Source organism: Schistocerca cancellata, chromosome 1 (genome assembly GCF_023864275.1).
Source record: "Schistocerca cancellata isolate TAMUIC-IGC-003103 chromosome 1, iqSchCanc2.1, whole genome shotgun sequence".
NCBI lineage: Eukaryota > Metazoa > Arthropoda > Insecta > Orthoptera > Acrididae > Schistocerca > Schistocerca cancellata.
Window position 1 is genome coordinate 349,570,627 of NC_064626.1, and position 226,875 is coordinate 349,797,501.

The window sequence follows — 226,875 nt, forward strand, 5'->3', positions numbered from 1 at the left end:
GAATGCAAGTTTTTCCATTTTTGTCATTGCTCATTTGCCAGTCTTGGTCCTAAGGAAAGAAGGGCGATTGTCAAATCACTGCGTAAGCTTGCTGATGTCACTTGTGTGGCATCTTTGGTGAGCTTCTCCAAAATTCTTATGCTCCTTCTTGATGAGAGTAGAACACCACAGTATTCTCCAAGTGAAGCACCTATGTCTTCAGTTGGGGCCATTCCAATTACTCATTTACTGAGAGCATTCTCTGAAATACCTCTGTCACAGGTCATGTCACTTCAGGTTGAGAATGACCACATCAATGTCGTCTCAAGTATCATGTCTGCCAACACACCAGACCAGAACTTATTATTCCTTCTCATAGTGAAATAGCCTTTGTCCATGAACTTCCCATACTCCTTTGGCGTCAACAGAGTAGAGAAGTTTTCTAAATCCTGTATGTATAAGTGGCAACACATGGCAAATGGGAAGTGTCCAGCAGCATTAAAATTGGGAATGATTCAATTACAGCAGTTCAGGTGACAAGGAAGTCACCAGAGATGTACTCCTTTATCAAATTCATCATGTTGAAGTATTAGGCGCATAACATTGCAGTGGGTCCCTCATCACTGATCCTGTCCATCACTTCTCCAAATTCAATAGCCATTCATTTGAGTAATTTGGTTTGGCTCAGAGCATTCAATGAGGTAGGCTCAGAAACAAAATCTGATGTAAGGGGCCTGATGCATGTCTGCTCCTCCTCTGGGAGATTGACATTGTTTAATAACATGTTTGACTAGGTATTTTCAGCAAGAAAATGACCCCATGTTGCTCTGGCAAAGATGTGCCCATTCAGCATTTTGTTCACTGATAATGGAGTGCATACAGTAGATAAAACTTCTTCCAAACCAGCTCCCATCATGAGATAAACTACACACACCAAAAAACGAAGATTGCAGATGAAATCTGCCAAGGTATAGAACAAAGCACAACATTTCACAATGTGATGTATTTGTGGTGGCTTCAACAATGTCCCTGGCTTTCCAATATAGGGGTTGATTGAAAGTTACAAATACAAGCCTTTGATCTATTTCACCACACAACTTACATGCATTGTTATAAAAGGAGAGGCAATCACTTGAGTCTGTCCACTTGGTGTTCCTATTGTTAAACAATGCATGATCGCATTCCATTCTGGAAGTATAATACCTTGCTTTTCTTCATTTTTTTATTTTTTTATTGTATTCCTCTTGTTATACAATGCATGATTGCATTCCATTCTGGGAGTATTGTACCTTGCTTTTCTTCATTTTTATATTTACTATCAGTCTACATAAATAATTTAAACATATGATTCATAATAATGTAATAAAAATATAATTATAAAAAGTGTTGTGTTTGAATTGCAATTACCTTATTTACATTGTTAGAGTGTTGTTATTCATCATAATTGCAAGTTATAGCAGTCAAAATGCAACACACACTCAACATACTCATTTTTAGAAGAACATGAAAATTGAATGAACATGTTAGAAAATCTATAACTTCTGACTGGTTGAAAACAAAGTGGAAAAGTGTATACCATAATGAAGCAAATTTAATGCTCTATGACTTCATGTTTCTGAGAAATAATCATGGGAGGCACTAGAAGCAAACTTTGACAAAAAGAGTGACGTAAAAATGATTTTTCAAAAATTATCAATTTTCAGTAATGTATATCTCAACATCCATTGAGAATTTGCCAAATATTATGGAGACATTTTACAGTAAACTTAAATGACTTTCATTTTTATTTACTCACCAATCGTTAACAAAACACACACATAAAAGGCTGTCGAGATAGGCAAGCTTTTGGAGCCGGTGGCTCCTTCTTCAGGCAGAAGGGTAGAAGGGAAAGGAATAAGGGTGAAGAAAAAGGACTGGAGGGGTCTAGGAAAAGGGGTAGATATTGGAAAGTCACCCACAACCACAAGTCAGGGGAGATTTACCATACGGGATGAGAGGGAAAGACAATCAATCTGACCTGCAGTTCTAGGTGACTTTCCCAAAATCTACCCCTTCTCCTAGACCTCTCCAGTCCTTTCCCTTCAACCTTCTACCTTTCCCTTCAACCCTTCTGCCTGAAGAAGGAGCCACTGCCTCAAAGCTTGCCTATCACAACAGTCTTTTATGTGTATCTTCTGCCGCTGCTTGGTGAGTAGATTTTTTATCTATCAATGGAATAATTTCATTAACAATTGATTGTTTTAGTTGTTATTTCATTTTTATTTGCATCATTTTTTCTAAAGAACACCATTTCAGAGATCTATGCAAAAAAATAAAGAATGAGAACTTTCACTCCCCTCCTACCTTTAGCTAACATCCCAGGGTTGGGGACTTTTAGTATGTTTACATCTGAATTATTCTTAACAAAGTCCTAAAGTCAAAATTTGTTGCTTATTCCATGCACTATATACCCCTCTTTTGAACACTCACTTACTGGACCATATTTGATACTTAATTTCTGAATTGGTATTACAAAGCATTTATTAAGTGCGATTTTATTAACCTGTCTCTATGGGAAGTTTTTCCAAGTGCAATGCTCTTTGCATTCATACCATTACCTTGTGACTTTTGCTTGTACTGATGTAATTCCTACTTCCAATCTTTAAAAATGTGGACTGACTATTTTGGGGTGGGTTGGACTATTTATGGTCTGGCAACATATATTTGTTGATCTCAGAAACTACATAATGTTTTAAAAATTGACTGTGTTAGATTTTTCTGTTCTAAATAGTCTATAAATTGCAGTATTTGTTTGGTTCATAGAATATGCAGAAGGTTAGTAAATTATAAAACTATGTAGGACTATCTTAAATTGGTGCTTTGGGTATACCCCACTTATGTTTATGGCATCCACCTTTAAAATTATTTTCTATTGTGATAAATTATTCAGAATCTTAGTGAATGGTTTAATTAATTTCAGAATCTAACACTCCCAGAGGCAAAATAAGCAGTGAAATATTGTGGATATCTTAACTTTCAATGTCAGTTGCATTATAAGTTAATTATTTTCAGGTAATTTAAAGTACTTTATTAAAGAGTTGGATTGTCAGCATTTTCAATGGTATATAACATTTGCCCAGCTATGCTGATTAACTCACAAGATTTTGCTCATGACAAACTGTAGTTCATACTACAATTAGTTGTATCTTTTAATTAATTAAGATCATAGTAAAACTAATTGTGTCACTGAAATCAACATGTTTAACATTACAAAATGGATAATAAATTTAAATGGAACTTAGCCTAAATAGCACTTAGAAATATTTATGTACAACACCAGGAAATTTTTTTTATTGATGGGAGCATAAGACAAAACAGATAGATAATTTCCAAATATACCTCATGGTGATTGAACTTAAGTAGGAAACTGGAATTTGGTTGGAATAATTAAATGTCTTTTGTTTGAAATTCTTAAAGAATATATTATTTAAAACAGTCCCCATTGCTGTTTATATATTTCTCCCACCTCTCTGGTAGGCTTTGAAAGACACGCCAACTAAATGCCTCGATCGTTTCCCTAACCTGTTATGCTGTGTGTGATGAGGCGTTATCATGGAGCAATATGACTTTGTGTAGCCTTTTTCTATATTCTGGTCTTTTTTCATAATGCTTGATGGAAATTGATCATTTGCTGTTGGTAGCAATCAGTGTTAACAGTTTCACCAGCTTTTAGCAGCTCATAATAGATGACACCCTTCTGATCCCACCACACACAGAGAATTGTCTCATTCCCAAAACAAATTTGTTCCTGCAGTGGATGTCAGTGGTTTGCATGGGTTCACCCATGATTTATGATGCTTAGGAGTCTCAAAATATATCCATTTTTCATCACTTGTCACTATTCAGTGGAGAAATTACTTTCTTTTGTATCTGGCAAGCAGCATTTCACAAGTGGTCTTTTGATTTGCTAGCTGTCTTTCATTCAGTTCATGTTCAAACCATTTTTCCACTTTCTGCACCCTTCCCACAGCTTTCAATGGAAACAAATGACTTTCTATGTCTCATTAAATTGTTCTGTGAGTTCCTGTGGAGTTTGAGTATCATCTTCATGTAATAAAGCCTGCAATTCATTGCCTTCAAACTTTTTTGGTGGTTTCCTGAACTCATTGTTTCTCATGTCAAAATCACCACTTTTGAATTTTTTGAACCACTCGAAACACTGTGTTTTACCAAGAGCATCTTTGCTGAAAGCTTCAACAAGCATTCAATGCAGTTCTGTAGCAGTTTTCTTCAAATGTTAAAAATGTTAACAGAAAGCCAATTCTGTCCACAACTTGTAGTCCCTAGTCAAACAACTCAACATGTTTATGGGTTTGAAATGGATATTGATGTATATAACTTGGGTTACTGTGTGTTGACATTTATTGTCAGCCATTACAAGAAGCAGATGTCACTGTAGCTGCAATCTCATGGGCACTACACTGACATTTAGCACCATCTATAGGGAAATTCTGATTTCATACTTCTACACATGCTAATTCAAAGACTGAATAGAGGAGAGACTGGAGTTTCATTACCTGTGTTATCAGAGTGATGTATACCCAAACTGGTCATTGCCACACTTAATGTGGTAATACAATCTGGAAAGGACCATTTTAAAACATAAACACAGTCATGTTTATGAATCAAACAGCCCTTGAGAACTGTTTTCAACTAGATCAATGCTAAGAGGAAAACCAAGTGTTCCAAAAGTCGGGTGGGCTGAAGCAAGTAGGGAAATGTCATAATCTATGCTTGTAATATTTTGATGGCTCTTGGGTTAGTGTGTGACTTGGCTATGTGGATCTGTTTGGAATGCCATTCATTTCAAGATGAAGGAAAATACCTTTTATAGTATACAAGAATTTCAGAGTAGTTGTAAAGATGACCTAATTTACTGATAAATTAAGGCTTACAGTGATGTATAGACATGTGTGTAGAGGCAGATAAATGCTAATAGGGTACAACACTGCTATATTTTTTACCATGTAATATTTTGTTATATGAAACATAATGTGCAAATAGCTATAATTCTTCTGACGACATCGACTGCATGTTAATGCTGAGAAATTAAGGCTTACTGTTATGTATAGATATGGATGTAGAGGCAGTTATAAGCTAATAGGGCACAACACTGCTATATTTTTACCATGTAATATTTTGTTGTGTAAAACATAATGTATAAACAGCTATATTTCTTCTGATGACATTGATTGTATGTTAGTGCTGGAAGATGGATTAAAAATAAATATACAAATAAATATTTATAATTTTAATTTTTATACCTACTTTTGCATTATATCTGTTTAATTTTGTGTTGAAAACTCTGTACTCCCCTTCACTAATACCAGCTATACCTAACTTCAACCAAACTACCTTTCTTTTCAAATTTTCTAATCTACCTACCCAAATAAAGGATTCAACAATCCATAATCCAACTCATAGAGTGCCAATTTTGTTTCCCTTGATGAGAACATCCTCCTGAGCAGTCCTTGTCCAAAGATCTCATTGGGGAAGTGAAACATTGTACTAAAGAGCACACAATTTTCGTGAAGTCAAATGCTACTGCTGCATACCTTCATGAATAATAATGGCTGTAATTTCCCCTTATTTTTGGCCTTCACTCTACCAACACAGCGTAGCCATATAAGCCAAAGTTACAAGGGCAGATCAGTCACTCATTCACATTGTGGCCTTTGCAATAATTAAAATCTTCAGGAACCGCAGGTTAGTTTGGCCTCTCCAAAAATTATTTCATCATTGTTATTGCATCTAAAGTACAGCCATCTCTATTGTTGTGACATGCAACCCACTTCAGTAAAGTCCAGTTTTCAGTGGTAGGCACAATTTATATATGCATGATGTATCAGTACTGCATGTCTTAATAAAGAACAAATAAATGAAAAACTCCAATAATAAATGTTATTTATAATCAGTACAAGGTGCAGTTCACATAATTTAACATGATTTGCGATTGCTATTTTGAGTGTTTCTCATCTCCTTCAGGCAGAATTCTCATAAACAAATATTCATACATGCATGAATACAGTCGCTAGTTCAAATATCAAATGAGAAGGAATGGTGCCCTAGTCATAAGGTACACAAATTATCACAAAACCTTATACAAATCATGGCAGTAATACATTTCTTATGTTATGCAGCCTCACTTGACAGATGGCGGCTAGTGTAAAAATTCGTTGTGCGTGTACGAGAAAAAGTGTGAATTTTGCCATGAAAAAGAAAAATTGTGGCAGTTGTAAGGATGAAATTACAAAGCTCAGCGAACGGGTGTCTAGTTTACAATTTATTATCAGTTCCTTGAAGATGGATATCAAGAAACTTAACGAAGAAAAAAGTGAACGGAACATGAAAAACTCGCGCCATGAAAATACGAATATGTCGGAGAATTGGATGGAAGTGAAGTACAAAAGACGCAAACAGATAATACAAGATACAGAAAACGGCAAAAGAAACATAAATATAGTGAACGAAAATTACTTTCAAGCTCTTTCGACTACGGATTGTGAAAGTGAAGTTAACAGTGCGAGTGTACCATGTGGAAAACCAAACGACTTTGTGAATAAGGTAAAACATGGAATATTTCAGCAGCAGTTAAGTAAAAGATCATATGCGAAAGTGCTCACGAAAAATCTTCCACCTCTAAGCTGCTCTACTGAGACAATATCACATGTGTTAGCAAAAAAGACATAATAAATAGTGTCAAACAAGACTTTGCTTACTGCAAAGATAGGCAGAAAACAGGTAATCTCGGAACAGCAAGTACCGGTAAAATTGAACTGTATGCCGACAGCCAAGGACGAAATACAGCCACTGAATTTCAGCGTACAAGTAGTCAGAATTTTAGTTTTAACTGTACAATAAAACCAGGAGCAAAATTCAGTGCAGCTACATCAATGAGTCAAGAAAAAATTTCCTCATTGAGCAAAAAGGACTTTTCCATCTTCCTGGCGGGATCAAATGATATAGCTAGGAACGAAAAAAACGATCTCTTAATCTTGCTAAAAAGAAAACTGTATGATCTGAGAGGAACAAATGTTATTGTTTTTTCAGTGCCACACCGTTACGACTTGATAGAATGGTCCTGTGTAAATAAAGAAATTGAAACTGCAAATAAAGAGATGCAAAATATTTGCAAGCGGTTTGAAAATGTAACATTTGTGAACATCAGCAATTTAGGGAAAATATTTCACACAACACATGGTTCCCATCTAAATGTACTTGGAAAAAACGTAATAGTAACAAAAATTTTAGAACTTGTAAATAAAATCTCAAATGTGCAGTGTGAGGATAGAAAAGTCATACCTCTCATGGACAGGAAGTGTGTGTATCCTGTAGACTCCAATGTGAAATCAGCTGTCAGTGAAGCTACACCTCTCCAAGACAAATGTGAAATTTTATTAATGCAAGTGAACACTCCAAATGTTAATAATTCACAGAAAGGCACAGCAGTTATGGAACAACAAACACCAGAAATAAGTGAAACAGCAGCAGCACCATCATTATCAGCAGAAGCAGCAACAGCAGCAGAACCAACAACGACTGGAGCAGCAACACATCAACGCTTAAGGAGGAGCCAAAGGAAAAATACATCTGTGTCATTCAGTGATAATTTTTTATGGTTTCAAGCCAAGAAGAAAATAAAAATGTGAAAAACCAGCCTGCTAACTCACAGATAAGTCACAACAACATCCTATTTTTAAACATTCAGGGTCTTGAAAATAAAGTTGAAATTCTGGAGGAGTCATTGCCACAGTATAAGTATTCTTTCTTATGTGTATCAGAACATTGGCTTAAACCAGAACAAATACAATACTATGTACCAGAAGGTTATAAATATGGAAACAGTTTTTGCAGATCTCAGTACCGTAATGGTGGTACTGTTATCTATGTTTCAAATGAAATAGAGTGTAGAGAACTAGATCTTAGTTGGGCATGTGTAGAGAAACACTTTGAAACTACCGGGATCATATGTGATATAATGAAACTTATCATAGTATGTATCTACCATTCCCCTGACTCAGATGATAAAACTTTTTTAGATAATTTAGACAGTGTACTCTGCTACATAACGAAATGGGAACAGTATGTAACTGTAATTGGGGGAGACTTTAATTCAAGCTTTGATGTAACATGTAACAAACCCATTGTAAATAAGTTACTGAATATGCTAAGGCAGCACAACTTCCATCATGTAAATTCAGAACCAACAAGACTACAAGCATGCTTGGATAATGCTTTTGTCAACTGTGCACGTGATATGTACTCCACCAAGGTAAAGGAATTTGTTTTCTCAGACCACTCCATGTTAACAGTAGAGTTAAGACATTTTATAAAAGGGGATGAGAGTAAGGCTGCACAAAAGTCAACAAAATCTAATACCTTGATATTAACAAAACACAATCTGATAAAACTAACACACCAGCTGAGCATAACAAACTGGGACAAATTATTTCAAAACTGTGATTCCAGTGCCCAAACAGTTTATGAAACATTCCACAATTACTTAACAGGTATTTTAAAAGCCCATCTTGTTCAAAAGAAATGTCATAAAACAAAAAAAGGGTAAATTTTGGTACACCAAAGAACTGGAGAATCTAAAAAATAAGCTACTGCTGTTGAAGCGCCTTGCCAAAGTAAACAATTCTAATGAAATTAAGGATCTCGAAAAAATCACTAAGAAACTGTATAAGAAAGAGTTGCAATTGGCGAAACTAAGATACAACGCAAATTTCATAAAAAATAGTAGAAACCAATGCAAAACAGCCTGGTCAGTAATTAATACTGTTAAAGGTGAAGTCAGAAACTTTGACAAGACAGTCCCAATACTAGCAGATACATTCAATAAATATTTTGTAAGCTGTGATGATGATATCAAAAAGCTGATCAGTAAACCCAATGTAACATGTATAGATTATCTGAAGAGAGCAAACCTAAATCATAATAGGGCTAGATCATCATTGAAACACTTCAAAGAGGTATGCCAACATGAAGTTCTTAAAATAGCCAAAGAAATGAAAAACTCATACAGTACAGATATTTTTAATATGTCAAACAATCTATTGAAAGAAATCATACATTACATTGCAGCACCATTAACATATTCTATAAACCTGTGTCTCATAGAAGGGTTTTTTCCTGATCCTCTCAAACTATCCAAGGTAACTCCAGTCTTTAAGAAGGGTGTCAAATCAGATCCTGCAAACTACAGACCAATTTCACTAATTCCAGTACTAGGAAAAGTCTTTGAAGGCATAATATATAAGCAGATGTATGAGTACCTAGAACTAAATGGTATGTTAAGTGCATCACAGTTTGGTTACAGAAAAGGAAGGTCAGCTATACTTGCAATAGAGCTCTTAGTCAGAGACATTCTAGCAGCATTTGAGGGCCAAGCTCACGCACAGGTAACCTTATGTGATCTGAGCAAAGCTTTTGACTGTGTTGACCACTCACTTCTGCTCTCTAAACTTGAGTACTATGGAATATGTGATAAAAGTTTAAAACTCATCAAATCATACCTCAATAAAAGGAAGCAGGTGGTGAGTTCAGGAAGTCATCTGTCAAACATACTCGAGGTTCATCACGGTGTGCCACAGGGATCTAAATTGGGACCACTTCTTTTCCTTGTACACATAAATGACTTACCAGGAAATATAGATGTAAAGACATATATGTATGCAGATGACACAACTTTTCTATCTGTAAACCATGTACTTGATAACCTTGTAAGTGATATGAAATTGGCAAAAGAAAATGCAACATCATGGTTTAATGCCAATGGTCTGCTATTAAATGAGGAAAAGACCCAGAATGTGTGGTTCAGTCTATCAAAGACTACAAAAATAGAAAAACAAAAGGCAAAGTTTTTAGGTATTGTATTTGACAACAGTCTAACATGGAACTCTCATGTTGATCACACAGTGGTTAGGTTGTCAAGAGTTATATATTTGTTGAAGAGACTGATGTGTTGTGTGACATTTGAGTATGTAAGGACAGCGTACTTTGCCTTTTTTCAATCTGTTTTAAGGTATGGGTTAATACTCTGGGGAAACAGCAGAAAAATAAATGAAATTATGGTGATCCAAAAGAAAGCAATCAGAGTAATGGCTAAGGTAGATAATAGAACACATTGTAAACCATTGTTCATTAAATATAGAATTTTAACAGTAATTAATTTATATATTCTTGACAGTGTTAACTACATACTTGCTGAACTACCTAATTTAAGTGTAACAAATGAAAGGCATGGCTACTATACAAGAACGTGTACTTCTCTGCTGTTGCCACAAAATAGATTAGCTAAAACTAACAATAGTCATAAGTATATGGCAATTAAAATATATAACAAGTTGTCTAAAAATGGGTCAATCAAGCCTGACAAATTATTTAAAGACAATGTTCATAACTTCTTGTTAACTAATCCATTCTATTCATTAGAAGAATTTTTAGAAATGCCCAATATCAACTTAAATATGTAAAAATTTATTTTATAAAATTAATAGGTTAAGTGAACTGACAAAGTCTATTGCATGACATAATGCTGAATGACTAATAAAGAATCTGAATCTGAATCGGAAGTCTGGATGAGTGATTGACCTGTCCTGCTCTTGTGTCATTACACAAGGCTCAAACACGACCATGCAAACATAAGAAATATGTTGCTGTTAGGGTTTTTACTTGCTTTTGTGGTTATTTGTAAACTTTATGACTTGGACACATGTTATACTACTTGATGATTGGACTAGCAGCTGTATTTGTTCCTGTGTGGATATTTGTATTCAAGATTTCTGCCTGAAGATGAGAAGTAATAGTCAAAATTACAATTACAATAAATAAAAAGATATGTGACTGCTGTAAGTGGAAATAATTATTTTTAATACTCAACATAGGCAAATACAGGGTTATTACAAATAATTGAAGCGATTTCACAGCTCTACAATAATTTTATTATTTGAGATATTTTCACAATGCTTTGCACACACATACAAAAACTCAAAAAGTTTTTTTTAGGCATTCACAAATGTTCGATATGTGCCCCTTTAGTGATTCGGCAGACATCAAGCCGATAATCAAGTTCCTCCCACACTCGGCGCAGCATGTCCCCATCAATGAGTTCGAAAGCATCGTTGATGCGAGCTCGCAGTTCTGGCACGTTTCTTGGTAGAGGAGGTTTAAACACTGAATCTTTCACATAACCCCACAGAAAGAAATCGCATGGGGTTAAGTCGGGAGAGCGTGGAGGCCATGACATGAATTGCTGATCATGATCTCCACCACAACCGATCCATCGGTTTTCCAATCTCCTGTTTAAGAAACACCGAACATCATGATGGAAGTGCGGTAAGGCTTCTGCTTTAGCCTTTTCCGTAAGATTTTCCAAATCGTTGTCTGTGGTACGTTTAGCTCCCTGCTTGCTTTATTCGTCGACTTCCGCGGGCTACACGTGAAATTTGCCCACACACGTTCAACCGTTTCTTCACTCACTGCAGGCCGACCCATTGATTTCCCCTTACAGAGGCATCCAGAAGCTTTAAACTGCGCATACCATCACCGAATGGAGTTAGCAGTCGGTGGATCTTTGTTGAACTTCGTCCTGAAGTGTCGTTGCACTGTTATGACTGACTGATGTGAGTGCATTTCAAGCACGACATAAGTTTTCTCAGCTCCTGTCGCCATTTTGTCTCACTGCACTCTCGAGCGCTCTGGCAGCAGAAACCTGAAGAGCGGCTTCAGCCTAACAAAACTTTGTGAGTTTTTCTACGTATCTGTAGTGTGTCGTGACCATATGTCAATGAATGGAACTACAGTGAATTTATGAAATCGTTTCAATCATTTGTAATAGCCCTGTATAAGTCATTGCATGTACGAGGAAAAAAGATAATTGTGTAAATGGCCAATGCCATGTAATATTTTTCACTAGCAAAGATTACTAAGTTTTAAAACTGACTTGTTCCACATCATAGTGGGTGATCACAATTATCATCCATGGAACATACAAATAACTTCACTAAACCAAAGTTGGATACTGTAAATGAGAAATCTTAACTACAAAGAGATATGATTCAGTAAGCTCAATATCAAACAAGGTGACATAGCTGCTTTGAGTCAAGATTCATAAAAATGTTGCCTCATAGAGTTTTTGTAAGTGAACTATTAGTTTACATTTACGTTCTGTAAGATCAATTATGATCACACACTTATTACAATATATCTCATTTTAAGGCTCTAGAAGCATATGCAAAAAATTAATAAGGTATGATTTATTTTTTACTCTTTTTCTGTCTTTCCTCTTACTTGCTTTCTTCCTGTTACTCTTTTTTTTCTCACAAAACCAACAGACTTTATACTGCTAATGCAAAGGCAACAAGATTTTAAGTTTAAGCTTTTAAGAGTAAAATAGTGATACATGATAAAGAAGGAAACAAGTGTATTTTTTTATTTCCTATTAAAATCCATAAGCAATTTGTGCAGTGCTCAATACTTATTCCATTTATTTTCAACCTATAATTTTTATCAACTGCATCACATGTCATTGTTGTTTGTATGGGTGCAATGTTTTAGCTATTTCATTGCACATCAAACTGGCAAATTAGTTCCATCCATCCTAATCTATAATGTTCATTGCAGTAGCCACCAGTAAGATCGCGGGAGGCGCACATTGGCACGGCGCATCATGGACGGTAGTTGCCGCAAGTAGAGTCCCGTCCACCAGAGGGCACGCGAGAATTCGGACACAACCTCTGCCGGCATAACAACAACAACAACAACAACTCCAGCAGCACGGGCCAGGTCCAGTCAGTTAACATCGGGCATGCCTAGGACTCAGTCCCAGTCTACGCTAAGTGAAGTGCGACGTAAACGTGAACAGTGTTACTACACAATTGGCGACGAGTAGGGTCGTTCTTTCGCGTGTTGCGTCGTTGTTCCGGTTTCGCAGCTTCTCCATGGCATGGAGTATTTGGTGCGGGTTTTGGTTGCGCAGCAGACGGAGCTCATGGCCACCATGAAACAAGTGCTTCCGGCGTTGCTCTCCACGCCGTCTGCTCTGGCGCAGTTCCCTCCTCCCTTTCCCCCGTATGACGAGACGGCGGAGGATTGGGACACATATGAACATCGCCTTCAGCAGCATTTCCAGGCGTTTCATGTTGCCGATGCGGAGGTATGACGTGCTCTCTTCTTGTCTTGGATATCTCCCTCGCTGCATCAAGTTTTGCGGCAGCTAGCGCCGTTGCAGGAACCCTCGTCCTTGTCTTTTGATGCATTGTGTTCATTGCTGCCTTCCTATTATCGCCGCCGCACGCATGTTGTGGCGGCTAGGGACGAGTTCTATCAATGCAAGAAACAGCCCCATCAGTCTTACCGGGCGTGGGCCGTTAACCTGCACGGTCTTAGTCGCAAGTGTCATTTTGTCACGGAGCAGTCACGAGAGTCGTATGCCCACGTTATGGTATGCGACATCATTGTTCGTTCGGCCCCTGATAGGGAGGTCCGGCAACGGGCCCTGCAGTTAGAAGACCCTTCCCTCGAGGAAGTCCTGTCCATTGCTCAATCGTATGAAGTCTCTCACGCAGCAGGTCAACAGTTGGAAGCGTGGTGTGACGTTGCGGAGGTTCAGGGCGGCGCGGCCGCGTCCACTGGGTCCGGGGTGGACGACGTGCGAGCGGTACAATCCGGCTGTTATGGTCGCTCCCGCACGGCGCGTAAAAAGAATTCCGCCCGCCGGCCCCTGTTGCCATCCTGTGCGTCGTGCTATATACATCATGATCGGTCAGAGTGCCCCCAGCGTTGGGCCATTTGTCGCAAATGTCATAAAAAAGGTCACATTGCTAAAGTTTGCCGCTCAGCCTCAAAAGAATCGAAGGAAGCAGGCACGGAGGACATGGACATTGACATTCAGGAAGTTTCATCGGGCCAGGCTCCCGACGCATCGGCACGCAAAGTCTTTATTGAGGTGTTGGTTCGGTCGTGCCAGTTACAACTGCAAGTAGATACGGGCGCGGCAGTTTCGTTGTTGAATGCACAAACTTATTCCGACCTTGGATCGCCTCCGTTGGTGCCAGTTTACCAGCGTCTACGCGGTTATGGTAAACAGTTCATTCCCCTACTGGGTCAATTCACTACCAACATGACTTACAAATCAGTCACCCGGCCTATTACTTTTATTGTTGTCAGTGATGCGAGCTCCGCTAACCTTTTTGGCCTGGATGCCTTTCAAGCTTTCGGTTTTTCTATCGCTGACACCATACAGTTGGTTTCCAAAGACGTTCCCTATCAATCATTGGAATCTTTGATCTCAGACTTTCCAGATATTTTTGAGGAGGGCCTGGGGCGTGTTTCAGATTTTGAAGCTCACTTAACGTTGAAGGTGTCGGCTCGCCCGCGTTTTCTACACGCGAGGCAGATCCCCTTGGCTCTTCGCCCTCGGGTAAAGGAAGAGCTAGACTGGCTGACTGCCCTAGGGGTTGTTCTTCCCATTTCTTCCAGTGAGTGGGCTTCGCCCCTCGTTATTGTAAGGAAGCCCTCGGGAAAATTATGTCTTTGTGGTGATTTCAAGGCCACCATTAATTCCCAATTGGTGGTGGACACCTATCCTTTGCCTCGTGCTGATGAATTGTTCTCCGCCATGGCGGGAGGCCAATATTTTTCGAAAATCGATCTGTCGGAGGCTTATCATCAGATACCACTTGATGAGGACTCCAAAAGGCTGGCGGTCGTCAATACCCCGTTCGGCCTTTACCAATACCAGCGGTTGGCCTTTGGAATATCCAGTGCCCCGGCGATATTCCAGCGTTATCTTGAGCATGTCACGTTGACAATCCCTCATTGTATTAATTACCTGGATGACATAATTGCCACAGGCTGCAGCATGAAGGAACACTTGCACAACCTTCGCACCCTCTTTCTCAAATTCAGGTCTGTGGGCTTGTGTTGCAACCTGCATAAGTCAACCTTCTTCCAACCGTCCATTGAGTATGTGGGCTACACCATCTCTCGGCACGGCATCCAGCCACTAGGAAGTTTGGTCCAAGGTATCGTCAACCTTCTTCAGCCCGCTTTGCTGAAAGAGTTACAAGCTTTTTTAGGCAAGATAGCCTATTACCACCGGTTCATTCCCAGGGCTTCCACTATAGCCCACCCACTGTACTGCTTTCTGCACAAGGGTGTTCCTTTTGATTGGTCACCTGCATGCGAGTGAGCGTTCACCTCATTGAAGGGCCTCCTCACGTCAGCCCCTTGTTTGGCTACTTTTGATCCCCATAAGCCGTTGGTCCTGGCTACAGATGCTTTGCAGCATGGGGTGGGGGCAGTCCTGGCCCATCGCAACGCAGATGGTTCCGAGCAACCACTGGCATTTGCGTCTAAAACGCTTAGTCCCGCGCAGGCTCATTACTCCCAGGTGGAAAAAGAGGCTTTGGCCATTGTCTACGCTGTTACCAAGTTTCACCCTTTCTTGTATGGCACGAAGTTTCAGTTAATCACTGACCATAAGCCGTTAATATCGTTATTTGGCCCCACCTCTCAGATTCCAGATAGGGTGGCCCACAGACTACAGCGCTGGGCCTTGTTCCTCTCTAAGTACCATTATGACATTCATTTTTGCCCTACAGGACAGCATGCCGACGCCGAGGCTCTTTCCCATCTTCCGGTGGGCCCGGATCCAACATTCGATCGAGAGGAGATTATGTGTTTTCATTTGGATGTGGCGTCCTGCCAAGCGGTTGATGGCTTTCCGATCACTAGTTCTCGAGTCGCCAGGAAAACGGCAGCTGACCCGGTTCTCCGACAAGTAGTTCGCCTCATTCAGCAGGGGTGGTCATCCCGCTCTCCGGGCCGGGCCTCGGACCCTCTTCATAATTATTTTCTTCTACGAGACCGCCTCTCGGTCTTGGAAGGAGTTCTCCTTCTGGCTACCGATGATACAGCTCCTCGCGTAGTTGTTCGTGCAAGTTTACGAAGGGAGGTCCTCACATTATTACATGCGGGGCACTGGGGTGTTTCCCGTACTAAAACCTTGGCTCGCAGACATGTGTACTGGCCCGGTATTGACAGAGAAATTGAGCACTTGGTGGCCGCCTGTTCCCAGTGTGCGAGCCAACAAGCATCTCCCAGGGCAGCGTTTTCTTCATGGCCACCGGCAACCCAAGCATGGGAACGTGTTCACATCGATTTTGCGGGCCCATTTCTCAATGGCTTTTGGCTCATTGTCATTTATGCTTATTCCCGATTCCCATATGTGGTTCACTACTCCTCAACCACTTCAGAAGTTGCAATCCAGGTACTAGCAAAAATATTTTCTGTGGAAGGTCTGCCAATCACCCTGGTCTCGGATAATGGACCACAGTTTATTTCGCAGACCTTCCAGGATTTTTGTAGGCGCTTCGGTATTCGGCACGTTTGCTCTCCCCCCTTCCATCCACAATCGAATGGGGAAGCCGAGCGCATGGTGCGCACATTTAAGACGCAGATGAAAAAGTATGTGCACGAATTTCCTGCGGAGGAAGCATTGACGTTTTTCTTGACGACATACCAGACCACACCAATGGGAGAATGCAGCCCCGCTGAGCTCCTCCATGGGTGTCAACCTAGGACTCTGCTGCACCTCCTCCGGCCTGGTCCTCGCCAGTCTTCAAAAAACGGAGTGCCTGGCTTTTTACTGGGTATGTCGGTCTGGGCCCATGGGTTTGGTCGCAATCCACGTTGGATACTGGCGGTGGTCCTGCGCCGAAATGGCCGCCAGCTCTATACCTTGCAGGCGGGGGACCGGGTGGTACGTTGTCACCAAAATCAGCTACGTCCACGTTCGGGCACCCAACCTCCAACCTCTCGGACAGCAGCTTCCCCATTGCCGGCACCTGTGTTGGTTTCACAGGGGACTTTACCTCCTCTCCCCGCTGTGACTCTGCCGCACTGCGATGGTTCTCAGCCTTGGCAGCCTCCAGTAGCTCCAGCACTGGCATCGCCATCGTTCGAGATGCCCCAGCGAGAGCCGGCCCCCCTAGCAGGCCCGGTTTCTCAGGAGGCTGGTTCACCTGTGGTCGTCCCTTCCCCTTCATCCCCGCAGCTGGGTCTTGCCCCTCCCGAGGTGGAACAGGATCCAGAGTTAGACAGCATGTTGCCCGTTCTGTCCCGGGCTCCGGTTGTGGGACGACGCGGGCCTCTTTGTGTGGGTCACTTCCAGCCGTATTCAAAGGTTCCGGCTTGAGGGTTGGCAGATCCCCTCGACTCCGGCCATCCAATGGATGTGGAGGTCATCACTCCTGCCCGACGCTCCACCTTCTGATGCAGTGGATCACAGTGGCTTCACCCCCCGAAGGAGGAGGAGTGCAGTAGCCACCAGAAAGATCGTGGGAGGCACACATTGGCACGGCGCGTCACGGACGGTAGTTGCCGCAAGTAGAGTCCTGTCCACCAGAGGGCACATGAGAATTCGGACGTGACCTCTGCCGGCATAACAACAACAACAACAACTACTACTACTCCAGCAGCACGGGCCAGGCCCAGTCAGTTAACATTGGGCATGCCTAGGACACAGTCCCGGTCTACGCTAAGTGAAGTGCGACGTAAACGTGAACAGTGTTACTACATTTATAATTTGTTTGAAGGTGTATCACAATTCCTCAAATAGAAGGCACACATAAAATACTTTGGACAAAGGTTTTTCATAAGAACTCTCTGAATGCTTAGCAAATAACAATTCTTTCAAATGTGCCATCTTTTACTCAGTGCTCGTTTCACTGGTGATTAGTGATCCTTCCCCCTGTACATACTACAATTTTTGTTATTCTACAGTCTTACACAAAACATGATACCTTCAGAAATCTGTGGAGAACTTCTATTAGTTCTATCCCTGCTAACTTCATTCTTGTTTGATCATTTACACATAAAGCACGTAAAATCTGTATGAGTATCACCAAAATTTCATGTGGTACTTCACCATCTGGCTGTTGTAGAATGCTGAGAACTACATCCTAAAACATAAAAAAATAAATAAATAAAAAATTAACACACAGCATACAGATAATACAAATGCAAAAAGATTTCTGTCAAAATCTGTGAAATAGTGCTAATTTTGAGTTTTTTTTATTTTTTTTATTTATTTTTTTTATTTTTTTATACTGCTTCAACCATATGTCTTTGGAGATGGTGCATTAGATCAATCTCATATGGATAAAGAAGAGTCCTACTCAAAGAAATTACCTCAACACCCATCGTAATTAAGTTAGGGAAACCACAGAAAACATAAAGCTAGAGGGACAAGGATTTAGTGTCATTCCTCCTAAAAGAAAATCCATAGTTTTAACCACTGCAGAACTTCACTCAGTACAGTGTACTGAAAAAAAAATCCATATCTTGTACCAGGATTTGCCTTAACCAATTAGGAAAACCAGAGAGGTCCTAACCTGGATTATGATATGAGGATTTGAACCCTGTTCCTCCTCAATGCAAGTCAATTGTCTTAACTGCTGTGGCCTCTCACTTAATAATATTGAATGTGGATAGCATAGTTTCTGTAACTATTGCCTACCCTTCCTGAACCATACATGCTTATTTTTCACAAGTTTTAACACTGCACTCTTTAGTACCTCATCCATCTGTCTATCCATTAGACATACTACTGTTTTCACTATTCTACTATCCTATCAAATTATTTCTTCCTGCTGCTTCTAACTTACACTCATTTAACCTTATGTTATCCTCTCCCTTCAATTACCCTTTTTTCCTCATTCTTTTTTCATATATCTGTCTGTTATATTTTATATCTATTCTTTTAATCCTTTTAGTTAATAAGAACGCTCATTAATTTGTCTGACTAGCAGTTTTTCCTCTGTCTATGCTACAGCTGGGAATGATACTCTCTGCCCAAGCAATTGATTTTTTCCTAAAAAAGAAAAAAAATTGTCCTCTGTGTTTTTATTTCAGTTTTATATGATGTACACTATGTGATCAAAAGTATCTGGACACCTTGCTGAAAATGACTTACAAGTTCAAGGCACCCTCCATAGGTAATGCTGGAATTCAATAGGGTGTTGGCCCACCCTTAGGCTTGATGACAGCTTCCTCTCACAAGCATGCCTTCAGTCAGGTGCTGGAAGGTTTCTTGGGGAATGGCTGCCCATTCTTCATGGAGTGCTGCACTGGGGAGACGGATCGATATCAGTCAGTGAGGCATGGCATGAAGTTGGTGCTCCAATACATCCCAAAGATGTTCTATAGGATCCGGTCAGGGTTTTGTGCAGGCCAGTCCATTACAGGGATGTTATTGTCATGTAACCACTCTGCCACAGGCCGTGCATTATGAACAGATGCTCAATCATGTTGAAAGATGCAGTCACCATCCCCTAATTAATCTTCAATAAGGTTCATAAAACATCAATGTAGGCCTTTGCTCTGATAATGCCATGCAAAACAACAAGGGGTGCAAGCCCCCTCCATGAAAAACATGACCACACCATAACACCACCGCCTCCGAATTTCACTGTTGGCAGTACACACACTGGCATATTACGTTCACGGGGTATTCGCCATACCCACACCCTGCCATCAGATTGCCACATTTTGTACTGTGATTTGTCACTCCACACACTGTTTTTGCACTGTTTAATCATCCAATATTTATGCTCCTTACACCAAGCAAGGCATCATTTGGTATTTACCAGAATGATGTGTGGCTTATGAGCAGCCACTTGACCATGAAATCCAAGTTTTCTCACCTCTCACCTAACAATCGTAGTACTTGCAGTGGATCCTGATGTGGTTTGGAATTCCTGTGTGATGGTCTGGATAGATGTCTGTCTATTACACATTATGACCCTCTTCAACTGTTGGCGGTCTCTGTCAGTCAACAGATGAGGTCGGCCTGTATGCTTTTGTGCTGTACATGTCCCTTCACATTTTGACTTGACTATCACATCAGAAACAGTGGACCTAGGGATATTTAGGAGTTTGGAAATCCCATCTACAGATGTATGACACAAGTGACACCCAATCATCTGCCCACATTTGAAGTCCATGAGTTCTGCGGCGTGCTCCATTCTGCTGTCTTATAATGTCTAATGACTACTGAGGTCGCTGATATGGAGTACCTGGCAGTAGGTGGCAGCACAATGCACCTAATATGAAAAACACGTGTTTTTTGGGGAGTCCAGATACTTTTGATCACATTGTGTAAATTAATACTCTCATCATGGATTGTGGTCCTCTTTTCACATAATATTAATCCTTCAAAAGTGGATAATAAGTTAACATGCCAGTCTCTATCACTCCCATGTTGCTTCTCACGAGTTTAAAAATGGCCTCTGAGATATTCTTCAGAACTAATGACAAATTACCTTGAGCTTACTTGCTGACTTCTGAATGCTTATGATGAGCATTGATGTGCCACCCCTTAGGTAACTGAAAATTTTTCTTGAGTTTAAGTGTACGTCAGAATTTCTACACTACAGCTCAATACCTTTTCACAGTTCTTTTGTGCTACTTTGTGTTTATTTATTTAGATTTTTTTGCATGGAGTCATCAATATGATGGCTTTTGGAGACATCAATTACAGTAACAAACATAAAACACATTTAGATCTTAATTTTATAGGTAGTAATTAAACAGTAGATTGATGCTTGTCAAAATACATTACATTTTACACATATTAATACAGCCAATTATTTTTATACATTATTTTACAGCTCTTAAACTTAACCATTTAAAATTCGTTGAGTGAATAGAGACACTTGTAAACAAAGAATTCTTTTAGTTTTGAATTGAATTGCTTTTTATTACTGTTTTTCATGGACTCTGGCAGTTTATTGTGCCATATCAGTCCATTAGTATATGGACTCTGGTCAGCCATTTTAATCTTGTTCTTTGTCGGTAGTTGTGGTCATGTGGCCATCTATATCACTACATTTAGTTGTGCAACTTTGTCTGTTGTGACCTCATTTTTCTGTATTTGACTTTGCTTTATCTTGTTGTTCTTTGGGATTGGCATTAGAGTTTCTTTTTTTATTTTTATTTTATTTATTTACTTTTTCATACTCTACCCTGCAAAGAAAATCATAAGACACTGTGGTTTCACTGAGGAGTAGATCATTGACATATTCACAAAGAGCACCAATGTCAACACAAGTGATAACTTCTCCACAGAGTCTGAAAGTGACAGTCCTGAGCTATCTAGGTCAGCAGGTGCAACATTACAGTCTTATGTCTCAATGTTGCTGACAGTTCTTGTGAATCAGAAGAATCTGAAACTGATGGTAACTTTTAGAATGAGTTACCAAAACCAGATGAGAAACTGTTGAAGTTAAAGCAACTCTTACATTCCTGTGTATTTGTAACGTTCATAAATTTTCAAAGCTGCTTCACAGTCAGACACTAATTTTTACAGCTTCATTAATGTTCATCTGTTCAGTGTTAAATTTTGGAGTGACAGAACGAGACATTATAGAAAGCACTCCAGAAACATTCAGCACAGGTGAGAGGTCAATAAGATAACCTAATTCTAGTAGAAGCCCAAACACAGACTACTCATCACAGGTAGCTGCATTAGATGGTAATGATCAGTAAGGATGCAGTGCATGTCACAAGCACACCTATGACAGACAAATCATTAAATGATGAGTTTTTTTCCTTAGGAACATCTTCATCTCTTACTATTGTGCATTTTATACTGCTTCATTTATGAACACTGTAGAAAGATGACATACTATTTCAATTTCTGTTAAAAATGCTTACATCTACTTTTACATAAATTTGCAATTATGTTTAAAGTTAAAATTAAGAGACATGAATCAAATACAGATAAATATTATAAATAGTAAATCAATTCTGATAATGTAATATATTGATAAATCAAAATGCTTATACAAGGGTTGGAACTTAAATAGTGGCAACTATTTATTCACAACTGATGCAAAAGCATTACATGTTTGCCCCTGTTACTGTCCTTCAAAGTAATCACCAGCGTTGTGTAGAACCCATTGCCAGCAATGACGAAGGCATTGTATCCAGTTAGCAGAGCCTGTTTTGTTGATGGTGTGAATGGAGCAGCCTACTGCCTGTTGAATCCCTGGAACAGTTCTGAAGCAAATGCCACGAAGTGGTTCCTTCATCTTTGGAATCAAATCAAAGTCACAAGGTCTTAAGTCTGGGGACTATGGTGGATGGTACAGTACTTATCAGTCCCATCGACTGAACAGAGTAGCCACAGCTTGCGATGTATGCACCTGAACATTGTCATGCAAAATGATGAGTGGATTGTGCAGGAAGTGTCACTGCTTCTTTTGCAGAGCTGGTCACAGGTGATGCTCCAAAAATGAACAGTAATACTGTGCATTGGTGGTCTACTGTGGAGGAACATAATGCATTAGGATAACACCATCACAGTCGTACATCAGAATCACCATAACTTTCACCATACTGGGGCTCTGACACACTTTCAACTTTCGCAGTGACCCATAATGATGCCATTCATTGGATTTGTGTTTCAGTTTTGGCTCATACAATCTGGCCCATGTCTCATCCAGTGTTATGATATGGCATAAGAAAACCTCTCCTTCCACACTCATAGTGCTCCAAGTGCATCTGAGCAGTGTCGTAATGCATCAGTTTCTGCATTTCCGTCAAGTCATGTGGAACCCACTGTGATGCAGTTTTTTCCATGGTCAGGCATTCCTTCAGGATGCAAAGCACAGTCGTATGTGCTAATTTGGTTTTGTGGTCAAACTCACAAATTGCATAGCGTCGATCACTGTCGACTAACGCGGCAACAGGATGCACTTCTTCTTCAGAGACGCTAGGACAACCTGCCCAATGCAGGTTGCCACAGTTTGCTGACCTCCATTGAAGGCTTTTACACAATGTGCCACTGTTCTGTATGGCAATGCCAATTTCCTGCTTGCCTCTTGAAGACCTCGATGACACTGTTGTGCTGTACGACCTCTAGCACATTCGATTTTGGTCCAACTCCGTTGTGCCTGTTTCAAAAACTAGAGTGACACCATAACATTAGACCACTCACTCACAAGTGACTATGTTTCCCTTGATTGTGCACATGCTGGTGATGTGGGATGGTCGAGTTCATTTGCTCGGAGGTAAGGTAGGTACATCAACAAGGTGTGCTATCAGCAACAATAGTAGATTCCATTGCATAGTGTCTCCACAGCAGTGTTGCCACTATTTAAGTTCCAACCTATATACAAGGGTCTTGCCAATAATACCTATTAGTATTGCAAACAAACCCCTTAGAATCTTTGCATTGTTTCTTGCACTTTCTTTTACACCGGCACACAATATAGCAATAAAAGAGTATATCTTATCCAATCACTTCTGTAGATCTAACCATAAAGTTAGCATTTTTTCTATAAAATAAGAAAGCTCCTAAAGACTGCATACAGTAAAGATCTAAGATGATGCATAGTTACTTAAAAAGACAGTATACAGTAAAAATCTCACATTACCCATAGATAAAGAAAAATTACAGATGACTAATGAGACTTTTGTGTGTCCAGATCACAGTACCACTATGTGATAAGATCAAGATCTTTCTGAAAAAACTGCTAACTTACAGTGAATGAATATGAAGAGAAATGGATTTCACTACTGATGGGGAAAATGAATTTTAAAAAAAAGACGTGATTTTGAGGAACTGTTAATACATTATAACATGTAGGCAACAATAGTGACTTCACTAAATGAAACAGTTACTGGCTATATCATTACTAATATTAGCACAGGTAAACTACCAGTCACATTGTAATGTAGCTGATTATTCTGAATCTCAATTCTTTGCAGTAAAATGTGGTCTTATCATGTCTTGCTATGTAGCTGAAGAGAGAGAGCAGTTGTTTTGTTCTTACATCAGCACAGCTGTCAGTGGTTGCTGGGGCAGTGTAAGTGGGCTGCTGTGCATTCGGTTTCAGTGTGCATGCTCCCTACAAATCTAAAGCAATACTATCCAACTTTATTCAGTCTTTCTCATATTCCATAAACAAACTTTTATTGATAGTACAAATGCACTGTAAAAATCTCAGTTCATTATCTTCCAGAGACAGCCCATAGGAGTTAAGATTTTTCCCGCATGAGTAGTGCTTTCTGCTACAGTTAAGCATTTTCCAAAGACAAAAAAATTCTACCTAAAATGTGTAATAACTTTTCTGGTGTTATAAAACTGAACTAGGTGTTATAGTGTATTCATTCATATCATAATATCAGTTGAAACTATAATTAAAAATGTTCAGTTCACATAAATTGTTTTTCTAGAATTTTCTTTGATTTCTTTGCAGTAGCTTGCTGACAAAATAGTAACCATTCAGAATTATTATTTACTGTAATTGTGATTTGTTGTGTGAACAATGTGGAGAGAGTCAGAGGATGCATTGGGGATATATATAAAGTCTGGATATTTTATTTTTTTTTTAAACTATGCAAAATATATGTGTGGGGACTTGTGAAATCACAAAACGTGACTTATACCATACAGTGCATGCTTTCTTTTTTTTATTATTTTTTATATAAACATAGCCAGAAGGAAGATTAGGAGTTAAATCAATTAGTATTCCATTTTTGGGGATAACTCATGCTTTCTTTTATTAAAATTAACTTTGGTTTCATATATTCAAACTTTATTTTATAAATTTCTTCTGTAATTTTATTGGATGTGTTAGGGATTACCATGAGTATTTAAGGGCTGCCTAAATCATCAACCAATAGGAATTAAGCATTTCTGGCATGAATAGTACTTTCTGCTACAGTTAAGCATCTCTAGGAGTCACCTAGAAACCATCTTGTGGTGTCATCGCCAGACACCACACTTGCTAGGTGGTAGCCTTTAAATTGGCCACGGTCCGCTAGTATACGTCAGACCCGCGTGTCACCACTTTCAGTGATTGCAGACCGAGCGCCGCCACACGGCAGGTCTAGAGACACGTCCTAGCACTCGCCTCAGTTGTACGGACGACTTTGCTAGCGAAGCTACACTGACAAATACGCTCTCATTTGCCGAGACAATAGTTAGCATAGCCTTCAGCTATGTCATTTGCTACGACCTAGCAAGGCGCCATGACCAGTTTATATTGAGATTATATAATGTATCAACAAGAGCGATGTTCTCCAATTATGGATTAAAGTTAAGTATTACATCAACTACGTACTTTATTTATTAGACTCAACTCCTTTAATTGTTCCAGACCTCACGCCAGTCTGCATGAGCTTAAACGCGTGCATTTCGGCCTCCTCTAGCAACACGGTGTTCGCTCTTCTGCCAACTCATCACATGGCGACGAGTGTAAAAACGGTCTTGTGTTTTCTCTAATTTACTTGTCATGGCTTCGCCACCATCTCCAGATGTACTGTCCAAATTTTATCGCTTGCAGAATCAGCAGACGCAGGCCATATTGGATACCCTTGGACAGCTCGTCCAGGGTCAACTTGCGATGCACAATGATGCGGCCAACGCCACTCCACCGCTACCGCAGCCAAAACACGCAGTTGCACCACCTTTTTGTCCTTTTGATGCGGCACTGGAAAGCTGGACGGAGTGGTCATGCCAATTTGGATTCCATCTCGCCGCCTACAGAATTCAAGGTATTGAGCGGCAGCCTTTTTTGCTTTCTTATGTAGGGGTGCAGACGTACCATGTGATAGTGAAATTATTTCCCCGACGCGACGTAGCAACTCTGTCCTACGAAGAACTTTTGTCTGCATTAGATGCATATTTCAAAGAATCAGTTAATGTAGTTGCCAAGTGGTATACCTTTTTTCGTACAAAATGTATGGCAGGTCAAACTAATCGGGAGTGGGTTGCAACTTTGCAAGGCCTTGCTAGGGATTGTGCTTTTGAGTGTGACTCCCTTATTCAGATACAATGGTATGTGATGCAATTGCACAGAACGTTTCTGATGTTCGTATAAGAGAACAGATTTTGAAACTAGTCAATCCCTCCCTTCAACAAGTGATGGACATATTGGATAGGCAGGACACACTTGACTTTGCTCGGGAATCATTTGAAACTTCGCCAGCCGTGTGTCACGGTATCCGGCCCGCCGGGCGAGCTGCACGGAACAGTAAACTGCCCTTGCGCCCGGCCGTGCCAATGGCACCTAGCTCTCATCCACGTGTCCTGCACCAGCATGCATATGCAGTGAAATCATGCCCGTGGTGTGCTACTAGTCATTCGCGTGAGAATTGCCCGTCACGCCAGGCTATTTGCTTTTTCTGTAATAAGAAAGGTCATGTTCAAAGTGTTTGCCAGAAAAAGCTCCGATCGGACACTCACAACCATTCCAGGCCCTTTGCTTCGCGCCGGAATCGAACCAAGAATACTTGGGCTCGTGAACCTTCACCCATGGACATTCATGTAGTTAATTCCACTCCGCCCAGTGCCACTATCTCTAACAGTGACAGTGTTCGTCCCACACAAAGTGTGCGTCGACGTCGACGGAAATCCCGTCAAGTCGCAAGTGATTCTGTACCAGTGTCAGTTCACATTGCACGAGACAGTCGCTCTTGTCGTCAGCAGGACAATAAACTTTTTGTTGATTTGGACATTCAGGGCAAAGTGATCCCATTCCAACTCAATACCGGAGCTGCAGTTTCATTGATCAATAAAGACACGTACAAACAACTGGGCGCACCTCCGTTGCGTGCCGCAAATGTTAAGTTAAATAGTTATTCAGGACAAGCTATCCCTGTGTTAGGACAGTGCAGCCTTCTTGCAACATACAAGGGACAAACAGAACTTGTGTCATTTTATGTCCTTCGTTCTTCTTCTGCAGTGAACTTGTTTGGTTTAGATTTATTTCAGTTGTTTAACTTGTCTATCGTAAATCGGGTCCTATCAGTGAACCAGACTGTGCCTTCAGCCAGTGTTTCTCATCTATGTGAAGAATTTGCAGACATTTTTGCACCAGACCTTGGTTGCGCTAAGAACTATGAAACACATTTGGAAATGAAAGTAAACGCGCAACCGAAATTTTTCAGAGCGCGCAATGTTCCCCACGCATTGCGTGATGAGGTCACAAGAACATTACACGATTTAGAATCACAAGGTGTAATTGAACGTGTGCAGGCTTCTCTCTGGGCTTCACCCTTAGTCATTTTGCAGAAACCTTCCGGAAAGTTGAGACTTTGCGTGGACTTCAAGGCAACAGTGAATCCACAACTAGTGACTGCAACTTTTCCTTTACCCCGCCCAGAAGATCTTTTTGACAAACTGTGCCCGGGTAAATATTTTTCGAAGTTGGACCTAGCAGATGCGTACTTGCAAATACCAGTGGACGAAGAATCCCAGTGCGTATTGGTGGTTAACACGCATCTTGGTTTGTACCGATTCGAAAGACTGCCATTCGGGTGTGCATCCGCCCCTGCATTATTTCAGCAATATTTACAAACTGTTTGTGCATCGGTCCCTACTGCAGCAAACTATCTGGACGATATTGTGATCTCCGGAAAGACGGAAGAAGAACATTTAGCCAACCTCCGAACATTATTTCAGGTCTTGCGACAAAATGGTCTTCGCTTGCGGAAGGACAAATGTGTGTTTTTTGCTCGTAAATTGTCATATCTGTGACATGTACTCAATGCCCAAGGCATACATCCCAGTCCAGAGCACCTCTGTGCCATACAAGACTTGCCTTCGCCGCAGAATTTGAAGCAGCTACAGAGTGTGCTGGGAAAAATTAATTATTATCATAAGTATGTGCACCACGCCTCTTCCATTTCAGCTCCGCTTCATCGCTTACACCGTAAAGGTGTTCCGTTCGTCTGGACGACAGAATGCGAACACGCCTTTCGCCAGTTGAAATCGGCGTTGCTTTCCAATACTTGCCTTACGCCATTCGATCCCCAGAAACCCCTTTTGTTGATGGTAGATGCATCGGATTTCGGGATCGGTGCTGTGCTTGCGCACAAAGATTGTTCGCATGATCGCCCTATTGCCTTTGCGTCCAAATTGCTCTCGTCTGTGCAAAGAAATTATTCACAGATCAAGAAAGAAGCTTTGGCTCTCGTATTTGGTGTTACAAAGTTTCATGATTTCTCGTATGGTCGTCACTTTACCATCATCACAGACCACAAACCTTTGACGTCACTTTTTCATCCGAACAAGCCTATACCTCCACGTACAGCACAGAAATTCATTCGCTGGTCTATTTTCCTCTCGCAGTACCACTACGATATCTTGTATCGGTCCACTGCAAAGCATGGAAATGCTGATGCGTTGTCCCATTTGCCTGTTGCTGAGGATAGAGCATTCAATTCCTCCGAACTTGCTTGCATGTTCATTGATGCGGAAACCGATGACGTGGTCAAATTGTTTCCGATTGATTTCGTCGTATGGCTACAGCCACAGCTGCTGACCCTGTCCTTGCTACCGTTTTGCGTTTTGTTGCTACGCAATGGCCCTTGTCAAAGTCACGGATCGAGGATCCATTGGTTCGCCGATTTTTTGCTCACAAGGAGAGACTTTTTGTACGACGTGGTGTTTTGCTGTTGCATTCTGATAATGATCAGTCCAAAGTCGTGGTCCCACGTTCGTTACAGTCCTCTGTCTTAAAGCTTCTCCACCAAGGACATTGGGGTATAGTGTGAACGAAACAACTTGATCGTCGGCACTGTACTTGGTTCGGAATCGATGCTGCGATTACGAATATGTGCTCTTCTTGCCTGGCATGTGCCGAACAACAATCCGCACCACCACGGAAATTCTTTGCATGGCCGAAAGCCACTTCCCCTTGGCAACGCTTAAACATCAATTTTGTTGGTCCATTCTGGAATGCTCGTTGGTTGGTTGTTATCGATTCATTTAGTAATTTTCCTTTTGTTGTCCGGATGTCTTCCATGACGTCATCTGCCACCGTCCAAGTGTTATCCGCTATCTTTTGCATTGAAGGTCTTCCACAGACTATTGTTTCCGACAATGGCCCACAATTCATGTCCACAGAATTTCAGTCATTCTGCAAGGCCAATGGTATTCAACATCTGACGTCCGCGCCGTTTTTGCCACAGTCAAACGGTGCCGCTGAACGATTGGTCCGGACTTTCAAGTCCCAGATGTTGAAGTTGAAAGAGTCGCATTCTCGGGAGGACGCATTATTGCTCTTTCTGTCCTCGTATCACTCTCAGCCCCGAGATGGTCGCTCGCCGGCTGAGCTGCTTCATGGTCGCCCTCATCGAACCTTGATGTCTTTGCTATATCCGCCACATCAGGTTCCTGTGCAGCGGCAGACACTTGCTTTTGCTCCCGGCGATGTTGTATACTATCGCAACTATCGCGGTTCACGGCGTTGGCTCACAGGGCGCATTCTTCGCTGCCTCGGCCGCGCTATGTATCTGATTTTGGGGGCCTCTGGTGAGGTGCGTCGGCATCTCAATCAGCTGTGCCTCTGTCATCGCACGGGTTCTGCTGCTCCCCGTCTGCTTTCAGCAATGGTGCCATCCGGTCAGTGCCCTGGGGACCATCTACTGGCTCGCCTCATCCCCAGGTGTTACCGACGCTGCCTTCCATTTTGCCCCATGGTGGCGCGCCGCCTCTGCCGCTGCCGCCTGTTCTCCCGCCGGCGACGCCCGCAATGGACGCATCGGTGCAACCGTCGGGCGCCTCCCTGGGTCATGCGCCGCCGATCACTTCCCGTGAACAGTTGTCCTCCGCCATGGAACTCTTGCCCGCTCCGGACCATCTGTCATCTTCGCTCGTCGGGTGCTCCGACTCGATGGAGGTCGACCCTTCGGCCCCTCCTGACTATCTACGGGCGCATACACTGCATGTTGGTGTGCACCCTGGACTAGGTTTTCAGGCGTTTCCTAGCTCCCCTCAGACCGAATGGCCGGGTGCGGGTGGCACAGCCTTGCCTGTTGTTAGGCTCCCCACCTCGTCGCATACGTCAACATGGGGTCCTCCCCACGGCGGGCGGAAGCCTTATAACACAAACGTTCGCCGATTTGCGGGGGAGGAATGTGGTGTCATCGCCAGACACCACACTTGCTAGGTGGTAGCCTTTAAATCAGCCGCGGCGTTGGCGTGCACCCTGGACTAGGTTTTCAGGCGTTTCCTAGCTCCTCTCGGACCGAATGGCCGGGTGCGGGTGGCACAGCCTTGCCTGTTGTTAGGCTCCCCACCTCGTCGCATACGTCAACATGGGGTCCTCCCCACAGCGGGCGGAAGCCTTATAACACAACCGTTCGCCAATTTGCGGGGGAGGAATGTGGTGTCATCACCAGACACCACACTTGCTAGGTGGTAGCCTTTAAATCAGCCGTGGTCCGCTAGTATACGTCAGACCCGCGTGTCGCCACTGTCAGTTATTGCAGACCGAGCGCCGCCACACGGCAGGTCTAGAGACACGTCCTAGCACTTGCCCCAGTTGTACAGACAACTTTGCTAGCGAAGCTACACTGACAAATACGCTCTCATTTGCCGAAACGATAGTTAGCATAGCCTTCAGCTACGTCATTTGCTACGACCTAGCAAGGTGCCATGACCAGTTTATATTGAGATTATATAATGTATCAACAAGAGTGATGTTCTCCAATTATGGATTAAAGTTAAGTATTACATCAACTACATACTTTATTTATTAGACTCAACTCCTTTAATTGTTCCAGACCTCACGCCAGTCTGCGTGAGCTTAAACGCGTGCATTTCGGCCTCCTCTAGCAACACGGTGTTGGCTCTTCTGCCAACACATCACATCTTACAGTAACTATCAATTTTAGTGAGACACTCTTTTCTAAGACTATCTGTTTATTATATAAATAACTGATACCATTTATTCTATCGATTCTTGTATAGGTGAACATTATCACTCCTGTGAATCTTCAGGTTTTGGCGGCGCAAAGACTGTTCCATCAAGTTTCGGGTGTGCAGCCACAAGAAATCTCCTTCTTCTTCTAATATTTCGGCTGTATAACGTTCAGCCATCTTCAGAGTGAGCTGCAAGACTGCCGCTCCAGTGCTCACTTCTTCCCTTTATACTGTTGTACCGCGCGACTGCGCATGTGGCCACAGATGCAAATGTGCCAGAGACGTTGGTCGGCGGCAGAGACGTGCATAATGTGCGAGTTGTATCTATGACTCCACAGTTGATCTGTGTTAGCATATCGATATATCATTGTGAGCTGCACTGTGACGATGTCTTCGTGAGTTTATTACAGCAAGTGCCGGATTCCATGATTTATCAAGATTGAAACCACTATCTCTATTAATTAAATTCATCGTCAAGCGAATTTCAATTGCCTCCTTCACTATCGAGTCCCAAAAGGATGATGTAGTTGCCAAAATTTCGACATTGTCATACAACATACTGTGACCATTATCAATACAGTGCTCTGCCACTGCCGACTTGTTAGGTTGTAAAAGTCGTGTGTACCTCCAGTGTTCTGTACATCTTTCTTGGACAGTATGAGTTGTTTGTCTGATGTAAGAAAGGCCACATTCACACGGAATTTTGTAAACTACAGATTTTCAGAGCAGCAAATCATCTTTGATGGAGCCCATGAGTGCAGCTGTCTTGGGTGGAGGACGAAAAATCACTTTTACTTTGTGTCTGCCGAGAATGCGTCCTATTCTTGATGAGTGGCTACCCACATATGGCAGGAGGGCTATCGATTTAAAGGTTTCTTCATCTTCTTCTGCTTTCCTTGTGGCCTCTTTCGGTTTCATATTCAGTGTCCTCTGTATTTGTTGTGGAGAGTACCCATTGTCTTCAAACACTCTTTGTAAGTGGGAAAGTTCATCTTACAGACTGCTTTCGTCAGAAATAATATGCACTCTGTGAGTCAAAGTTCGGAGAACACTCATTTTCTGGGCAGGATGGTGGCAGCTATTTGCACGTAAATACAGATCGGTGTGCGTCAGCTTCCTATACACTTCATGTCCCAAAGTGCCATCCTGTCTGTGCCGAAACATCCAAGAATGGAAGGCATCCCTCCTTTTCAATTTCCATTGTGAACTTTATTTGATAATGGAGGGAGTTCAGATGTCTTAAGAAGTCTTGCAAGTTGTCTTCACCATGGGGCCTAACTACAAAGGTGTCATCAACATACCTCCAGAATACTGTGGGTTTCAAGTCAGCAGCAGACAACTTGCAAGTCACAGATACAACTCATGCATTTTGCACATCTCTGCTGATGACCAACGTCTCTGGCACATTTCCATCTGTGGCCACATGCGCAGTCGCATGGTACAACAGTATAAAGGGAAGAAGTGAGCACTGGAGTGGCAGTCTTGCAGCTCACTCTGAAGATGGCTGAACTTTATACAGCCGAAATATTAGAAGAAGAAGGAGATTTCTTGCGGCTGCACACCTGAAACTTAACGGAGCATTATTGCTCCTTTCTAACACTATCTCTTTATTATAGAAATAACTGATACCATTTATACTATCAAATCTTGTATAACTGAACATTATCACTCTATCCTACCACTATTCCTTTATTATAGAAATAACCAATACCTTTTATACTATCGATTCGTGTATAGGTGAACATTATCTCAGCTGTTTAACTAAAAGAATTTCATACGTTTTTGTATACGACATAGTATATTTCAGACTAAAATGTATAAAAAGGAATTAAGTTGTTACAATCAATACAGCTAAAATTATTGTTCTTTTAGAAATATCTGAAACTACCAAATGTCTGGCATACTTAAAATTCATATTGTTAATTGCACAATCTGGCACTAATTATTAAATTTATTTCTGGACTCATTTACAAAATAATAATATATTTTAGCAAATATTCTACTTTTGTCAAGAACATTTGTAAACTCTTTTGCTTTATAAAGTCTTTGGAATATGGTGAGTACTGCAGAATGTAAGGGGTAGTGGGCACACCTTTGATGGAGAAAGACAGATTTATATGATCAACACTAACAATGTAACTTGTAATATTAAGTGGAAATTGTAAAAACAGTGTAATATTTAATAATGTGACAAAGAATAAAATCATAGCAACACATAGTACTTCATCAGTTATTTAGTCTTCTGAAACCCACTAAGTCAAAAGTTCAGCCTCAAGAATGTACCCGTAGATTCAAGAACTAGAGATGACCACAATGAAAAAATAAAGATAAGCAAAAAGTTTTTCTTTTATATATATTATGCCTCTCGAAGTTTTTGAAAATAATGAAGAGAGTAAGAGAAATTTAATGGTGATGTGTGGGAGGGTAAAATTACAAACAATATCACATAAATTTTTGTTAAGCTGATGCAAATCATGTATTTTGTAGGTTCTTTAATCATGACTGTAAATTGAGTACAGTTTTGAACATTTCAGTGAACATCTGAGAATTCTGAATAATGTTGTTTGGAAGTTTTTTGCATGTGAACTTTCTTATCTATGTGTCGTGTTTCATGAACATCTCAAGACATTATGGTGAGCACTTCTTTATAAGAAGCCCATTGAATGACTTGATGCAGCAACTTGTGAATTGCTGTAGGTGATTGACTGTATAGAGCATGAAAATCGTTTGGGTCAGACTGTTGAACTGCTGCTTTCATGTGACAAACTTCTTGCAAAAGCCTGTAATCGTCTTGCATCAGTAATAGTTTAACAGCAAATATGAACTTGATAGCGATTTACCACTTATTTTGGAGGCAATAAAGCCTAGTTCATTGAACATAAAACATTTGCTGCTGCCAAGCTTGAGTTATGTGTCATTTGATTGGTAGATATTTAGTAATTTTCATCAACACTACTTCTGTTGGCTAAACCAGTGTCTACCAATGCAGAGTGAAGAGGCACACAACAAGAAGCCTATAGGTGGACCAAAGTTTTAGACGTGGTGACAAGATAACCTGACCCACTGCAGTGAGTAGTTCAAACAGAAATATCTGATCATCATGCACAGCTGATCTACTTTTGCAGCTGTAATGGTACAGTATCAAAATCAAACCAAACAACCAAAGAAATCAGGATTATCAGTGAACAAAATGTTAACATTGTAACAACAGTATTATGTGGGGAAACCTGGACTGAAACCCTACAGCCACAGAGTGTAAATGAAATATATGATGCATTTATTACAACAATTAAATATCATTTTAATGTTGTTGATGTTGTGGCCTTCAGTCCTGAGACAGGTTTGATGCAGCTCCCCATGCTACTCTATCCTGTGCAAGCTGCTTCATCTCCCAGTATGTACTGCAGCCTACATCCTTCTGAATCTGCATAGTGTATTCATCTGTTGGTCTCCCTCTATGATTTTTACCCTCCACGCTGCCCTTGAATACTAAATTCGTGATCCCTCAATGCCTCAGAACATGTCCTACCACCAATCCCTTCTTCTAGTCAAGTTGTGCCACAAACTCCTCTTCTCCCCAATTCTATTCAATACCTCCTCATTAGTTATGTGATCTACCCATCTAATCTTCAGCATTCTTCTGTAGCACCACATTTCGAAAGCTTCTATTCTCTTCTTGTCCAAACTATTTATTATCCAAGTTTCACTTCCATACATGGCTACACTCCATACAAATACTTTCAGAAACAGCTTCCTGACACTTAAATCTATACTCGATGTTAACATATTTCTCTTCTTCAGAAATACTTTCCTTGCCATTGCCAGTCTACATTTTATATCCTCTCTACTTCAACCATCATCAGTTAATTTGCTCCGCAAGTAGCAAAACTCCTTCACTACTTTAAGTGTCTCATTTCCTAATCTAATTCCCTCAGCATCACCTGATTTAATTGACTACATTCCATTATCCTCGTTATGCTTTTGTTGATGTTCATCTTATATCCTCCTTTCAAGACACTGTCCATTCCGTTCAACTGCTCTTCCAAGTCCTTTGCTGTCTCTGACAGAATTACAATTTCATCGGAGAACCTTAAAGTTTTAATTTCTTCTCCATGGATTTTAATAACTACTCCAAATTTTTCTTTTGTTTCCTTTACTGCTTGCTCAATATACAGATTGAATAACATCAGGGAGAGGCTACAATCCTGTCTCACTCCCTTCCCAACCATTGCTTCCCTTTCATGCCCCTCGACTCTTATAATTGCCATCTGGTTTCTGTACAAATTGTATATAGCCCTTCGCTCCCTGTATTTTACCCCTGCCACCTTCAGATTTTGAAAGAGGGTATTCCAGTCAACATTGTCAAAAGCTTTATCTAAGTCTACAAATGCTAGAAATGTAGGTTTGCCTTTTCTTAATCTACCTTCTAAGATAAGTTGTAAGGTCAGTATTGCCTCACATGTTCCAATATTTCTACGGAATCCAAAGTGACCTTCCTCGAGGTCGGCTTCTACCAGTAGCATTCACAAAAGTTAAGAGACAAGAAAAGCTGCAGGACCAAACACAGTGGATTAACAATGAAGTACTGGAACAGCATAATAATATTCAGGAAGTGAGCAGTTTGGTAAAGCTGAAAAATATAAAATACAAGCTGAGAAACTTAGTATTGCATGGATATTTGTTTATTCCAATCTTCTATTAATCCACCTGCTCATCCCTCCTCTCTCTGTCTGTCTATACCTCTGACACTCTGTATCCTCCTCCTCCTCCTCCTCCTCCTCCTCTGGCTATTCTTTACAGCTGTGGCTGTCCATTTTCTCCTCCCCTCCCTGTCTCTATTGATCTCCTCCTCCATCCTCCCTCTGTCCATCTCCTCTTCCTTGCCCTCACTATCCACCTCCTCCTCCCCCTTTATCTGCCTATCTCCCCCTCCCTCTTTCCTCTGTCCATTTCCCCCTCAATCCTCTCTGTGTCCATCTTCTCCCCATCCTTCTGTCTGTCCATCTCCTCCTTCTCACTTTCACTATTCATCTTCTCCTACCTCTACCTCTGCTCACTCTTGGCCATCCATACACACATACTTCTTGGAACACATTCCAAAACCAGCCCTTTCCACCCCACCCCCATACCTATAGAAGCTAGTTGGTTCTTATCTCCATAGCACTTGCTTCCAAAAAATAAGTAGTATGTGTATCAGGTTTGGTTGAAATTGATCCAGTGGTTTAGCAGAAGTTGTGAAACATACAAACATCAATACATTTTTATAATATTTATGGATGCATGGATTACAAAAGAAATACAGCTAAATAATAAAAAAGGGAAAAGCAACAGTAAGAAATGCCACCAAAATGAATTCAAAAAACTATATAAATTTCTTTGTCAAAGATTTGATTAAAGATGTGATCAAATATTCCATCAAATATATTTGACAAAGATCTTTGACGTAGCACTAGAAGGGGTATTACACTGTCATCAAATTTTAGTTCAAGATGGCTGGCAACAACTTGTTATTAACCGCAGCAGTTGTACGTACCCCAATTGCATTGTGTGCACATGCGGAAAAGAAGTGGGGGAAAAAATGGAACCATACATACGAGGTTGACAGTCCTAAAAGTCCTGGGATTACAACTTCATAATAAATTCAGTTGGGAGGAGCACATCCCAGAACTGCAGAAACGCCTTAACAAATCTGTTTGCAATTCGAGTGTTAGCAGATATAGGCAACATAAAAATGAAAAAGCTTGCATACTTTCATTCCATAATGTCAAATGGTATAATATTTTGGGGTAAATCTTCAAGTCAAACAATTTCAGAGTCCAAAAGCGTGTAATACGTATTATTTGTGGAGTAAATTCATGGACGTCCTGTAGAAACCTCTTCAAAGAACTGGGTATACTAACTACCACCTCTCAGTATATTTACTCCTTAATGATATTTGTCATAAATAATATATCTCTTTTTCCAACAAACAACTCAGTTCATACATACAATATCAGGAACAAAAATGATCTACACAAGGACTTAAAAGCACTTACTTTAGTTCAAAAAGAGGTCCACTAATCAGGAACACTCATCTTCAATAATTTTCCAGCAAACATAAAAAATTTAGTTACAAATAAAGATCAGTTTAAAAGGAGCCTGAAAGACTTACTAGTGGCCAACTCCTACTCCATTGACGAAATTTTTAATAGAAACAAATGATGTATTGTATTTATTCATACTATTAATATTGTTATTTCAGCTTAAAAAAATTGACATGTTCCACATCCATGAGGATCTCCTCAGCACAGATCTATGGAATGAAAAACTAATCTAATCTGGGTGAAGCTGTGGGTTTTACGATGACACGATAAAAGCATTCAACAAAACTTCTTACGTGAGCTTACAGTGGAAGACGTCAAGTGGTACATCAATTACTTAAGAATGGATGAGCATACATTCCTGTATGTGCTCAGTGAAGTGTATCCTCATATCACAAAGCACAATATTCACTTAAGAACTGCTACATCTTCAGAAGACACGCTCACTGTAACACTCCGATTCCTTGCTACAGGAGAGGGTTATGTTATGTTATGTTATGCTACGTTAGGTTGGGTTAGGTTAGGTCAGGACAGGTCAGGTCTCGTCTCCAATCTTCTTATTTTATTTTATTTTTGTATTCAGGGTGCCTCACGTAGTAAAGCGACTCATCAGCTTCATACATCTCTATTAATTTTGTAGTTGTCGGCACACACCAATTGTATTTACTGACAATGTTTATAAAAACACTACAGACGACAGAACGCTGCAGCAATGCTAGCGCTCCATGTGGTAACATGTTGTAGTGGACTGACAAGACAGCCAGTCCACAGTGACAGGTAACCGAAAGGCACGCGTTTACACACGCCGGCTGGTGTTAGGTCTGAAACAGGATACGTAATGAATGCTATTAAGAAAAGTACGTAGCTGCTGGAATACTTAACTTTAATCCATCATTTGTATACAGCATTCTTGATGATACAAGTGAGACTCTCTCTACAAATGGTTAATGGCGCCTTGCTAGGTCGTAGCCATGGACTTAGCTGAAGGCTATTCTAACTATCTCTCGGCAAATGAGAGAAAGGCTTCGTCAGTGTAGTCGCTAGCAAAGTCGTCATACAACTGGGGCGAGTGCTCGTACATCTCTCTAGACCTGCCGTGTGGTGGCGCTCGGTCTGCAATTATTGACAGTGGCGACACGCGGGTCCGACATGTACTAATGGACCACGGCCAATTTAAAGCTACCACCTAGCAAGTGTGGTGTCTGGCGGTGACACCACACATGTCACATTGCAGTGGACAGAAGACAAGTGATTTCTTTGATCAAATCTACAGCGAGGCCCTAGATTTGATCAAATATTGGACGACATTTGACCAAGTTCCTATTACACCATCAAATATCTTTGACAAAGATTTTGGACAAAGATATTTGACAAAGAAATTTGATAGTGTAATACCGGCCTTAAGGCACCCTGGAATGTTGAGTAATGTTGAAAGAAAAAAAAAAATGGTACAAACAAAGAAAGAAAGATCAGCTCAAAGAAATTTGACAGTGCAATGATTACAGATGGGGGAGAAATAATAAACATACCCAATGATAATTATATAAATGTGGTCCAGAATTTAAAGTGGAAACAAAAAGCCCAAAAAAGAAGGTGATAAGTTATCAAAAAATTGTACAGCACCATCTTCTTGAAACCATTCATAAAAGGTGAATTGAAAACACTATACAGAAAGTAAAGTTCAAGAAATCAGCTGGCGGTGATGAAAAACTGAATCAGATAACACTGCAAGTAGGTGAACTAATAATCTCACCATTGCTGGGCATAGAGAACAACTCTTTCAGAGATGGAATGTTTCTAGAAAAAATAAGTTTGTGGCTGTGTAAAAGAAGGGTGATAAGGAGGATACCAAAACTGGAGACTGTTTTCACAGACATCAGCTTTCTCTAAATTTCTGAAAAATCTTATGTGCACTATATTAGTTGTTTATCTGGACAAACAACATTCTTGTGCCATCACAGCAAGTTTTTAGAAACAGTATATCTACAGAATTACCAACTGCCAGTCTGATAGAATATATTATACAGTTGTTCAATGAGGAAATAGATCCACAATGTTCTTGGAGCTTACCAACATATTAGACACAATTGCCCATGAAATATTGATGCAAAAATTGGAAAACATGGCACTGAAGAGCCAGCAGAGGACTGGATACAATTGTACTTATGTGCCAGGGAATGGTTAGTATCAATTTGAGAATTTATACCAGTCAGAAACCAAAGACATCAGTTATGAACTGCCACAGAATTTGGTAATGGGGATGTTTGGTGTTTAATCTCTTTGGAAATGGAAATGATAGAGAGAGAGAAGAAAATATTGCATGCAAATGAGAGGAGAACACTGAACGGAGACCAAAATGTGGAAGAAGTTGAGAGAAGAGCATGTATCACTGATAATGTGGCAACTCAACTGTTTGTGGGAAATGGACTGGTTATAAACCTGAAGAAGACTATGTGTCCAGTGTTCATCAACAAAGAGAAGTCTGTGCATATGGATTTAGAGGTGGAAGATACAAAGCTGGAAGAAGTAGAAGCTTCTAGATGCCAAACTACAGTATGGAGTGACAGTATGGACAAAATTCAAACATTCATGAAACAAAAAGAGTGCTCTCATTACAAAATAAAAGCAATTATGATCATTCTAAGAAGATGGACTTCTGAAACATGTAAAAACTGCTTAAAAAATCTAAGAACTTTAAATTTTATGTCTTGGTACATGTGGTCAGAAAAAAAATCTGAAAACCTTGTATGCATGATGCAGGGTTGATTGTCATGAGAAATAACCGTTAAGAGAAAAATACGATATGTTGCAACATTTCCAAATTAATTTGCATTGAGGTTAGCCTATTAGACAATTATGCACAAAAATCCAATTAGCACACCAGAGATGGTGTCACCAAATACATTTCCAGAATGAGATTTTCACTCTGCAGCGGAGTGTGCACTGATATGAAACTTCCTGGCAGATTAAAACTGTGTGCCCGACCGAGACTCAAACTCGGGACCTTTGCGTTTCGCGGGCAAGTGCTCTACCATCTGAGCTACCGAAGCACGACTCACGCCCGGTACTCACAGCTTTACTTCTGCCAGTATCTCGTCTCCTACCTTCCAAACTGTACAGAAGCTCTCCTGTGAACCTTGCACAACTAGCACTCCTGAAAGAAAGGATATAGCGGAGAGCTTCTGTAAAGTTTGGAAGGTAGGAGACAAGATACTGGCAGAAGTAAAGCTGTGAGTACCGGGCGTGAGTCGTGCTTCGGTAGCTCAGATGGTAGAGCACTTGCCCGTGAAAGGCAAAGGTCCCGAGTTTGAGTCTCGGTCGGGCACACAGTTTTAATCTGCCAGGAAGTTTCATATCAGCGCACACTCCGCTGCAGAGTGAAAATCTCATTCTGGAAACATCCCCCAGGCTGTGGCTAAGCCATGTCTCCGCTATATCCTTTCTTTCAGGAGTGCTAGTTGTGCAAGGTTCGCAGGAGAGCTTCTGTAAAGTTTGGAAGGTAGGAGACGAGATACTGGCAGAAGTAAAGCTGTGAGTACTGGGCGTGAGTCGTGCTTCAGTAGCTCAGATGGTAGAGCACTTGCCCGTGAAAGGCAAAGGTCCGAGTTCGAGTCTCGGTCGGGCACACAGTTTTAATCTGCCAGGAAGTTACACCAAATATATTCTTTGCATACTTTTCTAAAACTGTACAAGAGAATGATACAAAAATTGGATATGGAACAGTAGTAAGGAACAATCTGAGCCAAAGGCTGAGCAGTTTTGTGTACTGTCAGCTACACTATTAGAGCAACTGACACTAATTACTTCTGGTGGGCCACTCGAATATGCTTGGCCAACAACCTGTTTGGCTAACCTCAATGGGTATTAGGTTGGAAACAGCACAATGTATTAAATTTTTTCCTTAACATTATTTCTCAGCACGACCTACCCTGTAACACAGCTACAAGCTTTTTGAACTGTTTCTGACCACCCTGTGAAAACAATAATATGCATAAGAAAAGATAATTCAGAGTGGACTACAAATGCCAGTGAACATCCACAATACACAGAGGAAAAATGAGTTAGGAAGCATACCCTACTAACTGACAATCATTGAAAAAGGACCTCAGTACTCAGGTATCAAGTTAATAAGAAGTCTAACTAAAAACCTGAATGATAGTTTACTAACATTCCAAAGAAACTCAAAGTATATCTGGAGGATAAGGAGTTATACTGTGTTAATGAGTACCTATTAAATTAAATTGGTATAATTTCTTTTTTTTTATTTTATTATTTTTTTTATTTTTTTATAACAGTTCTTCCTCAGCACATAAATGATAATGAATGCTTTCTGTAGTTAATGTGTCCTATGTTACGTACATTTAATGTACACAATGTAATCCTAGAGGATCAAATAAAATTCAGTTCAATATGATACTGTGTAGACAGAGAATAGCACCTGTCCACACCAAATTCGTTACTGTACTTTCATGAAAATTGAGCTAATAGCGTCCAGCTTTTTATACTGGTGTCACATGTGGATTAGTAGATAAAATAGAAAAAGAGGATGGAAATATAACATAAGACAAAAACTTATCACAACATGAAATACACTTGGCTTTTAGCAGCTTTGTCATTCCACTAACTAATGCCATTTTGGAGACTTGATCATTTTTCATGTGATCTAACTGATAATTATGACTTTGAAAATTGGTGCCTATCTTGTTTACAATGTCTTCTGTTCTACATAGAGTATTTCTTAGGCAGTTAATAATTTTATAAATATAGTTCTATCTCTGTAGTGAACAACTGATAAGGAGTGAATAATGCAAGGACAGGATGAACGTTTCTCATCCTGACACATGATGTCATTGAATTCAATGAGGTTATATATTTGTTCCTTTTTTTCATACAAGCAAAATGGTAATACAAGTCAACTAGATCTGCAAAATACCTTTGTTTATATGACTGTTTACTAACTTTATATGTCTGTACTGTTCAAGTTGATAAATTTAGATATGATGCTTTTGAAAGGTTCTTTTTTTTTCAGTTTATTACCAACAGAAAATTATCCAAACTTGGTAGTTTATGAGCAGAGTGCTTCTTCTTTCAGAAAGTTCACAAGTACATGGCTAAATTTGATTAAAGAAGTCATATCCCTATTGTCTCCTGCAGATAGACAAACTGCCGTGAACACTACAAACACTACATTAAGGGGACTGCGTTTACCTAAAAATCACAATCTCATACTGCAAGCTTGACTTTGTGCTTGTCTTGAACTAGACATTAAATCCATTCTGCTATTAATTCACAACATTTATGGGAGAAATATTTCTAAGCACAGTTACTACATAGTTAGATAATTCAAAACAAACCTGTTTCTTCTGCTCCACAAAACTTGTGCAAAATTTAATATCACACCACAAGAGTTCATGAATGGCATGTGCTGCATTGTGTCTCAAATTCCATGGCTGTTTATCACTTCTCAGCAGAGCTGTTATTGGTTGTATTGGGTTTCCATCAAATATGTAGTCAATAGCTTGGCGTAACTTGCACATAAATGAAATGCACAAGCTAGCTGCTGCAATTACTGCAACACTTTCATCCTGAAGAAGACTTATAAGTTTGCTAGTTATGTCATTCTCATGCAGTACCTAGAGAAACATTATGTACAATTCATTAGAGTATAATAATCTAGCAATTTTATATTGTTCAATGCATTAGATTGTAATGATAGTAAATAATCTACAGCATCTTTACTCATTACAGTATCTAAATCCAGACATTGTAACACACTTTCTGCATAACTGCAATTACAAAAACTGATGTTACCATATTTTGAAACTATATTTCATGATTCATTCCACAGGGCAATATAGCTTGCTCCCCACCTTCCCACTCATAGCACATATTATCCTCTCCTTTCTCATTCTAAACATCTGTTACTTATCTGCTTTAATCACTCTGGACTGTCCCACATCCTCTAACAGCTTTACATTCACAGTAGTGCCTGTTCTATAGCATCTTCCTTCACCGCAATACTATTATAGAGATTAAGATTTTTGAATATCAAGAGCTTTGATGGAAACCCAGTTCTAAGCAAAGAAGGGAAAGCAGAAAGGTGGAAGGAGTATATAGAGGGCCTATACAAGGGCATTGTACTTGAGGACAATATTATGGAAATGGAAGAGGATGTAGATGAAGATGAAATGGGAGATATGATATTGCGTGAGGAGTTTGACAGAGCACTGAAAGACCTGAGTCGAAACAAGGCCCCCGGAGTAGACAACATTCCATTAGAACTACTGACAACCTTGGGACAGTCAGTCCTGACAAAACTCTACCATCTGGTGAGCAAGATGTATGAGACAGGCAAAATACCCTCAGACTTCAAGAAGAATATAATAATCCCAATCCCAAAGAAAGCAGGTGTTGACAGATGTGAAAATTACTGAACTATCAGTTTAATAAGTCACAGCTGCAAAATACTAACGCAAATTCTTTACAGACGAATGGAAAAACTGATAGAAGCCGATCTCGGGGAAGATCAGTTTGGATTCCGTAGAAATGTTAGAACACATGAGGCTATACTGACCCTACAACTTATCATAGAAGAAAGATTAAGGAAAGGCAAACCTATGTTTCTAGCATTTGTAGACTTAGATAAAGCTTTTGACAATGTTGATTGGAATACTCTCTTTCAAATTCTGAAGGTGACAGGGGTAAAATACAGAGAGCGAAAGGCTATTTACAATTTGTACAGAAAGCAGATGGCAGTTATAAGAGTCAAGGGGTATGAAAGAGAAGCAGTGGTTCGGAAGGGAGTGAGACAGGTTGTAGCCTATCCCCAATGTTATTCAATCTGTATATTGAGCAAGCAATAAAGGAAACAAAAGAAAAGTTCGGAGTAGGTATTAAAATCCACGGAGAAGAAATAAAAACTTTGAGGTTCGCCGATGACATTGTGTTTCTGTCAGAGACAGCAAAGGACTTGGAAGGGCAGTTGAACAAAATGGACAGTGTCTTGGAAGGAGGGTATAAGATGAACATCAACAAAAGCAAAACGAGGATAATGGACTGTAGTCAAATTAAGTCGGGTGATGCTGAGGGAATTAGATTAGAAAATGAGACACTTAAAGTAGTGAAGGAGTTTTGCTATTTGGGGACCAAAATAACAGATGATGGTCAAAGTAGAGAGGATATAAAATGTAGACTGGCAATGGCAACGAAAGCGTTTCTGAAGAAGAGAAATTTGTTAACATCGAGTATAGATTTAAATGTCAGGAAGTCGTTTCTGAAAGTATTTGTATGGAGTGTAGCCATGTATGGAAGTGAAACGTGGACGATAAATAGCTTAGACAAGAAGAGAATAGAAGATTTTGAAATGTGGTGCTACAAAAGAATGCTGAAGATTAGATGGGTTGATCACATAACTAATGAGGAGGTATTGAATAGAATTGGGGAGAAGAGGAGCTTGTGGCACAATTTGACTAGAAGAAGGGATTGGTTGGTAGGACATGTTCTGAGGCATCAAGGGATCACCAATTTAGTATTGGATGGCAGCGTGGAGGGTAAAAATCGTAGAGGGAGACCAAGAGATGAATACACTAAACAGATGCAGAAGGATGTAGGTTGCAGTAGGTACTGGGAGACAAAGAAGCTTGCACAGTATAGAGTAGCATGGAGAGCTGCATCAAACCAGTCTCAGGACTGAAGTCCACAACAACAACAACAACAACAACAACAACAAGATTTTACATATATTAACTACACAAACATGTAATATTTGTGAAACTGACAACACAAAGGTGGATACATGAGACTGAAATTAACTTTCGAATACTACAAATTATACACGTGAGAACAAAAATTTTAAGATTACAGAACTTTTCATGAGATCTTACAATGTGATGAATAAGTTTAGAATCAATGACTTCCAAAATATATCAGTCTTTCCTTTTGATCCTGCCTGGTATCCCATACTTAGATTTCTGGGTGACATTTCCAAACTCTCCCATTCTTAAACCTTGCAAGTTCTTTTTCTTCAGTCCTCTTCCATCCTCTTCATTCCTTTTACTAGAATAAGGAAACACTGGCTCTGAAAGCTTGACAATTTCCTTAGCCATTATATGTGTACAGGGTGTTTCAAAAATGACCGGTATATTTGAAACGGCAATAAAAACTAAACGAGCAGCGATAGAAATACATCGTTTGTTGCAATATGCTTGGGACAACAGTACATTTTCAGGCAGACAAACTTTCGAAATTACAGTAGTTACAATTTTCAACAACAGATGGCGCTGCGGTCTGGGAAACTCTATAGTACGCTATTTTCCACATATCCACCATGCGTAGCAATAATATGGCGTAGTCTCTGAATGAAATTACCCGAAACCTTTGACAACGTGTCTGGCGGAATGGCTTCACATGCAGATGAGATGTACTGCTTCAGCTGTTCAATTGTTTCTGGATTCTGGCGGTACACCTGGTCTTTCAAGTGTCCCCACAGAAAGAAGTCACAGGGGTTCATGTCTGGTGAATAGGGAGGCCAATCCACGCCGCCTCCTGTATGTTTCGGATAGCCCAAAGCAATCACACAATCATCGAAATATTCATTCAGGAAATTAAAGACATCGGGCGTGCGATGTGGCCGGGCACCATCTTGCATAAACCACAAGGTGTTCGCAGTGTCATCTAAGGCAATTTGTACCGCCACAAATTCACGAAGAATGTCCAGATAGCATGATGCAGTAATTGTTTCTGATCTGAAAAATGGGCCAATGATTCCTTTGGAAGAAATGGCGGCCCAGACCAGTACTTTTTGAGGATGCAGGGACGATGGGACTGCAACATGGGGCTTTTTGGTTCCCCATATGCGCCAGTTCTGTTTATTGACGAAGCCATCCAGGTAAAAATAAGCTCCGTCAGTAAACCAAATGCTGCCCACATGCATATCGCCGTCATCAATCCTGTGCACTATATCGTTAGCGAATGTCTCTCGTGCAGCAATGGTAGCGGCGCTGAGGGGCTGCCGCGTTTGAATTTTGTATGGATAGAGGTGTAAACTCTGGTGCATGAGACGATACGTGGACGTTGGCGTCATTTGGACCGCAGCTGCAACACGGCGAACGGAAACCCGAGGTCGCTGTTGGATCACCTGCTGCACTAGCTGTGCATTGCCCTCTGTGGTTGCCGTACGTGGTCGCCCTACCTTTCCAGCACGTTCATCCGTCACGTTCCCAGTCCATTGAAATTTTTCAAACAGATCCTTTGTTGTTTTGCTTTTCGGTCCTTTGGTTACATTAAACCTCTGTTGAAAACTTCATCTTGTTGCAACAACACTGTGTTCTAGGCGGTGGAATTCCAACACCAGAAAAATCCTCTGTTCTAAGGAATAAACCATGTTGTCTACAGCACACTTGCACGTTGTGAACAGCACACGCTTACAGCAGAAAGACGACGTACATAACGGCGCACCCACAGACTGCGTTGTCTTCTATATCTTTCACATCTCTTGCAGCGCCATCTGTTGTTGAAAATTGTAACTACTGTAATTTCGAAAGTTTGTCCGCCTGAAAATGTACTGTTGTCCCAAGCATATTGCAACAAACGGTGTATTTCTATCGCTGCTCGTTTAGTTTTTATTGCCGTTTCAGATATACTGGTCATTTTTGAAACACCCTGTATGTTCTCTTGCTGTTGATAATGAGTAGGCTTTTTATATATCCAGTTACATTATATCTTTAAAAACTGGACATTTATCATTTCCATCCAAATACAGGGTTATTACAAATGATTGAAGCGATTTCACAGCTCTACAATAACTTTATTATTTGAGATATTTTCACAATGCTTTGCACACACATACAAAAACTCAAAAAGTTTTTTTAGGCATTCACAAATGTTCGATATGTGCCCCTTTAGTGATTCGGCAGACATCAAGCCGATAATCAAGTTCCTCTCACACTCGGCGCAGCATGTCCCCATCAATGAGTTCGATAGCATTGTTGATGCGAGCTCGCAGTTCTGGCACGTTTCTTGGTAGAGGAGGTTTAAAGACTGAATCTTTCACATCACTATGCGTGAAACTTGCCCGCACGCGTTCAACCGTTTCTTCGCTCACTGCAGACCGACCCGTTGATTTCCCGTTACAGAGGCATCCAGAAGCTTTAAACTGCGTATACCATCGCCGAATGGAGTTAGCAGTTGGTGGACCTTTGTTGAACTTCGTCCTGAAGTGTCATTGCACTGTTATGACTGACTTATGAGAGTGCATAGGCTTTCTCGGCTCCTGTCGCCATTTTGTCTCACTGCGCTCTCGAGCGCTCTGGCGGCAGAAACCTGAAGTGCGGCTTCAGTCGAACAAAACTTTATGAGTTTTTCTACGTATCTGTAGTGTGTCATGACCATATGTCATTGAATGGAGCTACAGTGAATTTATGAAATCGCTTCAATCATTTGTAATAGCCCCGTGTATTGAAACGATGATAAGTCAGGATAAACTATTTGGCAGGCAGTAGTGGTAATCATTATTCTTTGAAAGATGCTTGCACAGTAGTAGACAGAAATTCACCGTAAGAAACTTATCACTTATGTAAATAGAAAGTATGATGCTTAACAGTATATTAATTTTATATTAAAATGATTGGTGAAACACCTTCCTTCCAGTATCTGTTTTAGCAATGCCAACAATAACATTAAGGGTTCTCCAAACTAAATTTTCTTCATGAATTTTGTCCATGTACTGTAAAAGTCTGTTCAGATATCCTTTATTTTGCAAGTAGTATGCAGTTTCAGATAATGCAGCACAATTTGAGAGTAGAGTTAGTATACTGGGATGAATATCCTTCCAGTCAAATATCTGAAAATCAGAAATTTAAACAATATCAAAGAATGATAAAAAATCTGAGATTGAATATCATATTTATATGCGATAGACAGGCATGCAGAAAACACAGGACACTTTTTAATGTTACTGAACAAAAATAGCTCGTACATACATATTCAATATATATACACACACACACACACATCCACCTAATAGGCATGAGTAGTGATATTTGGTTGGATAGGTGGTGGGCCGTTTTCCTCAGTGTCTTCAGATAAAATAGTTGGCCACTATGGGAGACAGGGGACTTTACAAAAAAGCAGTGTGATGGCAACTCTCCAACCTTCCTCCTTTTGGCAGTGTGCAGTGTGGTGATGATACATTAGTGATGTGGCCCCACAGAACAGAGACACTACCTATGATCATACAGCATCTGAACTCTCTCCTTATGAATATTCATTTCATTAAGGAAGTGGAAAAAGGTGGAACATTACCATTCCTGGTTGTCACAGTTACTAGAAAAGCTGATGGAATGCTGGGACATAGCATCTGCTGCAAACTGACACACACAGAATTCATAGAAATTGTCATTTATCTAAAGGTCCTCATTGAAACATATCTTCTTCAAACAATGGAAAATCTGGGATGGAATGTAACAATATTATGAAAAGGAAAGCTGCTACTCATCATATAGCAGAGAGGTTGAGTCGCAGATAGGCACAACAAAAAGACTGTCACAAATAAAGCTTTTGGCCAGTGAGGCCTTCATCAACAATATATGACACACACACACACACACACACACACACACACACACACTCATGCAAACGTAACTCACACACAGATGACTGCAGTCTCAGGCAACTGAAGCCACACTGCGAGCAGCAGCACCAGTGCACTGTTGCGCTTATTTGCAACTCACCATCTCTGCTATATGGTGAGTAGAAACATATCTTCTTGAACTATTCAGGTACTCAATAATGCGGGAAAAGACAGATTACTACTTACCACAAAGAAGACACATTAAGTTGCAGACAGGCGCAATTAAAAGACACTTACATATAGCTATTGGTTACAGACTTTATCAGTGAAATATAGAGATACACGTCATTCATACCCACAGCAAGCATGTGTCATGCACAAATGGCCACCAACTCTAGCATTTTGGGCTAGAATGCCCTTTTTAATTCCTTTAGATAAAACTGAAACTTCTGTGGAGTGATGGTTTTGGTGGGAAGATAACAGCAGTGTTACAAGAAAGGTTTGGCTCTGGATTTGTTGGAGAGTTGGTAGGGACTTTTGGAAAATGTGATAACTTGGAAAGATCTGCTAGGCAGAGTTTAGCTACTATGAGGGATGGACAAGGAGAACACTATGGGTATGATAGGAACTGGATAGAGGTGCCCCAGGATGGCAGTAGGATGTCAGCAGGTTGCATAAGTTACAGACATCATGTCTGGAATGCTCCTCCAGGTGCTAGAGAGCAAGGGATCCCATTTCAGAGATGTGATTTACAGAGTAGGAATTGCAGAGTAACAATATCTTGTAGAGGGAGCAGATGAGGTTCTGGGCTGCCTGTGCCATGGAGATGTGCTTTTGCAGTATCTGGTTTGTGAGGGCCAGGGGTTGGCAGAATCTGTAAAGGTGTAGGTCACTGTGAAAGGAGGGGTGGAATCCAGAGAAAGGAATCTTTATGGTTAATCCATTTGGGGGTTCAATGGTTTAGGTAGCATTTGAGAAAGAGGATGTGGGACTGTCTTTTAGCCAGAGAAAAGAATATTTTCCTGAGCTGGTCCAGAAACATGGAACACGGGTCAATTGTGGCAGAAATGATGCAAAGGAAATGATACAGAAATTGGAAAATAAGGTGTTGATAGTTGTGACAGGAGCTGGATAAGCAAAAACACATGTAAAAAATATGTAAAGACATGCAGACACACACACACACACACACACACACACACACACACACACACAATACGCACAGGTATATAAAAATATCCACAAATACCAAAAAATCCGTAATTTAGGTATTAAGAAATGTAAATCTTTAACCATAATTTATGAAAATCCAGCAAACAGCAACAGCTTAATTCAGTTCTAATTATTGTAATTTTATAAAAGAGACTTGTTGGAAACTATTTTAGGCCAGTCTGCAGTTAGTTTGACCAGAGCAATATCTGTGTCCAAAAACAGACAAATTAATACTAATTACAACTCAGAAAATATACCACATTTTATCTGGGTTTTGTGTCTGTGAGTTTGTTCCATAATTAAGTGATTGTTTTAAATGGTTAATTGAAATGTGAATGCATGATTAGTATCATGGAATCTGCTAAGCTTCAATAATGCTCACTATGAAGACACAGTCAAACTGTAAACTGTGTTGTTTTCAGTACTTACTAACTGTGCATATTGTTTTCAGATGGATATGACTCTTACATTTCGAGGACAGTGATATGAGAAATTTATATGGATATTGTGTTAATGATTTACTTGCCACACATTAATAATTGCATTTAATTATGTCATAGTTAGGTTACTGCACTTGAACAGTATTGCAGGATATCAGTGTAGTATGTGGCTAGCTGTTTATCTGTCATAATTTAAGTAGATGACACTCAAACTTGCCATGAGCAGTAACACAGTCAACATCTCAGTGCAAGTATTTGAACAGCAAATCTGGTGTAGACAACATTATGAGTTGTATATTGCCCTTATTGCCAAATTTTCAGCAAGTTTTGATGTAAGCACAGTTACTGAGGCAATGCTACAGGTGGGAGACTGACACAGAGATTCTGATGAAACTGAATGGCAAACTCTTGAAATATAGGTATAAACTATCACAAGAAAGTCTACTTACAAAGTTTCAAGAACTGGCTTCAAGTTATGATTCTAGATATACACTACAACCCCATAGAAATAACTCCCATATGAATCATGAGGACATGATTAAATTAATTACATAATGCATGGAGGCATTCAAGCAATCATTCTTCCCATGCTTCATACATGAATGGAATGAGGAAAAATGGTAGTAACTAGTATCCTGCCATGCACTTCACAGAGGTTCGCAGAGTATAGATGTAGATGTCATCGTAACTGCTGTCTGTGTCACGTCTGCTGTGCAGCAAGCTACGTTAATTTAAGTATTAACTGTATTTTTCTTACTTATCACTTCTTCTTCCATGTGTTTTTGCTTTTAGGAAGCTTTAATTGTCGAGTGGTAGTAACAATGTTCCATAGATCTCATGTTTGTTTTGAATACAGTCAGGGAGAGTCCCTTTAGTTAGCCACAGTGCCAGTAGTGCTAGTGTTTGTTTTGAATACAGTCCAGAGACAGGTAGTGCTATTTTCATTGTTTTCTACAAGAAGTGTCTAGTAACCACAGTTTAGTCAACTATCAGCCATCTTTAGTGAATTAGCAGTCTCGTTAAAGGTTGATTAACTCTCTGCAGTAAATTGATTTCTTAGGAGGGATAGGATGTGTGACTGCTGTGTAAGGACGCAGGAGGAGCTGGCCACTGTTCGTGAACAGCTCAACGTGTTGATGGCCGTGGTCAGCCACCCTCAGGCTACTGCCTCAGAGTGTAGCGGCATTGGGGAGTCTGGTGCATCGCATGGTACACCCCAGGTGTTATATGCTTCATCCACTGTCCCTGCTGTTGAGACATCTTCGCGGGTACGGGGCGTGGTTGGACCACCCTCTCCCCAAGGGGAGTGGCGGGTTCAGCGGCATTCGCAGCACATGAGGCGGAGGGTCAATGTGGAGGCTGGCTGTGTGGCATCGCCCGCTCTGCCTGTGAGTGGACATGTGGCCGCCCCTTCAGCAAGGTCCGAGCAGGCACACGGGAGGGGGGGGGGCGGGGGGGGTTAGCAGTGATTGGAAGCGTTAGGCGGGTGATGGAGCCACTTAGGGAAATAGCGGAAAGATCAGGGAAGAAGGCCAGTGTTCACTCTGTCTGCTTGCCAGGGGGTCTCATCCGAGATGTGGAGGAGGCCATGCCGGCAGTGATAGAGAGCACTGGGTGCACCCGACTGCAAATTGTTGCTCATGTCAGCACCAATGACTCCTGCCGTTTGGGTTCAGAGGTCATCCTCAATTCATACAGGCGGTTGGCGGAGTTGGTGAAGGCAGAAAGCCTTGCTCATGGGGTGGAATCTGAGCTAACTATTTGTAGTATCGTTCCCAGAACCGATCACGGTCCTCTGGTTTGGAGCCAAGTGGAAGGCTTAAACCAGAGGCTCAGACGATTCTGCAGAAATCTGGGGTGCAAATTTCTCGACCTCTGCTATCGGGTGGAGAAATGTAGGGTCCCCCTGAATAGGTCAGGCATGCACTACATGCAGGAAGTGGCTACAAGGGTAGCAGAGTACATGTGGAGTGCACATGTGGGTTTTTTAGGTTAGAGAATTCCCTCCCTAGGCCCGATAAGACGCCTCCTGAGACACAGCAAGGTAGGAGTAGGCAAAATGCAACAGGGAATAACAATATTAATCTGCTAATAGTAAACTGCAGGAGCGTCTATAGAAAGGTCCCAGAACTGCTCGCATTAATAAATGGTCACAATGCCCACATAGCACGAGGGACAGGAAGTTGGCTGAAACCAGATTAAACAGTAATGAAATTCTAAACTCAGATTGGAATGTATACCGCAGAGACAGGCTGGACAGTGAAGGGGGAGGCATGTTTATAGTGATAAGAAGTGCAATAGTATTGAAGGAAATTGATGGAGTTCCGAAATGTGAAATAATTTGGGTGAAGGTCATGGTTAAAGCAGGCTCAGACATGGTAATTGGATGTCTCTATAGGCCCCCTGGCTCAGCAGCTGTTGTGGATGAGCACCTGAAGGATAATTTGGAAAATATTTCGAGTAGATTTCCCCACCTTGATATAGTTCTGAATGGAGATTTTAATTTGCCGGATATAGACTGGGAGACTCAAACGTTCATAACGGGTGGCAAGGACAAAGAATCCAGTGAAATTTTTTTAATGCTTTATCTGAAACTCGTGGCGATAACATATTAGACCTTATGGTGACAAACAGACCTGAACTATTTGAAACAGTTAACGCAGAACAGGGAATCGGCGATCATAAAGCGGTTACTGCATCGATGATTTCAGCCATAAATAGAAATATTAAAAAAGGTAGGAAGATTTTTCTGTTTAGCAAAAGTGACAAAAAGCAGATTTCAGAGTACCTGATGGCTCAACACAAAAGTTTTGTCTCAAGTACAGATAGTGTTGGGGATCAGTGGACAAACTTCAAAACCATCGTACAATATGTGTTAGATGAGTATGTGCCAAGCAAGATCGTAAGAGATGGAAAAGACTCACCGTTGCACAACAACCGAGTTAGAAAACTGCTGCGGAAGCAAAGGGAACTTCACAGCAAACGTAAACATAGCCAAAGCCTTGCAGACAAACAAAAATTATGTGAAGCGAAATGTAGTGTGAGGAGGGCTATGCAAGAGACGTTCATTGAATTCGAAAGTAAAGTTCTATGTACTGACTTGGCAGAAAATCCTAAGAAATTTTGGTCTTATGTCAAAGCAGTAGGTGTATCAAAACAAAATGTCCAGACACTCTGTGACCAAAATGGTACTGAAACAGAGGATGACAGACTGAAGGGCGAAATACTAAATGTCTTTTTCCAAAGCTGTTTCACAGAGGAAGATTGCACTGTAGTTCCTTCTCTAGATTGTCACACAGATGACAAAATGGTAGATATCGAAATAGACAACAGAGGGATAGAGAAACAATTAAAATCGCTCAAAAGAGGAAAGTCCGCTGGACCTGATGGGATACCAGTTCGATTTTACACAGAGTACGCGAAGGAACTTGTCCCCCTTCTTGAAGCGCGTAGTGTGCCAAAAGATTGGAAAATGGCACAGGTCATCCCCGTTTCCAAGAATGGACGTCGAACAGATGTGCAGGACTATAGACCTTTATCTCTAACGTCTATCACTTGTAGAATTTTGGAACACGTATTATGTTCGAGTATAATGACTTTTCTGGAGACTAGACATCTACTCTGTAGGTATCAGCATGGGTTTCAAAAAAGGCGATCGTGTGAAACCCAGTTCGCACTATTCGTCCACGAGACTCAGAGGGCCATAGACACCGGTTCCCAGGTAGATGCCATGTTTCTTGACTTCCGCAAGGCGTTCGATACAGTTCCCCACAGTCGTTTAATGAACAAAGTAAGAGCATATGGACTATCAGACCAAATGTGTGATTGGATTGAAGAGTTCCTAGATAACAGAATGCAGCATGTCATTCTCAATGGAGAGAAGTCTTCCGAAGTAAGAGTGAGTTCAGGTGTGCCGCAGGGGAGTGTCGTAGGACCATTGCTATTCACATTATACATAAATGACCTTGTGGAGGATGACATCGGAAGTTCACTGAGGCTTTTTGTAGATGATGCTGTGGTATATCGAGAGGTTGTAACAATGGAAAATTGTACTGAAATGCAGGAGGATCTGCAGCGAATTGACGTGTGGTGCAGGGAATGGCAATTGAACCTCAATGTAGACAAGTGTAATGTGCTGCGAATACACAGAAAGAAAGATCCCTTATCATTTAGCTACAATATAGCAGGTCAGCATCTGGAAGCAGTTAATTCCATAAATTATCTGGGAGTACGCATTAGGAGTGATTTAAAATGGAATGATCATATAAGGTTGATTGTCGGTAGAGTAGATGCCAGACTGAGATTCATTGGAAGAATCCTAAGGAAGTGCAATCCGAAAACAAAGGAAGTATGTTACAGTATGCTTGTTCGCCCACTGCTTGAATACTGCTCAGCAGTGTGGGATCCATACGAGATAGGGTTGATAGAAGAGATAGAGAAGATCCAACGGAGAGCAGCGCGCTTCGTTACAGGATCATTTAGTAATCGCGAAAGCATTACAGAGATGATAGATAAACTCCAGTGGAAGACTCTGCAGTCGCTCAGTACAGGCTTTTGTTGAAGTTTCGAGAACATACCTTCACCGAGGAGTCATGCAGTATATTGCTCCCTCCTATGTATATCTCACGAAGAGATCATGAGGATAAAATTAGAGAGATTAGAGCCCACACAGAGGCATACCAACAATCCTTCTTTCCACGAACAATACGAGACTGGAATAGAAGGGAGAACCGATAGAGGTACTCAAGGTACCCTCCGCCACACACCATCAGGTGGCTTGCGGAGTATGGGTGTAGATGTAGATGTAGACAAGCAATGCATTCTGAGCAAAGCAAGTCCAATGAAGGAATGTAAATGAAGATGCTGAGGCATCTACCGCAATAGCTTTCTTGATGTACTTTGGTAGCATGTCTTCAAGATTAACAGAATGCTCAAGAGGCAAAGTCAAAGTCATTTTCTTGCCCACTGACAAACTGAGGAATTTGTTGTCTTCAGTTAAAGATGATCTTCACATTAGAAAACGTGCCATATATAATAGCCCATGCCAGTCTGGGAAATCTTTTATTGGGCAGACAAGACACATGATGCAACAAGTTGGTGTTGAACATCAATGACATACATGCCTGAGCCAACCTGATAAATCAGTGGCAGTGCAGTATTGCCTGACTACAGAACATTGCGTGTCTCATGAGATAACCCTCAGTATCATCATTCTGGGACTTTCTTGCCCAACTTGTCCCCAGTACATGCACAGAAGGGATATTTTTGGCTCCTAGTAGGGGCATCCAACTGTGAGCACCTCTTCATGTGTCCATAATTCATGATTCTGACCTGATAAATTTTGGTGGCACTATGCAATCATCACATCACATCTTGCAGCATTGATGACAATAACTGTCAGCACCTGAAGATTTCAAGCAAGTGTGTTGATGAAAAATTGTGGGACTTGCATAGTGTTATCTGGTGCAAACCCAAAAAGTGTATTTGTAATATATGTATTGGGAAAGCCTGAACAGTCACATTTGCTACACAACATGCTATGCAATTAATAGGGACAGTCAGTGGTTTTTAACAAAATAAAGTAAAATCTGTAACTTTTAAAGACATAACATAAAACCAGCACTTTTAATGAAATTTTGCAAAAGCATCTCCATTATATAGTGAGAGGCAACCTATCCTTTTCATAATATTAGATTTGGTAATGAATTCTAATGGTTTATGTTTGATGAATATGCTCATTTTATGTTTAATGCCTGTAACTGATGGAATCAATAATGTTAATTTAGTATATAATGGTTGATATCAGGAATTCCCTTTACTTAAGTATTAGTAAGTAAGTAAGTATTAGTATCAAGTTCAACAACACATATGTAGTATACCTTTGTGGCAATAGAGTCAGGTCAGTAGATGTGCTGGCAGAAGGATGTGAAGCCATGCAACAAACTTAGGCAATGGCAGTTGTGAGAAAATAGAGGTGATCAGATTAACAAGGGGACCATATGGCAATCAAGTTTTTGTAATTTTCTTATATTTATGGTATGTAAAGTTCAGAACTCAAATATCAGTCTCTAAAAGTAGTTCACTGGAATTTTCAAAAATTCTTGAGAAAATCAACTTTGAAGTTCTCTGAGAAACTTTAATTCACTAATGCTAGAATGATTTTTATAGAGCTGTGGGGCCTTATTTTTAGTGATTCTTGCAGGATCACTGGTTTAGTCTCACTTTGGTCATCACTGATGTTTTTCAATTTTTTCACTTAATTCAAATCTTTATAGTATTTAAATCTTCATTTTTAATCTAATGAGACTCTGGGGATATGTAGCTACGTGATCCAATGCATCCATTTATGGTTAATTAAGTAGATTTAGTTGGTGTCAAAGATATATGTTTTACTTAACTGAGAATTGATCATTACCATTTCGAAGATGTTTTCATCTCATTCTTGAAAAACAAAAAATTAGAGTAATTACTGTAAATTTATAACTTCTCTATTACAACTAAACAGCTAAAAGTTCACACAAGTGAATATAGTGCAAGTTCTTAACCATCAAGTTCTATATCCTTCCCTACAAGATGATAATGTAGAATTTCCTCTATTATTATACACATGCGAGTCACACAAGTTCAGCTCATCTTCAGTTAACCACAAGTTCCAGTCTGGCAGCTATTGCGTCCTGGCTACTGCCTTCATCACATCACCAGGCCACAACCATTGCTTATGAAAAAGCCAGTTACATAAATGATATTGTTGTCATGTTCTCAAATTGGGTATTGTATCTGAATGCAATACAATCGAAATTTTTCTTTTTCCTTTTATCTTTCCTCCACTAGTTGTAAGCCCCCAATCAGATCAAAATTACCACATCGTGTGTACTTTGGGAAGAGAAAGGTATGTGCAATGTATAATCATTAATAACATAATTGTAACAGTCACAGTACATTATGATCCTTCCACCCAAGCTGTGGCAGGGAAGAGGGGTCCATGTGCCATACCACCAGTGGTGAAGCTGTGGTGTCAACAATGATGGTGTGATGGTACATAAGTGATCATTCAGCTCCCCCCAGTCATACCATGTGAAGTTTACCCTGTAATATAACAACTCTATGTAGGACTCGGTACTTATGTTTGATGAACAACTTGATCCAAGGCTGTGAGCATGGAAATGTTTTTTAACATTTTGTCATTCATTATCTATGTTGTAAGGAAATACAAATGCCATCAACTCAAAAGTATAACATTATTTTAAATTCATGATATGTATTATTATTTCAGGAAAAATGATATAATAGTATTTCTGTTTAATACTCAGTAGGAAGGGACTTACTGAAAAGCTCAAAATCCAGGAGAGAGAGATAGTGAGGAAGATACCGGGGCCAGTCAAGGAGGCTGACAATTATAAAAGGCGACCCAAACGAGAGCTCTATGGGTACTGTGAAAGAATCACAGATGTAGCTAGGAAAAGACATCTAGAATTTTATGGACACATTTACAGGATGTATTGTGACAGATTGACCAACCAGATTCTCTGTTACTGGCAAAAGAGGAAGACCTAGTCATCGTGGTTGATGGAAGTGGGGAAACATCTTCAGAAACTGGGAATAACAGAAGGAAACTTGAAGGATCAGACCATACTCAGGAAGAATCTTAGACAAAGGAGGTTCCAGGACAGACTACCAAGAATGAAGACTGATGCCTTCTGGACACAGGAAATGAGGGAACAACACAGCCAGAGGAAGCATAACAACTGGACAAACTGTGAAAAATCTAAACAAGAGTCTGCAAAAACGTTAGTAACTATTGTCACTGTGTAAGTAAATTGTAATTCAAGATTAATCAAATGCAACTGATAACAGAACATAATTTATAAATTTATTGAAAATGTACATCAGCCAAAATGATGAAAATGAGTTTCTTCTGGTGTATAAAAATGTTCAAACTACTTACAGGAATGTATCTGGAGATGTCTTTGACAACCACCAATATTTTGTCAAGTTCACATTCAGTCATTTTCAGGGCACGAATGCAATGAGAGAGCACTTTTCAAGGAAATAGGTGTCAATCAATGGATGAAGGAGCATTAACTCTACCCTCAAGGAAGTGGTTCTTTTTAGCCTATTGTTAGTAACATCAGTGCTCCAACATACAGTGCAGCAAAATACCTTTTTACTCTGTTGAGCCAACTAGTAGGTCAGTGTGTACATCACATTTTATTTATATATTTTGTCTGCATAAATCTCTTTTCTGAACATACATTGTATGGAGGATATTGAACAGAAAACCTTTTTAGTTACGACTCTGATATTTTAATAAGTTTTGAAGTGATCTCTCTCTTCAGTCATGTTCCTTTATCTGATTCATTACAGTTAATTGACTTAGGTATGCATTGAATAAATGAACCTATTTCAACATGTGTTGACTTCCACTTAGTCTTTCTTCAGTGACTAGTTCTATTAACAGACAGATGGAGTTGTAGTTGGGAGCCCTTTATCACCTATGATTACCAATCTGTTTATGATAAATTTTGAAGAACATACACTGGAGTTACCAGCTCTGAACCTGCATGTTTTATTCAAATATGTGGATGATACACTTGTTGTTTATCATAATGAAACTGAAAATTTAAATGGCTTTTAAGAACACCTGAATTAAACCCACCAAAAAATTTTTGCTTCAGAATGGTAGAAGAAAAGAATGACTACTTTCCCTTGCTTTATATGTTGATCAGGAGGAAAACTGATGGTACATTGGGACATGCCATTTATAAGAAGTCAACTCACATCGATTTGTACCTAGGAGTCCTTCATACCTTGGTTAATAGAACCCATCTCAACCCAGACCCTGAAAGTTTGGCAGCTAAGTTAGCCCAACTTGAATACCCCTTTCACCTGAATGGTTACAGTGGAAGACAGTTCAGACGTGCATTGTGCAGGATTGGCCATTTTCTGTGGAAAAATGATATGAACTGTGCTTTTTACCACCATCTAAGATGAAGTTCCTTTTAGGGTCTGTAAAGGCTGATCTTGGTTTGTGAAAGATGTGTGTCTACCATATCCCTTTCAGTTGTGGCATTTCATATACTGGTAAGACCATAAGGATTATGTAGGATCTGTGTATTGCGCAGAAGTGTCATGCACACTTACAAAAACTGAGCAAATCTGCTATTGCAAATCATTGTCTTGGCACAGGTCATCCAGTGGAATAAAACAACATGAATGTCCTGACTTGCACTTCCACCTATTGGTATAGTGCTATTAGGCACCAATTGAAATTAAATTAGCAAGTGCCCTTACGAATAGACATGGAGGTTTTTCCTCAAATTCTGCTTAAAAACCTGGTCTCAGCCTGGTCAAGCAACAGAGGGACAGAATTAATGCTACCTAATCTGATGGTAATTAATATTCACTATTGAAAACTTCTGATTCTGGTTATCTTTAGCTGTGTTTCAAGATGGCAGCGTTGTGTGTCCAAATGAACAGTGTTCCAGCGAAAAACAAAAAAAATGTAGTTAAAAGTAAAGTGTGTGCAAACTGTAGGACCAAAATCATGAAGTTAAATGAGCATATTTCTAGCCTTAAGTCAATTATTAGTGCACTGAGTTGTGATGTATCTGAACTTCGTAAGGAAGTGAGGGAGCTGCTAGGAAAACAAAGGTCCACTTTTTTCTGCTTAAAAATTCAAACAAGTAACTAGAATACCGTATAAAAACAAAAGTTTGAGCACAAAAAGAGTCACCAGAAAGTGAAAACAGTGAACAACTAGTGCTTAAAAACAAATTTTAAGCTCTTTCTATGAGTGAAGAAACTGAACCTATACCGGTAAGTGAAAACAAACATTCAAAACAATCGTGTCAACAGAATGGTGAAACATCATCTAAATTTAGCATTAGCAGAAACAATGGCAGTGAGAACTTGTGCATTGCGCATAATAACGAAATGAATGTAAAAAACACATGTTCTTGCAGATAGCCATGGTAAAGGAATTACCAAAATTTTATGTAATGCTCACCAAATAATATATGTAACTGACATTGCCATACCAGGAGGACCTTTACCTGAAATTCTAAAAAACTGTGACTGCTCCTTACAGTCTGGAAGCAAGCGTATTGTGATAGGAGGTGCAAACAACATCCACTGTAATGAAAGTAGGTGTGCAATGTGTGGTATCGATAGCTACGATGCCACGGCGTAAGTTAAGTTGGCACTAATATGAGACACCAACGCCAGCGACCTCTAGCAGGCACTGTTAAGATCTATGAACTCCGGTGTAGATTCAGCCATTTGATCAAGAGCAGACGGCTGGGACACTTCGCTTCAGCTTCGCACCTCAGGGCAAAGTTATGTATTACTCTTGTTGCTAAAGTAAAGGTGATTTTAATTCATACTGCAGTACGGAGAGATTTTCACCTTTTCCTGCTCCTACCAACGTGCTGCCTTCCAGGCGGGATACAAAGTGATTGAGTGACTGTATCTGCATGCTCCCACCTTTCACTGTATAGACTTTAATTTGTGTCAACCATGGCTTCGCCACAGGAACAGGCTTCGCTGTCCGATCTTGTACGTTTTCAGGCTCAGCATATGATGCAGCTGCTTGCTGCCATAAATGGACTGGTCACGCTACAAACTGCAGCTACTTTGGCACCTCCGATGCCACTGCCTGTACCAATGCCGCTGTTTTGTGCCTTCAATCCTGACATTGAATGCTGGCCAGAATACATCACACAGCTTGAGGCACACTTCACAGCATACAACATACCAGGTACAGAGCAGCTTACCTTTTTCATTGCCAACGCGGATGTTGTGTTGTATCGTGTGCTCGTGAAGTTGTTTCCCACCACGTGCCCAGAAATTAAAACTTACGACAAAGTGATTGATGCTTTGAACTCCCACTTTCATGACAGTGTAAATGTGGTAGCTGCATGCTACAAGTTCTTTCCCCTCTGGTGTGGCCCTACTCAGTCCAATAAATCTCGGTTAGATGATCTTCAGGGACTAACTTCTGATTGTGACTTTAATTGCTCATGTGGACGCTCATATGTGGATATAATGATTAGAGACGCTATTGCACAGAATGGGGCTGATCACCGCATCTGCGAACAAATCTTCAGATTTTAAAACCCGTCTTTGCAGGAAGTAGTAGACTTGCTAGACAGACAATATACATTAGACATGGTTACTACCACATTTGGTGGGACCCCGGGTGTGTGTACTGTTAGCGCGGCACATCACGTGCGCTTCCGCCCTCCAGCACGGCCAGCCACACCACGCTGCTCACACACAAGTAAACACCTGACAAACCAGGCACCCACTAAGAAACTGAAATCATGTCCGAACTGCTTTCATGCCCCGCAGGACAGTTGCCCATCCCATCAAACAAAGTGTTACTTCTGTAATAAGGAAGGACACGTGCAAGCTGTGTGTAGTAAGAGAAACTCTAATTCACAACTTGCCCCCCCCCCCCCCCCCCATTCACATGACTCGCGTGGGTGTCACTGCAATGGCAACCACCATGATTATGATTCACATCAGCCTATGGGCATTAATGCCATTTATTCCAAGCCTTCTGCTTCATGTGCTTCGACAGCTCATTGTGTGAATCAAGTTTTGCCAGACACTTCCTCTCGCATTCAGCCAGATGCGAGGAAACTTTTTGTGACTTTGAACATTTGTGGATGTTCTGTTTGCTTGCAGCTGGACACTGGTGCATCAGTTTCTTTACTGAACAAATCTACATATGAATTGCTTGTTTCACCCCCACTATGTTGTTCACATTCCACACTGACTGCATTTACTAGACAGGAAATCTCAGTGCTTGGCATGTGTAGTTAGCAAGCCACGTATGGTGCGATGACCTGCACAGTGTCTTTCCATGTGCTCCACTCTAGTGATGCTACAAACATTTTTGGCAAGGATGCATTTGAACTTTTTGGCCTCGCAATTCAGGACAATGCACTTTGCATCAATGCTAGTGACCATGCAGACAGTGTTTCCACACTACGCGATGTTTTTGCTGAACTCTTTTCTGATGGCCTTGGTTGCGCCACAGACTTTGCAGCACATGTTGTAGTTAAAGACAATGCCATGCATATTTTCTGGTGAGCATACCCGGTACCGTACACACTGTGCGACGGCATAGCTGCTAAACTTATGCATTTGCAAGACAGTGGTGTCATTGAACCTGTTTCTGCTTCACCATGGGCTTCGAATATAGTGCGTGTGAAGAAACCAAACAGTCATCTCCATATTTGTGCTGACTTTAAGTCTACAGTAAATCCTCAGACAGTGGTAGCTATGTTTCCCTTACCATGCCCTGAAGACATTTTTGATAAGCTTGGTGCAGGAAAATCCTTTTCCACGATTGACTTGCAGGACACATACTTTCAGATTCCACCCGACGAACAGTCGCTGTGCTATTTTGTGATCAACACCCACCTTGGATTGTTCAAATTTCATCACCTTCCGTTAGGTTGTGCTTCAGCTCCTGCTATTTTTCAGTCTTACTTGCAGCAGTTGTGTGCTACTGTCCCTGGTTTGTTCCAATTATCTGTGCAATATAGTTGTATCAGGTCGCACCCTTGATAAACATTTGCAGAATTTGTGTGCCTTATTTACTGTACTTTTGCAGGCAGGACTAAAGTGTAACAAAGATAAGTGCAAATTTTTTCAAACTGAGATTCAGTATTTAGGATGTGTGATTAATGGACAGGGTATCCACCATTCGCCATCACATCTCAATGCGATTAGAGACTTGCCACCACCCAGGAACTTGAAAGAACTTCAGTCTATGTTGGGCAAAATTACATATTATATTCAGTTTATACCAAATGCAGCACAGACTGCAGCACCTTTGCATCGCATTCGGCGTAAGGATGTTTCTTTTGGTTGATCTTCAGAATGTGACACTGCTTTCCACAAGCTCAAATCTGCTTTGTTGAGTGATCGTGGTTTGATTCCTTTTTATACCTCCAAACCAGTTGTTTTGGCTGTCAATGCATCTTCACATGGTATCGGCGCGGTTCTCTCCCACTGCATTAATTCTGTCAATCGCCCGATCGCTTTTGTGTCTAAGTTGCTCAATTGTGCCCAGCAAAACTCTTCTCAAATCGAGAAAGAAGCTTTGGCTATTGTCTATGGAGTGACAAAGTTTCATGATTTTTTGTACGGTCATAAGTTCTATTTGGTCACCGACCATAAGCCTTTGAAATCATTGTTCCACCTGTCAAAAGCCAGTTCCAGTCTGTACTGCACAAAAGTTGCAACATTGGTCATTGTTTTTGTCTAACTACAATTACGAAATATTGTTTCGGCCTATGGCCCAGCATGGCAATGCTGATGCTTTATCTCGTATGCCTATCAGTCCTGACAAAGTGTTTGTTTCTTCCGAACTGTCCTGCATGTTTATTGATTCGCAAGATAAGGAATTAGCTGATGGTTTTCTGGTGGATTTTTGTCGCATAGCCTCCGTGACAGCCGCCGATGCTTCTTTGCAGATTATTTTGCAGTATATTCTTACTCAATGGCCTCCATCTGCTATGCAGATTCATGATCCACTTGTTCGACGTTACTTTGACCAACGTCACAACTTGTCTGTACATCATGGTGTAATCTTGTTATGAACTGACAATGATCAGTCTCATGTGGTTGTACCTCATTTGTTGCAGTTGGAAATCCTCAATTTGCTGCTTGCTGGTCATTTGGGTATAGTGTGGATGAAGCAATTAGTGCACCATCACTTCACTTGGTTGGCATTGATAAACAAATTGAGAATTTGCTTGCAAACTGCATGAAGCATCAATCTGCTCCCCACCAGCGCTTCTTTGCAAGGCTGACTCCTACTGTGCCTTGGCAGCGTGTTCATATTGATTTTGCGGGTCCTTTCTGGGACACCAACTGGTTGATAGTTATTGATGCGTACAGTAACTTTCCTTTTGTTGTACCTATGTCCTCTACCACATCTGCCAGTATTATTTGGGCTTTGATGTCTATTTTTTGCATTGAGGGCCTTCATGAAGTTATTGTCTCTGACGATGGCCCACAATTCATGTCCTAAAGAGTTTAAAGCATTCTGTGCTGCTAATGGCATTCACCATCTGGCCTCTGACCTGTTCCACCCCCAGTCGAACAGCGAGGCTGAATGCTTTGTGCATACGTTTCAGTCGCAGATGAGCAAGTTGCATGCCACACACTCTCGCAAGCACGTGGTCTGGACTTTCCTTGCTTCATATCGCTCTCAGCTGCACTACAACCATTCCCCAGCAGAATTGCTACATGGCCGCACCCATCGGTTGCTCCTGCAGTTATTGCATCTGCCACCATGTACTCCCGCTGCTTGGCCTCGTTCTGGCTTGGTGCTGCATGATTTGGTGCTCTATTGCGTTTACTCTGGCAGGCAGTGCTGGGAGCAGGGGCGCATTCTTCGCCAGCTTGGTCGCACCTTATTTGTCATTTCCAGTCCCTCCAGCACTGTCAAGTGACACCGGAACCAGATCCGTTTCTTCCCCACGGATTTTAATTCCTACCCCAAATTTTTCTTTTGTCTCCTTTATTGCTTGCTCAATATACAGATTGAATAACATCGGGGATAAGTTACAAACCTGTCTCACTCCCTTCCCAACCACTGCTTCACTTTCATGCCCCTCAACTCTTATAACTGCCACCTGGTTTCTGTACAAATTGTATATAGCCTTTTCTCCTTGTATTTTACCCCTGTCACCTTCAGAATTTGAAAGAGAGTATTCCAGTCAACATTGTCAAAAGCCTTCTCTAAGTCTACAAATGCTAGAAATGTTGGTTTGTCTTTTCTTAATCTATCTTCTAAGATAAGTCATAAGGTCAGTATTGCCACATGTGTTCCAATATATCTAAGGAATCCAAACTGATCTTCCCGAAGGTCTGCTTCTACCAGTTTTCCACTTGTCTGTAAAGAATTCTTGTTAGTATTTTGCAGCTATGACTTATTAAACTGATAGTTCAGTAATTTTCACATCTGTCAACACCTGCTTTCTTTGGGATTGGGATTATTATATTCTTCTTGAAGTCTGAGGGTATTTTGCCTGTCTCATACATCTTGCTCACCAGATGGTAGAGTTTTGTCAGGGCTGGCTCATCCAAGGCTATCAGTAGTTCTAATGGAATATTATCCATTCCTGGGGCCTTGTTTTGACTCACGTCTTTCAGTGCTCTGTCAAACTCATCACACAGTATTGTATCTCCCATTTCATCTTCATCTATGCCCTCTTCCATTTCCATAATATTGCCCTCCAGTACATTGCCCTTGTATAGGCCCTCTATGTACTCCTTCCTCCTTTCTGCTTTCCCTTCTTTGCTTAGATATTGCTTTCTATCTGAGCTCTTTATATTCATACAAGTGGTTCTCTTTTCTCTGAAGGTCTCTTTAATTTGCTGTAGGCAGCATCTATCCTATCCCTAGTGATATATGCCCCTGCATCCTTACATTTGTCCTCTAGCCATCCCTGTTTAGCCATTTTGCACTTCCTGTCAGTCTCATTTTTTTGACATTTGTTTTCCTTTTTCCTTGCTTCGTTTATTGCATTTTTAATATTTTCTCCTTTCATCAGTTAAATTCAGTACTTCTTCTATACCCAAGGATTTCTACTAGCCCTCATCGTTTTACTTATTTGATCCTCTGCTGCCTTCACTATTTCATCTCTCAAAGCTACCCATTCTTCTTCTGCTGTATTTCTTTCCCTGTTCTTGTCAATTGTTCCCTAATGCTCTCCCTGAAACTCTGTACAACCTCTGGAAATGTCTTACAATTTAAGACCTGATTCCTAAATTTCTGTCTTGCCATTATATAATCTATCTGAAACCTTCGAGTATCTCCAGGCCTCTTCCATGTATACAACCTTCTTTTATGATTCTTGAACCAAGTGTTAGCTATGGTTAAGTTATGCACTGTGCAAAATTCTACCAGGCGGCTTCCTCTTTCATTTCTTACCCCCATTCCATATTCACCTACTATGTTTCCTTCTCTTCCTTTTACTACTACCGAATTCCAGTCACCCATGACTATTAAATTTTCATCTCCCTTCACTATCTGAATAATTTCTTTTATCTCATCATACATTTCATCTATCTCTTCGTCATCTGTGGAGCTAGTTGGCATATAAACTTGTACTACTGTGGTAGTCATGGGATTTGTGTCTATCTTGGCCACAATAATGCATTAACTATGCTGTTTTTAGTAGCTTACCCACACTACTATTTTTTTTTTTTTTTTTCATTCATTATTATAGCTACTCCTGCATTACCCCTATTTGATTTTGTATTTATAACACTGTATTCACCTGACCAAAAGTCTTGTTCCACCTGTCACTGAACTTCACTAATTCCCACTATATCTAACTCTAACCTATCCATTTCCCTTTTCAAATTTTCTAACCTATCTGCCCAATTAAGGGATCTGACATTCCACACTCCGATCCATAGAATTCCAGTTTTGTCTCTCCTTTTAACAATGTCCTTGTGAGTAGTACCCACCCAGAGATTCAAATGAGGTACTATTTTACCTCTAGAATATTTTACCCAAGAGGACGCCATCATCATTTAACCATACAGTAAAGTTGGATGCCCTTGGGAAAAATTTAGGCTGTAGTTTCCCCTTGCTTTCAGCCATTCACATTACCAGCACAGCAAGGCCAATTTGGTTAATGTTACAAGGCCAGATCAGTCAATCATCCAGACTGTTGCCCCAGCAACTACTGAAAAGGCTGCTGCCCCTCTTCGGGAACCACACATCTGTCTGGCCTCTCAACAGATACCCCTCCGTTGTGGTTGCACATACGGTACGGCTATCTGCATTTCTGAGGCACGCAAGCCTCCCCACCAATGGCAAGATCCATGTTTCATGGGGGGCAGGTTTGACTGTGTAGATCACAAAATTCTACTTATGGAGACTGAGCACTATGGATCAATTGGTAAAGTAAGGATGTAGCTTGAGTCATATCTAGATGGCAGAAGGCAGAAAGTAGTATTGAACAATTCTGCATTGGAATCTGTCTGCTCTGAGTGGGGCACAGTAAAATGTGGAGTGTCACAGGACTCAGTGCTGGTTCCCTTACTATTCCTTATCTTTATGAATGATCTGCCATGATGTATGACACAAAAAGCACACTTCACCCTCTTTGCTGATGACACAACCACTATGACTGACAAAATACCCAATTGCAGTCTAGGGGATGCTGCGACCACTGTATTCAAAGAGGCTCCAGACTGGTTAACTTCAAATGGCCTGTCACTCAATGGGAACAAGACTCAGTTCATTCAGTTTCAAACAGCAAATAAAAAACAGGAAAATATTGAAATAAAATGTGGTGACAAAGAAATATTGGGAGTTGAGTCTTCCAAATTCCTGGAATTACACATCTGTTTGTTACTTGGAAACAATTTAAGCTGCATACCTAGAATAATTCCATTCACTTATGACATTTTTGGATAACCAGTCATGAGCAAACAATGTTTTTATTGCTCAGAAAAGAGCCATCAGAATCATGGTTTAGAGCACACCCAGATGCTCTTGCAGGAACTTATTCTAACAGCTCGGGATCCTCACTATGTCATCTCAGTACGTTTTTTCACTAATGTGCTTTGTGAACAGTAGTCATGCAATTTACAAACCAAACAGTGGAATATCACGATCCTGATACAAGAAATAAACATGATCTTCACAAAGATATAGAAAATCTCAGCATCGTACAGAAAGAAGTACATTATTCAAGACTAAAAGTATACAATAAACTTCCATTTCATATTAAATCAATCATTGGGGCTATGACAAAATTCAAAAAACAACTGAAACTTTATCTTTTGAATAGTTCTTTCTATTCTTTACACTAATTTTTTGACAGTGTGTAACAATTAGTGCAATGTACTTAATTGTAAGCATTCCTATAGGAACTCCACATGTAGCATTGGCTTATCTAGCTTATCAATTGATGACAGAATGCATTTTATATGTATTAGAATGTAAGACATAATTTGTTTATGTAATTATTATTACTACTATAATCTGTGTTGCTGTTTAAACACTTGAACCTCATGTATCTCTTTATATATGATTTAATTTGTAAGCCACATGACTATTTAGATATGGTTATTACTGTAATAATCTGACACATTCTACTTCCTAGCAATACACTCACATCGTTGATCTATGGAACACAAAAATAAATAAAATAAATGTGTGGTGGTGCTAGCATTGAAGGTATATATGTGTGTTGTCTTTCGGCATATGACCTGCATAGTAAGGTTTCAATTTCCCTTGCACACCGTTCTCTCATTGCATTTGTACATTGGAAATGAAAAAGTGATTTTTCTTTCATGCATGAGTAAAATTGTTTGAATGTCATTTCATAGCCATGATTCTGTATCTCTTCTTTCTTGACTTTGCTGCCTAGAATTTGAAGTAATGAACTGTTCTCTGCAGCAATGTTTAATGATAAGGACCAAAATTACTTTTCTTTCATTTGAAACTGTATTCTTGCTAAAAGTACAGCTGCAGTAATTACAGTTGTCTTTATCGTTTCCATAATACGATAACAATGTTATGAAAAGGAAAGTTGTTACTCACCATATAGTGAAGATGTTGAGTCGCGGATGTGTACAACAAAAAGACTGTCACAAATAAAGCTTTTGGCCAGTGGACAACAAACACACACACACACACACACACACACACACACACAAGACTGCAGTCTCAGGCAGCTGAAACCACACTGTGAGCAGCAGCACCAGTGCATGATGGGAGTGGCAACTGGGTGGGGGTAAGGAGCAGGCTGGGATGAGAAGGGGGGCGGGGGGTAGTAGCATAGGGGTGGCAGACAGTGAAGTGCTGCAGGAAGGAGAACAGCAGAGAGGTGGAGAGGGGGTGGGGGGTATCAGAAAAGGAGATAAGTAAAATGACTGCATGCGATGGTGGAATGAGAGCTGTGTAGTTCTGGAAAGGGGCTGTATGGGTGAGGAAAGTGACTAACAAAGGTTGAGAGGCCAGGAGGGTTACGGGAACATAGGATGTATTGCAGGGAATGTTCCCACATGTGTCCACTTGTTTCGTGGCCACATTTTGTTGGTGGCCATTCATGCAGACAGACCACTTGTTGGTTGGCATGCCCACATAGAATGCAGCACAGTGGTTGAGGTTTATCTTGTATATCATATGATTGGTTTCACAGGTAGTCTTGCCTTTGATGGTATAGGTGATGTTTGTGACCAGACTGGAGTAGTTGGTGGTGATAGGATGTATGAGACAGGTCTTTCATCTAGCTCTATTACAGAGCTATGAGCCATGGGGTAAGGTGTTGGGAGCAGGGATTGTGTAGGGATGGACAAGTATATTGTGTAGTTTCGTTGGACAGCAGAGTACCACTGTGGGAGGGGTAGGATGGATAGTGGGGAGGACATTTCTCATTTGAGGGCATGATGAGAGATAGTTGAAACCCTGGCAGAGAATGTAATTCAGCTGTTCCAGTCCTGGGTGGTACTGAGTTATGAGGGGAATGCTCCTCAGTGGGCCAGACAGTGGGTCTTTGGGAGGTGGTAGGAGCCTGGAAAGATAAGGCATGGGAGATTTGTTTCTGTAGAGGTTTGGGAGGATAATTATGATCTGTGAAGGCTTCAGTGAGACCCTTGGTATATTTCAAGAGGGACTACTCATCACTGCAGATGTGAAGACCACAGGTGACTAGGCTGTATGGAACGAACTTCTTGGTATGAAATGGGTAGCAGCTGTCAAAGTGGAGGTATTTCTGGTTGTTAGTAGGTCTGATATGCACGGAGGTACTGACGTAGCCATGTTTGAGGTGGAAGTCAACATGTAGGGAGGTGGCTTGTTGGGTTGAGTGGGCTCAGGTGAAGCAAACCAGGAAGAAGTTATTGAGGTTCTCACAGAATGTGGATAGGGTGTCCTCAACCCCGATCCATATTGCAAAGATGTCATCAATGAATCTGAACCAGTTGAGGGGTTTAGGATTCTGGGTGTTTAGGAAGGATTCCCCTACATGGCCCATGAATAGGGTAGCATAGGATGGTGCCAGGAGGGTGGCCACAGCCACACCCCTGATTTGTTTGTAGATAATCCCTTCAAAGGAGAAGTAACTGTGGGTGAGGATATAGTTGCTCATGGTGACTAGGAAGGAGGTTGTTAGTTTGCAATCAGTTGGGCATTGGGAAAAGTAGTGTTCAATAGTAGTGAGGCCATGGGAAATAGGGGTATTAGTGTAAAGGGAGGTGGCTTCAATAGTGATGAGCAGGGCACCATGTGGTAAAGGGACAGGAAATGTGGCAAGATTTGTAGGTGGAAGTATCTGACAGCTGGCAGAGTCCTTCTGCCAGTTTATCCTGGCAGTACAAAACAGCAGTGGTGAAGCCTTTATCCATAGGGAGGATTATGAGGTTGGTATAAGATTTTAGATGGTGGACTGCAGTTCTTTCTGCATATGTGGGGTATGATGGTGAGGCAAGGTTCGAGGGCAAGAAATTCTGGGAAGTTAACAGGGGGCAGTGGCAGTGGACCACGGTTAGATGGAGGAGTGAACTGAGTTAGGCAAGGTTCAACATTGAGCTTTGGCTGAGTCTGATTGGTAGGGTTGGTGGAAAAAAGCATTTCCACTATAGGGACAGGGTGAAGGAGAGAAGGTCTGATTGAATTTGGAAGTGGGGCAAAAGGTGAGGCCTTTGGAAGGGACTGATATTTCTGTGGGGCTAAGGCTTCTGGAGGAAATGTACATGACTGTGTTATGGGTCTGTTTAGGTTCTAGATTCTGTGTGGTGGTGGGATGGAGTTTTGAAAGGGGGGGGGGGGGATAAGTGTAGTAGATCTGCAAGACAGGGTTTGTCACCTATGAGGGGACATGAGGGATGTTTGGAGGTTGTTGTAGAGGTGGTGGACAGTGGTACTCCAAGGTGGGAGTAGGAAGGGAGCAGGATGGAGAGATTTTTGAGCTGGTGTTGTGTGTGTTGCTCTAGTTCCTGGAGGGCAAAAGTTTCAGTGTGTGTTAAGGGTTCCAGGAATTTGGGACTGCATAGGAGGACAATTTTGTGGATGGAGAGAAGGTACTGCCAAGAGGTTTGGGCTTGGTTGATATGGTTTTGCTGGACTGTGTTGGTGAGGGCTAAGGATTGGCTGAATCTGAACAAGTGAAGGTCATTGTGGAAAGAGGGGTGGCAGCTGGAGATGGGTAATTTGATGATAAGGCCCTTTTGGGGGATTCCATGAGCCAAGCATCAATGCAGGAATAGTTTGTGGGACTGGGTTTTTGCTAGAGATAAGAAAACTTTTCTGTATTGATGTATATGGAAGGGGTAAGGGTCCACAGTGGTGAAAAAAATACAAAAAGTTACATAAATAAAGTAGAATGATACCTGAAAAAATTCGCAAAAATACACCCAAATATGTGTGAAAAATCATGAGAAGGATGAACTGGATGCAAAAGGGAGAAACAAGATGAAATCAGAGGGATCTGATGAGAGCAAAAGGCGAAAATGAACTAAAATTGGCATGAAACCAGAGATCAAAGAATACACATAAAAAAAACACTAGAAAATAAGGGAGAGTGATGCAGGGGGAATGATCAATATGAGGTATAGGATTAATGAAATTGGTGGGAGTAATATGGGACATAAGATACTGTACCGACAATCAGCACGGTCTTGTAGCCATCTGTTGTGCATGGCCGAGATGCTTGATATAGGGTGGCTCAAAGTGGAGTACGCAGTGTGGTTTGTGAGGCGACATGTGAAACATAGGCAAAAATCAAACAATGGAAAAATCCAGGATGGAATGTAACAATATTATGAAAAGGAAAGTTGCTACTCACCATATAGCGGAGATGCTGAGTTGTAGATAAGTACAACAAAAAGACTGTCACAAATAAAGCTTTCAGCCAGTAAGGTGTTTGTCAAAAATAGATCTCTCTCTCTGTCTCTCTCTCTCTCTCTCTCTCTCTCTCTCTCTCTCTCTCTCTCTCTCTCTCACACACACACACACACACACACACACACACACACACACACACACACACACACACACACACACACACACACATTAATGCAACTCATTCACGTGACTGCAGTCTCAGACAAGAAACCACACTGCAAGCAGCTCCGCTATATGCTGAGTGGCAACTTTCTTTTTCATAATATTGTTACATTGCATTGTGGATTTTCCATAACGCAATAACTTTTGTTTACTATTCAGAAATGACTTTTGGTGTAGCAACTTCTCTAACACCAATGAAAATAGAAAACAGCTCAAATACTATAATACAAAATTCATAAGCCTTCGTCTAAGAACTCGTCTTAATGAGTAAGTCCCTACAATGTAGTATAAAGTAAAGTATTGTCTCTATAACTATTCTTAGACATGGAACATTTGTGTTCAAGGCACAGCAAATTGTATGTTCTATGAAAGCAAAAGTTGAAATATTCTTATTTTGTTTTGTTTCTCATTTGGTGTTTTTTATCATTTGTTTGGACAAATTCCATAATTTTAGACATCAGCCTATAATAGGCATTGTATATTTAAATGACACATTATATTCATCCCCTGTCCGCCATAACAAATACTAGGTTCTTATGGATTGCATCAGACAGTAGATATGTTTGTTATATTCGTAAACTTTACATAGATTTTGAAGTTACATTTATTAGCTTACTTTCAATATTTTACAGTTTTACTTGTATCTAAAATTTCCCTTTATCATCTGGTCCAGGGATAGGAAAATCCTCAATTAGGGACTATTTCTTTTAGGGTACGTGTATGTTCAAAAATTCCTTATTACTAACCTACATACTAGAAACAAAGTAAAAAAATAAATGTAGAAAAATACAATAGTAAGTCTTCCATGTTTAGAAACTCATGTAACACAAGTTACACAATGCGTTCAATAAAATGTTTTTTTGCTAGAAGTCTCTTTACTTTTGTTCTCAAAATCACTTTTTGCAATATTGTTATTCACATGATTTCCCAACTCTCACTTCTGCATGAGGTCTCTTGGCTCTCTGTGTTAGTTGCCTTAGTGATTTAAGCAGTCAGTAACCATGAACAGTTTATATGGTTTGATGCCTTGTCAGCATTGGGTGGAAATAGTCCATCCTATGAAGCATGATGGCTTGTCTGGAATAACAAAGCCAAAAAGTACCCAATGCACAACATGCCAGACACAGAATTCTGTCTGGTAAGTTTCTAGACCATCTTTTTCTTTTGTTACTCCTTATCTTCTGTGTTCTGGAATTTCCTTATAATGTGCATTCACTCATTGTTGATGTGTTGATCAGCATTTTTTTTTAATTACATCTCACTTTTCACTTGACATAAAACTACATTTACTATCTATCATTACAGCATTTACCTGTATGCCTGTTGATGTAGCCTTTGTTTATACCTTTTGACCACTCACATTTGTCTTGATTCTTGAACACTGATTTCCCATGAGTACATTACAATATGTCATGTACAGTACAACAATTGCAATCAAAATATTATTTTCAACACAATTACATATAGGTTTACATGTAAGTACAGATACCTAAAAATAATACTATGATTCAACATTTCTACCGGGCAATGACAGATTTCCCCAAACTGAAGGTCCCGTTTGAGTGTCGTTTTAAGATTCTGTACCTCAAAGAAAAATTAACCAACTCATTTTCATCCAGTGTATTTAACTATGGAGCATATAACTTTCTACGAAGTTCAGCATAAGAGACTATATACTAAAGAGATTAAAAAGAATAGTAAGAATTACTACTCACAACAGAGAATAAAACCATTTCAACCTGAAGTTACTTCATATCATTAACCAGGGCTTACCTGATTGTCAACACTTCACTCATGTAGGCTATAAAGCAACTCACTGCACCTGTGTTGCTATTTAATAGTACATTTTGTTTTTATGTATTCTTGTGTGTTGCATTATAATGTGTGATGTAAGTATTTTATTACATCTTTCAACAAAGGTGTATGTTAGTACATGAAAAGTTCTCATGCATGAATGTATTTTCCTTGTACAACTAACAATTTCTCTTTTATGTAATGATACGTTTAGCACAAGGTCCAAAATAGCACTGATCCATATAACTGTTGATGCGTTCAGTGTTACCAGCAATTGCAGCTAAGACAACTAGGTATACTCACTTCACTTTATAGCTTCTTGTCATGACATTGTATAAGATTCACATGTATGGGCACACTTGCACTTGTGCATGTGTGGAGGTATATAAAGTTTAAAGTACATTAGTAACTGGCATGGCATTTTGTCTTCCTTCAAAGCTAAAGTGAAATACTTCCTCTGCCCCTACTATCAGTCATATTTATTTTTCCATCGACATATAAATATACCAATATACTAGGGTTCCTAATCATCATTTTCCCACTCATAAACCATCCTCACACAAAATACTTATAACTACATTACAAGCAAGGCTCACCACCAGTACCTCTGCTTTAATCATATACTACCTTCCTAGAAAATGGAATGTGCAAAGCATCATTTCTATCATCTTCATCAAAAGCACACTTATTTAACTAGTTAGATTCTGGTTTCCTGGAGGTCAACAAAATGTTCAATCATACATACTGATTCATACTTAGGGCCCCTAGACAAAGAATATCTTCCAACAAAATAATGTGTTTATATTTGTATCCCTTTAGATTATAAGTATTTAAATTTAGTTTATACTTCTTGCCTGTTGTCAGTTGTGTATGCCTTTGCTCTCTGATATATTTAATAATTCATACAGTTTTTCCTGTTTTGATTACTATGAAAAGTTGGTTCCATTTCCCTAAAGTTATTACTTGAGACAGGGTATTTGCATTTCCGTGATAACCATTGCCATTGTTTTTACTCCCATTAAAGAGTTCACCATTCTGGTCATTACCATTACCTTGTATGTTGGGATAGCCTGTCTGTCTGTCGTATAGCAGCAAGAAGTTAATAGTCTGTGGTGACTTCAATGTGGATACAAAATTCATCAGCTTCATAGCCTACATGCAAAAAGTGTAAATAAATAAATAAATAAAGGATTCTGATAGACAAAATGATATGGAAACATTTGGATCCTACAATTTGATCCCAGTAATTAATTTTCCAACATGGCTGGATAAAGACATTAGCGTGCTAATTGATAATGTTTTCTCTCATGAAGCTTTAAGCAACATAACAATTGTTTGCCCAGTAACAAAGGCTCTATCTGCTCATGCTGCACAGTTAGGATAAATAACAAAGTGCCTTATTGTATGGATCCTCCTCAGTGGAAATCAGTTGGAATAATTCCTGACTCCAGTTCAAATGATTTTAAGAATAGTTTACAGGATATGATGTGGGATGTAATTTATAATGATGCAAATGCTAACATAAAATTAAATGTATTCCATGATAAATTCATACCATTACTTGAAAATAGCTTTCCACATAAGCTAATCAAAAAGGCCACTAAACAGCCATGTACAAAAACCTGTTTCACCAGGGAATTAAAGCATCTTGTGAAAGGAAAAGGGAAATGTAACTTTTGGAAAGAACAACTATGGATCCTTCAGCAACTGCACACTACAAAAACTACTCAAAATTACTAAGAAAGATTATTAAAAGTCAAGGAATGTGCACATACTGTCAGAAATCAGTACTTCCATCAACCGACTTAAGGCTCTATGGAAGGTAGTGAAATGAGAGACAGGACAACCATCCACAGAATAAGACAACATCACTACTGAACTGAATGGAAGGGCTATAAATAATAAGTCAGAGGTAGCAAATACATTTAATAATCATTTCTTAAATATAGTAGAAAGAATAGGGACAAACACTTCAAGAGCAAAATCACAGCAGTATGTTCAAAATGTAACTCTCATAAAATTCAGTTGTATGAATGTGTCACCAAATTCCCCTTTTGAAATTAAGTAAATTATATATTCTCTCAAAAATACGACCTCATTTGGTTTTGATGGCATTTCCAATAGAGTACTTCGGATTTGTTCCATGTAATAAGGTCAGTCTTACCTGAAATATGTAAAGCATCACTAACTCAAGTCATTTTTCCAGAGAGACTGAAATATTCTTTTGTTATTTTTCCAGAGATACTGAAATATGCCTTTGTTAAACCTCTCTTTAACAAAGTTGATAAGAGAAATGTGAATAACTACTAACCTATTTCACTGCTGACGTCATTGTCCAAAGTTTTTGGTAGGTGATGTGTTCTAGGAGAGTACCTCACCTTAAAAACTTTAGCATCCTTATTAACTCACAGTTTGAGTGGCAGAAGGGTTGTTCTTATGAGAATGCCATTCACATGTTCACTCACAAAATTTTACAAACATTAAGTAATAAAACACCACTGTTGGTATTTCCTGTGACCTCTCTAAGGCATTTGATTGTATGAGTCACAGTATTTTCCTAGATAAATTGATGTTTTATGGGACTGATGGTATAGCCAAGCAATGGATAATGTCACATCTAACCAAAAGAATGCAGAAAGTTGTAGTTAGTAGTTCAGGCAATATAGTCCAGGGACATAATTCTGACTGGGGAGTAATCATGTAAAGGTTTCCCCAAGGTTCAATCTTAGATATTCTGCTGTCACTCATGTAGGGCCTATATAAATGACCTACCATCTAATACAAGCAAAATTAGTTATTTTTGCAGATGACACTAGTATTGTAAACAATCCAAGCATTTGTACAGAAACATAAAAACGGTAAACAAAGTTCTTAAAAGTATTACTGACCAGTTTTCTGTGAATGGTCTCACTCTCAATTTTTAAAAGGCACAACATATTCAGTTCTGCACATCTTGGAGTACTATACCAATGATAAATGTAGCACATGGTGAGGAAACAATAAATAGGGTGGAAACTTCAGAATTCTTATGGGTCCAAATAGAAGAGAATTTAAACTGGGGAAACAGTTTTGGAATTACTAAAACAATTTAGTTCAGCCACATTTATGCTTACTATCACTGCAAGTCAGTAAGTTGATATATTTTGCATATTTTCATTCAACAATGTCATAAGTGAGTTGTGTTTGTGTGTGTGTGTGTGTGTGTGTGTGTGTGTGTGTGTGTGTGTGTGTGTGTGTGTGATGATGATGAAGGCTTTTATGGCCGAAATCTTACTTGTTTGGCAGTCTTTTTCTGCGACTCAGTATCTCCACTGTCTGGTGAGTAGCAATAATCTTTAAGGAAGAAAGTCTTCATTGCACAAAAACATGCTGTAAGAATAATATGTGATACTCAGCCACGAAGTTGTAGACATCTATCTAAGGGGTTTAGCATATTGCTTCAAAGCATATTTATTCCCTCATGAAATTTGCTCAAAATGAACAATGACATGCACAGTTATTCCACATTAAGATTGTTTTTAGCACAAAAATGGTTGCACAATGCTGCAAACAAAAAAAAATGTGACCACTTATCCAGTGACACAAAATGTATGGCAGACAGCAAAGAAAAATTTGAAAACAAACTGAGGAAGTTCATCCTTAACAACTCCTTCACCTCTATAGAATGATTTCTATTAGTGTAATGTTTAAAAGCTGGTGGCTAGGAATTACTAACTCACATATGTATGTCTTCTTCTTTTTGGAATAAAAAATAGAAAATTAAAATAAATAAAAAGTTATAAATGTTCAAAATGTAGCCATATATACAAATTTTAGTTTGTGATGTGAATGTAAAATGACCCATTCCACATCATATATGATCTATTGTGCAAATTGATCCATGGAATGTGTAACCAACTAACTGACTATTGTCCTTTCCTGCTCCCACTCCAGCTTCACACTAGCCTGATCTGAAGTAACAATTTTCTTTAACAACATCACATTTCACCAAAGTAATGATTCCTGCTATCCCATACGACATTTCTGGAGTGGAAAATCTTTTCTAACACACCTTCTTCTCTCTTTATAATTAAAAACACATTCTGGCCACCAGTGTGTGCTGTTACTAGTTTCCTGTCTCATTAAAGTTGGAGTGTGTTCAGTTGACTGAGCTAATGACATATATTATGGATTGCATGCCAGTATCACACAATGGCCCACCTGAATTTCTGGGAGTGTTTTTATTTGATGCAACAGGGATCCATGGAGGCCGTATGGTCAGCTATGGATATGTAAGTTGATTCAGGCAGAGTTCTACGTAACTGAACAAGCATAAGGCAATTGTGTCCAAAGCCCAGCTAGCCATTCAAATGCATCATCATTAACAAAAGTGAGTATTTGTTCTGCAAAACCATGACTCTGTACAAAAACTACTCTTGCTGACATTTTTGTATCTGCATAAGTAGTTGGAGCTTGGCAGTACATTTATTAACAAACAAAGATGGTGATGCTAGAATCAGTACACCAAGTAGAAAGTAATTCAGATCAATGAAATTACCTCCAAAATTTCTATTGCAGCCAGCAAACCACCTTCATTCCTAAACAACTCATGTATTAATGAATCTGTTTCATCTTTTGTCATAAGAATTGCCACTGAAATCGCAAGCTGCTGAATAACAGGATAATCACTTCTGAAAAGATTTATTAATGGCTTGAAGGAGAATGTTTCTATTTCTGTAAATCTTGCAACAGCTGATGGTTCTTTTGTAATGTTTTTTATAACCTGAAAAAAAAGAATGCAAACTCTCCTCAAATTGTTGGCATACTGATGAATCCTTTATGGCTGTCAATGTTCACTGGCTGCTTAATACAACTATTTCAATTTTTTCTCTTTGTTTGGAATAAAGTTACTAAATACACTAGTTAGTCAAAGATTCAAATTATGTTTCTAAAAATTAAGCTCTCTTTTGCTACAGCCCATGTATTGTCTTGGCCAGTTGATTGAGTACTTCTTCATGCATGATGCCTTCAATGACTACTGTAGCAAAATACTACCAAGTGGTCTTTTACAGAACCCAAAGAAATTCTGGTCAAATGTAAAGACTGTTAGTGGCACCAAAGTTAATGTCCAGTCCTAACAAATGTGATAGGAACTGAAATTGAGGGTAGCAAAGGAATAGATGAAATACTTAACTCTATGTTCAAATGTTTGTTTACAAGAGAAAACCCAGCAGAACTGCCCCAATTTAATCCTCATACCACTGAAAAGATGAATAAAATAAGTATTACCATCAGTGGTGTTGAGAAATAGCTGCAATCTTTAAAACTGAACAAAGTGCCAGGCCCCAATGGAATTCCTGTCAGATTCTATACTGAATTTGTGGCTGAGTTAGTCCCTCTTTTAACAATAGTCTATCATAGATCCCTTGAACAAAAAAACCATGCCCAATTTTTGGTAAAAAGCACAGGTCACATCTGTCTACAAGAAGAACTGATTTACAAAACTACTGTCCAATATCCTTGACATCAATTTGTTGTTGAATCTTAGAACATATTCTAAGCCCAAACATAACAGAATGACCTCCTCAATGCCAACCAGCATGAATTTTGAAAACATCAATCATATGAAACCCATCTCGCTCTTTTCTCACATGACATTGGATCAAGGCAATCAGGTAGATGCAGTGTTTTTTTATTTCTGAAAAGCATTTGATTTAGTAGTACACCTATGCTTATTCTCACAAGTATGATCATAAGGGGTATCAAGTGAAATTTGTGACTGGACTGAGGACTTTCTTGTAGGGAGGACCAGCATGTTATCTTCGATAGCGTCATTCTCAGATGTAGAAGTAACTTCAGGTGTGCCACAGGGAAGTGTGATGGAACCTTTGCTGTTCATGTTGTATATTAATGACTTTGTAAATGATATTAATAGTAACCTCAAATGGTTTGCAGATGATGCAGTTATCTATAATGAAGTACTGTCTGAAAGAAGCAGCATAAATATTAAGCCAGATCTTGATTAGATTTCAAGGTGCTGCAGAGATGGCCAGTGTGCTCTAAATGTTCAAAAATGTGACTATGATATCAAGAGTCACAGATGAAATTGGCCAACTTATATAAATACCTGGGTGGAACTCTTTGTAGGGGTATAAAATGGAATGATCACATAGGCTCAGTCGTGGGTAAGGCAGGTGGTAGACTTTGACTTATTGATAGAATACTGGGGAAGTGAAATCAGCCTACAAAGGATATTGCTTAAAAATCACTCATGTGATGGGCTCCAGAATATTGCTCAAGTCTGTGGGACCTGTACTAGATAGGACCAACAGGAGTATTCAACATATACAGAGAAGGGTCACAGGATAATTTAATCCATGGGAGAGTGTCACAGAGATACTGAAGGAACTGAACTGGAAGGCTCTTGAAGACTGAAGGAACTGAACTGGGAGACTCTTCAAGAAACACATAAACAACAAGTATCCAAGAAAGTCTATAAACAAAGCTTCAAGAACCGGCTTTCAAAGATTGCTCTAGGAATATACTACAATGCTGTATATATCACTCACATAGGGATCAAAATGATTAATGGAAAATCTCATATAAAGATGTGAAACAAATAGTAACAAAGAGATAGAGGGGCTGGCCAGTACTTACCTCAGCTCAGTACAGCTGATAGATACACAAAAAACAGAACCGAAAATTTACGTTCCTAGCTTTCGGAACAAATGTTCCTTCACCTTTCCTCCCTCCCTGATGAAGGAACATTTGTTCTGGAGGCTAGGAATGTAAATTCTAGGTTCTGTTTTTTGTGTATCTATCGGCTGTACTGAGCTGAGGTAAGTACTGGCCAGCCCCTCTATCTCTTTGTTAGTATTTGTTTCACATAGGGACCACGAGGATAAGATTAGTGTAATTACTGCACACACACGCAGAGGCATTTGAACAATCATTCTTCCTGAACTCTATATGTGAATGGAACAGAAGAAACCCTAATAAGTGGTGCAATGGAATGTACGATTTATCTCATGGTGGTTTGCAGAGTATAGGTGTAAATGTGGATGTAGATCATCTTCATTAACACACTGCCTGCCAAGTAAATGCAGCTGCCCACAACAGTCTCACAAAGAACAAGTGATGGGTGGCGATCGCATTCTTCATTCTGTCCTGATTTTGTATGACAATTTTCTTATATGACCACACATCACATCATGATTCTTAGTGAAATATTCAAAATATAAACCATGCCCGATATTGTAAGTTGAGCCCTAGTTGCAATTGTGGTTTCTAACTGCTCTACTTGTTATTTGTTTCTTGCTACTCTCATTGTTACTGATGCTAACATCTACATCACTCATATTTATGAGAGTTGAGCTAAAGCAGTTTTTCTGTATTTTATCTTTGTAAAGGGATACTGGAAAATGGAATTCGGCATCTCTGTTGTTTCTTTACTATCATCAATTTTATTTCCTGTGGCATCGATGAGTCTCTGGACACTAACTGTGGGGATGCTGACAGCGTATACATGTGACCAGAATTTCTTGTGGCCTTATAACAGACATTTTGAGGATATTCTGCTGTAGTATTCATTGAAGATTTCATGCATTGCCCTCTTAATTTCAACATATGTTTTATTTTGTCTTTATCTTCAGCCCTATGTTTTGTTTTTTAAATCTATTATGCAGTATCCCCTGTTTCTTTAGAAGTTTCCTTACAGTGTCTGTTGACCTTGGAGAGTCCCACCCATCATATGTTGTTCTACTAAAAACATTCACTATCAGATCAAAAGTATCTGGACACCTATTAGTGGACATTAACAAGGGGTGTATGAACTGTTCACCTTTACGACAGCTTGAACTCTGCTGGAGATACTTTCAGTGAGGTGTCTGAGTGTCTGTGGAGAATTGGCAGCCCATAGTTCCCCAAAAGCTGAGACCAAAGGAGGTAGCTATATTGTACACTGAGGTCTGGAGTTAAGTCAACATTCTAACTCATCCCAAAGATGTTCCATTGGATACAGGTTGGGACTGTGGGCAGGCCAGTTCACTTCAAGGATGTTACTGTCCACAAACAATTGTCTCACAGCTGCTGCTTTGTAACAGGAAGCATTGTCATGCTCATACAATCAATCATCATATTTGAAATGTCGCTCTACTGTACACAGAACACAATGCTGTAAAATGAACACAAAATGAACACAATGGTGTAAAATGAATTCATATCCTTCCACAATTAGCATTTTCTTAGGGGTAATAAGAGGCCACACCCTAGCCACAAAAGAAGTTGACATTCTGAAACATCATCTCCTCCATTCTTCACTGTTGGTACTGCATGCACATCATGACAAGCAACATTCTCCAGACATTCACTGAATGCAAACTCCTCCATCAGATTGCCATGTGGTATTATGTGGTTCATTATTCCTTATCACTCATTTCCAATCATTGACTGTCCACTGGTGTCACTCTCAACACTTCCTCAGGCACTGCTTAGAATTGACTATAGAAATGTGAGGTTTATGAAGGGCTGCTTGACCATTGTCTCCAACCTTTTTAACATCCTATGCACAGTCGTTGTATTATCCGGTATGCTGGTAGCGCTTTGGAATTCATGAGTGATCCCTTCTATTGCTTTCATGCAATCTTTTTACAACCACCATCTGCAATGCTTTATTTATTTATTTATTTAGCATCCAATAGATCACACATGTGATATAGGATTTGTCATTTGATTACACATAACACATAACAACACATACACATAATAGATTGACAAACATATACAAACAGCAAACAAATTACATATACATAGTACATAAGTAGTGTACAAGAACTTATTACCCAAAAAACAAAAGTACGTGCTCATGATAAACAATTTTAGATCATGAACTATGCCTTATACACAAAACGTATTACTATTACGGATATACACAGAACGTATTATGGATATTTAATAGATTTTCCCTAAGTATCATAATTACAAAGTTGAAAACATCATTAAATTAGTTTGAATTTTTAAAAAATAAGTACAGGTTTCAATCCACAGTCTGAGACAGGTATTCATTTACACTGTAGTAGCACTGTTCCATCAAGTATTTTTTTTTTACTTCATGCTTGAAATTATTTTTGCCTTTCAATTCTTTAATTTGAGATGGAAGTGCATTTAAAAGCTTTATTCCTAAGTGGCTAACATGTTTCTGACTTCTAGTTTTTGCTACATAGGGAATGTGGAAGTCTTTACAATGCCTTGTATTGTGATCATGGTAGCTTCAGTTGGTTTGGAGATCACAGTTATTTTTACTTATCATTTCCAGACATTTAAATATATATGTTGATGGTATTTTAAGTATCTTTAGTTGTCTGAATAAGGGTCTACAGTGAGTTTGTGGTGGGCTGTGTGTCATGATACGAATAGCTCTTTTTTGCATAATAAAAATGTCATTTAGTCTTGACCTGGTTTTTCCCCAAAAACTCATGCCATAGCTTGCAACTGATTGGAAATAACTAAAATACACTGCTCTAATACATTCTTTGCTGCATACCTTGGATATTATTCTTAAGGCAAAACATGCTGAGCTAAGTTTCTGAGTAAGATATACACTGTGTTAATTCCAGTTTAAATCTTGGTCAATTCGCATTCCCAGAAACTTTGTGGTGCACACTTTTTCTATTTGTTTGCTATCCAGCATAAAGCACACATTTTCCCTTTGACACTTGCTTCCATACTGTATAAAGTTTGTTTTATTTGTATTTAATGTCAGCTTATTTGAATAAAACCATGACTGTATGTATGAGAGCTTTTTCTCTGCTGTAGTACACAATGATTCTTTTATATAACTAATTATGATACTCGTGTCATCTGCAAATAGTAAAATTTTGGCTGAGCTGTCTGGAGCATGTATATCATTGATATAAATTTGAAATAACAATGGGCCCAGAATGCTGCCCTGTGGAACGCCTATTTCAATTTGTTTTGGTTCAGATATGAGTTTAAAATTGTGAAGATTGTTGGATGACCTCAGCTCAACAACTTGTGACCTGTTTTGCAGATAAGATTCAAACCATTTTTTAACAATACCCCTGATGCCGATTGCTTCAAGTTTCTCTAGTAATATTACATGGTTCACAGCATCGAAGGCTTTGGATAAATCTAGATTAATTCCAACAACCTGTTTATTTGACTCCAAATTTCTTACTATTTCTGTTGTGTAGTCCAATATGGCTGTTTCTGTACTGTGCCCTGCTCAAAAGCCATGTTGACTGTTATTTATTAGTTTATGTTATTCTAGATATTTTGTAAGCCTGATTTTCATTAATTCCTCAAGTATTTTGAAGAAGGCTGGGAGGAGAGATATAGGTTGGTAATTTTCTATTTTATGTCTGTCACCATTTTTGTATAGAGGTATCACTTTAGAGATTTTAAGTTTGTCCGGAAATATCCCTCCACTAACAGACAAATTTGCTATGTGCACTATAGGTTTGACAACACATGGAGCAATTTTCTAAATTATTGGTACAGGTACATCATCCAACCCAGAGGACATTTTGGATTTCAAGCATTTAATGGCTTTTAGAACTTCATGCTCATCTGTTGGGATTGCCATCATGCTAGTATTTACCATTGGAGTCATCACAGTTGGTTGTTGCTTAAATTTACTACTTAAAGTAAGGGGAATATTTACAAAATAACTGTTTACATAGTTTGCCATGGCATCTTTTTCTATGGGAATATTTTCATTATTTTTAAGATTGATTTCCTGTTCTTTAGTTTGGCCCCCAGTTTCTTTTTTTACCATTTTCCACATCATTCTGGACTTGTTACTAGCCTGCCTTATTAATCTATCATGACTTAATAATTTTGCTTTTGCTATTACTTTGCGGTAAGTCTTTTTGTATGTCCTCACATACTCAACAAACTGCTGATCATGACATGTTTTTAACTTTAAACTTAGTAATTTCATAGTTTCCCTTGACTTTTTAATTCCGGGTGTAATCCAGGTCCCTTTGGATCCAGATGATCTATAACTCAAAAGCTTTTTTGGGAAACACATTTCAAAGTATGTCATAAAAGTGGAAGCAAATATATTGTAAGCATCATTTGTGTTTGTTTGTGCCAGGACCTCTGACCAAACTGCATTTTTTAAAATTATTTTTGAACTGATTACAATTTTCAGGAGAGAAAAATTGTTTGTACAACTTTTTATTTTCCTCCTCCTTGGGTGTTGCAGTGAGATTAAAGGTTAGTGCATTATGATCTGATAATCCTATATTCACATTTGTAACTGCAACTTCATGTGTGTCCACATTTGAGAAGATGTTATCTATTAGGCTTTCACTGGAATCTGTTGTTCTAGTGGGAGCTGATATGTGGGGTAACATGTTGAAGCTTTTTAGTATGTCTAAAAACTTGTTTTTTACTGGACTCCAGACCAATAGATTAATATTAAAGTCACCACAAAGAATTATGGTGTGTGAGTGTCAGTACATGGGGCTTGCCTGGTCTTTGTTTAGTTGTGGTTGATTCTTCACTTTTCCACTTCACAGTCACATCAGCAACGGTTGACTTGGGAAGCTTTAATGGGCTGACTTGCTCCCAAAGAATCTGTTACTCAGGTGACATCCAATAACTAGTCTACATTCGAAGTCACTCAGCTCTTCTGATGAAACCATTCTGCTGTTACTGCTCCTCTGACAAGAACACAATACTCGCTGCCTCCTTTTGTACTAGCATGTCCACGTATCATGACGTCTAGTGGTCAATTCCACAGTATATATGGATTTTGGGATCCTTTTTATCTGATAGTAAGCCATCCTTTTAAGAATGAGCCAAAACTTGTTCATTCATTCAGTCTTCATTAACTCATCACGTAATGTAGGTCCCATCAAGAAGGAGAATCTTCTTGTATGTGCTTCTGGCCAGAGAAAATGGTTTCAAGTTCCTACTTCTGACATGACATTAATGCCTCTTCATCTACGCTCATGCTCATAAATTAAGGATAATGCTGATACACGGTGAAACAATGCTCTGGTGGGCAGTTTGTGGGTTTAAATCACCTCGGGTATGACCATGCAGTGCATTTGACCTGTGGTCGTCACACTGTGGCACTGGGAGCAGTACACACATTCAGAGGTGAGTTGGTGCGTGTCAGAGTACGGTGCAGCAAGTAAGTGTTCAGATGTTTTCAGACATGCTAATGGTGACTGTGTGTTGAAAATGGCTCAAAGAACACATATTGATGACGTTATGAGGGTTAGAAAACTAGAGCCACTGGAGGCTGGTCAAACACAGCAGATTGTAGCACGAGCTCTCCGTGTGCCACCAAGTGTGATCTCAAGATTATGGCAATGATTCCAGCAAACAGGAAACATTTCCAGTTGCTTCAGTACGGGACATCCACAGTGTACAACACCACAAAAAGACCAATATCTCACCATCAGTGCCCGCAGACGGCCACGGAGTACTGCAGGTAGGCTTGCTCAGGATCTTACTGCAGCCACTGGAACAGTTGTCTCCAGACACACAGTCTACAGATGACTGAACAGACATGGTTTATTCACCCTGAGACCTGTAAGGTGCATTCCACTGACCCCTGGTCACAGCAGAGCCCGTAAAGCTGGTGTCAAGAACACAGTACATGGTTGTTGGAACAGTGGTCCCAAGATATGTTCACGGACGAGTCCAGATATAGTCTGAACAGTGATTCACACTGAGTTTTCATCTGGGGAGAACCAGTAACCAAATACCAACCCCTTAATGTCCATGAATGGGACCTGTATGGAGGTCCTGGTTTGAGGTGTGGGTTGGGATTATGATTGGTGCACGTACACCCCTACATGTCTTTGACAGAGGAACTGTAACAGGTCAGGTGTATTGGGATGTCATTTTGCACCAGTATGTCCACCTTTTCAGGGGTGCAGTGGGTCCCACCTTCCTCCTGATGGATGATTACACACGGCCCCACCAAGCTGCCATCATGGAGGAGTACCTTGAAACAGAAGGTATCAGGTGAATGGAGTACCCTGCCTGTTCTCCAGACCTAAACCCCATCGAGCACATCCGGGATGCTCTCAGTCAATGTATCGCTGCACGTCTTCAAACCCCGAGGGCACTTTAGGAACTCAGACAGGCACTGGTGCAAGGATGGGAGGCTATACCCCAGCAGCTGCTCGACCACCTGATCCAGAGTATGCCACACCTTGTGCGGCCTGTGTACTTGTGCATGGTGATCATATCCCATATTGATGTCGCGTTACATGCACAGGAAAGAGTGGTGTTTTGTAGCACACGTGTTTCAGGACGGTTTTCTCAACTTATCACCAATACTGCGGATTTACAGATCTGTGTCGTGTGTGTTCCCTATGTGCCTATGCTATTAGTGCCAGTTTTGTGTAGTGCCATGTTGTGTGGCACAACATTCTGCAATTATCCTTAATTTATGAGCATGGGTGTAATTTGATGAACATATAAATCTTTCTCTAACCTTAGTGGTCCTTCTACTGTGGTAACCATTGTCTCTGTAACTGATACTACTTCAGTGTGGGTATCCTCAAAGAGGTTAGGTCTATTTGTTGGTATTAGATTCTGTATATACCTGGGGAGTAGCCTGAGGGTCAATAAAAAGATCCATTTATAATTTTATGCTCAGTCTTGATACTGACTCTGGCCTAAACATCTTGCATGCAAGTAGAGGTTCTATCTCAGTGGATTTGAGTATCTTGCATGCAGTGACAAATGCATCACCTCCACTCCCCACTGACCTATGATATACACTTAAATTTTCTGCAAAAAATCTCACTGCTGTCAGTTTTGGGTTTTAATCAGTTTTGTGGCATAGTATTATGTGAGCTCTGCTACCTTGTAGAAGTGCTCCAGATTCTATAATTCTGTTGCAAACCCTAGCCAGCTCATTAATAGGATTTTAATACTGTCTCCTGTGGTGATCATATGTTTAGATCTTACACCATCACTTCAGGTTCTCCTCCGGTTTTCATTAACTGGAATGGATAGAGTCACCTAAACTAAAACACCTGAGTAGTTTTCCAAGTGCAACCATTTCCACAAGTTTCCAATCACATGGCATTAGCATGAATTCCAGCTGCTTACAAATAAAAACTAACTCCTCCCATGTCCAAGAACAGCATTCACAATAGAGCTGCATTGTGGCTGGTTCTGTGTTCCATAGAAGAATAACAAATAACTTTTAACTAAGCTTGTTGATTCTCTTTTAATTTATCGATCTGTTATGCCACACATATTACAAGTTCCCTTTAAGAAATGAAGCATTTAATGCCCAACAAAGAGATTACAGGACAAAAAAATGAATCACCCAGAAGGGGAGGAGGAAACAAAATGAAAGTTCGCGGGTTGAGAGGGTATGTGAAGTTAGTTAAGTGATTACAATATTGAGTCAAATTTACAAACAATTTGGCAAATGAGACCACTTACCAGTTGGATGTTGCAACCTGTCTGGCCTAAATGCAAACACTAATTTGGTTGGGAAGTGTGTCACAGAGCTGTTGTATCCTCTTCTAGTAGGCTTACCATATTTTTTGTGGTGCCACAAAGGGAACATTTTTGAAATTATTTTAAAATGTTAACAGTGTACTGAAACATTGAACATCATTTACTCAGTTGTATTTTGTACCTCTTATATTTGGTGAAGCACTAGTATTAATAGCACTCCTACATTTTGCTGATTTCATGTGGTGTTTAATATTACCCTTTACTTTATGTGCAACAAAATTCTCCAAAATGTGGTGTGTAATAAACATATTGCTATCGTCATTAGAGTGTTTCAAAAATATGTATTCCTGTTGTAGCTTAACATTAACATACTTTTTGTTTTGCCCATTGCTGAATGATGAGACAATGAACAGAGATAAAATGATCAAAATTTTGTAGGCAAATTACTTCACATAGAAAAACAACATGAACACATTGTTCCTGGTGTGTTGTCAAATGACTAAGTGAAAAGTTGTGGTGGATCCAGAAACCATGCCTCGCCATCCATGCTTGTTCTAAGGCTGGCTGAGAGAGATATGGCTGTAAGAGAATGTTTAAAAACATGAGTAAAATATAGATCTAAAATTTAAAATAATCCTCAACAGTCATAAAATTATCAAACACCAGATATTTTTTCAACCCCAGACAGTAATAAAAAACCAAGACTGACTGGCCTAATCCCAAATGTATGATAATCCTACTCTTGAGGCAAGGTGGTCCACAGCTGTTGTAACTGGCACTGAATATTCTGAATATGGCACTGATATGGGATTGGCATCCAAGCTGGTCCCACAGATGCTCTATCAAGGACAGATCTGGAGATTTTGCTGCCCACAGCAGAATCTCAACATATCACACAAATAGTTCATAGACACGTATCACATGCAAGCAAGCATTGTCCTGTTAAAAATGACAAAACAGTACTGTTGCCTTGGAGGTCATACATCAAGACATAGGATGTCTATGACAAACCTTTGTAACATCAGAGTTTCCTCAATCATTCGTGGCCGGCCGCTGTGGCCAAGCAGTTCTAGGCGCTTCAGTCTGGAATCGCGTGACTGTTACAGTCGCAGATTCGAATCCTGCCTCAGGCATGGATGTGTATGATGTCCTTAGGTTAGTTAGGTTTAAGTAGTTCTAAGTTCTAGGGGACTGGTGACCTCATATGTTAAGTCCCATAGTGATCAGAGCCATTTTAAGCATTTGAATCATTCATAACACCACCAACTATGCTCTGAAGTCATAACCTGATGGCTCCTAACTATGCTGTGCCTCTGCAAACCACTGAAAGAATGGACATGTCCCCCTGATCACCATCATACTCACTGACAATAGTCATTCAGGTAGTGCATAACTGAAATTTGTCAATTGAACACAATTCCATGCCATTCATCAGCAGTCCAAACTTCCTGCTATGCACCAGTTCATATGTAATCAATTCTGTTATGATGTTAAAGACAGTCTAAACATGGGATGGTAATTCCCTAGTTCAGTCACTGATGCAGAATGGCACAGAATGTTGCACACAGACCATTACTTGTTCTCAGATGGCAGGTGCAGATGTGAAGGGTTTCTGATCCAGGTGGTGCACTATATGGCAATCCTCCTTTGTGATGGTCAGAAACGTTCAGCCAGAAGCTTGATGATAAGTATGCCTCTCATCACAGTAGCATGTAGTCCAATATCAAGTCATTGTCACCTCCCACTGCCCCACAAACATGGACATTGCACAATTTGACCAGCATTAAAAATGGAAACCCACAATGGGGTGCCCTTCAGCCCCTGTCAGGTTCTGATAAAACTGTATCACATGAGTGCACAGCATCTCCATGTCCTTCACAGTGATAACTCAACACCTGATGCTGTTCATGCCCCTTAAATACACCCCACCAGGTCTAATAACAACACTAATTCACAATGGTGGCAGTTCTACCTTTCACAGAGATTTCTGCATCTCTAATTATTTCTGTAACCACTGTTGGTGTGTACTGTGTTTGAAGTTACACTGTCATCTGACTGTGTCTTCTGGGTGTTTCACTTTTTTGTTTGGCTGTGTATTATGACAACAGAAAAACCTAGGATAAAATTTTATTGATTTCCAGAAGTTACTTGGAGCTGTTCTTTTTCCTAGAGTTTATGCTGACTGAGAAATTGTAACATGCCCAAAAGAGACCATACATTATACACTTAATGTTACTGGAATACTCAATACTCATGTAACATATTGTATTAACTCATTATGAATAAAAACAAAATATATTTGCACATCTAATTATTACTGCATTAATTGTACTTCACTTGATATATCATATTTGGATAATTCTGTATGATTCAGCAAGTTTATTATGAAGTTAACTGACAACAAACACAGTTTCTTAATTATCAGTACACATATATTTCTAGAATCAATACAACGTGATCTCATTATATAAAAGCCATTAGTTCAATGAACAGTAGTTTGGACAAGTATACTGATGACATGGTAGCCTCTTCTGACTTGCCATCATTTTGCAGTAATTTATATTTTAAAATGTAACATTGTAAGTGAGATTAATTTAATGTAAGGCCACATAACATCATCAGTGTGTTAGTGAAAGTATTATTTGGGCCTAAACTTTACAACATACCATTACCATACTTTTTCATTTCAAAACTCATTAAATCTGCAAAGTTCTAAATGTAATTTCATAAAATTCATGTATACAGCAATGCAAAAATATGTTACACATTACTGTAAAATTAGATAAGGAATGGTGAGGATAGTTCTCATAATACTCTTGTGATGTTAACACAGTACAGTTTTAATGTGGAAAGTTCCAGTTTTTGCATATATGGAACACTTCAGCAAAAATTGTGTTTCTGCTACATTTCTTCGAGTTTGAATGTTATAAATGTTGTGACATGCAAGAATCTATGGGTGACAAAGTTTTAATGTATGGACTTACAATTAGATTAATACAGAGTTACACCTGCCAATAGTGAACAGCATTTTAAAAGATAGTGAAATATATTCTCCCAAAGTTATATTTCAACTGAAGATTAGAGCTGGAATCCAGCTGAAAACATTAGAACCAATATTCTGTTTTTCATTTTCAGTTCCAAACTTACTGCAAGTAAACTGGAATGTAATTTTTTTCCAAAGACTGAATGTAGTTATTACCAAGATCAGAAGCTGTACCAAGGACTGAGGGGTCGAACATATGGAGACTGCAAAATAGGACAAAGTGTTTAACTAGAATAATAACAATAATAATAATAATAATAATAATTGTAATGGACCTTATCATCATAGCAACAATTATTCATATACTTAGAAAAACATACATATGGAAAATTGTGATGATGCTTAATCAAGGATCAATTTTGGACAATGAAACAGGAAATAATTCAGAGTTTGGCCAAAGCTTCAGCAAATCGCCACTAGGTGAGGATGTGAGTAGTATTTGTAGCCTATTCCTAGGATAGAACAACAGTATATCTGAATAGTTTATGAAATTTATGGACTAAAAATTCAGCAGACGGAGTAGAGATTTGGGTAAAATTGAAAGTCAAGTAGATGAAGCAAATAAAAAATCAAGCAGTCAAAAGGTGGACTAAGTAACAGTTTTGGACAATCTAAATGTGAACAAAATAATAGTTTGAAAAAGATGAAAAGCAATGAAATAATGATTTGGTCATTAAAAGTGTATTTTCTAACAGTTTAGGACAGAGGATACTAAAATTTTTGAAGTCAAATGAAACATAACAAATAAAGCTGCAAAAACTATATAAATCATTGGAATTCTAGATAATGTAGTAAAACTAAAACATTAGAATTTAAGGTGACAAACACAACAAAACAAGCCACATCTAGAAGAAAAACTTGTAAATTTTAAACCCAAACTGATAATGAGATTTCTGCAGTTAGTACAAAAGCTGTACATATAAAAAGAGTTGTCACCAGAAATGCAGGTGTATATAAGAGTAATCTGCCTAACATCATCAGAAATCTTATTAAATTGCAAGAAAGTTTCATTACAAAAAGCTTTGCTAGCAGTTGTAGTGAACACAGGCCAACAAATCAATCAAAACATTTCCTGGAGATAATGAAGTTCATCCAGTTGATATTAAACAATAGGTTGTGATAACTTTGTTTCTTGTGTGACTTACATGCTTAAGATTTATTTGTAAAAAACTTTTTGCTGAGGAGCCACTATCTTGGGCAAGTCAGTACTCTAACTCAGTTCTGGCATACAGTGATTCTGAATAAGTTTTTCTAATAAATTCTGGTTAGAGACAGAAAAAAGATAGGATAAAAGGTGAGTTTTTAAATGCACCAAACTCTTGAGAAAGGAATGGGAGCATGACAGAATTTTATGAAAATCAGTTAAGAAGATTAATTCACCTAGACAGGCCTTTAGATTAACTTACACAATTAGGCACTTAAAAAGAAGATTAGCAGGGAAGATACAGTGGGGTTTACTTTATGGGCATGATGATTCATAGACAGTCTAGACAGGGGGACTAGACAAGAATGACAGGTATGATTTCAATCAATATCTATACAGTGGTTGTGAGTGGGGGGGGGTTGGATCAAAATTAAAATGGATGAAATCATGGGAGAAGAGATGTAGGTAATTTTAGAAGCAATTAGCGATAATCAGGTGCAAAGTAACAAGAGAGATTTTCAGTGGAATGACATAAATGAAAATGAGAATAGAGTGATTGGCAATAGAAACAGGTCATGGGAAAGAAACAAGGGACCACATTAAAACAGAAGATAAGATAACAGGGGCAATGTTCAGGGAAATTGGGAGTTATCACATTGGGAGCCCGTCAGTCTGGGACAAGAAGCATAATCAAAATAAGCTAATGACCATGGAAAGAGATTTCAGGGGAGAGGAAAGCAGAATTCCACAGACAGCATAATAACAAAGCAACCCAGGTGAATAAATTATACACACATCAAAAAAAAGTTTTGCATCATCTCAGTTCCAAGAGTTCTGGAACCTGTACAGAAAATTGGAATATAGATCCACATAAACATCATTTCCACTCCTTTTATTGCTCATGAAAACCACACATTGCATATTGTACCACCATACAGCGAGACCTTCAGAGGTGGTGGTTCAGATTGCTGTACACACCAGCACCTCTAACACCCACTAGTATGACCTCTTGCATTGACGCATGCCTGTATTTGTCGTGGTGTACTATCCACAAGTTCATCATGGCACTGTTGGTCCAGATTGTCCCACTCTTCAATGGCGATTCGGCATAGATCCCTCAGAGTGGTTGGTGGGTCACTTCATTCATAAAGACCCCTTTTCAATCTAACTCAGGCATGTTCAATAGGGTTCATGTTGGAAGAACATGCAGGCCACTCTAGTCAAGCGATGTTGTTATCCTGAAAGAAGTCATTCACAAGATGTGCATGATGGGGGCGCAAATTGTCGTCCATGAAGACAAATGCCTCGCCAATATACTGCCAATATTGTTGCACTATCAGTCAGAGGATGGCATTCACATATTGTACAACCGTTACGGCACCTTCCATGACCACCAGTGGTGTATGTCTGCCCCATATGATACCATCCCACAACATCAGGGAACCTCCACCTTGCTGCACTCACTGGATAGTGCATCTAAAGCATTCAGCCTGACTGAGTTGCCTCCAAACACGTATCTGATGATTGCCTGGTTGAAGGCATATGCAACACTCATTGGTGAAGAAAATACACTCCTGGAAATTGAAATAAGAACACCGTGAATTCATTGTCCCAGGAAGGGGAAACTTTATTGACACATTCCTGGGGTCAGATACATCACATGATCACACTGACAGAACCACAGGCACATAGACACAGGCAACAGAGCATGCACAATGTCGGCACTAGTACAGTGTATATCCACCTTTCGCAGCAATGCAGGCTGCTATTCTCCCATGGAGACGATCGTAGAGATGCTGGATGTAGTCCTGTGGAACGGCTTGCCATGCCATTTCCACCTGGCGCCTCAGTTGGACCAGCGTTCGTGCTGGACGTGCAGACCGCGTGAGACGACGCTTCATCCAGTCCCAAACATGCTCAATGGGGGACAGATCCGGAGATCTTGCTGGCCAGGGTAGTTGACTTACACCTTCTAGAGCACGTTGGGTGGCACGGGATACATGCGGATGTGCATTGTCCTGTTGGAACAGCAAGTTCCCTTGCCGGTCTAGGAATGGTAGAACGATGGGTTTGATGACGGTTTGGATGTACCACGCACTATTCAGTGTCCCCTCAACGATCACCAGTGGTGTACGGCCAGTGTAGGAGATCGCTCCCCACACCATGATGCCGGGTGTTGGCCCTGTGTGCCTCGGTCGTATGCAGTCCTGATTGTGGCGCTCACCTGCACGGCGCCAAACACGCATACGACCATCATTGGCACCAAGGCAGAAGCAACTCTCATCGCTGAAGACGACACGTCTCCATTCATCCCTCCATTCACGCCTGTCGCGACACCACTGGAGGCGGGCTGCACGATGTTGGGGCGTGAGCGGAAGACGGCCTAACGGTGTGCAGGACCGTAGCCCAGCTTCATGGAGACGGTTGTGAATGGTCCTCGCCGATACCCCAGGAGCAACAGTGTCCCTAATTTGCTGGGAAGTGGCGGTGCGGTCCCCTACGGCACTGCGTAGGATCCTACGGTCTTGGTGTGCATCCGTGCGTCGCTGCGGTCCGGTCCCAGGTCGACGGGCACGTGCACCTTGCGCCGACCACTGGCGACAACATCGATGTACTGTGGAGACCTCACGCCCCACGTGTTGAGCAATTCGGCGGTACGTCCACCTGGCCTCCCGCGTGCCCACTATATGCCCTCACTCAAAGTCCGTCAACTGCACATACGGTTCACGTCCATGCTGTCGCGGCATGCTACCAGTGTTAAAGACTGCGATGGAGCTCCGTACGCCACGGCAAACTGGCTGACACTGACGGCGCCGGTGCACAAATGCTGCGCAGCTAGCGCCATTCGACAGCCAACACCGCGGTTCCTGGTGTGTCCGCTGTGACGTGCATGTGATCATTGCTTGTACACCCTCTCGCAGTGTCCGGAGCAAGTATGGTGGGTCTGACACACCAGTGTCAATGTGTTCTTTTTTCCATTTCCAGGAGTGTATGATGCCAATCCTGAGCGGTCCATTTGGCATGTTGTAGGGCCCATTTGTACTGCGCTGCATGGTGTCATGGTTGCGAAGGTAGACTTTGCCATGGATCTCGAGAGTGAAGTTGCTCATTGTGCACCATTTGAGTCGTAACATGACATCCTGTGGCTGCATGAAAAGCATTATTCAATGTGGTGGCATTGCTGTCATGGTTCCTCTGAGCCATAATCCATAGGTAGCCATCATTCACTGCCGTAGTAACACTAGGGCTGCCTGAACCAGTCATGTCATCGGCAGTTCCTGTCTCTCTATATCTCCTCCATGCCCAAACAACATCACTTTGGTTCACTCTGAGACACCTGGACATTTCCCCTGTTGAGAGCCCATCCTGGCACAAGGTAACAATGTGGACATCATCAAACTGTGGTATTGGCTGTCTAGGCATGGCTGAACTACAGACAACACAAGCAGTGTACCTCCTACCTGGTGGAATGATTGGAACTGATTGGCTGTTGGACCCCCTCCATCTGATAGGCACTGCTCATTCATGTTTGTTTACATCTTGGGTTGGGTTTAGTGACACCTCTGAACAGTCAAAGGGACTGTGTCTGTGATACAATATCCACAGTCAACGTTTATCTTCAGGAGTTCTGGGAACTGGGGTGATGCAAAACTTTTTTTGATGTGTATATTTTGAGAGGGACATGAATGATGTTTTGAATGGGAAAGGGGTATTTGAAAGCAACTTTATTGTTAATAATAATAATTGTCATGTAATTCAATAACCTAGAGCAAGTCTTTCAACTGGATGTTCTCCAGCAAATTGCATGTACCTAAGCCACCTCAGTTATCCAACTGGGGAAAGGAAACCTACGTTGCATGTAGTATCTGAACCATGTGTCATTTCTGTGACTCCTCACATCGTTGAGATGTGAAGGCTGGGATAAAATGCAAAGTGAAAAATCCAGTGTCCAACCAGAATTCGATCCCACAATCTATTTGTTTCCATTCAAGCACTGTATTTTTTCTGTCACCTTGGGTTGGGGTGAATGTCACACAACTTTCTTTCAAGCTGATCATTGATTCCTTTACTCAGTTTATTACAGAGGGCAACCAGTCCTCTGACTAAACATGCTGTGCTACAGTGCCAGCACCACTAAACCACCAGGCCTGATGTATACATAGCTTGCTGAATAATGGGTAAGTGGTAATAAGAAGAGAATCTTCTATTTCTGATGTTGATGCTGATGGATCTGATAATAATGCACTTTGAGGGAAAGAGTTTTTACAGCCAGTTGCAATGAAAAAAGTGAAGAGAGTATTTCAGTCGACTGTGATGAGAACAGTGAAATAGGTGTTTCAGTTAGTTGTAATAAGTGTGATATAGATATTGTTGAAGAATGAGTAGGAGCTACCATTGGTTTAGGTAAAGAATTAGATGGCATAATTTATGTGGAAGTTACAGAGGAAGCATTAGAGGATTGTGTTTCTATTGATAGAAATAAAAGTAATTAGAGAAGCTAGAATTCTAATAGATACTTACATGAGAACCAGATTTTGCTGTTTGATATCAGTAAAGCAGTGAACACTAGTCACAATAAGAAATAAAATGCAAAATATATAATGGATGAAATGTTGATAGTAATTTGGGATACCTACAGTATTTGTGACAGCAAAAAGAATGAAATTCCAAGAAGTTTGTGAAAGTATACATCCAAATTAATAGGCAGAATGCTAAAAAGAATGTAGCTAATATGGGAGGATCTGGTATTAGAGTGAGTGCCATGCAATCAGAAAAAAGGCACTTACAGATTAAGGTGAAGTGAAAAATACGCGTTTCAGTGAAGTTGAAGAGCTTTTACATGAAGCACATAACAAAAATGAGTGTGAGATACTGGGGAGTCCTCACATTTTTGTTCAGACTGGTAACTGGGAAGGCGACTTGTGATGAATCAAGCTGGGATAATTTTTACTTCCCTTCTTGTTTTACCATCTGCCACCTTAAAATTCATTTTTTCACTGTTAACTAATTTTCACAAAAGGAAATGGCTGACCCTCAGTTTTAAAGAATATAGCACCAGATCAAATTTTGTGCTTAGTTTTATGTATGAAATTGATTTTCTAATTTAATTTGACTATTACTAGTTAGTCACTTTTGAAGTAAGGTGAGTGTTTCATAACTTAAATTCCGTTGTTGATGTATAAACAAATATAAATTCTGTACTAATTATAAACATTTGGAGGAACAACTAATAGTATTCTTAAAGGATTTATTTGGTTCTATTTGAAAATATGTTAGCAAAGCCAGCCCTTAATTAATTCCAAAGTAATTAACAGTTTTGTCTAAAGTATTTTTTGCATAACGATATTTGTTATTTTCATGATTTAAACAAATAATTCAGCCTAATCCTCGTAGTAGAAGAAACTGTTAAAAGGAACTAACTTTTCGATGTATTCAGTTAATTTAATGAGTTAATTTTTAATGGTAATTTCTGTATATTTAACTGTGAACAATGTGTAGTTTCAGGGCCTATTATTGTGATGATATTATAAGGGCCCGATTTTTGGTCACCAGACAGTCAGTCCATGGCCGAGTTTCAGACAAGAAACCTGTGCTGGTTAGAACAACAACAGTGCTTCAACTTAACTGTGAAATAAGTGTTATACAATTAGGTCGTGTGTTAAAACAATGACAGTGTCTGCTCTATATGTACCTTTCTATTTTTAAAGAACTGTGAACTTTGTGGTTAGGTTTTTACTGCTCGTAGATGTTCAATAGTAGCAGTAAGGGTAGGTTTGCTTGTAAACTATTAATGAGACTTATTGAAAGTTAAACAACAGTGCACAGGCCATATAACTGTGTAATATTGGGGCGTTGTGAACTGTGAAAGTAAAGACTGTGAAACGCAACTGTGCATCTGTCAGCTACATTATTTAAAGTAGTCTGTGCAGTATTTCCACAACCCATTTCCCAGCCAGTGTAGCAACACTGAGGACAAGAAATGAAGAACCAAAAGAAGACGAACCTCTACAGATAAGGTTAGTGGTGTATTCTGATGAAATGAGTTTCTTAGATGAGGGTGTAGATTAAATAGAAGCACAGTAGATTGATGAGCAATACCACAGTTACATAGAATACAAGTCAGAAAATAAATCAGGAACAGAAAGAATTAAGTGAATTTTTGTGGGAATATTGTGATGTTTTTGATGGAAAACCTTGGAAAATCAAAAATTATGACTGCTAACTACAATTAAAATCACATGAACTAATCTTTATTAAACCTTGTAGTATACAACTATCAAATATACAGAATTCAGAAAGTAAAATACAGAAAATGGGAAGTTGGGGTATCATTGAAAGAAGTTGTAGTCAATATAATAACCCACTTGTTACTGTGTCCAAGAAATCTGGAGGGTGAAGACTCATTCTTGATTCCAGGTATTTAAATAAATTTTTGGAAAGTGGAATTGACCATCCTGAGAATATAGATGAATTGCTAAATCTGAACACATTCTATTAATGACCAGACTTGACCTAGCCTCTGGGTCTCATCAGATACCACTTGGGCCTGAGACAACAAGATACACTGCTTCCCTGTACGGTGGCAATCATTTGTTGTACCTCTTGGTTTAAGTGTTTCTGTTGTGGACATGTGCACTATATTCTGTATTTCAAAAGGAATTATTAATAACACTGACCATTTGTTGATGACGTTCTTATTACTGGTGAAATCTGGGAAGAATATTTGGAATTGTTAAGAGAAGTAGGTAGAAAGGGGAGGGGGTATGTCATTAAAACTGGAAAAATGAAAGTCTGCTGGGAGACAATTAAAATTTCCTGCCTACCATATTACAGAGGAGGAAATAAAACAAGGGTCATTTTTGGGTTACTGAAAATACATCAGGACACAAGTATTAAATGTACCTTGTTTAAACAATCTGTTATTGGTATGCGGCAATGCATATCAACAAGTTTTCAATGAAATAAAGAAACAACTATGTGACAGCTAAATTTTACATAGGCCAGAGCTATAATTACCATTTTGCCTCATGACAGATAGTAGTGAAACAGTACATTGACAAATCCAGCAATAAAGTAAAAGCAATGTGGAATATCATAAAAAGGGAAAGAGGGGAAATGAAAGCTTCACACACAAACATAGAAATCAAACTCAACAATGAATCTATATCTAATCCCGAAGTTGTGGTGAACTCTTTCAACAATTTCTTTGCAAGCATAGCTGAAAAATTGGTCCAAAATATTCCTAATACAAATTACCAACCAGCAAACCAAAAATATCACACATGAGCAGAGTCAATTTTCATTATCAAAGTCACTGAAAATGATGTTACAAAAGCCCTCAGAGAGTTAAAAAATTCATATTCAGCTGGAATTGATGGTATCCCAGCAGCTTTAATCAAAAATTGTGAACACACAATTGCTGAACCATTAACTCACCTCTGCGACTGTTCTTTCCAGGCAAGTATCTTCCCTGAAGCTCTGAAACTTTCTAAAGTAATTCCTGTCTTCAAAAATGGTGATAATAAAGATATGAATAACTACAGGCCTATCTCAATCTCATCCTGCTTTTCTAAAGCTTTTGAAAAAATAATGTACAAAAAAATGATGTACTTCATTGAAAAAAAAGATTTACTAAGTTTAGCTCAACATGGGGTCAGAAGCAACAAATCTACTGAAACTGCAGTATATGATTGCATAAATATGCTATTAGAACTGCTAAATAGAAAACAACCCATAACAGGCATATTTCTGGATCTGTCAAAGGCTTTTGACACTGTTGACCACAAAATATTACTGGAAAAATTAAAACACTATGGTATCAGAGGAATTGCAAACAACTGGATTGCTACATTCCTAACCAATCGGATGCAGAGAGTCAGCATGAAATATACTAATAGACACAGCAACTCAATAACCGAAATACTATCAAGTAATAAAACTGTAAAGCAAGGTGTTCCACAGGGCTCAGTATTGGGAACCCTACTTTTCCTCCTGTATATTAATGACTTGAGCCTGAATGTTGGTGCACACAAAACAATAATATTTGCTGATGACACAGCTGTACTCCTCAAAGGGGAGAATACAGAGGCTGCGCAAAAAGCTGTGGACTTGACCACTGAACAGTTCAGCAACTGGGCTAAAATCAACAGATTAACTATCAACACCAAAAAGACAGCTTCCATGAACTTTCACACAACACAAAATGCAAATTCCTCTCTGCCATTTGTCACTGTAAATAACCAGTCAATACATACCAACACTGTTTTCAAATCCCTGGGTCTGTGGGTTCAAGATAACCTGAAATGGAATACACATACAGGAAAGGTAAATGCCAGGATTTATACTGGCTGTTATGCATTGAGTGTACTGAAAACATGTGCTAGCCTGAAAACATTAACCAGTGCATACTACGCTTACATACAAGCCCATCTAAAATATGGTGTAATATTCTGGGGAAATTCTCCAACTGCTCTCAGCACAATCAGAATCCAGAAGAGAGCAATGAGGATTATTATGGGAGCAAACCCAGAGACTCCTGCAAACCCATCTTCAGAAAGTTGGAAATCCTTACACTGCCTTTCCTCTACATTCTTGAGACTCTAAAATTTTTCAGAAACCACATAGTGCCAACTGACCCCAGAGTCATAAAAAATAATGAAATACATGAACACAACACCAGGAAAAATGCAAGCCTGCATGTTATACATACAAACACCCAACTGTGTAAAAAGGGAGCTTTCCACATGGGCCTCCAACTGTTTAACAATTTCCCGCTAGTATTAAGTCCATTGAAGACAACATTTAATTTATCAAAGCCGTGAAGTCATATTTATTGTGTCACTGTTTTTACTCTGTAAATGAATACTTAGAACAGTAATCTTGCTGTTTGTGTTAAATTGAAAACACTGAGCAATATAATACATTAGGATACTATAGGCCTATGTTAATATATGTTAACAATGTTAAATGATATTTTCCAACATCTGCAACATACTGTGTACCATCAGATCACATGGAATAAATAAATAAATGTATGTTTAATTTATTTGAAAAACAGTTTTACATGTATCATGTTATTCTGCAGCAACTGTGAACCATATGGTTAGGTTTTTACTGCTCATAGATGTTCAACAGCAAACTATTGTAGCAGTATGCTGATGTTACCTGCAACCTATTAATGAGGCTTGTCAACATTTACAAATAGTAAATTTGCCATATATAATTGTGTAATATTGGGGGGTTGTGAACAGTGAAAGTAAAGAACTGTGAAACGGAAATCTGCAACTGTCAGCTGCATCATTTACAGTATTCAGTGCTGAACTTCAACCCCCCATTTTTCAGTCAGTATAACAATAAAGTACATCAACACTGAGGACTATCAATGAAAAAATAAAGCAGGTGAATGTCACAAGCTGTTGGGCAAAGTCTTGGATATGTGAAATGGGATAATAGTCAATTAGTGTGTGCACATTCAGTTTGTGGTAGTCTCCGCACAACCTGTAGGTAGTGTCTCTCTTAGGGACAAGGTGGATAGGTGAAGATCATTTACTAGAAGAAATGACTATGGTTACTGCATGTGATAGTTACTGTAAAGTGGCATGCACGTTTTCAGTTTATGGGAGTCTTCACACTAGCTGTAGGTAACATCTTCCTTAGGATCCAGGTGGATAGGCAAAGACCAACTACTAGAAGTGTGGTGGACAATACTCACACATAACAGTTCCTGCAAAGCAACCTTAGGCTGGTGCAGTTTGTTAGCTTTCAGGAGCCTTTCCATGTAAAAGACAGGGGGGCCTTCTGCTGTCATTAACCTATGATAGATATCATTTGAAATAGCCATGTGGCATGAAGAGGTGGTGGAAGTGTCACATTCAACATTAATACAACAAGTCACTGACTGATGAGTCTGTGGCACGGCAGTGTATGTGTTATCAGATGAAGTTGCAGCAGGAGACATTGTAGCAGGAAGAATCGACAACGCAACAAGTTTATCTCAGGTTGTTGGAAGTATCCACAGCCAGCTGACAGAATGTGTTGTTGCTGGCAAGAAGGGTGCCAATGTTATTACATTGGTGTAAGAACTCAGTGTGGGAGTTGGCAAGTTGAGCTTTCAGAAGTATACACTCAGATGATGGATGAACGAGCATGTCACAGCAAGACGTGGGGGCTGTAGGCAATGGAGCAAAGGAACATGGTATGCATGTGCCACAAGTACAAAGCAACAGTGCAACAGATTGGGTATCTAGTGAGAGGCTGAGTGTAAGGAAGTCAATTCTGAAGACAGGACTCTCAATAACCACCATGTGGAACATCCATGAAAACTGTGGATCATGGGTGAGCTGAAGCTGTGGTATGGCTGTGTTGTGCACTTTGATATCTGAATTCTTAGCTGTGTGGAGTGTACCAGATGAGGCAGGATACTTGAGAGAGCAAGAGCTGGTGGAACAACACCTGCATCCACACTGGTGTCAATCAGAAAGTGCATGTTAGTTAAACTGTCAAACACTTAGACACATCCAGACAGGAGTTGATTACTGTGTGATGACTGATTTTGAAGGCAGCACCCTGGAGAAGAAGTGTGGGTCAGGGCACCTACTGCAGCCTGCATGGTGAGTTTTCATATGCACACGGAGAGCAGCAATTACAAGCTGCATCACCAAACTTCATGTGGAACCACCACAGTGGGAAGGCAGAGTGGGGAGCAAGATGTAAAGTTCTGATGTCTGCCACTGCACTGCACTGGGAGACATCAAGGGTAGAAGGTGAGGAGTGAGGGACAGAGAGTGCAGTAGTCTAAATGGTCTCCTAGGTAGCTGCACTGCTCCATCTCATGATGCGTGAGATCTCATGCGACCTCCTCCAGGTGGGTGAGGAGGAGGGGCAACCATATCCACAGCAGTACTGCCGATGTACGAGGCAGAATCTGTTCTTGCAGAAGTGACAAGCTGGTGATGTCGCACAACTTAATACACACAATCTGCATGTTGAAATCTACATTCCAACAGTTCTGTAGACAATGATAAGAGCTGCAGTTGGATGTTGTATGGAAGCTTGACAATCCAAATAGCTTAAAACTCAGTGTACTGCAGAATGTTAAGTTTGACAAGAGTTCACGGGTGATGCCAGCACTGCAGGGGGATCCTGTTGCTGATTTGTTCCATATGAATTATGTGATGAAGCCCTCCTACCACTGAACTAGAAGGACATTCAAAATGATCTGCCACATGTTGAAATATCTGGGGGGAGGAACTGGGTCAGGATGATGTCACTGATGTTCCAGGTTAGCATGTGTTCAATGAGGCATTCAAAGTGTGTATTGTCACTGGTGATGCCGCTAACATCCAGAATAGAGTCCAGCAGGATGCACCATGTGAGAGGGCTATCCTTGTTGAGAGGACACAACTTATTCAGTAGCTAAGAGGGGAGGGGAAGGGGTGACCTGAGTCATCACCAGTGCACAAAACTGTGTACTAGACAAGGGCAGATGGAGAGACGGTGCCATGTGACTATGGCACAGTGCCCAACATTTAGGCAGTAGTGAGGGGTACTTCGCGATGTCACACATTGCAGCAGATGCAGTAGGCATGAACAACACAGGTGCAAATGGAAATGGTGGGGAAGACATGACCAGCATTGTGAGATTGACTATGGTCATTGTTTCATGAAAGATTCTGGAATATTCAGACTGAACAGATGGAGCAGCACTGTCCAAAGGCTGAGAAAATCACACAGATTGGAAGGAGTAGATGCTCACCTACTGTGAAGTCTGGTGTGAACATAAGACAAGTCAACACAATGCACAATAATGGGGTCACCACTGTGAGTGCTCCAATGCTACACCATAGTTGGAATTACTAGAGACACACTATTGAATAATAAACACTTGATTAACAGTGTCTTTCACACAAAAGACATGGCAGATAACACAATCACGCACAGAATAGCTGAACAAGAGCACTCACAGAGGTGGTGGTCAACATGTCCTGAGTTGACTGCCCCCATACATATAAAATTCAAGCTAGATTATTCTGATTATTGACTTATGAGGCATTACTAACATTATGCCTGGTCATCAAATGTTTAATAGACATTTCTTCCAGTTTTTATATGTGCAATGAGTGTACATTCTTGTAATGAAGGACATTTGTGGCACTTCAGGGATTTCCTAATAACATGATACATAAATTACTTATTGGGGTCAGTGTAAAGTGAGACATTTTGTGACAGTCACTTCAGTATACACACTTTGATCATGCTTTTGAGATTGCATGAAGCTTATAGGACTTCCTAGAAGAAATAAAAATATTCTATTTGTAAAAAAGAAATGTTTCTGACTTTATTTAAATTGGTGTTATTTATTTGTCTTTGTTTTTTAAATGCAGCTTAAACAAATTCATGAGTTGTTTCTTTCATAGTAAATCCATGCAATCTATAAGTACTTCCGCTTCTTCAACATGTCATTATGCATTTTCATATTTTACAGATCCATACACTTCCTATTTTGCTCCCTACATGTTCTGGCAGAGTTTTGTACATATGCTTTATGCACAACACTCTGGATACATATCTAACATGGCAGAATGGGAACACACTCTGTATCCATAAATACCAGAATACTCAGAACTGCTATACTCAATACTCATATAACACATTGTACTTACTCAGTAGGGATATCAGACAACTGAATTTACATGGTTGATTATGACTACATTAACTGAACTTTACTTGATACGTCACATTTGGACATATGGTGAGTGTCAACCATGGCAAAAGATTAATCACTGGTTTTGTATTCTCCTCTATGCTGACCTCTTTGACTCATCTACATTCTTGGACATTTTTCATAGCACACATTGTAAGTCTTCATATTCTGCTGTGTTCTCATGTTGAATAAACCTGCTCACATCATTACATGGTTGATAATTACTGATATAGTCTAGAACACTACCATGTGTAATATCCACATTGGTAGCGTGGATGGTGTTCATTGTTCATTTCATCTCCTTGAAAACTTTTTGATCAGCAGTGCTTTTTACTATGCACTAATGGATCTTCTGCTATTACCAATGCATTTCCAAGTCCATCCACAAGACATTTGACATGAATATTGTGAGAACCCAGTGCTACATAGAGTGTAAACAATGTTAAAACAGAACATGAATGTGCAGCATCATTTTGCCATATTCCTATGGCCTAACCTGTACAACTTCTCAACAGCATGGTTTTGGTATCTTACATTCCATATCTCCAGCTGGACTGGATTCATGTGTACCTGCTCAGATGCCTTAGCCTCCACCTCGTGTGTTTTGGACCAGACCTTAGTGTGGCTCCAGTGTGTGTTTCTCCCCAGGAATCATTTTCATCATTCACAGCCACACCTGTGCTTGCTGTGCCAGGTGACTACATTCTGTGCACACCACCTTCCATCCCCCCTACCCCACCCAGCCCCCTCAACACTAGGGCTTTGTGCATCACACCACATTTACCGCTCTCAAGCTTTCAGCCCACTTGCACCCAGCAATATCAATTGCCTGAGCCACACTGGTTGATTGCACTGGTTCCACACCTGTTCTGTGGCCTGCACATTGTTACCACCACACCAAGACCTTGGGTGATGCATCTTGTGATGTATTCACATGCTTCCCATTGCCGCATCTGACAACTGTGCCACCTTCTACAATGCAAGTCGACCTTGTCTCCATAGCTGTTACTCCCTTCAGTGAGCACTACACCGTGATGGTCCAGGTCGATAACTCCACTGGACAACCTGCAATACTTGATCAAGATTTCGCCTCTCAACATTAACCTAGCTACCTCTGACACTGGCCTGTTTACTCACACCACTTGCTCAGGAGCAAACTGCTGAAATTGCCTCCACTTTCAATGGACAACCTACACACTTGGTTTGCTCTGTTTGTTCTTGTCAAGAACTTATTCAGCTAGCATGGTATACTGGATGACAATTCTCACTTTGTGTACCTAATCACCACATCTCCATGACCACATGGACCTAATTAGTGACTTGGTCCTTTGTCCTTCCTCTCATCATAAATACTGTGTCACAAAGAACAATTATTGAGCACCTTTCCTTTGGTTTATCAAATTATACATGAAGAGTCTCTGGCGGATAGCACTCTTACACAGCTGTGGCACCATTTTTGCACCCTCATTGATGTTGACTTCATGCCAGATCTGTCCTAAGGACTTTCAGGCTCGTTAAACTTCCATCTGAACTGCAGCATCATCTTCTGTCACAAGTGCCGGAACATCAAGGCTCCAGAATGTGCCTCACTGCCCAAGCTTACTTCTTACTTTGACACCATCAGCTGGTCCATACCACCATCCATGTCAAGAAACAAGAGGTGAACATCTCTGCTACCCCTCCCCTACCCCTGCTGGAAGACAACATGGAAAAGTGTGCATGCAGCCCACATGTGAAATGCAGCCACCTGCCAGTAACCTATGTGCAGTGCCTGCACCCAGCACATGATACCCTCCAAAAGCTACTAAACTACATCTGGCAGTATGCCTATCCCACCAGTCTACCAACAAATGGCACATGCATAGCAGCCAACAACACTTACCCATTGTACCCACTTTGCTGGTTCCACTCCATGTCAGCAATGCTGCACGTAATTGTCATCAAACTTGCACCTCCAAAAACTCTACACATGGTCCAGTTTAGGTGTGCTGGACTGCGTGACTTCCTCTTGACACCTACAGATTCAACAGTCAGCGTCTGCCATGACAACCAGTGGCAGTCACCTCTGTGTACCGGACAGTTTCCTTGGCTATAGTTGCTTGATTGACACAGGTGTTGAGACTGGTGTGATAACCCTTGTACTGGTTCCATCAAAAATAGCACCTACTAAACTGCCATTATGTGCTATGAATAACTCTGTTATTAATGTCCTTGGCACTGTTGAACTTACGGTACAACTTGGTCCTGGATGCATTTTTATGTGGACTTTCCATGTGGTGGACATTGGCAAACCCTTTTTAGGTATATACTTTCTACATCATTTTGTCTTTTTGCTGAATGTTCATGAAGCTTCCTTATTGTATCACACTTGAGAAACATGAATTCCAGGCTCATTTGGCCCTTCCTCCCACCTTCCCTCTGTCAAGGATCCACCCACACACTCTTTGGTTGAGTGCTCATTTTTGACAGCTCACCTTACAACGGTGCTCACTCAATTCACCAGTGAGCACACTGCAACTGATGCTTTCTGCGAGCACAACAATGCCCTCTGACAATAGATCCACGTTGCATCTGAGGAATTAGTGCTGGCACATTGGCTGCTGCAACAGCTCTAATCTACACAACGATTCATCACATATTTGTGCCAGTATTGAGTGTGGACCTCACAACAGCTACCTTAACTACTCTGTTCAGTAACACTATGCCTTCTGGAAGCAGCTTACAGTGTTTTCCCCAGTGCTTGTTGATCATAAAGTTCCATTTGCAATACTTGATGACTCTCACCTATCATGCATTACTAATGGTACTGACCATAAAATCAGTATCATTGAAGGATTTCCTGTCTGTCACAAAGCCCATCAGCTCAACCCAAAATAACTCTGTCAGTCCAAATCCATCATTAGTGAGCTTCTTAGTTCATACATCGTTTGCCAGTCAGATAGAAATAGGTCTTCTCCCACACACCTGATGCACAAGAAAGACAGTTCAGCCAGGCTCTGTGGTGATTATAGGGCTCTTAACACTCACAATATTATAGACAACTATCCGATACCATACCTACAAGACTTAGCACAGCTGCTTAGTGGTGCATGAGTGTTCAGTGTTTTGGATTGCTGCAAAGCCTATCATCAAATTCCATTGGTCCCAGAGGACATTCTGAAGATTGTCATGATTACATCCTTTGGCCTCTTTGAATACTGTTATATGCCATATGGACTAAAAAATGCCGCCCAGGCCTGGCAATATTTTACTGACTCCTTATTTTTTAATATACCACACATGTACAGTTCCCTAGAAAGATACTCATTTTCTCCTCATCTGAGGCTGATCACAAATTACACCTTGCTCATGTTCTGAACATACTGCATAGGAAATGGGTTGAGATAAACCATAAGAAATCTCAACTGTGCAAAGAAGAGGTCACCTTCCTCAGCCATGCAGCTTCAATGGATGGCATCCATCCTACCTCTGACCAGGTTGATTTCATGAACACTTTCCTCTTCCTGGTGACTACAGTGAGTTGCACTGGTTTCTCAGCATTATCAACTTTTACAGATGACACATTCCTCCTGCTGCATCCCTTCATGTCCCCGTTACTGATGGTCTTAAAGGCAAAAATACTTCTGGTGCTAGGAAGGTTCCCTGGACAGAAGACATGCATTGGGCTTTCAATGCACTGAAGTCAGCTCTTTCCCACAATGTCACTTTGGTCCATCCTATCCCAGATGCTCATATTTCGATTATGACCAATGTGAGTATTTCTCAATAGGTGCAGTGTTAACAGCAATGTGTGGGTAATACAATAGAGCCCCTGAAACTCTTTTCAAGAAACTGATAGCCTCTCGACACAAAAAGTCCACATTTGACTGCGGATTACTGGCAGTCTATGGAGTGGTATAATTCTTTTTTGATGACATTGAGAGCCACCAGTTCACCATCAACACAGATCACCATCCCCTAGCAGATGCAATACAAAACCTGAGCAAGAATGTACATGCATCATGCCTATGCCACAGGGATCTTATCTGTCAACATTCCACTGATGAGCAATATATATGGAGTGCAGACAAAATTGTTGTGGATTATCTCTCCTGTGTGAACTCTATAATTTCCCTCATCAACATGGTCGAGCTTGCCAAGGTTATGACATGTCCTCATCGACATCATCAGTCCTCTACCCCTGTGTGACTGCTTCCATTACATCACATCTATTGTTAATAGTATGAGGTGACGGGTTGAAGTCATCCCACTCTCTGATATCATGGCTGAGACTGTAGCTCTTGCCTTCATCAATGCCTGTATTGCTGGATTCAGTTGCCCTCCCACTACTTGAACAAACCAGGGCCATCAACCTGAGTCATAATTGTTCTCCCACCTGTGCAAGCTCTGTGGGTGGAAAAATTCCACATGAGAACATACCAGCCCCAGAGTAATGGCCTAGTGGAGAGATGGAATCATGCTCTGAAGGTGGCTCTAATGTGTCAAGGCAGCACTTGGTCCTCCATACTCCCATAGGTTCTACTCAATGTGGACACAGCTCATGAAGAAGATCTCCAAGTCCCATTAGCAGGTCTCATACGGTGAAACCCTTGTCCTACCTGCTCAATTCATTGAGCCAGTGCTCCTTCTGTCCACAGATGAACTTAAAGAACTGGTTAAATGAGTGTGCAAATGCAATTCTAAAACAAACACCCCCTCCAAGGGTTTGTGCCACTCCTCCCGTATTCCTGCAGAAAGACTTTGAACATTGCAACTACATTATGCTATGTGATGACTCAGTCAGAGCTGCATTCCAGCCCCCTCTACTCTGGCCCACACAGATTGCTTGGTAGAGGACGAAAACATTCAACATTCTATTTAACGGGAAGAAGCAAACAACGTCCGTTAAGTGTCTCAAACCAGCATGGTGTTTAGCTGATGCCACCACAAGTATGGATGACAGTTCTGATTCTACAGTTGTCAGTCTCCAAGGTGTGATTACAGTTTCTCTTCCAAGTGATTCCTCTAGGAATCCTTCAGTTCCTGAGTGAAATGTCTCTTCCTTTGCATGTGATTCTGTTCCTCTTCATACATCAGTGTTCCATGTTAATGTCTACGATCTTATCATCAATAAACTAACTATCATGGTGTGTGACAGCACCACCTTCATCCTCAATGTTCCTCCAACCCCACCACAGGACAAATCGCTGCACTTTGATATCACCCCTCTTGCCACGTTCAGTGTCTCTGATGATGCCGACATCGACTCTCTAACAGTATCTATTTCAGATGATGGCATCCTTCTAATTTATGTGCATTGCCACCTGCTGATGACCACTGTCCCCTCGATCGCTGGAAAATAATGGGACACTGTATTCTCCTCTACACTGACTTCTTTGACTTTTTTATTTTATTGGATATTTTTCACACCATGTATTGTAAAATTTCATATTGTATTGTGTTCTCATGTTGAATAAATCTACTCAGATCATTGTGTGGTTGACTATTCCTAGTCTAGTCTACATCACTACCATATATAATATCCACAGACAATTCTGTATCACTCAGCCAGCTTCATTATGAAGTTAACTAAGTACAAAAACAATTTGGTAATTGTCAATATGCATATATTTCTAGAATCAAGACAACAAAATCTCACTTATAAAAGTGAACAGTAATTTAGACAAGTATATCAAAACATGCTGGCATCTTCTGACTCGTCATAATTTTGCAGTAATTTGTATTCTAATACATCACATTGTTAGTGAGATTAACTTAGTGTAAATCCACATATCATTATCCTTGTGTTAGTGAAAATATTATTTGAGCATGAACTTTACAACATATCAGTACCATAGTTTTGTCATTCCCAAATTCATTAAATCTGTAAAGTTTAAATTGTAATTTCATAAAATTCATGTATACAACATTGCAAATATGTGTTACACATTATTGTAAAATTACATAAGGAAAGTGGCAGAAGTCAGATGAAGACAGTTCTTGGCCTACTCTTGTTATGTAAACTCTGTACAGTTCGAATGTGTAAAATATAATTTTTGACTATGTGGAACATTTTACTAAAACTATCTGCCTAAGGCATTATTTAATTCTGAACATCATAACTTGTCAGATATGCATGAAGTTTTAAAATATGTACTTAGATTAATACATAGCTACACCCACCAACATATAAAACATATATAATATATAAGTGAAACGTACACTCCTCAAGTTAAATTTCAAAATTTGCATGACTACCTCAGAAGAAGCAGAAATGCAAAATATATACATTGCTGTTGGAAGAGAAAACTGAATAGAGCACAATATGATACACATAATATTTTGATACAGAAACTATAACTGGGAAACAGCACAACATTCATAACTTTTGTACCTAGTGACATGATTTTGAGGAATATGCATTTATTCATGCAGACATACAAGTTTTTTGTATGAGGCCGTACTTCCAAAAATTGTATGAAGCACAAATGTAGATTACAATTAGTGCTGTAGCATGAAATACATTTTCCATGTGACTCAGCAGTTGAAAATAGAAAATATATCACAACACATGCATGAGTTTTGATATAATTACTACAAAAAAAATTGTTTGAATTTTATGTGGAATTTTCAATAGGGTTTCAAATCAAATTTATATTACTCATAATTCTACTAAGAGACAGAAGAAATACTGAAAGTCAGCTTATATACATAAATATATGTAAATAAATGTGCAAAACTCACTGATTTTGCACTTAGGTGCTTTCATGATACGTCCTACACTAGTGTGCCAAAGATGAACACTATAGTGTCAATATATCTCACTAAAACCAAAAAAGAGAATGGTTGTACACTGGCAGGTCATTAAACACCTCCATAGATGAATGAGAGACACCAACAGGGAATTTTATAAAAGAAAACAAAATGCAGATTGAACATTTTATCTTTTGCATTGTGTTTGTGTGTATTGCAATTCATCTGCAATACATTTCTATTGTTAGCCAGAAATGCCCTTGAGAAGTAGATACACAGCAAAGTAACAGTGAAAATTCTTCGATTTCTGATGATACTTCTGCAGGATGTTTGATGTTCTTCATACAGTTGTTACAGTTTACTGCAACATTTAATTGCATATGTGCACTTACACCACAAATCGAGAAATCAGTAATGAAGGAATCCATAACAGAAAAATTATGAAAAGGTAAAGAGCAGAGCAATGTCAGCGATATTACTGCTAAGTGCAAACATTTTATATGTTGTACACTTCTACACATTGATGCAAAATCACTACATTCATTCCCCCCAAGAACTAATGATATGTGGCATCATAGACGCACGATGACAGCTCGCTGCTGTGGAGCCATCAGGCGTAGCACACAATGTCCATTGTCAACGATGGGTGTCGGGGCGGCAGGTAATTCTGTCATGTCCATAGGTACCGTGGCAGTTGATCTGTATGTATCAGTTTAGGCAGCAATGAAGGCACATTTCAGATGTAAAATGTAGATGTTTGTGGGGGTACCCACGACATTGATCTTAAATGTTTTGCAATCTCTGCTGAGTACTGGTTATGGTCCACCGTATATGGTGGCTGCAGAGTCTTGTAGATAGGGTTGTGCCAAACAAATACTTGACTGCACTTTGACAGGGCAGCTAAAATGAAGGAGTAGTGTGTCTCTTGATGTAATAGGATGGAGCCAATATATCTGTGAGAGCAGCTTTCTAACAAAGTCAGACACACCATGGAAAGTGTCTGGCATATCACAAAGTAAATCACTGGGCAGTCTAATTCGTTGCTCACAGACAAGGTCAGTGACAGTTCATTTCAGATTGTCCTTGCTGGCATGCAGAGGCACAATAGCACGATCAGTGGTACATCAGTTCAATGTTGGGACTCATGGCACCGAAGGGATACCTTAAGTTGACAATGTAAGCATTCCACCAAATCATTCATTGCTGGGTGATAAGCCATTGTCTGGATACATTTCATGCCTAACAGGGCAGCGAGTTCCTTGAATAGGTAGGATTTGAACTGCCTGCCTCCCAGTGGTTATGCACAATAGTACACCATGGTATACCAAAACATGCAATCCATCCCCAAAAGATCATAGTTGTGACTGTCTCAGTGGTGATGTCAGATGTAGGAAGCATCAGACCAGTGAGTGAATTGGTCAATGGCAGTGAGACAGTAGGTGCATCCCTCAGATACAAGCAATGGTCCAGTGATGTCTATATGGAAATGATCAAATTGTTGGTTAGATGGAATGAATGTCCCAAGGGGTGCACTAACATAGCAATTGATTTTATTTTGCTGACAGACCATGCATTGCTTAACAAATGCCTTACAGTCTATGTCAATAGTAGGCCACACATAAGTTCATTTCATACTGCAGCATGAGACAGGTCATGCAGAGATGTGATTGTCTGCTGTCATAAACTGTGAGTCACAAATGGTTGTGGCTTTCATGTGGAGATGCCACAGTACAACAGCTTGTTCATTGGTGGCACTTGGATACGACAAAGCTGCAGACTGAATGGCCACACCAATAAGTCTTGGAGCTTTTTGACAGATTCTTGTGCTAGGACTAGAGCCTCATAGTTGACTGTGCTTTAAATAATTTCAGTGTGAGAGAGAATAGCTGTTGAGATATTAAGTTCTCCCATAATGTGATCAATATGGGTTGTGAACTGTCCTATGAAATCCAAGTGACTAAGGTGGTGTGGTGATGCATTGTCTGTACATTGATAATGGTTTTTGGTTCATGATGAGAGTTAAGTGCTGATTTCTGAGCATGTGCCTGAATTTCCTAATTGAAACATACACCACGTACAGCTCACAATCATACATAGACCCACTCTGTTGTGATAGAGATAGCTCGTTGCTGTGGAACACCAAGGGTTTCTGCTGTTGATCTATTTGTCATTGTAGCATGGGACCTATTGCTGTCATCATCATGTCAACCATCAAAATGAGTGGCACTTGCGGGCAGGGTGTGATAAAAGATCAGCATTGGTGATAGTAGTTTTCACTTTGTTGAATGCTGTCTCAGTTTGATTACTCCACAGCACTCTGTCACTAGGTCTAAGTGAGATGAACAGAAGGTCATTCATTCAGCGGAGCAGTCAACAATGTATGATTATGCATGCAATAATGTAGAAGTTAGTGATACCTAAAAATCATCCTTGATGTGTACAGGTCATCTAGATAGAACAGCTCACACATAATAATGTGTTAGGTTTAGATGCTCCAAAGCAGATGAAGGAACTGTGGCAGTGCAAACATATTAGTGATGTACACATATACACTTTACTGCAATGTGATACTTAACTGAAGTTGTACAGCAACTCGTTGGATGTGCTTGCAGGCAGATACAAGTAAGCAGTGGCCTATCAGGGCATACATTACCAAATATAATGTCTACAAGAATATGTCTGTCCTTGGTGCCACACTGTCAAATCACTGTAGTAAACACTTCTCCCTATGTGAAGGCAATAGGCAACTCCACTTACAGGATAAGTCTCCGCTTTGAACTGTAGTTACAAACAGCAACCCTGGAACTCAGTGCTAGAACTGTCTGTTGCTGCCGATTTTGACAATGTTCACCTTCTTTATTTCTTTGTTTGTTGTACATGGCGTTGACATACTAGCTGAAAAAATAGGGGGTGGAAGTGCAGTACTGCCTACTGTAAATAATGTAGCCAACAGGTGCACATTTGCATTACACAGTCATTTACTTTCACTTTTCACAACCCCCCCATATACACATTTTATATGGCCACTGCACTATTGTTTAACTTTCAATAAGTCTCTTTAATAGTTTTCATGCAAACATCCACATACTGCTACAATATTTTACTGTTGAATAGCTACAAGCAGTAAAAACTTAACCACAAAGTTCACAGTACTTGAAGAATAGAAAGGTACATATGGAACAGACACTCTCATTGTTTTTACACATGTCCTAATTGTGTAACACTTATTCCACAGTTACACTGAAGCATTGTTGTTGTTCTAACCAACACAGGTTTCTCATCTGAAACTCAGCTGTGGACTGAATATCCCCTGACCAAAAATCGGGCCATTATATATCATCACAATAATAGGCCCTGAAACTACACATTATTCAATGTTTAATTTACAGAAATTACAATTAAAACTTAACTCATTAAATTAACAGAATACATCAAAAAATTTGTTCCTTTTAACAGTTTCTTCTACTTCAATGGTTAGGCCAAATTATTTGTTTAAATCATGATATTAACATATATAGTTATGCAAGCAATACTTTTGAGAAAACTGTTAATTACTTTGGAATTAATTCAGAGCCAGCTTTGCTGACATGTTTTCGAATAGAGCCAAATAGATTATTTACGAATTCTATTAGTTGTTCCTCCCAATGTTTATAATTAGTACAGAATTTATACTTGTTTTATATGTCAACAGTAGAATTTAAGTTACGAAACAATTTCTGATTTCACACTATAGCAAAAAGCACAAAATTCGATCTGGTGTTATATTCTTTAAAACTGAGGGTGAAACTTTCTCTTTTATGAAAATGCAGATTACACTCACATATGTTAATGCTAATTAATTCAAAAATGGAAAAAAAATGAATTTTAAGAAGGCAGATGGGAAACAAGAGGGGAAGTAAAAATATCCCAGCTTGCTCTGTCACATGCTTACCAAAATGCAGAACTCCATCTCATGGTGGCAGCATGGAGGTTGCTGACTGGGCCATGGTTGTGGTTAGTGGTGCACTCCAAAGTGCCTCCTGTGGGACCAGTTTGGAGCTGTCTTAGTATGCCAGCTCAGGTTGCATCCATTGGCAAGGATACAACAATCATAACTCATGAACAGTCACAGGCATTCGATAAATCACTTTGGCCCCTGTCTTCTATTTTGGGCCAAATTCCATGGACATTGATTGTTTTGCCCAAGAAGCATACTTCTGAAGCTCTGAAGACACATTTTGAGGATTAATAAGTAGTCCACATGAGCAAATGTGTTTAAATATATGGTGCAGATATTCCAAATGTTCAGCTTTGGAACTGGACATAACCAGTAGTCATCAATGTATACAAAGCAAAAATCTTTATCTTCTGTCACCTCATCCATAAAACATTGAAATATCTGTACAGCATTGCATAACCTGAATGGCATTCCTGTAAATTCAAAGAGGCCAAACGGAGTCATGACAGCTGTTTAAGCTTTGCCTGCTGGTACTACAGGTACCTGACACAATGCGCAAACCAAGTCTACGTTGAAGAAGACATGATTGCCACAGATGTTGTAAGTGAAGTCTTCTATATGCGAAAGTAGCGATCAGTGATTGTCCCAGCATTGAGCTGCAGTAGTCACTGCATGGACACCATACACAACATGTAGTGATGACACCCAGCTGCTGCTTAGTTGTCAGCAGTTTCCATGTGAAAGAATGAAAGAAAATTCTTGTTTGGCTACTTTCAGCTTCCCTGGTGTCAAGCAGTGTGGCTGAGTGTAGATTGTTGGTCCTGGCATTGTTAGGATCTAATGTACTACTGAATGGCATACTGGTGCTAGCATAGGTAGTAGTAGGGTTATCTCTGGGAACTGCTTAAGAAGTTCTACATAATGAGAGTCACCAGCAATCATCTGAATAGTGATATTGTCCACACAACATACACATTCATGACACGTCAGACTGGTGAATTACATGGTGCAGCTGGGAGAGGGAGACATCCCAGTCCCATGGCAATTGTTGATGAAGTTAATGTGGCTGTAGCCAACATTGCAGTGCATGCTTAAAATTCTACAGCCAGGGCTCGAACTGTGGCATGGAAATTGTCTCTTGCCTGGTCAACAATTCAAAAGACATTGCATTGCACTGAATTTTATACTGGTATCACTACAAGATTCAGAATGTGTTTAAATGAAGCCCCAAGACAGGCTACAATGTCATGATTTTTTCCTTCATTGTTTAGCAAGCATTGGAATGGATGACATGTGACTGGGGAATACTCTTTGGGTGGATGAGGCACATTTTAATCTGCACAGTGTAATGAATACACAGACCTGTTGCATATGGGGTTCTACTCCACCACATGTTGTGCAGGAATATCCACTGCAGTCAGCTTATGTGACTGTGTGGTGTGTCTTCACAAGCTTCTTCCTTCTTGCTCTGTTTTCTCCATGAGATGACACCTCACAGGCCTGTTAGCTGTACAGTTACATCTGCACATTATAAGGGCCTCCTTGTAGAACATGTGATCTCAGCTTTGCAAGAATGCAATATGTCCAGATCAATATTGTCATGCAAGATAGGGTGACACTACATGTCACTTGCCAGGTGAAGAAAATGCTTTGAAAAATCTTTTGTAATGAGCACATCATCTCTCAGCAATTTCAAAATGTGTCTCCTTCCAGATCCTCTTACTTACATCCATATGACTTCAGATTAGGGGGATATCTGGAAGACTGTGTTTATCAGGGATGTACCCAAACTCATCCTGATCGAAAGGGGCGGCATACGATGACATATCACCCTGATTACCTCAAATATGCTGCAAGCTACTGGCAACCATGCTGTGTTATGGATTAGTATATTGCTGAGTCATGAGATCATACTGAACACACATTCTCACTTGTGACTGTATCCTAATAAATTTGCCAGAGTCACTGCTGTCAAGCGTTTGATTATTCCTCCTCTTGTCCTACACCCACACCACATTCTGACTGTTTACAGTGCAATATTTTCACTGTTGGTGGAAAGTCGGACTACTATTTTTTTCAGCATTCTCCATGAGCACACCGATTAATGAAGATACCAACAATGTTTCAGCATCCTGAAATGTATACAACCTGCACTGCAGTAACATACAGAATCAATCACTGCTGGCTAGCTACTTCTGTGAGGTATACCAAAACAAATTGTGATTGACCCTAAAATACTGAAACTGAAAATTATGGTAATTACTTGAGGGTTACTTTATATAAATATATTAGGAGAAAAACAGCTACTTTGAAAAACCCTTTGCTCCTCCTCAAATACTATTCACCTGGTGTTTTAATAAAGTACTTCAAACAAAGCATTTATGTAACATTACACAGACCACTATCAGCTGTCTACCCATTGGCAAATTAGGATCTATTGAATACAAATATTAGAGGTATACAGAATTTACATTCTTATCACACACCACTAATTTCCCTATAACAGATTGAACTCCATGCATTTCAGTCTTATGAGCTTAATTTCTGATCACCCCTTATATCAGAAACTATTTCATTTCTGGATTTACTGAAAAAGTGATCAAAATGTATAAGAAAGTTTCAAATGACACCTAAAGTAAGCCTGTCAATTTTTATATTTGGCAAACTCATTTTACTTATTAAAGAATTCCTTCATATACTTAGTAAGACCATAAATATGTGATAATGTACTTATGTAAAAATTACATTAGGAAATATAATACCATAGATTAAATATACTGACAAAGTGCAAAAGAAGGAACCCTGTTTTCATATCACTACTGTATTTACAATACGTCAACAGGTATATGATGTCCAAAGTGGTTTAAGATAAGTTTATATTTCCACCTACAACTGAAGTAATGTTCTGTGATAGTAGCCCAATCATCAGATCATTAAATACAGTAATTCTATAAGTAACTGCAATATGTTGGACTTTACCTCCAATGAATTTTTCTGAACATCAGGATCTGGTGATGTTATCCTGATAAGAAGCACATGTGGTATTTCACTATCTAATAAGGTTGCACAAACAGCATGCACAGTTGACAGTTCTGCAAGTACTAAGGAACAAAATTCCTGCACTACAACATCAGTGTCCTGAAGAGAAAAAATATACATCTTTCAGTACACTGTTTTATTGCACTAATGACTTATTTGCAAATTAGGAAAAGTTCATGTCACAATACTGTATTTTCCAAACAAATTTCTAATTTGTATCATATATTACAATGAAACTCTATTTACAATTTCTTTAGCTGATTTATAAGCTGTCCATTTCTCAAATTAAGTTTAATGAATGCTTTAAATCAGATTGCATCTTTTCTTAGATTACTTCCAATTCAACAAGGAAATATCTTCACACTTTTTCAGCATTTTGGAGTCCATACTAGCAATGTCTGAGTTTCACAGTTTTTATCTGCAAGTAAGTGTTTTTGAAACCTATGTGGCTTTCTCAAGCAATTTTGTTCAGACTTTGATGTCAAACCCATTACTTCTTCAAATCCAACACCTACACTACATATTTTATACACCAACAGATTCTCAATATCTTACATACCAGAATGTACAAGATCCTCATTGAAGCGCTATGTCAATCTAAGTTTTGTGATGAACTTCTATTTGGAGAGCTCATCATCTATGAATGAATTTTTTTTATTACTTCTCACCAGAAAAGCAAGTTTCATGCTAGAAAAGACATCTCATGTCACAACTAGAAAAACTGTCTGTTACTTACCTAGTCTTCACTCTGTATTGTTGTCAGTATCAGCACATTTCCTCAGCTTCCAATCCCCTTACCTTTAATCAAAGCTCACATTATGAATTCTTCATTTCTGGACACTTACTGGCTCATTCTTTGAATGTCCATTTTCAAGACAAAAATTATCTTTTGAAACACTAATCTCATGCATCAGTAAGAATGTAGAAAAAGGTCTCATTATCATGGAAGGAAGATATGTCTTAGATAATAAAAAAAAGTTAAGAAAAGTAACATCATATAAATGTAGTGACAGTTGTTTTTTTCTGTGTAACATTTGTTACCCTTGGATGGATTAGGAAAAGGAAAAAGGAATTGTATTGGTGAACTATGTACCCTTCAGCATACATCATACAATGCCTCGTGGAGAACAAAACTGAATGAAACTGTAAAATGGGACACACACATAGTATGGATACCAATTTTAATATTGATTTATTTCGAGAAACCACTCTTCCAGTAGTTATATGGTCCCTACTATGACAACTGTTTTCAAGAAATCACCAAATTTATTTGTATTAGCATTCCATCGTTGGAAACATTGTGATCCAGTCATTATATGCTCTCATTCTACCCATCAACTACAGACCTTGCTGAGGTGACATTGGCTGCTTGTCTCAAATGCAGTATCCACTGATACTGAAATTGATACAGGTGATTGGGTTTTTGTAGCCTCGCCATCAGCACCACACAAATCATTGCATTTACACTGTGAGTGGTACTACAAGCCAAAATCAAGCCTCCCAGTGCCATGTAGGATCACATGATACCAGTCAGCTTTTTCTGATTCACAATAAAGGTGCCAACATGCCTGTCTCTGCTGCAGGAAATACAATCCCCAACGTTACTTGTCAATTTGACTGTGAGTGGTATGTCAATTTTTGGTCTTGTGTCATGCACAAAGTAGACAGGAGACCAAGAGGACTCAGGGTGCTATCCCATTCCCTCTAACAAACAAGTTTGAGGATTTGTATTTGACTGAAACTGAAACTGAGCTAGTGAGACTCATTTCACTTGTTTTGGGGAAATTTACTTTGTCCTGTAACAAGAGGAGGCAAATGCAAAAGGATAATGGTATATTAATTGTCAGCAGTTCAAAAATATGTTGAATAATGGGAAATGGTAGCAATGGATAGGAAGTAATGCCAGGTACACTCAGTATGTATAGCTGGAGGCCTCATTCGTCACATGATAGAATAGGATGAAACCAACTACATATTGTGGCAACTTTTGGACAAATGATGCCTGGTATCTGGATACTGAGGTTATACTTGGACCATTCCAGTAACTAGCAGAGAGCATTAAATATACCAGCATGCTCATGGAGTTTCAACAAAGCTCACAATCTGCAGCATTGTTACCAGGACAGATAGTGGCCCCCTGGTACTTAGTCGAGTGGAAGGCCTGAACCAGAGACCCTGAGGGTTCTGTGACAAGCTATACTCTGACTTCCTAGTGTCATATGGTTGAGAGTTGTGGGGTTCCCCCTAAATAGGTCAGGCATGCGCTTCAAGTCAGAGGCAACTACCCAAGTAGCTGTCTGTGTATGGAGTGCAAACAAGGATTTTTTTAGGTTAGGCAGTTGTCCATCCAATCCAGACAATGACAGCTGTTGCAAACCCAGGTGTAACAACGTAAGATTCAAAGAAATGATTCCCACAGATTATAGTATCAAAATATTAGTGGTTCACTGCTGAAATTTCATGACAAAGTGCCACAGTTTGAAACACTCCAACAAAAAAATACTAAAGCTCACATAATATTAGGCAGAGAAAACTGGTTAAAACCTGAAGTTGACAGTAGTGAGATCTTTTGGGAAAATTTATATGTACAGGAAATGAAGGGAGGTATTTGTCGCAGTAGACAAAAAAATCAAATCCACCCAAGATAGAAGTCAAAGTTGCATGTGAGAGCATTTGGGCAAGACTCAGTATCACTGATAGGCAAAAAACTGTACTAGGGTGCTTCTGCCAACCATCAGAGAGTCTCCTCCTGACATAACCAAAAACTTTAGAGAAAACCTCAGTTCACTTGTATGTAAGGTCCCTAATGATACGGAAATCATTGGAGAAAACAATAATCATCCAGTAATCAGTTAGGATAATTATAGTTTTGTTAGTGGTGAGCTTGACAAGACATCCTGTAAAATGTTGCTAAATGCTTTCTATGGGAACTATCTAGAACAGATAGTTTGGGACCCCACTCATGATGGAAATCTAACAGCAACACACAGACTTGGTCTCTTTGAGGAAGTCCACACTGAAACTGGTATCTGTGATTATGAAACAGTTATAGTGACAACAACTATGAAAACACAAAGGGTAACTAAAATGAGCATAAATATTCATACATTCAGCAAATTAGATAGAGAAACTATAGTATCATATCTCAATGAGGAACTTGAAACTTTTAGCTTAGGACAGAAGCATTTAGAGGAGCTATGTCTCAAGTTTAAAAGAATAGTTGACAATGCACTGGATAGATATGTATCCAGGAGGATACTTAATAATGGGAGAGATCCCCCATAATATACAGTTACTGTAAAGAAACTTCTAAAGAAACAGAGACTACTTCATAATAGGTATAAAATAAAGTGTGAATCTATAGATAAAGAAATGCTGAATAAAATATGTTTAGCAGTCAAGAGAGAAATGTGTGAAGCCTTCAATAACTACTGTAGCACAATGTTGTCAAATGATCTTCTACAAAACCCAAAAAAATTCTGGTCATATGTAAAGGCTGTTAGTGTCACTAAAGTACATGTCCTGTCATTCATGGATGAGACTACAACTGAAGATGATAGTAGCAAACCAGAAGCAGAAATGCTTACGTCTGCTTTTAAATGTTCCATTACAAAGTAAAACATGTGAGCATTTCCCCAGTTTAATTTTCATACCACTGGAAAGATGAGTGAAATAGATATTGAGAAATAGCTAAAATCATTAAAATTTAACAAAGCCCCAGGCTCGATGGAATCTCAATGAGATTCTATAGACAATTCAAAGATGAGCCTTTCTGTTAACTGTAATCTACTGTTGATCTTTTGAACAAAAAACTCTGCACAGTAGTTGGAAGAAATTTCAGGGCATACCTGTCTACAATAAGGGTAACAGAAGTGATCCACAAAACTGCCATCCAATATCCTTGATTTCTATTTGTTGTAGAATCTTAGAACATATTCTGAGCTCAAACACAATGAAGTATCTTGAACAGAATGATCTCCATGGCAACCTGCATGGATTTCAAAAACACAGGTCATGTGAAACCCAACTCACACTTTTCTCACATGACATCCTGAGAGCCATTGATCAAAGCAGTCAGGTATATGCAGTATTTCTTGGTTTCTGAAAAGTGTTTGACTTAGTACCTCACAAATGCTTACTATCAAAAGTATGATGAGATAAAATATGTGACCAGATTGAGGATTTCATGGTAGCAAGGGCACATCATGTCATCTTGGATGCAGAGTCATCAATGGATGTAGAAGTAACTTCGGTTGTGCACCAGGGGGTCTCTTGTTGTTCATGTTGTATATTAATGATCTTGTGAACAATATAAATAGTAACCTCAGACTTCCCACAGATGATGCAGTTATCTACAATGAAATACTATCTGAATAAAGCTGTACAAGTATTCAGTCAGACATTGATAAGTTTTAAAAATGGTGCAATGACTGGCAACTCAAAAACGTAAAATTGTGAACTTCACAAAATCAAAAAAATAATATCCTGTGACTATAATATTAGTGAGTCATAGTTGGAATCTATAAACCCATACAAATACTTGGATGTACATTTACTTGGTAAATGAAGAGGAACAATTACACAGGCTCAGTCCCAGGTAAAGCATCTTAATTCATCTGTATTTGTCATTGACCATTAACATTATGGAATAGGCTTGACGCCTTATACGTAATATTGATATGTTCAGTTCTATACATAATTACAGATGTTAACTGTACACTCTAAGTATTAACATACATTTCATATATGTTACATGCTCAATCACAGAAGACAAAAGACTATTTTGAACTCAGTTATTTCATCATAAAGTGTGCTGCAAAGGAAATTAAAATCCTACTTCTTTCGTTATGAAATAGAGTACTAGATGAAGAAATTTTCACAGAATGTCTTAGGCTCACAGTCACATTACATATGCATAAAAAAGGTGATAAAAACCAGTCAAATAACTACAGACCCATTTCAACAGTACCAATCATATCCAAGATAACAGAAAATTATATGCATACACAGGTATACATATATTTTGAAAGCAACAAAGTTTTAAATGATCAACAGTTCATTAGGTCTCATCTATCAACTGTAAAAGCAGTTGAAGCTTTAGTGAATAATGTTTATGAAGGGTATGAAAAAAAGGCTATGTCTGGAAAAATATTGGTTTATGCAAATCAGACTCTGTGTCACATAAATAATTGTCAATAAGTTATAATATTATGGCTTAGAATGTAAATCATCCACTTTGTTCAAATCTTATTCAAATAATAGGTTATGGCTTGTGTATTCAAATAAACACCGATCAGCAATACTTCCAATAAAAAGATTAATACCCCAAGACTCTATACTTGGGCTTTATTGAAGATGTTGAATGGAATGACAAAACATATTCAGGCTTGTGATCCTGAGGTAAATTTTGCGTCAAAGGACTCTCTGAAAATTTGGTATGAATGCTTGGGTCATCAAAAGAAATGTCATGTCGAACAATTCTTGAAACAGCATAGTGTTGAAGTTGAAGACTTTGGCGAAGAATTTTGTGAGGCATTTGTTAAGGGCAAGCAGCATCGCAGCAGCTTTCAGTTATGACAGCAGCATGTCACACAACCTAGAGAAGTGATTCATGCTGATCTGTGTAGACCTATGGAGTGTAAATCACTGGGAGGAGCAGAATATTTTCTTTGCGTCACTTGTGACTTTTCAAGGTTACACATGATATATTTTTTCAAGCAGAAGTCTGAGTCTGCAGAGAAGATTGCAGAAAGGGTGAGCATTGTGAAGAATTTTTGTGGTCAACTACCAAAAGCATTTCAATGTGATGGTGGATGAGAATTTGATAATCCTGAATTTAAAGAGTTGATGAAAATTAAATGGCGTACAACTCCTCATAACAAATCTCTATACTCCAGAGCAGAATTGACGTGCTGAGCGCACTAACAGAACAATTGTGGAACTAGCCCGAACCATGTTGCTAGCTCAGGGCCTGCCTAAGTTTTTGTGGGCAGAAGTAGTAAACACAGCTGTTTATGTGTTAAACAGAACTGGTACAAATTGTGTGGATGGCAAAACAACTTATGAGGTACTGGTATTCACTGGAAAGATGATACAGCTAAATACACTTCATGTTTTTGGGGTGAAGTGTTCTGTTCATATTCTGAAGGAAAAGCAAAAGAAATGGGGTCCAAAAGGAAATCCAGGAACCTTTGTTGGTTATTCTGATGGCATTGATGGTTTTCGAGTGTGGATTGAATCAGAAAACAGATTATTCAGAGTAAGGATGCTGGTTTTGAACATGGGAAAACTGGTAGGACAATGGTGTTACTTCCAAGTGAAACAGGCAATGAAGAATTGAAGAATCATGAAGATGCAAGTGTGTTTAAGGAACCTACAAAAGAAAATTCTAGTGTAAGAGAATTGAGAAATAGGCAGCAACTGAAGAAACCAGAGTGCCTTATTGAAATTATGCTGGCTGAAATAAATGATCCAAAGAATTATACAGTGGCTATTAATTCTGTAGAACATGAACAATGGAGAAGAGCAAAGGAGGAAGAAATGACTTCATTGAAAGAAAATGCTACATGGACTTTGGAACCCATGCCACCAGACTGTAAGCCCATTACCAGCCATTGGGTTTATAGAATTAAGTGTAAGGCTGATGGTAAAATTGATCGCTATAAAGCAAGACTAGTGGTTTGTGAATTTTGTCAACAAAAAGATACTGACTATAATGAAACATTTAGTCCTGTTGCTAGATACGATACAATTAGAGCAATTTTGAGTGTTTGTGCTAGTGATCAACTTTAGTTGGCACATTTCGATGTAAAATCTGCTTTTTTTAATGGGTACTTAAAAGAAGACATATATATATGGAGCAGCCTGAGGGATTTAGTGATGGAACTGATTGGGTATGCAAACTTCATAAAAGTTTATATGGACTAAAACAATCTCCAAGGTGCTGGAACGAATGGTTCAAGGACTGCCTAATAAATCTCGGGCTTGTGGAAAGTAAGGCAGATCCATGTTTGTTCTATCAAGAAAACTGCAATGACAAGTTGATAGTAGTTCTGTATGTTGCTGATGGATTAATATCTGCAAGTAAGAAGGAAGATATTGAAGTTTTCCTAAAGGAAATTCAAAATGAGTTTAAAATTACTGTTGAGCCAGTAGGATATTTCTTAAATATTAATATTGTATGTCATGATAATGGATCAATAGAGGTTAATCATGCAAAAGATATTCTTCAACAGTTTAACATAACAGAGGCAAATCCTGTGTCAATTCCAATTGAGCAGTATCAGCCAAATGAGTTAACCAGTGATAAACCAACTCATGCACCATGTCAAGAAGAAGTTGGCTGTCTTATGTATTTAGCTGTTGGTACAAGGCCTGATATAGCATTTGCACTGAGCTATGTGTCAAAATTTTTAGAGAATCCTCAAGAAAACCACTGGTCTATGGTATTCTCACCAAACCATTGCCACATGTCTGGCTTAAATATTTAAGATCATTAATTGGAATGTGTTAAGTACTGCATTTAGCAAGATAAACATTTAGGGGAAGTGTTGAAGTGAAATGTTTATATTAATCTCTTTGCTGTGTACTATATCTATGTCTTTGGTTGGTGTCATAAAAATAAAATACATGTGTCTTGTTATAGCAACTATGTCATGCGTATGCTTTATGTTGTGCCCTTTAGTTCTTACTTGAAGTTTCTGCAATAATAGGAACAATAGGTATATCAGTAATGAGAAATCAGGATAAATGTAGGATTTAAGATGATAGCTGAGCCAGGGATATTAGGAGACATAATATGGAAAGTGTGACGCCCAGGAAAATAGCTAACAGATACTTCTTACCACAGTAAGATCAGTTTCAACCATGGTACAATGCCAATGAATTAGAATTAGAATAAAAAATCATAATGATATTGTTTTGTTATGTTTTACTGTCTTCAGTTATGTAGCATTTTCTTAAAATAACAAAAGTGCTGAAACACTTCTTGGATGTGAGGCACATCATTGGTTGTCACATTGTCAATTAAACCATTCCAGATGCCTTAAGAAGCAATGTTCACAATAGAAGTAAAGCCATTAGCAATATCTAACCAAGAAAAACATGTGATGTAGTTGGAAAGTCAGTCTGATATGTGGAAGTAAAGGAATCAAATAATTTTTTTCTTACTGTATGATGCAATTAGGCTGATATAACACCTGAAATTAGAGAATGATAGGATTATTGCACAGCACAGGTGGAGCTTGTATAGTGCCTGTAGCTGAGTCAGTGTATTAGAAAGCTCTTGAAACAGGTCCATAGGATAAATCTCTCAAAGTGAGAAGAATTACTAAACCATTAATGAAGAGTTAAAAAACAAATATGTTACAAAAGTTTAAATAGATTCTCATGTCAGAACATCTTGATGCTGCAACCAAAACAAAACTACCATGGATCTACTACTGTTGTAAACAAACTCTTCCCAGTGATATGATATAATAATCTGGAGCAAAAAGAATATGGAGTGCACCAACCATTCTGTTTGCAAAGGTCAGTTCTGTTCCACATAGGTTGAGACAGCACGTAGCACACAGTACATGTATTATCATTATTAGTTGATAACAAATAGTTGTAAGATATTAGCATAAACTTGCAGATAGTGTTCAACAGTTGCTAGGTCATAGGGATAACATAACAAGATAGTATGCACATACGTTAATGAGAAGAGAGATGTACAGATCAAGAAGTGTCTGTTCTTTTTTATGTTAACCCAGGGTAGCATGTCTTATTGTTCATTTACATGCAAGGTATGACTCAATGCTACGTATGCTCCAGTCACATTTGTGTGATCACCACTTATATTCAATGTCAGTGAGTAATAATGACTAACAGATGGCAGGTGGCAGTTGGGATGATATAACACATGCAATTGGAGAATGATAAGATTATTGTACAGCACAGGTGGGGAGGTATATAAAGTGTGTTGGGGGGATGTGGAAAACACCACAGTCATTATCCAAAACTGGTGCCAAGGAAATTGTGGTGCACCACGGGCCATGGATGACAGTGGTAAACAATGGCTGTAGAGATGTGTATGGGTGAAGAGACATGCAACTGTTGAGCAGCTGACCATCCAGATGAACTGAGGAACTACCTGCAGTGTCTCTTCAACAACTGTTCAGTAAACATTGTTGCATATGTGTCTCCGTAACAGGCACCCAGTTTGACTGCTGTTCATGGGTGACAAAGGCTGGAATTTGCACACCAATACCACAACTGGATAACCACTGAGTGGACAGATGGCCTATTCAGATTAATCACATTTTACACTCTATCAGACAGATGGCCATTGCCATGTACTGTCTGATGTACCTGAAAGCAAACACCATGCAACAATCATTGGAAAAGTCCAGGCCAGAGGAGGAAGTGTTACAGTCTGAAGACTGTTTTTATGGCATTCTCTGCATGACATCATCACTCTGGAAGGCACAATGGATCAAAATAAGTATGTATCTATCCCTGGGGACCATGTCCACCCCTACAAGCAGTTTATGAAAATATAATGTAGTTGAATAGATGAAAAATCTACTACCCAGGCAGTGGCAGGAGAAAACACACAAAATTTAATCAAATTTGCAAGCTTTCAGAGCCAGTGACATCTTATTCTGATAGGAGGGTTGAAGGGAAAGGAAGAGGGATGAAGAAAAAAGACTGATGAGGTTTAGGAAATGGGGAGAATTACAGAAAAGTCACCCACAGCCTTGACTCAGGGAGACACCGGATGGGATGAGAAGGAAATACTAATTGTTGAGGACTACACCAGATGTGATTTGAAACCCTGAGAATCTAAAGATTGAATATAGTGTAATAAGCAAGACAGACATTATTTACAAAACATCATGCAAGAGATAATTATTCTACCCTGACCCAGGGCTCTAGGTGACTTTCCTGTAATTCTCCCCATTTCCTAAACTCAGCAGTCCTTTTCCTTCATCCCTCTTCCACCAGAAGATGAAAACATGGGCTCCAAAATTTTTCACATTTCGTTCTTTTTATGTGTTTTCTCCTGCCCCCATTTGGTGAGTAGATTTTTTTGCCTCTTCATTTATATTATACCTATATGCAGTTTGTTTTTCCTCAGCATGATGGCATCTATCACCAGGACAATGAAATATGTCATGCAGCTCATAGTGTACATGTGTGGTTAGAAAAGCACCAGGAGGAGTGTACCATACTACTCTGGCCACCAAACTCCCTAGATTTAAACTCAATCAAGAATATGTTGCACCACCTCAACCAGGCTATTCACGCCATGGATCCTCAGCCAAGAAACCTAGTGCAGCTGACCACAGCACTGGAGTCATTGTGACTCAACATCCCTCTTGGTACCTTGCAGAATTCCATTGACTCTCTTCCTGCTAATCTCGCAGCAGTACATGTCGCAGAAGGTGGCTAGTCAAGCTTTTGGCAAGTGGTCACATTAATATGACTGGACAGTGTATCTGAGACTATTTAAGTTGTTAGAGGAATATGATGTAAGTAATATGTGAATGTGGGAGATACTCACTTAGCACATAAAAAGTAATTAGTTCAAAATGTGTTCCTGATTCTCATTACCTTTCCCCAATGTGAAGTGAAGTAGGAACTATCAGGTCTAAGAGTGAAGATATTCCAAAGGACAAAGTAATATCATGAGTGGATGTCGGAACATGAACTGTAGGTAATCATAAATAGACAAGTCTGTGTGTTTCAGGAAAATTTGAGTTCAAATTTTCATTACTGAAGGGAGGAAATTGTAAAGGCTAAAGCTATGAACATGACTTAGAATTAACTATGCACCTAAAGTTATGAACATGACTTAGAATTAACTATGCACCTCCAGATCAAAACTGGGCCACAGCTCACCAGCCAGTGCCATGCTAACACAGAAAAGTCAGCAGAGGTGCCACTTCCACAGCTGATGCTTTCATGAGTCAGTGGAAGGGTATGTCACATAGTTGGTGCAACTTGGCTGACCTATTGCCACTTATGTAATGTGTTGGCCACTGCCTCATGCCAGATGCCTCATCACATGCCTGAAGTGCTCTTCTACAGCAGTTTGCACAAACCAACAGGCTCTAAACGCCGCAGGACCAGTCCATCATCAGTTGGCCAGTTGGGCAGTTATGTGACGTCCAGTCTGTGCCAGTTAGAGATGTTGCCTTAACTCTGCCACCACTGGGCCATGAATGAGAAACCTCTGCATGTCTGCCCACCCTGAACAGCCAACACTGCACCACCTGCCCATCCTTGCTCTTCAGGGTCAGTCCAGAAGTCGCCCTGCCTCTGGAACACTGTGACCTTCTGCTTCGCTGGTTGACTTAGAAAGAGCTTTGTCCAGATTTGTGGAAGATTTCCCAATTCCTGTACCAATAATTGCTAGAGAATTGTAGAAAAATTCTAACTTTTGGCAGATCCTCACAACAATGACTGTGAGAGCAGTTATAACATTAGTGGAAACAGGCGTACACAGGCTAGGAATCATTATGTACATCATAACACCTCATCATTGCATTCACTGGACTTGCCAGGATATTCCCTTGTTTTGCATGGACTTGTAAGATTTTTCCTTTGTACATGTTTACAAGGTATTGAAATATTCCTCAATTTATAAGAGTTTTAACCAGCTGTGCAAAACCATCTAAAACTACACTGGCTGAAATATTAAATGATAAAAAAAAAGTCATCTGGAATTTTTTACTCAGGTTTTTCATATGAGCCAAGGAATAGTAAAATTACCAACTAACCAATCAATTCTATTTTCAGTACATCAGTTTAAGTTCAGAGACAAAATGGGTTGTTCTAATGACTTTATCCAAATGTTAGCAATTACGTAAATAGGAATTGCATATAATTATACTTGTAATCAGAGAATAGTGAATGTACCATGCTTACAAAACACATTTAAAATAGCTACAAAAATGACACAGTTTGCATCATTACTTAGAATAGTGAGTAGTAATCACCTTTTGAAGCATTTCCATGAATAAGTTCACATGTTCGCCAGATGAAATCAGAAAATTCTTAGCATCTTCCACTGAACACATCTCTGCGATTATTTTTGTACTGAAACGCTTTACATAGATATCATTGTGTTGGATTAATGGAAAAAGTATCTCAATAAGGCCAACCGTATATAATTTTTGTAAATTCTCCACTGCTTTGACAGCATAGTTATTAATAGATGACAATGCCTGTTTAGAAAAAAAAAATGTGATAAATTCTACTGTGTTTTTTGGAAACAATCAACATTACATGAAACAGACAGTAAGAGTGAAGAATTTTTAACTGTTGATAGAAGTAGAATGAAACTGCTTCTTTATGACCCTGTACCAGGCCAATAGTAATTACATGCATACATAATTCATGATCCATATAAATAAATAACCCTGTCATTGATATAAGTGGAAGAAATATGTATTTCTACATTGCGAATAGTCGAGAACTTTTTAATATCTAAAAAGTTACAACATTTAGACTCCAGGCTAGAAAAAAGTGAGAAATGAGCTCTTTCACAATACACAAATACAAAGAAATATCACAGAGACAAATACGAAATCAAATGATATGGTAGCTTAATTATTATTATTTTCCTTCTCTTCCCCTCTATCACCTGACAAATATTTCCTCAATAAATTTCAGATTTATAGTTTTATTTTATTTGTTTTCAGTCTTTAAGCATGGCCATGCATCAGAACAATCATTTTCAGTTTCTTTCACTGCAGGTCTTGCTACAACTGGATCAAACAGATTTTTCAAAATCCAAGAACGCCAAACAATGTGATAATTATTATTCATTGCACCATTCTATAATTTCTTGTAAATGATCCACTTCTAGTGCCTGCTTAATCCTATCTCCATACTTGTGTTGTAGAACAATCACAACACATTTCAAGTTTTGAGAACTCCTTTCCTCTGTAAACTTTCTGTAAATAATTTTGGAGGCAGCTGTGATATTATTTTTTCCTTATTCTTTGTATCAACTATACTGAAACACTACATACTGTATTAATAACAAATGAGTTTTCCAGAAACAGCAATTCACACACATATGTTTCCAATTGTTGAGTGCAGCAGGAGCTACTGATTTCACAAGGTTTGATCTTAACATTATTTTAATGTAGATGACTACTTCAGTGTTCTCCATGTATTCTCTACAGAAATAATCAGGTTTAACATGCGAACTCTTTTATTTCAATGGTGCCAGGGCAGACACAATAAATCAGTTTCCTTTCTATTTCACAGTTCACATAAGCAGACAAGAAGACCATTAGCTCTGTTTTTAAATCTTCTGATATACTAATGCATTACAGTAAGCTTATTGAAACAAGTTTCTTTGTGTGTGAGACTTTGTTTATCTTGATAATGTTTAGAGCCCTTTGTGCAAATGAATTATTTTCTTACATGCAATTGCAGATTTAAAGCGGTGCCATGAGAGAATTGTAGGCCAACACAAGCTGTAGTATCAGAACACCAGATCACAAGTAATATAAAACCATGATGATCTTGCCCAAATAATACTGGTTATTGAGGCACTGACTAGAAATCTAAATAAAGATGATCAATTATTAATACTTGGTGGAACAGGCTACAGCTTGGTCCTGAGTACAGAATACAGTTTCATGAGTAACTTGGAAAAGTTATGTACAGTAACGTCACCAGTGTGGGCTTTGCTGAGGTTCCAAAGTGGTCTGGTGAAACCTAACTGAGCAAAGCCACCAGGCAGAATAAGCAAAAATCAAATAGTTGTTGTCGGCTTCAGACGGAGGTGACACTGCTGTTGTGCCACTTGATGTTTCAGGGAGATGTGATGCACAAGACAGCCTACACTTTAAGAGGAATGGGAAAGATAGATTAACTGAAAATTTTACAGAGATGAGGGGGGGGGGGTGCCATCACCAGGAAAAGAATTCCTGTGATTACAGGTGTGAGATGTAAGTAAATTATAGGCTAAATACCTCATTGAAAAAAAAACCACTTTCAAAGAGGTCGAGACTCATACTACACACAAAAGAAACTTGTCTGAATAAATTTACCATGATGCAAGAGAATGTTACAACACTAAAAATAAATTTATGAACTTCTTATCTGTTTACAGGATCTAGAATGACAAAAGAAAGTTGATCAAACAATGGAAAATTCAGGATGGAATGTAACATTATGAAAAGAATAGTTGCTACTCACCATATAATGAAGATGATGATTGCAGATATTCACAATAAAAATACTGTCACAAAATAAGCTTTTGGCCAACAAGGCCTTTGTCAAAAACAGACCACACACACACACACACACACACACACACACACACACACACACAAAAAACCACAGTCCCTGGCAGCTGAGGCCACACTCTGAGCAGCAGCAGTTCATGATGGAAGAGGCAACTGGTTAAGGGTAAAGAGAAGGCTGGGGTGGGGAGGGGGAGGGGCAGAAGGGTAGGTGTGGGGGATGGTGAAGTGCTGCTGGGGAATGTGGAGGGGCAAGGTGAAGAGAGGGTAGGCCAGCTATGTGCAGTCAGGTGGTGAGATGGTGGGCAGGGCAGTGGTAGGAGGAAGGAGGAGAGGGGGTAGCAGAAAAGGAGAGAAGTAAAAAGATGGTGGAATAGAGGGCTGTGTAGAGCTGGAATGGGAACAGGGAAGGGACTGGATGGGTGAGAGCAATGACTAATGAAGGTTGAGGCCAGGAGGGTTACAAAAACGTAAGATATATTGCAGGGAGAGTTCCCACCTGCACAGTTCGGAAATGCTAGTGTTGATGGGAAGGATCCACATGAAACAGGCATGCAGCAGTCATTGAAATGAAGAATGTTGTTTTGCGTGGTGTGCTCAGCACAGTTAGTTGGTGGCCATTCATGAGGACAGACAGCTTTTTGGCTGTGTCATTGCTAACAGCCCAAAATCGATTGCAGCACATCTCCTGGGCTGATGACCATATCAGTTGGATCCTAGTTGACTGAAAAACCATGGCCTCATCAGATGAGTCCCAATTTTGGTTGGTAAGAGCTGATGGTAGGGTTTGAGTGTGGTGCAGACACCATGAAGTTATGGACCCAGGTTTTCAATAAGGCACTGTGGCTCCATATTGGTGATCACATGACTGGTTCCACAGGTAGTCCTGCCTTTGATGGGATAGGTTATGTTTGTGACCAGATGAGCAGGTGGTGGTGAGAGGATGTATGGAACAGGTTTTGCATCTTGGTCTATTACAGGGATTTGAGCCATGAGAAAGTTGATGTTTCATGTCTGCCTCAACACCACATAAATACAGGAATCCAAACATTAAACACACAGGACTCTATACAGATGGCAGTAGTATTATTACACAAGGTGTAAAAGAGCAGTGCACTTGTAGAGTTGTCATTTGTGCTCAGGTGATTCATGTGAGAAGGTCCCCAAAATGGTTATGGCTGCACACTGGGAATTAACAGACTTTGAACGTGGAATGGTAGTTGGAACTAGATATATTGGACACACTATTTTGGAAACGATTATAGAATTCGATAATCTGAGATCCACAGCGTCATGAGTGTGCCAAGAATACAAATATCTGGTCTTACCTCTCACCAGAGACAATTCAGAGACCAACAACCTTCACTTAACGACCAAGAGCAGCTGTGTTTGCATAGAATTATCAGTGCTAACAGACAAGAAACGTTGCATGAAATATCCACAGAAATCAATGTGGAATTTACAACAAACATATCTGTAAGGACAATGTGGTGAAATTTAGAATCAATGGGCTATGGTAGCAGACAGATGTGAGTATCATTGCTGACAGCCCAAAATTGATTGCAGCACATCTCCTGGGCTGGTGACCATATCAGTTGGATCCTAGATGACCGAAAAACCATGGCCTCATCAGATGAGTCCCAATTTTGGTTGGTAAGAGCTGATGGTAGGGTTTGAGTGTGGTGCAGACACAATGAAGCTATGAACCCAGGTTTTCAATAAGGTACTGTGGCTCCATATTGGTGATCACATGGCTGGTTCCACAGGAAGTCCTGCCTTTGATGGGATAGGTTATGTTTGTGACCAAACTGGAGCAGGTGGTGGTGAGAGGATGAATGGGACAGGTTTTGCATCTTGGTCTATTACAGGGATATGAGCCATGAGAAAGTTGATGTTTCATGTCTGCCTCAACACCACATAAATACAGGAATCCATATGTTAAACATACAGTACTCTATACAGATGGCAGTAGTATTATGTACACAAGGTATAAAAGAGCAGTGCATTGGTAGAGTTGTCATTTGTGCTCAGGTGATTCATGTGAGAAGGTCTTCAAAATGGTTATGGCTGCACACTGGGAATTAACAGACTTTGAACATGGAATGGTAGTTGGAACTAGATATATTGGACACACTATTTTGGAAACGGTTAATAGAATTCAATATTCAAGTTTTCAATAAGGCACTGTGGCTCCATATTGGTGGGGACTCTGTCTACATGGTATTGAGTGGTTCCCCTAGTCCAGCTGAACTGATCACTACTGAAAATAGTTATGTTCAGCTAATTGGAGACTGTTTGCAGCTATTCATGTACTTCATGCTCCCAATAATGATGGAATTCTTACAGGTGACAGGGTGCCGTGGCACTTGCCCCAGTCATTGATGATCAGTTTGAAGAACACTCTGGACAATTTGAATGAATGATCTCGCCATCCAGATCACCCAACAAGAATCCAATCAAACATTTATGGGACATAATTCAGACGTCAATTCATGAATGAAATCTTTCACTGGCAACACTTTCACAATTATTGATGGCTACAAAGGCAGCATGGCTCAACATTTTTGCAGGGGACTTCCAGCAGCTTGTTGAAGCCACATCATATTGAGTTGCTGCATTACAATAGGCAAAAGGTGGTCCGACATGATATAAGATGGTATCCCATGATTTTTGTCAACTCAGTGTAAATTACTAGTCTATTTCTGAAGTTCATATCCAATGAAACTCAGAGTTTCTGCTTATATCAACAACAGGAAGTCTGTGCTTGTGAACTGCTGCTATTCAAAAACTCATTTACAATTGTTACAACATATAGACACCAAATTTTAAAAAAATTAAATAGTTATTATTCCTAGGAAACAAGAGAAAGCATATGATAATCTGTTGACATTTTAATATTAATTTTCTGAATGATTCAGATAAAAGAAAAAACTGAAAGTATTACTTAACACTTGTAATATGAGTTCTGTTGGTAGCTTTCTCACTAGCATTACACAGGAAAACAATACACTAATAGACATATTCTTGTAGGGGTGCACCAAATCAGTGATATAAATGCATATCCAATAGGTATTGGCTGCTCTGTGCATTACACCCAACCAGCCATACTAAACAACACATCTTACTACAATGAAGTGATCATACTAAACAATACATCTTACTACAATGAAGTGATCATGTTAGAGTAATTAATGAACAGACAACAGAAAGTTTGAAGGCAGGGCAGCACTGGGACATCGCCGCAACTCTGCTGGTAGCATTCCAGCCTGCCAGCACATTTGGCAGCAGAGCTGCCAGAGGAATTAGTTCAGTCTTTGCTCAGAATCAAAATGGACATGGAAGAGCTAGTAGCTGTCATTAAAATCTAGTGTTTTCAAAAGTGTTGTGTTTGTTTTCATAATTCACTGACTGACATCCAATGGCCAATTGATAAAACTATAACATGCACACAAGGGCGTAAATGCAATGGTGGATAACTGCTCCCCTCAGTAGATGAGCCATCATCTAATTTTAGGTTGCTCACTTGCCCTTTGATGGGAAAGTATTGTTGGTTCCTGTTACAGCAGTTTGATAGGCTTGACAGGTATGTATTAGTGTACACTCCTTCCCTGGTATGCACAAAGCCATTTGGCTAAAAGGTCACATTTTTAGCAGTCTTTTTGGTGAGTCTGTCTGTGACTCCACATCTCCTCTACATGCTGAATAGCAATGTATCCTTCTCATAATATTGTTATTATAAACATTAATAGTTCATAAGGAATTTTTGTAATTGTCACCACATCAATAGTTCTGGGAATTGAGTCTAATGTTTTCTCACACCAAAAGTGCAATGGGTATTAATACACAAACAATGAAATTATATTGTCAGTAAATTGTTCAATATAATTAATCTGTAATTGTAACATTAGCTGAAAGCATTGTTAAAAAACTTTAACATAATATAATTTCACATAAAATTGTAATGTATCCCAGACAACAGATTTTTCTCCAGTGTACAGTAATCTATAATGTGTGTAACTTTTTGTAAAACTATAACTTTTCAATTCCAAATCAATCAATGTAATGTTTTCAATAATGTAAAGTAGTTCTTGTGATTAATGCAAAGACAATTAAGATGATATGGCTGTGACCAAGTGAGCAGTTCAGTTTGAGGCAGTTTTGAGTGCAGTCTTTAAGTCAGTATAGCAACAGCACAATTGTTTTCAAGTTAAGTTGTGACATTGTCAGTACAATGTCTGTGAAGATTAATGTATTTTAGTTTTCAGAAATAGGCTAAATTGTAAAACAAAAATGAATTCTTATGAATACATCAGCGTTTAGTTAGAGTGCTGCCTTCATGTTCAAATGAGCAGAAAAAATGTTCTCTGAAACAAAAGTTTTATCTGTAGCAAAATATAGAGTATGAGATACCACCCACTGACAATTGTTTAAAATGGAAGTTAAGTTAAACTCAGTTAAATACAAAACTTATGTTGACTATCAATCCTAAAAGGTTGCTAATTACTTATGTCAGACACAACTTCTTATATTTTGGTAAATTTCAAAATACGACACAGGGAAGTCATTACATACAAACAATGTATTCAGTAACGTATGTAGCACATCAATGTCACAGGGGATATTTAAAGACAACTGAAATGTGCAATTTTCAGACCCCTTTACAAGAAAGGTAGTAACAGTGAAATTAATAATTACTGATCAGACTCACTACTTACCTCCTTCTTGGAGATTGTAACACAAATTATGCATGCAAGAACCATAACATGAATCGTGCAAAATAATTCTCAATTTGAACTGAACAATTTGAATGACCAATTATTCACAACTGGCATTTTCTGTGAATTATCAAAAGCATTTTATTGTGGAGCTTGCAGTATTCTCCTCTTCTTCTTTCAAAAGGCTAAGCCTTGTCTCTGCAGTCACAGCTTCCGCTCTTCAGCAGTCCTCTTCATATCCATGTATGAAGAATATCCCATCTTACTGATATTTTTTAAATAGGTCATTTTTGGCCATTACCTTGTTTTCTTCCCTATGATCTTGCCTTTGAAAATGTTTTTGTAACAGGATATCATGCCTGATTAAGTATCCAACAAATATAACTTTCAGCAGTTCTTTCTTCTCTCCTGTATCTTGTAGAACCTTCTCACTCATTTTTCTTTCTGTGCAGCTAGTTCTTGTAATCCTCTGTCAGAAACACTCTTTTGCAACTTTGAAGTGAGTTTGCTCTGCTTTGCTAATGCCCAGATTTCACATTCATATATCAGGACACTTCACACATAGGACTTAACAAATATTTTCTTAATGTAGAAGCTGATGTGCTTCTTCAATAGAATATTTTTCTTATTTTGGAAGGAACTCTTGACCAGTGATTTCTTCTCTTGCTTTTCTTGAAGTATCCATCATTTTCCTCCACAATCCTACCAACATAGTGAAATTTGGTTACTTCCTCAAGTTGCTTACTACCTATTTTTATGTCAGTCTTTCCCCATCTCCTTTCTCATCTGTAACCCTTACTTCAGTCTTCCTGGTATTTATTTTTAGTTTTAGTTCATTATGATGGCTTCAGACAAAGAAGATGTAAATAAATAAATAAACAAAATAGTTATGTTGTCTCTTGATTTAAGACCTGAAGCATTTTATTTAGTTCTTTCTCTGAGTCTGTTACTACTGTAATATCATCAGCAAACCTGATGTAGTAAATATGGAATATGAATACCATTAATTCCATTTGTCTCTTCTTTTGTTGTTATTACTGGCTCCTTGTTGAACATATTAAATAAATAAGGTGACAGAGGTTACCCCTGACTTCTTTTAGAGAAGCTCAGATATTGTGGTATCAGCGATCTTGCTGGTAACTGCTTTTCATCTTATCTAACTAAAATGATGCAGAGTGTTAAATCAGGAGACTCAGGGAATATACACACTGAACAGCACCCTCAGAATAGGGAATAATCACTATGGGTGTACTACAGAGATCAATGTTGAGAAAACACTTGTTCTTGTTATAAATGATTTTATATCATACATTCAAGAATCATATGTAATTATCTTTACAGATGACACATGCATTATCATCAAGCCTCATGGAGACCTTCAGCACATAAAAATGTAAATAATATTTTCTTGAAAACTAGTAACTTGTTCTCTGTGACTGAATTTAATTAAAACATACTACATGCAATTCAGTGGTGCACAAGGCCTGACTATACCATTAAAAATGATGTGTGAGCGTAAATACAGAGATGCAACAGAATATTCTAAATGATTATGTGTTTATACTGAATTTATAAGTACCTGAACTGGAAGTCACATGTTTCAGATCTTAAACAGCTATGCTCTGGAACTTTTGTGTTATGCATAAAATCAAATTTTGGTGATGAAAATGTCAAACAGTTGACTCACTTCTCTAACTTTCATTCACTAATGACTTATAGCATCACATTCGGCAGTAAGTCATCATTGATGAATAAAGTGTTCATTGCTCAGAAATATGTAATAAGGATTATCAGTGACATTCACTCTAGAACCTCTTGTAGACAGCTCTGTAAGTAGATGGTGTAAGAGTACAATAAAAACCCTTACTAAAGATCAATATTAACAGCTCAATGTCCAGTGGATGTGATACTGCTGATGTGATAGAAGGTTTAGGACATTACAGAATAGGAGGTTGAGGAACTGAATATTAGAATTATGAGAGTACAACATAAATAATTTCTTAAGAAGATAGTTCAAAATATTGAAAGCATCACAAAAAACTTGAATGCCTACAAATGGTCAAAAGAAAATGTGAGTGTGCAAGGAAGGCCAAAATTAGAGCATAACTCCTGCACAATAAATTGATATTTAGCATGAACACTGGAAACCGCAAAGTCTGGAGCATGTTGTAAATAAATTGATATGGTATACTCAGCACAGTGTTGGCCATTTTGGAGCACAAAAACGTCTGGTTTGCCTCTTTATTAATATGGGCAATATGATAAAAAAATGTTTAAAACACAATACATGTGTCATATAACCAAGACATTCATTATTAAGAGAAAAAGTTTAAAGTAATGGCTGCTGATATTCTGAATCCATTACCATAAACTATCAGTGGTGCCACACACCTGCCGTTAGTTTTATAACTACTCCCTAAATATACTAAGCAGTATTCATTATGAAAAGCAAGTGGAGCTATCATAGCATCCAAATTGAGAAACAATTATTTCTTGAATGTGTGCACTTTGGGTAAAAAATAATTAGTGACAATACAAGCCAATTTCTGGAAAGACATGGAATGAAGCATTAAAAGAATTTGAAATTAAATGAGTGTCTACTTCATGCTACAGACCTGCATCTATTCAGATGAGTATGAGATACAGGAATTAAATACACATTCCTGAGTATTTTGCAGGGTAGACTTGGAAGGTACATATCACAGTTTGATAGCATTTTAAATAACATACTGCATGACTCCACTGGATATGTCCCTATTGAAATACTGTTTGACCAAAACCGAACAATGTAATAAGTGAAGCGATCAGAGATTTACCTGCTAATAATATTTTGTAGGCTGAGTAGATACAAAGGACAGAAGAGACTTGAGAAAAGAATCAAATGATTCTCATGATAAGCTTGGTGAATTCCATAGTTGTGGCAGCAACGGTTACCAAAGTACAAAAGACAACTAAACCAAGCATAAAGATACACTATGTAATCAAAAGTATTCGGACATTACCAAAAAAAATTTGTTTTTCACATTAGGTCCATTGTGCCTCCACCTACTGCCAGGTACTCCATATCAGCAACCTCAGTAGTCATTAGACATCATTAGAGAGCAGAATGGGGCACTCTGTGGAACTCATGGACTTCGAATGTGGTCAGGTGATTAGGTGTCACTTGAGTCATACGTCTGTACATGAGATTTCCACACTCCCAAACATCTGTAGGTCCACTGTTTCTGATGTGATAGTGAAGTGGAAACAGGAAGGGACAAGTACAACACAAAAGCATACAGGCCGACCTCATCTGTTGTCTGACAAAGATTGCCGAAAGTTGAAGAGGGTTGTAATGTGTAGTAGGCAGACATCTATTCAGACAATCACACTGGAATTCCAAACTGCATCAGGATCCATTGCAAGCACTATGACAGTTAGGTGGGAGGTGAGAAAACTTGGATTTCGTGGATGAGCAGCTGCTCATAAGCCAAACATCACGCCAGTAAATGCCAAACGACGCCTCGCTTGGTGTAAGGAGCATAACCATTGCGCAATTGAACAATGTAAAAATGTTGTGTGGACTGATGACTCATGCTACACAATGTGGCAATCTGATGGCAGGGTGTGGGTATGGTGAATGCCCGGTGAACGTCATCTGCCAACGTGTGTAGTGCCAACAGTAAAATTCGGAGGTGGTGGTATTATGGTGTGGTCATATTTTTTATGGAGGGGGCATACACCCCTTGTTGTTTTGCATGGCACTATCACAGCACATTCCTACTTTGATGTTTTAAGCATCTTCTTGCTTCCTGCTGTTGAAGAGATTAGATTAGATTACATTAGATTAGATTAGTTTTTCATTCCATAGATCCATGCTGGGGAGATCCTCGTGGATCTGAAATAACAATACTAATAGTATGAATATATATAATACATCATTTGTTTCTATTAAAAAATTCATTGATGGAGTAGAAGGAGTTGGCCACTAGTAAGTCTTTCAGACTCCTTTTACACTGATCTTTATATGTAACTACATTTTTTTATGTTTGCTGGCAAATTATTGAAGATGAGTGTTCCTCAGTAGTGGACCCCTTTTTCAACTAAAGTAAGTGCTTTTAAGTCCTTGTGCAGATCATTTTTGTTCCTGGTATTGTATGTATGAACTGAGCTGTTTGTTGGAAAAGGAGATATATTATTTAGGACAAATTTCATTAAGGAGTAAATATACTGAGAGGCAGTAGTTAGTATACCCAGTTCTTTGAAGAGGTTTCTACAGGACGTGAATTTACTCCACAAATAATACATATTACACGCTTTTGGACTCTGAAAACTTTTGTTTGACTTGAAGAGTACACCAAAATATTATACCATATGACATTATGGAATGAAAGTAGGCAAGATATGCAAGTTTTTCATTTTTACGTCGCCTATATCTGCTAACACTTGAATTGCAAATACAGATTTGTTATGGCGTTTCTGCAGTTCTGTGGTGTGCTCCTCCCAACTGAATTTATTATCAAATTGTAATCCCAGAAATTTATGACTGTCAACCTCTTCTATCTGCTCTTGTTCATACTTTATGCATATGCTGGGTGGAAACCTCTTACAGGTTCTGAATTGCGTATAGTGAGTCTTTTCAAAGTTTAATGTCAGTGAGTTCGCTTTAAACCAATGCAACGCAAAGCAAACCCTATAAAAGTAGCCAATACTTTTAACAGATATTATATTACTGTAGCAGACGAATTAATAAGTCAAAATAAAACAAATGCAGTAAGTAAATTGTTAAACCCCCCACAAACAAATCATACTATGGTTTCCATACCTACAACAGATACAGAAGTGTCAAACCTAATAAAACAACTTAAAATTAAACATTCATCTGGCTTGGATGGTGTCACATCACATCTCATAAAGGAATGCAGACAATGTATATTAAAACCATTGACACACATGCTGAATGCTGCGATAGAAGAAGGTATACTTCCAGATGCACTGAAAGTAAGTAAAGTGAAGCCAATATTTAAGAAAGGGAACAGGGATGAATTAGGAAATTACAGGCCAATATCATTGATCTCAACATTTGCTAAAATCTATGAAATGATAATAAAGAATAGAATTGTAAGTTTTATACAGTATACTGCATTCATCACAACATGGTTTCAGAGAAGGGAAGTCAACAAAAACAGCTTCAACAGATATAATTGAGCACATTCTTAATTTACTTGACAGGCAACAAAAGACTTGTGGGATTTTTATGGACCTATCTAAGGCATTTTATTGTGTGAACCATTCAAAATCAATGATGAAATTATATCAGTATGGAATTAGAGGAAAATGCTATGACATACGTAAATCATACATTACAAATACGAAACAATGCACAGAAATCAGACATACTAGTGGCGGAAATATAACAAACTACAGATCAGAGTTACAAACAGTTAAACACGGTGTGTCGCAAGGGTCTGTGCTTGGGCCAATACTATTTATACTCTACGTAAATGACTTCCCTAGCTATATAAATCAGAAACATATAATGTATGCTGATGACAAAACAATCATTTACACAGCTGACACAAAGGAGGACCTTGAGAAGGAAGCACTTCTGACTATCGAAAATGCAAATAAATATTTAACACAAAACAACCTGTTTATGAATCAGTCTAAAACAATGAATGTAGTATTTCAGACCAAGCACAGTGAAAATTATAATATAAATCTTAATATAAATGGAAAGACTATTAAAGAAGTAACCAGCACAAATTTTCTATGAACTATAATAGACAAACATTTGGCTTGGGGGAGCACATAGATGCACTGTGTAAAAAGATAAACAAACAGATCTTCATCATGCATAAAACAGCTAAGACTGTGGATGATAAAGTCCTCAGATCAATGTATTATGGACTTGTCTTCCCACATTTGTCTTATTCAGTTCATATATGGGGAAGTGCACAAGCTAGCTACCTAAAAGGAATATTCACAATTCAGAAAAGGGCAGTGAGATGCATTGCAAAAATACCACGAAGACAGACCTGTAGGCAAGCTTTTGTACACTATAATATTATGACAGTATATTCACTGTACATATACCAAAGCATAATGGCGGTAAGGTCAAGCGATAAACACCTCTTAAATAAAGATGTACACAAACATGGTACAAGAGGAAATGAAAATTACTACATGATAAACAGAAATCTAAAACTGTCTATGACTGCCCCAGAAGAAGCAGGCAAAAGGTTTTTTAATAAACTCCCCAAAATCATTAAAAAAGAAACAGACCTAAAATGTTTTAAAAATCATTTGAAACTATATCTCACAGAGAAATGTATATACAGTTTGAGTGAATACTAAGATGGTGTTTAAATATGTTATATCATTACTGAAATGAACGTTTAAAAATTATCATTTCTGTTTGTTGTTTGGATTTGTGTGTACATATAATGTGAAACATGTAATACCTTTGTATGGTTATGGACTATTTCTGTTTAATTATTTGTTTCATTTATATATAATGAAATCAAGTTTGATGTTAATAGCCTATTGTATGACACCCCCAATACTCTCAGCTGGATTTTCAGCTGGAGTCCATGGGCAAAGAATAAATAAATAAATAAATATCCATGAAAATATCATTAGCAAATCTTTCTAGAACTACACTTGACATAATATTAATTGCAATACTTATGTTATCTGCAAACAAAATGAACTCTGCTTCTGGCATTGTAACTGATGAGAGATCATTAATGTACACAAGAAAAAGCAATGGCCCTAAGATGGATCCTTGTGGGACACCACATGTAATTTTTTCCCATTCTGATGATGACGGATGACTTAATTCACTAGTCCCTTGCACTGACACCCTTTGTTTCCTGTTAGTGAGGTATGGCTTGAACCATTTTGCAGCACTGCCCGTGACACCATAGAATTCTAATTTATTTAAAAGGATGTTGTCGTTCACACAATCAAATGCCTTTGACAAATCACAGAAAATACCTGCTGCTTGTAATTTGTTATTTAATGAATTAAGTACATTTTCTCTATAGGTGTAAATAGCCTTCTTGATATCAGAACCCTTCAGAAATACAAACTGCGTTCTTGATAATATGTTATTTGTGGTCAGATGGTTGAGAAGCTGCCTGTACATTACTTTTTCTAAAATATTTGAGAGCAATTTGAGGATGGTGATTACATCTTTCAAGACAATCAAGCACCTGTTCTTGATACACAGCCTGTGGCAGAGTGGTTACACAACAAAAATATCCCTGTAATGGACTGGCCTGCACAGAGCCATGGCCTGAATCCTATAGAACTCCTTTGGGATGTTTTGGAATGCTGACTTTGGGCCAGGCTTCACCAACCAACAATACCTCTCCTCAGTGCAGCACTCTGTGAAGAATTGGCTGCCATTCCCCGAGAAACCTTCCAGCACCTGATCAATGTATTCCTGTGAGAGTGGAAGCTGTCATCAAGGCAAAGGGTGGGCCAACAGCATATTGAATTCCAGCATTACCGATGGAGGGTGCCATGAACTTGTAAGTCATTTTCAGTCAGGTGTGTGGATACTTTTGATCACATAGTGTATGTATGTTTAGTCAACTAGTAAAAAATCAGCAGTGTCATATCTCAATCAGGAACTTGAAACTTTCAGCATATGGTTGGAGCTTGTAGATGAGCTCTGGCTCAAGTTTAAAAGAATAGTTGACCATGTACTAGATAGATATGTACACAGTAGAACAGTTCATAATATGAGGGAAACCTCCATGGTATACAGCCACTGTAAGGAAACTTCTAAAGAAACAGAGATTACCATGTAATTGGTATAAAACAAAGCTTAAGGCTGAAGGATGCTGAATGAAATGCATTTGGCTGTCAATGCACGATGCCTTCAGTGACTATCATAGCAGAATAATGTCAAATGATATTTCACAAAACCCAAAGAAATTCTGGTCATATTTAAAGGCTGTTAATGACACCAAGGTTAGTGTCCAGTCCCTAGCAAACAAGACAGGAACTGTAACTGAGGTTAGTAAAACAAAAGCTGAAATGCTTAACTTTGTTTTCAGATGTTCCTTTACAAATGAAAACCAAGGACCATTGTCCCAATGTAATCTTGGTACCATTGAAATGATGAATGAAATAAGTATTAGTGACAATGGAGTTGAGAAATGACTGAAAACATTAAAACTGAACACAGTTCCAGGGCCCAATGGAATCCCTGTCAGATTCTACACTGAATTTGTATCTGAGTTTGCCCTTCTTTTGACTATAATCTATCAAAGATCCCTTGAACCAAAAACTGTGCCCAGTTTTAAAAGAAGATCAGTGGAAGTGATCCACAAAACTACCACCCAGAGTCCTTGATACTGATGTGTTGCAGAATCTTAGAACATATTCTGAGCTCAAACATAGTATCTTGAGCAGAATGATCTCCTCAGTACCAACAAGCATGGATTCTGAAAACATTGATCATGTTAAACCTGACTCACACTTTTCTCACATGAGATACTGAAAGCTTTGGATCAAGGCAGGCAGGTAGATGCTGTATTTCTTGATTTCTGAAAAGCATATGAGTCAGTACAATACCTGACTAGATTGAGAACTTTTTGATAGGAAGGATGCAGCATGTTATCTTGGATGGAGAGTAAGGGCATGGAAGTAACTTCAGATGGGCCCAGGGAAGTGTGTTGGGACCCCTGCTGTTCATTATGTATATTAATGGCCTTCCAGACAACATTAATAATAATCTTGGGCTTTTTGCAGATGATGCATTTATCTATAATGAAGTACTGCCTGAAAAAAGCTGCATAAATATTCAGTCAGATCTTGATAAGGTTTCAGAGTGGTGCAAAGATTGGCAACTTGCTTTAAATATTCAGAAATATAAAATTGTTCACTCCACAAAACAAAGCAATATAGTATCCTATGACGATAATATCTATGAGTCATTGTTGGAATCGGCCAACTCACGTAACACGTTGTAGGGATATGAAGCGGAATGATCACATAGGCTCAATCATGGGTAGAATACTGGGGAAGTGCAATCAGTCTAAAAAGGAGATTTCTTACAAATCATCAGGTGACCCATTGTAGAATATTGCTCAAGTGTACGGGACCTGTATCAAATAGGAGTAACAGAGGATATTGAATGTATACAGAGAAGGGCAGCACAAATAGTCATATGTTTGTTTGATCCATGGGAGTGTCTCCTTGAGATACTGAAGGACCTGAAATGGAAGACTCTTGAAGACAGGCATATACTATCCTGAGAAAGTTTATTGACAAAGTTTCAAGAACCATCTTTAAATCATGACTCTAGGAATATAGTACAACCCCCAAAATATCACTCACATAGGGTTTGTGAGGATAAGATTAAAATAATTACTGCATACACAGAGACATTCAAACAATCATTCTTCCCAAGCTCCATACATGAGTGGAACAGGAAGAAACTCTAATAACTAGTACAATGGGACATAACCTCTGCCATGCACTTCACAGTGGTTTGCAGAGTATAACTGTATACAAACTATGAAACCTAGCTCTGCACATATCAACATGAAGTTGAAATGAATCAAGAAAACCATCAAGAAGTTCTGGCTAATTTACAAAGGAACATATTGTATTAGTAAGATAGACCATCCAAATATATGCACCTTAAGTATCTCAATACTAAAGTTTACTATGGAAAGATGGAAAGGAATATGAAGGAAATGTTGTTAAGTATTATGATAAAGAAGAAAATGAAAATGAGCATGTAGCAACAATGAGAACAGTAATGATGGTAAACGTATTTTTTGTGATATTTTGAGGCATGAACATTCACCACAATGGTACTGATCTCTAATAATACTGTGTTTAGTTTTAAACAACAATGCCTACATGTAGTGCAATAGGGAGCAGTATAAGGCCCACCTAGTAACTTCTAGAATAAACTGAAGTGTGCAACACTGCTGTATGTTTGAGAACTGTCTATATCTACTTCTATTAGAACAGACTACATAATACTAAGTAAAGAGGTAAAAGATAGTATTAGATGCTGGAATGTGGACTTCCACTACTCAGACCACAAATGTCAATTTGTAGACTATGAACACACAATCATCCAAGAAAGAACTCAGGTCATAGAATATAAAAAGAGTGCTTAAAGAGAAAAAAATTAATGCTTTTAAAACTAAACTAGAATCTGAGGAATGACAACTAGTACTTCAGCAAAAAGGATCCAAATGCAAATGGGCCAAATTTTATTATATTATTTTACAATATCTTAATTTTTGCTGCCCAGTGAAAGAAATTAAGAACGAAGTAACTCACAACCAAAATGTAAAAAACACCAGACTGATTCTTCCAGCTTACATGATTAAACTCAGGCAAAATATCGAGGATCTAAGTGTGCTACATAAGTCAACTAAACTGCACATATTTAAGGATAAGTACAATCAAGCTAAAAAACAATTTCAGGAACAGCTCTCAAATTTAAGAAAACAGATCCTAGATAAGGAAATAGCTCACTCATCAAATATAGGGAAGACTTCATTGAATATAATAAATAGATATCGCAAATCCACCCCTAAGTTAGATGCTCAAATTGACAGAATCCAACTTGAAGGAAACCATATTAATGATCTAGATATTATCTGCAATATATTTAATGAATATTTTATATCTTCAGCTGTGAATCCAGTTAATAACACAGGTCTGACTTGGATGGTAAAGCCTTACCATAGGCTGGAAACTGCTTTTGAATTTAAAGAAGTGAATGTGGAGGAAATAGGAAAACTAATAAATAACTTAAAGAATAAGACCTCATCTGGCTGGGATGAACTGAGTAGTATTATAATTAAAAAATGCAATAAGGAATTAGTTGGAATAATTGCCCATATGATCAACAGTAGTATCAGAGAGCACACATTTCCAAATGTATTGAAGAAAAGTACAATTAAACCTATGCATAAAAAAGGATCAAAAAAAGAGCTGTCAAACTTTAGGCCCATATCACTAATACCAATTTTCAGTAAGATATTTGAAATTGTTTTGTTGACACAACTTATTGATTATTTCACAAAGAATAATTTACTATCAGAAACACAGCATGACTTCAGAAAGCATCATAGTACCATTATGGCAATTACCGAATTTCTCCACAAGGTGTATGATGTCCTGGGTGAGGGAATGCAGACAGTAGGGATATTTCTAGACCTTACTAAAGCATTTGATTCAGTGAATCATGATCTACTACTAAGCAAACTGGAAACTTACAATATAAATGCCACATCCATAGAACTACTGACCACTTATCTAACCAATCGTAAGCAGTGTACAAAGCTGAGTTATGAAAATAATGGTCAGATCAAACATTTCCAATCCAACTATGAAACAGTAAAACAAGGTGTACCTCAGGGCTCCGTATTGGGCCGTTTCCTTTTCCTGGTCTACGTTAATGATTTAGAGGCACCTCTGTACTCCCAACTAGTAAGTTATGCAGATGATACATCACCTTTGTTCTTTTGCAAACAAACTAATGACTTGGCATTGGCTGCAACTGATGGCTTAAGTCAAATAACTACTTACTTCAATGATCAAGGTCTAAAAGTCAATATTAGCAAATCGCAGCTATTACCATTTAAACTTGGTAATTTGTGCTAAACCTGTATTGATAATATAAGTGGCATCAAAAAAGTATACACTGACAAATGTAAAATTTTGGGGATATACCTAGACAAAAAGATTAGATGGGTAGAACATATCAATGTTGTATGCAATAGAATCAGCAATTCACTGCACTTAATTGGCAACCTATCAACATTAGTCTCTGAACAAACATTAAAAACTGCTTATTATATTTTTTAAAAATGGATAAAGGTGGGGGAGTGGGAATACTTGGACGTACTGCCATCTGTTACACAGTACATTTACTGTCTTACAATATTTGTAATCAACAGTCAGACTGTTTGGAAACAACAGCGGCATTTTAAACATAATACTAGAAGGAGAAATGATTTAGACTACCCATCACTCAACCTCAAAGTGACAGAGAAAGGAGTAGGGTATTCAGCCATAAAAATCTTTGATCACATACTGGAAAATACACTGACCCAAAAAAATTGCAATACCAAAAAAATAACTAATATAAAGTAATGAAATTTTTGGAATACCTTTATCTAGGTAACTCATTTAAGTGATAAACAGTGTAAGACTACAGGTTAATGTAAGCAAGAGATAAACCAGTGCAAATGTGAAATGCTGGTACATTAATAACTGGTTGTAAGCATCAGAATGGTGAATGCAAGCCTGCTAATATGCGTGTACTGTGTTGTATAGATGATGCATGTCAGTCTTTGGAGATGGAGTTCCATGTCTGTTGCTCATGCTTGGTCAATACAGGGACAGTTAACGTTGGTTGTGGATGATATTCGAGTTGTCATCTGATGATCTCCCATATGTGCTCAAATGAAGACAGATCTGGTGATAGAGCAGGACAAAGCAACTTGTTGACATTCTGTAGAGGATGCTGGGTTACAACAGTGATAAGTTTTGTGCAAGAGCACTGTCCAGTTGCAAAATACCCCCTGGAATGCCATTCATGAATGGCAACACTACATGTTGAATTACCAAACTAATGTACAAATTTGCAGTCAGGGTGTGAGGGATAACCATGAGAGTGCTTGCTCCCCCTGACATACAATATCACAACCAAGACCATAACTCCACATGTAGGTACAGTGTATCTAGCATGCAGATAGGTTTGTAATGAAGCACACTGGGATCTCTTTACTTCCTCTCGTTTTGCGATCTGCCGCCTTAAATTCATTTTATTTTCATTTTTGCCTAATTATCATTTGAATGCATGAGTATAATCTGTATTTCCATAAAAGAGAAAGGTTGGCCCCCAGTCTTAAGGAACATAGCACCATGTCTAATTTTGTGCTTAGTTTAGTGTATGTAATTAATTTCCTAATTTATTTTGACCATTCCTAGTTAACAGCTTTTGCTACAGATCATTAAAGGGTAAATTGTAATTGTTTCATGGATTAGATTCTATTGTTGACTTGTAAACAAATATAAATTTTGTAATAATTAGAAACATTTGGGAGAAGAACAAGTAGGATTCTTAAAGTATTTATTTGACTCTATTCAAAAACACGTTATCAAAGCCAGCCCTTAATTAAATCCAAAAAAATTACCAGGTTTGTCAAAAGTATTGTTTGTCTAAATATATTTGTTAATTTCATTATTTAATCAAATAATTCAGCCTAACCTCTGTGGTAGAAGGAACTGTTAAAAAGAACTTCAGTAGTTTAGATCAAAAAATTTTAAATGTTGAAAACAGTATGCTAACTAATGTAAATGTTTTAGACCAAAATATTTCAGTAATTCAGGAAAACTGTATTCACAATAATCTGTATTCAAAAAATGATATTGCATGGTCCAACATTGCAATCAAAAGTTTTCCATCAGACAATTTACATCCAATGGATTTTTTACACCATTGTAGACATAGCTTTGTGTCAGACCTGAGTGATGACCAAAATATTAAATTTCTTAAGAGATTTGAAGGTGAAGCTCTGTCATGGGCAAATCTAAATTTAAGTCAGTGTGAAATATACCAAAGTTTCGAAAAAAGTTTTTTTAATAAATTTTGGTCAGAAGATGAACAAGGGAGAATTAAAAGTGAATTTATGAATGGTCAAAATTATAAGAGTAGGGACGGTACACTGAAAGAATTTTGTAAGAATCAACTTAAGAAAAGCACACCTTGACAGGCTATTTGACGAAATGACATTAATTGATGCACTCAAAAGGAGATTACCAGAAAGGTTTCAATGGGATTTAGTACTCAGACCTGACAATTGTCTAGAACATTTTTTATGATATGTAGACATGTTGAATAGGGCAGTAGAAAGAAACATGTACCATAACAATCATAATGAAACAGATTACAACAATAACAATTACAGAAACAGAGGTAGTGGTAATTTGTAAAGAGGTCAAAGTGGTACAGAGACAGAAATTTGGAAAGTCAGCAGCACAGGAATAATGGGGATAACCATGGGCAATATAATAGGAGAAACCATCATAGAGGCAACTATTCGGGAAATGGTGATCCACCTAAATGGAGGTCCACAGTTTTGGGGTGAGGAAACACAACAAGTACAGGACCCCCAATTTATAAATACATTTAGACAATAATAACAGTATTAATAATGTAGCACAGGTATTTGAAGTTAATCAGAATGAACATCAGAGCTCACATTTACATTGTGATCAAAAGTTTTAGAATACAATATTTAATTGTAGTAATGTAGATACAAGTCACAAACCAGAATGTGAGAGTGATGACAATTATGATGAAGTAGGTACTAATTATTCCTTCTCTTGGTCAGAAAACAATGTTATTAATGTTTGTGAAACAGGTAATGACTGTATTGGATCTGAATTAGGTGGTATTTTTTATGTAGATGTGAATGAGGGCTGTGAAATGACTGAGGTTGGTAGGTCTAAGACTGGTAGCTTATTGCAGAAGAATGTAGGTGAGGTGCATGACTTTGACCATGATGAGAATTGTTAATGATGTTGTTGTTGAAGTAATTGTGGAAGAATATGATGATCAGAATGTTGTTGTTGATGATGATGAGTGGAATTTAAGGATAATGAAGTTTCATAGTTATTTGCGAATACAGGCAAGGTAGCTGATGTTTGTGATGATGTAAGTGAGTCATGGAATACCAGTCCAGTCAAAGCAGCTTTTCATTAATGTCATGCGGAGTAATGATCCAAAGAGTAAAGGTGAGTTATCTGTAAGCTTAGAGAAATTCTTTTTTAATTTGTTTGGGACCATATTGATAATAACATAGTAAAATGTGCATTCTGGAATAAGTTAACTGTCATTAGTCAAAATTTGTATCCAAATTGGTGGAATGAAGTGAAAGAAGAAAGTAGAACGTTAATTTTGTCAGTAATGTATTTTGTATTCCTTCTGTAACGGGTGATGTGATGTTGATTGTGCTGTGGAACCCATTCAGTGTGTTCAACTACATATGTAAGCAAAGTAATGCCTTGAGTAATGCAGTAAAGTTGATAAAACCCTGCAAAAACAGTGTAGCTTTAGTATTTGATGAAACTGAAAGTGATCTCTTACATGAAGTGCCTAATAATAGAGGTGATGATTCATATTTTGGGTGTCCATACATTAAGATTAAGATTGATCAGTGGGAAGGGAACTGTTTGATTGATACAGGTAGCCCAGTTTGTGGTGTATCTGAACAATTTAGAGACAAGATTAAATATAGAAGAATATTGTGGAAATGCTGGTTGCACATGTAAAGATAACAGGAGCTACTGGTAAGCAAAGCAAGTATGTGAAATGTCAAGTATTGTTAACATTTATTATAGAGAACAAGCCCCATGAATATGAATGCATAATGACATCTAGTCTAGAAGAAAATATTCACTATGTCTGCAGATTTATAATACTATGTGATTGTGTTTTGTTTGTCATGAATTTAGTATGTAAGATCAAATAGTTTCTAGAGTTTTATCATGTCCATTGACTGAGTTTAAATCTGTAGGTTCATGTTTTTTCTGGAATTTAGTATGTGAGTTGATGTGATTTTTGAAGTTTGTCTTATCTATTGACTGGGTTAAAATGTATGACATAATATATAATTGTGTTCTGTAATGGATTTGTGCTTTAGAATTGTGGCGCTGATGAAATCGACACCAACATCGATATGCATTCATCTTTGGACTCTAAGCATTATCTTTGGCTGTTCCACCATGTTCAGTTCATTCTTTGTGATCCTTGTATGTATTAAGCTTAATAAATGAACTATTGCTAAATGGGTGTGATTATTGGTGCAACCAGCCCAGTAATCTTCCTCACTGGTGACCCCCAGTTGTAACATCTTCCGTTTTTGTCATTTTACTGTGTCTGCAACCTACACATCAGTTATTTTCACATGTATTACATCGACACAGTATTCAAACAATGATTTTGGCCAAGCGCCTAATGCCGGATTTTGTGATTGACATGCACCATGTTGCGGGCGATGTACACCCGCCAGGACTGTAACACAATGCTTCTCACTCGATGATTCCGTCGATTTCACTGAACGTTTTTGAGCCTGCAACAATAAGTGAGGTTAGGAGTGTGCATGACTATGGCTATCAGACACCTTTGTTCCTGCCACATGTGCCCTCCCTCATCGACTGTGCAGTTACCTGTTACAGATCTCCGTGCAGTGCAGGATCAATGCCGATTTCTGCAAATGCTTTGTCGGACAACCTACTATCACCAGGACAATGAATTGCCACACTGCAATCCATGCAGCACCACATGGATACCTGCCACATGGTCGGAACTGCTTCATTCACAGGTCTACCTCCTCAGCATCCGACCACGCCTGCACCTCCCTTGGTTCAGCATCAGCAAATACCTTCCTACTTCGATACTTCGGCCTGCAACAGGAACAATAACTTGTTATCTGTGTCTGACCTCCACCTCCGTCTCACTGCTATGCCTCAGTGTTTTGTGCCACGCCATTCACCTTATCTGCACACCGTTTTGAGTGGAGTGACTACAAACAGCGAACATTTACACATTCCATCCCACACTGTGTTTCTGGACAGCCCACACCTCCGCAGCCTCTATGCAACACAGGTGGCCCTGCCTCTAATCATATGTCAAGGTTTCCACAGACTAACATGCGTTCTCAAACTTTGAATTTTTTCTCACCTGTTGCCCTCGCGCCAGCTCCAGTCGAGCTTCCGCTACCTTTCTTGGCACATCTCGGTGCCTCATCCACGTCGGTCTTCCACGACGTGTCAATCCGAACACACCCACAATGTGTTGAGCTTCCACAACCACAATCAACACATTACAGTGTCTCACCTGTGTCACGACGGATCACGCTCAACCACAACGTGTCACCTTCACACTGCCACCCGAATAGCCATCATTGCCACATCCCCTGGAGGCACACTCTCCTGGAATACTACAGTAACAACTGTTCAATTCAGGCAGTGCCCCGACGAACTCGACTCAACCTGTTCTTCCGAACATTCTAGAACGCTTACCAACACTGCTCCCATTTAATCCCGACAGAGCAACAACCTGGTTCAAAATTGTGGATGATGTGTTCGACCATTACAAACTCGACGAGTCAACCAGGTGTCTGTGCCTCATCACCCACCTGCACGACCAGGAGCACTTGATTGCTGACCTGGTCGATGCCCCGGACTCATCTACCCCGTACACTCTAGCAAAAAGACAGTTCTACATCAGCTTGCACGCTCAACTGAGGCAGCAATATGGCAAGTGCTCCACGTCAAGCAACTAGGCAACGACAAACCTTCCCAGCTCTGGAGACAGCTACGTGCCCTGGTCAGCGCCGATCTATTCTCTGACACAGCTCTCCTCACCATCTGGTCAGATAAACTATCCCAACCGTTTTGCTCTGGCTCAAAGGTCTCCTGAACCTGTCGAGCAAAGAATGGCACTTGCTGACAAACTACACGATGCATCACTGCTCTATTTTGCCAGCCACTGCCTACCTGATAAGTCTCAGGTTCAGGTTCATCGCCCTGTGGCCAGACACGGCCGGGGCCATACTGTGCCAACCGTTACAAGCAGTAAACAAGCAACTGGGACATCACCGGCTCCGCCCATGGTCACACCCCCTCCTGCAACCGAACATGCTGCACCCACCCGAACCTCAGCCACCACCATTGGCAACGAACTGTCCACAGGAAATGCAACCACACTACCCGTACTGTTACTTCCACACACGGTTTTGTGAGGCAGCACGGAACTGCAGACCACCCTGCTACTTCCTAAATGCCAATCGGCATCCGGGTGCCGCCTCCTGCACACAACATGACAGACACTCCCCCAGTGCTCCATTCTGTCTGGGAACTACTGGATAATTGTGGACGACTTTACATGAAAGATATTTCGTCAGGATACCTTTTCCTAATGTAGCAGGGCCGATGTTTTGCTGCTACCTATGTCCTTAGCGTCATCGAACATCCGCCATCATCATACTTCACTGCAAGCCGTGAATTCAACTAAACTACAATGCTCGGGTTCAACTTCCCACGCTGCCTCACTCTCCGCAAACTGCAAACTCAAACGGACAGTTTTAGTGCACGAAATTGACGAACTTATACTAGGCATTGACTTCTTGCGACACCACAAACTTTCACCGGACCTAGTGCGAAACACCAAGTTTCATCAGCTGTCCAAGACTCACTTCCCCTGCGCTCCATCCAGCAACTCCCCCCCCCCCCTCCCCCTCCACGTGACACATCGGTCCAGGCTCATCTCATCCAAACATGCTTGTCTCTGTCGACGACGTTACAAGAAACCATGCACAAGTGCCTTGTCGAGCTTGAACATGTCACTCGCCTATGCAAGGAAAACTTCAAGCTCTCCCTCTGGCTCCACGAAACACAGCTCCAGCTCTCCGATGCAGCAAAGGAATTACAGACACTACAGCAAGGACAAAGCAAGGTCAGTGACTGCAATGAATATGCTTGCAATCCCAGCAATCAAGACTCCATGCGTTTACCTCCCGCTACCCCTCGCAACTGTGCTATCAAGACTGCCATAACGTGTACTGATACTTCCGCAGGGCCACACCCTCCTAACATGGCAGCATTTGGCACTTGGCCGGATACAAGTGCTCATGCGCGACAAGCATCACGTGTTCTGAACTGATGGCTCCTACGCCATCCCTAACAGACAGCACCTCAAACTATGCAACTTCGGCTCCTGCGTGCCACCGTGCGACTGCCACTGACAACACAAACAGTGCAATTGCACCAAGCATTTCGCCCGCGACCGGGCTGCAACATGCCGCGCCCTCGGACAATGGACTCACTAATGACTCATGAGCTCTGCCGAGCTCACCCAACCATGGTGCCACTGCTTCGGGCCAGCGGCCATCTTGTCGCATTGACTCCTGGGACACTGCCACCTCGGCTCCCATCAGATCCGTCGAGTGGCTCCGAATACCATGACCACACCTCACCTGCCCCGCCCGCCACACACCGTAAACAAACAGCCTCCCGTGCCGCCGGCAACATTTCCGTCATCACCAATGGCACGGTTCACAAGCTTTGCCAACGCCAGGTCCCCCGATCTCCAGTAAACCACGTCGACTTTGTCCCGAGCGCCCCTCCGACCTAAAAAATCAGATTTCTGAACTACTAAGCTCCGGCATCATTGAACCCTCTCCAGTAGCTGGTCTATGCCCATACATATGACACCCAAGAAAGACGGGTCCCGGTGCATGTGCGGAGACTAACATCGACTAAACGCATGAACAATTATGGACACCTTCTTTGTCATTGATTGCAAACAGGCATACCACCAAAACCCATGGCACCTGATGACATCAAGAAGACAGAAATCACCACCCTGATCAGGTTATTTCAGTTTCAATTCATGCCCTTCGGTCTGAAAAACGCAACCCAGACCTGGAAACGCTTCATCAACGAAGTGCTATTTGACCTAAAATTCTGCTTTGCATATCTTGATGACATTCTTGTGTTCAGCTCCTCTGTCGAGGACAACATTCGACATGTGCAAACTGTTATGAACACTCTCGCAGCAGCAGGCATCGAGACCAACCAGGACAAATTGCAGCTACATCAACCTGCTGTCACTTTTCTTGGTTTTTGGGTCTCTGCTGACGACATTTCACCGCCCCCTGAGAAAGTACAAACAATACTAAACCTACCCAGACCTTTGTCGTTCAAAGAGCTCCAGCGCTTTCTGGGGATGGTTAATTATTATTGCCGACATCTACCTTGGGCTGCAGAGATTCAGGCTCCACTGACGGACGCTTTGGCAGACACCAACACTTCTGGATCTCGGCCCATTCCATGGACCCCTGCTATGACTGACTCTTTCACTGCCCTCAAAAATCTTCTTGCTGAGGCCTGCACCATCGCACATCTTCATCCCAATGTGCAGCTTTTCATCACCACAGATATGAGCGACACTGCCATCGGCGCTGTCCTTAGCGAGACAATTGACAGCCAAATTTCGCCTTTGCAGTTCTTCTCCCACAAGCTCACCAATGCACAATGGAAATATTGCGCATTTGACAGGGAGTTGCTAGCGGTCTGTGAAGCGATTAAGCATTTTAAGACTGATGTTGAGGGATGCCCTTTCTATGTTTTAATGGACCACAAACCCCTGGCTGCTTCCATTACAAACCCACCAGCTGACCTGCCTCCTCGCTGCTTCAGATACATGGACTTCATATCTCAGTTCACCACCGATGTCAGACACATAAAGGGTGCTGACAATATAGTTGCTGATTTCCTTTCACAATTCAACGCTGTCCATTTGCTGTTAGGCCTCTCTGAACTGCCTAACCTCCAACCCGCCGACGAGGAAACACCAAACCTGACTTCAGACTCTACTTCTTCACTACACTTCGTCCACCCAACCTTCCCTGGCATTTCTGGTGAGATCTGGTGTGACAACAGTATGGGCACATTATGCTGCCTCATCCCAACCACGCTCTGTTGGGCTGTTTCCAATACATTTCATAATTTAGCCCACCCCGGTGTTCGTGCGTCCGCCCGACTCGTAGTAGAGCACTTTGTGTGGAGAAATGTCAACAAGGACTGCCAGCAATGGGCATGCCAATGCTGCAAACTACACAAGCACACTTGACCCCCCTTGGCACCTTTTTGATCCCTCCGGGGCGTTTGCAGCATATTCATATTGACATGGTAGGCCCTCTCTCCCCCTATAACAGCTTTCGTTATGTTCTCTCATCTATCGACCGAACAACTCGCTGGGTCGAGGCTGTCCCCCTCCCCAATATTACGGCAGAAACTGATGCTCAAGCTCTTGTCGAGTCATGGGTATTGCATTTCGGATGTCCAGCTATCATCACAACTGACCAGGGCAGGTAATTTGAATCAGCCCTGTTCAATGGGATTTGTAACATTTGCACTCGGCATTCGTGCGATTTATAAGGAAGACCTCAAAGGCACAATAACCGAGTTCGTATATGGCCAGAATGTTGTTCTCCCTGGCGAACTTGTGAGCCCTTCGGCGTCTCTCCCTTAGTCTGACTTACCTTCCTTCGTGGATTGCGTCAGACATCACTTCATCAACCTCCATATCCCCTCACCCACCTGCCATTTCCACCCTAAGGTTCATGTCCCGAAATCTCTGGACAATTGCAAGTACGTCATGCTCCAAGATGACTGTCCTTGTTCCCCTCCAACCTCCATATACCGGGGCCCATACTGAGTTCTCTGGCGCTCAGCCAACACCTATGGCATCCAGATGAAAGATTCAGCTGTTACAGTCTCTCTCAACAGACCTAAGCCTGCTCATGTCGAGCCTTCTTCTGGCCCCCTTCAGGCCACGACCATGCCACTCACTGTCGTGGCTCATGATGCTCCAACCACTCCCTCCATGTTGGACTTACACACTCCATCGAGTGACTTCCAGCTCCAATCATCGAGCTCTCCTCTGACCTCACCCTCTACTCCAGTCTCATGCACTCCATCAGGTGACCACATGCTCCCCATGTCGAGCTTACCTACGATCACGCCCTCGCTGCCGGGCCCTTCGACGGTTCCTTTGACCTCTACACCGTTGCCTGCCTCACCCTGTCGAGGTTTCTCACATTCCCCGTCTTGAACGTGCCCTCACTCCAGGTGTTTGTGCCTGTGTCCCCCCCCCCACCCAGACATAATCCACAACATGCCACCTGGTGAAATGTGTTCCCCTCCTGCCTGATGACGACCTGGACATGCTTCGTGTGTTCACCACGCCCACCGGAGACATCGCCGGTGTCACTCCGTTCCACCCACAAAACGCAAACCTACCTGTCGCCACACGACCAGCATGCCCAGTACGATGCCCAGCTCGCTTCAATGACTTCCAGGTTCAGTGGCCGAACCTTCCTTCACGACATCTACCCACATAGCTCCCCAACGACGCTGTTGAACTGACCTTGGACCACCCCTGCCGACACCATAGTCACACTCCCTCCCCCCCCCCCCAGCCTCTCAAGAGTACTCCATACTGCGGGGGGGGGGGGGGGGGGGGGGGGGGGGGCTATGTGGCACCAATGAAATCGACACCAACATCAATATGCATTCATCTTTGGACTCTAAGCATTATCTTTGGCTGTTGCTCCATGTTCAGTTCAGTTCTTTGTGATCCTTGTATGTGTTAAGATTAATAAATGAACGCTAAATGTGTGTGATTATTGGTGCAACCAACCCGGTAATCTTCCTCAGAATTAAATATATAGACGCCATAAGACTAAATGAGTAGAGATTTTTACAGTTTTGAAATGGGACAATAATCATAATTTGTACTGCAAAAATTAGGAATAGTATCTGAGTGTATCTGTGTATTACCTTATTAGTTCATTTATTTTTTATTGTATTTAAATTTATTTATTAATGTTTCTAATATGAAGACTTTTTAATTGCACCTGACGTAGATCCCATACAACTGACTATGTAAAATGAAGATGGAGAGCATATCTTGTATGATGTGGAGGTATTGAACAGCATACTTAATACACAAAACAATGTTTCAGGATTTGAAGTGAATGCTAGACATTAAGTTACCTATCCATTGGAGCATGTGATGATAACTTTGAGGAGGAAGCTGAAAGATCCACTCCCCACACTGCTAAACGGCTGTACCCTGCTGAACCAGTCATCTTGCAAGAGATCATGGGTGCTGGGTAATGTACTTGAGCACCTGTCAAAGGGAATGTTTGTTGTGTCTGATATTTGTGAATTGTTATCCAAGACTGCTAAAGACAGTGTTATTCAGCATTTTTTTTTTTAATTGAGGGATTGGCTCTCCAATCATTATGTAACTTTAAATAATTATATAATTTTTTTAATGATTGTAAATTAATCTTCTAGGTCTTTGTGAATGTATGTTAGTGTGGAAGACATTTACTAGTATAGACAATATAACAAGATGTATACGTAGTTTGCTTTCATACTCTTATTTAGGTTGTCAAGCTTCTGGATTGTGTCGTCATTCAAAGTTAATTTATGACTTTGTTTACCTGAATTTAACCTGAGTACTGCAGTACTGTATCAATTGGATCTTGAGTTGTGGAAAGACTCATGCATAGCTCTGTTTTGGGTGTCCCTACTCATTGAGACTGTGTGTGTCGTAGCGTGTACCCAAGGAGAGCGTACAGCCATTGAGTGAAGCTAGATGCTTCTCACAATTACTCATTGCATATAATTTAACTCACTGATATGATTATGAACTTTATTCACTTTGTTGTGTTTAAACTTTTTTGCTGGTTTGTACACAGTGTGGTTGGAATTCATGGGTCAATCCTCACATTGTAAATTTAGGCCCTAATATTTTGCCATTGTTTTGTTCTTTCGTGAGTCAACATATCCATAAATACTATGGTTTATATGGCTGATTGATTCCTACTCATGAATGTGTATAGTCTTTTGGTCTGTACACGTCGTTGTGAGTTTTTGAGTCATCTCATTTGTCTTACACTTAGGATCTGAAATTTTCTCTCTTCTCTTTTGAAGATTTTGAAGGTTTAAAAGTATATATCTCAACTTAATTTATAATTTATAGTAATTTGCTTTGTCTCTGTATTTATTTCTATAGTTTAGTGGTGTAATATTGTAGGTTTGACCTTGTATTATTTGTCTTTGTGACAGTATATTCTGCAGATCTGAAAATCTGAATGCCATATCCCAATATATATATTATGATTTATATAGTAGATATTTTTCTTATGTTCTCTGTAATATGTATCAGATACTTCTATACATCCATCTGCTACCCTGGGCATTTGTGAGTGGGATATCATAATGAATCATCCTCCTCTAACATTAACTTTTTTTTCTACACAGAGATAACTGATACCATATATAATGTTGAATATTGCATTGGTTAAAATTATCTCTGCTGTTTCATTAAAAGAATTCATATGACTTTGTGTACAATGTATTATATTTCACCCTAAAATGTATAAAAAAAGAAATTAATATGTTACATTCAATATGTACTAACAGTTAAAATTACTCTTCTTTTAAAAATATTTGAAATTACAAAATTTGTGGCATACTTAAAATTTTTATTATTAATTGCACAATCTAACACTAATTATTAAATTTATTTCTGGATTAATTTACAAAATAATGATATATTTTATTGATGACTCATCTTTTGGATTGTAAACTCTTTTGCTTTGTAAAGACTTTGGAATATTGGGAGTACCACAGAATGTAAGTAGTGGTTGGCATGCCTCAGATGAAAACACACGTATTTTGCTAAACTTGTCAACAACACTGTAATTATTGATTTCTTGGAATGTGGAAATTATAAAGTTGGTGTGATTTAGAAAAATTGGATAAAATAAAAAGATATTCACAGCAACAGGCACATCTTCAATGGTTATTTAGCACAACAAGCACCCGTAACATTGAATAAAAATTTTCAACAGCAAGAATGTACCCCTAGACAAGACTTTGAGCCATTGACAACAACAACGAAATAATCAAGATAAGTAAAAAAGTCCTTCTTTTGTAATCTTATTCCTCTTGTAGCCTTTGAAAATAGGGAAGATACTAAGACAGTTAATTTAATAGCGATGTGTGGGAGGATAAGAATACAAGGTGTACTCAGTTGTTTTTCTGGAGAGATCAGTAGTACCACGTTTGAATGTGATGGCCTGAGAAATCTGCTTTTGAACAACTACATATAGTCAAGGATGAGATAAGAATGGTGGTGAATTGATGTAAAGAGTCTGCTTCAGAAGAGATACATTTGCCTCAAATACCAAGGCTGTATGGGAGGGAACACCATGCCCCTGATTTATTTACATATGTGCTCCTCAATGGTAAAGTAGTTGTTGGTTAAGTCTGAAGTTGATTAAGGTGATCATGGGTAATGATGGTATAGAGGGAGATGGCATTAACTGTGTCAAGCAATGTTTGAGATGTGAGTGGTAACGGCACAGATGTCAGATGAACTAGTCAATGGCTAGTATCTTTACTATATGAGGTTGTCTTTGTACTACAGGTTGCAGGTACTGCTCAACAGAGGTGGAGATTTAGTAGATGCTTTGAAGCCAGCAGCTTCAGTATGGCCAGGATGGTTGGGTATGTTTTGTGAATCTTAGAAAGAAGGTGGGAGTGTATGGTTTGCATGGAGAATGAGGTTCTATAGATTGAGGTACTAGTTCTTGTAAGGGGCCAGAGGTTTTCAGGAGGGCATTTTAGTCAGTTTTTACCACAGGGATGGGATCCTGATGGCAGATGCTGCATACAGAAGTGTAAAAAATCTGGCATAGACCCTCACTCACATACTCCCACCAGTCAAGTACCACAGTGATAGATCTCTCATATGCTAGGGAAATAATGATGGACTCACCAGTTTTTATGGAATGAAGTGACTGGAATATTGCAGAAAACAGGTGGAGTCATGTCATAGGGACCTGAGAAAGGATGGTGAAGTTATGCTGGATATTAGGACTTCTTGAAAAGGTCATAAGAGGTGCTTTTGAGGTATTGGTGGTGGATCAAGTTGAGATTGTCTTCAGAACTGGTCAAGGCACAGTTCAATGTTAGGTTTGCTGTTGGAAAGATTGAGAGCTTGAATTGCAAAGTGATACATCCATCTGACATTATGTGTGAATGAAAGCAGGTCCTTAACTAAGGCATCAGGATTAAATACAACTTTAGAGCTGAAAGTGTGACCATAGGATATCACAGACAGTTCAGGAGAGTAGAGGGGCTTAGATGAGTGGTTGAGAATACTACACTGTTTTGGTTTATTCTTGTGATCATGAGTTGCTGTTGCTCTGGGAGGTAGTAGTGAAGACTGGGGGATGTTAAGAAGGTTGGCCATGCTTGGTTTGTAGGAGAGGAATGGTGGTTAATGGGTCACTTGTTTAGGGAGCTTGAGTGGGACAAGGATGGGAGCACTATTGTAGGGGTAATTCAGGAGAAGGTGGGATAGCTCTTTGACATTAAGTCTGGCCTGTTGTTGCAGTTTGTAGTTGGTTTGACAGATGATACTATCCACGGACATGTAAATGATACACAACTGCAAGTTGTTATAGGAAAGAAATCTGGTGGGGTGGAAATTGGAAGATGAGGTATATAGGTCAGAGATTAGTTGCGTAAGTATGAGAGACTGCTGTATTTGAAACTGTAAAAGGAGCTGGTGAAAAGTGGGATGACAACCAGAAACTGGTACTTTCCAAGTTAGGCCTTTGGGGGAAACTCTCAGATGCAATCAGGTTTCAAGGAAAGAATGTAGTGCAGAAACATGCTTTCAAAATAATCGAACAGAATACCTAATGGGATTCACCATGGCATACGATGACGGTTTTGAGTACTGGAGGTGGCAGGAGTGGCAAAGAAAGAATCAGAGGGGGAAAAGATAAGAGAGGGTGAGAGGACAGAAAAAAGAATAAGATAAGGAAGACAAAACATGGAAAACGATCAGAAAAACCAAAGAAATGCAGAAAAATTTGAATGAAACTTGTGAGAACAGACAAGAGCTAAAAGAGCTAATGAGCAAGTGAGAAGGGATGAGAGTTTCTCGCACGAAAACTGGGAAAAATGCAACATTAATCATGATTGGAATGAAAAACATGCAAAAACAGACAAATTCTTAATGACAGGGCAAATAGAGATGTGAAGTAATTGAAGAAAGTAGAATCTAATATATTTGGGAAATAAAATAATGCATGGGAAAACAGTAACAATTGGTCAGTGAGGTTTGGCAAGAAAAAACACACAAAAACATGAAATAATCACATAGAAGTAAGATAAGTGGCAAGAAGCAAAGAAAGGTGATGTCAGCTCTGCAAATAAATCAGTAAAAGATGATCAGTTGGTTGGTTGATTTGGGTGCTGGGAGCAAACAATGAGGTCATTGGTCCCATCAGATTAGGGCAGGATGGGGAAGGAAGTAGGCCATGCCTTTTCAAAGAAAGCATCCTGGAATTTTCCTGAAGTGATTTAGGAAAATCACAGAAAACCTAAATCAGGATAGCTGGAAACAGGTTTTAACTGTCCTCTGGAATGCAATTCCAATGTGCTAACCATTGTGCCACCTTGCTCAGTAAAATGACTGGGAAATCAAATAGTGTATAGTGAGCCATAAACAAAATTATACATGAAAATTCATAAATAAGAATGGACTGACCTAAGTGTGCAAAAATTAGAGTTAGAAAAGACACAAGACCAAGATGTTGGTTAATAGTAAGTGGAACAAATACATAAATGAATTATATTTTCAAAATTTTATTTTCATCGATACTATCAGCTGCCCACTAAGTGATATAAAAATTTAATGAATAGTAAAATGTAAAACATATACTATAAAATTTTAAAACTAATTTGATCCATACCATAGTGAGATGTCACAATTATGATCCACATAACAAGCAAATAACTTACTCTGTGTGTGTGTGTGTGTGTGTGTGTGTGTGTGTGTGTGTGTGTGTGTGTGTGTGTATCCATACCTTAAATGCACCATTAGTGGAAGCCTATGCCCATGTCTAGTGTTATAAAGATTCTTTTCCCTTTTAAGATTATGTTATACCTTGATAATAACTGGATCTTCAGTACTTTTTAGCACCAACATACATGTTTCTAAGGACTTCCCTTCAAAGATTACAGCATCAAAATCCAATTTTCCTGGCACTGATCGATCTTCTTTCTTCTTCTTATCCTTCATTACAGTTATCTGATGTTTAACAGAATACCTGTAATTAATCAGTATATTTTTTTCTGATCATCTAAGTATAATTTCAATTAAATAATTTAAGCTACTATTGTTGACTACTAAATACTTATTCTGAATTCTTTCTACATTTTACTTTGCACTAGTATGACATATATTGAAGAAGAATATTTCATTTATTTATTTACTTGTTCATACAAATCTCTTTTTCAGTATGTAAATTTTACAAAGATATTAGACAGAAAATCTTTTTAGCTGTTGGTTTTACAATCGTGAAACATATGTCATTTACATTTGTAGAAGAAATTGGATCCATGTAGAGAATAATTCCAATCTGACTAAAATACTGCACAATTACAAATTATTTCTACAATTAAAAGTATGGATTACGATTTTTCATGTGTAATTTACTGTGATAGTGAATAGTAGCAGTTTTGTACCAGATAAGCTGTCACAGAATTTCTAGTTTTGTAGTTCAGGATAAGATTGTATATGTCTTGATACTTTATTGTATAGTTTTGTTCCTCCATGATATATACACTTTTGGCATAATGTGGTGCTGAAATGGTTAACAGGTATATCACTTTCTGGCCTAATACTGTAACCACAGACATCTTTGTTTTGAGAAAAAGGGTTTTCTTTTGCCAGTATGATTTTTGTGACATGCATAATTACTTCCATTATACAAATGCAGGGAAGGGGCAAGATTATATATATCTGTGTGTGTGCGAGTGTATACCTGTCCTTTTTTCCCCCTAAGGTAAGTCTTTCCGCTCCCGGGATTGGAATGACTCCTTACCCTCTCCCTTAAAACCCATATCCTTTTGTCTTTCCTTCTCCTTCCCTCTTTCCTGACGAGGCAACCGTTGGTTGCGAAAGCTAGATTTTTGTGTGTATGTTTGTGGTTGTTTGTGTGTCTATCGACCTGCCAGCGCTTTTGTTTGGTAAGTCTCATCATCTTTCTTTTTAAATATATTTTTCCCACGTGGAATGTTTCCCTCTATTATATATATATATATATATATATATATATATATATATATATATATATATATATATATATAGAGAGAGAGAGAGAGAGAGAGAGAGAGAGAGAGAGAGAGAGAGAGAGAGAGAGAGAAAGTTTGCATGACTCCTTCTGCATGCTTGTTTCATTATTCTTATAACTGTCATTTGTTTCCTGAAAACAGGTTTGGTCTAGTGTACATTTCCCCAGAAAATGTCATCTTACTTCAGTATTGAATGCACACAAGCAAAGTATACAGCCTTAACTGTTTCTGCACTCAGCAGTATTGTTGCAAATAATTCTTACTACATAGCTCATTTTTGTTACTTTTGGACTTGGTTTGTGATATGAGAGCTCCATTTAAGATTTTTCTGGATATGCGTCCCAAAAAATTTAGTTTCTGTAACAGCACTAATGTTATGGTTATCCATACATATTATTGATTGCGGTGCATTTTTATTTTGGTCTTTGAGGAAATTCATGAGTACTGCTTTTTGGGGATTACCTATTAGCCATTTCTGGCAAACCATTCAGATGCTTCTTTCATAATATCTTTTTCAGATGCCATAAGATTTTCTTCTTTATTTCCTTCAATCAATAGACTGGTGACATCTACAGACAGTACTGGCTCTCAGTCGCTATTGTCTAATGATAAATCATTAATGTACACAAAAAAAGAAAGAAAAGAAATGGACCTAGAATTAAGCCCTCTGGAACAGCATGAACTAGTCCATGTGATTCAGAAAAGTGTATCCAGAGTTCATTGTCTTCCATGTACTTTATTTCAGTTACCAGAGAGCCATATTCCAAATATGATTTAATACACTCATTTGGCATACTGCTCAAACTTTCTCAGGAACACAGAATGGTCAATCACATCAAAAGCTTTAGTTAGGTTTAAGAATAAACCTGAGATTTTTCTGTGATTGTCCACTGCATTTAAGACATGGTTTATCTGGTTGACAAAGGCTGTTTCAGTTGACTGCTGTGGCCTGAAGCCACATAGGCAGCCAGTAAAAGTATTATTCTTATTGAAGAATGTAGTTAGTTGTGACACGAAGAGTTTTCTGATAATTTTTGAGAACTCTGACAGTAGTGACACAGGCCTATAGCTACCCAAACAGTGCTGATCACCTTTTTTTATATGTGGGTATTACTTTTGCTCTTTTTAGTTGTTGTGGGAAGACACAACTTTATAAAGATTAATTGTAGGAGAGAGTATGTGTCTTGCTGCTGCTTTTACAATGCAATGCAGAATATCATCAGTACCAGCTGAATAATTACACTTCACCAAATTTATTGTCCTTTTGGAGTTTATTAGGGCCTAATGGACTGATAAATATGTATATATTATTTATTTCAATAGGTGAAAGTTCTTTCAGGTTGTATGAGGTGGGTTTCCAAATTTTTTCTTCACTAATTTATAAGCAACAGTTGTATAAAAAGAACAGAAATTGGTTGCAACTTTCCTATGATCAGTGACATTTTTTCCATCCTGTGATAACACAATATTATTGTCAGTCACCTTCACTTGAAGTGCCTTGAAACAAAGTCGTTAGTCTCCACCTCAAAAAAATTGTACAGCGGAAGCAAAAAACAATATAGGCATTCATGGAATGAAAATTTGTCCAATGACTATGCCATTATGTGAACTTACATTTAAAAAAACAATTTTACAGAATATGTTTATCTAGCAGTAGCTGTAGTAACAGTTAATATCACTTTTTATTTGAGGACTGCTGTTTTTTCTTCTCACATATGGATTTTACTGATTTTGCACCTCAGTCAGGTTTGTAGTAGAAGTCAGAAAGTGTATTTGAAGGGTTGAAATTACATATAAATAACAAAGATTATTTTTATATTAACAATAAAGCTTGCTTTCAAAAATTTATGTTTTTTCATTAGCTGAAGTTACAACAGATCACAATATAACTATTCTAAACACACATTTCTGGAGATTCTTCCATTAATTCACATTAACGGTCATTATTGTCTGCCTTGTTAGGGATACTGGATGGATGGATGTTGTCAGTTAGAGGCTTGTTAGAATTCAACTTTCTTGGTAGATCTCTTGAGTATATATCCCTTGCAGTAAGAAAACAGGGAATGCTAAGCATTCAGAGGCATCAGTATCTTTTCTTTTTCTCTGTGCTATTCATTTTATAGCATATCTTATAATCTAATAATAGGAACTGTTGTAAATATCACAACAGAAGAATAAATAACACATTGCATGACAATGTTAGATCTTAGTGTAGTTTAACAAATGAAAAAGATGGCTGGCAATCACATGGACAAAATGTGATCCTCTGATTGACCAATGTGGATAGTGCAGTCTTTGCTTCTAAGACTGTAACAGATGATCATAGAGACTGCAGCCTTTGCTTCTAATCCCAATTTTCAGTATGGAAATAAACCTGTTTACAGCTGCTTTTGCTTCTTTCAAAGTGTGATTATTGCTAGAAAATACCAAGAACAATCCATTTCTGCCATAAGGTAACTTTTGAAAAAAGTGGAGACTGTGAACTTGTTTCTGGGTATCTCACTTAGAGATTGTACATTTATGGTATTCATTCATTCATTCATTCATTTATTCATGCTTGAAACATGCACAACTGTTTAGAAATGTGGCAATGAGAAAATTCCTGCAAAAAGTCACGACTTCACTGAAAATTTACTTTGAACAAACATTGCATTGATAAATAAAATCCCAAGTTGGAAAAAAATGTGACTAATTGTGGTGCATTTCTCATTAAACCATTTTACTAAATGCAGGAGGTAATTAGTGAATGAAGCATGAAACTGAGGGGGAAAAAAACACATTTCCACATGCTCTGATGCATGCAGTGCGCTGTAGTAGTTAGCATTGCTGGCTAGCATACAGTTGATTGCCACTTCAGACCCAACCACCAGCAATTATTTGTTATTTAGTATTTATCATTTCTGGAGAGGTCCTGAAATATATTTGTAAAGTTGTATATTCTGGAACATTTGGTGTCTGTGAAAATACTACCACTCTGAAACATTTGATATTTTTATAAACTGCTGCACTATCCATCCTGGAGTTTAGTTCTGTTCTGACAGTATGAAGGTGTTAGTAATAAACATACTTTCAGTGTTAAGTGTTGTATTTCACTGATGGGATTTGGACTTGATTGTGGTTTCAAGATGATACTGTTCAATGGAGACACCAGGTACTTCAAAGAAATCTACGTCTCTGTCCTTCCAATTAGGCAATGTAAAAGCTGTCGTCTATTCAGACAGGAAGTGGAATGCCAGCAGTACATCATTCCTAAGTCCATATAGTCCACAGACATATGGATTCCATAGCAGCAGTAAGTCAGATGTACACGAGGCATCCATCAGTGTTTTCCAGGCATACTTGTCAGAACCCAACAAAATGGCTGTCATTTTTTGACCGAGTCATGAAATACAACAGTTGGATGGATGAAATGATGTGTTTGGCAAATGTGTACTTTTACTTGGACAGCCCAGCCAAGAATTGGTTGGAGAACAAGAAATAGAAGCTCAACAGTAGCAACAAAGTCCACACCAAACTGAAGAAAACATTTGGTAATAATCGGCAGCAAGTCTGCATAACAAAACAACAAGTTAAGAACAGGGCCCAATATCATGGGAAAACAGCACATTCATAATGTATACCAAGGTATTTTGGTGAAATATGTTACAACAACAAAGGTATTCATCAAGTGGTGCCAGTAAATCAAGGAAATGCAATAGATAAGAGTCAGAGGAAAGAGGTATGACAGACTGCCAATCGTCATCCCTGTGGCAGTTGTGAAAGGCCACCATGATCTTCACTCTCTCCATACTACCACACAGTAAGAGAAGACATACAGGAGTTTATGGTAGCCAGAAATATTGGATCAAGTACAACAGAGATAGGAGCCATGAAAGTAAATCTTATATATCAGGAGGTAATAGAGAATGTTGAGGAAGACATGTATCAATCATTGGCACAAATCTCCACCATTAGTGAAATGCACCATAAAGAAGGGACTCAGCAAATGCAAACTGACGCCACAATCCTCAATTGATAACCCAGCACACAATAAACATGGGTACAACCAATTCCTCCACAAAGTGCAATGCCCTACAGAAAAACAAACATTTGGAGGATAGAGAATAGCCCAATGTTATGTTTTCACCATGGTTGACCTGGACATATTGTGTGCTGCTTGAGACAGAAGACTAGTGTTCGACAGCTACTAAACTGGTAGATATCAACCATTACAACAGTCTTATTAATGTCAGTCAATGATTAAAGTTGACATGTGCACAATGACAATTGACATACCACCAAAAAGTTTGCCCCACAACATGCCACAACCATTCCCTGTCAATGTACAGAGGTAGCAGTCCTTTACCTAGCCACTGAATTCAGGAGAACTTAGTTACGAGTCCATCTATGAAGGTGACACCAAAACAGATGAAAATTCTCCATGGATAACAGTCAGAAAGATATTAGGAAATCTCACTGATGACATCATTGACAACCAACCTGTCTGTGCACTAATTGACTCAGGGCTTCCTTTTCTGTAATGTTGGATGCTTAGCTAAAGAAGACTTTATTTTCTGTGATATGAAAGTGACTCTGAAGCAAGTTGCTAAGGGGAAATGCATTCAGCTGACAGGAACATGTATTCCAAGAATAACTATCAACAACCGAGCACAGCCTTTCAGATTTATCATTTTAGAAGAATGTACTCATAATGTTATTATCGAACAGGACTTCTTGTAAGCATCACAAGCAGTCGTGCCTGTGGGAGTTTAGAGCTTCAGACTGATGAAGCTATTCCAACAACCACACAAAACAAATATTGACCTGGGTGGTTTTTGTTGTTGAAGAAGATGTTATCCTGATATAATCAACAACATTAGTTCTAATCATCAGTGGAGATCCTCATTTCAACTGCGAAGCTTCTGTCAACTGCAAGAAGTTATCCAGGTTCCCAAAGAAATATTCATGTCAATGACAGTCGTAAGTATTAGTGCTTAGACCCATTCAACTACTTGTCACAAGCAGTAACAACTCTTCCCTAAATGTATGTGTGCAGGGACAGCTAAATCAGTCCAGGATGGGCAGCTTGTTGTTGTTGTTGTTGTTGTTGTTGTTGTGGTCTTCAGTCCAGAGACTGGTTTGATGCAACTCTCCATGCTACTCTATCCTGTGCAAGCTTCTTCACCTCCCAGTACCGACTGCAACCTACATCCTTCTGAATCTGCTTAGTGTATTTATCTATTGGTCTCCCTCTATGATATTTACCCTACACACTGCCCTCCAATACTATGTTGGTGATCCCTTGATGCCTCAGAACATGCTCTACCAACCGATCCCTGCTTCTAGTCAAGTTGTGCCACAAACTTCTCTTCTCCCCAATTCTATTAAATACCTCCTCATTAGTTATGTGATCTACCCATCTAATCTTCAGCATTCTTCTGTAGCACCACATTTCAAAAGCTTCTATTCTCTTCTTGTCCAAACTATTTATCGTCCATGTTTCACTTCCATACATGGCTACACTCCATACAAATACTTTCAGAAATGACTTCTCTGACACTTAAATCTATACTCAATGTTAATTTCTCTTCTTCAGAAACGCTTTCTTTGCCATTTCCAGTCTACATTTTATATCCTCTCTACTTTGACCATCATGAGTTATTTTGCTCCCCAAATAGCAAATCTCCTTTACTACTTTAAGTGTCTCATTTCCAATCTAATTCCTTCAGCATCACCCAACTTAATTCGACTACATTCCATTATCCTCGTTTTGCTTTTGTTGATGTTCATCTTATATCTTTCTTTCAAGACACTGTCCATTCTGTTCAACTGTTCTTCCAAGTCCTTTGCTGTCTCTGACAGAATTACAATGTCATCAGCGAACCTCGAAGTTTTTATTTCTTCTCCATGGATTTTAATACCTGCTCTGAATTTTTCTTTTGTTTCCTTTACTGCTTTCCCAATATACAGATTGAATAACATCAAGGAGAGGCTACGACCCTGTCTCACTCCCTTCCCACCCACTGCTTCCCTTTCATGTCCCTCAACTCTTATAACTGCCATCTGGTTTCTGTACAAATTGTAAATAGCCTTTTGCTCCCTGCATTTTACCCCGGACACCCTCAGAATTTGAATGAGAGTATTCCAGTCAACATTGTCAAAAGCTTTCCCTAAGTCTACAAATGCTAGAAATGTAGGTTTTCCTTTCCTTAATCTATCTTCTAAGATAAGTCGTAGGGTCAGTATTGCCTCACATGTTACAATATTTCTACGGAATCCAAACTGATCTTCCCTGAGGTCAGCTACTATCAGTTTTTCCATTCGTCTGTAAAGAATTCGTGTTAGTATTTTGCAGCGGTGACTTATTAAACTGACGATTTGGTATTTTACACATCTGTCAACACCTGCTTGCTTTGGGATTGGAAATATTATATTCTTCTTGAAGTCTGAGGGTATTTCGCCTGTCTCATACATCTTGCTCACCAGATGGTAGAGTTTTGTCAGGACTGACTCTCCCAAGGCTGTCAGTAGTTCTAATGGAATGTTGTCTACTCCCGGGGCCTTGTTTCAACTTAGGTCTTTCAGTGCTCTATCAAACTCTTCATGCAGTATCGTATCTCCCATTTCATCTTCATCTGCATCGTCTTCCATTTCCATAATATTGTCCTCAACTACATCGCCCTTGTATAGACCCTCTATATACTCCTTTCACCTTTCTGCTTTCCCTTCTTTGCTTAGAACTGGGTTTCCATCTGAGCTCTTGATATTCATACAAGTGGTTCTCTTTTCTCCAAAGATCTCTTTAATTTTCCTGTGGGCAGTATCTATCTTACCCCTAGTGAGATAAGCCTCTACATCCTTACTTTTGTCCTCTAGCCATCCCTGTTTAGCCATTTTGCACTTCCTGTCTATCTCATTTTTGAGATGTTTGTATTCCTTTTTGCCTGCTTCATTTACTGCATTTTTATATTTTCTCCTTTCATCAATTAAATTCCATATTTCTTCTGATACCCAAGAATTTCTACTAGCCCTTGTCTATTTACCTACTTGAGCCTCTGCTGCCTCCACTACTTCATCTCTTAAAGCTACCCATTCTTCTTCTACTGTATTTCTTTCCCCCATTCTTGTCAATAATTCCCTATTCTCTCCCTGAAACTCTCTACAACCTCTGGTTCAGCCAGTTTAAACAGGTCCCATCTCCTTAAATTCCCACCTTTTTGCAGTTTCTTCAGTTTTAATCTACAGTTCATAACCAATAGATTATGGTCAGAGTCCTCAGCTGCCCCTGGAAATGTCTTACAATTTAAAACCTGGTTCCTAAATCTCTGTCTTACCATTATATAATCTATCTGATACCTTCTAGCATCTCCAGGCTTCTTCCATGTATATGACCTTCTTTCATGATTCTTGAAACAAGTGTTAGCTATGATTAAGTTATGCTCTGAGCAAAATTCTACCAGGTGGCTTCCTCTTTGATTTCTTAGCCCCAATCCATATTCACCTACTAAGTTTCCTTCTCTCCCTTTTCCTACTACCGAATTCCAGTCACCCATGACTATTAAATTTTCGTCTCCCTTCACTATCCGAATAATTTCTTTTATCTCATCATACATTTCCTCAATTTCTTCATCATCTGCAGAGCTAGTTGGCATATAAACTTGTTCTACTGTAGTAGGTGTGGGCTTCGTGTCTATCTTGGCCACAATAATGAGTTCACTATGCTGTCTGTAGTAGCTTACCCACAATCCTATTTTTTATTCATTATTAAACCTACTCCTGCATTACCCCTATTTGATTTTGTATTTATAACCCTGTATTCACCTGACTAAAAGTCTTGTTCCTCCTGCCACCAAACTTCACTAATTCCCACTATATCTAACTTTAGCCTATCCATTTCCCTTTTTAAATTTTCTAACCTACCTGTCTGATTAAGGGATCTGACATTCCACGCTCCAATCCGCAGAATGCCAGTTTTCTTTCTCCTGATAATGACATCCTCCTGAGTAGTCCCTGCCCGGAGATCCAAATGAGGGACTATTTTACATCTGGAATATTTTACCCAAGAGGACATCATCATCATCATTTAACCACACAGTAAAGCTGCATGCCCTTGGGAAAAATTACAGCTGTAGTTTCCCCTTGCTTTCAGCTGTTCGCAGTACCAGCACAGCAAGGCCATTTTGGTTAGTGTTACAAGGCCAGATCAGTCAATCATCCAGACTGTTGCCCCTGCAAGAGGGCTGCTGCCCCTCTTCAGGAACCACACAATTGTCTGGCCTCTCAACAGATACCCCTCCGTTGTGGTTGCACCTATGGTACGGCTATCTGTATTGTTGAGGCACGCAAGCCTCCCCACCAACGGCAAGGTCCATGGTTCATGGGAGGGATGGGCAGCAGCTTAATGCATCAATGAAGAATCACATTCCACAACACTGCAGACAATGCATGTGAGGAAACTGCTATCACACTACCACTAGGGTCGTCTCTATCATCAGCCAGTGATAGCCATTCCATGTCAGTTTTTGGATGCGCTCAAATTCAAAGTTCAGAAAAGACTGACCAAGTGGTCCATGGTAGAACATTGTGCCAACTTTGGGGTGCATCCATCAATTAGCCAGTGTTCATATAGAGTGCTACCAGCTGAATGACAGGCAATCCAGGAGTAAGTGAAGATGATGCTGCAAGATGACATTACTGAACCTGCAGAGTGCCCTTGGCCCCTCCTGTGGTCCATGTGAAGGAGGAGGCCAAAATACAGCATTTATGTGTCAACTGCCAATGACTGACAAAATCTGAAGAAAGATGTCTATCCACTGCTGTTACCCTAGACTGTTCGAAAAATGTTTCTTAACTATGGACAGCCAAAAAAAACAATGGCTGATCAAGGTTAACAAGGCTGACTGGGAGAAAGATGCCTTCTCCTGATGGTCTCTCTGAATTTAAAGTCATGACTTTTGGACTATGTAATATTAAATGGACAACCTGCTTCATCACCTTAATTGGACAACATGTACTTGCTTGTCTGGATGACATTGTTATTTTTTCAAAGACATTTGAAGAACATCTAAGCCACCTGACAACCATGATGAACTGTGTTCATTCTGCAGGTCTCTGTCTGAACCTGCCCCTTCACCACCCAAGAAATAAAAATCTTATGTTACGTAGTGAATATCAGTAGAGTCCATTCCAATTCAGAGAAAATAAGAGGAGCCATAGAATTTCTGACTCCTCAACTCATCCATGAAGTGAGAAGTTTTCTCAGAATGTGCTCATACTACTGACAGTTCATGAAGGACTTCTGTACCAAGGTGCATCCCTTGCAAGAACTAGTGCAAGTAAATGCCAAATTTTCCTCGAAAGAAACACAAGAAGGATCTTCCCTTGTCCTTAAGGAGGTACTAACATCTCCAGATCTAGCAAGCACTGTATGATGAAAATACCAAGTCAAAGTTTCTTACTTACACTAATGGTCTTGAGATAGGAGCAGTTCTGGTACAAATTCAGGGAAGTGCTGAAAAGGTGACATATTATGCTTCCAGAGCACCCTATACTGGTAAGTCTGTGATGAACTACTCTACAACTACTCTCTATTAGCCCATACACATCTTCACAGCTATTGTTCACCCCTGTCACTATGGCCTGAGGTGCACCACAGTAACCTCAGCACCAGTTTTGGATAGTGCCATTTTGCCATGCATGGTATACCTAAACTAGCCATGACGGCAGGTGAACAATTTACAAACCTAGCCATTTTGGAAATGCTTCCACCCTTGGCCCAAAAGCCAATGATCATGCCCTTTTGCACATAAGATGAATTGCTCTGTTTCTGCATTACAGTGACTGCACTGTTTTAATGTCCCCTGGCATGCTTTATATGGCCTCCACTGCTAGTGGTGCCATCTACTGTCTGTGAGTGGTTACTGAATTTTGACATCAAACATAGATGGTGGTCACATTAATGTGACTGTACCATATGTGATCCAGTGTGACAGAGATGGTTGCTCATTGTCCCAGCTCATCTTTGGTTAGCTACCCGTATTTCCATGATGCTCCAACATCTGACCACCTGGAATTCGTGAAGACTCTTGACAGAACCAGGCACAGGTATCACTGATCAGGTATCTACCAATCTGTTGGACATTATGTTATCCACTGTAAGTAATGCCAACAATGGAAGTATGTGCCGCAATTACCTCTAGGACATCTGGTGCCAATCCCTCCTGCAGCAGCACCATTCCCCTGAACTGAAAATGATTTCTTGGAAGAAGTGTATTTAGGCTTAGGCAGACTAGGATGCCACAGAGTAGAAAAGGGGAAGAAACAGAATTTTTCTGAAGTTCATGCTCGCACAGCCACAGGCAACACCAGGCAGAGGTGTGACATACAGTAGCTGTGCAGCAGGTGAAAAAGTCAGCATTGTAAGTCAGTTACATACTTGAGCACACATAGCTACATCAACACCAATCACCAGGCACACGTTACACATTCAGCAAAATGTCAACAGAGACAGAGAGATGGGGGGGGGGCGAGGGGGGGGGGGGGCAGAAATATATTCATTAGTGCTTGTTATGTGAAGCAAAAATCTTTACCCTGGACACAATAACACCTTTCAGAAAGTTGACAGTGTAGTTAAGAGCTTGTAACAAATTGTTAAGAAAACACTGAAGAATGATGACACAAGTAAAGTAGCAAGCCACATTTGGTCATAATGAACAGAGCCTCAGGTCATTACCTCTTGCCCAGCTCCATAAATACTGCAGTACTCCAGCTCTTAAAACAGTTCCTCATTAGGATCAATGGCATTCATAATGAAGCACTTGATTCAGAGATTATTGTGGTGTAGTGACACCCATGTGTTAGATGTTCCAGCACCTTTTGTGAACATGCAGCTTTCCATTCCTGAGATGGCAACATCAAGTAACCACAACCTGCCACTCATGGGAGTTTTCATTGGCCACCTACTACATTCTGATGGGGAGTCTGAGAATACTCCAACATCAGTACATCTTGTGGTGCTTATTGCACTAACCTATCCATGACTGCTGGGTGAGAGGGCCATCTGGTATCTCTGTTCCTGATCATCACCACAAGCACCTCAGGGTACACTGCCTACATGCCTGGGGGGAGGGGGACAGAATCAGCTGACTAAGTGACTTCCAAATGGGTAATCACGGGTCATCACCATTTACTGGAGTAGGATCAAGAATGCTCTAACATAGTATGGGGCACATATTCACACTATGGCTTCGCCTGCAGATGGCTAGGCAGCAGTGTGCCAGACTTCATTAAATTGCTGGAGCAGTGGCTGTGTCAGCCAGCTGAGCCAACAACTGAAGTCAATGGAATCCCACTGTATCACCGGCACAAGGTGTCAGCCAAGGCTGACAAGAAGACAAAGAACTGTAAATCTGAAAAAATTTTAGCTTGATAATCATATTTTATTAGTGTTGAAAGATGCTCTCAGGTTCCACATTATCATCCTGATGACAACTTAGAGGTTCTCCACTCAGCATCCCTACAAAACATTTAATCCACAACTCTTGAGAAGGGAAAGCTATTTTAAAACAGTGAACGAATTTCAGGAATGGTCTGGTCAGGTAACAGGAAAAGGATAGGTTTGGTTTTAGTAATGACATTAGATTTTAACCATTATTCACTTTATTCAGTGTTGTGCCTTCTCATGTGTTACATGTGACGAAGATAAATCTCATTGCTCACAGCTAAGCTTTGTGATGGGAGATACTGCTACCACTGTCCCAGGACTAGCCAGTGTTGACACTTAACAATGCCCTTTCAAACTCCAAATAAAATACCCCTTGGTTGCCATTTCAGTTTAATTTGAAACTGTAAAGAGAGCAACTGTTTAGTGTTTAGGTTGTGATTTATATTTTAGTGTTAATTAAAATGAGTGAAGAGAAGAGTAAATGGTTTTCAGTACTGGAAATTCATGAAAGTTAAGGCAATAAAGATAGAGGACATTGTGTGAAAGAGAGGAAAAATAAAACAGACCAAGCTAGTTCAAGCTCAAGTCTAGAAACATTAGAGTGTAGTGAACTGTTTCTGACAATACTGCAAACTAGATAATAAATTAATATCTTCACAATCATATTGTTGAATGGGATCATGTGGGCCCAAATATGGATCGATTTCAGTACTTCGTGCAGGCGATATGCTGACTTTCTGAGGTACTTCAAGGTACTCCCAACCCTTCAAGAATCATGAGAAATAGCAGGAAACAACAAAGACTATTTTTAGTACACTTTCAAAAAAAGGATAGCATAGTTTGTGTCCTATATTATTGTCTAATGAAGTATCACAGTTTGATAAAGAAGTAAAGTATTGGAGGGCTGTGTTAAAAATTTGTTGCTGCTGCGGTCAAAAACTCCTCCAAACAAGGCCTATACTGCAGAGATCAACACACTGTGGAAATTTTGAGATGGAATTACAGCTAATAGCAGAATTCAATCCTTTCCTAACTAAACATACAGAACTTTATAGATACAAAGGAAAACGTAGCACAGTATATCTTTCTTTGAAATGAAATAATCACATGGCATTATTGGTTGGGAAGCCTCATTTGGGGCTGTTTGACCACCTACTACAAGTCTCTTCATTTGACACCACTTCAGTGACTCAGGTATCAATGATGATGAAAGGATGATGAGGACAACACAACACGCAGTTCCTGTGTGGATAAAATCTCCAACCAGACCAAGAATTGAACCCTGGCTCCCCACATGGCAGTCAGTGATATTGAACACTCAACTACAAGGTGGACAATTTGAGCAGAAATGGTAGTAAAGAATATTGTAGGTCAAGTGAAGGAAACTGAATATTTTGTTTCACCACATTACATACGTGGATCAACTTTCTTTTAGTATAAGGTATTTATAAAATGACAGATTTCTTATTGAAAGATTTATCTATACTATCCCAAATTCAGAGCACTGGTGAGAAAAATTAGCTGATTCATTAATAAATCTATCAAGTAAATATGATTTGGACATTCTCATATGCAGGGGTCAGTCATATGACAAGACATGCAATATGGCTGGTACTTACCCTAGTCTCCAAGCAAAAATTAAACAAATCAACCCCCTTGCCGTGCACACATACCACATCCATCTCACTCTCTTATCTTAGCAGGATTGTATGCACCACAGTGTCATCTGAAAGTGGCTTCATTTTTTTCCATTTGTTGTTTATAATTTCTTTTCTGCTTTGAGGAGCCATTGGAATATTTCGCAGTCACAAAGAAGTAGTTCAGCCTCTGTAAAGTGACCCTCAGAAATGTGCTGGCCTTGGCAGCATGGTGCCTGCTGTAGCTTCAATGTTAACAGGGTTGAAATAACATCAGCTTTGGAAGTTATTTAGGATGGTTAAACCCAAGAGGCTTTACTAAGATGTGGGGTGACTGGAATGCTGAGCAGTCTGTAGTGTCTGGAAACTGTGATAATGACATTTTTTTTGTCAGTGGTATTGAAGAGATTTAATGCTACACATAAACTGTTGATACCAATATTGGGACTGTAGTAATTGAATATGTTCAAGAGAATCAATCTATGTACTACACATACAAAAATTCTGACTACGAAAATAGTAAAACTGCCACAAAACGGAAAAGGTTAAGAAAAGTGAAAGTGAATAAAACAGCTGAGCTTGATATTACTTTGGAGGGAAAGGAAGATTTCTGGTTATTATAGACAGATAGCTATCTGAATTGGAGAAAAGAAAACAAAATTTCTGGAAGAGTTTTACAACAATTTTGAGTTGCTAAGTAGTATTCCCAGATGAAACAACACCAAAGCATTAAAATGTGCTAGAAAACTGCAACACCATTACAAAAACAAATTGGTAGATGTGTTGAGTAATAGAGTTATTTATTGTAAAGTGTATGTGAAGACCAATGAAATAAAAACCTCCTCCCTAAGTATTTTGAATAGACTATAGAGTGTTGCATGAAAACCATGTTCAGAAACTGTTTCTTAATTTGAAGATTGCATGACAAATAGTTTTGTTAACCAATTGTTCAGCCAAGTGCTCTTTCTCACTTCTCAAAAGACTCAAGAATTATTTTCAATCATTCATTGCATGGAATCGAGTCATAACTCTTGCTGTCCTCTCCACAAATTCTAACATAAGACGCAGCTACAAGAGTAGAAGATGTGATCAGTAAATTTGCTATGAAGAAAGTATGCCGTAGATAGGTTTGTGTGACTTGAATGTAGTGAATTCAACACAGATGTATTTATTTTTACTCTTATTATTACTATTATTATTATTATTATTATTATTATTTCTTTCCTTTCTCAGACGTTATGTCTGGTTAAAAATGGAAAGTGACACGGACCTTGATCAAGTGTGACTTCCTTTTAACTGTACGGTATATGTTGCATTGCATTTAGGAACTTTCGGGTAATTGAACATGTATCAATAACTACAGATTTCTGTAGTTGTATATATATGTTTGGACATAGCTGTATTGCATTGATGTACTGGTGGATATTATGTAGTATGACTCCTGTAGTTGATAGTATAATTGGTATAATGTCAACTTTATCCTGATGCCTCATGTCCTTGACTTCCTCAGCCAGTTGGATGTATTTTTCAATTTTTTCTCCTGTTATCTTCTGTATATTTGTTGTATTGGGTATGGATATTTCGATTAGTTGTGTTAATTTCTTCTTTTTATTGGTGAGTATGATGTCAGGTTTGTTATGTGGTGTTGCTTTATCTGTTATAATGGTTCCGTTCCAGTATAATTTGTATTCATCATCCTCCAGTACATTTTGTGGTGCATACTTGTATGTGGGAATGTGTTGTATTATTAGTTTATGTTGTATGGTAAATTGTTGATGTATTATTTTTGCTACATTGTCATGTCTTCTGGGGTATTCTGTATTTGCTAGTATTGTACATCCGCTTGTGATGTGATCTACTGTTTCTATTTGTTGTTTGCAAAGTCTGCATTTATCTGTTGTGGTATTGGGATCTTTAATAATATTCTTGCTGTAATATCTGGTGTTTATTGTTTGATCCTGTATTGCAATCATGAATCCTTCTGTCTCACTGTATATATTGCCTTTTCTTAGCCAAGTGTTGGACACGTCTTGATCAATGTGTGGCTGTGTTAGATGATACGGGTGCTTCCCATGCAGTGTTTCTTTTTCCAATTTACTTTCTTCGTATCTGTTGATGTTATGTTCTCTAAAGGGTTGTAGAAGAGGTTATGAAATTGCAATGGTGTAGCCGATGTATTTATATGAGTGATTGCTTTGTGTATTTTGCTAGTTTCTGCTCGTTCTATAAAGAATTTTCTTAAATTATCTACCTGTCCATAATGTAGGTTTTTTATGTTGATAAATCCCCTTCCTCCTTCCTTTCCGCTTAATGTGAATCTTTCTGTTGCTGAATGTATGTGATGTATTCTATATTTGTGGAATTGTGATCGTGTAAGTGTATTGAGTGCTTCTAGGTCTGTGTTACTCCATTTCACTACTCCAAATGAGTAGGTCAATATTGGTATAGCATAAGTATTTATAGCTTTTGTCTTGTTTCTTGCTGTCATTTCTGTTTTCAGTATTTTTGTTAGTCTTTGTCTATATTTTTCTTTTAGTTCTTCTTTAATATTTGTATTATCTATTCCTATTTTTTGTCTGTATCCTAGATATTTATACGCATCTGTTTTTCCATCGCTTCTATGCAGTTGCTGTGGTTATCCAATATGTAATCTCCTTGTTTACTGTGTTTTCCCTTGACTATGCTATTTTTCTTACATTTGTCTGTTCCAATAGCCATATTGATATCATTGCTGAATACTTCTGTTATCTTTAGTAATTGTTTGAGTTGTTGATTTGTTGCTGCCAGTAGTTTTAGATCATCCATGTATAGCAAATGTGTTATTTTGTGTGGGTATGTTCCAGTAATATTATATCCATAATTTGTATTATTTAGCATGTTGGATAGTGGGTTCAGAGCAAGGCAGAACCAGAAAGGACTTAATGTGTCTCCTTGGTATATTCCACGCTTAATCTGTATTGACTGTGATGTGATATTATTTGAATTTGTTTGGATATTAAGTGTGGTTTTCCAATTTTTCATTACTATGTTTAGGAACTGTATTAATTTAGGATCTACTTTGTATATTTCCAATATCTGTAGTAACCATAAGTGGGGTACACTATCAAAAGCTTTTTGGTAATCAATGTATGCATAGTGCAGCGACCTTTGTTTAGTTTTAGCTTGATATGTCACCTCTGTATCTATTATCAGTTGCTCTTTACATCCTCGTGCTCCTTTGCAACAGCCTTTTTGTTCTTCATTTATAATTTTGTTCTGTGTTGTATGTGTCATTAATTTCTGTGTAATGACTGAAGTTAATATTTTGTATATTGTTGGTAGGCATGTTATGGGGCAATATTTTGCTGGGTTTGCTGTGTCTGCTTGATCTTTAGGTTTCAGATAAGTTATTCCTTGTGTAAGTGTATCAGGGACTGAGTATGAGTCTGCAATGTAATTGTTAAATACTTTAGTTAGATGTGAATGTGTTGAGGTGAACTTCTTTAGCCAGAAATTTGCTATTTTATCATTTCCAGGGGCTTTCCAATTGTGCGTAGAATTAATTGCTCGGGTGACTTCATGTTGCAAAATTATCACTTCAGGCATTTGTGGTATCATCTTGTATGAGTCTGTTTCTGCTTGTATCCACCGTGCGTGTCTGTTATGTTGTAGCAGGTTTGACCATATGTTGCTCCAGAAGTGTTCCATGTCTGTTATGTTTGGTGGATTGTCTGTTTTAATGTGTGTGTTATCTATTGTCTGGTAAAATTTCTTTTGGTTTGTGTTGAATGTTTGGTTTTGTTTCCTTCTATTTTCACTTTTTTTGTATCTTCTAAGTCGTTTGGCCAATGCTTGTAATTTCTGCTTCTTTTCATCTAATTGCTCTGTCGCTTCTTGTTATGAGATTTTACCTAACCTTTTTCATTTTTTGTTTGATATTTCATTTCTTATAAATTGTGATAGCTGTCCGATGTCTTTTCTCAGTTTTTCTATTCTGATCTGTAGCCTGTGTTGCCATGCTGGTTTTGTGGGTTTCTTCTGTGTGTTGGTTGGTTCTGATCTCTGCCTAATGTGTATATTTAGTGTAGTAAGTGCTACTACATAAACCAGTAGTTGTAACTTTCCATAGTTGTATTTTCATTTATTTTGTTGTGTATGATTGTGTTGATAGTTGTTATTGTTGTTTTGACTTGTGGGTTATTTGGTGGTCTATGCAAGAGTGGTCTAATGTCTGTATTTGTGTCTTTGTATTCTATATATGTCAACTGAAATTTTTCTTCTATATCTAACATGTGTGTCACTTCATGTTCTATTTGTGCTTGTTCTGGTGGCTGTCTAAAGATTTCGTTTTCCTCTGATTGTTTAATTGATGCGTGTTGTTCTTTGTTTGTTTGCTCTGGGATGTTTGAGTCCATAACTGTATTTTCTTCTTCTTCTGATTGCACATTATTTTGTTCCAGTATTTGTTGTACTTGTTGTTTGATGTTTTCTAATTCTGACTGGGGTATCCTGTTATTTTTTATTATTACACGAATCTGATCAGCTAGTCATTGTTCTGTTAAAAATTTTAATTCTGGGTATCTGGTAATAAATGTTGCGTATACTTGTTATCTGTATCCAGTTGTGTTGGTTCCTAAGTTTGTTGCTTGGTAATAACAGAACATGAGGTGTCGGTTAACTTCTTCTGACCATCTCATCCTCTGTCTTTGTTTTTCTTCTAGAGTGGTTGCAGGAAACATGTCCTGCAAAACACATCTATTTGGATTTAAATCATTTTCCGTGTGGCTAGCAGTGTCGTTACCATTGTGGACGGGCATAGGGTTCAAGCGTCGTCCCCGACCATGACAACGCTTGTCCAAGGCTTCATTAGTTCTGTCCTGAACCAACTAATCACACTAAAAGGGGGGTTAGCCCTATTAGTAGTTTGTTCTTTTCGTCGCCTTTTATGACTGGCAGAACATACCGAAGGCCTATTCTTTTCCCAAGCCTCCACGGGGTTTATTATTATTATTATTATTATTATTATTATTATTATTATTATTAGGAACAGTCATGGTGCTCACTTATGTACATCTGTAAGTTACTTGGTAGTACAGTTATGTCAAAATGAGGGACGGAAGTATTTTTGTCTGCCTTGGGACTACAAATAGCTAAATAAATCCATGTCTCTTGGGGAGATTTCCAAATCTGACAAACGAGAATCAGTGGATAGTAGTCTGAGCTCACAACAACACTCAAAGTTGTGCCAACTGCTGAAGTTCCGGGAATTGCTAAGTTGCTTGCAGAAGACATCACTCTGAAACACAGAGCACCCCATGTGATAATCTCTGGCTGTGGAAAAGGTATCCAGTCAAGAATACAATCAGAGGTAATTTCACACTACAAAATCACCCACAGGATGACAACTCCCTACCAGCCACAGATGACTGGTCTCATAGAATGCTTTAATAAGACAGTGGCAGTTATGCTATCAATGTGTGTTGATGTCAAACAGAGAGACTGGGATACAATACTGCCCATTGTGACATTTGCACACAACACTTCAAAACAAGACACTTCAGGCTTCATGCCATTCTTTCTACTCTGTGGTCATAACAGCTAAAATGACACTGCTCCTGTTTCAAGCAAATGATGTTCAGGGTGACTATGTGAAACATCTCATCACCAGGTCTGAACAACAAGGCAACTGGCTCATATACAGTCCCTGGGTGCCAGGAGGTGGTGGTGTTTGAGGTTTACGGGCGCTAAACAGCGTGGTCATCAGCGCCCATACGCATAAAAACAGGAACACATGCAGTGAAGGGACTAAGACAAACAGCGAACAAGGAGAATGGCTAAAAGACACAGACCTGACGCAGTTCCAAATCCTCACACACAGACGCAAAACAAGAGGAGAAGGGACACACTAAAAAGGAAAGGAAACACAAGGAAAAGAGAAACCGAAGGGAAACAAGGAGGTAATCGTGACTGGCTGACCTCTTACCTAAACCCGGGTGAGCCAGTCACCCAGCAGCACATTAAAACCGTCTCCCTAAAATCCGAGGCAACAAATTGGACAGGACACAAAACCGTAAGACCTTAACTACAGTCATTGCGTCATCTTGTAAAATAGAGGGCAAATCCGGTGGCAAGGAAACCACCGCCCTCTGGTCAGAGAATAAAAGACAGTCAAGTAAAATGTGGCGGACAGTAATCTGGACGCCACAAGAACTGCAGATTGGGGGGTCCTCCCGCCGGAGTAAAAAACCATGCGTTAAGGGACTGTGCCCGATGTGGAGGCGAGTGAGGAGAACCTCATCCCGCCTGCAAGACTGGTACGACGTACGCCATGGCCACGTGGTAGCCTTGACCAGACGCAGCTTATTGTCACCGACTGCCAGCCACTCCTCTTCCCACTGACGCATAACACGAAAACGCAGGAGGGAGGTAACAGCATGGAGGGGGACGGCACATTCAACAACGTGAGGGAGGGAACATGCATCTTTGGCAGCCACATCCGCCAGTTCGTTTCCCCTAATACCCACGTGCCCCGGCACCCAGCAGAAGGACACCTCCTTCCCCTGCCGTTGCAGGTGGAGGAGGGCATCATGGATGTTCTGGACGACCGTATCCGCTGGGTACAAGTGTTGCATGGTCTGAAGGGCACTCAGGGAGTCAGAACAGATGAGGAACTTAAGACTGGGAACACACCTCATCTGATCCAATGCCCTCAAGATCGCAAACAATTCGGCATCAAAGATGGTAAACGCCGCAGGAAGCCGTAACTTGATGACTCAATCAGGGAAAACAACAGCACAACCAACAGAGTCCCCCTGTTTAGAGCCATCCGTAAATACTGGTACATGGTCGGGATGCTGGTTTAAAATATCATAAAATAAGGAGATAAAAACAAATGCAGGAGTGCAACTCCTCCGGTACTCCGACAAGTCTAAAAGGACGCTGGGCCTCTGGAGCAACCAGGGAGGCAGGCGAGTAAAACCTTGTTGTTGGGGGGCCACACGCTCCACACCAAGGGACTCAAGCAAATGCTTGGGACGAATCCCAAATGGTCGCGTTGCCCTGGCACGACTGGAAAAGAGACGTTCCATAGGCGGTCGGGCAGCGGTAGGGTACGCAGGGGAGGTAGGACAGGCAAGGAATTGACACACCCGTCGCACCATGAGGAGTTTCCGCCGGATGGCGAGCGGCGGTTCCCTTGCCTCAGCACACAGGCTGGGGATGGGACTGGTACGGAAGGCACCAGTGGCCAGCCTGATACCCTCATGGTGTACTGCAACAAGAATCTTCAGATACGAAGCCCTTGCTGACCCATACACGGTGCAACCATAGTCAAGACGCGATCGGACGAAAGCCCTATAGAACTGCAGCAGACGCGCCCGATCTGCTCCCCAGGACCGATGGCTCAGACACTTCAAAATATTCAGTGCCTTCAGGGCCCGCACCTTGAGGTCTTTAAGGTGAGGCAACCACGACAACTTGGAATCAAAAGTGAGGCCCAGGAACCGCACAGTGTCGCTAAAAGGAAGAATGGTGTCCCTCAGATGCAATTCAGGGGAGGTAAAAAGACGTCGAGAATGATTAAAATGAACACACACACATTTGTCTGCAGAAAAGGTAAAACCCGTCTTCACAGTCCATGCCTCTAATCGCTGTATCGTAAGCTGCAACTGCCGACTAACAGTGACAAGATTGGAGGAAGAACAGAAAACAGCAAAATCGTCCACAAACAAGGAGCATTGGACAGGACTCCGGATAGTGGACGTGATACTGTTAATGGCGATGGCAAAGAGGGTGACACTTAAAACGCTTCCCTGAGGAACACCATTCTCCTGCACATACAAATCAGATAGCACATTACCAACCCTATAACGAAAGAGCCGGTGGGAAAGAAAGGACCTAATGAAGATGGGGAGACGGCCACGAAAGCCCCACTCATGGAGTTGATTGAGGATATGGCGGCGCCAAGTAGTGTCATACGCCTTATGAATGTCAAAGAAGACACCAAGACAATGCTGGTTACATAGGAAGGCCTGCTGGATGGCCGCCTCAAGCAGGGTCAAGTTGTCAATAGTGGAACGACATCGCCGAAAGCCACACTGAGAGGGGCTAAGGAGCTGCCTGGTCTCGAGCAGCCAAACCAGGCGACGGTTGACCATCCATTCCAACGTCTTCCCGACACAGCTCGTCAAAGCAATACTTCGATAACTGCTGGGATGCGTTCGGTCCTTCCCCGGTTTGAGGAGAGGAATAAAAACCGCCTCCCTCCACGAGTCAGGGTATGTGCCGGATAACCATATCATATTAAAACAACTCAGGAGAATTTCCTTGGATGGCAGCAATAAGTGCTGCAGCATGCTGTACCGGATGTGATCATGACCAGGTGCAGTATCATGAGCCACAGACAGCGCCGAATCCAGTTCCCACATTGTGAAGGGGCAGTTGTAGGGTTCAGAATTTGGAGACCGGAAGACCAAGTGACCCCTTTCGATGGCAGTTCGGTAGCGGCAGAAATCTGGATCACAGTTAATAGTGGCGGTAGATTCCACAAAATGCATGGCCAGTGTCTGGGCAATGTCTCTCGGCGCCGTGAGGAGACATCCCTGATGCAGCAATGCCGTGACAGGTAGTTGGCTGCGTTTCCCGGAAATCCTCCTGATGGCTTCCCATACTTTCGTAGAATTAGTGGAGCGGGAGATGGAGTTCAAGAACATTTGCCATGACCGTCGTTTGCTCTCTTTAATCACTCGCCGCGCTTTGGCCCTTGCCACCTGAAAGGCCGCAAGATTGTCAGCTGAGGGACGGCACTTGAAGCAGCGCAGAGCTGCACGGCGGGCTCGGATGGTGGAGCGGCACTCAGTGGTCCACCAGGGGACAGGACGCCTCTTGGGATTACCGGATGACTGTGGAATGGACAATTCAGCAGCATGGGAGATCACGGCTGTAACATGGTCTACCCATTCGTGGACGCTGGCACGGTGTTCCAAAACAGCCAGTTGGCTGAAAAGTGTCCAGTCAGCTCTGCAGAGGTGCCACCGAGGCGGCACTGATAATGCCACAGCCTCATCCAGGAGGCGAATCCAAAGGGGGAAGTGGTCACTAGAATGGAGGTCAGCAAGAACCTCCCACAGAGCAGAATCCGCGAGCGCTGGAGAGCAAAAGGAAAGGTCAATAGCCGATGATGACCCAGAAGCAGTACAGAAATGAGTGGGAGCACCAGAGTTAAGGATGCACAGTTCTTCAGACATCATGAGGCTTTCCAGAATGCGACCCCTGGGGCAAGTAGTCGGAGAGCCCCATAAGACATTATGAGCATTGAAGTCCCCCAGCAGAAGAAATGGACGGGGGAGTTGGCTAATAAGGTCTGTGAGTGCCTCAGAGTCTATCACATCCTGAGGTGGTAAGTAGACTGAACAGACTGTGAGCCACCGACCCACAAGAAGGTCAACTGCAACTGCTTGCAAGTCTGTAACGAGAGGGAGCTCAGATGAGGGGTGCACGTCACGGACAAAAACCGCAACACCACCCTTTGCCCTTTGCCCCGTCAGATCATCTTTCCAATATACGGTATAGCCCCTTAAAGAAGGAGCATCAGTGGCCCGAAAATGTGTCTCTTGGAGACATAAGCACAAAGGGCACTCTCGTACAAGGAGTTGTAATTCGGCCACATGCGTCCTGAACCCATTCAGGTTCCACTGTAATATGGGAGCCAGTGATTAGGGTGGCTGAACTTTCACCCTTCCTCTGTGCTTTGGAGGAGAGCCCGTACCCGCCGGAGAGTTATTCCTGGGGTGAGAAGATCGCCCCCGGTCGACATCAATGTCCATCAGCTCCGATGATGACCCACGGGAGATGTCAGACAGTATGATGGCCTCGTCATCGGACCGACCCTGACTAGTCTCCTCAGGTGGCAAAACCTTCACCTTCAGCGTCTTTGTCTTGGAGGGCTTAGAATGCAGAGCCTTGTCTACAGGAGGAGCTTTACTCACCGGGGCAGAAGGCGCCATAGGGGGAGAGGCAGGAAGTACCCCAATGTCAGCAACCACAGCCTTGTCCGACGTTGCAGGGAGAGCCGCAGGTTGCAAAACAACCGCAGCAGCACAAGTGCACAGGCAAACGCAGGTATTAGTGCTAACACTAGCAACCTCCGTTTGTGTAGCAACAGTGGCCATTGGTACCGGTTTCTTCAGAGCGGAAGCGAAAGATGTTGTAAACACAGGAGGTTGCATGGCCTTAAAGAGCTTCTTGGCCTCACCATAGGGGATGCGCTTAGATGTTTTAATCTCCTGTATCTTCCGTTCTTCGAGATAGATGGGGCAGACCCGGCTCCAGACAGGGTGACTCCCAGAGCAATTCACGCACTTCACAGGCGATGAACAATTGGCTTCTTCATGGGCAGGCTGACCACATTTACCACAAGTGGCTATCCCATTGCACCCCAACGTAGTATGCCCAAAGCGCTGACATTTAAAACAGCGCATTGGGTTGGGGAAATATGGCCTTACTGGCAAACGTAAGAACCCCGCTTTAACATGCTCTGGGAGTCTCGGGCAACTGAACGTGAGAATAAACGAGTCGGATTTGACTAGGTTCCCATCGACTCGTTTCATAATATTCTGCACGTCAACAATACCGTCATCAGCCCATTCAGATTTTAACTCATCTGTGGGGATATCCACCAAGTCCCTACATGTCACAACACCCTTACTATAGTTCAGAGTGGAGTGGAGCTCGGCCTCGATAGCGTACTCTCCGAGACAGGTTGCTTTCCTAACAGAAGCGACTTGACGGGAACTAGAAGTCTCAACTAACAGAGTCCAATTGCGAAGTCGCTTCACAGATTTAAGTGTTCCTGCAATCCCCTCAAGACCCTTGTGGATGTAAAAGGGAGAAACCCTCTCAAAGCTACCCTCCTTCCGTTTAATAATCAAAAACACATTCTGATTATCAGCATGTGCGCTGTTACGACAGTCTGATAAATCTCAATCAACACCAGGCGCTGGAGGACTCACAGCATGAAGTCGCTTCTTCGATGGGGTGTGTTTTCCTACCAGTGGCCCACCCAAGCCACTGGTAGGGGGAAATGTAGAGGTCGAAGGGTCCATTGCGGTCCCACGAGCAGCTAGGGAACTAAAGGTCCGCTCAGACAGAGCCCTGCGTGCCTGAGTAAGCCTGATACAACTGGGGTGCGGCAGGTGCCCCAGAGGTTGCCCGCTTGCGACTGTTCCACCCCAACAGCCATGCATCTCATAGGCGCGGAACACACCAGAAGATTGAGGGGTTTTTATAGAGGTTGTCCTTCCTCACAATCCAGGCGGTCAAGCCAAGATTACCATTCCCCGCAGCACACAACATTCCATCGCCGCGCCATACAGTGGTCGCTGAAGCATGTCCGGGGGTTACGGTGACAGGAAACTGGTGGCGCCGACCAGTCCCCAGCTCAGGACCCCGGGGTCGCCAAGCCCGTACTCAGCAAATGAATGCTGAGCCCCTGGGGGGGGGGGGTGCCAGGAGCAGAACTGAGAGTGCTATAACACCAATCAATGGCAAGTGAGATACATCTTTGGTGATTTAGTATAGATTAAATGCCTGTGCAGAAACTAGAACTATTAAAAAGTTACTAAAGCACTACTGTGGATTGTACTGTATTCTTTGCCATTTGTCAGACATCATATATGAAGTTGAGAATTACAACCCTTATCAATAAGATAAAAGCACAGAGATGTCATCTATATCCTCCTTACAGAACTAGAGGTGCAGATCGACAGTGAGACATTTGTTGGCTAGAATGCTGCAGGTCACCAGTTTAAATTAGACCACCAGAAAGTATTTGTTATTTAATATTTGTTGTTTAAAGAAGGTTCTTGAAATACCTTATATTTATAATGATTGTATATTCCAGAATATTCAATGTTTGTATAAATACCAGAAGTCTGGAATATTTGATATTTGTACAGATTGCTGCAATATCTATTCAGGAGTTCAGTTCTGTTTTGGCTATACATTGGTATCAGTAATAAATGTGCTTTCAGTGCAAAGTGTTGTACTTCATTGTGACACTGCTTTTGGATTTGGACTTCACTGACATTTCAGTGTGACTAGGTCTGTGAAAGAATTTGTTATGTCCATTCTATGATTCTATCATTGTTTGGGCATTTGAGAAATGGATAATTTAAAAGTCTTATTCAATCACATACTTCATAAATTCTTAAATATAGGCCAAGGGGAAGGCTTCTCATGAAATGATGATCACAGGTGGGATAATTGACAATTTTCCTAGCATTGCTATCTAATCAAAATTTCAGTCTACTCTCAGGAAATATCATAATATCTAATAGGGAAAATGGCCTCTTTGAGTCTCTAAATACACTGAATTTTATTAATCAACAAAATAGAGTTCATATTGAAAATAGAACAAGTGGGCTATTTTGTTTCAGATGTGTGAGCGTTAAAATAAATTGACAAAACTTTAGAGAATAGTATCTATGAAATACTTACTCACCTAGATACCTGAATGAGAATGCCATTTGCTATCTTAATCTAAACAGAGATATAGCAAAATCATTGAGAGATCATGTTGAAAGCATGTGCCAACATTAGTAGTCACAGGAAGAGCTAAACCATTTTAAAAGTTTACTTAGGAATAAACAGTTATTCTAGCAAAGCAATATATATGATCCTGCATCAGAGCACATCTAGAGTTACTTGTAAAAGACAACATATAAAAAAGGAAATATTTTCATGTTCCCCACGAAAACAACTACTGGTCACATTTTTTGAGGTCTAAGGAAACAAGATTGATCTGAACCAACAAAAAAGGTACATCAGTATTTTAATTTCACAAAACACTTGCATTCTCTTCTATACACAAGAGGAGAACTTCCATTTTATGAACACCTAGTCTCATGTAAATAGGAATGATAAGCAGAAACATTCATAGCTAGCTACAAGAACCACTTTAATATAGGCAATACAAATAAACTACTATGAGTAGGACATATATACTCAGATCAGGTGTAGTATGCAAACAATATTGGATGCAATGTTTGTGATATAATATGCTGCTACTGTATATATCAGTAATATTGGCTCAAAATGGCTCTGAGCACTATGGGACTCAACTGCTGAGGTCATTAGTCCCCTAGAACTTAGAACTAGTTAAACCTAACTAACCTAAAGACATCACAAACATCCATGCCCGAGGCAGGATTCGAACCTGCGACCGGAGCGGTCTTGCGGTTCCAGACTGCAGCGCCTTTAACCGCACGGCCACTTCGGCCGGCCTATCAGTAATATTAATGATGCTGAAACTCACATGTGACACACAACTTTTGAACACCAATATAAGCTTGAGGGTTGATCACAATTGTAGAGCAATGTAGCTCATCTACACATAAGAATTAAACTCCTCTGGACTGAATATGGTCACAAGATATACTGTAGATATCATTATCTTGTAAAATAACTATTACCAGGCTTCTGAGATATGGAGATTCAGATTTACTCAGTCACTTGATTAATAATCTATTTTTTCCCATTGAATGCTCAACTTGTGTGCCATTTGTTCCTCAGACACAAAAGAGTCAAAATACATTAGTATGTAGCAGGTCTGACACTAATGCATCATAAAAGTTCCTACACATTATGGAAAATTAAAAAAAATCTTTTTATCCATCATAAACTTAGAATCTGAAAGTCATTTTTATCTTTGTTTATTTTTGACTAATTTTACTTTTCCACAGTGAAATCAATTGCGTGGAAAAAGGGAGAGAATGGCATGATTGTGCAATCCTCTGGCTGCTTACTTCAATAAGCATTATTGGAATCTTTTATCTTCCTGCATCACCTTCTGTTCCAATAAGAAATTTAACACAAGACAAAACACCAGAAATATTACAGAACTGCAGGTGAAGCAGTGCTCTTCTCTGAAGCACTCTTTAACAGACACTGAGAATGAGAGAAAAAAATCCAAACATATGCTAGAATGACAACCAATAAGACATTCTAACTTGTAAAAATGATCACTTTGGTATAAAACCCAAACTTCCAGTAGGATTGCAGTCACCATCATCATCTGCACCAGCAGCAGCCATTTGACATCCACTGCTGAATCAAGGCCTGCTGTGGTCTTTTCTATGTACTACAATTTTCAGCCATATCATTTCCACATATTTCCCAACATCTTCTGTCAACCTAGCATCAGGTCACCTCCTCAACTTTTTTATATCTTGTAATTGATTGAGAACTTCTTTGGTTCATGTGTGATCCATTCAGTTGACAACATGTCTCACCCAACTCAATTTCATTTCCAATACAGTGTAATACAATTAATTATGTCTGTCACTCCAATCTGCCCCCAGAGTCATTAGTTCATTTCCCTCCCTCTCCTAATAATTACCAACATGCATCTCTCCCTTGCTTGTTGAACATTTCTACGCAATGGTTTTTGCAATTAAAATTTATCCTTCACTGCATATATTAAAACTAGTAATACAGACTAATTTCAAGCTTTCCTCTTCAGACATATCAGAAGCTTAGGTTCAAAAACTGTATTTAGTTCGAAAACAGCTCTGCAGACCATGTTTAATATTCTGCTCATTTCTTTTGTTCATTCATTCATTGTCTTCAACTATCCTAAATAAAAAAATAAACAAATAAAAACCTCAACTGGTTCCATGACTTCATTGTTAATTGTAGAATTTTCATTTCAGTTTTTTGACAGATGATGATTTTAATCTTATTATAGTTGCTTTCATGGTTTTGCTTTCAAACTTAACATACAAAGTTCTATGATTCAGTACAATGTCACATGCAAAACTAAGGTGGTTCAGTTGTGTTCCATTACCACATATTCCTTCTACATTTTCCCACTTTAAGGCTCCAGAAACTTCCTCTAGAACAGCTGGGAATAGTTTTGGTGAAATTGAAACTTGTTGTGATACATTTTCAACTTTGAACTCTAATGGAAGCTATAGCACTGGCTTATGCATTCTTTAGTAAATTAATAAAAGTTTAATCAGTGCTCTGTTTCTTGAGAGCAGTTGCTAGAAGGTGTGTACGAACTGACTTCAAAGCTTACACAAAATCTCTGAATCCCAAGAAAAGTGATAATTCATCATCACTGCAATATTAAAAAATTTTCTTTGAGACTGCATTAAGAGAAAGTGAGGTTCTAGGGATTTTAATCTATGTAGGTGACATCATAATACTTTATAAAATGGTAGATGATTTATAAAGGCAGCTGTCCAATTAAGTCATTATGATAAGATGATGCTTTAGTTTCAAAGATGTAGTGATATTGATGGTTTTTATACACATACTGTCAGACTAAAGGAAAAGTGACACAGGTGATAAATTCCTCATTAGTTCCTTTCCTCTCTCTCCCAGTAATTCCCAACTTGCATCTCTTTCTTTCTTGCTGAACATTCCTAAGGATTTGAATGGTTTTTGCAATTAAAGTTCATGCTTCACTGCCCTATGTCAAAACAGGTAATTCAGAGTCATTACATGCCTTCCTCTTCAGACATATCAGAAGCTTAGGTTTGAAAACAATATTTAGTTTTCCAACAGCTTTTCAAGTCATATTTAGTAGTCTGCTCATTTATTTTCCTTTTCAGCCATTCATTGTCTTCAATCACCCTAAATATAAAAAATAAACAAACAAATAAAACCCTCAATTGGTTCCACAGCTCCATTGTTAATTGATAGTATTTTCTTTTCAGTATTTTGACTGAAGATTCTTTTAGCCTTATTCTAGTTGGTTTCGTGATTTGCTTTCAAACTTAACATATTTGTCTCTGACTTGTAGTTTCATATTTGCTTGAATACATTGTTGTTTGTTGTGGTCTTCAGTCCTGAGACTGGTTTGATGCAGCTCTCCATGCTACTCTATCCTGTGCAAGCTTCTTCATCTCCCAGTACCTACTGCAACCTACATCCTTCAGAATCTGCTTAGTGTATTCATCTCTTGGTCTCCCCCTATGATTTTTACCCTCCATGCTGCCCTCCAATACTAAATTGGTGATCCCTTGATGCCTCAGAACATGTCCTACCAACCAATCCCTTCTTCTGGTCAGGTTGTGCCACAAACTTCTCTTCTCCCCAGTCCTATTCAATACTTCATTAGTTATGTGATCTACCCATCTAATCTTCAGCATTCTTCTGTAGCACCACATTTCGAAAGCTTCTATTCTCTTCTTGTCCAAACTATTTACCGTCCATGTTTCACTTCCATACAAATACTTTCAGAAATGACTTCCTGACACTTAAATCTATACTCGATGTTAACAAATTTCTCTTCTTCAGAAACGCTTTCCTTGCCATTGCCAGTCTACATTTTATATCCTCTCTACTTCGACCATCATCAGTTATTTTGCTCCCCAAATAGCAAAACTCCTTTACTACTTTAAGTGTCTCATTTCCTAATCTAATTCCCTCAGCATCACCCGACTTAATTCCACTACATTCCATTATCCTCGTTTTGCTCTTGTTGATGTTCATCTTATATCCTCCCTTCAAGATACCATCCATTCCATTCAACTGCTCTTCCAAGTCCTTTGCTGTCTCTGACAGAATTACAATGTCATTGGCAAACCTCAAAGTTTTTATTTCTTCTCCATGGATTTTAATACCTACTCCGAAATTTTCTTTTGTTTCCTTTACTGCTTGCTCAATATACAGATTGAATAACATCGGGGAGAGGCTACAACCCTGTCTTACTCCCTTCCCCACCGCTGCTTCCCTTTCATGTCCCTCGACTCTTATAACAGCCACCTGGTTTCTGTACAAATTGTAAATAGCCTTTCGCTCCCTGTATTTTTGCACTGCCACCTGCAGAATTTGAAAGAGCGTATTCCAGTCAACATTATCAAAAGCTTTCTCTAAGTCTACAAATGCTAGAAACGTAGGTTTGCCTTTCCTTAATCTTTCTTCTAAGGTAAGTCGTAAGGTCAGTATTGCCTCACGTGTTCCAGTATTGCTACGGAATCCAAACTGATCTTCCCCGAGGTTGGCTTCTACTAGTTTTTCCATTCGTCTGTAAAGAATTCGTGTTAGTATTTTGCAGCTGTGGCTTATTAAACTGATTGTTCGGTAATTTTCACATCTGTCAACACCTGCTTTCTTTGGGATTGGAATTATTATATTCTTCTTGAAGTCTGAGGGTATTTCACCTGTCTCATACATCTTGCTCACCAGATGGTAGAGTTTTGTCAGGACTGTCTCTCCCAAGGCCGTCAGTAGTTCCAATGGAATGTTGTCTACTCCGGGGGCCTTGTTTCGACTCAGGTCTTTCAGTGCTCTGTCAAACTCTTCACGCAGTATCGTATCTCCCATTTCATCTTCATCTACATCCTCTTCCATTTCCATAATATTGTCCTCAAGTACATCGCCCTTGAATAGACCCTCTATATACTCCTTCAACCTTTCTGCTTTCCCTTCTTTGCTTAGAATTGGGTTTCCATCTGAGCTCTTGATGTTCATACAAGTGGTTCTCTTATCTCCAAAGGTCTCTTTAATTTTCCTGTAGGCAGTATCTATCTTACCCCTAGTGAGATAAGCCTCTACATCCTTACATTTGTCCTCTAGCCATCCCTGCTTAGCCATTTTGCACTTCCTGTCGATCTCATTTTTGAGACGTTTGTATTCCTTTTTGCCTGCTTCATTTACTGCATTTTTATATTTTCTCCTTTCATCAATTAAATTCAATATTTCTTCTGTTACCCAAGGATTTCTACTAGCCCTCGTCTTTTTACCTACTTGATCCTCTGTTGCCTTCACTACTTCATCCCTCAAAGCTACCCATTCCTCTTCTACTGTATTTCTTTCCCCCATTCCTGTCAATTGTTCCCTTATGCTCTCCCTGAAACTCTGTACAACCTCTGGTTCTTTCAGTTTATCCAGGTCCCATCTCCTTAAATTCCCACCTTTTTGCAGTTTCTTCAGTTTTAATCTACAGGTCATAACCAATAGATTGTGGTCAGAGTCCACATCTGCCCCTGGAAATGTCTTACAATTTAAAACCTGGTTCCTAAATCTCTGTCTTACCATTATATAATCTATCTGATACCTTTTAGCATCTCCAGGGTTCTTCCATATTTGAATACATTAGAATTCTTAAAAGAAAATATCAAGTTATCATCATTGTCTTGCACAATTTCCATAAGCTTTGATTCTTCTGTCCAACCCTGCAATGGTTCCCTCTTTACTAATTTCCTGATGCTCTCATTCATCTGTCCACCCTTGTCACTCCAATACTATTTCTCCAAAATTTCATCTCACTGGCTTGAACTTTGCTTCTTTACTTCCTTGCACTAACCACATCTTCGAGGCATATGTGATAATTGGAACAAAGTATGCCCAATATATGACCCATGTGCTATTTTGATTCTCCGCAAGAAACTCCATCAATGCCAGTAGAATTACTGTTTTTTCCCTGTTGAATAGAACACAAAACATTTTAGTATTTTTTAAGATACTGTCCTTTGCTGGTGCATTTAATGTCTGCTGAAATAAATCCAAGGAATCTGTTATTTGGTTGTTTATTAGTAAGATCAATTTCTGTTGCCACTCCAAGGAAGTCATCATTGAATTTGGTAGCTAAAGGTTTCAAAGTGTCATCTTTCTGGCACAGTTCTTTTCTCAAAAATCAGTTTCATTCAAAGAGGTGAAGGAATGTGTTCAACAAGGAGTAAGATTATCCATCTTTACTGTCTGTTTTATGAATCACTTCCCAGGACTCTTCCAAATCATTATTTATGATTCTGTGGTACAATACTTCTCATCTATGATATGAAGCTAACTGGTCTGCATCTTTTATTGTGATCTGACCACTGAATATTGCTTTTATGTTTAAATTATTGAAAGTAGCTGGGCTTAAACATTAATTTTCTGTAGCTGTTGCTACGCCATGACTGTCATGCGGATTTTAGTACAGTAAGTAATACGAAGCTTGACATCAAAGACTCCAGTTTTCCTCAACCAGTAATATTTGATGACATTAAAGTCTTCACAAACAGTGATTCTCCAGTTAAGTCTGCACAATTTTATTAGAAGGGTCTCTTCTCTATCTGGTTTATGAAGCTTCATATTTGTATTTGTCAAGAATGTATCACTTTGATCACAACCCATGTGCTGACATTACACCTGCCTTTTATTTTTCTCATTTTGGGTTACATGTTTTTTTCTTTTTTATGACATTTTTGATGATTTTAAAGAAAAAAATAATATTATATTACATCCATGGTTTTGTTTGAGCTGTAGTATATTTTCAGAAACTGTTTCATCTGCAACTACGCTGCCTTAGACAAAAATACTACACCATCTAGAATACTTGGTCAGCTGTTGATGAACTTCCCACATGTATACTAGACAGCAAAAAAATGGGTCACTGGTGAATACAACCAACATAATTTGACTGTATCACAGATCTTCTAAATGCTGAAACCCTGTGGGGTACAGACATTTCACCATACACATTGGTTACCACAAGACACCACTAGAGAACACTCCTCATTGTGGCAGTCAGTCCAGATGAAAACTAATACCGCAAAACAATAAATATTATAGAAAACATTACTAGATATGAGACAGTCCCTAATGCTTGTAAATTAAATTTCAATACAGTAAGTGACACTTCAGAACACTTATCACACTCATTAAATGACATAATGAGCTGTCATTTGTGATCCAAATTTGAACCCACTGTTAATAAAACAAAGCTGGTGTCTCTGATTGAGACTTGACTAGGCATAAAGAGACATAAAATACTGAAGTGTTCATGAGTATCAGTTTACAAGGCCAAATGTCAGAACCAAGAAATAAATGACAATATGTTCAGCATGCACTGGGAACCCCATGAAGCTCATAATACTCCTGAGAAATAACCATGGAAGGTATGTTATAATGTTCAGTGCACAAGTGTGAAACATCATGAAGTAAAGCTGTAGTGATTGATGCAGACTAGAACCCAGTGCCTACACGAAATGTTAACTAAGCACAATCAGATATCAGATATTAAATATGTTCACCAATAGAATGATATTGGAACCTGAAATGAGAATACAGATGATTTTTGCCTGGCAGGGATTTCAATCTTGCACCTTTTGCTGTTATCTTGTAGCTATGAATAGACATAAAATATTTATTGTTTCTACACCATTAGTGAGATGTGCACCTGAATGGCTAGACGCAATGCAACAAACAGTTCTGCTCCTGCCTGGGACTCCAATCCCATGCGTATCGTCATTGTTTACCCCACACAAAGAGATGTCAACTATCAAATTTTCTTTCATTAGTAGCTAGGATTGTGCTGTTCATAGAGACCCAGAGGAGTTTGGCGTTGTGAGAAAACAACAAAATGATGGGACAGTTTCATCTTGAAATGTTCAAATCTAGAGAAAAATTGGAATTGGAGCTCAAATTCCAGTCCAGTGCCAATATATTCAAAATCTCAAGGTCACTTAAAATAAGAAATGAAGGTCCCATGATCTTACATGATGGTTGGTTTATGAACTATAATAACATTACTAGTGTAAGAAAGCTTCCTAGAGACAGAGTCTCTGCAAGGAGCAACTTCGCCTCTGACAGCTGAAACTAATCCAATTCTGTTCCAGTCAGTAGCAAATGGACATGTTTAATGTTGACTTGGAACCACAGCACAGTCCTGCATTCTTTACTTGTCATGGAGGTGAAAAGGATATGTTTGTGGCTGTTAAAAACTGGTACCCCCTGCAGGAATCAAATCCACACCTTAACCATTACAAGCTAGCATCAGTCCAACTAACCACCAAATCTCACATGGGTTACCATCATGTCTTTGTCATAAGGGGATATGCAGCACATGGTACTAGAAGTGTTGACTTCCACTTGAGCTGTTGTTATGAATAATCTGTTTGTGGTCTAGTAGTCAATGTCATGCAGTGCAAACACAAAGCTTTGATATCAAACCTATTCTTTTCCTTTCTTTTTCAAACCACATTCTGTCTCCAGAATGAGATTTTCACTCTGCAGGGGAGTGTGTGCTGATATGAAACTACCTGGCAGATTAAAACTGTGTGCCAGACTAAGACTCGAGCTCGAGACCTTTGCCTTTCACGGGCAAGTGCTCTACCATCTGAGCTACCCAAGCACAACTCACGCCCCGTCCTCACAGTTTTACTTACTGGAAACTTCCCCAAGGCTGTGGCTAAGCCATGTCTCCGCAATATCATTTCTTCCAGGAGTGCTAGTTCTGCAAGGTTCGCAGGAGAGCTTCTGTGAAGTTTGGAAAGTAGGAGACGAGGTACTGGCGGAAGTAAAGCTGTGAGGATGGAGCATGAGTCTTGCTTGGGTAGCTCAGATGGTAGAGCACTTGCCCATGAAAGGCAAAGGTCCCTAGTTTAAATCTCGGTTTGACACACAGTTTTAATCTGCCAGGAAGTTTCACATTCTGTCTGTATGCTAAGAGCATCAGTCTGACAGAAGGCCAGAGCAGTTTTGTTCATTTTCTAACCAGCCAAAAATTAAAAAATCTTGCAGAAACATTCCAGAATGAGATTTTCACTCTGCAGCGGAGTGTGCGCTGTTATGAAACTTCCTGGCAGATTAAAACTGTGTGTGAGTAGAGCGCTTGCCCGCGAAAGGCAAAGGTCCCGAGTTCGAGTCTCGGTTGGGCACACAGTTTTAATCTGCCAGGAAGTTGCAGAAACATGTTTGTGAAAGGGCTTGTGAGAGTGTGTCATGGGAAGACCAATTTCAGCGCCATCAGCCAGCAGCCACTTATAATGGCTGGCATCCGTCCAAGTGATCATGACGCATTGGGCATAAAGGCTATGATCTTCAGTGGACTTTCCTGCACTTGAGTTACCAAGTACAAAATTACAGAAAGTTTTATATAATACAATACTACTGTCCTAGTAGCTCATACCATGACATACTGAATATTTCTCATTTTTAACATTACAAGGAGTGTAATTTATGCATTAGAAAAAAAGTTTAACATTTGTGACATTTTGTTCTGTTTGTGTTTAATAAAAAGGTGAAAGCAATGGAGGCAATTCGAAACATCTGTGCACTGTATGGGTTGAGTCTTATTGAGAAACTCAAGTTGTATCAAGTTGTTCATGAGACCCAGAAAATATTAGATACAGGCTCCCAGGTAGATGCTATTTTCCTTGACTTCCGGAAGGCATTCGATACAGTTCCGCACTGTCGCCTGATAAACAAAGTAAGAGCCTACAGACCAGCTGTGTGGCTGGATTGAAGAGTTTTTAGCAAACAGAACACAGCATGTGGTTATCAATGGAGAGACGTCTACAGACGTTAAGGTAACCTCTGGCGTGCCACAGGGGAGTGTTATGGGAACATTGTTTTTCACAATATATATAAATGACCTCGTACATAGTGTCGGAAGTTCCATGCGGCTTTTCGCGCATGATGCTGTAGTATACAGAGAAGTTGCAGCATTAGAAAATTGTAGCAAAATGCAGGAAGATCTGCAGCAGATATGCACTTGGTGCAGGGAATAGCAACTGACCCTTAACATAGATAAATGTAATGTATTGAGAATACATAGAAAGAAGGATCCTTTATTGTGTGATTATATGATAGCAGAACAAACACTGATAGCAGTTACTTCTGTAAAATATCTGGGGGTATGCTTGGGGAATGATTTGAAGTGGAATGATCACATAAAATTAATTGTTGGTAAAGCGGGTACCAGGTTGAGATTCATTGGGAGAGTCCTTAGAAAATGTAGTCCATCAACAAAGGAGGTGGCTTACAGAACACTCGTTCGACCTATACTTGAGTATTGCTCATCAGTGTGGGATCCGTACCAGATCGGGTTGACAGAGGAGATAGAGAGTATCCAAAGAAGAGTGGCACGTTTTGTCACAGGGTTATTTGGTAACCATGACAGCATTACGGAGATGTTTAACAAACTCAAGTGGCAGACTCTGCAAGAGAGGTGCTCCGCATCGTGGTGTAGCTTGCTCACCAGGTTTTGAGAGGGTGTGTTTCTGGATGAGGTATCGAATATATTGCTTCCCCTTACTTATACCTCCCTTGAAGATCACGAATATAAAATTAGAGAGATTAGAGCGTGCACAGAGGCTTTCAGACAGTCGTTCTTCCCACAAACCATACGCAACAGAACAGAAAAGGGAGGTAATGACAGTGGCACGTAAAGTGTCCTCCGCCACACACGATTGGGTGGCTTGCAGAGTATAAATGTAGATGTAGATGTAGATGTGGATGTAGATCTGGTTTGTGTGATCGCTGTGGCATACCTCATGTTCTTGGCATTGCTTTTGCTGCAGTCAGATATCAGAGACACGAGAAAGTGTGGGCCGCAATGCCTGGTCCTGGCGCAGCTCATGTTTACTCTAGGAAAGGTTAGCTGGCGCCTTCCCACGTGCTATTTGTGAGTGGAACGGGGTTGGAGGGATCAGATAGTGGTACCAAAAGTACCCTCTGTCACACACCATTAGGTGGCTTGCGGAGTATGATGTAGATGTAGATGTAGATGTTGTATCGTTTCAAGTATGATCATTTTGAGATAAATTAATCACGCGTACAGGAAGACAAACAGCATTGATGAAGGACATTTCTGTGATTTTCTACTATGGTCAATGAAGATGTATCTGATAATTGGCAAATGTGGTGACTAATTAACACTCATGTGACACTTGCCTTGAGTAGTCATATTGAGGTTAAAAGAAAGGAAAGACAATTATGGTACAATGTCTTGTCAAAAATGAGATTAGACATGAAACAGAATCTTGAAATGGGAAGGATGAGGAAGGAAGTTGTCTGTGCCCTTTCAGAGGATTGATATGGGCATTTACTATAACAGATTTAAGGAGCCACCATAAACCTTCATAAGGAGAAAATATTGGGCAAGCCATAACGAAACTTATCTCAAGCAATGGACTGTATACATCCATAAACTCTATTGTTATTTAGATACATCTGGTGGCATGAAGAAGGTATTTTGTGTTACAAACATCTTCTCAGGGATGTGGGTTTCGCATTTGATATTTGTTTCCAAGAAATGAGATGCCTTGCAGTTGCAGAGTAAGCAATGCGACCTGGAAGACAGCACCAAGGAGCTTGGTTACAAACACACCTGCTGCCCATCTTCTAATCTGGCTCCCAAATGTATTTACCTTTATTAATTTTTTGTCAATTAAGCACCAAGAAAGTCAGTTTTGTTTTCTTTTGTTTGTTTTGTTTTGGCAATTGCGATTTAAACATGGCTTAACTCAGAACCAGCAAGTCACTGCAGGTGCGGTATCGTAAAACTATCTGCGCATCATCAGGCGTACATTGCTGACAACTTCTTATATATTTGTGTCTATTTTGTTCAAAAAGCTAATGGGAAACACTACCCTAATATGACTGATGTCTCATCACACTACCATACAACAAATGACTACCTTAATTAAATGTGAAGTCTGTCATACTCAGATTGTTTTACCAGACTATAGTGTAAATATGATGAAGTGACTGTGAGAATAGTTGTTGAATAAAACACAGTTAACAAAGTATTCAGTGATATGATTTGATTAACAGGGTTGTGTATTTCCAGTACAATTCCACAGTATTTTATGTTCCTTACTTCTAGATCTAAACTTCTAGATACATACTTCTAGATGGTTACTAAACATAGCGAGACATGTTATAATGACAAAATTTTTAAAGATGTCATTCTGAGTTTGATATAGCTGTTTGTAGCTCTGTCACAGGGGAGGTAAAAAGTTACTCTCATGCCAGTTTGGAACTGAGAGTTACTGCCTCTTATTCTTCACAGCGAGAAGATATTTTCAGGGAGCAAGCAACCAACTGATGCGTTCATCATCTCCTCATTGGCATTGTGATGGCTTAAATAGATAATTCACAATGTAGACAATGAGATTAGTTATAGTTGCTCTGTAAAAGTAATCTCCCATGCCTCTAAACATATATGTGATGAGTTGATGACATACCAAAGTGGAATTCATTCAGAGTCTATGATAGGTATACCATGACTATATCAAATCAATCTTGCAAGATAATTCTCTGTCATTCCACAAAGTAACAAAACTATCACAACACCACCAGACATGTTCCACTATGTTGTCATGACCCTACCATAGTCAGAGCAAGATGATTATGTTTCTGTAGGCAAGGTCATTCTTGATTGGGATAACAATTCAGGAGTGCATCTTGTGACTTAATTACTTTTCCTGCAGTGTCATGAGGAGTGTTCTGGTATTTACGGAGATAGAGAAGAATGGAAAGTTGCGCAGATCATCATAATATATACAAAAAAAATAAAAAATAAAAAATAAATGTAATCCACTGAGTTAGAGATACTTTTCATTGACATTGACATGTAACAGGATGTATGAACAAATACTTTGTTCTAATGTTATCAATTACCCCAAAATATTACCTATTGACATCAAACCAGCATGAATTTGGAAACATCACTCTTGGCACTTTATCATATGATGTACTGCACACAGGGGCTCTCAGGTTGAGTCCGTACTTATAGAGTTACAAAAAGGCTTTTGATATCATTCCTCATAAGAAACTTCCATCCTCAGTGCTTTCATATGGACTATTGTCTCAGTTGTGCGACTGGATTTGTGATTTCCTGTCTGAAAGGTCACAGTTTGCAGTAATTGACAGGACGTCACCTAGTAAAATGTAAGTGATGAGTGTGATTCCACCAAGTAAAGTGAAGTAAACCTTCTGCTATTTCTAACATCTATAAACTATTTAGCAGGCAATTAGAACATTTCTCCTCGATTTGTGGCAGGTAATTCTGCCATCTAGTAAAGTCCTCAGAAGAGCAAAGCAAATTTCAAAATGATGTCAAAAATATATCTTCACAATACAAAATGTGACAATTGACTATAAACAATAAATTGTATTAGGTTCTCCACATGTTTATTAAGAGGGTTTCATCAAGCTTCAAAAAATCGATAATTAAAACAAATTTGTGGGTTATAGATCTAACAGACGGCCTAGGGGTTACAAACATAAACAACATAACTGAGAAATATCTCATGCTGTGGCAAAGGTGAAGAAATGTTGGGTTATTGACAGAATCCTTGGAATGTCGAAGAAGTATACTAGGGAGACTGCCCGTGTTATGGTTGTTCAACATCCTCTGGAATAATGCTGAGTACTGTGCAATCATTACCTGATGGGATTGACAGAGGACATCGAAAATGTTGAAAGCAGCCAGCTGATTTTGTAGTATAGCAAATTAGGGGGGAGGGAGTCATGGATTTTTTTTCCACCCCCCCACCCCCCCTCCCTCTACGCCCACGAGGTTGAAGGAGGCAGGGGGTGAGGGGACAAGTTGAGGGCGCAATATTAAAACAAATGTTTTTTCATGGCAGCACACTATTTCCACAACATTTCAACCACCATCTTTCCCCTACAAATGCAAACAGTTTTTGTTAACACTGCTGTACAAGGGAGGATATTACAACTGTAATAACATAAGAGAAATTAGAACTTCATTTTTCTTGAGCTTTGTACATGAGTGGAACAACTGAGAAACTGAAGCAATTCTGTGAACCCTTAAGGAAACAGTTAACCGTGAATTACAGAGTAACTGTGTATCATTGTGCTGCAAATGAAGTGCCTCAGCAGATGATGATTTCTGTTATGCAGTACTTATTGTTGCCAAGACATTGAGCGGATTTTATAAGTGCTCAAAATGTCAATTATATACTACATATTCACAATTATTTGGCAAGGTTGCCACCAAAACTGTTTGCTTTTACAGTTTCCTTAGTCATCTTGGTGTAATACATATTTTCTTAAGGCAAGATATAATGCAGAGCGCTTACAAGAAAGAATGGTTTCCTGCATCATACGATTGCTAGCTAGTTGAAATATTTTGTGGTAGCTATGTTTATCATGAGTGTAATCTTTAACTAATTTTTCATTAAATATTTGAATGAAATGTCAAAAGTATATATGCCTGCACATGTTACAGCAAAATATCTCTAGCTGTGTTTGTTTATACTACAGACTCTTGCAGAGTAGATGAAACATTTCATTCTTCAGGGGGTGAGTATGGCTTTGTGGCCTGGGCCTGTACTAGCCCCAGCTCATGATCTACAGGCCAACCAGGCTATATGGCTGATGAGTTGGCTGGCCAGCTACAGCCTGGTGCTGAGACAAGACCGAAATAAGTGAGCTGACAGTGGTGGGCCGGTGGGCCGATGCCCCTCCCCCTCCCCCTGCCCAGGCAGGCCAGCACGGCTACAATGCATGGCTCTGCCTCTGCTGCTCCTTTTGGTGTAAATATATTTAGTTCCTCTCCTGGTGTCATTATACGGGCAGCAAGCAAAAATACACATCAGGCCAAGTGTTGCAATGGCTCACTTGGAGAGATCAACTTGAGAAAGACTCGTTGCTCTTATTGAAGAAGGTGATAGTTCCATCAGAGAAACTGGCATGGCATGCCTTATATCATTGCAATGAAATGGTGGATGAACTACATTGAAAGAGGTACTACCAACAGAGCTACTGGCACAGATAGGAAGAGTAAAATTACACAGTAGGAGGATAGGGAGCTAGTGTCTAAGAGCATAGAAAATCCCTTTCTGAACGTGAAGCAGTTGCAGTGAGAGACCAACTTTCCATCTCCAGTAACACGATTCACCAGTTGCTGGACTGCATGCATGAAAATCCACAATGAAACAAGAGCTCAGTGAAAACAACGTTTTACACTGGCTGGCATTTGCGGAGTTCCATCTGGGTGTGTCATGGGAAAATATCATTTTGACTGACAAGAAGGTGTTTTCCACCAGTGATGATGGTCCAAGAGTCATTCACAGGCTGCACAGGACTCACCATCAACACAAATATGTAACAAAGACAAGAAGAAGTGAGCAGCTGTCTGTTTCCTGCTGGGAATGGATTTCTAAGAGAGGAGCAGGCATTCTTCACAGGATAAAAGGAACTCTCAACAGCAAAGAGTATGCCCACATATTGGAAAATGTGATGCTTTCATCAGTGCAAATGCTGTACAGGGAAGGGGATTTCACATTGCAAGAAGACCATTCTCCCATTCACAAGTCTGGATTCTTTCAGCAGCAGCTCTCCATAATGGACATCAACATCATGGACTGACTGCCACAGGCTGCTGACATGAACCCTATGGAAAACATGTGGACTAAAGTTGCCAGAACATTAACAGAGAACTGGCTATGAAACCAACCAACTACAACTTACACTCTTTGGGACTGCATTCTTCAAGCCTGGGTGGTAGTTGTCTCTTCAGGCTATTATGTCTGACAGCTTATAGTTCTATGCCAAGATGTGATAGAAGCACAAAATAATGTGGGATTATGAATAAAATATCAGAGTCCTTAAAACGTTTTGTTATGTCATCTTTTTCTTCATTTTTCCTCATTGAGAGGCAGTGGAACATTACTTGGTAATAGATGAAATAAAATTTGAGTTACATTTGCATTTGTGTTGACTTTTTAATTGAAGTGAATTTCTTTTGAATATACAGTTTGTTAAATGTTTTACTTTTATTTCATTTACACCCTGTCTACATACTTATAATGTAAACAGTTTACTAGATACTGTAAAAGCATTTTGTGTTATTTCAAATACATCTCTCTCTTTCCTTCCATCCATTAACACACCCACTGCCCCCAAAGAACTATGCAAATGATTTCGTCTCACATTTATTCATTGTTAATTTCCCTTCCATTCTCTCTCTCACTCTCTCTCACCTCTTTTACAGCACCACCTCAGTTGCCCTTCTACTCCATTCTCACAAAAAATTATACACAAATCTAGTGGTTTCCACTGAAACTACACATTCTTGTTTAATTTCTGCTTTCTTTAATGTCCTCTACTATTCCTATCAAAATCTATGAATCTGTATTCTTTTATATCCCCTTGCCTATAACTCAGTCTTCATTCTGAAAACATTCCTTTCTTTTCTCTCTGTTCTAAGATAAAGTGAACTGTGGCCTATATCTATGTAAGGAATACTTTGCAAGCTTTTCACTCTTATTTTGAACTTCTGCACTCCTATTCATTCCTAGATCCCTCCCTCCTTCCTACTATCTCACCCGTGACATCTGCATCCACATCTATATGAATACTCTCCAATTCATAATTAAGTACTTGGCACGGGGTACTCTGACCCACTGTCACATTATTTCTCTACCGTTCCACTCTCAAAAAGCACTTTTAAATAGTGAACAACTAAGCCTTACTGTGCACGCACTGATGTCTCTTATCACACTGGTCATGTTTCCTATTTATGTCAAGGTAAAGAAAACATTGTGGCATTCAACAGAGGAGGCTGGAGATTGGAATTTAGTGAAAACTTCTCACCACAATGCAAAATGCCTCTGTTTCAATTATATCCATCCTAACTCATTTACCATATCTGTGATTAATCTATCCTGTTCCAAATAATACAAAATGAGTTGTTCTCCTTTGAACTTTTTCGCTGTCTACCATCAGTCATACCTCGTAAGGATCCCATACCGCACACAAATACTCATGAAGAGGATGGACAAGTGTGTTACAGGTGGTCACTTTAATCAATTTGTTGCATCTTCTACACATTCTAGCAATAAAACATAGTTTTTGGGTTTCCTGCCCCACAGCATTTTCCACATGACAGTTCAATTTAAGTTGTTTGTGATCATAGTTCCTAGATATCTAGTTGAATTTACAACCTTTACATGTCACTGATTTATTCTGCAAGTGAATTTTAATGGAAATTTTTTGGTATTCAAGTGGAGAACCTCACACATTTAATTGTTTAGGGTCAAATTATCATGTTATGCACCATGAAGAAATATTTTCAATATCATTTTGCAATACGGGTTGGTCTTCTAAGGAGTTTACTAGATGGCAGCATTACCTGCCACAGATCTAAGAGAAATGATCTGAATGTCTATTAAATGCTTTATATATGTATATATTAGAAACAGCAGAAGGTCTACATCATTTTACTCGTGGAACCATATTCATCATTTCCATTTCACTAGGTGATGTCCAGTCAGTTACTGTGAACTGTTACCTATCAGACAGGAAATCACAAATCCAGTCACACAATTGAGACAATAGTCCATATGAAAGCAATGTGGTTGGAAGCTGCTTATGAGGAATGATATCAAAAGTTATTTTGTCACTGTATAAATAACAGACTCGATTTGAGAGCCTCTGTGTGCAGTACGTCATGCAAATTAAAGTGCCAGCTGTGTCTGACAAGAATGATGCTTTACAAATTCATACTGGTTTGATGTCAATGGGTAATATATTTTGGGGTGTTTCATAACATAACCATACAACAAATGGCTATCTTAATTAAATGTGAAGTCTTTTGTCATACTCACATAGCTTTACCAGACTACAACGTGAGGATGATAGTATGGCTGTGGGAGTAGTTGCTAAATGAAACACAGTTAACAGAGTACTCAGTGGTATGAATTCATTAGAGGTTTGTGTATTTCCATTAGCAGTTCCACAGTATTTTATGTTTCTTACCTCTAGACCTACTGGTTACTGAATGTAGCGAGATATGTTATGACGACAAAATTTCTAAAGACATCATTCTGAGTTCAATATAACTGTTTGCGGCTCTGTCACAGAAGAGGTAAAAATTACTCTCATGCCAGTTTGGAGCTGAGAGCTAATGCCTCTTATGCTTTACAGTGAGAAGACATTTTCATGGAGCAAGTGACCAACTGGTATGTTCATTGCCCCTAATTGCTACTGTGATGGCTGATACAGATAATTCACAATGTAGACAATGAGATTAGTTGTAGTTGCTGTGTGAAAGTAAACTCCTCTGCCTGTAAACATTTATTTGATAAATTGATGGCACACCAAAGTGGAATTTATTCAGTGTCTTTGATTGATATACAATGAATATATCTAGTCAATCTTGCAAAATATTCTGTCATTCAATGAAGTAACAGCATTATCAGCATCTGACAGAGTTTGAAAAAGGTCTCAGTGTGGGTCCTCATATGGCCATTTGGTCAGATTACACAATACCCACATTTGTGAGGCATTCAGATGTGACAGTCAACTGATGTTGGACTATATGGGAATGTGAGGGCAATACCATCATCTTTAAGGTTCCAGTCTATCATGAGCAGCACAAAGGAGGAGTGTCATATTGTGCATCAAGCACCCCTTCACATTTGTATCTTCCATCTGAGAACATGTAATGTACTGCCTAAGGTTTTCTGTGTCATTGGTTGGAGACTGGCAGCAGCTGGACTAAGGAATTACCATTCCATGTGTAGGCTGCCATTTACACTCCAACACAAATGGCTGCATTCAGAACGGTGTGGTGACTGGGAAGCATGGAATGCTGATGCATGGCATTGGATTGTGTTCAGTGATAAACTAAGATTCTACACTACACCAGCTAACCAACATTGGCAAGCATGATGGTGATCTGGTGAGAGTGCCAACTCATCCAATGTTTTGAACAGGTACAGCAATGTTACTCTTGGCATTTTGGTGTGGGGAGCAATTGAATAAGACTCCATTCTATGACTTGTAGTGATGGAGGAAAAGCTGATACCACAATGGTACATCACAGACATCCTGCATCCTCATGTGTTATCTCTCATGTGACAGTATTGTGGTGCTATTTTTGAATGGAGCAATGGTTGTCCACACAGGGTACATGCCTCTGTGAACCGTCTGCATATTGTTGAGCTACTGCATTGGCCAGCAAGATAACCAAAATTTGTGGCACCAGCTCAGATGTCACCTCATTATCTAGGACATCAATGACCAGTTACAGCAATTGTGGGCTAGCTGGAGAGAATACAATGGCTTTATGACACTCTTCCGTGCTGAATCAGCGCATGCCTCCAGGCCAGACTGGATGCAATGTCATACTGATCAGTGGGCTCAGACTGCAAAGTCCTTTGCAAATTTGGGTCAATTTTGTAACCACTAAAATAACATCATAAACCTCTCAACTTGTGAAGTTTTGTTGTTTCCTCCTCCACATATGGTTGCTTTACATTTCTTGTCAGGCAGTGTATATTTATTCTGAAACTCTTCCTCATGGACAATTTTTCTTAAAAAGGTCAATAGGACAAAATGGAAATCACTGATGTATTTGGGTCTTACCCATGTGTGAATATCCTCCTGACTCACAAGCTCTGCATTAAAATGTTCCATAGAGTGCTTCATCCAGGGTTTATCATACTGCTCAAAAAGTGACATGGCCTTCACACTAATATGAGTAATATTCTCAGTGTTGTAACTAATGTCGTCCTTAATTGTATAACTGAGGATGTGGCCCAAATTGTTGTCTACATCCCCTATTGTTCGTAGACGATCTTTACCAACATCCTTCTAATTGCTCAACCACACGCTAGGCTTAAAAATATTAGTTAGGTGTAATTATCTTTCAAATAATTCTGTAACAGTTCTGACTTTACTCTTCCATGACTAACAACTAGCAATAACTCCTTCTTGACCTTAAAAACGTCCTGTTTCAGCCTTAACCTTGCACCTTATCCCATGTGCTGTCAGACTGCTTCATAACTTTTTTGGCTTTACTGAAGTTATCAGACTCACAGCATCTTGTGAATCATTTTACTGGTTTCAAAGGTTTCACTGTAGCCAAGACTTTTGATTTAGCCCTAATATTGCTACTGCAAACTGCAGTTCTGAAATTTTTTCTTGTGTTGCTCCCAAGTCAGTTCAAAGTTACAAGATAAGTTGCTCATTTTCCATTGCTACATACTAACGATGACAATCACTGCTTCTCCAGAAACAGCCATCACCATTAATAATGTAGGTCATATTACAAAACTACTTAAAGATAACACAGATTGTTGATATTCTTCATACCCATTTCCATAGATGAGTTATTCTTAGTAGCTTGCACACCATTCCATTTTGTGTCAGGTACCTGAGTAAAGATCCTTGTTCTGTTAATGATAACCACTAAGAGATTTCTAGATTTAGTTATGATAGAAAATGATAATTATTTACAAAAGATATCATTATTTACAAAAGAAAATTAAAGGTTTTTTTAGAAATATAATGTTCATTTGATTTGTACAGGCAGTTCATTTGATTTAAGGAGATGATTACCGAAGTTTATCACCAGATGAAAATGTTTGATGCCACTAAAATGGAAGAGAGTATGATCACAACCACTACACAACAATTTGTGAGTTAGATTACATACAAGGAATAGTCTTGTGAACACTAGACTGGCATAAAATAAGTAATTTCATAAATATTCTACTTTTTCTTTTGAACTAGATTGCTGTGAAATTTTACTTCATTGTAGCAAACGTTATCTGCTAGATATAGGGACATTAATATTGCCATAGCTGGAAATGCAATGAAATTGAACTTCAGCAACTACAAAATTGCCTCAAGCATTGTCTAAACTATTGACTTGGTTAATCTGCTCAACACTTCAGTAATAATACATTGTTACCAATGATGATAATGTGATATAATTATAATTAAGTGTCTGCCCCAGAAATGAACATCTTTTGAGAATGTTAATATGCATCTTACTTGTCCACAGCTCTGAAAGTTTTTCTTCATAGAGGTATGAACAGAACATCACAAATGAAGGGACAGCACAGGAATTCCCAAGATAGCTTTACAATATAAACTCACTTGAAGAAGAGACATACATAGTTCCATGAAGGGTTCAAAGATTTTGTGAACTTTAAATAATATTAAAATATGATCTATAAAGTGAGATGAATAAGGAGTAAATTCGCATATTAAACATTCTTAAACTCTGAACTAAGCTCACAAGTTGTTTACACCTAATTCTGCAAGAAGGCAAAATATTTGCCTTATGAGTGTAGGGTACTGCATGACTGTGTGGACTTGAAAATAAAATATATATCATAAATATCATTAAAATATTTTAAATGTCAACTGTAGTAATCCACATTCATGAGCCAGTGCTTTAATGTACTATTAAGACTAATAATTTGCCTGTTCATCCAAATTAGAACAGGCTCTTTAAAAATATTGCCCCATGTATTGAACTACGAAGGAACACTAGCTCCAAGAAAAAATATAACACTAGCTATAGAAAAATATCTAATTTGAGCCAAACTTATGTTTGTTGTTCAGTACAAAATGAAAGCACTTTAATTTTAACTACATGACTCAAACTGATTTCTAATGTTAACAACAACATAACCAAACTGATGACACCTCCAAAGGAAACGAAGTTTTATGAATAAGACTGGCATTTAATCATTTTTAATATGTGTACTGGAAATGACATTAGACACAGAGTAAATATGCATCAGTACCATACTAAATATAATCATACCTTCTAAGTTACCCCAGAAGCTTTCTTGATTGAAACTCAGGATAATGAATAAGGCAAAGAATAGAGAAACAACACAAAGAATATCTTTGCTACAGTCAAAATTGTTAGTATTCCTTATTGACAAATCAAGCAGTTCATTAAAAAAAATCTTGTCATAGTTTTACACCACTAACTATTTGTTTTTTAATTGTTTCTGGAAAAAAGATAAAGTGCTTTGAAGGAAAAAATCCTAAAAACAAAGGTGATGTGACTTACCAAGTGAAAGTGCTGGCAGGTCGACAGACACAAAAACGAACACAAACATACACACAAATTGTATCCTTTCGTCTTTCCCTCTCCTTCCCTCTTTCCTGATGAGGCAACAGTTTGTTGCGAAAGCTTGAATTTTGTGTGTATGTTTGTGTTCGTTTGTGTGTCTGTTGACTTGCCAGCACTTTCACTTGGTAAGTCACATCATCTTTGTTTTTAGGTATATTTTTCCTACATGGAATATATGTATATATATGTATAAGTTAAAACAAACATAATTGGAAAATGCAATACCATAAACGAAAAATGAAAATTACAAAAACTTGTGGTACATTCAACAAGACAGAAAGGCTGACTAGTGTTTACCTTCTGGAAGTGCAGTTCCTATTAATGCCAATTAGCAATATTTAAAGTACAAATTAGTAATCCTATCTTTCAGGACTTGCTGTCCTTTCATCAGGGAGCAAAGAGAAATTGGTTGGGAAAAGTAGGGAAAGAGTGGCCAAGTCACTCAGAACTTAGATTGTGAGGTCCTCCTACCATTCAACTGCCCATTTTCCTACATTTCATTTTCATTATAATTACACCTTGAACTCAAATTTCTTTCCTGATCCATTTGTTTATTTCATGTTCCTCCTAGCAAATAATAGTCTCTACTTTGTCTGGAAAGCAACCCTCAGTTTATTGCATAGTTTTTGTATTAAAAACAATGCCTGGCTCACTGCCATATATCAAAAATAATAATATGAGCTGACTGTAAATTTGCCACGTCATACACATTGAAAGTTTGGTTTGTAAAACTCTAGTTAATTTACTAATATCACTACAACCATTTTAACTCTTCTCTTTATTTCTTTTGCTGTCTGTCAAATCATTGTTTTTAATGATTTCCCTAAGTTTAAAATAACATCTGGTTCCATATCCTCATACTTAATTTTTTTTTTCTTTTCTTTCCAATGTGTCAATTATAAATTACTCTATTAAATGTTTCTATAGGTTGTCCAAGTTTAACATTACTAGGGTAAAGTAATACATAGTCATCAGCAACACAAACATCATTCACATGGTTTCATTAGAACATACTACTACTCCTGTTTTCAGGTTAGGAATTTGAAAAATTCCTATGGGATGGTTGAGAATGGTTTTGGGGAAGTGGAATCTTCTTACACATTACTGCCATCAATTCTAAATTTCCCACTACAAATATTGGTGAAGATTTATCATTGGCATATGTATTTTTCACTTACCTAACATACTTTGAATCAATGCCATATTTCTTTAGAACCAGTATTCAAACCCAGTGGTAATTCAAACTCATTGCTCCCTTCTCTTATTTTCTTCGAGGCTTGCAGGTGGTCCATTATGCTGCATCTATTTTGAGGTCATCTTAATTCTTTGCCTGCATAAATCCAATGTTTCCTCTAAAAGAACACTGAATATCTTCTACACATGGAGGAATGACTGACATATTTAAGAAAATGGCTCTAAGCACTATGGGACTTAACATCTGAGGTCATCAGTCCCCTGGACTTAGAGCTACTTAACCGTAACTAACCTAAGGACATCACACATATCCATACCCGAGGCAGAATTTGAACCTGCAACCGTAACAGCAGTGCGGTTCCAGAATGAAGTGCATAGAACCACTTGGCCACTTACGGCCAGCTGACATATTTATAGCTCAACCCACCCCCCTCCTCCCTTTTTACAACTTCTTTCAAGTGGTTTCAGTTTTATAAAATGCCTTTCTTATAGTGAAAATAATTTTACAAGTTATTTTTGCATTAATTTTCCTTCAGATTTAACAATTATTATTAATATAGAATCAGCTACTAGCACATTCTTCATACACTGAATGGCTGTAGGTGCCTCTTCTGATATTACTTCTGAATCGTATGTTTATGTTTCATCTGTTAAGCCGTCCCAACTTCTAAAGAAATTTTGGAATGTTTTACAATATTCTCTTTGTTATTAGCTTCTGTGCACTTGCCATCATTTTATACATGACACAATTTTAGTTTGTTTTCTTCATAAGTGAATGTGCTGAATTAGAATGTCAGAACAATGTTTTTCTGCTGAACTGCAAGTGCAATTCTACATCTACATCTACATTTATACTCCGAAAGCCACCCAACTGCATGTGGCGGAGGGCACTTAACGTGCCACTGTCATTACCTCTCTTATCTGTTCCAGTCGCGTATGGTTCGCGGGAAGAACGACTGTCTGAAAGCCTCCGTGCACGCTCTAATCTCTCTAATTTTACATTCGTGATCTCCTTGGGAGGTATAAGTAGGGGGAAGCAATATATTCGATACCTCATCCAGAAACGCACCCTCTCAAAACCTGGCAAGCAAGCTACACCGTGATGCAGAGCGCCTCTCTTGCAGAGTCTGCCACTTGAGTTTGTTAAACATCTCTGTAACGATATCACGGTTACCAAATAACCCTGTGACGAAACGCGCCGCTCTTCTTTGGATCTTCTCTATCTCCTCTGTCAACCCGATCTGGTATGGATCCCACACTGATGAGCAATACTCAAGTATAGGTCGAACGAGTGTTTTGTAAGCCACCTCCTTTGTTGATGGACTACATTTTCTAAGGACTCTCCCAATGAACCTTGACCTGGTACCCGCCTTACCAACAATTAATTTTATATGATCATTCCACTTCAAATCGTTCGGCACGCATACTCCCAGATATTTTACAGAAGTAACTGCTACCAGTGTTTGTTCTGCTATCATATAATCATACAATAAAGGAACCTTCTTTCTATGTATTCGCAATACACTACATTTGTCTATGTTAAGGGTCAGTTGCCACTCCCTGCACCAAGTGCCTATCTGCTGCAGATCTTCCTGCATTTCGCTACAATTTTCTAATGCTGCAACTTCTCTGTATACTACAGCATCATCCGCGAAAAGCCGCATGGAACTTCCGACACTATCTACTAGGTCATTTATATATATTGTGAAAAGCAATGGTCCCATAACACTCCCCTGTGGCACGCCAGAGGTGACTTTAACGTCTGTAGATGTCTCTCCATTGATAACAACATGCTGTGTTCTGTTTGCTAAAAACTCTTCAATCCAGCCACACAGATGGTCTGATATTCCGTAGGTTCTTACTTTGTTTATCAGGCGACAGTGTGGAACTGTATTGAACGCCTTCCGGAAGTCAAGGAAAATAGCATCTACCTGGGAGCCTGTATCTAATATTTTCTGGGTCTCATGAACAAATAAAGCGAGTTGGGTCTCACACGATCGCTGTTTCCGGAATCCATGTTGATTCCTACATAGTAGATTCTGGGTTTCCAAAAACGACATGATACTCAAGCAAAAAACATGTTCTAAAATTCTACAACAGATCAACGTCAGAGATACAGGTCTATAGTTTTGCGCATCTGCTCGATGACCCTTCTTGAAGACTGGGACTACCTGTGCTCTTTTCCAATCATTTGGAACCTTCCGTTCCTCTAGAGACTTGCGGTACATGGCTGTTAGAAGGGGGGCAAGTTCTTTCGCGTACTCTGTGTAGAATCAAATTGGTATCCCATCAGGACCAATGGACTTTCCTCTGTTGAGTGATTCCAGTTGCTTTTCTATTCCTTGGACACTTATTTCGATGTCAGCCATTTTTTCGTTTCTGCGAGGATTTAGAGAAGGAACTGCAGTGCGGTCTTCCTCTGTGAAACAGCTTTGGAAAAAGGTGTTTAGTATTTCAGCTTTACATGTGTCATCCTCTGTTTCAATGCCATCATCATGCCGGAGTGTCTGGATATGCTGTTTCGAGCCACTTACTGATTTAACGCAAGACTAGAACTTCCTAGGATTTTCTGTCAAGTCGGTACATAGAATTTTACTTTCGAATTCACTGAACGCTTCACGCATAGCCCTCCTTACGCTAACTTTGACATCGTTTAGCTTCTGTTTGTCTGAGAGATTTTGGCTGCATTTAAACTTGGAGTGAAGCTCTCTTTGCTTTCGCAGTAGTTTCCTAACTTTGTTGTTGTACCACGGTGGGTTTTTCCCGTCCCTCACAGTTTTACTCGGCACATACCTGTCTAAAACGCATTTTACGATTGCCTTGAACTTTTTCCAGAAACACTCAACATTGTCAGTGTCGGAACAGAAATTTTCGTTTTGATCTGTTAGGTAGTCTGAAATCTGCCTTCTATTACTCTTGCTAAACAGATAAACCTTCCTCCCTTTTTTTATATTCCTATTAACTCCCATATTCAGGGATGCTGCAATGGCCTTATGATCACTGATTCCCTGTTCTGCACTCACAGAGTCGAAAAGTTCGGGTCTGTTTGTTATCAGCAGGTCCAAGATGTTATATCCATGAGTCGGTTCTCTGTTTAATTGCTCGAGGTAATTTTCAGATAGTGCACTCAGTATGTCACTCAATGCTCTGTCCCTACCACCCGTCCTAAACATCTGAGTGTCCCAGTCTATATCTGGCAAATCGAAATCTCCACCTAAGACTATAACATGCTGAGAAAATTTATGTGAAATGTATTCCAAATTTTCTCTAAGTTGTTCTGCCACTAATGCTGCTGAGTCGGGAGGTCGGTAAAAGGAGCCAATTATTAACCTAGCTCGGTTGTTGAGTGTAACCTCCACCCATAATAATTCACAGGAACTATCCACTTCTACTTCACTACAGGATAAACTACTACTAACAGCGACGAACACTCCACCACCGGTTGCATGCAATCTATCCTTTCTAAACACCGTCGGTACCTTTGTAAAAATTTCGGCAGAATTTATCTCTGGCTTCAGCCAGCTTTCTGTACCTATAACGATTTCAGCTTCGGTGCTTTCTATCAGCGCTTGAAGTTCCGGTACTTTACCAACGCAGCTTCGACAGTTTACAATTACAATACCAATTGCTGCTTGGTCCCCACATGTCCTGACTTTGTCCCACACCCTTTGAGGCTGTTGCCCTTTCTGTACTTGCCCAAGGCCATCTAACCTAAAAAACTGCCCAGCCCATGCCACACAACCCCTGCTACCCGTGTAGCCGCTTGTTGCGTGTAGTGGACTCCTGACCTATCCAGCAGAACCCGAAACCCCACCACCCTATGGCGCAAGTCGAGGAATCTGCAGCCCACACGGTTGCAGAACCGTCTCAGCCTCTGATTCAGACCCTCCACTCGGCTCTGTACCAAAGGTCCGCAGTCAGTCCTGTCGACGATGCTGCAGATGGTGAGCTCTGCTTTCATCCTGCTAGCGAGACTGGCAGTCTTCACCAAATCAGATAGTCGCCGGAAGTCAGAGAGGGTTTCCTCCGATCCATAGCGGCACACATCATTGGTGCCAACATGAGCGACCACCTGCAGATGGGTGCACCCTGTACCCTTCATGGCATCCGGAAGGACCCTTTCCACATCTGGAATGACTCCCCCCAGTATGCACACGGAGTGCACATTGGTTTTATTCCCCTCTTTTGCTGCCATATCCCTAAGGGGCCCCATTACGAGCCTGACGTTGGAGCTCCCAACTACCAGTAGGCCCACCGTCTGCGACCGCCTGGATCTTGCTGACTGAGGGGCAACCTCTGGAACAGGACAAGCAGCCATGTCAGGCCGAAGATCAGTATCAGCCTGAGACAGAGCCTGAAACCAGTTCGTCAGACAAACTGGAGAGGCCTTCCGTTCAGCCCTCCGGAATGTCTTTCGCCCCCTGCCACACCTTGAGACGACCTCCCACTCTACCACAGGTGAGGGATCAGCCTCAATGCGGGCAGTATCCCGGGCAACCACAGTCGTAGTCCAATCGGGGGATGCGTGGGACGAGCTGGCTGTCCCCGACAAACCCCCATCCGGACCCCCACAGAGTGACAGAGGCTGGGTCTGCTGGCCCTATATTGCACAATATTGTTTGAGCAGCTCCTGATATTTTGCCTGTAGATGCTCAAATGGTAGTTTCCAAAATATTTCTGTACTTACATTTTGAGAGTTGAAACTATTAAGAACTTTTGCAACTTTGTGGAAACAGACCTTGCAATGATTTTGGCTTACTCTGAAACAAGACATTTAGCACTATTGCCTGCTGTTCAACGAGTCATCAAAGTGTTTGAGCCACTAAATCATACTCCCACAATCAAAAGAAATGTCCACTGTTCCTTCAAAACTTCTTTTTCAGAACCCTGTCTGGGAATGTGGTTATACAGAAAACTTGATCAAAGCAGAAGAGGTGTAATTTGGAAATCAGGCCAAACCAGACAAATATTTCAGCCCCAGTGCATTCAATACACTTTTATGTGCCAATTTTTTGTATAAAGCAGAATGTGCATAACACAGAAATGGAATGCATATTTTAAGATATAATAATTAATTCACTGTGTAATTCAAGAAAAAGGCTTATACATACTGCTGTATTACACTATACCTTAGTTATTCATGTCTACATTAGGACAATGCAAAGATCTTACAGCCCTGACAATGTTGTTACGTGAAAGAGGTTTTGCCAAGAAGGTCAAGCATTCCACTGAAATGCTCTTTCTGGATTATTTTCTGCCAGTTTCAGATGACTTGTAGCACTTTAAACGACAACATGATGTTGACAAAAACACATGTGTCACTAACACTTAACAAGGTGAGTGAAAAGACAAACACCCTGCACGCGGAACGATGTTGTATTTCAAATGTGGTTAAACATAAATTTATGAAAGTTTGAGACACAAGGACAAGATACAGTATGAATGGACGAAAGTCAACAGGCACATGAAAAGAAAGGAGGAGGAGACAGGAAATGAAAAAATTAACAAGATAATGTGTGAATGGTTAGTGAGGGCACAGGCAAAAAAACTTACCCTTGCCTGGGCTCACATTGCAGAGTGAGGCTCAAAATCACCATAGACATTGGAAACAGGGAGTTTAAGGCATCCACAGGATGGCTGGACAGTTTCAAAGTTAGGCACAACATTGAGTGGAACAAAGTATGTGGGAAAGCTATGGATGTGCAGGAAAGTTTAGCAATAGAATGGAAGACAACCTAATTGTGAATTATGACCAAAAACACGTTTGATGCCAATGAGACATAACTGTTCACTGCCTTCTAAATTTCTAGTAATGCACATAAAAAGGGCATCTGTTGTATGGAAACAAAAGCCATTGGTGATTGGACATGGGGTAAAGCCTCACTATTTAAAAAATAGTAATAAACAGATGTCAGCAAGCTTCCAGTCATATGTTGAAACAATTAAAAAGGTGTGGATGGTGAGTAGTCTTGTGGAAGAGTCAAGTTATCACACATAAAGTTGATTTGTTTCCCACCAGGTTCAACCAGTCTCGTGTTACTCATGGACCAGGGAGTCACTTACACATTCCAGCTGCATTATAGGCCATAGCTGATGCAATCTCTTATTCTTAGTGTTGAAGAAGCTGACAGTGCATTTGTTCTTGCATGGTCAGTTTCTGTCCTGGATGCAGTAAATTGGATTGTCTTGGCAGTAAGGAAAATAAAACCCAAAACTGTCACCAAGTGCTTAAAAAAATGGACTTTGGAGGTGATAAACAAGATGTTTCTGTACTCATTGAAGCTCAAGAAAGTGCAGCAGCAATTGCTGAATTAATTCATATCCATAACTTTTCTTGTAATCCAGATGACTACATTCAAAGTGACGACTTTCTGTCAAATCATTCCACTTTTACTTTAGCAGCAGACCTAATAGAAATCTGCAACACAGAAGATTAGGAAGAAACAGAGGAGGAGGAGGAGGAGGAGGAGGAGGAGGAGGAGGAAGAAGAAGAAGAGCAAAATGATTTCCCTAGGAAAATTAATAGGCCAAAGAAGCTATTGCATGTATAAACAATGTTATATAATTTGGAGCACACAAATTGTCCCAAGGTGTTGTAACAATTGTGTAGTGACAAAAAAAGTTTTGAACAGGAAATTCAAACAGGTTACCGTCCTTGACATGTGGCAAGAAAACAGAAATGTAAATCAATGAATTAGTGTAACAGTCTAGTGTTGTATTGCATAATATACAGTAAATGATCATCTACTGAACAGGAGTAAAGATTCGTAAATAAGTGCATAATTACAATTTTATACTTTTGTTCACAGTACTTGACAAATTTCATGTAGTCCTGTATGTTTTGTGTAATACTGAAACTTCTCCAATTTGGAAAATTATTTTAGTCCCATGATATTCCACCTTGAGCAAGTTTTGCTCTACTTTGTTTAGAGTTGGGCTTCATAGTTTCAAGAAGATGTGAAGAAACCTGAAAGACTGATACATTATTTGAAAACTGTCCTGGAGTTCTGAAGATTTTTCTTTTTCCTCAGAAGTTAAAACAATTCTTGAAAAGCTTGTATTGAAAAAACTGTTCATCTTTTGAAGCAATCCACGAATCGATCCAATTTGTGACTTCTTCACGAGATTGGAAGTGTTGGTCAGCCAGGCCATGCGCCATTGATCTAAATAGGTGATAGTCAGAGGGAGCAATGAGTGGAGAATACGGCGGGTGGGGTAGGACTTCCCATTTTAATGTTTCCAAGTATGTTTTGACCTCTTCTGCAACGTGGGGTCGAGCGTTGTCATGCTGCAAAATCACTTTATCGTGCCTCTCGCTGTATTGTGGCCATTTGTCTTTTAATGCTCTGCTCAAACACATTAATTGCATTTGGTAACGAGCACCTATGATTCTTTCACTTGGTTTTAACACCTCATAGTACACGGCGTTGAGCTGGTCCCATCAAACGCAGAGCAAGATCTTGGAGCCATGAATGTTCGGTTTGGCCATCAATGTGGAAGCATGGCCGGGATATCCCCACGATTTTTTGCATTTAGTGTTATTATAATGAACCCATGTTTCATCCCCAGTCACAATGTGATGCAGAAATCCCTTCCGTTTTTGCCTCTGAAGCAATTGTTCACGAACACACAAATGCCATTCAACATCTCTTGGTTTCAGCTCAGCTTCTTTCTGAATCATGCCCATAGCCTAGAGATGTTTTGAAATGGCTTGCTGTGTCACTCCTACTCATCATGCCAATTCTTCTTGAGTTTGACATGAGTCTTCACTCAGCAATGTCTCCAATTCTGCAGCTTCGAAAACATTCTCTCTTCCACCGCTATGCCGGTCTACGACATTAAAATCACTGTTCTTGAAGCGTTCAAACCACTCGTGACACATTCTTTCACTAATAGCATCCTTACCATACGTACTTGGAAGCATTCAATGAGACTCAGCCACTGTTTCCTTCACATTGAAACAAAACAGTAACATCTCCCTCAAATGACGAGAATGAGGCTCGTAAACTGACATTTTCAATCAAAAACAACTTTATAATGCAGACACAAATCGACTAATGTTTGAATGACCTTATGTTAACAGAGGTCCAAGCTAACTGCCTGACATCAGCAATCTGTTTCTTTTGACCGCTACTTACCACTGCCGCCACCTATCGGCAAAAGGAGGAAGCAAAGTTGTACGCCTTGTATTTTTCTATGAAACTGATCTACCTACTTAAAAATGTGGACTGAAGAAAGTTTACAGAACTTGAAATCCTACAGTTGGGTTAACTTTAACGGATGAAATTGAAAGTACTGCTATTCTAGTTTTCAAAACTGTGGCATGTGTTTACTCTGCAAAACATGAAATTATGATGTATACTCTGTATCAGTTTTTACCCAGTGAGAAAATCAATAAATGGACTGCTAACAACACTTTGCCAACTCAAAGATGTGTTGAAATGAGTTCTCATTTCACCCAGAATCATGTGCCATTCTCAAATTTACTCAGGTCAGAGAAGTTTCTCTTCTGCCTTCCTTACACTAATGCTGCTGCTGGAAGGGTGTTCTTCGACATGGATAATGCATGTACCAGTGACAAACAAGAGCTTGCTGTAAAACTATGAAAACAATGTTAGTGACTAGAGTGAATGGTGATGAAACTTGTGTTGAATTTTTTTATATGCTGTTGAAGAATACAGATATGCTGAAGAAAATTCACAGAAATGATAAATAAAGTTGGTCTCCTCACATATCTTCTTAGAAGATACTAATAAAGTTCGAACTAATGCACTTTTGTAAAAGAAATAAAATGATATTTTATATTTATTACATTTAATTAAGTGAGTTTCTTTTTACATTTTTGCAGAGCCTAAATTTGTGATGTAGCCCAAATTTGGGTCTAGAAAATATGGTCACCATAAGCAAAAACAAATAAAATGCAAAAGCAATGTATAATACACCTTACACAAGTATGTGCCGATCTAGTTCACGAGGGATGGAAGAAACCCACCATGAATCAATAGCCATATTATAAGGTTGCTAAAAAAAAGCAAAGGGAACTTTATCATAGATTTACATGAAGTCAAAGTCAAGGTGACAAACACAAGCTGAACTAACATGGAATGAATGTAAGAAGAGCAATGTGAGGAGTGTTCAGGGAATTTGAAAGTAAAATTTTGCCAACCGATCTGACTAAAAGCCCTAAGCAGTTTTGGTTGTATGTAAAGTCAGTAAGTAAATTAAAATCATCTATTCAGTTACTCAGTAAAATACTGAATTCCATCCTCCAAACCTGTTTCACCATGGAATGTCACAATAAGATTCCCATAAACCCTACAATGGCAAATACTTAGATGAATGATTGTAGAACAGAAAATCAACTAAAATATCTTACTAATGGAAGGTATATGGATCTGACAACATACTGTGAGATTCTATAGAGACTGTGCATGAGAACTTGTTCTCCTTCTAGCAGCAATTTATTGTGGCTTGCTGGAGCAACAAAGAGTACCAAGTGACTGGAGAAAAGTCGTCACTACCATTTTCAAGGAAAGTTGTATAACATATGGTTTAATTGAAGACCTGTATCACTGACCTCAGTGTGTTGCAGAATTATGGAATATGTTTGATGCCAACACATGATGATGTCTTTGATGAATAGAATTATCATGTAGCCAAATCAACATGGGTCCCATAAACGGAGATCTTGAGAGACACAGTTCACTATGGTCATCCCTAAAATCGAGAAAAGTTGTATACTGTATTTACTCGAATCTAAGCTGCACTTTTTTCCCGTTTTTGTAATCCAAAAAACTGCTTGTGGCTTAGAATCGAGTGCAAAGCAAGCGGAAGTTCTAAAAAATGTTGGTGGGTGCCGCCACAACTAACTTCTGCCGTCGAATATATGTAGCGCTACACAGGCATGCTTTGTAGGCACAAAGATAAATACTGGCACCAAATCCTCTGCGTCAGTATATAAACTAAAAAAAAAAAGGTGGAAGACGAGCTTTTTTCTCCGCCCAGAGTTTCGACCACTGCATTTTCATACATTATCCAACGAAGTAAATACAAATTGCGTATTGTTCATCTTCGAATGTAGCAGCATTTTAATGTACTACGAAAATCCGACTGGCAAGACTGTTTGGGATGTTTGTCAATATGGCCAACTCTACTCGTCAATATGGCCAACTCTACGTTCTGAATTTTTTCCTACCTGTGAGAAGAGATGGTTGCTAATATGAACTTTGATGAATTGTGAACTACATGCAGTATTCTCTTCACCGTAAGAATAATACGAATATAAACATTTTGCCATGAATTGTTTCGTGTTTGCTGCTATGTCATTTAAATCCTGTCTGCCTAATAAACTACGAAACTAGAGTGAGACAACAGCAAACGCGGAAGAATATACATATCATGTCATGTTTATATTCATATTTTTCTTATGCCTAATAGAGATACAGTCAGAAATGAAGCACAGCAATTGACTAGATTTTTAAATCTAAGATGACTCTAATTATGTACAAAAGAGGCGCCTGCAAAGATTTTCAAACAGAGAAAAATTTTCGCTAAACTCTCATTCAGAACATCTTCTATCATACGCAGTCTATTATTTGGTTCTTGTTGATCATTATCAAAGAAAGGAGCAGTGTAAGTAACAGCAAATAGCAAGCAGTCTCTTGCCATTGTTTCGCTAATAAGACGATTCCTCTTTTTTTTTATTGTAAGCGGCGGTAGCGCGCACAAAAGCAAGCCATGCCGCGAGCGGCGACAGGCCGTAAACACGCACTATCAGAATGCGACAAACAATGCACGACACAGTTCATTAATGAATTTTCAGCTTAGAGTGACGTAAACACCTATAACAAAGAAAACGGCGCTTATCAGATCAAAGAAAAATAAGCAATCAATTCAAACCAGACGAAGCACGTGAAAAAGGAAGGGTACCCGTATAAATACGGACGGAGCGCCTGACGCATAGCAATGGCTACCTGGTAAAGCTTAACTGCTAAGCTTACGACTCGAACCAAACTACTGTATCGTCGTTCATTCGAACTAAATTGTGTCTCGTATTACAATGGACCAACTTTGTTTCGATTTGGAGATGCGGCCTAAAACTTTTCTCTCCCCTTGAATTTCGAGTCTCAAATTTCAGGTGCGGCTTAGATTCGGGAATTTTTTTTTCCTTGATTTCGAGTCTCATTTTTCATGTGCGGCTTAGATTCGAGTGCGGCTTAGATTCGAGTAAATACGGTAACAGATGGTTTAATTAAAGACCTGTATCACTGACCTCAATCCGTTGCAGAATTATGGAATATGTTTGATGCTAACACATGATGATGTCTTTGAGGAACAGAATTATC

The 226,875-nt window shown here is 39.5% G+C and overlaps 1 protein-coding gene across 1 annotated transcript; it reads right to left on the bottom strand.

The window, feature by feature from the left end:
* Positions 1-90,834: 90,834 nt before the first annotated feature.
* On the bottom strand, positions 90,835-214,054 carry LOC126173848 (armadillo repeat-containing protein 3-like). Its single transcript, XM_049920989.1, has 5 exons — positions 214,019-214,054; positions 165,479-165,641; positions 130,916-131,143; positions 118,872-119,030; positions 90,835-91,579 (listed from the first exon to the last, which is right to left on the bottom strand). Exons 2-5 carry the CDS (start codon positions 165,611-165,613, stop codon positions 91,538-91,540), a joined length of 564 nt encoding a protein of 187 aa, XP_049776946.1. The 5' UTR covers positions 165,614-165,641; positions 214,019-214,054; the 3' UTR covers positions 90,835-91,537.
* Between the last annotated feature and the right edge of the window lie 12,821 nt (positions 214,055-226,875).

What these genes read in the sequence shown, in the direction of transcription:
- LOC126173848 (XM_049920989.1), bottom strand. Translation starts at nt 165,613, where the DNA reads ATGAAGGATAAGAAGAAGAAAGAAGATCGATCAGTGCCAGGAAAATTG. An exon ending in TCATGGAAATGCTTCAAAAG is followed by an intron (nt 119,031 to 130,915) that starts GTGATTACTACT and finishes TTTTCTCTTCAG; the next exon opens with GACACTGATGTTGTAGTGCA. An exon ending in TTCAGAAAAATTCATTGGAG is followed by an intron (nt 91,580 to 118,871) that starts GTAAAGTCCAAC and finishes CCTATTTTGCAG; the next exon opens with TCTCCATATGTTCGACCCCT.